Raw genomic sequence first — 273,127 nt, 5'->3', positions numbered from 1 at the left:
CGCCTCCTCCTCCTCCTCCTCCTCCTCCTCCTCCCGCCGCACCATGCCACGGCCGGCGGCGGCCTGTAGGCGCGGGCATGGAGGCGGCGGCGGAGCGGCGGCGGCGCGGCGGCCGCAGGTGACATTGGCGGCAGCGCGGCCGCAGGACCCCCGCGCCGCCCCCGCGGCATGATCCGCGGCGCCTGGATGTACCCCCGCGGGGGCGCCGGCGGCGGGGCGGTGTGCTGCGCGCCGCGCCGCAGCGACAAACCCGTGGCCGACCCCGAGCGGGCGCAGAAATGGCGCCTCTCGCTGGCCTCCCTCCTCTTCTTCACCGTGCTCCTCTCCGACCATCTGTGGCTCTGCGCCGGGGCCAAGCTGCGCGCGCGGGAGCGGAGCGGCGCGGGGAGGCCGCGGGGCCGAACGGCCCGAGCGCTGCAGGAGCCGCCCGCCGGCAGCTGCGAGGCTTTCCTGGGCAACCTGAGCCGCGCGCCGGGCCCCGCGCCGTGCCCCGCAGCCCGCGCGGACCTGGACTCGGCGTGCGCCCGGCTGCACTCCCTGCAGCGCCTGCTGGGCTCCTTCGCCGGCGTGCCGCTGCGCTCGCCGCCCGCCACCGCCCTCTTCTCCTCGCCCTCCTCCAAGAGGAACTTCTTACAGGCGTACTTTAGGAACTTCAACCTCTCCTTTTGTGATACTTACACGATCTGGGACCTGCTGCGGGAAATGGGAGGCCCGGACAGCTTGGATTGCAGCGTGGAGAACCTGATGGTGGATCTGGTGGCGGCGGCGGCGGGCGCGCTGGGCGGGGAGGCGTGCAGCAGCTGCGTGCAGGCCTACCAGCGCCTGGACCAACACGCTCAGGAAAAATACGAGGAGTTCGACCTCTTGCTGGAGAAGTACCTGCAGTCGGACGAGTACTCGGTCAGGTCCTGCATCAGAGACTGCAAGGTAGGAGCGGGGCCCCGCCGCGCTGCCAGGGCTCTCTGTGGTGCGGCTGTGTGAAACGGGCCGGAATCGTGGGGACGGGGAAGGGGAAGGGATGGGGCACCAGGCAGAGGTCCTAGCCGTGGCAGCATGGGGTGCTGGAGCTCCGGGCCCTCATGTCCCCATACTGGCCCCTAAATCCACGGTGTGGGACTGGAGCCTTGGGATGTGGTACAGTGCTGAGCATCCCCTCACACCCACCGCTCTCACACACACACTGCAGACCTCAGCAACGCATGCAGGTTGAGTAAATCAGGTGTGGGACTTCTCACCTCTGCCTCTGGCCTGCACAGAGCGCTGGGGCAGCGCAGGGCCTTCCCTGTGCACTGCTGTACAGGATGTACAGATGGCAGTGACCCGAGATGAACCACAGAGCGGAGCCCCCTCCCCATGGGCACAGTGGGTGCTCAGACATCTCCCAGCACCTCACCCCCTTGTCCTGGGGGTTGGACTGGTTGGTGTCACCCAGCATCACCCGCTGCCCCAGCTGAGGATGCATGGTACAGGGGGCCGGGAGGTTAGGGCAGGTATCACCAGCCCTGCCTTTGGGGCTGTACCCCAATGTGTGGCCCCACCTCCATGCCCTGCTGCACCCGTAGAAGGTGGCAGAGCCCGAGTCTCGCAGGCATCGCCTTGTTGTCAGCAGAGCAGAGGTCTGCAGGGCAGCCCATTTTCCTAAAGTCACAGCGCTGCTTTCCTAGCATCTCATGGGCTAGATGTTGCTCCTCTTGGGCATTCCTCTCCCTTCCCCTCCCTTCAGTGCTGTCTCCAGGAAGATCAGCAGTCCCAGTAATTAACCTGCAGCATCTGGGAGCAGCAGGAGTGCCATAGCAAGGCACTGTGTGTGTGCGTCACCCCAGAGGGCTGCAGGCACAGCATCCCTGGGAGTGGGATGGGGCTGCCCCTTGCCTGGAGCATGTCAAGGGACACATGGAGCTGCACAGCAGCTCCTGGAGCAGTGTTTTCTCCTGGGGAAGCACAGACTTGCTGGGGGTGGTGCCTTTCACCGAGGGCATGGCTGTGTGGTGCTGCTGGGCTTCTCAGCACCTCCTGCATGGAGCCATTGTTGGGAGGCAGCTGGTGTTGGCATGCTGGGCTGGTGCCAAGCCAGGTAATTGCAGTCTGCTTACTGAACTTCTCTCTGTGGTTTTGCAGCTCCTTAGTACTCCACTTGCACCAAAGGGTTTGGTGTTGCTGCTCCGCTCCTGGCAGCAAAGGAGGCAATGTACCTCATGCCACGTGTGTGCCAATGGTGCCCAGTGGGCTCAGCGGAGTGCAGGAGGAGATTGGAGGGATGGAGCGGGCTCTGCAAGGTGCCTGAGTATGCCCAGGGGCATGGGGACGTGGGCAAGCTTGTGTACAAACCGAGCTGGCACCAGTGGTTCCACTGGGCAGTTCCTTCATCCAGTGTTATCCCACTGGCATTAAAGGATGGTGAGAAGAGGTTGGCTTTTTAGGAGAGCAGAAGTAGCCTGAACACAATGTATGAGGTGGGGTTTCGGCAGAGCTCCCTACTCCTGCTCCCCAGGATGGACCTCCCTGGTACAGAGACCTCGAGAGCAGTGATCAGAAAGAGAAAATAGACCTGGTCTATGGTAAGGAGGGGTTCTCACTGACTCCAGAGCACTAGAAACAGAGCCTGGCTCGGATGAGTTTTCCTTCAGTGTCCGTGGGCTGAGCATCCTCAATGAGAAAGCAGGAAGCGAGCTTGGGAGATGCAGAGCTGAAGGCAGCTCCCGACTCACTCGCTGTCACACACACTCTCCTCCTTGCAGCATCTGTGAGCACAGCTCTGGGCAGCAACAGGAGGGTGTGAGCAGCACGTGCAACCTGTGAGCACTCAACCGTGCAAGATGCAGGGAATTTCCCATGCCTGAATTTTGCAATTGCCCACGCAATCTCTCGGCTCTCCCTCTCTTTTCAGCATCTGGTGAGCATCAGGCCGCTTGTTTGAGGTGCTTCTGTCTGCACTGAGTTGCCTGGGGGCTTTCAGCAGTGGAAAGCTCAGCCCTGCCCTCTCTGTATGCGTGGGTCCAGACTCAGTTTGGTGCGTTCTGGCCCTGTTTCCTCATGGCTCAGCAGGGCTGGGCTGGCAGCATTGCCTGGCGGGACTTTGAAACAGCCAGGCTTTGCAACCTCTGCCCAAGCACTGAATAATATCGCATTTTCTGATGCTGCTTTTGGCCGTGTGCTGCTGGAGTGAATGCCTGCGTGCAGCAACAGCAGAGAGCTGCTGCCCAGTGGTGGCAGAATGCACGGGTCAGTGACAGCAAAAAGTGAGAGGAGAAAAATACAACAGGGAGGTGGCCAACAATCTGACCCTGCCTCCATTCATACCTTCCTGGCCCACAGCAGGGGCTGGAAGATGGGATGCCAGCAGCTCCATCCTGCTCACCTGTGCACCCCTCAGCCGCTGTCCCGCTGCAGGGCCAAGTCCTCCCCAGCAGTGATGTCCCCAGGGAGCAGCACAGCTCAGAGAGCAGCACTGGGGAACTGGGAGACAGTGAACCAGCGTGGGGACGTGGGCTGTGCTGCTTTAACTGAAGTGTGGGTGCCGCTCAGACACCTGGAGGCTCCCCGTGTTTTGGGTGAGCGTGTCAGTTCTGCTGCCCTCCTCCTGCTTGTCTCGTACCCTTTGTGGCTGCGGGGCAGGAGGGGCTCTGCGCACACGGTGGCTGTGCTCAGAAGGGCTCTGGCAGCTGGAGACCCACAAGCACGGTGGGTGCTGTGGCAGCATCCCCCTGGGGACGCCCGGGGCACCAGGAGCCTTTGCGCACGCGAGCGATCCGCTCCATCTTTGCAGGATGCAGTGCAGGGGGAATCCCCTGCTGCTTTGAGCCGCCGTCCCATGGGATCCTTCAGGCTGATTTTTTTCCCCTTGTTTTCTTGTCTTTCTGGATAGACAGAATGCAGCGCTGCCTCTCGCTGAGCTGCCGTGAAATGAGATGTTTGTTGCTTTAAAGGCGGTGGCACTGCGCGTGTGCCGCCCGACGCAGCCAATCGCCGTCCGGAGAGCACTCCGAAAAGCACGCATCCCTACCCTCGTTAGGGCAAATAAAGATCTATGGGATGGAGGGACTCATTAAGCTGCGAGAAACAAAGCTGCAGAGAGAGAAGGCCTGACAGGCGGGAGCTGCTGGGCGATGCCGGTCAGCCGCCTGGGCAGGACCTGTAGCATCTCAAGGCAGATTAGATTAGCAGGGCTTCTCTGAGCGCGGGGCTGGCACTGCATCACCCTGCAGCCCTGGCTCCGTCCCCATAATTTCCTCATTATCTGCTAGGGAGCAGGACACAGCTTTAACAACCCCCCTCTCCCCTCCAAGGTTTTCAGGCACTGCAATGAGAGATGGAGTTTGGTCTCCTCAGCCGGGACACGGCGTGGGGATGGCCTGGCTCAGCTGCACTTCTGCCCCACTGTTTTCTTGCTCTGGCACAGGGGGTCAGAGTGGAGGGATGGGAGCAGAGGCTGCAGCAGCCACCTGCAGCAGGAGGGGTCTGAGGTGCCCTGAGAGGTGTGCTGGCAGCCATGACCCTGGGTAGCTGAAAACAAAAGGAAAAGTGGTGTGTCCTCCCCAGAACTGCTTTTTGCTGGTGACGGCATTACTCACATTTCATGAGGTGAACAAAAAAAAATCCCAAATAAGCAGTGGATCAGTGCAGTACTTAAATTGGCAATTTTAGCAGAGGCCATATGTGCGGGCTTAGCCGAGCATGCAGTGCAGCCCTGCACACCCATCCCCTATAAACAGAGGTAATCTCTTTCAGTCCTGCACCACGATGTGATTAAAAAGAAGGAATCTGAACCAAAGGAGCGTGCAGTTGGCGAGCAGTTGGTGTGCAGTTGCAGCAACTGAGGCACAGTTCATACACCTCATGCAAGACCTTTGAAAACTCACATCAGAGATGGGCAGGGACTTCTGCAAGTAAAACGGGAGAGGCAGAAAATGAATGGGCTGTCGTGTCGTGCAAAGGGGGCATTTTGCTGGTGAATCCCACAGGGCAGAAAGGAAAAAGGAAAGAAAACCGATCCAAGTTTCTGACCGCAGCCAGACTTTGTGCAGCACCAGCCGGGTTAGCAAATGGTGCATGGGAGGGTGAGAGCTCCGTCTCCATCGGCCGTCACCGGGCAGCTACAAGTGACGCAGGTGCCAGCGCTGCTCCAGTGCCTGCGTGCTGCAGGCGCGTGCCGTGGTGCCGAGCAGCCCTGCGCCTCCAAGCAGGACATGTGGGGCGAGGCTGGAGCAGCTCCCCGAGCCTCTGGCAGCTGGAGGCGATGGCTTTGGAGAGCATCCGGCGTGTGAGCTGCTGCTGGGCTGCGGGCAGCGGGCGGTGAGCTCAGCAGAACGTGCCCCGTGCCGGCAGGCTGCGTGCTGGCGAGCTGCTGGGCTGGAGCGGGGCTACCTCATGCTGGGGCTGTGTGACAGGCAGCAGGACGTGCTGTCGCTGCAGACGAGGGGACCTGGCAGTGTTACGCTGCCTCGTGCAGCCCCGATGCGCTGTGGCACCCCGAGGCACTGCGCCTGGTGCGGGAGCTCATGGCAGGGCGTGAAGCCCCAAAGGCAGCGGGGCTCCGTGGCGGCGATGCCCGCGGGGTTTTCCTGTGCTGGCAGCAGGCAGGATGCACCTGGGCTGTCACCGGGATGCCATTAGGATGCGGCTCATGCGTGGCTCTGCACGGAGGAAGCAGGGCTCCGCTGTCGTTTGAAGGGCAATGACTAAGGGACAGCGAATCTGTGAATGAGACACGGAGGCTGCTTGGGTGGGAAGGAGCCGACCCTGCCTGCCCGCGGGCCCTGCTCCCCTTCCCCTTCTCTCTTCCCTGGGCTTTTGCCGATGTGGCAGTGGCATCCCCTGGCAGGGTTCGTGCATTGCAGATCTCTGCCCGGTGAGCATCCGGTGCTGCTGGGGAAGGAAGCACCACCTGCCCCACGCATCCCCGAGGAGGAAGGCATGTGCTTGGCATCACAGCTGACATCTCTGCACGGCAGCCTCTCAGAGCAGCTGGTAAATGGGTACTGGGCAGGGGCAGCTAGGAATGGGAAAATGCTGCGAGAACTTGAGTGGGGGGATAAGCCACGGCCCCCAGCTTATATCCCAGCCCTGGGTGATTTGGGGGATGTCTCCTGCTGGGGAGGTCCTTGCTGTGTCGCTGACGCCACGTGCAGCAGTGCTTTTTTTGTGGATCCCCACCAGTTTGCAGCAACTCCTTGCTGGGCAGCATCAGTGCATGCAATTAACGGGCAGTTCTCCTGCACAGTGATGAAGGTGCTGGAGCTGGTTGTGGTCTTGGCCTTGGTGGCATCTTGCTGGACTTCTCTCCCCAGTGCTCCCTGGGGTGGCACCGCCATTAATCACAGGAGGTAATGAATCTTCACACGGCGCTGTGCAGTCTGGTTCTCTGCATGTGGGTGGTGTGTGCCTTAAAACCCGTCTTGCATCACAGCAAGGGGCACAGCAGTTGGGCCATGCAGGGTGATCAACACCATCAAGCTCCTGAGCAAGGCCAGGGTGAGCCTGGTGAGCCGAGGAGACCCCTCTGTGCCAGAGAGACTTCTCCTGGCTGCAGCCTGCCGTGGGTAATTTGTCGTGTGTGGCACTGAAGTGTCTAGCCCTTATTTTTTTATATCCTATCTAATGTAACAGGATGTTCTCATTATCTGTATAAATGTTTAATCTGCTTTTGAATCCTAGCTGCAGCAGTATCTAATGGGGGTGAATTCCTCAAGCGCTCCTAATAGACGGCGGGCACCCGATTTTTTCCATCTGTCCCGACTCTGCCATCATCATCATCTTCATCTCCATAACTGTCTTTAATCACTTTGTCACTAATCAGCCAGCCAGCAGCGAGGCTGCAGCTCCCCAGCGCTTCCCCAGCAGCTGCAGCAGGGAGAGCTGCTCAGGGAGGCAGCGGCTGTGCGCCGGGGTAACTTCATTGCACGTCTGGGCCTTGCTGTGACGTTGGTCTGTTCGTCCCTGGAGTCGGGCTTTGTGGATGGTTGTTGTCAATAGGGACGGTGCCTGCTGGATGCCAGGGTCTGTGCCTGGGTGCCCAAATGGTGGGGAATCCCAGTGAGGATCAGCGGGCTCCTGCGTGTGTCCCGGTGTGTCGGTGCTGATCAGCTGCGGGGCAGCCAAGGAGGGGGAATGCAGTGATGTCCCCCCCCCCCCCCGGTGACGGTGCAGATGTGCCCAGGGAGCAGTGGTTTGGCTGGGGAGCACTGCTGCATTCGGCACACCTGGTGCACGCAGTGCCATCCATCCCAGTGTTCCCATCCCTCCATCCCTACAGCCCTGAGGATGCCCCATCTTGGCTCCAGACAGCCCAGTCCCCACTCGCTGGCCACCAGCTGCACGTCCCCGCCTGCTGCCCACCTCCATCCCCTTCCCACACATACCTTCACGCTCCCCAGGCCGCGCTGCCTTGCTGCCCCTCTCCCCTCTCAAGCCTGGCCAAACTCCTTCTAAAAGGGGACAGAAAGCAGCTGCCAGGATTTACGGCCGCCCCTCTTGCTGCGTGGGAGCGCTGCTGCCTTCTGCCTTTGCTCTCGGGTTCATGTGCATCTGAAGTTTCTCAGGACAGCGCCTGTCTGCTCCCCACGTCCTGCAGCACAATGGGGCCTGCTTCTATAAGACTCAGTGTGCATTTTGTTTGCGTTCAATACATTTGTTTTACAGCACTGCCTGCAGGCAGCCCACCAAGACTGGGGCCACTTTGTCCCAGACGCTGCCCGAGCGTGGGCAGAGGGGACGGAGCTGGCTGCGGGCACCAAGCGCTCCGCCGGCATCACAGAGGCATGGCACAGACTGGGGTGTGCACTCTCAGGAGCTCTTCCACCCCATTGAGTCCCCACTGGGAGGAAGGATACGTCTACCCCAAGGTGGCATTGAGTAATTAAATGGCAGTGTTGTTTCGTGGCAGTCAGAGTGGTCTGAAGAAGCGGGGTGGTATCAAAAGCAGAGGCACATGGCCAGACCCTGGTGGCAGCGGGGCCACCGTGGCAAGGCTGCGCTGGGCAAACTGGGGGCTGTGGTGGAGGAGCAGTGGTCTGAGGTCCCACGCTGCCTGGTTCCTGCACCGGGCTGCCTGCTGTCAGTGCAGGGGCTGCTGGCTCTCCCATCATCCAGTGGTGATGTTAAGGAGCCGTACCGTAAGGTTGAGGTGGTTGAGGTACCCAGGGCTGTGTCCCCAAAGTGCACACCCAGCCTCATTCCCAGGGGATGCTTCCTGTTCTGATACAGACTGCAAATAAGAGCGATCCCTCGTTTGCTGGGATGACTGTGGGCTGAAGTGCTGCTCTGTGCTCGGTTCGTTGGTGCTGAGCTGGGGCTGAGCCGAGGGGATTTCAGCGCTGCCCTGCACGGGATGCATCCTGCAGCATCAGTGCTACGTATGGCCCCAGGTCTGTCCTTCTCATGTCTTTCTCTTTGGGTGAACCAGACAACCTAAGCCCCACGTTTTCCCCTTTCCCAGCATCCCCACAATGGTCAAATGCGTGCATGCATGTGCAGAGATGCAGGGGTTGCTATTCCCCTGTCCACGTGTCTGCATCTGATCTGTGGTGTGGAGGGAGGATTTCTCCGAGCAGTGGAGGTGCATGGAGGTCGTGCTGAAAAGCTGCTTTCTTTGAGCTTTGAAAGAGATGAGCTCAGGGGGCCACTTGTGTCTCTGGCTTGCTCTGAGGAGGGTTTCTTACTAGGGAGGCTGTATCATCTATAAAAGAAAGGGCTTTATGCTAGCTTCTTTATTCCAAGAACTGGGCATTCAAGTGAAGATGCTGAAAGCGTGTTTCTTCCTGCAGTCATGAAGGTCAGCAGTGCTGGGAGCAGACGGACAGTGCTGCGGGGTAATCCTGGGGTGGTGAGGCTGGGGTGAGGTCTGCTCCTGGGGTGCAGATGGCTCTCCTTCATGGTGCCGCCGCCCTGGATGAGACGGAGGATGCTTGGCTCCAGCACTGTCAGCACCAGGCACGGGAAAACACCATAAAAAACAGCATGAAGAAAAAAAAGAAACTGCACAGAGTTGTGTTTTTAGTTCCCCCCCTCCCACCCCAAAGCAGAGCTCGTGAATGTGGCAGAGCCAGGCTAACGCGGCCACGGCACAGCTCCGGGAATATCAAAGTTACCGAAAAAACAGCTGTTCCCGATATGATGTGAGCACAGCCTATAGCAGGGCTAATGAGAAAAAAATACAACGCTGCTTAAAAAGCTCGACATCGTTAATGTCAGAATTGCAGGCAGCGGTAATTGAATACAGCGCTAATTGGACGTTGCAGGCTGTGTTTGTGACTCCTGGCCGGCCGCTAGCGAGCATTCCCTTAATCCTCTGCCATCCAGGGGGCTCTTCTCTCCCCCTGCCGAGCCCTGCTTCCCCCGCTGCAGCCTGATGTGCCAGAGCTTGGAGAGGTGCCCAAGCGGCTCATTAGCAGTACTCATTTCCCTGTGTCCAAGATTAATGAGGCGCAGCCACTCCAGATGCTCATGGCAGGCCATGGTGGAGAGGCGAGTGCTGAGAGCGGCTCCTCCGGCGCGGGCAGCTCCATCTTCAGGATGGGGACGTGGGGCACCGCAGGCATGACCTGCTGGCTCTGGGTGCAGTGGCACTGCTGCTGTTTTTGTGGCCCCAGAGACAGACAGCTGCCATGAGCTCAGTGGCACCAGCAGTGAGGAGGAGGAGGAGGAGGAGGAAGGGCACGAGCGCAGAGCAGCTTGCAGAGCAGATCCACCCCAGCGCTCCTGGATTGTTCTGCAGAGCTGACCTCGGTGCCTTCTCCCAGCACTGCCCAATATTACTGTGATTAAGTACTGCTCTGAGCAGCTTTGCCAAGCTCTAAACTCAGGCGTGGTTTCTCCAAGCCCCCAATTTGCTTGCAGCTGGCAGAACAGCTGATTGCAGCCACTCTGTGCCCGCCTCCTGTGCAGCAGGAGGGCAGCACCTGCTCACCTGCACAGGGACACACTGCCTTGCTCAGGCACAGCGATGGCAGCAGGTCTGCCTTGTCTTTGCAGGGCAAGATAGATTTGCAGACAGATTTCCTGCTTTTTTCCCTGCCCTCGTTGTCTCCCTCCCCTTCGGTCTGCAAATCCCTGTGTGGAGAAGCAGATTTTGAGCCACAAGCAGAATTTCCCAGGGCGCATCTCCAGCTCCATGTCCTGCTCTGGTGGGAGAGCAGCTGCTTGTTGGGTTAATTACAGCCATTACCCGGGTGAGTGCCAGGGATGCTCCTCCATCCCTGCGTTGGTCCTCCCAAACGTAGCTGGGATAGTCCAACAGCCCTCACTGCTGTTGGCAAAACACTGACATCAAAACCTATCAGATGACTTCAAAACAAACAAATGAACCATTATCTGGTTTTGCGTGGAAATTCTCAGGGAAAGGCTGTCTTTTGGGGGGGTTGTTGTGCACCTCCAGGATTTGAGTGCAGGCAGGTAAGCTCACCTTCCTCACTGCCTATAAATGGGGCGTCGGGTGCTTGCCCCTTTCCTCAGCAGCAGAGCTCTATGTCCTTTCATGGTCATCCAGGCAGTGCTTTGAACTTCTGGGAGACCAGATCGCTTGTATTCACTTGGATGGGCTGGAGATCGGCCAAAAGCAAAAGCAGAATGGAAGAAACACCCACCACAGCCCAACTTGCTGCCTACAGAAACGAGAGGACAGGGAAAAATGGGCGAGCTCTCTGTGGTGAGTCAAGCAGAGAATAAATCTCCACCTGTCCTAAATTCTCACAAGTCTATTAGAAGAGCAAGAGGAAGCAGGCTGCGTGAGATAAGCCCAGAGGTATCGAAAGCTGCTGAAAACCTGAGCTGTAAGCTCAGTGCTTAGCGCAGGGAGCCGTGGCTGTGACGGAAAGATGCTGGAGCCTTCTTGTTGGCATGCACCAAATCCTGGAAATGCCCAATGCTCAGCCTGGCTGGAGGTGGAGATCAGCCTGGCTGATCCCACGTGCATCCCGCATGGACCTCACACATCCCTCAGCTGCTCCCCGGCCCACCGGTGTGCCCCTGGGTGACTCGTGGCCATGTGGAGGCTGGAGGATGATCTGGAGGAGACCATGGGTTTGAGTGGAGCTGCTTTTCCTTCTCTCCTAGCATGGTCAGGGCTGGGGCAGTGCTACTTAGGGGGCAGTGTGGTCGGTGGGTCGTGTCTGCTCACAGCTGGGGTGGTCACTGCTTCTGAGCAGCAGTACAGGAAGGAGACACGGATGATGAAAGGGAGGGAAGAAATGTGACAGTAAATCAGTCAGGCTCGCCTAAGTTATGACTAAACGGGGAGTGTGATACATCTGCAAATATTAGAAATGTGTAAACACAGAGCAGGGAGAGGGATGATTTATGGGATGATTGAAGGGAATGAACTTTTGGATGGGAAAATGTAGGTCAAGTAGTGAGGAGAACTTGCAGGCATCGAGATAACTGCCGGCAGCAGGAGCAGCTCCTCCTCAGCAGTGGGGCTAAATGCCATGGGGGCAGTGGGGACCCCCCCGGGGATGGCAGCAGGGTGATGTGGTCCTCCCAGAGCAGAGCAGGCCACGTGTGGGCCGTGCACTGCATGTGCAGTTTGGTCCCTTTCCTGTTCCTGCACCATATGGGGGTGGAGGCGATGGTTTGCTGCTGTGTGCACGGCTGGCAAACGCTTCAGCAGGATCTCAGCGTAACGCAGCGTGCTGGATATGAGCTGTGCTCGTCACCTATTTGCTATTTATTATTTGTAACCATGGAGCGTGGAAGGGAGTGTGCAAGAGAGGCTTCAGTGGCTTTCTGTGCTGTGTTGTTGGCAGGCTGGCTTCAGGGGAAAAGCCCAAAAGATCGCTCACAAAAAGCAAGTGGTGAGCTGTCTGGCAGCGGATCTGTGCTTTTAGTCCTGGCGTCTCAGGCTTTATCTGCTGTCTTCCAAGCTCACTTTTCATAGAATCATACAGTCATAGTATGGCCTGGGATGAAAAGGACCACAGTGACCATTCTGATTCCAACCCCCTGCTGTGTGCAGGGTCAATAACCAGCAGAGCAGGCTGCCACATCTAGCCTGGCCTCGAATGCCTGCAGGGATGGGGCATCCACAGCCTCCTTGGGCAACCTGTGAACAGTGCCTCAGCACCCTCTTTTGCCCTGAGACATCTCATGAGCTTTACCTAACAGTATGGGAACTGCTGAATCACGGCCTGAACCTCGGATTGAGCACCTGGGGTGAGCCATGAGTCAGCCCTGGGAGCACAGGTGAAGGCAATTCTGTGCTACTGGAAGGGGTGGAACCTGGCTGCACCTCTCCTAGACCCCATTTAAGAGCTGACTGCCAGTGGGGAAGGATCTCTGCTGGAGATTGCTCCTCTTGGAGTCTTCTCAGTGAGCTCAGGACATGGGTAAGCTTTCCCTCCATTCCTTTTTTAGTATGATAACCTGTTTAGCCTGACTTTCTTGTACATTTCTTAATTGTAACATCCATATATTCATAGATCATGCACTAACACACACTGCGTGCAGCTCGGCTGCTTATGGTGCAGTCGGCGCATCCTGTTTGTAACCCCAGAAAGGCTGTGGCTTTCAGGAGAACTCATCCCACCCAACCTGAGCCGTTTGGAGCATCTGATCTATGCTGGCTGTCAGGCACCAAGCCCTGCAGCTGCCCAGCACTCAGCCTGGCTGGACGTAGTGTGGGGCACTGAGCTCCTGGCCGGCCCCACGTGCGTCCCCACGGGCCTCACACATCCCTCAGCTGCTCCCCAGCCCACCGGTGTGCTTCTGGGCGACTCATCCTCAGCAGGGAAGGAGCAGCACCTCCTATACGTGCAGCCCAAGCCCCTATCTCAGATGACAGCCGCAATAGCGAGTTTATTATAGAAGGTCAGAAATCAAGTCCCGAGCGCCTAGCGGACTGAAACGCTTTGACTGGGGCACGTCTGTCGCAGGGGATGCATTTCATAAGGCTGCTGCTCTCGCTGCCTTTTCTTCCTGTTGCTCTGACAGCCGGGCCGATGCCCGCTGCCCCCGGTTCCCCGGACTCGCCCGCTCCGTGCCCGCGGAGCGCAGTGCGTGCCGCCCGTGCCCCCTAACGGGGAAAAGGGGAACGCGCCCGGCCGGGCTGCACGGCGCCGAGCCGTCGGCGGGACGGAGCGCCGGAATCGCGCATCTGATGCGGACTGCGTGCCCGCCTGCGCCCACACGTCAAGGCTGTGGGGCAGAAGTGGGGACTTGCCGAGCTGCAGGGTCATAGGGTGGCTTAGATCGGACCTTACGGATCATCTGTCTCGTCCTGTCCTGTCTGGCCAGTGGATGCTTTCTCCCGTTCTCCTTCCTGCCTCATTTAACATATCGTTGCCTTCCGAAATGCTTAACGGTCTGCTGTGTCTCGCCGAGGTCGCACTGCAGCAGTGCTAGGCGCTCCTTTCTCTGAGCAGAACCCACGTGCCTGCTGAGCACCGCGGGGCAGCTCAGTGCGATGTGCTTCCCTGGGCCTCGTCCTCCCGGCTCCCCGCTGCCCAGCGCCGGCCCTGAGGAATGCAGGCTGGTTATCCTTACCTGCAGTCCTATAATAGCTTATCTGCAGCCTTACAGAACCCGGTCTGCAGCCCTTTAAGTCCATGTCTGAGCCATGGAGAAGGAGGTTCAGGAGAAGGAGGAGGCGGTGGGGTTGGGGATGGGCTCACTGCCCATCTCCCCTCCTCCTCGGCCCCAGAGAATGAGCTCAGGCAGATGCAGATCCAGAAGCAGAGCTCTGAGCTCTCCCTCCTGGCCTTGTCCTCGTGGGCTGATTACAGCCAGTCCCTCCTCTGGAGCTGTTCCACTTTGTCTAAATAATTAACATCCAGAGGGCCAGAGAGAAAAAGCAGGGCTGCAGCTGGAGCTCCACTTCCCAGCTGAAGCCCTGGCCACAGGGCTATTGCCTGCTCCATGTATTGCGTCCTGGCCCCCAGTAAATTTGTTCTGATGAAAGTTTCAGCAAAGCACGTTTCCATGAAAATTCTAGTTTTCATGAATTGGCATTTTCCAGGAAAAAAAAAAAACAGGGGAGTGAAAAGCAATAGAAAGAAGTTGCCAAGCATTTCCCAACCAGCATTAATCCTGAGACACTACTATGGTCCAAACAGACAATGATAAGGATCTATGGAAAACATGGGGAAACAAAGAAGAGATGTTTTTAAAGCCTCCAGAAAATAAAAATCCAGCTGGAAGGAGGGGCATGGGGTTTATCCCAGCACGCTCAGGAGGGAGATTCATTCCCTTTGAGTCACGGGGAGCCCTTCTAGTTGGTTTCAAAGGAAGTTGGATGTGGTCATTAATGTGACCTTCATTTTGTTGCTAAATGATACGTTTGTGGATGAGCTGGAAATGCTGGGGAGGTGCAGCCTGAGGAAGCTCACTGCTCAGAGCTCTTCTCCAGTGCAGATGGGCTCTTCCCCCTGTGCCCAGTGCCTGGGAGATGTGGGGCTGAGCTCTGCACTGTGGCCATAGGGCTGTGCCCGGCCCCACGTCTCTGCAGCTACAGCAGGCACTGAGGTGGGCACGACTGTGTGCTTGTGAGTGGCTTTTCCAGCAGGCAGAGAACTTGGAGATGCCCAAAAGATGGGCGGCTCCACGGGGAGGGCGCCAGCAGCTCAGCACATCCCTGCCCATCCCGTGGTTGGTGCCGTGTGGTTGGTTCACTTGCGTGGTGATTTTTATTTCATTAGATGAGCTCTGCAGCCTCTCAAGTTCTCCTTTAGTCGGTGGTTAGCTCAGTAAGCAGCCCAGACGTGCCGACAAGAACTTCCAAGTGAGATAGGGGCCCTCTTCCTGCTAACCCAGCTCTCTGCATCTCTGGGGTGCTGGGGAGTGACGTGTCCTTCTTGGTGACTTTCTCTAGGCTGTCTACAAGGCCTGGCTGTGCTCCGAGTATTTCAACGTGACGCAACAACAGTGCCGACACCGGATCCCATGCAAGCAATACTGCCTGGAGGTGCAGACCAGGTGCCCGTTTGTGTTACCGGACAACGACGAGCTGATCTATGGAGGCTTGCCTGGCTTCATCTGCACAGGTAAGAACGGCAGGGCTGCGAGGGATGGAGGTGCACCTCACAGGGGTGCCCGTAGAGCTTTATGGTCTTGAAGTCTCTTTGGGAGGGAGGGAGGAGGAGATTCCTGGGCTGAGTCCCCTCCGTGCCACCACACTGACCCTGGTCTTCCCACAGGGCTGCTGGAGAGCCAGCTGCCCGAGGAGGAGGCCAAGTGCTGCGAGGTGCAATGGGACTCCTGCGACCACCCCCCGGACAGCAGCTCCGACACATCCCCCAAATCCACGGCGTCAGAGTCGCTCCATTACCACCGCCACGACCCCCACCTCCATCACCAGCGGCAGAACCACTACCATCTCTACCACCACCACCAGTACCACCACTCCCCGTCCTTGCTGCCGGTCTCCGCAGGGTCTCGCCTGGGCAGCAGCAGGATCCGGCTGTGCGTGCTGGTTCTGATGCTCCTCCACACCATGGTGTCTTTCTCGAGCGTGCATGGCGGCGGCGGGGGGCTCGGCCCAGAGACCCTGCCCTCCTTGGATGAGAGCGTGGCGCGGGACGAGTGATGCGGAAGGCAGAGCCGACCTCCGAGAGGAAACGCCAGATCTTTTTCCACGAAAGGGGGCACATGCTATTCCTCCAATGGGAGGCACGGGATCGGGGGTGACGCACACAGACACACCCCCACACATTACCCCCAAGAGCTGCTCGCCGCGGGGCATCCCCGTGATGAAGAGTCTCTAATGCGCACAGGGCTGCGGGACTCGGCGGTGAGAAGGGTTCAGTCAGCAGCAGCCAGGTGGCTCGGCGTGGGGCGGGATGGGGAGTGGAGGGGGTGGGACCCCTCGGGAGGTGGCCCCATGGGTACCACATGTGCCTTGGGTACCCACCAGCTATGTGCCAGGAGCGTGGAAATCAGCCTAACCCTCATTTCTCTTCTGTCCATAAAGCCCAGCACCCCGTGGTCCCAAATGGGTGGGGAAGGTATGGAGACAGCATCTCTCCGCAACCCTCCTCTTCCCGTCCCTGGGGAAAACCCAACAAGGCAAGGCAGTCCCTACACGGCCTGGCCGGGCTCCTTCTGCTGCTGGTGGTGCTGGTGGGGCTGGAGGATGCTGCCCTACGGTGCTGGTGGGGTCGGTGGGGCAGGAGGATGCTGCGCTGTGGTGCTGGTGGGATTGGTGTCACTCGGCCCGGCGCTCCCTGCTTTGCAACATGATGGTTCCATTTACCATCTCTTGCTTGCTTTCCCCATGGGAGAGGCTGCTCTCGGGGAGGCGTTAGGGAGACGTGGTGAAGCTGAGGGTGTCTTCAGCTTGCAGTGGGATCAAGGCTGGTAACAATTGGATGAAAGGCTTCAGAGGGCATCCTTCCATGCTTCGCGGCCACAAATCATCTACTGGATGGCAGAAGGACTGGGTGAAGGGCTGGAGAAATCTGGCTGGTAGGGATGGTCTCCCACACAGAGCAGAGGCGCTAATAAGGCCCAGCTGGAGAAGGGAGTTCTCCCAAATGCTTTTTATCAATAGTTGCCCCCAGATCAGAGAACATTGAGGAGCCCACCCGGGGCAGCGGCGCTCGCTCAGGCAAGGTGCAGCCTCAGTCAATGCAGACTTTTTATACCTGAGTTCAGCATTTCTGGGCCCCAAACAGACACCAGGTCCCTCCCTGCCACAAAGCTCCCAAATTCTCCATCCACCCACAGGGCTCTGCAGGCAGCACGGAGGAGGTGGGGAAGCAGGCTGCAGACTGCTGCAGGGCGCTGCGGTCACAGCACGGGTGCACACCTGCTGCTTCCATTCCTGCCCCTTCAGGTCAGCTCAGGGTAGGGTCAGGGTGGCCCTGTGGAAGGCATGAGGATTGTCCTGCTGTGCCCAGACCCGTGCCAGGGCCCTGTGGAGCAGTGGGGAGGTTCAGGGCAGTGAGCATTTCTGGTTCCTGGTCTGGTGAGGTGAAGCAAAGCCCACAGTGCTGCTTCTGACCTGGAGGAGGGCAGCACCAGGAACCTTGCAGGAAAGGCTGCTCCCGATGTTTCCAGCCCATTCACAGACCAAAGAGGCTCTGAAAAGCAGCTGAATGTGTGACTTGTGCTTCGACTCGAACCTCAGAGCTCTGGGGAGATGTTTACACACTACCAGTTACCTGTTACCAAAGTCCTGAGGATGCAGAGCCCATGGACTTGTTGTGCAGGGCTGTCGGGCAGGAGAGCTCACGCTTGTGGGAGGTGCAGAGCGTTTCCCAGGCAGATTCTATTATGGATGGCACCCAGGATGGATAGGTAGGGAGATTCTTGTTTGAATATTCACGGCAGCATCCCTGTATTTGCAGTCTGGTTTACACCAAGCTGGGAACTCAGACGTGCAGCAGCTCAGCAAACAGGAGTGGGGCCGCTCCGTTCGCTGCGGCACCGCGGCGTTGCGGCGAAAAGCGAAGGCACTCAGCAAGAGCAAAGGAGGGAGAGCAGCCGCGTCCCATTCCTTCTTAAGGAAATGAGATTCTTCATGTACTGCCAAGAGTGAAGCTGATTCCAGGCGCCTCTCCCCGAGATAGGCTGTGTCCAATCTGGGAGAAAGCGTGGCCCCGCGCGGTGCGTCAGCGTGCGGCCCTGACTCAGCTCTGCTCTTTCTCTGCCCGCAGCTTGCTGGGGGTGCTGGGCCTCTGCCCCACGGCTACACAGAGTGACAGCAGCGGGGACAGCTTGGGGACGCTGTGTTTGGGTGCGGGGATGGGGATCCCAGGCAGGGAGCAGCCAGCTCAGGGTGCTGCTGTGAGGGGCCGTGGCATTACCTAGTGTGACTGCGAGGAAAGTGCTGAGTCTTCACAGAGCGGGGCTGTTGGAAGGAGTTCTTTTATTTAGCAAGTCTGGGCTGCTGTCAATAAGTTCTGTGGTTTTCGGGCACCATATGCTGTATTCAACGCTTTGCCAATGGCGTTAAACAAATCCAGACGTGGCTGTTTGAGGAGCGGGACGGAGCAGCTGGGAGTGGTGCGTGGCGCAGTCTGACACTGTAGGGCCAGCAGATAAAAATCTTCCCTCTGCCCTGACACTGCAACCCCGATAACCCTCCGCATCAGCCTTGGCTAGAAGAGAGAAGCAGAAAGCAGACCTGGTGCAGGCTCAGCTGATAACCCCACGGTTCCCCTTTCAGAGCATCCCCAGGGGAGCGCAGCCCCACGCAGCCCATGCAGGAATTCAGCCCACGGAGCTCCTCCTTTTCTTCTACTCACCGATCTGATTTCTCCCCCCCGGTGCTGGGGGTCGGATGGTGCTGCAGGGATGCGGCCACGGCCCGTCTGCTGCGCCAGCCCTCTGCACCGCGCTTTAATGTCGCTGCCAGTTGTACAAATTAATTAAAAATAACTGAAGAAAAATCCCAAAGAAAGGCCCCGCTTCCTCTGGTGAAGATTAATCATTAGTTGAGCCTTTTTCTTATGAAAATACAGATCCATGGTAGCCCCAGGCAAAAGATTCCCAGGGAGAGCCCTCACCATTCGTGCTCTGAGTTAGGGAAATCGCTTTGAAAGCATCTGACAACTAAAGCAGAACATGTTGAGTAACTTGGCAACACTCTGAAAACATCTTGAAATGGTTTTTGTTCAACACATTTTGCTTCGCTTCAATAGGAGATGTCAGGGCAGTTCATTCACTGCCGCTCAGGGCTGCGGGCGATGCCGGGAGACGGCTCCTCTGCAAAGAACTGAGAGCCCCGATCTGTGCTGCTGTGAGCACAGGGGCAGGGTGGTGCTGCCACGTTGGAGCGGCCCGGAGCTCTGCACAGCTGCCTGTCTGCACCCTCATCCCGCATCCCCTCTCCTTCATCCCACGTTCTGCATCCCACGTCCCATATCTCTCATCCTCCATCCCACCCACAGCAGCCCTGTTCCCCGCTGCCCTCCCTGCATCCTCGGATGCCCGTCCTCAGCTCACGCTGCAGCACGATCCGATCCGTGGCCACCACCCCAGGAAGGAGCACCCCTAGAAATTAAGAGACAAATTTGAAACAGAAAAATTATCCAGAGAAAACGGCTGTGAAAATCTATGCAACGTGTCCAGCGATTTTGTTTATAGGTTTTTTTGTTTTTGTTTTTTGGAGCTGCCCTATGAATTTCCATCCGTGGGAGCATAAATCATTATTCCAAGTATATTTAGAATCACAGCACGGCCCGGGTTGCAAAGGCCCACGATGCTCATCCAGTTCCCTGCTGTGTGCAGGTCACCAACCAGCAGCCCAGGCTGCCTAGAGCCACATCCAGCCTGGCCTTGAATGCCTGCAGGGATGGGGCATCCACAGCCTCCTTGGGCAACCTGTGCCAGTGCCTCACCGCCCTCTGAGTGAAAAACTTCCTCCTCATATCCAACCCAAACCTCCCATCTCACTTTAAATCCTCCTGCCCTGTGCCCTGGATCCCGGCAGCTCAGGGCCTGCAGGCTCCATCTGGGTCATTCCTCAAGGATTCTGTCACAGTTCCTTGCACACACAGTGTTGGATGTCCGTAGGGTTGGGCTGCAGCTCAGCTCGGGGCGCTGGAAATGGTGCAGAGTGGTTCCCACCTCCCCAGCATTCAGAACATGGGCCCTTCGTGGCCGCCCCATTGCAGGGATGGCTCTAACATTGCTTGCTGTAAAGTGAAACTCACCCTCCGAAATTTTTCAATATATTTATTTATTTACTTTACAAATTGGCTTCAGCTTATGAAATTTGGGGTTGGTTTTGCCATTTTTAAATGCATTTATTTGGGAGCTGTCCATGCTTGAATTGCAAAACAAAAAGCCGTTTCGAGCCAGATGGCTTTTTGGGTTGTTTCCTTCTTCTTTTCATTTTGAAATGTATCAGGAGGCATATTGATAATTAGCACTAATTTTTTTTTTTTTTCACATTCAGAAATGTATCCAGAACTGCCCTTTCCCACAAAACGTTTCATTTTCCAAAAAAGAAAGAAAGAAAGAAGAACAAAAATCAATCACACTTTTTCTGCTCGCAGTTGGAACTGGTGGCGGTGGATTTGGAGAGAATAGCAATTTGTCAGGAATTCCAACCAGCTCGCCTCAAAATAGCAAAACAGCACCCAGCCGTTTCTCGGGGGCAGTGGGCTGAGCAGCGCCGTGGTGAAAGCAAACTGGAGAGCTTCCTTCCTTCCTGCCTTCCTTCTTTCCTTCCTCCCTTCCTTTTTCCCTCCTTTCCTTCCTTCCTCCCTCCCTTCCTTCCTTTCTTCCCGTCTTTCCTCCTTCTTTCTTTCTCCTCTCTTCCTTCCTTCCTCTCTTCCTCCCTTACTTCTTTCCTTCTTTCCTCTTTTCCTTCCTTTTTTCCTCCCACCCTTCCTCTCTTCCTTCTTCCCTCTTTCCTTCCTTCCTCCCTTCCTTTCTTTTCCTCCCTCCCTTCCTTCCTCCCCCTCACTTCTTCCCGTCCTCATTTCCTTTTTTTCCTCCCTCTCTTCCTTCCTCCCACCCTTCACCTTTTCCTTCTTCCTCTCTTTTCTCCTCCCTTCCTATCTTCCTTCCTCCCATCTTCCCTCCCTCCATCCCCAGAGCTGCAGACCTGACGTCCCACCTGTGGCTGCAGAGCTGCTCCATTGCAGACACCACTGCAGCCCCGGTGGCCGTCGGCCTCCCGCAGCCACCCCTCTGACCACGCTCCCTTCTTCCCCAGCCCGTTGCCTCCCAGCTCCTCCCGACCCGCACATCACTCCTCCGGCACCGATGGGAAGCCCTCAAACCGGAGCGTTGTCCAGGGAGTTTAAATAGGAAGGAATCAGACCCGCGGGTCCGGCAGGGAACCGCAGGGCTCACGGGGAAGAGCAAGCGCTGCAAAGAGCGACCCGAGGGAGCAGAGGGGAGAACAGGGGCCGGGGCGGCCCGTGGGGGCTGATGGTGACCGAACCCTTCTCACGCGCTCGGGGCCGTCGGTGGACGCGGGGCCTCGACCTGCGGGGCCTCCCGTGGTGAACCAACCATCCTGCTGAAGTCAAAGTACTTTCTAATTCCCCCCCCCCCCCCGCCCGGTTTTCTCTTTCTTTCCAGCTTTCGTCCTCTGCCTCTCCCCTGCCCTCCCTCTGTTCCCACCCCCCTTCTGTTTCTCTTTCTCCCCTCTGTCATAAGAAAGTGACTGTGTCCTCGAGGGGACGGTTTTCTTATGCCATTTTATACACTGTGCTTCATGTTTAGAACTTTTTTGCACTAGTTCCTATTACATTTATTTTCCAAACCGGTTTGACAAAAAACAAACAAACAAACAAACAAAAAACCAACAAAAAAAAAAGACAAAAAAAAAATAAATACAAAACCAACCAACAAAACCAACACAAAACCATGCTATAATTCCGTTGTATTAAAAATATTATCCTACTACTCTCTGTGTTCAATAGTCTCTGTACCTGTAATGCTTTCGGTTCTGTTGTATCCGGGGCAGAGGTTTGCTCCGCTCCTTGTTTAACCCAGTACGGAAATAAAATGTTAAGAGTTGACGATCCCCTGCCGCTCTCTGTGCCTCGCTCGGGGCTCGCAGGTCCGCGCTGCGCTCCGGCCGTGGCTGCCGGCGGAGCCGGGTCCGCTTTCGTAACCTTCCTTTGTATTTCTTTTGTTTCTCGCCTTCGCGTTTCTTGCCACGGGGCTCACCTCGGAACAATAGGGGCGAGGGCTGTCACCACGAGATCCATCACGGAGCAGTGACTAAGCCGGGGTATCCGAACGATGCCCGGCTGAAGCCCACACCCGCGTGTAATCTGGAATTAATTCATCTGCACGACAGATCGCGGCACGCAGCGGAGCCGGGGCTCTCTGCCCCAAACGGAGCGCTGCGTGCCCGCCTGCAAAGCTCTGAAGTTACGCTTCGGCCGCCGCCACCCTGAGCTGCGAGCTCTGAGATCGGGAAGATGGAGAGAGAGAAGGGGGGAATTAAGGATAAAAGGCGATCGGTGCAGAAAAGACAACCGCAGGGTGCTGGAGAAGCAGATGGGGAAAAGCGGGGGCGCGGGGGCACTAACGGGGCACGGGCAGCTGAGCGGGGCTGGCGCCGTACTGCTCAATGCCGCGGAAAGCCCCCGAGCTGCTGCACGGCGCCGGGGGCAGCAGCTGAGCACAGGTGTGCTAACAACCTTCCCTCCCACAGCCGTCTGCAATTGCCAGCAACGAGCCTTACCGCATAGATGTGCTGCTGGGGACACCAACCCAACTTCGGTTTGAAGAAGCAAACCATCCGCGTTCCTCTTGGAGGGCGCTTCAGAAGCAGCACGAGCTCCGTTTGGGGTTCCCAGGTAACCTCGTTGCTCTGGTGTGGTGTCATGGGGAGCACTGGAGCTGTGATGCAGCTTGGTGGGTCCTCAGTCCTAACACCCATTGCTCTGGTTTGTTCCATGCTCGTCACTTTGATCTTACCGGGAACCTGGAAAGCAGATGTGTGCAGGTAGAGCCCTTGCTGTGCACTTGGGTTCCTTCACACCACTCCATCCCTCCCCTCTTGTTGAGGAGGATTTGCAGAGCCCTACGTGAGCCCTAGGCTGTGCTGCTGGCACAGGCTGTGTGGAAGCCCACGTGGACCAGAATGAACCACCTCCTCCACCTCCCCGGCCAGGTAAGGATGTGGCCATTTGTCACCTGGTGCAGAACCTGCTGCTGTTTGGTGCCTGGAACAAATCAGGTGCTTAGGAAAGGGAGAAACTCTACAAACAGATTATGTAAGAGGGGCTATGCCACTTTCCTTAGAGCTCCCTCCTGCAGGAGGTCAGAAGTGTAACCTGGTGCCCCTGACGTATGAAAATAAGGCCAAATCAAAATGGTCTCCATGAGGAGAAGTGTGCAGGAGCTGCTGGTGGAGAAGCATAGCTGTCAGCAGTGGGGGGTTCTCCTATCACTTGTGTAGAGGGGACCATGCTTAGACTCAGCAAAGCATACATAGGGGTCTATGTCCAGAGCAGCTCTCAAGTACAGTCAATGGGCTGAGGACACAGTGCAATGCATTGTGCTTCTTGGGAGATGAGCTGAGGGTCAGCACTTCCTTCAGGCCATGAGCCACCACGTGAGTCACAGAAACATGGAGTGTCCCAAACTGGAAGGGATGTACAGGATCACAGAGTCCAACCCTTGGCTCCACACAACACCGCCCAATCTCTATGGTTGAGAGCGGTGTCCCAACACCCCCTGAGTTCTGGCAGCTTCAGGCTGTGCCCGCTGGGGAGTTGTGCCGTGCCCACCGCCCTCTGGGGCCTTCCTTTGACTTCCCAACTCAGCTCGCCGTTCCCTCGAGCCCCATCTCCGGCATTCACTCCGCAGCACCGCTCCTGAAGCGTCGACGTGCGGTTAATGGGATCTGCGTGGATGGCGGCAGCGTCCCTACGGAACAGCTCGGGATGCTGCGGGGCCGTGCGGGCGCTCCCATGATGTGCAGTACCACGCCTGGCCGCCAGGGGGCAGCACCGCGCCGCCCGTAGGTCCCACCTGCAGGGGCCGGGCTGCGCACCGCGATGTGCGGCACGGCTGGGCGCGGGGCTCGGCCTTCCCGCGTGTCACAAGGAGGCATCGGAAGGAAGCGGTGCGGTCTTCAAGCGCGGACATCATCACACCAACATCACAGTTCTACTCCAGAACCGTTTCTGAGCTCCTGAAGCTGCTTTGTCTTCTCCATGTGTGCGGCCGCTCAGAGTTGCGAGAATTGGGCTGTGTGTCACCGTGGGTTCCATCACTGACACCAATGCTTGGACACGAAATGGTGAATCCCAAAGTGATGCCTGTGAGCCGTTGTTCCCTGCACTCCTTGCTCTGTGCTGAGCAGGGAGCCCCTGGCTGTTTCAGGCCCTCTGAGCACCAGCAATGCTCAGAGCATCGTGCCCTGCTGCTGGGATGAGCCCTTCATCATCGGTTCCTTTTCATCTCTATTTGGGTTTTGTTGAGGATCAAACAGGTACCTTGTGTTGAGTGATGGGTTCTGTGGCTGGAAAGTTGGCGTGATGCCTCCTCAGAGGACCGATGAAACTCTTGTAGCTGGAGCTGAAGAAATTATTAATGATCGTAATTTCCCACAACTTTTGCCTGGAGGACTCCTTTGTTCTCTTCTTTGTCTAAAACTTGTGTGAAGTAAGAGCTCACAATTTATTCTGCATTAGCAGCCCCTTTGCCATAGCAGAGCAGGCACTGCCTGGATGGGCTGTAGGTGGATCCATGTGAGATCTCTGATCCAGATGGGGCTTTGCTCTGCTCTTCCTGCCTGGGCTCTGCTTTGCTTTACTCATCATCCAGGCACTGCACGTGGCACTCAGCATCCTGACTGGTTGTGGAAGGAAGGCTCCATCACATCAATGTTCTCAGTGAAGGCAACATCAGCGCCTTTAATTCAGCTTTATCTGAATTAACTCTAACCGCTTTCTTGGGCTGAAGTTGTCTTCCCTTCTGCAGCACAGCTCCAACCAGGGAAGGTCTGCCTCTAGTTGCCATCCTCAGCAAGCTGCTGTTCCTTGCTATGTAGGCCATGGCACTCTGAGAAGCTCACTCCCAGTGAGGGTGATGGAGAGCCTTCACCTGGTGAAGGTGAGAGCTCAGAATGAGATTCTGGAGGTGAATTTGGTGGTGCTGGAGAAGCAGTGGCTGTGCCGTGCCACCAGGTGCCCGATGCTTGGTGCTGGGACACCCAGCCCTCACACTGCCCTGGGGCAGCATCCTGCAGGGAGAAATGCAGGAGGTGCTCTTCCCTTTGAGGAGGGCAAGGTGATGTGCTACCAAGGACCACAGAGCCTCTCTGACCCGCTAAACCCAAAGGATGCTGGATTGCATCCAAACCGTCTTCACCGTGAACAACCAAGACGAGGCCTGAACAGGATGGCAGGAGCTGCTGTGTGCCAACGCTGCGTGTGGGAGAGGTGTCTTGGCGTCACGCTGGGCGCATTGCCCACTCACACCCTGCCCCCAGCAGTCTCCTTCGTGCATCGGTATGAAACGATGCTCCCACCCCAGGGGCATTTGCTCTCTGCAGAACCCACTGCTGCTCTGCCCCCTCTGGGAGCACTCCTGCTCTCCCCCGCAGGGAGGCTGCAGGTAGCCCAGCCACGAGCATCTGCTGCCAGCCACCCCCTCACGTGTTGGCATCCGTCAGCCTGTCAGCGTTCAGCTTTTCTTTCCTGCTGGAGGAATGGCTGCGGCTGTGCCAGATCCAGGAGCTGTGCTTGGGGTGAGCCCACGTGCAGAGCTGTGACTGCGTTGGCATCGGCTGTGGTGCAGCCGGGAAGCCAACGAGAACCTCTTTATATAAACTCTAAGGTTTTTTTTTCTTTTTTTCATAAAAGCCCTTCTAATTTGTACCAAAGAGGCTGGAGCACGCCCTTGGGACTGGTAAAAATAATAATAGCTTAAGTGGTAGAAGACTGTGAATTTGAAACAGAAGGTTATGAGACTTAAAAGTATTACAAAAACGTCAACATTGTATATCAATAAGCGTAATTTAGATATACAAAGAGATAGCGAAGGCTCAAACAAAGAACTGTCAAGTTTTACCTCTTCAGATCTCCTTGAAACGAAGCAGATGTCTTCATCCAATTGATCCGAGAAGCCGGCCTTCGCATCCAAAAGCATTTCATTTAACATCACAAATGAATTACTCATTACAAAAATTACATGGTTTGCTATTTTTTTTCAATCTTTTTTGTTTTGTTTTGTTTTAATTCCGAGATGAAACACACATGTTGGTGTTGGCTGCTCCAGCACAGCGCTCCCCAACGCTGGGAACAGGGAGCTGCGGCCGGGCGATGGGGGGTGGAGGCGAATGGCTCTCATTACAGCCCTATCTGTTGGCTGCCTGAAATATGCCTCCTAACAAGCGGTTTAATTGCGAGCACTGCGTGCCATGACGAATGGCTGCCGCCTCCTTCCAAATCCTCCACCGGCCGTCCAAGCGTCCCTCATCAAACCCTGATCCAACGCGGAGTCTGAAGAGGAAATTGCTGCTTTAAGGCCGTGTTACCACGGGATATTACGTCTGAGCCCTGTGATCTTCCTCCTCGCATAAATCTGTGGCTGTTGGGACACATCTAAGAACAAGCATTCGGGCTTTCCTTGCCCGGGTTATTGCTGGCACGCTGCGGGTCCTGAGGCTGCAAATCACTCAGCTGGGAGCCTCTGCCCTCAGCTGGCTGTGACCACAGGGTGAGCAGCAGGCGGCTCTGTGTGCACCTGAGGGCTGCTCCTGCTTGGGCTGCAATTCCTAGGATTTGCCTCTGCGAAGGCGAAGCTTTGGCTCCTCACTCTGAGGTGTCCTGGAGCAGGAGTTATCCCAGCTGCAGCTCTTTGGGCAGCTGCTTTGCTGAGGTTCACCTCACCTCATCTAGAAGCAAGGCTGCAGCCCTGTGCTTGGTGCACCTGGGCTGTGAACTCACTTCCAGCCTTCAGCTGTGGGGTGGTGCACCATGAAGTGCCCTGGAAACCCTTCGCCCTGTGTTGTGCGTGCATGTTTCAGCCCTTCTGTGCCTTTGGAGGCCACGGTGCGTGGGGAATAATTTAATTGAGACCGTACCTCCAAAGAGGTAACCTGTGCCATGCATTAACGGAGACAGACGTCAAACAGACAAAACCATTTGCAGAGGAAACCACGGCGTGAGCCCCAGCCTGAGCGCCGTGTGCAGGGAGATCCTGCTTGGAAGGAGCTGCTCTGCTCTGCAGGGGTGAAGGTGCACCTGGGGGCCTCCATCCCAGAGGCCGAGAGGTGGCTTTCCTGCAACCAGCCCAGAGCTGTGGCACTGGGCAGGGTGGGGAGCGCCCATGCATCCCTCAGCCCTTCATCCAGACACACAGCTGCGTGCTGAGCTGCTCTCACATGGGCTGCTGGGGGCTGAGCAAGGAGCAGAGCAGGCTGTAGGCTCCCCAGCGCGTGCCTTGCACGCAGCACGACCTACACCCCTCCAGACAAAGATCCTATCACCTCCATTCCCAAAAGTGGATCCCAATGCCGGCCCTCGAGGCCGATACTCACCAGCATCCCGCGGTCGGGAGCCCAGGGCTGGGGGTGAGCAGCAGGCGTTGTATAACGCAGAGTGGAATATCACTGCTGCAGCCAGGATGAGTAAGAGAACAGCTGACGTTGGTCACCGGCTGCAGTTCCGTGCGGCCGAGGGAGGGGGAGGCTGAGAGACGGCTGCACAGTTGAAAAAAATAAAGACAATGAGTCTATAAAAGTTGAAGAACTGAATAGATTCCGAACATTTGCTTTTCATTATCACCAAATAACATATAAATAAACATACGACAGAAACGAGAGCAACGGCCCAGCTGCCCTGTCCAGAAGGAGCCGTGTTTAGGCTGAACTGAGCCTTCTGTGGCCAGACCTCCTCCCCGGGTGCTCTGTGATGGGACTGCGATCCGGCTGAGCTCCCATCCCAATGCAAAGCCAGGTGTGTGGGAAGGAGAGCTGTGCTGGTTGTCCTTCGAAGGCAGGAGGGCAGGGGGAAGGGTGTGCAAATAAGCACTGCCAGTCCATGCACTGCTTTGCTTTCTGGCGCGAGCAGACCTGAGTCTCTTGCTGTTGTTGTTTTTGCATGTCGATAATTAATAGTGCAGCTCAGAAATGCCATCCATAAAGAATAGCTGGCTTTGCTTTTCCTTTCCCCACGTCTCACGGTGCAAAATGAGCCCTCGAGTGATGCTGAGCACGTGGCAGAGCAGATGGCTCAGGCTGGAATTGCAGCGGGTGCTGCACCATCAGCATCACCGCGCTCTCTGCTCCGGCTCTGCTGTGCACATCCCCCCATGGCAGTCCCAGGGCTCAGCTTTGCACTGCTTTGCAGTGACCACCAGCCTGGGGAGGACTGCAGGTTCAAGGAAAGGAGAGGGCAGCTCTGCAGCTGCAGATGTAAATGGCAGAATGTGGTGGAAAGAAGGAATCCCTGTGGCTGCTCTCCCCTTGCAGATCCGCTGCTCAGTCCCTGCAGATGGACACAGCCTCTGTCACAGCACAGTCAGAGCCTGCAGTGGCTGGGAGTACAGCCTTAAATAAAGCAGATAACATGAGAAATGTCAGCCCTGTAGCTGCAGCAACGGCTGGAGGCTTTCAGAAAGTCAGGATGCTTTGTCCTATGGGCTTACAGACACATCTGAGGACACAATCCCTGCCCACTGTGATCTCAGGATCCAGGAGGCTGCGTTCTATTAGGGTTGCTAACATCACTGTGTGAGCAGAGGAGATGGCTTTCCTGCAGTTTAGCGGAGTTTTCCTCAAAGGAAAGTCATGAATTCCAAAGCTTTTAGGTCACGCATGTTAAAATCCACTCTGCTGCTGCAGCAGATACAACAGCTGGTGCCAAAACGTAAATGGGAAATAGGCTCGGAACTTATTTGCAGCATGCCTCGAAGAGATTCGCTTAATCTCCTAAATATGCAAAGCGCTGGCGCTGCCCCTGTGGTGCCCCCGTGGTGCTGAGGGCTTTGCCAAAGGAAGGAGACCTGAAGCAACGATCTGCTGCAGGTTCCTCCTCCCGGCTGTTGTCTGGGACACAGCAGCTCTGGCATGGTGGTGCTGGGAGTAACGGCGCATTGGGAGCCAGGAGGGAAAGCCCACGGGCTGAGAGAGGTGGCTCCGTGCTCCTCCCCCATTAACCCCACAGCCATCCCATCCCCTGGGCTATGCGGGCTGCAAGGAACAGCGCCTTTATTTCTGGGATGTCTCCTTTTCCCCTGGATTTCTCCCTGTTGTTCAGGGGGAAACAAAGCCGGGGCAGCTGGGCCTGATGGATTCCTGCAGATAGAGGCAAAATCCAGGCAGGGGGAACCTCCTCCTTGCGCAGCAATGCTGCTTTCTGGTTCAGAACTGCTCCCTGCAAAGCCGTGCGGTCCATGCGTGAGGGCCGCTCTCAGGTCTGGGGTGGCACATTCACTACTTGCTCGGATGGGATTTCTCATTAACCGGTGGGATTTTGTAGGAAGAGCTCCTCAGTGCTTCATTCTGAGGGTGTGATGTGTGTCCCAGTCAGATCCCAGCAGAGGCAGCCAACTCAGCTCTTCTGGATGGTTCACGGATGGATGGAGACCCCCACGCAGGCCCTGAAAGCACAAAGTATTGAGGGAATCGCTTAACCTCTAAAATTCACCCCGAAAGGAAGGTGAATTACCCTTGTAAACAGAGCCAGGTTGCAGCCTGCCTGAGGAAGTCGCTGTTTGTAAATAATTTGGATCTCCATCTTGAAAAACAGGACCAACCCTGAGTGTGCAAATAATTACAGATGTCCCTAAAATAATGGCAGTGTTGTGTACTGAGAGTCCATTGGCTTTTATTTGCTTTTTGGTCTGGAGCTGTCAGGGTTGGTGCTGGTTAATGCTTCCAGTTTTTTCTATACAAATATTAGGGAAACATTTCTCTCTTAAATGAAAACAGAGACTCACATATAATTCCATGACCATGGCACAGAACTTAAAGGCAAAATAATAATAATAATCCCTATTGCAGAAAAATAAGTCTAGGAAGGAGTACAAAGAGGTCATCTGGTTCATCCTGCTCCCCAAAGGCAGCACAAACTGTGTTCTTTATGGCCCCAGCCCATGAAATACAGAGTGCTGGAGACCCCCCGTGCTCCCCATGCTCCATCCCAGTGCTTGCAAGGCATTCTCAGAGCCTCACGTCCCCCTGCCCTGCTCTGTGGGGGGCAGCCCCCTGCTGCTGCTGCGCTGGGGGTCCCTGCACCATCCCCTCCCCTCCTCCCCCCCATGCCTTGGGGACTCAGGGTTGTCCCATTCGGTGTCACAGCAGATTTCTGCTGGCACCCTGTTTTGCTTTGGGCACCTCTCTGATCTGCTAAGAGCACAGCTAATGCTTTATGCCATCAATTCCCAGAGACATCCCTGAAGGATGCCAACAAAACACTGCCACTGGTAAAAGGGCTCATGGTGCCATTTTTCCCCCTGCTTTCTTTTCAGGTTGGGCATTAGGAGAGATTGCTCCTCCAACACAGCAGTGCTGCCCATGGAGCGGTGGGGTCACCGGCCCAGAGGTGTCCCAGAACCGTGGGGAGGTGGCACTGAGGGATGTGCTTTAGTTCCTTTTTCTCATCTCACCCATTGCTGCTGTTAGCAGTTCCTGAAACACCAGTTTTGAGCGTTTCTCATTAGAATCACCCCAAAGCTTCTGTCTGCTTCAGCTCCTTGCCCAGAGGGCCCCTCCACCTGCTGTCCCTGCCATGTCACACACGGTGACACCTCCATGCCTCCCCTTGTCCCTTGCTGTTGCAGACACCTCTGTTCCCCATCCCTTCCCTGTCGCTCCCACCGCCTGCTCCCTGCAGCTCCATCCCCACACCCCTGTGCTGTTCTTCTCCATCAGGAAGGGCCCTGATTTATACTTTCTGTGCGTGTTCCTCATTGTCTCCGAGATGACCGAGCTGATCTCATGCTATTCTTTCTATCTTGCCTCTGCCCTGGGATGTTCTGCACATGTGCCCTTGTGTTAATCCCTGTGAGCAGCTGGCAGCTCCCCCAGCCCTGTGTTCCCAGCCACACCGACCCCCCCTGCACCTCCCACTCAGGTCTGCTTTCTCAAAGCCCCCCCTCCCAAACCCCACGCCTCTGCCTCGTGTACTTTTGCTGTCATTGCTCAAGAGGCATTTGGATAAAGCCCCCAGGGATGAAGCCCTGAATTGCTTTTTGGTAATCCTGGCTGGTCCCTTCCGAATGAACTCTGCTATTCCCTTCCATCCCACTCTATTCTGTTCCATTCCCACCCGTTATTTAACATTCCATTCCGTTCTACACTATACCATCCCATTCCACTACTTCCTTTCATTTCTTCCCTCTTCCCTTCTCTCTTCCCTTCCCATTTCCCTTCTCTTCCCTTTTCTCTCACTATTTTCCTTCCCTTTCCCTTTCCATTTTCCCTTCCACATCTCCTTCCTTTTTCCCATCTCTTTCTTCTTCCCATTTCTCTTCCCTTTCCCATTGCCCTCCATCTCCCTTTCATTTTCCCTTTCCTCTTTTCCTACCTTTTTTCTTCTTTTCCCTTTCCAACCCCTTTCTCTTCCCTATCCCAACCACTTCCCCCTTCCCCTACCTTTATCCCTTCCCCATTTCCCCTTCCCTTCCACTTCCGCTTCCCTTTCCCCATTTCCCTTTCCCTCCCCTACCTTTCTCCCTTCCCCATTTCCCCTTCCCTATCCCATTTCCATTTTCCCTTTCCCATTTCCCATCTCCTCTTCCCTCCCCGCTCCCCTCTCAACCCATACCTCCCATCCCCGCCCCCCGCCCATTCCCCGCCCGCATTCCCCGCCCCGCTCCGTTCCCCGCCCCCTGGCGTGGCGGTGGGGCGGCCCCGGCCGCTCTGCCCCCGGCGCCCCGTCGCTCCTCGGCCGAGCATGGAGCAGTAGCGGAGCCGCCGCCGCTCCGTCCCGCGGCCATGGGTGCGGAGCGCAGGGGGGAGGCGGCCCGCGGCGGCTGCTCCTGTGCCGGCGCCGGGAGCTGGCGCCTCTTCCTCGGCTTCTTCGCCCTCTCTCTGGCTCTGCACGTCCTCACCCTCGGCTGCTACCTGGAGCTGCGCTCCGAGCTCCGCCGCGACCGCGGCCCTCAACCCGCGGCCCCGCCGAGACGCGACGGAACGGCGGCGGCCGCCGCTCCCGGAGCTCCGCCCGCCGTCCGCCCGCAGCGCCCCGCGGAGAGCGGCGACCGGCGGCAGCAGGTGGGTGCGGGCCGGGCGGGAGGAGCCGGAGCGCCGCTTTGGAGCTCGCGCCGTCCCCGGGCTCCGTTGGCGGTCGTCCCCGCTCCGCTCAGCCGTCCGCGGGGCCCCCCGACGGCCGGGGACGCGCCGCGTTACGCTACACCTGCTGCGGGCGGCGCGGCCCGACGTGCGGCGCTGCGGACGGAGCTGCGCGATCCGTGCTGCGGGAGCACCGCTGCGACAGCGCCGCTGCGACGCACGCGAGGGGAGCCCTCAGCGCCCGTCCGCTGCGCCCGCGCTGCTTGCGGCGTTCGCTTTTCCCGCGGCGCAGTTGGCCGCAGGGAATCTCTCCGCCCCGTTTTGCCGCTGGCACCGAAGGGCCTCGAAGTCGGAGCGGCTGCGGGCGGAGCCCCGCGCGTGCCGAGGGCCGTCGGTGCGGGGGGACCGCGCGGGAACGGCTGGGAAAAACCCGTGGGTTTGGAGCCTCGGCCTCTGCGTGCCGCTCCCGGCGCCGTTTGGGTTCCGTGGCTTCTGATAACGAAGCGTAAGCGGAAACTGGACTGGGGGAGGCCGGATAATGTGGGCATCTCCCCGCAGTGCGTGTTTCAGCGGTGTCAGAGCGAAGGGAGAGAGCTGCTCGGTGTTGTGGTTGAGTTTGGGATTGCCCCGTGGCTGCACATGGCCGGAGCTCCGGCTGCGTGTTGTCACGTGAAATGTGCTCGGGCTGCAGAGCGCTGGGTCACGGCACAGCTGGGGCGTGAGTAAGTTACAGCCTGAGATAAGCTGAGTTTGTGCTGAGACCTGAGCGCCGCTCTGCATAGCCGTCGTGCTCCGGAGAAGGGTCTGCGAGTCGGTCCTTGGTTTGCTGTGTGTCCAGTGAGGGCTTTCTGGCCGTGCTGCAGCAGTTGGTTACGAGAGAAAGTTCCCTGTTCCCATGAGCAGCAGGCTTGGCACGATGGGCAGGGAGCTGCTGGCACCGCACGGCGCTCTGACAGCACGCAGCTCGTCTTATTTGGAGCATTTCTCTGCTCTTTCTCACTGCCTTCACTGGAGAAAAAAAAAAAAAAAAAAAACAAAACCCAACCACCCAACCCTCAATGCTGCAGCGTTTCATTAATCCATCCGTTTCCGGATGGCCGCAGTGAAACAAGGTGTTTGCAAACAGCCTGCCTTGAGGAGTTAATGACGGCGTAAAACTCCTCCATGTGCTCCCCGCGGCTCCTGCAGCCTCACTGCACACAGATGTGTCCCGAGGCATCAGCTCGCAGCACCCGGCGCGGCTCAGGGCTGCGATGGTGACACTGCAGGGCTGCAGCCTGGGACCCCCCCGGGTCGCTGTGCTGTATCGGAGCGGTGACGCAGGCTATGGGAAGCCCTTCCCCTCGCTGACCCCTTTGTTTTATTTTCTCCTCGCTGACCCATGGAGGAGGAGGGCGGCCGCGATGGTCAGCGCTGGGATTTTGGCAGGAGCCGCGCTGGGCTCTGTGCCAGCAATGACCTCATGACAGGAGCGAGATTTGGCAGCCCGATAGCGCTCTGCTTCCCTATCTTACAGGGTATTCAAATATGTAACTAATTTAGGATACAAGGGCAATTTTTCATGGCAGAGGTTGAGGCATTGTGCTTCACATCTTTGTCCCAGAAGCTGCGGGGTGTTGCGTCAGCAGTTTGGCCTCTGGGTTAAAAGTTTGTTAACGCCGCGTTAATTGGCTGGGTTGGGGCGGTTGGTGGTGCTGGGGAGCAGCGTGTGGGACGGATGCAGCCCTGGCAGTGCAGCCCTTAGCAGTGGGTGCTCCCCTGGGTGCTGGCACTGTGGCACAGAGCGGGCAGAGGGGATTGAAGCAGTTTGTGTCTAACCCACAGAAAGTCAGGCAGTTACTGCTGTGCTGCTTGAGTTTTGCAGTGGCCTCACGGCGCTGAGCATCCAAAATGATGCTCTGACTGCAGGATGGCTGCAGTGGGGGGGGGGGGGGTGCAGCCCTGCAGGGTGATGGGGCTGGAGCTCCTCTGATGGATGTGAGCATCCTCAGCTGGGCTCAGCAGGTGGGAGGGCTGCCTTAACAGTGGGAAACGCCTGCTGTGAGCATTGCTCCTAGCGTGCAGCAGGCCCCAGCCCACTCCTTGTTAGGAGCTCAAATGAGGTTTTAGGTTTGCTCCTGTGCTCGGTGCAGCCCTGAGTGGGTGCTGTGCCTCCCAGCACCTTGCAGTGGCTGAGGATGGGGGTCAGGGGATGCAGCACCATCTCTGCACGCTGCCTGCCCTGCAATCTGCTTCTCTCACTAACGCCATCGGTTTGGGGCGAGCAGTGCTGTGCTGCTGCTGGTGGCTGAAGATCAGCACACCAGGTGTGGGCAGTGTGAGGCCAGGATGGTGCCTGTGAGCAGTGTGTGCTGCTATAAGCACAGGGAGCACACAGGGTTGAGTTCAGCACACAGCTCAAGCGTATTCGGCCCCTCCTTGCAGAGCCACAGGGCCCCATGAGTGCCCTCAAAGTATGGAGCCTGTACACAGAAGGGTTTATTCCTCAAGCTGATGGTTGGCTGCAGCTGACGACCCAACAGCCATTAAACTGCCCCCGAAGCATCCCCCAAAAACAAAAAAGCTCCTCCTCTGATGCACCCCAGCCCCCAGCCCCACAGTGTGATGGGTGCACAGAGAGCTGAGCCATGGCCACAGGTCGTGTCCTGCATCTCCATGGTGTGCATCCTTCATGCTGTGCTTTGTCATCCAAATTGGGGCTCTGCTGTACGGTGTTCAGCATTGCTGAGGCTGTGTTGGTCTTTGGGTGCAGTATGCCTGGAGGGCTCAGAGAGAGATAGCAAATGGGAAACACATTTGTGCTCCTAAGCCTGGGGATATTCTGTGTGAAATCCGGCACCGATCCATGCGCTGCGTTTCTTTAAAGAGCAGATAGTGCACAGCATTGGAGGAGGGCTGCAGGGGGCAGGGATAACCCAGTTCATCTGTAGGGATCAGTGGTGCTGCTTTGGTTCCATCTCAGGTGGGAACTCAGGAACTCAGTTTCTTCTCAGAAAGAGCGGCGATGCGCGGCTGCACAGGGAGCAGTGGGGTCACTGTGACCAGGGTGCCCCGGAACTGTGGGGATGTGGCACTGAGGGATGTGGGGATGGGCATGGTGGGGTGGGCTGGGGATCTGAGAGGGCTTAGAGGGCTTTTCCTGTGCCCTAATCTCCCCCCATGCCCGTGGGTTGCACGGAGGGCTTTGCTTTGAGTGAGTTGCCCATTGGCCCTTGCACCAGGGGGGCATGGAAAGCAAGCGAGCACGGGGGTCACAGCACCAAGTGCTCCATCAGCCCAATGGGGTTTTAATCTCTTAATGTGATTTTTCTCACTGCACAGTACTATAAATCATCTCTGCTCCTCCATACGCATGCAGTATCTTGTAGTGCTAATTAAGCTGCACGCCATCCTAATTTTGCTCTCATACTAATCCCATATATTTTTCTTGACTCGAAGCCAAACCCTGAAAAGTTCAGAGCATGCGAAGCTCCCAATCCTGCCTTATTATATGTTAATGACTTGGTGTTTTAATGTCTTTCAACACTTTAAGAGGATGTCATTTCTGGAGGTTTCTGGCTGCAGAAGGTGACCTGTGTGTGAGTGCAAAGCACTAAATGGGCTCTGTGCAGCGCGTCAGTGCTAAGTGCATCTCAGCACTGGGATCTGTCAGAGCTCATTGTGCACAAATACAAATTGCAGCGAGATTTGGATGTAATTTTAAAATAGTTAACTGTCTTTATAGGTTAGGAAAATAAAGCTCCTGCCTAGACTTTACATGCTGCAGTTGTAAGTGCTTTCTTGTTAAACTCTTGGGGAAATGAACTGTTTTTGTGTGCTGATGGTGCTGATGCCAGTTGGGCCTGAATGCTACTATAACAAATAATTACTTGCAGATGTGTGCATATTAAAATGAGCTCTTTCCATAAGGCCAAATAAAATTCTGTTGTAAGTGCAAAGTACTAAATATGCAAGATTGTATTGATGAAATGCCAGTGCTCTAATGCGTTCCAAATGGCAAGTGCCAGCATCCCTGGCTCAGGCTGCACCTCGACTGCAGCTCCTCCTCCTGTGCTTGCTCTGCACTTCCTTAGCAGTGGCTCATGCTATGGGGAGGCACGAAGCAGCACCTGGAAGCGATGTGTGGGTCTGCAAGGGATGCGGCCCTGTGCAGCACCTCCTGTCTTTTGTAGCAGAGAGGTTTCCATGCAAAGCCATGCTCTGTGCCCCCCACGCCTTTTGCTTGGGCAGAAGAGCTCAGTGTGAGGAGCCCCGTGTGCAGAAGGCGCAGTGCTGCGTAGCTGTGCAGCGGTGGGCATTGCACAGAGCAGTGTCGTGTTGCATGGTGTGGCTTTGCAGCAGGGTGTGCTGAATGGCGTTGCATGGCATTGCATGCTGACATTGTGTGCATGGCTTTGCAGCAGGGTGCATTGCACGGTGTGTCGATGGCTTTGCAGTGGCACTGGCACCAACAGGCATTGCTTAGTGTGATGTCACCATGGGAGTTGCATTGTGTGGTACTGCAGGCACTGCCTGGTGCTGATGGCTTTGTGGGGTGCAGTGGTGCCTTGCAGGGCTTTAATGTCTGTCTTTAATTGCTGCGGTGGGCACTGCATGCTGTGATGTGTGTGGCTCTGCAGCAGTGCAGCTTTGCAGCACTTTGGTGCTTTGCAGTGGCCGGTACCAGGTGCTCTGTGGTGTGGAAAGGGTGCAGGAGACGTGGCCTTGATTTGGGTTAAGTTCAGGCAAAGATGATGATAGACCAAGCCACAGAAGTGATAGCAAATGTCAGCTTGCAACTTCTTTCTGCTGCTCTTACCAATTCCCAACAGATGTACTGTGCCAGTAGCTCCCAAAGCCTCAGCCCATCATCAAGCAGCATTAAATGCCAAACGTGCCCCAGGCAATGGGTGCTGGTCCCCATCCATCCCTGCTGCAGCCTTTGTTTGGTGCCCATTCATCCCAGCTTTGCCATTCATTCACCTCTGCGCCTTGAATCTCTCCGGAGGCACATAACAAGGGATGGAGACAGTAGGGTTGTTGCTTAAGCCGTGGCTCAGAGTCAAACACACCTCCAGAGATCAGGGAAAGGCCCAGGGGGGCATCCCTGCCTGCTCAGCCCTTGGTTTTGGGGTACGGTGCTGGGGATCGCACAAAGGAAGCCCTGAAAGTGCCAGGGCTGAGCTCAGGATTGTTAACCCAGCACAGGTGCTGCTGGTGGGTCCCTTCCAGCTCAGGTATTCTGTGCTTCTGACCCAGGGAGCCGTAGTGGAGCAGTTTACTTCCACCTCACACATCAGCCTTGGGGTTTCCTCAGTTTCCCGTGGGATGGGAGAACAGGGTAAACCCTTTACAGCCGATTCCTTGAGCTAATGCTGCTCTGGCTCGCTGTGACGCTGAGATGAATACGCAGTTCATGTTTATAAATATATGTTTTTGACTGCTGTTTTAGCATTCTGGCTGTCAGTGCGTTTGACCCGTTGCCTCCTTCCGCTTGGAGAGGAGGGTTTGGGAACTTGAGGTTACCAGAATTAGGAAGGGTTGTTTCTGTCTGGAAAGCCTTAACTCTCATTCCTTCCCACAAAGGCAGAAAAACGAGATTGGAATGTGAATTGCAGGTTTGCCATTGGTGTGCTGTGTGAAGGCAGCACGGTGGTAACACACAAGGAGAACAGTTTCTAAGTGCAGCTGTTAGTGCCTTTTTAGTGGTAATGAACTCAATTAATCCAGTGCTGCCACTGAGCAATGGCCATGGGGGGACATCAAGACTGCTCTGCTGCCATGGCAGTTGGGTTGGAGTGGAGGTGCAGAGGAGCCTTTCTTGTCTGCAGACAACAGATGGAGCATAAAGGTGTCCATCCTCATCTGTCAGTGAGTGCTGTGCCTCCTTATCAGTACCACGTGTAGCAGAAATGCCGAGTCACAGCCTGAAGCAGTGATGGAGCACCTGGGGGGAAGGCAGGGCCAGCCCAGGGGAGCTCAGGTGCATGCAATGCACTGAGTGATGGAAGGGATGGAGCCAGGATCCACCCCTGCCCAGCCCTCATTTAAGGGTTGGCAGTGGATGTAAGGGTATCTTGCTGGAGATCCCTGCCTACCTGAGGCCTTCCAAAGTTAAGCAGCTTTTCCTCCTTTGTTTCTGTGTCCATGGCTGCTGCATTTGTTTTGTTCTCATTAGCTGCAGCCTGGGATTGTGCCACCCTGCTATTATTGCTGTACTTTCTATCTCATTATAGCATTGCACTCCATCATGGCTGGTTGGTCATCTTTGGGTCACAAACCTACGTTGTTTTGTTCTGAGTTTGCACTGGTTGCAGTTCTGTTCTCCTGTGGCTCTGCTCTCTCTGCTCCTGCTGGAAGTTGTGCACAACTCCCTGCACTGGGACCAGTCCCAGCAGCAGCACATGTGGCTGGTGGTGACTTCCTTGTGACACAGCAGAGCACATAGGCAGCCACAGGGCCGTTTCTCTGCTCTTTCAGTAGCATTTGTTTCCTATGCTCTGGGTGCTGACTCAATTTTTACAAAGGAAAATCACTGTATTCACTAATAAAACGAAAGATGAGCTGGTTGGGTGCAAAGGAGCAATGCAGAGCTAAGCAGAATTACCTCTCAGGTGCTGTATTATCAAAGGCAGCATCTGAATGCAGGAACTGCAGGGAAGCAGCCACAGAAATGAGTTCTGCCTGGCGTGATGGAGTGCTGTCCTGTGCTGCAAGTGGGTGACAGCTGTACTCACCTGCAGCTGGAAGGAAGGGTGCAGTGGGGCAGGAGCTGGTTGGGGCACACGCTGCATTTCTGGGCCCCTGGGTGCTACCAGAGCTGCTAGGAGTCAGCATGGGTGTGCAGGGAAGCACTGCAGTGTTGCAGCAGTCTGTCATTGTGATGGGTGCTGCTGAAGTCTGAGCCCGTTCTTGCAGACAGATTGCATCATGTTGTAGTGACTGCTGTGATATCTCAATTGAAAAGAAGGAGGAGAAGCAAAGGCAGAATAAGCAGAAACAAAAAATTTAAAATAAAAAAATAATAATTCCCCAAACCAATATAAAAATCTGAACCAAACTATCCATGCTGATAGCCAAGAGGCTTTGCATGATGCTGCCAGAGTTACTGGCCTTCTGACAGTTTGATTACAGCTTGCTTAAGGTATATTGACAATGCAGCAAGTGCATTTAGGAGGTGTTGAAAGCAGAGATGATGCCCTGTGCAGCCTTTGGCAGTTGGGCAGTGAAGGCCTTGGGGACTCAGCACCAATCCTGCTCATCCACACTTGGCTTTAGGTCTGGCGGGGCAGCCAGGCAGTGGGAAACACCGACTACTGGGCAGTGCTGTGTGGGCTCCTGGTGAGCTCAGGGCACATCTGAGTGCCAGGTTTGTAAGGTGTGGAGCAGCTCTGCCCCATCCTTCACCCATCAGCATCTGCACCAACACTACACCTTACACCTGTGCAGGGTGCTCCAAAATCAGGTGCCTTGTGTGCTGAGGCTGGCTGCTGAGCACCCCAAAGCAGGCTGCCAGATGCCCCCACGTCAGGTGCCCGTAGCAGGGTGCCGTGCCGTGCTCCCTCAGCCTCACGCTATCTCCAAATGCTGCAGCCGCTGTCAGAGTCACGTAGCAGGGAGCAGCAGCCCATGAGCGGCTCTGAAGCCGAAAGCAGCACGCCTGTAATAAAAGCAGGCTCCGACTTCAAACAAATGTGTACTGCACAGTCCTTGTTAGCACTCTGATGTGCGGCTGCGGAGCTTGGACAATTTATAGGCACTGCATCAAGAGCCTTAGTCAGTTCCATATGTGCTGCCTTCGTGCGTTTGCCGGTATGGAGCGGTGGGATGGGATCTCGGAAGTTGAGGTCTTCAAGTGTTAAATACAAAGCGTTGCTCCTGCAGGCTCTGCTCTGCTGATCCAAGTGTCTGGCGCACATTTCTCACAACAGGCTGAATTTGCCAAGGAGAATTACGCTCGGTGCAGCAAAGAGCTGTCAACTCTTTCCTCCCTCGCCTGCCAGGCTGCCCTTCAGCAAGCAGAGGGTAGTGCTTGAGGTGCTGAGTTCGGTAGTTAGTGGTGGTTGCTGGGGCTGCTCAGGGAGGTGTGTGGTCGCTCAGCTCTCAGCCCAGTTGCTGCACCACCTCCCATTGACTCTCCCGAGCCGGGTGCTCAATGGTTAAACGCTCCTGCTCTTGGCCTACAAGAGCTACAAGAGCCGGGTATCTCCTGCTGGATCCCTCTGCTCCATCAAATCTGGCAAATAGCACAGATTTTTATGCTGTGAACAGAAATGACGCCCCAGGGCTACGACTGAAGGGAGAGGTTGACATACTTACCTAGCAATCTTGTTATCATTAGCTGTGCTTTCTCCAAAACCCCAAATCCCAAGAACAACAGCAGCAGAAAACATTGCAGATTTTGTGAGCAGATGCCTGGAGATAACAAATTACTTTGCTCTTTGTTTGACTCCTTGGCACTTAGTCGTTAATTAAAATGAGGCCAAGTGTGCTTAGATGGTTCATATGGAAGGAAAAAAAAGCAAAGCTTGCTTGCGGAATGAAGCAAAACTGCCTTTGTGAGAAATGGGGGCACCATCCCATGCAAAGTCAGCGTTAATCTTTCAGTCTGTGAAGCAGCAGCACTAATTCTGATCCAGCTCTTCCCCTTTTCAGTATTATCTTTTGTGATAGAGAGATCTGCTGGCATTGAAGTTGGTCCAAAGTACACCTGGGATGCTGGGTAGCACTGTCATGTGCAGCAGCACGTGTTTCTAAGGATGGACTTGGAGGATTTTTGTACAGAGAGGAGCCTAAGAAGCGTGGTTCTCCAGTTGTGATTATAGGCACAAGTGCTTTGCAGTGGGGGATGTTACCTTGCATACATGCCTTTCTTCTAGCTGGGGCACAAATGGTGCTGTTAGCATTCAGTGTTTGGATGTGACATCTTCACAAGAAGTATGCACTGCATTCCCCAGACCGAGTTATTGCTGTACTTTAGGGAAGGCCCAGTGAGAAGAATGCAGGGATGTAGCAGAAATGCTCAGTCATGGCTTGAAGCAGTGATGGAGCACCTGGGGGGAAGGCAGGGCCAGACCAGGGGAGCTCAGGTGCATGCAATGCACTGAGTGATGGAAGGGATGGAGCCAGGATCCACCCCTGCCCAGCCCTCATTTAAGGGTTGGCAGTGGAGGTGAGGGCATCTCTTGCTGGAGATCCCTGCCTACCTGAGGCCTTCCAGAGGTGAGCTGCAGGATGGATGGATGCTCTGTAGTGGCGCTCACTGGTAGTTCTACATACATCGTACTGCCTCAGAGATAACAGGCAGCTGGTTGGCTTGGGCAGAGAGCAGTTCAGCTGCACAAGGACTTGTGCTCTGCAGGGCTGTTGTCTGTGCAAAGGGAGAGATGGCTGTTCATGCAGTTAATGCAGACTGCTGCCTCTGCAGGAGGCCAGCACAGCTGGGTGAGGAGCTCAACATGGCACATCAGGCAGCAGTGCACCTTCCAGCATCCTCCTGAGGACAGCCAGAGCTGCGTGGCTGTCAGCCAGCACCGACAGCAGGACGAGCATCTCCTCCTTTCACCGTGGGATGAAAGCAAGTGCGCGTTGTGTGTCTGCAGCATCTCCTCTACGCTGTCCCTCTTGCACTGCCTGGATTCTCCCAGGCCCCGGTGCAACGATGCTCAGCATCCAGCTGCATTCACAGCCCCTGCATGGGCTTAGTGGGAGCAGTGGTTGGTGTTGGGGGAGCACAGTGCTCCTGGGTTTGTCTCTGGAGCATTGCTGCACTCATTCAGAGCCTCAGGTGTTACAGTAGGTAAAAGTCAGATGCCTAGAGCTGATTGCTTTCAGTCTTCCTGCTGGCTGCTTGGAGGCCCGTTGCTGTGTGTGCTGCGTGCTGTGAGGGTCCTTCAGTGATTATTTGCTGTTTCCCAGTTCCATGCTAAGAAGGAACAAGAGCAGAATACTTGCTGCCAAATGACTTCCGAAGTCTTATGAATGATTCTGTTAGTGCTTAAACTATGCAGGGATATTGATTTTTTTTTTTTTTTCTTCCTCCCTCCTCCTTCTATGATCTAAACTTGAATTTCTGTGGTCATTTTTACGTGGTCCTTTTTGAATTAGTGCTACGTGTGGATGGGCTATTCCATAACTGCTTGATGAACTGCTATGCTCTTATCAAATGACAGAACTCTGTTTTTAGTGCTCTAGTGACTGAATTGGCCCAAACCAGCAACTTAGAATCAAACCAGCCAACGCCGTTGTGGTGATTTGGGAGCAGAGATGCATCCTGTGGGCACCTGGGGAGGAATCTGAGGTGTAAACTCAGGGTGCATTGACTCACACCCAAGCCTGGTGTCTGCTGTGCCCTGCACAGATCCCATGCACTGCTGGGCTGGTCCACACCACCTCTGGCTTCTGCCTGGGCTGATGACTCCTGGAAGCACAGCCCTGTAGGTGGGATCTGCACTTGCGTGGTGCTCGTCCCTCCAAGCAGAGCTGCTGATGGCAATTAAAGCTGCTCCGATGATGCTGAGCATCTTCCCTCTGTGCTGGTTCTGGAGGTGTTCTGCAGGACGGAGCCACGCAGCTGGCACAGGAAATGTGCTGCTGCCCATCTGCTGCCAGAGCGGGTCCTGTGTTGAGCAATTGAGGGTTCAAATCCCCTTCTAATTTTGTGCCACTTGTGGTTGCTTTGTGCCTACCTGAAGCTCTTCCCTGCGGCAATATCTGAAAGCAGAGGATACTCCACGTTAGAATTCTTAATTAGCATTAATTATTTGGAGGGTGGGGGGGGTTGTTTATCAAACGTGACAGTTAATGAGCATCCAGTTGGGTCTGGTTATCACATGGAGGACTGAATGCATTGAAATCCGCTGCTGGCAGTGCTGGGGTTAGGCGGGGTGATGTGGAGCAGTGCAGCAGAGGTGGGCATTACAGTAGGAGAACGTCCTGAGCAGGGCACGTGTTGGTGCCTGCAGCCATTCAGCTTCATAATCTCGCTGTCTGTGTCGACTTACAAATGAAAGCTTGCAGTAATTTGGAGCAGCGTTTGAGTTGCGAGTGGTGGTGGTGATGCTGAGCTCGTCTTTTAATGCTGAGTTTGGAGGCTTTGAGGTTTGGATTAAAAAAAAACTTCAATGAAACCACAAAAAAGACATTGGAAGCATAACTGAACAGGTGGAACAAATTTGTTAAATCTGTTATTGGGAAAACAGCAACTTGCTTTTAAGAAATAAATCAATCTGCAGCTCAGCGTTTCATAATGAGGAGTGGGATAGGAAAATCTAAAAATATCTACAAATGGGAGCTAATGCTCTGAAGGAACAGATCCAAACTCGACTATAATATTGCCCATTGTGGTGACAATAAGCATTTTAAAGTTCATTGAGATCCGTGCTGGGATGCAGATGGGAGCCGGCGTGTTTCTCTTGCCTGGGTCCGGTTTTATTTGCATAACCACTTATAATTTGCATTGCCAGTAGCTCGCAGAGCTGGGGTTGGGAAACCACGATGAGTTCATCCCACTTGCTGTGCTCAGTGCATGAAATGGCAAATCTGGAGGGCAAATCTCTGCTCCCTGATGTGAGTGAGCGGGCTCTGTTCTCTGTCACCTGGCCGTGTTTGTCCCCTGGGAGCAGCCCTTGGTCAGCACAGGGACTCGTGCTGGTGGTGTGGGGTGCGTGCGCCTGCGTTTGCAAAAGGGCATCCCTGCATCCTGGGCTTGGCTTTTTCTTTAGATTCCGCTTTGATGTTTGGGCAGCACGGCCCAAACATCAGCTTCCCCATTTCTTGGAAAGCCATCCCACAGCCCCATGCTTCCCAGCAGGGTTTTCCTGGTGGTGTTGCATTTCCCCTGCTCAGCTGTGGCACGCAGCAGCGCTGCCCTTGGCTGCCATGCTCCAGCCCACCTTCCATCCCAGCCTGCTGGTTGCTGAAGGCTTCCCTCTGCTCCTCTGGAGCAGGTTCTGGAATGCATGTGGACAGCTGTTGCTCAGAGGCGCACAGGGAAGTGCATCTGTACGGCTCCTGCACGGTGCTCGCCTTTTGCGGAAGCGCTGTGCCCTTATGGCACTAAATCAGGAAAACCCCTCCTCACCATCCAGCTTTGGGTTGAACAGTGCTTAGTGTGGGTGCAACGGGGCGCTTGGGGCATCAGGGTGGGAAATACCCCCGTTGCTGCCCATGCAGTGGGTAGGGATGCCCTGTGCGGGGCTGCGTGCTGCCCCAGGTGGGTGCCTCGCTTTGCTCTGCGGGAGGCACCGCAGGATGCCAATGGGTCCGGAAGGGCACAGACAGTACTTCTGCACGGCTGGGCTTCCCTCGCTGCATCACAGCCCAGCTTTTTGCCCTCAAACCCATCACACCGTTTAAAATACTCTTTTTCCTTTTTTTTTTTTTTCCTTAATGGTTTACCAAAACCCAGCCATCAACCTGACCATCCACGCGCTGCTCCCCGCGCGCATCGCGGCCGCTGCAATCTGGCGGCTGCTGCTTTAATGAGGACTGGAGCTGTGCTTTCGGGGCCCGCGTGGCAATTGTGCTGACTCCTCATGATGCTTTTGGAAGCGCTGCTCGCCTTCTGTTGTTGCCGTGGTTTGGGAGTGCTTTCATTTGATGCTCTGTCCCTGGGAGAGCATCCCCGTGGTGCAGCTGCGCGGTGCCCGGGGCGGAGGTGGGGGTCCCACGGTGCCCATCTGTCCCCCAGCCCTCACCCATGGGTGCGGGGGCTCTCGGGATGCCCTGCAGAGCTGTTAAGTTGGCAGCTGCCGAGGCCAGGGGTTCAGGGAGGCTTTTGTGTCCCCGCTTTGAAGCCTGAGTCTGAAAGTGTTGTAATGAGGTTTTATGATGTATTCTGGCAAGGGCTTGTTATTTTGTGTGTGGATTTATTGTATAATGAACGGAGTGATTTTGAAATGTTTTGTGCAACCATTTTTTGGAAGGGACATTGTATTTTGTTTATGGGGATGTGTGAGTTTTTATGAAACTTTATTTAGCTTTTAGCAAGAATAATCTTTATTCAACAAATAGCGCAAATAAATCTTTAATTGAACAAATATGTGCCAACTTTCAAACACAGCAACAAACAATGACATGAAACGGGGCAACTTTGGAACAGCATACGACTTTAAGCATAGTAAAGAAATAAGTAATAAAAGCTAACAAAGAGCAGCTCGGGCCGTGCAGGGCAGGTGGGGGTGGGCCAGGCCCCCTCCCCACGCTGCGCTCAGCCCCATGCCTGCTTGCATTGGGCTCCAGCCTGACCCAGGCTGTGCTGATGTGTGTAGCTGTGGGTGATGTGGAAACATTCTCCAGCAAAGCTTTGTGTCCCCACGGTGGCTCCAGGAAATATTTCATATATGTCGCTGTCTTTGCTCAGCAGCACTCCTGGGGGGAGAGCTCTCCCCTTCTGCATCCTGTCCTGATGGCGAAGCGTCGTGGGATGGCTGTGGGGAGCAGCACCTCGTCCCTCTGCAGAGCCATCGGGGTCCTGCTGCGTTGCCATGACTGAGATGGGCACAGAGTGACCGGTGGCAGCTCTGTCTGTAGCATTTGCTGGTTTCTCCCATAAGAGCAGTGAACCTCATGGTGCCTGGAGGTGGCCGAGCTGGTGGCCGTGCCGTGCGTGGGGCTCTCTGCAGCATTACAGTGCCCTGTTCTTCAGTCCTGCACAGTCTTACCCTCTGAATGCTCTGCTTGCTGAAATGTCTTTATCAGGAGCAAATATTTGGAATTAATTCTGGATTTCCCAGAGTTTTTCCATCAAATCTGAAGATAGATTGCAGCGCAGAATGGCTCATCCTGATCAGTGACGTTTTCTCTTTCCTTTATCCTTTATCCTATCCCAGCTTTTCTGCTTTACTTCACTTTTTGGAGCGTTCCTTGTAGGGAATCACAGAATCTTCCTTCTGTTCATTTCCAAGGTGGTTTCGTTCTGCTTCATTCCTTGCTCCTGCACCACAGCGGGTGATGCTCATCGTTTTTCATTCTGGTTGCTGTCCCCAGTTACATAAGGAACCTTTTGGTGGGGACACATGTCCCTGCCTGGCTGCAGCTTTCCCCGAGGTGTCTGGAATTCCTGTGCTGAGCTTCTGTTTGTTTCTCAGACCCTCCTGCCCAACCCTCCAGAGTTGGCCTTCACCACTTTGGTCAGGATGTAGAGCTGGAGATGAAATGCATGGGGCCACGAAGCCAAAAGAACATGGCTATATTTGTGGAGGAAAGAGACCAAACTGCTTCCAAGTGTCTTTCCTACTTTCTAACCTTGGAAATACCAGGAACACGAAGCCTGATATTACTTATTTCTGTGGGAAATCTCATGTAGCGAATCCACTGTTACTGGGAGGAGTATTTTCAGCCCCTCATTGGCCTTTTCTGCCCCTACAAGTTTTAACAAAAGAGCTTTTCTTCTAATGGTGAGCAACGGAATTGGGTGTTAATGAAAACAAATTAATTTTGAATGGAAAATTCCTTCTCGACTGTGTTGTGCCATTCTCTTCTAATAGTGCAAACCTGCCAGATCTCTCTCCCATCACTTTTCCAGGAAGAATAAATGAGACTTATGTTTCCAGAACCACGAGATGGAGGCATCTCTTGGTTTGTGTCCAGCCTTCTTCAGCCCTTCACAGTGCCCCTGCAACTGCACAGAGCCAAACTCTGCTCTTTTCTGTGCCACTTCACTTTGGAACGTTGGTTTCCCTTCAGGTCTTTCCTCCAAGTTGGCTCGTTCCTCTTTCTTGCACTTTGTCATTCCTTTATATACCCGAAGAATCTGGTCAGGACTCTTTGTTGTTAGCTACAAATTCAGCTTCTCTTTTGGTTTTGGGTCCTGATGTGATGTGGATGGGCACCCTCAATGCAGGAGCTCCGTGGGATCGGAGGATTGCATTGGGTTTGGGGAAGCTCTACCCCCATTTGTCACTGGTGCCTTGCTGGAAGCCATGAGCCTTCAGTGTCAATGGGATGTCAGGCATGTAAGCGTGTTGGCAGCTGAGCTTCCTCTTGCCTTTGGATCACAGGGGAGGATGGAGCAGACGTCCTGCAAATCCCATGTAGAGGCCAGAGCCTGGTGAGCAGTCAGGGTGGGATGCAGCATGCAGCCACACGGCCACCGAGTGCTGAGCTTGTCCCATGGAGGGGGAGATGGGGGCTGTGCAGCTTGGAGGATGTCCATCACTGGGACACAGAGATTGCTTATTTGCACCGAGCTCAGCGTTTCGGTGCTCACAGGTAGCTGTCCTAACAGCTCGGCTGGAACCCAGCAGTGCTCAGACGTTTTGGTCCTCAGCTCTCAGTTCTGCCACTTCAACCTCGCTTTGCTGCAGGATCTTCCTTCGGAAAGAATGCGGCGCTGTGCGTCAGAGCGCTGCGATGGAATTGTGAGCTCTGCCTTGGGGGTGAGGATTCTGAGCTGAACCTGTGAGTCAGAGCTGCTGCAGCGCCCCGAAGAGTTTATGGCTCAGCCTCTCATTGCCCGTCACAACAGGTTTTTTATTACGCTGGAAAACTAATTTGCATCGCTTGTTGTAATTAACGCTGTAAAATGTTTAAACAAAAGCACAGATAGAAATTAAATTTACAGGCCATGCGAGCAATAGCGTTAGAATATAAGCCTTTGGTTCGCTTTTCTCCTTTGGCAAGAAAGTGATTAGCTCAAATTAAATTTACGGAGAGCTCTCCGCTCAGATTGAGGGATGTAATGAAAAAAACACGTGGCAGAGCTGGTTTTAGACCCAGAGTCTTCCACTTGTTAATCTGCAAATGGAGTCATCCAACCAACCCGTCTCTGCCCTGATTTACATGGTGGGCAAAAAATTACGATGTGGGAAAATGGACTCTTGGTCATGTTGGGATTCTCTTCTGTTGTTTTGAGTTGTCGTTCTGTTGTTTTATGGCTGTGATTAGTGTGGTTAGAGCTGACTTGTTTGTATGGGATGAGGCCATGAGCTGTCCCTGCACTGCTGTGGGACCACAGGATGGTGTGTGCTCCTTTGGGGCTGTCTGGCAGTCCTTTTGCTAGTCCAAATTCAGGTAAAAATTGAAGTGTGTGAGCATGGCTCTGTCCTGGAGTCCTCCGAGGGGTTTTGTTGCACAGAGGGTTTGCTTTTGGAGGAGAATTTGCAGCCGTGGGGAAACACAGCCACGTTGGGTGGTAGGAGCAATTCCTGCTGCAAACACTGATCAGCATCAGCACCAGCTGCCCAGGGAGCGGCGGGGCCACCCAGCAGTGCTGCAGAGCTGCAGGAATGTGGCACTGAGGGATGCAGTGATGGACACTGTGGGCTTGAGAGATGGCTTCTGCATCCTGAAGGACTCTGTGGTTCCGTGGCTGTGACCTGGCAGTGTGTGTTCAAAGCCTGCTGTGTTGCTGCAGGGGTGGGTTTGGCAGTGAGTTTATGCCTGATGCTCTACAAGGAGGGAAAGGTGACGTTTGTGGCAACGACTTGTGGGTGGTTAGGATGAGAGTTGTGGCACTGATAAAACTCAGTGGCTGCTCCACCTCCGTGGCAATTTGCTAGCTCTATAATAGTCATATTCCTGAGTATCTCTTTTTTTTTTCTTTCTTTCTGGGTGAAAACCAACAGCAAAGAGCTGTCTGTAGAGAGGAGCTTTTTAATTTTTGCATCAATCTCCCACGTCTGGGAAGGTGCAAGATGGCAGCAAGCCTAACGTGGGCTGCAGGGCGAGAGGGGAGCTCCCATGTTGTTCCTTTCATACAATCCTTGCGTGGCTGAGAGACAGACAGCATTAGGGACAGTGTTTGTATGGCAGCAGTGCATGGACTGAGCCCTGGATGCTGCTGGGAGTTCGCAGCATCCTTTGGACCCACGACCCCGGCTCCATGTCCTGCCAAGCACTGCAGCTGGGAGCACTGCCACTTCTCATGCAGCATTTTCATTTTCAGGGCCCTCTTGCACTGCTGCTCTGCTTCTTGCTGTTCCCCAAGCAGCAGCTCTTTAAAAGTCCAAGCGTTGATGTGTTATCTGTGTTCATCTGAGCAGACTGTCAGCTCATACAAAAGCTCTTTCAAATCCTGCCAGCCTGTCTGCAACCTGTCTTCTTTTTTCTTTCCGCAGCCCTTTGCTTGTGTAGGCACTGTGTTTATGTGCTGCTCTTTCTCCTGATTAAATTCTCTTGCACCCAGTGTGACTCCGTGCTGGCTGAGCACATCTCCAGCCCATATGTGCATTGCAGTAATGCTGCTCGGAGTGGTGGTTGCATCACTCAACAGTCTGTGCTTTATCCGAGAGACAGAGCCCTCCTGCTGTAGTGGCAATGTTCAGTCATGGCCTGAAGCAGTGATGGAGCACCTGGTGGGAAGGCAGGGCCAGCCCAGGGGAGCTCAGGTGCATGCAATGCACTGAGTGATGGAAGGGATGGAGCCAGGATCCACCCCTGCCCAGCCCTCATTTAAGGGTTGGTGGTGGAGGTGAGGGCATCTCTTGCTGGAGATCCCTGCATAGCTGAGGCCTTCCAAAGGTAAGCAGCTCTTTTCCTTCATTTCTGCATCTGTGGCTGCTGCATTTGGGCTTGTTCTCATTTGCTTTAGCCTAAGACTTTGCCACCCTGCTATTATCACCACATTATAGCATTACCTGCCTCACCTGGGAGATGAAGAGGGTTGGGTAACGGAGCTGCAGAAAGTAAGGATTGCTTTGGAACAAGTGATTTCAATGGGATAAGTAGGAAGGAGGGGTGGGCTGTGCCAGTCTCGGTGAAGATGGATCTGTCATGCCCTAGGTGCTGACTGTGAAGAGCAATTAGAGCTTTTTTTTTTGCTGGTTGGGTTTGATTTTGCTTTTCAAGGCCCTGTTCAGGATTTTGACATCTAAGCCTCTGAATCAGTTGCAAAAGAGAGCTGTGCAACTGGGGAAAATGCCGTTCGATTGTGAAGTTTCAGGGAGTCTCAAAAACACTGAACTGCAGGTTTTGGGTCGCATGACCAGCTGGTGGAGAACATCAGAGACGTGGGACTTCAGGTTTGTATCTGTGTGTGTGCTGGATGTTCTGTTTGAGAAAAGTTTCTCTGCGTGCACAGTGAGGTGCTCAGACCTCATTTAGCAGCGCTGCTGTTGGGAGGCGTGAGCTGTGAGAGGGGTTTGGTCAGGTCCTGCTGGGGGTTTGCTGGGACATGGGGGGAGTTTCTGTGTTGCTTTGTTTCGGCTCAGGTGTTGGGCTGCCGTCTGCGGACCTCAGGCAGCCTCACAGCTGCTGTGACACACAGGGATCCCATGGCATCACCATGCAGAGCGCGTGCACTGCTGCGTGTCTGGGCAGACGGGGAGCAGAGCAGCTCTTCAGGGCGTTCGCTCTTTACGAGCTGACCATGCATGTGGATGGTAGTCCTCAAACCTGGCTGCTTTTCGGGAAGCAGGATGGAGATCAGGGCACCCTCTCGCACCCAAACCCCCAGCAGTGCCTGCAGTGGGGCAGGCAGCCCTCCGTGCATGGCTGAGCTGCAGGTGGGGGCTTTTCCTTGCGTCTCTCCTCCTCCTCAGACCAGCAGGGCTGTCCCTGGTGCACAGAGCTTCCCCCACAGCCTTCGTGGGAAGTCTCCGCTATCAGGTAATGATGTTTGGAAATCTGCTTGCTAGCAAATAACCTCTCTTTAAAAAGAAAATCTGGTGTTAGAGGTATACAGGGGTGCTGGGAAGTGGAAGAGTGAGGCTGTGTCCCAGTGCAGCACTGTGGAGGCCTGGGGAGGTGCTCTGAACCGGGTTTGGCAGCGATGAATTAGAGCAGAGTGGAGGAGCAGCTCCCATCACTGCCTTCTGCTCCTTCTGCTGTTCTGTTATCCAGGAATGAAACAGGGTTGCTTGCTCTTTCACTCCAAGCTGAGCATTTCCAATTGGAGAAGCTCTGTGCGTCCCCTCAGTCACAGGGCGAGAGCAGCAACTGTTTGACGTGCTGCTTTCAACTGTTGCTGCCTCTCGTTTGGTATTCTGCTTAATGCACATGTAAGGGAATCGCAGTGCTGCTCCTGGCTAGGAGGAGAGCAGCTAATCCACAGAAACATGTGCAGCCCAACCTTTGTGGCTTTCCATTTTGCATAATTCTGCAGAACAGGATGTGTCAACACTCCGGTGTTTGACAGAGAGCCACTGCAGGGTGTGTGGATGAAGCGATAAGCTGGGACTGACGGGTAGGTGTTGGGACATGCTGCTGGGTGTCGAGTCTGCACAGAAACAGCTGTTTTATAAACCCCTGCTCTCCTTGTTAATGGAAAACTGACAGCATCCCAGACGTGAAGCGAGTTCGGGAGGTGCGGGCTGCTCTGTGCCTCTGGGTGTGTTGGGTGTCCCAGCAGTTAGCTGCCATTATTTTGGTTCTGTGTTTGTGCTGCTGGGACACAGCACGTGCTTCATCCCTTTCAGATGTTCTTTTGCTGCTTTTCTTTCTTTTTTTTTTTTTTTTTCTTCCCACCTCAACTAGAAAAGTTGAAAGAGGGATTTTGTTTCTCCTGCCTTGAAATGCTGACCTTACTGCATCATGTTGTCTGACTTCTGCTCTTCCATCCAAGCGATTAATGTCTGCACCTGGCAATGAGGTGGTGGGGACTGCTCGTTTTGCTGCATTTCCATACCTGTGGTGCCCATCCTTGAGGTTCTCCTGCCAGTCTGGGTACAGCACTGTTTGTGCTGCTGTTGGCACTGTGCCTCTGCACCATCCCAGCCCCAGTGGTCACTGCAGGGCCCTCCCAGCAGCTGCTGTGGGGCACAGCCATGGCACAGCTTGCTTTGCCTTCCCATGGAGACCTCATGGCTCTGCATCACAACGGGGCCAGAACTCACCCTGCTGTTCTGATGTAGCACTGATGATGCTGTACTTCCTGCAGCAGAAATGCTCTCTTGGTGTCCAGCAGTGGTGAGCTGTTTGTGTCCAGCACAGCAGGGCTCTTGTCTTGTGCCTCCTGACCTCTGGGTTAGGTTGTGTTCAGACTCCTGAGCATCCAGAATTGTCCCCGTGTATTAAAGCTGCCCTTGTAACTCCTCAGTGACCCCATTCTTGCACAGGGCACCTGCAGGTCGCTTACTTCTGAGGGATGTGATTCAAATTAAGTGTTGGCTGAGCTCTGCAGCGAGGTGTTGACGTGCTGAGTTCGTGGGAAGAGGCACGGTTACACTTGGCAGAGGTTAACCCCCGTCTGGGTAAATGTTTACTTTGCTGAGTGCTTCAGCACTTGTTCTGAGTGTCTTTCTTTGGAAGATGGATGTTGTGGGATTCCGGGGAGGAAGATGAGCACGAGGGGCTGAGAGCTGCCTTACAGCCTCGGTGCTTGCAGAGCTGTCAGCAGCCCGCTGCTGGGAGCTGCTACAGGAGCTCCCCAAAGCACGGGGCTCCTGGCTCCTGTGCCTTCCTCCTCCTCCTCCTCCTTACTGTCTTCAAAAGGAGCCACTGGAGCCAGGACAAAACCCATCCTGAGCAGCTGAAGTTATTGCCTTTCCTTCTCGTTATTTTCCTCCATTTTCAAATACCTTTGTTGTCTTTTCCAGTAGTTGTAACAGTATTTAATGTCAGTGTTGGCTTGTTCTGAGTAACGGGAAGTACTTACAAACCCATAGCATGGTCTGGCTGTCTCTTGGTGTGTGTTGTTTTGTACCCCAAGGTCTGTAGGGCTGTGCTAACAGCTACAGCTTATCACAGAACATAGAATGGCCTGGGTTGAAAAGGACCTCAATGCTCATCCAACCAGCAGCCCAGGCTGCCCACAGCCACATCCAGCTTGGCATTGAATGCCTGCAGGGATGGGGCATCCACAGCCTCCTTGAGCAACCTGTGCCAGTGCCTCACCACCCTCTGGGGGAAAAACATGTTTTCAACATGCTTGGGTTATAAAATTCCATGAAAAGTCAGTGGACTCTTAATTAATATGTAGGGAAATGAGTGTTGCCAGGCTGTGCTCCTTGTGGGGTGCAGACCCACAGGTGAACCTGTGGGAGAAGGTGGTTCAGGGAGAGCCTCCTGGAGGTGTAGGCCATTGCTGCCATAGCTGCCAACAATATAAATATTGGTGCCATTCCAAAACAATCTGTTCTATAAGGCTTTTTTTTCTGGGTAGTTTCTATTCTTTGCTGCTCTGTGGGTTTTTCTTTCTTTGAAGTGAGCACAATGAGGTCCAGCACAAGAGGCTCGTTTCTCACACGGCCTGAGTGTCTGTCTCCACACAGCAGTTCTTTGGTTTGCTAATGCAAAAAGAAACAACAGAAAAAAAAGCCTCAACCAAAGACAAATTGCTGTCTGTGTGCACGAGATGCTAAAGAGGGCCGGGAGGTTAACATGCAGGTCTCACCAGACCTGCAGCAGATGGAGCTGCACTGCAGCCCCACTCTAACAGCAGCTGCAGGACGAGGAGCAGACGAGACAACTGCTGGGACCCAAGTGTTTGAGCCATGCTCTGCCCCTTCTACCAGGGAGAAGCTCCTGAGAACCTCCTGCCAGCAGGGGATGTTGCTTATTAAGGACTTAGGTTGTTGCAGTGCGACTCTGTGGACCCAAAGTGAGTGAGAAGGGGGGATTTTGAGGGGAAACCTGTGCTAAGAACCAGACCTTCTGGTGTAATCCAGACTGACTGTGTCCTTTTGGATGTTCAGGGTCAGATCTTTGTGTTACTGATAACACCAGAAGCGTTTCTCACCTCCAGAATATGGAGATCTTAGCACGTGGGTTTGGGCATCATGTCCCAGTGATGTCCCAAATCGTTCTGGTTGCCCATTGCAATGCTGCAGGTTTCTGCTGTCCTGGATGTCCATCATGGGCTTCCCCAGGGTATGCATGTAGTCTCAAGAGTTGAACATCTCATGTCCTTTGGTTGGTCCCATTGAAGAACCTCTCCCCCCAAATTTCAGCACATGCAGCAAACCCCGTTGTTGGCTTGGGTGCAGTTTTTACTCTTCTGCTCCTTTGTCTCCAGTGTTGCTGGAGCTGAGATTTTGTTTTCTAGAGGCAGAGCCTTTCTGCTCTGCTCCCTTGAAAGTGGCAGATGCACACTTAGGGCTGCATCAGGTCTTTTCCAGCGAGTGTGGGGCCACATCCCCTATTTTGTTCTCTCATTTTCCAATGCAAACGACTGTCTGAGATGTCCTTCTGCTTCATCTATCTTTTCAGTTGCCTTTTGCAGTTCCCAGCAGCATCTCGCCTCCTCTGCTGCCTGTTTATGTACAGTTCTGGTAAAACATCCCTTTCATTTGGGAGCCTTTCCCAGTCTGGCTGCTCCCAGGGGTCAAGGGAATAAAACCTCATGGCGCAGAGATCTGACAGCGCGATGCCTGTAAGCAGGCTGTGCCCAGCTGATGCTGCAGGGATGGGGCCGTGGCCAAGGAGTGCCCACCTGATGTGTGCCAGGGGAAATAAAGGCTCTGGTGGGCTGAGCTTGGAGTGAAACGTGCCCAGCAGAACCTTTCTTTGTTTGGGTATCTGGTCATTGTGCCGTTGCTCTTTGTCTGTTTAGGATGATTTAGAAAGCCAGCTTCAGAAACAAACAAACCCAAGCAAAGCTGCCTGAAAAAAAAAGCCAAAAAAAAAGCAACCAACCCTGTGAGGATACATTTGATACTTTTTCCTGGCAAAAAGTAAACAGTTTCCATCCTCCTTCAGTTTCCAGCCTGCTAAGGTCTCCGGGAGCCCCTCGGTGTGTGCTGCCCACCCATGGCTGTGCTGGGGGCTGTGGGGCTGCGGGCTGCCCCCGCTGCAGGTGGGTCTGCACGTTGCCCCAGGCTCTGCTCCATTCCACGTCCCCACCACAGCCAGGAGGTGACCTGGGATGACACTGGGAGCAGTTGCAAAAGTCTGTCTTTAAACAGTAACTTTTCTTAGCCTCAGCCCCAAGCCATGGAGCTGTTGGTCTCACCCAGAAAAGCAGGAAAATGCTTCCTGGCTGCAGGAGTGAGGGCTTTTTTTCCTAATTTTCTTTGCTGCAGCAGTGTTTCTCATTAAGCAAAGGCATGCAGAGTGCCTGGATGAGACCTCTCTAAGCATGCGTGCCACACCGAGGTGCATGCCTACATATACATGTATGAGATGCATCCGTGTGTGTATACAGGTGGGCACGAGGGCACGCTCAGATGGCTAGGAAGCTTCGCAGCTGCCATAAAGCAATCCATAGCAGCACTTGCTTCTTCCACGTCTGCTTCCCAGCAGTTTGCTGGGTAAAAAGGAAGAAAGGATAGCGATAAAATGTACTGTTAAAGAGACAGAGCAGCTGAGGCTTCCTGGGCGGGAGCAGTGCGGGGGGTGATGGGCTGTGCTGGAGGAGCAGCTCAGGGGCACTGCGCTGTGCTGGGCTCGTGCTGGTGGAACTGCTATCACAGAAGGCTTCAGAGCCAGCTTGCAGTCGATGCGAGCCTGTTTAGTTGTCGTTTCAGGAATTTGGCACGGGCCGTGTTTATGAAATTTTTATTTCCTGGCTTGTTTTTTTTCTTTTATTTTTAACCTCCAGAAAGTCACTTAACCTTTCCGTGCCTCGCTTTGCTGCTCTGCAGAAAGCAGCTCCCAAAGCAGCAGAAGCCCCTTTGCAAGCTCGGCGTCACACCCCGATATCTAAATTCGCTTTGACAAACTCTCAGGACCCTACAAAGGCTCTGTGTGTCTGCATCCCAAAGTGCAAACCTGGGAGCAGCTCCCGGCAGCTGTGCTGCAGCTGGGCTGGCGCACGAGATGGGAACATCTGGCCGGCCTGACGTCCCGCAGCCCCGGTGTCGTGAAAGCTGCGCCGATGCGTTGTGCACAGCATCTTTCTCTGCTCTGCTCGCCTCTTTAGAAGGCGTGCTCTCTCTGTTTCAGCACATCAAAGCTGGAAGCAGAAAGGCTTGGCTTGCAGAAAGCAGAACGAACCAACGCCTCTCCTTTCTTGTACAGCTTTGCTGCGTCTCTCGCGCACAGCCGGAGATTGAGCCTCGTACGTGAGCTTTATTAGCCCAGAGGAGAAGGCAGTTCCTCTGTTAGCTCCAGATTGCACTTGCTAGTGCTCTGGTGGCTGCTGCCCAGGCTGCTGGGCCGTGGGAGGCTCTTGTCTCCTGATTGCAGCACTCCTTGGCCTCCATGCAGAGAGTGAATGGGGGATGTTTTTCTGCTTACAGATCCGTGTGGAGCTTACACAGCAGGCATGGGGCAGCCCTGGGGCTCAGCCTCTGCCCACTGTGGGTGCCTGGGACCGACTGTGCATCGTCACAGAATCATAATGGATTGCGTGCATTGTATGGAAAATGGAGGTGTGGATGAGTTGAAGTCCCCAAAGGATTCCCAGCTCTTTTCCCATGGATTCCGTAGTGTCATACGAGATCACATCTCCTTTCCCAGACCGTATCTGTTTGGGGCTGTGGAATCCAGGCAGGGCACAGAGACCACCTGGGTGCCCTCAGCCACCCCAACCCCTCCAGCATCCAGCAGGTCTCAACAGCACAGCCTCGGCTTGGCATAGGGCCATGCTAAGGGGATGCTGGATTCCCCCTGGTGCTGAGGTCCGGTGTGCTCCAGGACATCACTGCTTCCAGCAGGGCGCAGGCAGCCGGGGAAACCAAACAAACACAGTTTGGATTTTTGGCAAGAATCGCCTTGATCTGTGGATGAGGTAATTGGTTTCCCAGGTGCCGTGTGCTGAGGAGAACCTTGGAGCTCTGTGCTCTCAAGAGCAGGGCCTCGAGGGCCATTCCCGTTCCCCAGTCCCATACCCCAGCTGAGTGCATGCCGGCTGATCCTCCGTCCTCCAACTGATCATCCTCCCTGCATCTTCCCACTGGGAAGTGCTTTCCCCCTCCTCTCTGCGATGCACAAACCTCAGCCCTGTGGTGAGAGAGCTGCCAAAAGCACGAGACCTTTTGCTTCCAAAGCAGTGCAGTTGGTGCTGGGGGATTTGCTTTGCTGGCGCTGCTGTGCCCCACGGCAGAGTGAGCGCTGTCAGAGCTCTTGGTTGTGTTTGCATGCAGCCGTAGTCTCTTTTGACAGTAATTGCAATGGATCTGATTAATTAGGCAACAAAGCGTGATTTCTTTAGCAGGTTAATTTGATAGAATTAAACTGGCAGTCGCTGCCTCGTGCCACGATACCCTGTGGGAGTGGCTGTTCACCTTCCCTGCTGAAATAGGCGTCTCATAAAGGAATGAAAGGATTGAAATGAAATGCTGAGCTGCTGTGTGCCCCTCGGGGGTCAGAAGCAGCAGCCAACACCAGTGGCTCTGCAGCCATCCCAGTGCAGATTGCATTGGAGGTGTGTGGGCAGTGGTGCCACCGATGGCAGCCCCAGCTGCTGTGCTGCTGCTGGCCTGGCTCCTGGCTGGGTGTTTGGTGGTTGCCACACATACAGTGCACTTGGTTTTCTTTTATGGTGATACTGTTTGGCTTGGACTACTTGAAGTCCTCCTCCTGTTTCCTTCCCTTCTGCCTCTCCTTCCAGTGAAATGTCATAGAATTAATCACAGCCAAGGGCCTGGTTGAGCATCCAGATTTAGAAAATAGGGTTTGAAAGCCCTCGTGCTGAAAGTAAAGATGCGCTCCAACAGGAAGTCTTTGTTTTGTTACGGAGCAACAAAGGGAAAAAATAAAAGTTTTAAAAGTTGACAGCAAAAAAAAAAAAAACAAAAAAAAAAAGATGTTGAGACATTGAAGATATGCAGAGTTTGTGAGGAGCTGATGTGGCTCCGGGCTGTGCTGGGGCTGCAGTGGTGGGGAGGCAGAGTGCCAATGGAGGAAGGCAGAATGGGGAAGGGTGCGTGGCGTTGGGTTGGTGGCACTGCGCTCTGCAGCCTGCGAGGGCTTTGGTGGGAGGATGAGGAAAGCATTGCTATTGATGTGCGAGAGGAGAAACTGTGACCTCCATATGGAGGGGGACACAGCCCAGCTGGCTCAAAATGGGGCTGAAAAAGACTATGAAGGCTAATTAAAATGTGAAAAACTGAGAATTCGTACTAATAGACAGCAGATCTCTGTCTGGCGCTGGTTCACAGCTAAATCTGATTTCCTTGGGAGAGGAAAGGAACTGATTTGAGGCCCATACCTTGCACTGACACTGATTCTTCTCAGCCCTTTTACCAGCATGTTCCCAGAGCGGGGTTGGGTTTCTGCAGGTCTGCCTGCAGCAGGAACCTCTTAGAGCCGCTACCATTAAGAAATTCAGCACAGGTGTCTTCCTGCGTGGTGTTAAACTCAGCGTTGACCTCGTTCTCCCCCAACATCTGGGTTGTGTTTTTAGCTTTCCCTTCCCGTGCCAACAGGTGCAGTCAATTGAAGAACCCAACATTGCAGCGTGCCGTGGGGCTGGAGCATCAGTGCTTGTGCATGGCCAGCCTGCATTGAGCACGAGAGGCGGTGATGGAGGTGCCAGCCAGAGCAGCTCCTGTCCCCGTGGGGATGGAGGTCCTGTAGTCACAGCCTCCATCACCTCACCACCGCCTGTAGGGCAGGCCTTGGGGCTCGCAGCACTGTTGTTCTCTGCAGCTGGCATGGGTCTGTTTCCATCTCCACTTGGCAGCTCTCAAGGTCCGTTTCCTTCAGCGCTGTCTGTGGAGCTCGTGGTTGCAATGCTGAGGCTTCCGTATGGCTTTCACTCCCCCTCTGGGCTGAAGCTGTGTAAAAACAACTGCTGGTATGGATGAGCAGTCATAGCTGCATTCCTCCAGGCCACGAAGGAGCCATCATAGGAAGAGGGTTGGACTGCTTTCCTAAGCCAGCAGAGGCCAGCTCCCATTGCTGATCCCAGCGGCACCTCTGCACCCAGGGCTGCACAAATGTTGCCCTCCAGCAGGCTGCTCTTGCTGGCGTTCAGCCTGAAATGTCTAAGAAATACCCCTCAGTGGTCTGTGCTTAACTTGCAAACCCTGGGCTGAGGTGTCCAGTGAATGGTATGGAAGCTTCTTGCCCTGCTCCATCCCCACCGTGGCATCACTGAGGGGTTCTGCAGCATGGCAGGATGGTGAGCAGCTCTGAGTCATACAGAAGGCATTCATCTGTTCTCTCTTCTGTAACGTGAGCGTGCCATTAACTACAGTTAGCAGTTAGCTGTGTTTGAAAAGTAGAAATGAGTTAATGGTAGAAATATAAATACATGGGACATTGCACGTTAAACTCGGCTAAATTTATGGGATGTGCAGGAGGTGCTTTGATTAGCTGTGCAAAGCTGAAATAGCTGTGAAAGCACCATGAGCCAGCACCACACTGTGGAGGGAGAAGTGCTTTTGCTTTGAAGACAGGGATGCTTGTGGCTGTTTTTGCTTGGAGAGCCGTGGGTGCCCCATGCCTGCAGGATTCAGGGCCGGGTTGGATGTGGCCCTGGGCTGCCTGATCTGGTGGGTGGCAGCCAGCCCAGGGCAGCAGGTTGGAGTGAGATGACCTTTAAGGTTCCCTCCAACCGAAGCCATTCTTTGAAGTGGTGTCAGGATCCCTGTGGGGATGCCCCTCTGCTCCAAGTGGGTTCCTACCATCTCCTCCCTGTGCAGTAAGTGCTGCCCTGAGGAGGAGCAGAGTCAGGCTGCTCGGTCCTAGCTCAGCTCTGCAGGATAGTTTATGAGCTGCGTTGTAGCCTCTAATGACCATTAATGGTGTGTGAGTATTGGCTGGTAACGAGCCTTGAACTGATAACCGGCAACTTTGTTGAATGCTCTGTGCTGAAAAATGCAGTAGCTTTCCTGAGTAATGAAGTTAAAATACCAATAAAATCTTAGGAAAATATGCTCCCTCCCTCTTTTATTGTTGTCTAATCACTTTATATTACCGCAGTGCCTCGAAGACCCAAGAGCAGGACTTGGTGGGTTCGTGTTTAAAGCCATGATTGCGCAGTGCTGTGCTGAGAGGCTGCTCAGCTATGGGCAGGAATGCTCCATCCCTCCGTCGGCACAGTCTGCCCGGATCACTTGGCCTGAGCTCAGTGGCATCTCTGGAGCTTTCATCTCCTGAAGTGGTTCGTGGGGCGTCTCAAAATGGAAGGGACCCACATGATGGTGAAGTGCAGCTCCAAGGAGGCTGTGGATGCCCCATCGCTGCAGGCATTCAAGGCCAGGCTGGATGTGGCTCTGGGCAGCCTGGGCTGCTGGTTGGCGACCCTGCACGCAGCAGGGGGTTGGAACTGGATGAGCACTGTGGTTCTTTTCAACCCAGGCCATTCTGTGATTCCAGGCCCCACACAGAATGTCTCAGAACGGGTAGGAAACGTCCCTGCTTATTGCAGGGCAGTTGGGTTAGATGACCTTTAAAGCTCCCTTGCTAACTCAGCCAATTCTGTGATTCTAGAAAATGTTATTTACAGAATTCCTTTGCCTCGTGGCTTTGGGAGGTGAAGTGTTTAAAGACGGCTGTCCAGTCCAACAACCTCAGTGAGGATCCTCACGTGCAGATTAGAACGAGAGGGAATTGTGTTTTTCTTTGCCTTTTTTTCCCCTATCAATTCAAGAGCTGCTGTTCTGTGCCTGTGGAACCTCGGGCTGCAGCGTGAATAGCTGGCACAGCAACCCAGCTGCCATGCAGGGGGAAGGATGGCAGGGAGCACTGAGAGGTGGAGCAATAAGGCGAGAAGGGTTTTGGGCAAGGGAAGCAATGAAGCTTTGTGAAGGAGATGAGAGCCACAGAACGGCTGACGTGGGAAGGGCCCCCAAAACCCATCCGTTTCCATCCCTGCAGTGGGCCAGCAGCTCCCAGGCTGCCCAGGACACAGCTCCAGGGATGGGGCATCCTGCTGTGTGCAGCCCCCCAGGGGAGGATCTGAGCCCCCAGCACAGGCAGGGCGCAGCTGTGGGCTGGTGGCAGCTCAGCTCTGCCCAGGCGTTGGCTCACAGCATAGCTCACGTTTCAGGAACTTTGCATTCGGGGCCGGGCTGACAAACACGGCGTGTGTAAATTCTTGTCGTGTTTTGTCATGTTGAAATGAGGATTGTTTACTCTTTCTCTCCTTGCATTTTTATAAGAACGAGTCACGATGACAAAAAAACAAAGCCGAAAATATGTTGAATGGCTTCTTTGGTATAAAAAAAAAAAAACCAACAAAGCTACTCCCCAAACTTCTTTTTTTTTTTTTTTTTTTTTTTTTTCCAGCCTGTTTGAAAATAAATAATCTCCTTCGGGTTTGACACCACGTGTCACCACGGGCGAATTCCTGCTGTAGGACAATGGGCTGCGATGCAGGGAGCTGCTGCTGGAACCGCAGGCTGTGCCTGCTGACCTCCAGAGCCAAAAAGCAGCAGCGGCGCTCGCAGGGAACGGCTCCGAGGAGCTCCGTTGGCTCCCCGTCCTCACGCCGCTGATCTGCAAAGCTGCAAATGAGAGCGTGAACTGAATGAGAAGGGCAGCGTTTGGTGGTGAGGATGAGGAGGGCTCCGTGCCTCCCTGCTTCCCCCTTGGGAGCAGTTTGACCCTTTGGATCGTGGTGCCCGGTGGGTCTTTGTTCTGATGTGATGCGTGGTGTTGCACAGGGGTGCAATTAAACCCCCAAACCTTTGCTATTATTTATATACCCCAGCGCTGCCTTGCTTTTCCTTATTGCTTGTAGTTTATATATCCAGCCCTAACGATGTTCCATCTGGGTCTTATATCCTGAAGAAAGATTCCAATTTATGGTACCTTTAAAATGTATATATATATATATGTGTGTGTATATAAATATATCTATAATATACAATAAAATGCCTTTATTCTTCCTTTTGCAGAATCCTTTCTTACAAACCAGAGATTGGCTTCTGAGTAACTGCAGGCGACGTTATTTTGGTAATTCCTATTGTGTTCTCATGGCATTCCAGAGTGTTATTGTTTGGTGTTTCCAGAGAGGTTCTGCATGTTGCTGCAGAGCAAACCAGTGCTTTTGTGTGCACGCCTTTGTGTTTGCTTTATTCTGCTGACAGAAAGCAAGGTATCACTGATTCATTGCAGCAGGGCGTGCTTTGGGCTATTGTTCCGCAGGTTATTTTGAGGTATGTTTTCCCCTGGGGGTTTTTCCTCTCTTTGCTGTTTGACCTTTCAGCGTCCCAGAGAGATCTTGGTGATTAAACATGGGGAGTCATAATGGGTTTACACGGTGTTGGCCGTTTGAGGCCTTTGCATGGGAGTGCTGATGCCTCCAGCTTCGTGTGTAGCTGTAGCAAAAGTCCAGCAGGAGCTGCTGCTGCTTTGGCTGCAGGTGTATTTGCAGGGCTGTTTTTTGGGTGGTCCTGTATGGAGCCAAAGGTTGGACTCTGATCCTTGCGGTCCCTTCCAACACTGGATGTTCTATGGTTCAACCCTCGTTGCTCACGGTGGGAAGGGTCCTTTGCAGTACATCTGTGCTGTGACACCGTCCTGGTGAGTGTTCTGCCTGGAGATGATGTCTCTCCCTGCATCTGTCCCAGTGGCTGCGCTGTGTTTTGCAAGCTGGGTGGCAAACACCTGCAACTTTCTGCTGCTACAGCCTCTGCTGTTGGAGACAAGTGGAAAACAAGAGGGTAGGTGAGGTTAACTCGAGGCAGAGTGCAGCCCAACGGCCAGGCTGAGAGCTGCAGACCAGTGAGCCGTGCGCTGCTGTTAGTCACATCTCAGGGGTGGCGGATGGGAGGAGCATCTCTGGCTCTTCAGCCCCACACAGCTGTGCTGGACCCGAGCGCTGTTTCCACCCGTGTGGGTGTGAGTTCTGTGTCTGAGAGCTGTATGGTGGGTAGGGGCAGTGGGGAGCATGGCTCTGGGCAGCTTTTTTGCTGGAGCTTTTCTGGCTGTGCCCATGCTGTGTGTGCTGCTGGGAGCACAGCTCCGTGCAACCAGAGCATCGCTGGGGATGGAAAAGCCCTCTCAGATCCTCACCCCCCTACCATGTCCATGCCTGCATCCCTCACTGCCCATCCCCAGAGTTCTGAACTCCTCTGGGATGGTGACCCCACTGCTCCCGGGCAGCCGTGTCAATGCCTGACCGCTCTGTGGAGAAGAAATGGTTCCTAATGTCCAGTGTGACCTGAAAGCAGTGCTGATGTTCCTCCTCCAGCCCGAGGAAAACCTCTCTAAGCCCCTTTGTGTCACTTCCCGGAGCTCAGTGCTGCTGTTTGCACTAATGAATGTTGCAGAAGCAGTCTCAGGCCAGGCTGCTCTGTACATCTTTTTTCCCTGCACCAGTTGTGTCAGTTTGCAGTCCAGGCTGCATTCAGTTCTGCCAGACAGCTTTCTTTCATTGGAACTGTTCTCAGACTGCTCACAGCTGCTGTGGCTGCCATCGCTGCCATAAGCAATAAGTTCTGTTATTTTCCTAAGACTGACTTTGTACGGTGATGGAGAGAGGGCAAGGGATCCGCAGGGTTAGCTGTTCTGCCTCCTTGTCCTTCAGTCCCCTTTTGTGCGTTGTTCCCTGGAGATCACACGCTTACAAAAGAGGGGGAAGGAGTGGGGCAATGAAAACTTTGAATGGGTTTTATAATCACTGTTTTTTTTTTCCTTTTTTTGCTCTTGTAGCTGGGTGAGCACAGTGTGCTGCAGCAGGGGTCCCAAACTGACCCTAGCAGGGGCTTTTGTGGCCTGTAGCTTCATACACTGCCCTTGTAGCTGCTCATCCATGAAAGGGGTTGGTTCTTCCCTGCTATTTAAAGGCTGCTTTGATGCGCTGGGTTTTGTTCTCTGTGCTGATAAGCTTTGGTGCTGCTTTTGGAAGCCTCTTCGTTCCTTCCTTAGATGGGTGCATGTTGGTTTGGTGTGGGTGTGTGTTTGTGGATCAATAAATGCAACCGAGTTCCTTCAGCATGAGGAGGAAAACCCCATCCAGGTCACCAGCAGTGCAGTGCAGGCTGAAGGAGGTGGCTGCCACAGAAACATAGAATGCTTTGGGTTGGAAGGGACCTTTCAGATCACCCCAGTTCCAACCCCCTGCTATAGGTGGGGACACCTCCTTCTAGCCCAGGTTGCTCACAGCCCCATCCAGCCTGGCCTTGACATGCAGTCTCCTGTTCTGTGGAGCAGGAGCGCATGGAGGAATGCCCCCAGCAATGGGCTGCTGCCACAGCTGTGCTGCTGGGCTGTGCGCTGCTGACCATCACGGGGCTCTGATGGCAGTGAGTGCTCTCCACCAACAGGAGATTGCTGCAGAGAAATGTTTCCCTCTTGGCAAAAGCTGTGTTATAGCCATGTACTTGTCCTAGGTTTAAAGTGTTAATGATGTGGTATGCTGAATTGGATTTAAAGGTCCCTGAAGACCTCTGAATCTCAGTAGCTAATGAGGCTTACAGAAGGGAGCTCGGGAGAGGAAAACTTACTGGCAGTGAGCAGTACTGGTGAGAGCTCCAGGATTGAGCAAGTTTTGCAAAGGATAATTAAAAGCGATTGCATCAGCGTTTGGGGCTTTTGCTTATTTCCAGCTCGACCCTCCATGATCTGCGTGTTGGCTGCGGGCAGCAAGGTGGTTTTTACTGGGTTACCAAATAGGGAACAGAAATAACTCTTCTGGTGCAGCTCAGCCCTGTTGGGAAATGCCCAGCTTCATCTTCTGCCTTGTGCTGTGCATCGATGTGCCCGCCTGCTTGGATGCCTGGGCTCTCCAGCAGCCTTAACCTTGTCCTTGTCTTGCAGCTGGCCTTGCTGAACTTCTTTCACCCTGAAGAAAAGCTGCGTGTTGGAGAAGGCAGACGTGTGCGCCGGAACAAGAGGAGTAAGGGCAGCGAGGGCCCAGATGGTGAGTCCTGCTGTGTTCCTTGTCTTCTCACCAAGGGACCAAGCAGAAGGACCTTTTCCTTCTTATCATGGTTATACGCAGAATTCTGTCTGTAAAGGAGAAAACAAACAGCATTCGTGGTGTATAGCAGTTTCTGTATGATTTTAATTGCCTTCCAGGGTGCTAATTCCAGCAGTCCTATTCCTACGTCCATAGGCCTAGTGAACTTGTGCAAAGTAGTGCTACTGGGTGTCCTTGTCCTTAATTCTTCCACAATACTCGAGGCTCTGTGCTCATTCCAGGTAACTGTTTGTACTTGTATGCCCATATTTGTTGCTCTGTTGGTCTGTTAGCTGTAGATCATCAAGTAGCTCTTCACTGTCTATCAAATGACTGCGAACATCTGCATCGCAGAACGTTAGCTGTTCTCTAATAGGGTTTCAAGCACGCTGGAGGATCTCAGGTGGCTTCAAAGCGTGTGTTTATCTTTGAAAGCACACGTTTAATCTTTAACCTGGAAGCCACGGGCGGCGGAGCCCATTGCTGACATCTGTGATGGAGCTGGGCTGGTGCGTGGGACATGGGGTGATACGGGAGCAGCTTCCACTCCACGTGAGCTGCGTGCACGGTGCTGCCAGCAGATGTTTGGGGGATGAGTCTGGTCCACGAGGCTGTCAGAACGCCGGCTTCATGCTGACAGATGTGCAGAGAGCTGTGCGGTGAGCAGGAGCTGCTGAAAGCTGATGGAGGCTTTTCCCTCACTGTTGTGCCGAAGTGAGAGCGTGCCCCTCTCGTAGCACTGCTGCAGCCTTCCCACGTGTGCTGCAGGGCTCAGCCATCCCTGCAGTGCAGCGTGCTCCCACCGTGTCTGCTTGGAAGTTATATTTTGACTGTGTGAGGTGATGGGGATGGGCAGAGTTGCCATAGTGATGGGTTGTGTCCTGGTGAGCTTAGCAGAAGGGGTTACATTAGCAAGCAATTAGCTAGTGTTTGGCTATCGCAGTTTTATTGGGTAGAGAGGCATTTAACAAGTGTCAGCTGCCAGGGAAGGGACTGTTCTGCTAACAGCCATGAAGTCAATAAACAAACAAAACTGCATTCTACCCCGTGCGATTGCTGGGGTTTGTTTTAGGTTTGCGTGCAGGAATCTGTTTTTCACAGAAGGAAAATGACTCATTTGAAAATATATGTACAAGCCAATGATACTGGTATGGCATCACTGTTTTCTCCATGAGTTTTGCAAAGCTGCTCAAACCTTTGGTCTCCAAAGAGCCCCCAGAAGATAAAAGTGGATGCACTACAGATCCCAGGAGGAAGGGGGTGTGCCTTCCATTGAGGCCTTGAGAATACTTGTCCAAAATTGGTCTGGGGACCCTCTGAGCCCCTTGCCATGTGCAGCCCAAAGCGCTGGGCAGGGTGGCACACAGCTGCTGCCCTTCCCACTGCACCAGCACTGCGCTGGGCGGCGAGATGGGAACACGGGATGTGACACTGGGAAGAGAATGTGGCTGCTTTCCTAAAAGTTGTTCTTTTTCTTTTAGGAAAATGAGCCTCCACGGCTTTGGCAGTGAGCGGGGCATTTGGAGGAGGGGGCAGAGTTGGTCCCATCTGTCCTTGGGGCAGGAGGCTGGGATGCTGAGGGGGCTGGGATGCTCAGGAGGCTGGGATGCTCACGGCTGATGAGTGCATGGGCTTAATGCTGGTTGGTGCCCTGGAAGCACCTGAACAAAGCCAGGTTCATGTCCTGGGAGGAGGAGGATTAGGGAGGAGGCTGCCATGGGGCTGCCTTGCCTGGCCGTGGGCCTGATGCCCATCCTTGTGCTGCCAAAATCAAGCTTGCACCACTGAGAGCTGCAGCTGCTTCTCTCTGCTCTTCAGGGAGCCCAGCACTCTCCTCGCAGTGCCCTGTGCTACCAGCTCCACCTGCTTTACCCTGCTCCACCCCCTCCCTCTGCAGCATCTCCTCTCCTCTTTTCCCCTCCGTCCTTTCCATCTCGGTGTATTTATGCTGCTGTGGAACTGCTGCAGCTCCCAGATGGACAAATCATTCTGGAGCTGGTAATTAGCAACAGTTGTGCTAAAAGGAACCATCAAGAATGTTAAATTAGTCCACTTTTAAATAAACTGTGTATGAAATGTTAGATCTCTATTCCCAGAGCTGCAGTAAAAGCGCTGCTGGCTCTTTGCTAACAAAGCCAGAATATGGGAGTAGCATGGTTGTAAGTACAGAGACAATTCCGTGCTCTTGAGGTTATAAATAATGACAGAACATTTACAAAGCAGATGTCAATAGGACTCTTTAAAAAAACATGCTTAAAAAAAAAACAACCAACAAAAAACTAGTTTCTTTTTTTCCTACTTTCATCTCTGTTCCCAGTGAGATCCCTGCCGTGCTGCTTTCCTGGTCTGGTTGGTTTGTGCTGTTTGGTTTGGGGTTGGCCCTTCTTTGTTTTTTTAATCCCTTTCCTAGGTTTGTTCCTAGTGTGCTTGGTGAGAAACACGGCTGATTGTTCCCTGCCCTTTGATGGGGAGCGTGGCAGCTGGGGCACTGTCCTTAGCTGACAACACTTGGGTTCCTACTGCTTTGGCAGTCATTGCCGCCGAGGAAAGTCCTCAATAAGCAACGAGTTTCAGTGCTGCTGGTGGGTTTTGCTGGGGTGGAAATACCAAGGGCTCTTTGGCTGCTGCCCTCACACCCAGGGCTGCAGAGTGCAGGGTCAGCAGGGTGCCCAGCCGTCCCCGGGTTACGGCGCAGGTTGGTGCGCGGCGCGGTGCTCTGTTGTGCACTGAGGTCACAGAGGGACTTTTCCTGCTCGCTTCCTCTCCGTTGGAAAGGGAAGATGCAGCCCTCCGACTGCAGAGCCCAGAACAATCAGTTCCTTTGTGCCGGCCCCGTGCAATTCCCTGCAGCCCAGGGATTCTCAGAAACGCAGATGGATGAAGGGCGATAGAGCCTTATTGTGCTCGGAAACCATGGCGATGAGCTCTCCGTAAATAAAGAGCATTTCCTGGATACTGGAGCGGAGGAGACGGTCCCAGAAGAGCCACCTCACCAGAACACACTTGATCTTCTCTGGTTTCCCCCGAATTTCTCTGTGATTTCCCCCAAACCAGGAGGAGTTAAGATATGCCAGAGCAGACATTGAGTCCTCACGTGTGAGGGCCGTCACCTCCCCGTGCTGACACAGTCAGTACTTTCTGTTACCACGGTTAAAACTGAGCCCACAAATCCCTTACAGCCCCTTGCCTATGGTGCACCTGCACTTGTTGTAATGGGGCATGCTACCTGTGGCTCACACAGCTCAGGCACTGCTTTGCCAGGAAGATTGGTGGCTACAAATGCAGTAACCTGATTGTAGATCACAGCCTGGTGTCTGTGCTGTTCTAACTGCTGTTTCCACAGAGACACATCCAGAGAAGCTTAACAGCTGTTGGAACGTTCAGAGTGACATCCAGGTGGTGGTTCTCAGCTCTCTTGCAGCAGTGGCAGACAAACACCGACCCGTTGCTGCAAACAAACGGAGGTGGAAGTTGTGTTCAAGGAATCCTCTAGCACCAGGTGTGACATGTAAGGCAGTGCACAGACAGAAGGAATATTTTTAGCTCATCCTCGGCTCAGACTGCTTGGAGCTCAGTTCTTCTGAAATTACTCTTGAATTCTGAAATCACTTTGAGGCCAAATCCATCACAGTATCCATTAATGACCTTTGCTGAAGCCTCCCTCAGGCAGCCCTGGCCGTCCTGCAGCAGAGGCATCACCTCAGGGATGTTCCACGGGACTCTGGGAGAGCAGAGATGCCAGCTCAAAGGGTTTGGAGTCACTTTCTGCAGCAGGGAGGTGCATCCCAGCAGTGTGTGTTGGTGGTGTTTGGGTGAGGCTGTACTGCATCGGAGGTGAGGAGGTCTGCAAACCAATGGAGCCACAAAGTGCTCACTGAGCTCTGATGGTGCATGACTATCCCGGTAGCATCCCTTCCAGCTGTGACCTGCACTGTTCCAAAAGAAGCCTTGCTTCTTCAATATTCCCAAAGCTGTGATAGGATGCAGCTCTGTGTGTGTCCTCTTGCTCTGGTCCCTCCCCATTCATCTCCTGTCTGGTGCGGGTAAGGTGGGAGGACAGCATGCAAAGATTCTGAGATGCAGAGGAAACTTGCAAGGCTTGAGAGAGAATTCTGTGCTCAGAACTCCATCCAGGCCGTGCATTCAGGTCCTTGTGCTGATTCAGCTTTTGGATGGGTTTCAGTCCTGTCCTGCCCAGATCCTCAGCGCAAACCCAGCGCCGTGTGCTGCAGCAGGCTGTGCTGGAACTTGAACTACTCTTTGAAACTTCTCTTAAAGCTGCGTGTTGAGCAGGGACCAGTATCATTAGAAGTAATTGGTGACTCCATATGAACTCCACTTGTGAAAACTGGGGCTTTTCATAACGCCTCTGGTCAAATGCTGACGCTTGAGAATCTCAGTTTCTTCTGTTACAAAGCATGGCCCTGGCTAATGAGAAGAGAACAGATGTTACAGCAGGGCGGGAGTGTGATTGCATCTGAGCTATGTGTGCATCTGGACCGTGAATGCCACGTACCAGGCATTGTAAAGGCTGACTTGGACTGGTGGCTGGTGATTCCTTCCCCACAGTGTGCCGGAGGCTCTATTGTCTGTCCTTGGGAAGTGTTTGCAGCTGAGCTTTGATTTCTGTGCACGCTTTGCTCGCTGGCCATGGCCCTGCAGCACTCTGCACGCGCGTGGTGCTGTGGTCCATCTGGTCACTGAGTTGTGCTGCTGTGAGAGCTGGCTGTTGGGTGCATACCTCTCCAAATGGCTGGGGATGCTGCTCAGGGTCTGCTTGGCGACTGCACGCTCTGCCTTCTGCAGATTTGGGACAGAATAGCATTGATCTGGTTTGCTGGCAGCCCTGCTTGTGGCAGAGGTGTTGGCACTTGCTGATCCTTGAGGTCCCTTCCAGCCTGAGCCATTCTGCATTGTATGAATGCACTTATTTTCAGTCCGTGGCAGTCAGGGTGGGACTGAAAAGCCAAACACAGAGCTGCAGCTCTGGCGATGGAATTGTGGAGCTGCCTTCAGTTGTGGCCTGTCTGTGCGCTCGTTAAAAACCCGCTCGGTTATACGAGACCAGATACATTCACCATAAAATAGGAGAAGTTGCACAAAGCTGCAGAACAGCACCAGCGAGGAGCTCTTTGGGGAAAAAGCTGTGAATGAGGCACGACAATTCCATGTTTTCATTAGGGCTTTGTTGGCCATGATGTATAGCTATTGGTGCTGTGAATGTGAGCAGGGCTCAGCTCAGCGCTCATTCATCTGACTGCGGTGATGTGAATGGATGGAGTGGGGCAGAGCCAGGTAGTGCTGTGCTGGGTCAGAATGCTGTCAGTGAAGGTGCAGGCTTCCCAAAATGCGGTCTCTGTCTCTCCCTTGGGTTTCTTTCAGCTCCTTTTCAGGTTCCTCCAAACATGAGCACAAGTGCACGCATGTTTGCATCAGCAGCAGAGCCTGCGCAGCTCTGCGTCATTAAAACCATCAGAACAGCTCAGAACAATGCAGAGGTTTGCAGTGCAATGAGATTGCAGGCAGGAAGAAGGAGAACCATGTCGGCTTGCGCAGAGAGAGGAGGGCTGGGTGGGTTTCCTCCCGCCTGCGCTGGTTCCTCAGGCCTGGCTGTCTTGGAGTGCATTGGAAATGACCCATTGCAGAGCATCTTCCCTCCGCTCAGCTCCAACCTTGCAGCAGCACTGCTGGGGAATCGCTCCTGCAGGAATTCGGGACATATGTTACTTGTTTATCTTAGTGGGATGTGACTTAAAATGTCAGAATGTTTTGTGTTAAGCAACAACCGAATAAAACAAACAAAATAAAAACACAGCTGTAATACCACGCTTTAAATAGTTGCATTCAAATATGTGGTATTGATAAAGTAAGCAATAGGGTGCAGCGGTGTGTAGAAAACAAGCGTTGCGAGGCCGGCCAGCCAAAAAGCAGCCTTGAGATCCTCGAATTGGAAATAGTAATGCTGTTTGTCAGCTCCGCTCAAAGATCCAGCTCTTGGAATCCACCCGCAGCGCCCGAAGGGAAACAAAAGCACATCATATTCTTCCATAGCCAGCGAGAGTGCGGAGAGATGAAATGTGACAGCCGCAGGTTCTGCTGTGAGCCCCAGGAACTTGGCTGGGACCGATGGTGTGGGAGCGGAGCTGCGAGGGGCGGAGATTTATGTGCGATTGGTTCTGTGCTGTTCTGAGAAGCCGGCGCAGCGATGTTCTGCCAGCAGCGGTGGCTCTGCAGCTAATTGGGAGCAGGACGGGGTCTGTGCTGGGGAGCACCGTGCTGTGCTCCCACCTGATGGGGTCAGGATCCTGCACAGCCCCTCATGCTGGCAGTGCCGTGCTGGTGCTGTAGGTGCACGCAGAGGGTTGAGCCTGCTGCCACCTCAGCTCTTCCCTGCTGCCAGCCGCGGGGCCCCTCTTGCCTCCAGTCCTTCAACGCTTCAGTTTGCTGAAGTTTTTCTGTTCTTTCGAGGCAGCGGTGCAAATGAGAACCTCCGGTGTGATGAAAGCTTTGAGTTTCAGCTGTTCTCCCAGCATGGTTTTGAGGGATGTTGCAAAGTGCTTGGTGGGTTACCATGGCCAGCAGGGACAGCTGGGAGCTGCCTGCAGGCTTGCTGCTGGGCCTGTTGCTGCATTGGGGTGCTTACACCTGGCAATGTGACACACGCTGTGCTGCTGCTCTCCTACGTCTGTCTGTTGCACTCCTGCTCCGCTTCGGTTCAGTTGAGCAGCTCTAACTGATGATTTTTTCCCTTTAATCTGATTAAAGACCATTGTAAAGTGCATCACAGCTGCCTGTCGCTGTTAGCCAGCATCTCTGCATTCCTGCCTTTCACTCATGAGCTCGACCAAGTTATTCCCATTGTGGAGAGCCTTGCTTTCTTAATCATCAAACCGGGCAGAAATCTCTCTGAAGCGCTGGTAGGAGAGAGAAACAATGGTGACAGCAACAAACCTGCAAGGTGATGAGCTGTCATGGCAGCCTGAGGCTGTCTGAGGAGGAGCACAGTGCGGCTCCGGGGAGCACAAGGAGCTGGGGCTGCTCCCACAGCAGTGCATGGGCTCAGAGCAGCAGGGAGGGAGCAGGCTGCTACCCGTGGGGCTCCCGGAGCAGAACGATCATCTGGACGGCACATGGGTGTGGGTTTGTCCTCTGATAGATTGCTCAGAGGAGAGCAGTGAGGCAGCAGAAAGCTGCTCTCGTACCGAATTCACCAGCAGATAAATGATCTTCAGCCTTTGGCGCTGGTGCAGAAGCTCTCAAAGCCTCGTGGCCGAGCACGCAGCGACCCAGAAGTGCCAGAGGAGACCTCAGCGTGGGATACTTCCCCTGGAGGTGTGTGGGAAAAGTCCTCTGGGGAGATGAAGAATGGCCCTAAAAGTGGATGGAGCCGAGGGAGTGCCTCGAAAGAGCACGGAGAGCTGCAAAATGCTCATCATCTTGAGGAAACTGGTTTTTGAGTGTCAGTTCAGTTCAGCACAGGGGTGGGGGATCGGAGCCGTGGCAGATGTGAGTTGGGGCTGAGCCTTGGCAGGGCACTGAGCAACGTGTGGCTCAGGATAACGGTGGCACTGTCTTGTAAGCAAAGACCCCTGATGTGTAGGACGTGGGGCCTGTGGTGTGCGGGGGGCCATCGTGGAGCATCTCAAAGGAGTGAGAACAGGATAATGGAGGGTGACTGTGTCCATGTGTGAGCTTAAAAAAAATCATTGGAACAAAAGCAGAGAGAGGCAACAATGGTGGCTGAGAATAACCGATGGCCCGGGGCTCTGCCCTGTGTGCTTATGCGTCAAACAGCACGATTTCATCCTTTTCCCCTGCTTTGTACAATGAGCTCCCCTTTCCGTTCTGTAATACATTCAGTGTATTTGGATTTACTGAAGTTACTCCAGGCCTTGTACCTGGGACATCCCATCCCACGCTTGGGTTCACCCCTTCCTCCTGCCATTGCTGACAGCATCTTTCCTCTGCTCCCAGCAGGAGACCGCCCTTCCTCTTCCCACCCCCAAAACCCACTCTGCCAAAGCATACCAGACGTTTGGAGCAGTGCATGGTATGTTTTATGTCTTGGATGCTTTCCTACATCTATAATTCATCCTATTTTCTGGAGTGATAATAGCAAATAAGAGCTGCTCCTCGAGAGCTGCTGCCTGGCTCTTTGGAATTGGTGAAGAAGCACTTTCTGTTCAAGGGAAGGGGAAAATTCATCCTGCTTCAGTATTTGTATTGCTGATATTTCAGCGGAGTCCAAGAAGCTTTCATCTGGCTAGACCAAATTTCCTGAAAATGTTGAAAACATATTGGTTCAAAACCTCCCCAAACCCACGTGTTCTGGATTAAGCATGTGTTGGGAGCTAACATCCTTCTTTCCCCAGCTCCGCCATGGTCTGGCATTAATAACACAGCACTTGGAAATGTTTGAAAAGCCTCACATATCTCATAGCCCCGTGAGTGGAGTGAACATCGGTGCACCCATTCTGCAAATGAAATGATGGAGTTGTGGAGGTTGAAGTGAGCCTTCCCATCTCATCCATTGGGACAGCGTGTCAAAGCGTGTCATGGGTTCCTCATTGCTTGAAAGCTTTATCTCTGGAGTAGTGATTGAGCTTTTCTTGGTCTCTTCCCTGCTCCCCCCAGCATTAGTTAGAGAGGGATACGGGGCTCGATGGGAGGCTTACTGGGCAGGACTTCATTAATCCTTGGTCATCATCATGGTTCCTTGTGGTCTTACCTGCTGTGAAATGACAGCGTCCACCATGCAAGGTTATACCGACTGCCACAGCCTTCTCTTTGGGACACCAAAGTCAAGAAGGACTTTGACCAGCAGCCATATGGTTGGTCTCTTCTCTAGTGATGCTTTCCCTGCCGTGGCCAGGTGGGCGCGTTGGGTTCTGCAAACCATCTCTTCTCCAGGGGCCTCTGGTGGAGTCAGGCAGCATTCAGAGCTCCCTCTGGGATCCAGCAAGCGATCTCTTTGTTAAACCAGATGGCTACCAGGATTTGGAAGAGTGCTTTGCTCAAATTCCCATCGCTGTTGAGAGAGGCGGTTGTTAAACCTGGCATTCCTCTTGCAACCACAGCCAGAAGCTCCCGCTTCAAAGACAAGGCTGCAGGTTTTTGGGAGTGCACAACGTTGGGAAGATGGGCCTGCTGGATAAGTCACACCGAGCTCCTGCTTCTGTTCTCATCTTCAGGTTCCAACTGTGCTGGAAGTGAAGGGACGTGTCTGCAAGGTGGACAGGGAATCGCTGGGTCTGGGTTCTGCCTGTCCCTGGGGTGAGGGTGGCTCAGCAGTCTTCCTTGGGACAGCTTTCTGCAATGGCCTTTTGCAGGTTTTACATCAAACCAGCATAATTACAAAGATCTGTTCCTGTCAGTAAGACCAGTTTGAACCATTCTGAAAGAATTCGAGCTATTTCTCGTTAATCCACACACACAGCTAATAAGTGAACGCAGGTTGGTTTGTGTTTTTTGTTATTTTAAATATGCTATTTATATCAGCACATGACCTAAAGAGGTTTGGGGGTATTTTTGTATTTATAGCAAATCACAGCAGCGTGTAGCACACAGAAAAGTAAAATCAAGGGGGGGGGAGAAAAGCAAACTCTCTTAATCTTTATAAGCGAAAACATGTCATGTGTAATATCCTCGAGTTGCATCACCATCTGGTTTCTCTGCAGCCCGTGGTGGTTATGCAGCAGATGTTGGGGCCGACCCCATCCCTGCAGCACTGTGCAGTGCCCTCTGCGTGGCCACATGTGCTGCCCTGCACAGCGCTGGCCCACCTGCTGCAATCCCTCCCTTGGCGTTGGGAAGCGGCCGCAGGGATTCTGCTGGTGCTGCCCCAGACCTCCTCCCGTGTTTCCCCCCTGTGCCAACCCTCTGCAGGGGGAGGGCCGTGTTTGGGTTGGGGGTTATGGAGGGTATTACGAGTGGTAGAAGCAGCTCAGCTTGCTGGCTTTGGTGCTTTGAGCCAAGTTAGCAGCCTGCTTCGTGGTTCTGTGCTAACAGCCTGCAGTGCCCTTGGGAAGAATTCTCTCCAACAGGACTGATGAACTGTTGAGCCTTTCTGGCAGTGCCCTATGGGGCTGAAGGTTCACACTGAGCCAGCAGACCCCTCCAGACCTGTGCTGCTCTCCTGGAGGTTTGGAATAGCCCCCTCATTTCCAGCTTGGTTGCCTTTGGGCAGGAGCCTTTCTACAAAAACGTTCTCGTTTGAACTCAGCTCTGTATGGAGGAGCTCCACCAGGCAGCAGCAATCTTCACTCCATGTGTGTGGGTCATTTGTAGGACTGTGCATCCTGTATGAGTGAACCCCATCCCATGCTCACTGCTGTGACCTTCAAGGCCTTCCTTCTGCTGCCCCTCTTCTCTGTCTTGGTGCTTCTTGACAGCTTTGCTGAAGCAAAGGGTTCCACAGAACTGTGAGCTCTTCTGAGGAAGAGCAGCATAGGAGCATAAGAGCAAATTTCATTTCAGCTGAAGCAAAACAGAGGGGAGGATAAAATTCCCTCAGTTTGGCCTCAAGCACGAATAGAAAGCTTGCAGGGGAGAATATAAGTGGGGTTATGAGAACGAAGAGTGGAAGCTGAGCACAAATACAAATGCAGAAGAGCCCCGTGCTGTGGCAGGTATTGGGGTGGAACTGTGCTTCCCAAACTCAGTGAGAGGCTGTTACTGCATCGCAGTCAGTTCAGAGCTATCTGATGAGTTCTGAGCAAAACCAAGCAAAGCTTTGGCTGCTGGTGCATCCCGTGAGCCCCATGGCTCCCCGTGCAATTAAACTATCCATCCCTCCCTGTTGGGAGACGAACAGATGCAAACCCCAGAGGCTCAGAAGCTCCCAGGGCTAATAATATTGTGTTTTTTTTCATGTCAGAAGTATTTTTGTGTTTGTCAAAAGATTCACTTGCACAGCCATAACATCTCTCTCTGCCGTGCCTGGAACAGATGCGTGTGTTGTAATATAGACTGCGAACATCCCCATCGCATGTGGTTCTCATTCCTCCCATTCATCTTTGAAGCTAATTGGTTCCATCCATCCCCAATGTGTTTGGCTCGCCGCAGCTATTTGTACTTTCACTCTGGTTATGGCACTAATGGTGTGATATATATAACATGAAATAAACTCTCGTGACTCCGAGGTCTGGAGAGGCGCAGAGGCAGTGCTCGCCTCGTGCTGCCCGCCCTGGGTTGTTCTCTGGGTGATGTTCCCTGCCGTGTTTGCTTTCCCTGAGCGCGGTGTCGCGGTGCTTTGCAGGTGTGGGCAGCATGGCAGTGGCCGCCAGGTGTGTTGGCCTGGCAGCTCGCCTCTGCTGGGCTGATAGGAGGGTGTATGTTTGTACAGAATGCATAAGAAATAGCTTTTTAAAAGAGCGGATTGATAGAGGTAATAAGTCAGATGATACCCTACATTTCCTACATGCAATGCATGTGCCTGGGCTCCAGGGGTTCTGCAGGCAGGGTGGCACCTGGGGGTCTCGTTCTCATCCATCATGAATTGCTGGGGAAGCAGTGGGGTGTGCTTCACGCTCATGCTCAAGAGCTGTGCCCTGCCTCAGCTTCTCTAGGAATGTTTCAGCCACGAGCTGAGCTGGGTTCCCTCCCCAGCCTGCTCTCCCCAGGACATTCGCTGCGTCACCAAGGCAGCAGGGCTCTGCACAACCTCCCAGCAGTGGCTGCACAGCATTCTGCGTTACAGGGATTGAGGCTCAGGATTTCTGCTGTCCAAAAGCTCAATGTGCCCCATTGCAGTGGCGACCTCGATGTATACAGGCAGCACATCTGTGTGCAGAAGTCAGGCAGTGCTGCAGCAGAGCTGTGCGTGGAGCATCCTGCACAGAGCTGGGGGCTCCCAGCCTTGGGTGACCACTTCTGTTCCCAGTTTTGTTCCAGACAGAAGCCTCTTCCCAAGTGCTATAGGTGGCAGTGGGGATTTTTAGGATTAATTGATCACTGAATCTTACTGGCTTTCTTTTTTGTTTTTTTTTCTTTGTAGGTCCAAGCTCAGTTAAAAACAAGAAAAAGGGTAAGTTTTGATTTTTAATGTAATTTGACCTCAGTTAGCCCTTGGTGCACCTGTGTTAGTGTTCTGGCTACAGGTTCTCCAACTGACATGAATGGGAAAACCACTCATTCACATCCCAGCAATGGGCACAGCATCAATGCAGCACTCTGGGGCTGCTCCCCATGCCTCCAGCATTGCTGTGGCAGAACCGCATCCCCCAGCAGCACTGTGGAGCTGGAGGTACTTGCTGAAGTCTTCTTTAGAAGCAAAGGAAACTTAATTGCATTGTATAGAAGTGATTCCCATAACAAACAGCTGTGCTGCCATGTGCCAGCTGTGGCGAGCTGCCTGCTCTCTGCAGCTCCAGCTTCCCTCTGCTCTGCCATGGGTCCTGCTGCAGCTTGGTGCCTCCTTCAGACCTTCAGATTCTCTGAATGCACTCTGCAGCTTCTGTGTGCACCAAATGCAGAAGTTCTGCTTTGTGTTTCCGTGCTGTGTGGGTCGGCCCACAGGTGATGCCTGGCTTTCTCACCACGTTCCTCGAGCTGTTTGCAATGTGCACCTACTTCCCAAAATGCAGACTGGGGAGGTGTAGTGTTTTGTGTTTTGGGCACACGATTCAGTGCTTTGTGGGGCATCTGGTGCCATCTGTGTTTGTGCCTGGCTCCTTGGCACACACAGTGGTCGTGCATGGATCTGCTACCAGAACACAATCCAAAGATCTGGGTTGCTTTGTAGGCTTGTTCTCAAAACCAAGCAACAGCCATTTAGGGTTTTAGGTTTAGGGGAGTGCAGCCATTGGCCCCGTGCTGCTCCTCGCACCCATCAGAGCACCCATCAGAGCACCCACCCATCTCACACCCAGCCCACGCTCACAGTGCCCTGCAAGCAGCAGGAAGGTGCCAGCTGTGTGCAACTCAGGGGCTCCCCCAGACGTCTCTGCAGCACTCAGTGCTCATTGCTGACGCAGGGCTGCACCCAGCCAGGGCTGTGACAGCACCTGGGGATGGGGCACCCAGGATGCCACGTTGCACTGCTGGATGGCCCTGGCACTGAGCTGCAGCAGCCCCTGCACAGCACAGCACAGCGCTCTGCTCTTGCTCCTTGCATGCAGCCTCACGGCTGATGGCTGCTGTGCTCAGAAACTTGGGCTGTTTGTGCTCCAGAGCTGCGTCACGTTTCATGTTCACAAAGTTTGTCCTAACAGAGCTCTGAAACCCCAAACCCTGCTAAATCAGCTGAGCTAACAGCAAACGATGCTGTGGTGTTCGTGCAGTCCTGGAGCAGCTGAGGGATCTCGCAGTGCTGTATTACATACAGCTGTAGTGCTGCATGGAATATTTTTCTGTTATGGTGTTGTCACATTTTCTTTAATTTATTTTCGTTTTTTGGACTTAGAGCTTATTGTTTGGCAAATGGCAATTAGGGAAAGCACACGCTGACTGTGCTGCACTTGGGTCGTGCTGCCTGTGCAGTGCATGTGGCTCCTGGGAGCAGGGCCTCCACCAGCAGCTCTGCCACACTGAGGGGCTCTAAAAAATGTCCAGAGAGGAGAAAGGGGAAGCAGCAGCAGCAGCAGCATCTCATTCTTGTGTATCCATGCTGAGCGCTGCAGTGCACTCCTTGCTCCGTGCTGCAACCCACCTGGCAGTGGTCTCAGCTGGAAGGTGAATTGAGCTTTGTGTTTTAGTGAATAACCACTTTTTGCCTTGTGATATCAGTGAGCAGGATTCCATTACAAAGGAGGGGGAGTTGAAATTGCTCAAAGGAGCAAGAATGCCCAGAATGCACATCCCTGTGCAGCTTCAGAATGATGCGTGGTTGTTTTGCTGCTGAACGAGCAGCACGCTGAGCTGCAGACCCCACTTCTGAGATGGATTGGTTAAAACAGCTGGCATGTGATCCTCTTGGGAAAGAAAGAAGAGGAGCCAGCCATGGAACTGCTAGCCCCATGTGTGAGCCTTCCTCAGCATTGGCCTAGGTAGAAGGAAAGGCATTTGCAACGTGCTGCTGGGGAGATAGGTGAGAGCTGGGACTCGAGCTGCTCATTTCCAAGAGCTGTCACCATCCTGAGGTGGAGCATTGCTGGCGTGGCCTGGTGCACGGCCAGCTCAGGTGTGAAGGCACAGCTGCTGATCTGGGCAGAAATATTGCAGGTCATAATTTGTCCCCCTGTTTTTATGGGATACTGGCATTACTGCCATATTATTTTGGTTATGCATAGCTAGTTTAGTTTACTTCTCTGATTCAGAAGGTAACATTCTGCTTCCTTTAGCCCGAGAATTTACAAGGCTGGAGGTGAGTTGTATGCAGGGAGCAGCAATGTGGGGAATGGCTGTGAGGCACTGAGCAGCACAGCTGTCTCTCATCCCTGGTTCGTGGCCACAGTGCACCAGGTTGTATCCCACCAGTTCCACGCGAGCTGAAAATTCTTGCGGTGTGCGGTGATGTGATGCTGATGCTGAAGGTTTATGTATAATGCGTCAGCATACAGCAGCTGGGAAGGATTGCAACTGTTTTCCATCAAAAAGCCTCGGTCACATCCTCACCCTTGGGGCAGATGCTCTGTCCCTTGGGTGGCCCTGAGGTGCAGTCCTTGTTTAGGTGTAATTGCACTGCAGGTGATGACCTGTGCTCACGCACCCGCACGGCTGCCCGGGGAGCAGTGGGTTCCCCCAGAGGTGTTGCAGAGCCGTGGGGACGTGGCACTGAGGGATGTGGTGCTGGGTGGGCTGGGAGCAGATGGGGCTCTTCTGACACGAGTGATGCTGTGTGCTGACACTTGGCCTTGTGTTTTCCAGGTAAGAAGGCCGGTCCTCCAGGACCCAACGGTCCCCAAGGGCCACCAGGCCCCCCTGGGCCCCAGGGCCCCCCTGGCATCCCCGGCATCCCTGGGATTCCTGGGACCACTGTGATGGGACCACCCGGCCCCCCTGGCCCACCCGGCCCCCAGGGCCCCCCGGGGCTGCAGGGCCCCTCAGGTGAGCGCTGCTATTACAAAAGGCTTCTTCAGAGAAACCGGGGCTGTCCCCCCACAGCTCACACAGCTATCAAGGGGAAGCTTAGCTGATGTCAGTCTCCCCCAGGAGCACGGGCCAGCAGCAGTGCCAGGTCCTCAGTGCTGCCGCGTGGTGCCCACGAGCATCTCCTCTGTCACGGAGCTTTGGCTCTCGGAGAAGCTTCAGCAGAGCATGAGTGCAGCAGATGGCTGTGTTGCTGCCTTCACACCACTGTTGTTTGCATCCCAGAGCCTCTGTTGGCACTGCTGCCAGGAGCAGAGTGCTGCAGTTTGTCCTTCCAGTGGAAGCTGGTTTAGTGATCTGAGGATGCTTCAGTGACGCCGGGCAGAAATACAGGATTAAGACAGGAAAAAAGCAGGATGAGGCGTTTTCTTATTTCGGTGCTTTCTGACATGGAGCTGTACCCCACACAGCTGCTGGTGTCCTCCTGTTAAAAACGTGTTTTTTATGCTTACTGTGGGGTAAGAGGAGGTTTCTCTGAAAGAATAGTTACTGCAGCTCTTTCAGGCTTACCCTGCAACGATGTGCATTGCATTTTGCAGGTGCCACAGACAAAGCCAGCTCCCGAGACACTCAGGTTGGTTGGCCTCCTTCCCGGTTACCAGCTTTGTTGACTAACCTTATCTGCTGTGTTTACTAACACGTAAATCCCACCCTTCCTGTGTGTGCTGTGTTGTAGCTACCCCGAAAGGACCGGCTGAGCTGACTCTTCTCATTGCTCAGAAGCAGGCTGTGTTATTCTGCCCTAGGTTTCTCACTCCTTGTGCAGTGCTGATGCTGTTCTTGGCTGCTCCGCTCTTTTGTGTTTGTGGAGAGCACTAATGATCTCAGAGCTGTGGAGCTATGCCCAGTTACTGTAAGACGACACGGTGTTTCTGACCGACTTTAAATCCCTGTAATCTCGTTTGCAGCCAGCTGTGGTCCACCTTCAAGGCCAAGGCTCAGCCATCCAAGTGAAGAATGGTAAGGATCTCATGCTATTGGCACTTACTGGGCCCATCCTGCAGCCCCAGGCATATATGTGGAGCTAAGACCTCCCCTGTGATGTGGGTCGGTGCTGGCTGACCGTAACAGACTCATTCCCATTGCCCAAACCCCACAGAGGAGCCCACTGCTCAGCATCCTCCCATTTCTCCTGCAGTCAGACTCATCCCCCGGTTTGTCTCTGTGCATCTCCCACTAGTTCTGCCCTACTGGATCTCACTTTCCCTTCACCTCCTCCCACCTGTTGTAAAGTCATCAGTTTTTCCTGAGTCCCCTGCTGGCCGCCTCCTTTCCCAGTCTCTTTCTTCTCCTATTCTACGCCTGCAGTGTGTCCTTTTCCCACCTCAGCCCTGTTAGTCTGCTCTTTTCTCCATTTTCCCCATTAATTTATGTCAGGAGAAAATGCAGCTGTAATGGGAGCTGCGAGCGCACAGAGATGCACGGCCACCAGCTCCTGCTTTGCCGTGCTGCAGGCACACAGCATGCAGCCCCTGAGCATCCCTACCCATCCATACCCACCCCAAGTCTTGCCGAGCCATCTCACATCCACCAGCACTTCTTTGCTCTTTTCCTTCCTTCCCAAACCCATCTCCGATTTCTGCTCGCGTTCCCTTTGCCAACAGCTGGGTCTCATTCCTTAGCTGCTGCCTCTCGGCTGGCCATATCTCGCTGTACTGGAGAGGAGCTGCCTCATACCCTGCCCAGACCCAGGGAGCTCTGGTTCAGGGCTGCAAGAATGGGACAGGGCTGCAGGAATGGGTTCACCAACCTCTGCCCCATGTGTGGGATGGTGAGGGCTGGCCAGGGCTCCTGTAGGAAGGCTTGGTTTGTCTCTCACCAGGCGTGAGCTGCTGGAGCTGACATTTCTCACGATTCTGTCTTGGAGCTGAATGTGTTTGCTATAGCAGGATGGGGGGAAGCTCCCAGCAGCAAAAAGGAAATCTGCTGTTTCCAACAACAGCACAGGGGAAAAGATGCTGTCGTGCTTACATTTAAAAAGCAATTATTCCATTATCAACGGGACCCTTCTATGTTTACAGAGCGTACACTGCTCTCTAAGAGTGGGAATTACCCTGTAACTGTCCTTCCCTGCTGCTTGGGAACAATCTGCTATGCTGAGCCTGCCTTCCTCGGGCACTCTGACATTAATGCTGTCCAGCTGACAGAGAGCAGAAAGCACAGCCTGGCTGGCTCACAGCTGGGGGCAGGGAGCAGAACAGCAGATAAAGGCTGGGAGGGGAAAGATTGCTTTTGATACAACCTGCAGACTGCAAGCTGTCCTCAGCACGTAGCAGAGCATGTCCTCGGATGTGTCTGCTGATGCTTTCAGTTGGCCCAGTGACAGAGGAGTGGGTGGTGGGTCTTCATGCCCCTGATTGTGCTGAGGATGTATCTCAGCACAGGGCAATGTGGTGGGACGTGATGCCATTTCACGCAGGCAGGTTTGCCATGTTTTGTCCCATTCCCATAAGGACAGGGATCACAGTTCTCACCCTAGCCTAGTTTAGAAAACATAGCAAATAGTTTGGAAATACTGGCACTGGTCTCTGTGTGCCAGAGTGTCCTTGCTGTGCAGCAGGGATGATGGCAGTCACTTTTGATGTTACTGGGGCTGGGAATTGCTCAGCTACTTGGTTGTATCAGGAGAAGACAAGTCAGTCTGCACCCAGCCCAGGGGACGAGCAAAGGGCCGTGCACTGCATCCCAAGGGTGAGAATTGCTCTTAACCAAAAGCGAGCAGAGATCGGATCGCTCATCCTGTGCACAGAGCAGAGCGGGTGCCCCATTCAAACAGCAGCAAGAGGTGGTGCAGGTAGAGCTGCTGCCGTGGGAAGGAGCCAGAGCTAACACAGCACAGTGCTTAACTGTGGGGTTTTCTGACCGAGTTCCCCTGACTTTCCCACGTGGGGCTGCGTCAGCTGCTTGTGTTGCAATGTGACTGTATTTGTGTGCTCCCGCGCTTCTCATCCTGACGGGTACTGAGTGACTGCCGTTTTCTCATACTGAGATCTTTCAGGTGGAGTCCTCAATGACTGGTCTCGCATCACTATGAACCCCAAGGTGTTTAAGCTGCATGCCCGCAGTGGGGAGCTGGAGGTACTGGTGGACGGCACATACTTCATCTATAGTCAGGTAGAAGTGAGTACGGTCCTAGGCCTAACTCCTATTCTTGTGTTCCAATGGAAGCCTTGCATGAACCACGAGAGGGCTCCAGACATCTAGAGAATGCCAAGAACTTGTATGTGCTTTTAACCACTTCGTGCTCTAGGAGATGTGTGTCAGATGAAGAAGTTAATAGAGTTGGGAAGTGCGAGGTCACACGTTCTGCCACGACACCAGCTGCAAGAGCCTGGTTACTGCGACACATGCACAGAAGCCCAACCAAATCCCATGTGCCACCAGAGCCTTTTTTTTTCCCCTCCACATTGTCTGTGCAGTCACTCAGCCGCAAATCTAAACCTTATTGCAGCGCAAGAGCCCCAGCAGGAAGCTGGGCTCAGTGCTTTAAGAGGGATGTCGTGCCAAAACCCTCACGACTTGGGATGTTTGGGCAGCCGTGGCACTCTTTGTAAGCATAGGGCTCCCAGCCCAGGTAATTCCATTTTGCCTCCACGTTTCAGACTGATGCTGTGCTCCAGCAGCCTTGCTGGCTGTGGGATGGCTCAGCGCCTGCATTAGGCAGCACCAATGGCGGGTGTACAGACCTGCTTATGTAGAAAGGACTGAACAAAATAACAATTGCTTGTATTATGACTTAGGATGGAGCTAATTAAGACACAATTTCTGTAATTTTCCCATTCAAAAAAAAGAAAAAAAGCAGGAGGTGCTCTGTCAATTTAATGCCTTGCTGCTGGTTTCTTGCGAGTCTTTGACACGGAGCATGAATGCCACGTTCTGCCCTTCCACAGCAGCCGGGGTGTTCGGACCCCTGAGGACTGAAAAACTGTGCAGGCTGTGGGACAGATCTCAGCACTCCTGCTCACGGTTTGGCTGCATTCAGTGGGCAGCCCCACGGGGATGGCAGCAGCAGGATGGGCTGCGGCCGTCAGGTTAGACAGGGCTCTTCTGTGGGCACGGCTGTGCGTCCACTTTGGATGGTGGCAGGGAAAATAACTCTACCTGGGCCAAAGTGCAGTTGTTTCCCAAGTGCTTCGTGCTCATTGCTGGCCACCGAAGCCGTTGCTGTTTGTAGTCCATCAAGGAAAATGGGGACTCGGCCTTGCTTAGCTTCTGTGGTCACACAGCGTAGGCTAAGAAGAACTGGCAGATGCATCCAAACTGAGTAGTTTCCTTCTATCAGGAAGAAGCAGCTCCCTGGGATGGACTTCTCTCTGTGCAGGCCTTTCTCAGGCATCCTGGAGTTCTTCAGAATCAGTACGTGGGAGATGGTTAAGTTCCAGCAAGCTGCACAGTCCTGGGGGCTTTGTCACCAGATCTAAGAGTTAAATCAGTACAGATACTGTGAGGTCATTTGCTTCCAAGCTGTGGAGGTTGGGACAGTGTCTTCCCTGTAACAGCTTATGCCTTTGAGAGCACCTCAAGTCCAGTTACAAAGAAGGCAGCTCCCAGTACATCTTAGGGCATTGTTGATGTCAGCACTAAAGGAGGCTCATGGGACCCAGAAAGCAGGACTTGCCAGGTAAGTGCAAGAGGACTTCAGTTAACAACTTTGTTTGTTTGTTGGATGAAAAGCTGTTTGTGGCAGGTAGATTTGTTCTCAGACTGCTGTAAGTAGGCCTGCACAGGTTTGTACATTCCCTATAACAGCAGGGTCTGGCATGAGGCTTCCTGGCTCAGCCATAGAGATGCTTGGATTCACAGGCACTTGCATGCTTTTATTAGGATGAAGTGAAATACGGAGTTTCCTTATGTCTCATTGGCTTGGGGGTCATTCAGACAAGTCGGCCTCCCATGAATGTGTGTGGCTGGGGGCTGAGGAGAGGATGGTTAGCAGGGGGAGCCTACATACGCACCGAGAGGAGCGTGGGCTTGTTCCTGCTTCACAAACACGCTGCCTAATAATCTTTCTTCTTCCTGCTTCACATCAGGTATACTACATAAACTTCACAGATTTTGCCAGCTATGAGGTGGTGGTGGATGAGAAACCCTTCCTGCAGTGCACTCGGAGTATTGAGACCGGCAAGACCAACTTCAATACCTGCTATACAGCCGGGGTCTGCCTCCTCAAAGCCAGGCAGAAGATCGCTGTGAAAATGGTCCACGCTGACATCTCCATCAACATGAGCAAGCACACAACTTTCTTTGGGGCCATCCGCCTAGGAGATGCGCCAGCATCCTAGATGAACTTGGCACATCCAAGGAGACTCACAGAACTGCACCGTGCTGCTGTTCATAAGCGTATCAGTATTTCAGGGGGTTCTGTAATCCGGCCATAAGGAAAGCTGATCCAGAGCTATTTATTCCTATATGTGAATGCAGGAAGCACAATGTCTTCTGTGACTTGCACGGAGACTCGGATCAAAAAGCTAGCTGAAAAAGCGTGGTGAGGAAGGAAGGCTGTTGTGTCCGCCTTGTCTCAGTATTTCAAGTATTACTGCACTGATATTCTGCTCTGTGATCTTCACGTGGGGCTTGTTGGGAGTGACGTGGCTCTCTGCTTTTATGTTGCACTAAGCACGAGCATCATCCCAGGCAGGAGCAGGAGAGAGCCCAGCCAGGCGGCCCTACCTGGCGCTCCTGCTTCTGCCCGCTGATGAGAGCAAGGATTGGGGTTTCTGCTTTCCTGCCTTCTCAGTTCTAACTGGAGCGGCGTGCGGAGCGAGAGGAGGTGGGTGAGAGTCAGTGGTGTTTACATTCATCCTCAGGAGTGGAGAAAGGAGAGCAAAGTGCCTCAGGCAGAGCTGGGAAGCAGGCGGTGAGAGCGCTGCGGTGGAGGGGAAGGTGGATGCTGACTAGAGCAGGCTTAGCACACGGAGAACCGCCTCTGCATTCCAGAAATCACAAAGTCCCAAAGAAAAAGACAATCCTGGTTCCAGAGCCTCTGCTACTTCCAGCTCCTGCCGTTACCCCGGAGCTGTGCGCTGCCCACCGGGGGCTGCCGTCACCCACTGCTGCTGTCACAGCTGCCGGTGGTTTTTGTTTGGGGGTCGGGCTTTTTTAATGTGTGTCTTTTTAATTAATATTTTGCAAACCAGAACACTTTTCTACTGGCTTCCCAGAGGCACGCAGAGCAGACACAAGTACTTGTGAGAACACTCTGAAGAAGTTTGTCATGTTTAAGAATAAAATATTCCAACAGGAAATTATTTTTTCTGTTTTAATAGCAGCTGCCCTGCTCTCAGATGTGGTTTTCATCCTTCCTCCCCACACCCCGTCCCTGTTGGCACCCTCCTACCTAAATTGCTCCAATGAGCAGCGATGGAGTCTCTAGCAAAAATGTGTATTTAAAAAGCCTGGTCTAGCATGAAGTCACCGCTTTTCTTTGCTCTGAGCCCTGCTGGGTCTAGTCCTAACTCGATTTCTGGTGACTAATAGCGGAGCGAGGACGCTATTGTTTCTTTTGGCTTCTTGAGCAACTCTCTCCCGTCACCTCCCCACGACTGGTGCTGAGATCTGAAGCTGGAAGTTGTGCTGGAGCTGAGGAGGAGGCCGGAGCACGAATTGCCCCTGGTGCTCGGTGGTGCGCGCCTGCTCGTGTCCTTGGGTAAGCAGCCTTCGCTAAGGGAGGGCAGTGCGATTGCAGCCCCTGTGGCAAACACAAACGGCTGCGTGGGGAGCCGAGGTCCGGGTGACAGCCAGGGCTGCCCCAGCTGTGCTCACCTGCAGTGTAAGCCAGCACTGCTGTGCCCCTGCAGGCTCTGCCTGCCCGCAGTGCTCCCGGCTCCGCTGCTCTGTGCGGCCGTAGCGAGTGATCTCACTTGCCAAGTATTGCAGTTATTGGGAGATAAATATTTCTTGGGGGCACCCGGCTTTGGCTTCAGCCTTGCTATTCACAGGAGGCGTGCAGTTTATAAAATAACTGCATGAAAAATTGCCTGCTATTTCTTTTTCAATATGTTCTCCTCCTTTCTAGCCTTAATATGTTGGGCTAGCGAGAGCCTGAGGGGCACTGAAGCAGCCTTTGTTGTTTATTTCCTTTAAAATCAATTAAGAAGGAGATGTTCCTCTGACAAGAATGAATCGGGACAGCTTCTTATAGTGAGAACATGAAGCAAATCATTAACAGGATTGCTTTAGAATACAGTCTGAGCAGCGAGGCTTAGGGGCAAGCATAAATAACACGATGGCTTGGGAGAGCGCGATGGATGTCACTGGCATTCCTCATCCCCCGCTGGCAGGAGCTGTGGTTCACTTCTGAATGTGCCTGTGAGCAGCAGGAGGCAAAGGGAGAATCCCTTTTGCTGTGAGCACCCCGGCACTGCTGCCACAATCCCTTGGCATGCATGCAGGAGCAGGGCAGGAGGTGCTGCTGGCTGCAGGTGGCCGTCCTTCCTCGCTGCTCCACGCCTGGCAGCTGTGGAGTCCTTTGTATTTAAACCCTGTGGCTGCTGCAGCAGCACGTTCTCACGGACGCAGTACTGTGGCACAGTTACCCAGGCTGTGGTATAGCTGCTTCTGTTTGATACTGCTCTGTGCCACCGCCTCTGGGGCCTCTGCACGTTTCCGTCATTGGAGCCAAAGGGCCTGGAAGCAGCTCAGGACAGCTGGAGGGGGTTCATTGGTGTGGAAGATTGTAAGCTTCGCTGCATCCTTCCCTCTGGTGTCTCTCCTGAAGAACTCCCAGCAGTCCTTCAGTTCGCCCTCACCCACGTGCCTCAGCTCTGCTGCTCAGCCTTCGGCTGGACTCCAGTTGCAGAAATGCAGCAAGCAGCCGATTGGTATCTAACTCAGCATCTGAAATCCTTCTCCTGAAGATCCCCAGTACAGAGAGCCCGTATGGAAGCCAGCTCTGCTTCTGTGTTCGGGGTGCCTTTGTAGGAGGGATGCTCCCCAGCACACCCTTCAGCTCATGGCTCTGCACCCACACGTGCTGGCTGTGCTTCCTCCAGCACCTTCCTCACCCAGGGTGGGGGCTGAGGGGCTCCTGCCATCACCAGCAGCCCATCAGTGCTGCAGCACTGTCCTCTTAGCATTGAGCGTTTTGTATTTCCCAGGCTGAGAGGTACAGGGCAGGTGTTTCCCGGGGCTGCTCTCAGGTGAGCTCTTTCCATAGCCCAACGAAATCCAGACGTGCTGTCCCAGCTCAGAGCATGGGAGCAGGAAGGCACCGGTCCCAGCACTCAGCACTGCAGGCTGAGCCCCTCCAGATGGGGTTTGTCCCATTTCTTGGGCTCTCCCCTGCCCAGGCACAGCTGTGTGTGGGTGCTGCACCCTCTGGCCTGGCCCCACGCATTGCCCACCCTCATGGCTTCCAGGGGTGGAAGGAAGCCCCTCCTCACCCCCCAACCAAAAAGGAATGGGAGAGGAGCTGTGGGAAAAGATGCCCAACTCCACTCCCGTTTATCTGAGCTGCACAGAGATATTCCAATGCTGTTTTGTGCTTCAACATCTTTATTCAAGACACTATCTGTATATAAAATATACATAATGTATATAAATTAGGATGTAAGTTTATGTAAATTGTCAATATTTTCTTTGCAAATAAAGCTTTTTCCTGATCTCTGGGCGTCCCTGGATATCAGCTGGTTGCTGGGCACGGAGGGGCTGGGCCCTGTGGTGTGGCAGCCCCAGCTCAGACAGGAGCGGGGCAGGCTGTGCCCTAGAGCAGTGCCCCAAAAGAGAGGGGATGGGACATGGGGAGTTCACAGGCGTAGGATGCAAACAGCCGGGGGTTCTCCACACCAGTCCCTGCCTTTGATCTGGGACTTTTGGCTGATTTCTTCTTCCTGCGTGCTCTGCAGACCCATACCCAGGGCTTGGGTGATGGCTGGGGCTCCCTCGGATGCGCAGTGCAGAGGGATGAGGATGATTGGGTTCAGCCAGAGGCCGGTGGCTCCTGGGTGGAGCTGCCTGGTTCCACATCTGGACAGATGTGCGCTGAGAACAATCAGGGGTTGTTCTGCTGCAGCTGCCCTTGGCCCGAGTGCATCCACTGTGGGCGGTGGGGAGGGCTGAGCCCCCAGCACTGCATGGGTCCAGAGCCTCTGTCTGTCTGTCCAGGAGGAACCGCAGCCCAGAGGCAACAAAATGCTCTCCATGGTATGAGCTGGCAAAGGGCAACCCCAAGAAAAGTCAGGCTGCTGTGTCTTTAGATACAATCACATATATATGGAATGTGCAAGTAGGGGGAAATTGTTATCTATCATTCTGCCAGGCACATCTAGGAACAAAGCAACCATCTGCTGCTGCACCCATAACAGAGGCAGCCCAGCTTGGGCTGAGACACAGCAGCGTCTTCCAGGGGCCTCTTCCAGACCCACTGGGGATGTGTCACTGAGGAGCACAGCTCTCTCTCCCTGCTGGGGATAAGGGAAGGGCTGCGTCCACCCCGGCTCCCACCCAGAGCTTTGCTTTGTGCCCCCCCGCACAAGGGCAGAGCAGTGAGAGCACAGTGGTTGTGTCTCAGGGTGCACAGGAGGGGGATTTGTTCCTTACTTGTGGTCCTGGGATCCTCAGTGGGAGTTGGGGTGTCCAGGCTGTGGGCACATCCCCGGCACAGAGCAGGGGAAGAGCAGCTCTATGTGGGGAAGTCCTGCAGAGCCCTCTGCTCTCCCAAGCACGGCGTTCCTTCCTGATGCTTCATTTCCACGGTGGTTTCAGTGGATCACCTGAGCCCTCATGCAGCCCTGCCTCCCCCCACTCCAGCGGTTTCTCTTTCCCTTCCTTGTGGTTTTGTGCAGTTTTTCCCCTCCATGCTCCTATGTGTCTCCTTTCCCACTTCCGCAGCTGCTGACACCCGCTCTCGCTATCTCCTTCCCCCATCCGTGCCACAGCCTATTTATGGGGCTGTGTGCAGGGGCTGGAGCAGAGCGGTGGAGCTGCGAGCAGGGCTGGCGGTGCCACCATGCGGAGTGTCCGTGGGACAGGACGCCTGCTGCTTTGCCTGCTGCCGGCCATCCTCAGGACCCAGGCTGGTGGGGAGGCGAAGCCCAGGCCTCCACCGTGCCAGCAGGTAAGGCTGCTGCTTCCCGAGGCTGTCACAGCACTCTGCGCTGGTTCACAGCACCCATCCCTCTGTGCAGCAAAAGGGAGATCTCACATGCCTCTCCCCCACGGCACTTACCTCACCCAGCCTCCACTTCTACCCGTCCTGTCTCTCCACCTTCCTGCTCCCCTTTGCTCTCCTGGCTTCAAGCTGTTTGCCCACAGCCTTTCGCAGCTGCTCCCCGTCACTTTCAAACCAATGAGAACATTTCCAGGGGATAGGATGGGACAGGGGCTCTGCAGGGCAGCGCTGTCAGTGATGCCATTAACTTTTCATTCACTGCATGAGAGGACAGCCTACATGGCCAGAGTGTGGGGCTTCTCCCATCTCCAGGAGCACCATCAGGCAGGCTTTGCCTTCCGCTCCCTCACTTATCCTCCAGGGCTTAAGGCTAAGGAGTGCTGGCGATGACCTGCACCCAAACCAGCAGATTGCACCACGCACAAAAATGATCACAAAAAGTGATGTGAAAAGCAAGATCCTTCACCCAGAAAGCCCACCCCATGCTGGTCTCCCGAGCAGCTTCTAGTGGCCTCACCCCTTCCCATTGTAGGCACAGAGCAGATGACAAAGAGCAGCTCCTCTGCATGGAACTGTGCCGGCTGCTGCTGATGGGTTTCCCCGTTTCTCTGTAGAGCCCCACAAAGGTGTCCTGCAGGGCTGCCGGGCTGCACAGTTTTCCCAAGGACCTTCCCCAAGGAGTGAAGCACCTCGATCTGTCCCACAACATCCTTCAGAACCTGTCAGAGAGCCGCCTGCCTGCACTGGGGCAGCTCGAGCACCTGGACCTGCGCTCCAACCGCCTGGAGGCCATCTCAGGGTCGGTGCTGGCCCAGCTACCACGGCTGCACTCCCTGCTGCTGGGCTCCAACCGCCTGCACCAAAACCATCAGGACAATGCAGTGGCTTTCAGTGCACTGCAGGGTATAGAGGTGCTGGACCTGTCGGCCAACGGCTTGGAGACCCACATGGTGAGGGGGTTCCTGAGTGGCCTCACTGCACTGCGGGTGCTGCACCTGCACGGAAACAGATTGAGCCAGCTGCCAGCGGGCATCTTCCAGGGCTCCCCGCGGCTGAGCGAGCTGGATCTCAGCAACAACTACATCATGGACATAGAGGAGGGAGCGTTTGAGGCATTGCGGGAGCTGGTGGTGCTCAGCCTGGCCCTGAACTCCCTGCACTGCCTCTCCAGCTTCAGCTTGCGGCAGTTGCAAGTCCTGAACCTGAGCCACAACGCCCTGGAACTGTTTGGCTGGGAGGAGGGACGGGGTCCCTACCTGCTCCAGGTGCTCGACCTGAGCCACAACCGACTGCTTTCCTTCCCACAGCTCCCAGCCGCGCACCGCCTCGTGCACCTCAACCTCTCCCACAACTCCATCACTTCGCTGGACCCCAGCTCACACCACCCAGCCCAGTTTGCGCTGCGCTACGAGGAGATGGTGAGCTTCAGCACCTCGCTGGCCACCGCAGCCAGCCTGGCCCACCTGGCTGAGCTGGACCTCAGCTACAACCGCCTGCAGCTGCTTCCACTGCTGTTCTTCCGTGCCATGCGCTCCCTGTTCACTCTCAGCGTGGCCATGAACTGCCTCCAGAACATCACCATGGAGCTGCCGACCAGGGACGGGGATGGGGACAGGAATGGCACAGCTGTGTGGCAGGAGGACGCAGCGCTTTCCGTGCGCTCCATGGACCTCCATGGCAACGCCATCCGCGCTCTGCCTCGTTGGTTCTTTGATGCCCTGCCCCAGCTGGAAGCCATCGACCTTGGCTCCAACAGCCTTCAGCCCTGTGGGAGTGACATGGGGGAGATGTCAGGAGGGGGCTCTCCAAGGGCAGAACCCTGCACTGCCTTCCACAGCATCCCCCACCTGCAGCACCTCAGCCTTCGCAGGAACAGCCTCACCCAGCTGCTGCCCCACACCTTCAGCCGAACCCCATTGCTCTCCTTGGACCTTTCTGAGAACCAGGGCCTGGCTGTGCCACGGGTGGCACTGGAGGGGCTGGAGCACTCCCTGCAGCAGCTCTGGCTGCGGGGGAACCACATGGACAACAGCAGGGCTGAGATCCCTTGCTTGGATGAGCTCAGGGTGTTGGACCTCTCGGGCAACCGCCTAAGCCTTCTGCCCACGGGTTTGTTCTGCTCCCCACTGCAAAGCCTGGATGTCAGCGATAACCAGCTGCCAGCACTGCCCAAGCAGGCACTGCTGGGGTGGACCCGCAGCCTGCAGGCATTGTGCCTGGCAGGGAACCCCTTCCATTGCTGCGGGCTGGGCTGGCTGGATGCTCTGCAGGCAGCTGGCGTGCAACTGCCCGACCTGCACCGCGCACGCTGCATCCACCACAGCGTCACAAACAGGACAGCACCACTCGGCAGCCGCCCGCCGTGGCCGTGCCCACAGCCCTGGGATGGCAGCCCAGCGCTGGTGCTGGCAGCCCTGCTGGGTGTCCTGCTGTGTGCAGGCTGCAGGGTGTGCTGGCTGCGGGGCCACAGGATGGGCATCCTGCTGCCACGGCCCCAGGCAGACAGAGTGGCCGAGGAGGAGCCAGCACACAGCGACACCAAAGTATAGCCAGGAGAACCAACTGCAGCTGTGTGTTGTCAATAATACTACTAATATGGTTATATTCAGGCACCTCTCCCAACACGCTGCGTGTTCTGCAGATCTGATAGCACACATCCAGCGCTGGATAGGCACCACGCAAAGCTGGGTCCCTGCAGCCCATTCTTTGCAGGGAGGGAGATGCCCCATCTGCAGGGCCATGAGCAGTGTCAGGAGAGGTTCTGCCCTCTGCTCATGGGAAGGGAATTGTCCCTGCAGCCAAGAACGTGGTGCCACCACCATGAGTTTGACAGCCTGGCTCCCAGCTGGCACCCATAGGGTCAGCAAGGGATGGACGAGGCAGCAGATGGGTGCTGGCTTTGCCAAGGGGCTGAGAAATAAAGGACAGCAACCAAAGAAGGACAAAGAGGGACTGAGGTGTGGAAATCAATCCAGGGAAACGGTGCATGGTCCTCTGCATCTGTATCTGATTCAACAAGCAGCTCTCTGGGCTGCGTCCCACGGTTGCTCCCAGGAGAGCCCCGTGGTTTTGGTGTTAGCAGGTTTCTCTTGGTTGATACCAAACTGAAATGATTGTGTCAAAATGCTGTGTCAAAGTGATTTGTGCCCAGCTGTGGGACAGTGCGACTCCTGGTCTGAGAGGAGCGCTGGCACTGACAGACCCTGGTATTACAGATTTTCTAGAGAATCAGTTGAGAAATCCAGCAAAACTAATTCTTTCCAGTGGAAACCTTTCACATGTCACTGAATCACGCCATTTTCAAAGTAAAAGAGATTTTATCAGACGTTCCCAACTGGCTGCTCTGCTAACTTATGTGGAAATCACCTTGTCTGCAACTAACTGGAGTTAAGGCATAGTTGAGCTTTGCCCCCTTTTCTCCATGGGATCAGGAGACTGGCTGGGAGCTGTGGGATGCAGTGGGCAAAGTCCACCCTGTGCTGCCCCTCTGACAGGCACAGCTCAGCTCACACCTCCCCCAGCTCTGTTGTAGGATAACACGCACTTGGGGCTGCTGTGCTCCTACTCTGTGTTGCACCCAACTCGCACAGCCACGCACGGCCACGATGGCAGAGCTGCTGCTGCAGCTGTCCCTACTTTTGAGCTTTTGCTGCTGTTGATCTTAAAGCCATCACCCCCCTACTGCATGCAGGTGGGATTTATGTTTCCAGCAGCTGTGGTGTTCGCTCTGTGGCTTCGCGATGGGACCGGGGCTGATGGCAGTGCCTCTTCCCCGTCCCGTCCCCATCTGCACATCCTCCAGGACCTCTGCCCTGTGCCCTCCCTCCCGCAGGACGGTGCCACCGCTGCTTCCCATTATCACTCCCTACCACCGCTTCTGCTACGTGACTCAGTGCCACCCCCGCCAGCCACTCCTGCCTCATTGGTGAGGTCGAGCGTGTCATGCATGACACTCTTTTCGTCTTTGCTGGGGCTCTGGCCAGACAGGGACCTGCACCTCCCTCTGGCAGCCACAGAGCTGCTAGCGAGCAAAGAGGGAAGGCAGCTCCCAGGCATCCCTTGCCTCGTTCTCAGGGGCAGCCGTACAGATGCAGACAGCTGTTGTGCAGCTGGGTGCCCCCACCCCACCGCCTTCCATCCTGGTGCCCTGGGGACAGGGCGTGCAGCAGAGCTCAGTCTGTGCTGGGACACTTCTGTCACAGTCACCCCATGGCAATGTCCCCACGTGCTCTGTTCCCTTTGTTCCTGCACCCACAGCAGCCGCACGCCCGTGGTCTCTGTCCCCAGCTGTAAGGTGCCGCCGACCCAGGCAGAGCTGAGCGAGTGCCATGGGAAGCGGGGACAGATCATCACTGTGTGTCAGTGTCCCAGCAGCTCAGCTGATGGGCACCTCGGGAAGGTCGCTGCCTCCCGCAGACGTGTGAGCATCCGTCCTGTGCTGAGGTCACCAACACCTCAGAAAGAGGAAGGAGGTGGCTTGGCTGAAGTCAGTTGTCACAACCACCAGCACAGGGGCACCTCCGGTACCAGCCGCACCCCAAGACATGACAGAGGTGGGCACGGGGGCTGGGGTGGAGGCCACACTTCACAGGTGTCCCCCTTCTGCTCTCACACCAAACCTGTCCCCAGCTGTGCATCACTGCACTTTCTCCCAGGCAGAGAAGGGGACGCCTTTCCCAGGCTGGGAATCCCCTTCCTCACCTCCTCCTGCCTCAAGGCAGCTCCACATTTTAAACATGGAAGTGGAAGAGGTATTTTTAGCACTTGCCCTGCGTTCACTTCATGGATGAGGCATGAAAGAGGAAGTGACATCAAACGAAGGGCGGCTTTGGCTTTAAAAGGAATCCTTTCTTTCCTACTACTCAGTCATCGCAAAACTTCTGTGAAGAGGGGTTGGTAGAAATCACCTGGTGGGAGGCAGCGAGGGGGAGGCAGGAGGTTGATGTCAGATGTGGGTGCTCTGGGCCCAACCAGTGCCATCCCACCGCCACCTGTCACCCCTCCGGATCCCAGCCAACGACACCATCCGCACCCCGAGCAATTTTCCTGGCAGTGACACAGCCAACGGGGGCACAAAGTGCTGAGGGTGGGACCTGCTGGCCCCAAGGAGAGAGAAGGCAGAGACCCCGAGGGGAAGGGGCGGCCCTAACAGCAAAGCCGTTGGCCAGAAGGTGGCAATGTGCCCCTCCGGCTGGGGCTGGCACTGAGCGCCCCGTTAGGATGCGCTTTGCCCATCTCTGTGGGCGCTGCTGCCCTTCCTGCCCAAATCCCCTCACAGCACAGCTGTGCTGACAGATGTTTGTGAGGGGCGGCTGCTGGCCTTTCTGAGTGATTGCTGCCCCGTGTGCTTGGTGGGACGCTGCAGGCTGAGCACGTGGTGAGCAGAAAGCACCCGAGCACCTCCCAGCACTGACAAAAGCTGCTTTTCCTCCTCAAGAAACTCCTGATTCCTCCAGAAGCTGCTCAGATTTCCCCCCGATGTCCCCCTTCAGGCACAAGGCATTTCTCCATTCCTTAAGGTTGAAAAAAGGGGATTCACGGAGAGAAAAATGTCACGACGCCAGAATCTTTGGGATTGGAGCGAAAGGCCCGTTTGGGCTCACAGGAGGGAGAAGTGTGGATGCTGCATCTGGTTCTGGCCAAGGTAAGAGAAGGATCTGCAAAAGCCGTGGTGTGAAGGTGGGAAGACAAGAAATATCAGCGACTTCCAAAGACTTCATGTGCAGCGGTGTTGTCTACATGGCAAACCCATCACAGCAGGGGCTCCAGGGGCAATGCGTCCCCTCACAGCCATTGGCAGAGGTGGGTGGGATTCACAGATGGTTTCTCTCTGCCACTCAGCACCTGGGATTGGAGTCAATGGCCCAGAGTGGGTTTACTTTACAGAGGACGGCAGCGCTGAGCCTGAGGTGTGGAAGGAGCAAAGCAAGCAGCAGATGCCCCAGACAGCAGGGATGCTGCAGGAGGTGCTGGGCTGGTGAGGGAGCAGCCAGGCTGGAGCTGTGGAATGGCCTCTGGCCCTGCAGTGCTTCTCTGCTCTGATCATGGAGGCTGTGGCAGCAGTCTCTCTCTGCCTTTCTTTTTTTTTCTCTTTTTGTTCAGCCTTTTGTACTTACGCTTGGGATTTGTGATGCCAGCCTTTTCCTAGCAGGACCCCACAAAGCACTGTGGCCTTTCCATCCCAATAGAGCACACTGGGGAGGTCAGCCATCCACACTGTGCATCCCAGCTCTGGTTCACGTGACAGCGAGTCAGTGGGAGGTCAGGGGGTGCTCACCAGACGTCCTGCAAAGGGAAAGCACCTCCTGCTAGAAGGGAAGTGGCACAGCGAGGGAGAAAGCACAATTCCAAAGGAGAAGTGCCAGACATGAGCCCAGCTGCTGCCCTGCAGAGCATCCAGGCAGACCCAGCACCGGCTCCTGTGCAACTGAGAGCTGCATGCAGGCAACCCACAGTACCAGGCTGGGAGGTTTCCAGGGCCGTGCTGGTTGGGAAGCTGGCTGTGCTGTGTTTAGGAGGAGTTAACAGCAAGCAAAAAAAGAAAAAAAAAATAATCCAGAAATCAGTATCATTCCTTGCCATCTCTTTTGTCCCTTACTAATGTCATCGCTGCCTGATTCCCACTAGTCTACATCTCCTGCTTATGGGGACAAGTTTTTATCTGCTGAGAAAAGAAGTGTGTGCTTGCTTTGCAAACAAATGGCTCTCCTTGAGCAGCTGAAGGTGATATCCCTTTGCACCAAGCTGCTCTGTGCTCCCCGAGGAGCAACTATTTCAGGAGCAACTGACTGCAGCAATAGTGGGGTACCTGACCAGTGAGATCCCACTCCAGGAGAACCCAGACTGGGGACCAGAGCCAGGCAGTGGGGGTGGCCGCTCCATCCTCCCCCAACAGCTGTGAGCTGTGAATGGCACCAAAACTGCCTTTGTTCCCCTCCCCAGTGGGCAGGACGGAGGCCAGAGGGTATAAAGGGAGCAGAGGCCCTGCTCACAGCCCTGCTCCCAGTCCCATCCCCAGCCATGGGCCGACTCGCTGTGCTCACTGCTGCAGTGCTGCTCTGCCAGCTGGGGCTCGGCATGGCCATCCAGTGGCTGTGAGTAATGGAGAGCAACTGGGGGACAGGAGGAGGCTCCCTTGGGTGTCCCCTGCAGCAGTTCCCTGGGGTCTGCCCATCCCTCATTCCCTGGGTCCCCATCCCAATGCTTGCAGACCCCAACCTCTCACCCCCATCCCAGTGCCCATCATCCCCGTCTGCTCATCCCCATCCCTGTGCTTATGATCCCCTCACAACACAACCTCTCTCAACAGAGCATTGGCAGAGAACGGCAGCAGAGTGTCCTGGGACAGAATCCATCACTGCCGGCTGCTGGCTGGGCTCGTGCCCGACCAGCTCCAGATATGTCGCAGGAACCTGGAGGTCATGCACAGCATCGTTCAAGCTGCCAGCAAGACCAAGAGCATCTGCCAGAAGACCTTTTCCAGCATGAGGTGGAATTGCTCCTCCATCCAGCGTGCCCCCAGCTTCGGTCCTGACCTGCTGAAAGGTAAAGAAGAGAAAACTTGCTGCCATTACACCGGTGTTAATCGTGTGCCATTCGATCTGCAGGAGATGAGACATCTCCCTCTTTCTTTCCAGGGACCAGGGAATCTGCCTTTGTCCATGCACTCTCCGCCGCCGCCATCGCACACTCCATTGCCCAAGCCTGTGCCTCAGGGTCACTCCCGCTCTGCTCCTGCGGCTCCGTCCCCTCCGAGCTCCCTGGACCGGACTTCAGATGGGGTGGCTGCGGGGACAACCTGCACTACGGCCTCCAGCTCGGTGCTGCTTTTGCTGACAGCCCCCTAAAATCCAACAAGCTGGGACTGCAGGCTCTGAGGGCCGTGAATTGGCATAACAACGTGGCAGGCAGGCAGGTGGGTACGGCCCACGGCCCCTTCAGGTTGGATATTAGGAAAAATTTCTTCTTGGAAAGAGTGGTGATGCACAGCTGCATAGGAAGTGATGGGGCCACTGTCCCTGGAGGTGACCCGGAACCATGAGAATGTGGCACTGAGGGATGCAGGGATGGGCTGGGGCTGGGGATCTGAGAGAGCCCTTCTAACCTCAGTGATTTGATGATTCTGTGACGCAGGGTGCAGAGGTGCTTGAGGTAAGGAGGTAGGCTCCAGAGGAGGACACAGTTCCTGAGCCTTTGTGAGAGCTGGGGAAGCTGCCACCCCACTACAAGCTCCACCAGGGCACTTCCCAAGGGTCAGATTCTTATTACAAAGGGAACAAAGCAGGATGAGTCCTCGATTGCTCCACTGAAAGAAGGCACTCTCTGGATGTCCCAACAGCACCACTGTCTTTAGCCTCTAAATGAGAGAGGAGAAGTCTCTCTGATGGCAGTAAGCAGCTCAGCTCTCCCATCTCTTGAAAGTGACCGTGGATGTTCTTACAAACCTGTTAGTGGAGTAGGAACCAGGAGCAGCCACTAAATTCTTATTTCCACCCTCTGCAGGTGCTGAGTGAGTCCCTGGATACCAAGTGCAAATGCCACGGTGTTTCAGGCTCCTGTTCGGTGAAGACCTGTTGGAAGGCACTGCCGACTCTGGCTGAAATTGCCTCCGAGCTCAAATCCAAGTACCTGGCAGCCATCAGGGTGAGCCACCGCCTCGTGGGGCGCAGGAAGCAGCTGAAGCCCATGGAAACAGACATCAGGGTGGTGAGAGACACGGACCTGGTTTATCTGATTCACTCCCCCGACTACTGCACGCCCAATGTCCACCTGGGGTCTGTGGGGACACAGGACAGGTAAGGACCAGCTGCAAATATGCTCTAAGAGCCGCCCAGGTGGGCACCAGCACTGTGGGTGGGAGGCATACTGCCTCATTCTGACCCATGCATCCCCCCTTGGCAGGCAGTGCAACAAGACATCTGCAGGCAGTGATGGCTGCGACCTGCTGTGCTGTGGCCGCGGCTACAATGCTTACGTGGAGGAGGTGGTGGAGAGGTGTCACTGCAAGTACCGCTGGTGCTGCTACGTGCTGTGCAAGAGATGCCGGCGGCCGGTGGAGAGGTATGTCTGTAAATAGTGTGGGGCATCACAACAGGCAGCAGGACGTGTGTTGAGTCCTCCAGCGTGCAGCTGGGGAACGGGCACCATCTGCAAGCAGTGCTCTGAAGGGGATTGTGCTGCAAGCCTGGACTCTGGAACTACAACAGAAGACCTCAAACTGGGTGATGATGGGAAGCCTCAAACCAGAGGACGACCTCTGTCTCACCAGAGTGAGACAAAGGGCTGCCCTCCTGCAGTGGATCAGCATCTGGCCCTCTGTCTCCAGCTGGGGACAACCATTTATCACTCGGCCCTGTTCTCCAGGGGTGAATGGGGACTCTGCACTGCCATTGTCCTTTTGCAGGAGGCTTTTGACAGTGGCCTGAAAGCCAGGAGTGATGGATGAGAAGATGGGTAAAGAGTTGTCCATGGGGGGAAGGCTGCAGAAAGAAAACCGCTGAGGTTGAGGGGGTCCTGGTAGACCCTCTGGAGCCAGGTTTCTGCTGTGGATTCACCCAACACCACTGAATGTTCCTCCTCACGGGCAAACACTGTTCCAGAGCTCTTTGTAGCATCTGAAACAAAGAGCAGAGGCAGAGTCAGTGACGGCTCCAGGAAATGGAACTCATCGCTTTCCTCCACGACCCACATGGAGATGGCTGCAGGTCTCACAGTTACAAGACTTCAGCTGTGGCTGATGGAAGTTGCTCCTTCCACCCCCTGACCCCAGGTGTGCTGCACTGGCCTGGGGAGAGGAGGGGACTCCTGAAGAAATAAGCATAACTCTTTAGATTCACTGTCAGTGGGATTCCGGTGCGTGCTGCTTAAATAAATGTACCATACCATGCCTCTGTGACAGAACTACGTGTCACCTCCTCCCACCTTGGCATTCAGCTGACCCCAGAGAGAACAAGGCTGGAAGGAGAGCGCGAAGCACAGTGTATAAGGTTCTGGTAGCTGGAAACAGAGGCAGCTGGGGCTCATTTTCTGATCTGCATGTATGTGGGTTGGAGCACAGCGTGCATCGAGGACAGGGTCCTGATTCACCTCATCCTTCCCTCAGTTGCCATGACTGCTTTTAGCAGGAGAGTTGGAGAAGTGCTTGCATAGAATGAGATTCCAGTTCATGCAGCCTTTGGAGAGAAGGGGTGAATTTAAGCACGTGTGTGCTGAGGAGAACCCACAGCACAAGGAGTGCAGGTAGATGCGCCTGAGATCCCAGGATGGCTTCCTGCAGCTCCCACCACGACATAGAGGCTCTGGCAGCCTTGCGTGCGCCTTGTGTAATTTGTGGTTTGCATTGAATGGAGCTGGTTGTGCTCAGCCCTGAGTCCAGCTGTAAGATTACTCATTTCCATATTCATTCAATCATTTTTTAACAGCCTCAGCTGGGTCACAGAATCAATTCATAAGCTTTTGTTGTAAACTATCCCCTCCACTTAATGTGCTCCAGGTTTCTCTATGAACAGTGAGTAAGAGCTGAGAGTCCGAGGCGGCTCGAAACAAGGCTGGGAGCTGGAAGCCCAAATCCTCAGGGGTGAAGCATGCGCTCACATGGCTAACCAAGTGAGTTAACCATCATTATCAGTTGTTAGTGCAGCACTGACTCGGTCTGGCTGCTGACATACTGCCTTCCCAGAGCCACGGGAAGGCCACAGCTGGGAGGCTTCCGCTGCAGCTGCAAGGGCAGAGGAGCTATCTCCTGTTTGTCTTTTAAAATGCAATTAGGAGTCAGTCACCAGCATTCCTCGGAAAGGGAGGCTTCAGCTGCAACCCAGGACCTGAGTACAGAGGTGATGCAGGTACTTAATTAGGAGGACTGCTTAAATACCTTCCCCATAGCCACCCCCACACCGCAAGATCACAGGGAGGTGAAGCTGGGAGGGGCTGCGAACTCCTCAGAGCATTGCAAAACGAGCTGGGGAGAAGAAAAGAGGGGAAGGATACTGTGAAGGGAGAGATTCCACCAGGAGGGTGGGAAATGTGATTTGCATTTGGTAACTGCAAACACACATTGCCTGGGGTGGAGGAGAGGAGTCACAATAGCTAGGAGCGCCCTGGGGAGATGTCCTGATTCCCCTCCTGGAGAGGTCCCGTTTGAATTTCTGCAGGGTCAAGGGTGGAATATGCAGAGCCCCTCTCCTCCTCTTGCTGCTTGCATTCTGCTGCAGGCCCAGCAGGGAAGGGCTGGAGGGGCGGTCAGCAGTGGGATGCTGGGTTCCATCTGCGTCCTGCGGGAGATGGGGAAGTGCTGTAATTAGCTGAGGGGTGCAAAGAGGTCAGGCTGGCAGGAGGGGCTGCGGTGGGGTGGTGGCAATTCACTGACAATGTTTAGAATGGGATGTGCTGCAATCTGAGTTTGCAGCTGGAATTTACAGTCTTGTGAGATCAGCTAGGCTGGAGGAGTCTCCTCAGGATTGGGAGCCAGAGCAAAATCCAGCAAGGGATCCAGAGGGAATAAACCATCTGCTTGGCTCCAAGGTCTGCTGGGTGTATCTTCTCTCTCTAACCCTGCCAGGGCAGGAAAGCCAGCAGAAGGCTGCTAAGGGCACCCAGAGCCCTGTTTCCCCAGACCAATGCAGGCAACCTCCAAGGCAAAAGATGGGAAAACTTGGACCCTGACATCACCCTCAGGTGTCTTCCAGCACCCATCAGTGAGATGTTGCCAGAGAAAACGATGCAGGAGGGCTTTACCTTAGCTGCCTGCAAACCTCGCTGCCATCGCAAACGCCTCAAGGTGTGAAAGGTGCCTCTTCATGATCTGAATTAGCTGGACAACAGTGGCAGCAGTGTCCCTGATGCTCTGTAAGGATTACGGGTTTGCAGCCCTTCAGACACATCCTCCCTTATTTCTTTTGCCCCATGTTCACAATCAGTCCTCTCCGCACTGTGGCAGGCTGCTGTCATTACCCTCTGCTTCACAAACCCTCTTTGGGCTCATCGCTGATGTGACAGATCTACCTCTTTGACTCCTCTCTCATTACCCATTTTCCCCACATCTTGTGGCTTTTTGTTTATCTGTCTCTGGAAATGAGACTCCCGGAGTTGAATGGTCATGGCAGAAGCTCTTCACTTTGCAGTGCTGTGAACTGACCTGGGAGAGACAGCTCTAAAAGTGGCTCATGCACAGAAGAAAACCGTCCCTCTGCAAGCAATTTGGTGAGAATCAGGCAAAGGGTTTGCTCTGAAAAGCCTCCTCCCTGTTATTGCTTGGCTTTTGCGTTTGAGAAGAGTAAAACAGGTGTGAACATGGCTGCTCCCTGCTGGTTAAGGATGCTGCTTAACTAATTCTAGGCGGACAATCCAAGCAAGGGCAACGAGCTGTTGGTCAATAAGTAAAATCTATGGGGAAGAATGGCACTGCCTTCAAGGATGCTTTGGGATATTCCTTCCCTACAGCCCCAGAATGCAATTCTGAGAGGAGAGTGCTTGAAAACACAGCTCCTTCCTTCTGCTGACCCCATGGATGGCTGAGCCAGAACAAGGGGGAGGCACAACTGAGGTCACTGTTTGGGGCTCAGCTGTTGATCAGTGCCTATTCCGTCCTAAAGATCTGGGGAATGTTACCTTGACCTTTGGTGTTTACAGCATCACACCACCAGATACAAACATGAGCAGAGACTTGTATTTAAGGAAAAACCCTTGGCTCTTTGTTCTCCTTTATTTGTAGGGTGTTCAGCAATGTCACGAAGTCTTGAGGATGATAAGTAACAAACAGGGATTGCCCTTGTGGGGATCTTCAACTGAGAGATGTAGGTGAGTAACAGACATAAGACCAGAGGGGGAACTGGTCCCCAGTCTGAGGGCCCTTGAGCACAGCTTAAAGGGCAGCTGCAGCAATGGCTGTGCTGGATTCAGAGAGGAAGGAGACTTCCATGTTTTCCTTGAGGCTCAGCAGGCTGGAAACCCTCCCAGCTCTGCGCCCCTCAGTTCACCAAGTTGCAGGGCACAATTCCCAGATGGAAAAGGCTTCTACAGAGAACAGCACTCCTGTAGTGGAAATGCTAACTTATGGCCTGAAGCAGTGATGGAGCACTGGTGGGAAGGCAGGGCCAACCCAGGGGAGCTCAGGTGCATGCAATGCACTGAGTGATGGAAGGGATGGAGCCAGGGTCCACCCCTGCCCAGCCCTCATTTAAGGGTTGGTGGTGGAGGTGAGGGCATCTCTTGCTGGAGATCCCTGCATAGCTGAGGTCTTCCAAAGGTAAGCAGCTCTTTTCCTTCATTTCTGCATCTGTGGCTGCTGCATTTGGGCTTGTTCTCATTTGCTGTAGCCAAAGACTTTGCCACCCTGCCATTATCACCCCATTACAGCATTGCGACTCCAAAGTTAAAATCTCTCTTGGTGCTTGCTTATTGCTCTCCAGAGCAAAACTAACGTGTCAGAGAGCTCAGGAGCACGATGCTACCTGCTTCTGTTCCAGCACTCTGTGGCCTTTTCCAACTATCTTTCTGCCAGTACAGAAAAGGTGCCGTGGTCCTCCTTTGAATGATGAAATGATACCACCCTCCTTCTGTTTACTTATGGGGACACTGCCTCTGAAGGCAGTCAGAAAGTGAGGTAAGGTGGAATGAGGGCTGCAGAACAGCCTCCTCTACAAAGCAGAAGCAGGCACAAGCCCATGAGCAGCCCAGGGTCTCTGTGCCACGGGGCTTTTCCAGGCATGCCCTAGAAGTGCAGACAGATTTTGAGGACCTTCTCAGTTTGCATATGTGTCAGCCTTGACCACTGCACAGTGGAGCAAGGGATTTCCAGGCATGCTTCTGTCTGGCTGGAGCATTACTGGTGTGTGCTGTGCTACAGGGGATAGCAGGAGCTCTGAAGCCTTCCAGGTGGCTGGATGCATTTGTAATATGCTGGTGCTCCTGGGGAGCACAAAGCGGGCCCTCTGGTTGTGCAGTCAGATGCTCTGCACACATGCCTTAAATGCAATACACCACAGCAGTTCTAGGTTTGCTACATGTATAGTGGAAAGCACGAGGGCATGTTTCATGGCTGAGAAACATAAGAGCTGTCCAGAACCTGTGGCCGGGCCCTAGATATTGACTTTATGCTGAGAACCTACCATACTGAGACACACGAGAATGGGAGAGCAGGAGAAATCAATCCTGCTTGTAAAAGCTGGGACACTCCTCCTTTTCACATGTAGCAGGACTAATCACAGCCACCATCCCTACCGTCAGGGTCTTGCTGGGTAATTACACCTGCCAAAGAATCATTTATTTTTTCCCTTGTGTTAAGAATGCTGCCTCTGTAATTGGAAGAGGCAGCTCCAAAAAAAAAACCCACATCCTGCCAGTCTGTAAGAGGACGCTGTGTGTGGGTACATGCACCTCATTATATTGAGGCTGGAGAGCAGACAGACCACGGGCACTTTGGTCACCAGTCCTTATTGACTTCATTCTCTGCTGTGTAAGTGAAGCCTGTTGTTGACCATATGGGACAGCAGACAAAACCAGGGGTAGTTAACTGCTAGCAAGGAGCTTTAGGAGCCTCCAACTAGCAAACAAGTTTGCCCACTCGACTCCTCCTTCTCCATCTTGGAGGAAGCAGGGCTTAATGTAGATTTCCTGCTCTCTCAGTCCAGCTTGCATGGTGAGCTGTGATAATGTGCTGCTCGAGGCCAGTCGTGTGCTGCCACTGATAGCCTGGGTCTAAGCTGACCCCTCCTTCCCGATTTTAAAGAGAGGGAAAGCAGGCTGAGGTCCCGCGCTCCATCATCAGCCTCTGCACAGCTATTTGGAGAGCAAGCAGACAGCTCCTCTTGAACCTGTCCGGCTTGTTCTGAAGGCTTACAAGAAGAATGCCCAAAGGAGAAGTTTAATCTTTAACAAACAGAGATATTCTACAGGCAATGTGATCTCTGAACTGCTGAGGCTATCCTGGTAACACAAAGGTGACGGCGTTCACTCCAGCATTCTCTATCGCTCTGATCCTCAAAACGTTGTTGAAATTTAGAACCTTGGAGAGAGTGATACGATAGGTTTACTGTGGGGTTTCCAGTAATGCACACGAAGGTGAAAGATGCTGTATCAAGTGCATTGCTGCCTCTCTAATGAAAGTGAACTGACTGTAATTATTGGGGATTTCGCAGTATCTTCTGCCAGTGAGCAACGAACGGCTGTAGATTCCTGGCCCTGTTCTACTTCCAGTTAATACATTAATTAGTTTTCCCACCACTGGACATACTGCTTTTTACTTCCTGCCTTGTGTGCAGGATTACCACAGAACGATGTGCTAAGCTGTTGACAGAGCTCACACCACTGGTGTCTGTGTTTTCAGTCAAAACATGGTCATGCAGAGGGGGGATGAGAGAAAAGTACAGCCATCGAGATGTGCTCAGGACACAGCATGCAGGATCCTAAACCCACAACTCTTCAGCTTTTATGATTAACTTTTTATCAATGTATCTCATGCACGCACGAATAAAGCAAACAGAGCAAATCATAAACTGACTCATCTGTGGAAACTGAGTGCTTCCAGCCTGCCCTGAATTACTGTCACACCATATAAATTGTTCACATCTAGGTCAATGACTTGTATCGTGTTTCTGTGTTTGTAAAAGTGTAGCTTTAACCCTTACCCATCTTATGCCTGTTTTAATTTCAGGGGTACATAAGGGAAGAAAAGAAACACGTGGAGAAGAAATGGCAGTAGGCACTGCACCTGAACAGCAAAACACAGCACTGTGCTGCCAGGTGTCCAGGATGCTGTGTCACATTCCAGACCCGGGCAGTGCAGCGATGGCTGCGTGCAGAACGAGCGCACAGTGCAGCCCAGCCTTGACATCAAGGTGCCATCAAGGCTCTTCCAGGAGCAGGACGGGCCACGTGAAGCACCTGTCCGTGCCTGGGGCAGGGCGTGCTGGCTTTCTGACCACGCGTTTCCGCAGTAGCGGTGATTTGGGGGCCCCTGGAGGGACCCACGGCAGTGCCTGGTGTGTGGGTGTCACGGCGATGGCTTGGCTCCCTCTGGTGCAGCGGCACGAGCAAAACACAGCTGGCTGCACCCAGCCGAGGGAGCTGAGCCCTGCAGGGCTGCCGGCACGGGGTCCTCGGCACGGCGGCTCGTAATCCCGATCTCTGGTTGGTTTTACAGCGACTGTTCCCCATTCTGGAGCAAGCACTGCTCAGCTCCAGCTCGGCTCCTGCTGCACTGCGCTGTGTGGACGGACTCTGGCCTTCGGCTGTGCTTTTTATTTAATTAACAGAAATCAATGAAAATAACGGAAAGAGACTTGTGCCATTGAACAAAACCAGCAAACGACCATCTGCAGAGGAGGGGATATGGGAGCACTATTCAAATAAGAGGCAGCCGGAGGGGCTCGGTGCGATCCGGGATGCATCTGTGCGAGCCCGGATCTGCGTCACTGCACGGCGCTCCGGGGCCAAGAAACGGAGAGCTGCCGCCACGTGTGGGTGAAACTGAGGCTGAGAGGTGCGCAGATCCGGATAGGTGCATCCCTAACTGATTGGACCTCCGATTTGTTAACGCTCTGCTTTGCGTTCCCTACGGCCTCGGTTCGGACCATCCTGTGACCGCACTTCTGCGCGCTCACGGCGGCCCGGCCCCGCCCTCACCAAGATGGCGGCGCCATTCTCACCAAGATGGCGGCTCCGCCCTCACCAAGATGGCGGAAGGGGCGTCGCCGCCGTTACCGGAAGCGGGCGGCAGGCGGTTCCTTCCCGGCCCAGCATGGCGGAGGCGCCGGGCGAAGGCCCGCGGCTGCCGGAGCTGCTGGAGACGGGCTGGCGGCTGCTGGAGGAGGTGGAGGCCAGCACCGAGCCGTCCTCCGGAGCCCCGTCCGTGCAGGCCAAGGTGCGGCGGGGGCTGGGCGCGCTGCAGCAGGCGGCCGCCATGGTGGAGGAGCTGCAGCTGTTCAGGTGAGGCGGCAGGGCCGCGGGGCCGGGGCCGCAGCGCCGGGCGGGCTGTGAGCCGATCCGTTGCTTGCAGCGAGAACGAGGAGCTGGAGGAGATCGCCTCGGCCGACCTGAAGTACCTGCTGGTGCCCGCGCTGCTGGGTGCGCTGACGCTGCGGCAGGTGGAGCCGAGCCGGCGGCGGGAGCACCTGGAGAGCGCCCGGAGGCACCTGTGCCGCTTCCTGGAGCTGTGCCGCTCCTACGGGCTGAGCGGAGCCCCGCCGCCCCCAGCCGCCCCTCGGGAGGACGGCGAGCCCGGCAGCGCCGCGCAGAGCAGCCTGCTGGCCATGGCCTCCAGCCGGCAGGCCAAGATCGAGAGGTGAGAGCCGCGGGATGGGCCTTGAGGGCTCAGCCTTTCCTGCACGGGCACTGCCTGCCTGTCGGTGTGCCTGTCGGTGTGCCTGTCGGTGTGCCTGTCGGTGTGCCTGTCCGTGTGCAGCACTGCGGCTCCTGCTGAGCTCCACCCCAGCTGGCCCCACCTCAGCAGATGGGAGGCGGCTGCCCCAAGCCCTGCTGTGAGCAGGTTCGTGCTTGACCTGCTTGGAGGACGAGCCGTTGCAATTACAGCAACAGGGACAAAAACTTCCCAGAGCTCTGTGTCATCATGCAGAGCTGTCCCGTCCCAGTTGCCATTGTCAGTAGTTGACTAAAGGGAGCTCATCCTGCTGCAAACAAACCAGAGAGGGGCGGTTTGCTTTGCCTCCCTGCAGCACAGGGCTGGGCAGGCAGGTGCTCAACTTCTTAAGGTGTGTTTTTCAGGGTTTTCTGTGGAGCGTTTTATAGAACAGCTCATAGCTCCATGTCCTTTCAGCTCCCATAGGCTGCTAATCTTCGATTCTTACTGTTCATTCTGTGGTGACGCTGTAACTGAAGGATTTACCCTGGAAGTGTGTTAGATAGGTAGTCCTCCTCCCTGCCCCCTGCTTCTCTTAATTAGGCCAAGAAAATCCAGAAAGCCAAAAGCACAGTAAAAAACTCATCTGCAGGCATATAACCATCTGAGACAGAAATTGGAAATGTGCTCAGTTGTCCTTTTAACCTCTGGCAAAGTCTAGTAAAAATCCATTGCAGTGCCCAAGTTGGAGTTGAGAGTAGGACAGAATGGAGAAAGTGGGTGGAGAGGATCTGGATGCTGCAGGTATGTGTATGGTCATGCATTTTCAAAGCCTTTGTAAGCACAGTGGAACTCTTCTGTAGTTTTCATCTGTCAGAAACTCACACTGAGGTGGAGTTATATCCTCATGCTTGGTGTTCTGCCTCTTACTTGTGCTTTGTTAGAGGTCACCAGGAAATGACAGCTGGTATGATCTGCTGCTATGTTCCTGAAAGTCACTGCTTTAGCTCTGTGGGACTGTTGGTCCCTTGCTGTATGAGTGGGTCGTGCTCTCACTGGTACATTCCTCAGCAATATGAGGCTCTTTGTGAATAGCTGGGATTTATTTACCCTAGTGAGCAGTGATCAGAAACTGGCACTTCTGTGCAAAGCAATTAATGTGGGACGGGAAATAGCTCTCTAACTACATTTTATTCAAGTTCAAGAAATAGTTTATTTTGGAAGACAGAGTGGGCTGTGCTGGAAAGTTTATTGGAATTAATTAATTATTCTTTTCTCTTCGAGCCAGATATAAGCAGAAAAAGGAACTGGAGAACAAGTTGGCCTCTCTGAGAACCTTTGTGGAGAGTGGGCAGGCAGATGAGGAGCAAATACGGGAGCTGTATCTACTGCAGGCCCGGAAATGGGTCAACATCAGCTTTGAGGAAATTGAGAGCATCGACCAGGAAATGGTCATCTTGAAGAGCAGGGATACAATGAAGCAGGTATGAAGTCTCTCTTGATCTGCAGGTCCTGTGAACTCTGCATAGTTAGATCTCATGATAAAAGCTGTTGTGGGTAAATGAACCGTGGAGGAATTCATCAGAGTTTCCTAAATCTTGTTCTTTGGATTCTAGATCAGAGTCTTAGCTCGTGCACAGCATAAATGGATGGGGCTTGGTTGAATTCTGAATGGCCAGTGGTGCTGCCACATATCTTAGACAGTCATGGATTGTTAAATGCTGGAGCACTGAATATCAGAGCATAGCTGCTCTGCACACAGAGGCTTTTTTCCACTTGGCTGGGTTGTGCCAGACCTTTAACTCTAAAGAAGTAAATACGTTTTTTAATTAAAACAAGACCTTCGTGGCTCTTATTTTTTTTCAAGACTGCACTTTTGAGCCTACAGAAAATCCTGATGTTAGAGTAAAACATTCCATTCCGAGTGAGGAAAGCTGCTTAGGGACCTGCAAATCATGTGTAGGACAGTTTCTGCAGACTTCATGCTACTCACCTCAAATGTCTGTCTAGAATTAAAAAATCTGAGTGTACCATAGTCCAGCTTTGGCACAGCTGGTTTGTGCAATTCTTTATTGCAGAGCTCTGCTGTTCTGTAGTGCCCTGGGTGATATCTTCATGAATGATGAGCTTGATTGGCTTCATAATGTACTGCGTTTGATCCATGGAAAAAATAAGCTATATTTCATGCTTTGATCTGAGCTGATCTGGTTTAGCTCTGTTGACTTTCTGCTTTGATCAGAGTGAGTATAACAAAGGCACAAAGCGGAGTGATTTGTGGAAGCTCACAGATGGAGTTCATGATTTAAACTGGATTAAGAGCTGAATTGTCTGACTTGGGATGTTGCACTGACAGCAGAGGCATTTATTTTCTACAAGACCCTTAGTAGCTTGCTTGGGGTGGGAGGTGAAGAAGGGAACTCTTATCTACATGATTGTCTTATGACTCTTGTTGGCAATTTCAGTCCTCAGCACCGCCACATGGTCCTTCTCGGCAAGTCAGGACTCCACTGAAACCTTTCATTCTTACCCGGGATGCAGTTCAGGCTAAGTATGTTGGTTTTTGACTATTTAAACACAGTGTGATGCAGTGTTGTGTTTTCATGGTGAGTCTAAGATCCTTTTCCAAATGCAGGAGGGCAGTCGTTGTCTTCAGGTAGCATGTCACACCAAGATTGCATCTGTTGTATGGTGAGGGATGGGGGAACTTCTGATACATTTCTTCCAGTCTCTAACTTCTTTTGTTGTCAGCATATTTCAGTGTCTCAGCTGTCAGTACAAGTTGGGGTGCAGAGCAGTTCCATGCACTGATGTTGGTTCAGTCGTGCAGAACGTTCCTTGACCATCTGTCTCGTCCTGTAGAGTGTTTGGTGCTGGATATCCTGGCCTGCCAACTATGACTGTAAACGACTGGTATGATCAGAAGAGAAGGGAAGAAGCAGCACGTGGTCAGACTGCACCTCAGAGGCCACCAAGTAAGGCAGAATGGATCCAAAATGGGAATAGAGAACTTGGTAGCTCTCTTGAGGGGAAGGGTGAATGGGAATGTATTCAGGATGTGAAACACCCGCTAGCTTTCTCCATTGGGTTTGAGAATAAATGGTTGCTGGGCTGCTGTGTGGCAGTTCCTGCTTTCTGTCTGGACCTCACTCTTGTTCTTGGCCTTTAGCAGACACAAATGACGAAGAGTCGCAGAAGGAGCAGCAGGAGAAAACAAAGGAGGAGGATGATGAGGAAGCTCTTCAAAAAGCTCGGGACTGGGATGACTGGAAAGATACACACCCAAGAGGCTATGGCAACCGGCAGAACATGGGCTGATGCTCCAGCAGCAGAGAGAGCAGGGCCTGGAAATCCTGTAAGAGTTGCCTATGTCTCGCAGGCGTAGGAATAAATGCACTGTACATATGCAGAGGTATCCTTGGCTTCTCTGCGAGTCACTGGAATCAGAGGAGTGAGCGTGACAATTTGCTTTGGTTTACATGAAACGTCAGGCTGACAGCGTGCTTGTCCTGTGCAGTGACAGCGGGGGCTCCTGGCAGCGGGCGCTGTGATGGGTCAGGCTGCCTCTGCCCTCCCAGTCAGAGGAAGTCCTTGAAAGAAAAGTACCTGAGTTTGGAAACCGCTCTTTGTATTGTTGGTGGATGTATTTATTTTTTCCTCTATATTTTAAACAAAATAAAATCTCTTGTGTTGCCTAGTTCTCCTTGTGAAAATCCATTGCTTTTCATCCTGGTCTCTTCCAGGGCTTGTGTCAGCTGGACAGTTATTTTGGCCAGGGCTACTGTTGGCCCTTTCCACTGCCTCATCGCTCTGTCCCTCCCCAGGTAGAGGTTTTTTGTGGGTTTTTTTTGGTATGTTAAGTAGATCAGGTGTTCTGAGGGCAACGTGTTGAAGTGCTGATACTACACATAGTACAACAGCCTTAATATGAATGTTTGTCCTTTTGCTTTGTGTAACGTGGAGTCTGCGTATGTATGGACAGTGTATGTCCTCAGGACCCTCTAATGGGGCATTGCCAAGGCCAGTGCTGGGACACAGCAGTGCCACATGCAGAGGAGTAATGCGTTGGTGGTCAGCATGCTCTGAAATATCCTTACAGAATAGCCTTGAAGGATCTGGGTTCCTCTAAAGCAAGCTAGTGGGAGCTCTGGCCTTGCCAGCTGTGGGCCAGCAGCTGCCATTAGGTTGTTCTAAACCTGTTAAAAATGCAAAGTATGCTACAAATGTCAGGATTAAAAAAAAAAGAAGTACCTCTCCTGCTTGTGTGATAGCACATTTTCCAGAGCAGTTTCAATCTTTTATTTGGCCCCAGCTGAGGCTTCATCAGCAGCTGCTCCCTCACCTTTAGGAACAATGGGATTTTAGAAGAATTTAGCTCTTTTTTTTCTTCTTATGAGCATGATTCATGCAAGCTGGGCTGCACGATTGCTCAGATGCAATGTCAGCACCTCTTGGCAGCGTGTGCTGAGGAGCTGCCAGTAGTCTGCAATGGATGCAGCTCCCTCTTTTTCCAGGTATTTTTTTTTCCTATGATTTACCAGATCAGATTGTGGATTTCTGTGCCTTCCAAAACTTTTTTTTTTTTTTGCTTTAACAACGTGTGCAATCTTGAATATGAATTAACTCCTTTCCTGTGTTGCTGTCAGCCTGCTGCTCCTGGTGAGTCCTTCTGGAAAGACGTGGCTCCGCTGGATGGCATCCTGCAGGTTTTCTGTCCCCTCCACTGCCGGCCTACAGCCCGCTCTCTGGGCTGCTTCCATGCTGCTTTTGTTTCCTCCTTTCTTCATGCATTTGGAAGGGAACCTTTCCCATTTTTATTTTGTGAAGTTGCACCCAGTCTTTTTGGTCTCCTACACCTGTCCTTTAGCAAGCAGGACTACATGCCAGCATGAAGGCTTCTTCCAGTGGAGGAAATCTGGATGCCAGGCACCACCCTGGCCATCCTCTTGGTTTGCTGAGGAGGGAACCACATGGCTGTGGCTGACAACCAGCTCACCAAGCTGCATCCTACCCCACTGGGTATCAGGGTGACATTTTCAGGTGCCTCTTGCATCGCACCAGCAGGGCAGGATGGCGGGTTGTGAAACACCCACAGTGCCATTCCTGGGGGGCAACGGCTGCCGGCGGTGACAAGGAGGAGTTGTCACTGTGTGACTGCTCCCAAGGAGCTCCAGCACCCACCCTGGCCCTGCTCCTCTCCACACGTCCCCCTCGCATCGGTCGGGGCGGTCACCGAGGCCGGCTGAGCGATCAATCGCCGCCCAGGATTTCCAAACCTGCCTTTTAACCCACTGAGCCGGGCTCCAAAGCAGAGCTTCCTGCCACCATGAAAACAATCATTGCAGCCTGTTCCCAAAATCTGAGTGGTAAGGAATATCCAAATGTTTGAATGGTTCCGAACGCTCCGGCGCTGTATGGGCTCGGGCAATTAGCGTTTGCTGTCACTTATTGTCTGTTTGCTTTAAGACTGCTCAGGGGAAAGGGAGGTGTTGGGAACAATTTGGGGTTAGCGGCACCAGAGGAAAACATAAAGTTGCTCAACAGGAATGGGATTTCTTAAGTTAATGCTGACCAGGCGTTAGGAAACGCTCCTCCTGTGAGATGCTGCAAAGTGATGCCAGTTCTGCTCTCATCTCCGCGCTGCCCGGAGCTGTGGACGCTGAGCTCCTCAGGGGAGGCTCCCACCACGACTGGGGAGCGGTGTGGGCACAGCACCAGGCATCGCCCATTGCTCCGCTGATGGTTTTCATTGTGCAGTCTGGAAACCAGCGGAGTGCTCGAGGGGCTGTAAAAAGAGCTAAAAAAAGCAACGTTGGGGTAGGCACAGATGGGCTGTGTGTCTTCGCTGGAAAAGTCAGCAGGCATTGGGAAAGCTGAGAGCCACGGGGCTGGAGGATTTCTGGGAATGTGGCATAGCAGGGGGGTGTTTGGAACGGGGACAGCGCTGAGAGGGAGAGGGGGCAGAATCCTTCTGCCAGGGTGGTTCCAGCACTCTGTTTTTCCCTATTGCTCCGTTCTTCCCCATTGCGCTGTTCCTGATTTGGTTTGAGGTGGGAAGAGGTGAGCTCCCCCCGGGACTGCTGCTGGTCCTCAATGGGCACAGCTCTATCCCCTCTTCCCCTGCACATCTCTCTCACTGCAGGTTTCAAGTTGTTTTCACAGCCCTGCTGCATCTCAGACCTTTGGACGATGGCTCAGGCCCGTTTTGGGGGAGGAGGGATGGGGCTACTTGTGGAGTTTGGATCCTGGCACTGTCTGGGGTGGTTAATGGTTCACCAGATCCAGCAGCGGGGAGCAGGGCCAGGCTGTCTCTTCAGGGACAACGGGGGCATCCACCCCTACTGCTGTCCTTGGCACTGCCGGGAGGGCAGACATCAAGCATCCCCAGCCCATCCACCCTACATCCCAGCACCAGCCAAACAGGGCCACTCCTAGCATGGCGGTGACTCTGTGGATGGGAATGCTGAGCCCACCGTGTCTGTGTCCCCACAGGCAGCCGTGCCAGCCTCCATGCCGCCCTGCGCACACTGCTGGCCGTGCCATGGCCCTCACAGAGGGATGTCCGTGCCTGGCTGCAGCTCCTCGCCGTGCTCCAGTGGGTGCTCAGCTTCCTGCTGCTGGGTGAGTGGGGCCATGGGGGCTGTAGGGCCGGGCGTGCGCTCACTCACCCACCCCATCCCACAGGCCCCATCACCCTGGTGCTGCTGCTCTACCTGGTGTTCACCCGCTTCTGGCCCATCTCTGCTCTCTACCTGGCCTGGGTCATCTTTGACTGGGACACACCAGAGAAAGGTTCGATGGGATGGGATGGGATGGGATGGGATGGGATGGGATGGGATGGGATGGGATGGGATGGGGCACCCTATGGACACTCCATTTCTCTGGGTCTGCCCAAAGCAATGCCACATCTTCCTCCTTCTACCTACAAATGGCAGCAAGAGGGATGCAGCCCTCTGTCTGCTGGGATGGGCTCTCATGACTCCATTCCTGTCTCACTTGCAGGCGGCAGGAGGCTGCCATGCTTGAGGAGGTGGTCTGTGTGGAGGCATTTTCGGGATTATTTTCCTGTGAAGGTGAGGAGCGGGGTATGGTGTGGGGGTGATAACACAAACAGCTGTGGCACCATCCCAAAGGATCTGCCGTGCTCTCTAAGCAGTTCCCATGACTATGAACCAGACGGGAGCAGTGCTGTTATTCCAGGTGTCCCCAAGTCCTTGCCTGCAGCACACACTGCTACCACAGAGCCCTGTCAGTCCCCTCTGTGCCCACAGCCCTCTGTCCCTGCAGTTGGTGAAGACACACGACCTGTCCCCCGGCCACAACTACATCATTGGTTCCCACCCCCACGGCATCCTCTGCGTCGGCGCCTTCTGCAACTTCATCACAGGCTCCACCGGCTTCTCTGAGCTGTTCCCAGGCATCCGGCCCTTCCTCACCACACTGGCTGGCAACTTCCGCCTGCCCCTCTTCAGGGAGTACCTCATGAGTGGGGGTGAGTGGTGCGGGGTCGGGGTGGGGGTCCGGTGCCTGCATCCCTGCTTCCAGCCATGACCTCTGGTCCCCAGCTGTGCCCAGTGGCTGCGCTCCCAAGGAGCGGGCAGGGCATGGGCTGAGACTACCTGCACCTGTGCACGCTTTGCCTGCAACCTTTGTGCACCTTGTTTGCATCCTGCACGTATCTTTTTTGCAGTGTTTACATCCTCTGACATCTTGGTTGCATTCTGATTGCACCTGTGTGCATCCTATTCTTACCTCCTCTTGTGTTGTTTGCACCATCTGCAAACCTCACTTACATCCTGCTCGCATCCTGTGTGCTCCTGATCTGTGCTGTCTGCACCTTATGCACACCCTGTGCACACCTGTGAGCACCTTGTTTGCATGCTCTGCACACCCTGCTTGCACCCGTGCCCAGATTTTTGCACTCTTCTGAACCCCTCCACGTCTTGCTTGCACCCGTGCACACCCTGCCTGCACCCCATGTGCACCTTTTTTGCACTATTTCACTCTGCGCTCTGTGCTCACATCCCACCTGCAGCCCTGCTGTCCCCATTCTGTCCCTTCCAGACATGATCCCTAGCAGGGTCCTTGGCACAGTTTCCCCCCACCCTACAGACTGCATTTCTCCTGCCATAGGCCTGTGCCCAGTGACACGCCGTGCCATCGGCCACCTGCTCTCCAACAACGGCACCGGCAACGCCGTGGCCATCGTCATTGGAGGAGCAGCTGAGTCCCTCTCCTGCAGCCCCGGTGTCACCACGCTCATCCTGAAGAACCGTAAAGGCTTCGTCCGCATGGCCCTGCAGCACGGGTGAGTGTGGGAGCACTGGGAGGGCACCATGTGAGAGGCACGGGGTCCCAGCACACCCCCTCAATGCCACCATGTGCCCCCGCAGCGCCTTCCTCGTGCCCTCCTTCTCCTTCGGAGAGAACGAGCTGTTCCGCCAGGTGGTGTTTGAGGAGGGCAGCTGGATGCGGGCCGTGCAGCAGCGCTTCCAGAAGATGATGGGTTTTGCTCCCTGCGTTTTCTATGGCCGTGGCCTCACCTCGGTGCACTCGCGGGGCTTCCTGCCCTACGCCCGGCCCATCACCACCGTGGGTGAGCGGCTACAAGGGGAGGAGGAGGGTGTCTATTTGACACCGGGAGGTGGAACTCGGTTCACGTCCCACCAAGCTCAGTGCTGCCCTGTGATGGCTTCCCTTCCCGCAGTGGGGGAGCCAGTGACGGTGCCCAAGATCGAGGAGCCGAGCAGCGAGGTGGTGGATCTGTACCACGGCATGTACGTGCGCTCCCTGCTCAAGCTCTTCAATGACAACAAGACCAAGTACGGGCTGTCAGAAGGGGATGAGCTGCGCATCGTGTGAGTGCTGTGGGCATGGGGACGTGTGGCTGACAAGGCCCTGCTGCTCCCCCTCCTCCTCCTCTTCCTCTCCTGGCACCCAAAGGCTGGTGGAGACCCCAGAGGTGCTGCCTCCAGGATTGCAGTGATGGGCACGGCCCCATACAGTCACCATGAGCAGAAGGAGGGCGTAGGGTGTCGTGAGGAAGAGGAGGGAGGTCGTAGATTTGCATCCCCAAGGCCGGGCAGGGGAGGTGTTCCCCCCTTGGAGCAGGGGGAGGGACACTCAGACACAGGAACCGGTGACAGTGGCCTCGACGTGGTTGTTGGGTGATATCTGTCATACAAATTTCCATCCCCTCACCGTGTCCTGAGTGTGCTTTGGGGTGCTCGATCGATCGGGGCACAGCATGGGGGTGGGTGGATGGGGTTTGGTGGCACTGCAAGTAATGGCAACACAGTGCCAGTGCTCTGGATCTCCTTCCCCAGGCATGGGCTGGGTGTGCACTGAGGGGCAGGGACGGCCCCATGTAGGGGCTGACGCGAGATGCAGCTGATAAGCATCTCCAGGCTGCTTGTCTTTACGCAGATCCACAGTTAAACATAACTGGGTAAATATTTACAGAGGAAACACCCATAAAGGCAGATTCTCCTACAGGCCTTCACCACCCATCTCTTGTCATCCCGGTGCCACCCTCCCCATCCCATGGCCCCAAGCTTGCCCCAGATTATGTCGTAGTATGAAGGGGCTTCGCTACTGTACCCTCACCACGAATATGTCCTCCCTCTTCCTCCTGATACAGGGAGGACCAGTTTGGCATGTGGAAAAGGGAAAAGTGCTTTATTGGGGTCCATTAGCAGCACAGCCCTTCACCGCCTCCCCCAGGATGCTTTGGGGGACATCTCTGAAATGTGGCTCCATGCCCATCCCCCAAGTGTCCCCACCCTGAGGACAGTGCAGGGCATTGCAGCAGGAGACTGAGCCCTCAGTGCTGGCGGCACTGGACTGAGTGACAAAGTCTCAGTGGAGACCCTGGCCAGGACCACGACCATTCCTGCTGTCCCCACGTATCACCACCTGACACAGAGCTGCTCCTCCACTGTCCCTAATGTCAGTCCGTTCACTGTGCTCTATGGTCAAGCACTCTGTGCATGCCTGGGGAGGGACAAATGTTTTCTTAGTGACCTGGGATGCACCCCATGGCCACCCTCCCTCAGACCCATGGTCAGTGCTTCAGACAGGTTTGTGGGACCAGGGCTTCCGTGCTGTGTCTCACTTCACTTCTCACTGCCCACCTCTGCTCCACGCTGTCCCTCCCTCGACTCTCACTTTTGCAGCAACTGCCAACCACACTGCTGTCCACGGAGGGGGACACGAGGGCCAGCAGGGAAGTGGGCACAGGCTGGGGCCGCTGGGCTGCCCCCCGGCGCAGCCGTCCCCGGTACTTGTCCCCAGCCATGAAGTACAGAATGGGGTCCAGGCAGCTGTTGATGCTGGCCAGGGGTCGCGTGATCTTGTAGGTGAAGTTGATGATGTTGAGGGTCTGGCAGTCAGCTTGGAAGTAGCGAGAGGTGTAGTAGAGGGTCCGGGTGATGTGGAAGGGCACGAAGCAAATGGCGAAGACGGTGAGCACGATGATGATCATCTTGATGGAGCGCTTCTTGTAGGAGGGCATGCGGGGGCTGGGGCTGGGGAAGCTGCGCTTGCAGAGCCTCTTGGCCATCAGGCAGTAGCACACAACAATCACCAGGAAGGGAATACCGAAGAGGAGGGCCATGACGGAGGAGCTGTAGTGCACGTAATTGTCGAACTCCTCGGGTTTGGTGGTGTCATGGCAAAGGGTGGTGTTGTCCTTGGAGCTGGTGGTGACGAAGATGAGGTTGGGGATGAGGCAGATGGTGACAACCAGCCAGACACCCACGCAGATGAGCCGCGCGTGTTTGGTCTTCACCCACTTGAGGGAGCGGATGGGGTGGCAGATGCCCAAGTAGCGGTGGACGCTGATGCACGTCAGGAAGAGGATGCTGCTGTAGAGGTTGGCGTAGAAGAGGAAGCGCACGATCTTGCAGAGCACCATCCCGAAGGGCCAGTTGTTGCGGTCAGCGTAATAGTAGACCAGGGTTGGGAGGGAGAAGACATAGAGTGTGTCAGAGATAGCCAGGTTGAACATGTAAGTGGTGGTGGCATTCCAAGGCCTCATCCTGGAGACAAAAATCCACACGGCCCAAGAATTGAGGGGCAGACCCACCACGAAGACGATGCCGTAGGAGATGGGCAGCAGGATGAACTTGAACTCCTCGTTGAAGACGCACTTTGCCTCCGCAGCAGCGGTTGTATTCCCTTCCAGCCAGGGGGTCGGCGTCGGCGTCCACGGGGCAAGTGAGAACATCCTCACCGGAGCGTCCATGTTCTCCCAGCCAGAGCTGCGGGAGCAGTTAATAAAAACACATTAGCTGTTGATCCCGACCATTGTCAGGCACAAAGCGGGGCAGGCGGCCAAAGATGCCAGATTTTCCCCCCCTCCAGGAGCTCCGGCCACTTTGATGCTTCTCTGTTTTTTCTCAGCTCTTGGGTTTGGGCTTGACACGTCCTCCCCTCCGGAGCCCTCCCAGTGACACCCGCGGATCGTAGCTCGGAGCAGCGCGCCGTGACACCGCGTGGAGCCGGGCAGGGTGCCCAGGGCCAGCCAGCAGACCCGCGGCGCAGCAAACAATGAAACCTTGATCAGCAACAGCAGCTCCTGCACGGTGCCAGCGCAGCCTCTTGGAAGCCGGCTCAGCCTAATTGGCACCGCCGTGACAATGCCGCCAGTCCCAGAGGGGTCCTCCCCAGAAGAAAGGCGGGAGGAGAAGAAAGGATTGTCTGGAGGGGTACGATGGCCCTGAGAAATCCTCGGGGGGCTGTTAGGGGAGCCTTTGGGAGGGCATTCCTGGGAGTGAGGGGCTTCCAGCTGCCGGCTCTCCTCCCCAGGAGAGCAATGAGTTCAGCTGCACAGAGAGGAGCTGCTCCTGTGCCAAACCCCAGCCCGACACAGCGCGAGTTCGAAGCCATCGGGACATTTCCCCCTTTGCACATTGTTTGGATCAAAGGCCAGGATTCTCATCATCCCAGCAAATTGGTCCCCGGGGGTGAAAAGCGAGGGCAAGCTGTAAAACGGTTGCACTCGCCTTTGGAGATGTCTAAAGTTCAGCACCCGCTGCTCCAGCAGACACGGGGCAGCCGCCCTGGGCAGGGGTTGGCTGCACTAAAAGCCTCCCCTGTGCTTAAAGTCAGCGCGGGCTGCTGGTGGTGGGAAGGGCTCACAGAAGGCAGTGCTGATCTACAGGTGGGCACCGGGATGGAGCAGAGCTCGGCTCAGGGAGGTGATGCAGGATGCTGGTTTGGGAGGGGTGAGAAGAAAGCTGTGCCACCCCATGCTCCTGTCCCCCCATCCCCTTTACCGCTTTCCTTCGCAGTGAGCACAGCTGGCAGGGCTTCTCCCCAGGGCACATCCGTGGCTCCGTTAAGCCATCATCCCGCAGAGGCACCCCACTGTTTGCAGAGATGATCATAAAGTAACGAATGACACCAGGACCAGGCACCAGCTCCGCTCGTAGCCCAGCAATTTGTTTGAGTTCTGGGCTGAGCTCAGCTTTGGGCCCAAACCCAGCACCCCTTCCTGCTGTGAACGGCTTAATGACCGGATGAGTTCAGAGAGCAAGAGGCAGGCCCTGATCAAACATTAACAGCGGGACCTCGCTCTGCTCTCCTTGTAGGGACTGGGAATACCAATGGGGGCAGCAGGAACAGGAGGTCCGTTCTCCTCTCCCACCCTCTGAGGATGGCAGATCAGCACAGCACAAAGCCCTGTAAGAGCGGCGGTGCTTCAGGTTGCGGCCACCGCTGCCAATCTCTGCAAAGCTGCCGACAAACGAGGATGATCTGAATAATCCAATTAAAAAAAAAAAAAAGAAAAGACATCTGATGTAAGAAACTCACAAAGAAAATGCGGTGCCGGATAGCTCAGGGCAGAGGGCAGGTGATAAAACAGGTGAAACCTGAGGCCGGCTGCAAGCGGCAGCGTGATTTGGCTGCTCCTGAGCAAGCTGCCTTCAGGAAAACCACTGACAAACAGAAATGCAAAAGAAGATGACATCTGACAATCTTGATCGCAGCACTCGGAGTTTCCTACTTCCTCATCTTACTCACGATCAAAGGCAGTGGTTTAAAGGGCTCTGATTTACGCCCATCCACCCCGAGGACACGTCACTGCTGTTTGTGTTCCTCGAGCATGGCCCCAGTGAGGCTCTTGCAGCCACTGCTTTCTCTGTGCACTTTTCTGGATGGACCACCTGCAGCGGTGAGGCTCTGAGCCCAGCTGGGAGCTGGCAGGGGATGACGCAGGGCCGGGGAAGTGATGCTCAGTTCTGCCCTGCCCCTTTTGTGGATGCACAGGGCTGTGGTGTGGGGACTAATATTTCCCCTCGCTGTGAGTGCAGCTGGTGGCACACAGGGATGATGGCCAGAGAGAGAAGGGGGCTGGGGACAACCTCAGGGCACGAATCTGGACCATGTGCTGCCCTTTGAAGATGGGGCACGGAACAGACTGCAGAGGGGAACTTGGCTGGGTGAGCCAAAGGGGCTCGGGGAAAACACAGGGCTTTTCTTCTCTCTTAAACCCTTGGAAATTGCAAAACAAGGGGAAATTGTGCAAAACATCCTGCAGAAGACCCTTGTCCCTAATCGCCACGTGGTGAGCCCAGCCAAAGCCCTGGCACCAGGGGAGCGTGACCTGATTTCTCTGAGCTCCCTTTTGCTTGCCTGAGCTCCGTCCTTCCTGGGGCTGGCAGTGGTGCTGGTGCTGTGCAGTACCCCACTGCAGCCTGCCCAGGTGCCCCCAGGTGTCAGCAGGATGGAGGTGACAGCCTTTTCATCCTCAAGTGTTCTGTTCAGCCCTTCCACTGCGCCAGGTTTGCAACACCGAGCAGAGCTGCAGCAGCCACAGGGCCAGCTTTGTCTTCAAAGGAGATGGCATTTGGGGGCTGCAGAGGACGAAGGAGGGGAGGTGGCTGCCCCATGACATATAAAGGTTTTTGGTGGTAGAGGTTCGCAGTGGTGTGATTGTAAGGAGAAATTCAGGGATGGACTGACCCCACCCTCCCCCCATCCCAATCCTACACCCCCTGGAGGTCACTGCCAATCTTCTCAGGGCCAAAGCTTCGTCTCCAGAACCCCCATGCCTGGCTAGGTTTGTACAGTCGTCACATCACAGTGGGACCATCCCAGCTGCTGCCCTCCCCAAGACCCCCACCTCACCTCCGCTCCAGGGATGGGGTGACTCTCATCTGCGGGGCTCCCCCAGGGAACACCCGTCCCCCATAGGGCCCAGGGCCATGCCGCCGTGCCCGGCCGGCCCGCGTCGTGCCTGCTCGTGCTCTTCCACGCTGGGAGCAAAGTGCCTGGGAGAGGCAGGGCTGGAGGTGGGCGGAGGCGGGGGCAGGAACCCGCTGCTCGCTGCGCGCCGTGCCGGCGTCCCTGCCTGCCCCGCGGGCCGCTGCGGGGCTCAGCGCTGCTGCGCTGCCGTCCTGCCCTGCCCTGCGCCCGTGCAGCCTTCGGACTGGATGCAGCCCCCGAGATGCGAGATGTGAGATGTGTGCGTTTCCCTCTCGGTTACTGGGGACCTCAGCCCCACGGCTGCGGTCTGCCACTCACGGGCACCGCGTCCCATTTGTCCGTGGGCGCCATATGCTCTCACCCACGGGATCGCGGCGCCTTGCAGATGGGAACCGGCCGCGATCCCGTGAGTGAGAGCATTCTTCTCCCTTGGGGACCAAGCGCCCTCAACCCGGGGACTCCGGCCTTTCTCCTTCGGGGGCAGGATGGCACCGCAGCCCTGCGAGGCTCTCCTGGGGAGAAAGGCGGCCACTGCCACCTTGAGGCCGGCCCGGGCATCGTGTCCCCAAAGCGGGCAGCAGCAGCAGCCTGCGGTTCGGCAGCACGCAAATGCGTGCCGGGTCTCCCCGTGGCTTGGCAGAGCAGACGTCTGTCCTCAGTGTGTGTACGTGCACAGTTCAGCGTCTTCCAGACCCTGAGACTTTATTCTGGGTGATAACAGCGCAGTGCACCCCAAAGGACGCAACCTCAGGAGCAGCTGCTGCACAGCTCCTTGGGGAACTGCCCTGCCAGGGTGTGCAGGGCCTCAAGGACCAAAAGTCCAGCGGTCCCTTTGTCCTGAGGGGCCTCAATGTGTCCTGTGCCCCCTCCTGCTGGTAGGGATCAGCAAGGTCTTTGCATTGCTTTGAGGAGGGCCATGGAAACACACAGTGACGCCCTGAGAGCATCCATCTGACGTCCATAGGAACTTCATGAGACTTCCCAGCAGAGGCACAGCAGTCACTCACTCCACATCAGGGTGCTGGCCACGGTCAGGTGAGATGCCAACAGAGTCGGCAAGGGAACAACTATGGGACATCTCCAGTCTCATATGCGCAGGTTTAGGTGTTGGGTTTGGGGTGGGCTCAGTGCTGCTGGCTCCCTAAGGGGCTCCCATGCACTTTTACGTGGTGCAGGGACGTGTGCAGGGCTGAGCACCCCAGCTCCCAGCACGTCTTGCTCAGTGCCATCCCTGCACATACAGCAAAAGACCCTTTTGCCAATAAGTGGGGACCCCCTGGGTGTCCATGAAGATATGGGGACACACAGTGGGTCTGTCTCCCCAGCCTCCTGTACCCTGCATGGAGGGGTTCACCTCTCATCTTCCCCCAGGCGCAGGGCTCTACTGGGGACCCTGGGGACAGCAGTGCTGCCCTGCTCCATGCCTGCTGCTGCCAGCTCCAGGGCTGGGGGGTACCTGAAGACTTCAGTGCCGTCCCAGCCATGTGCACACAGCCCCTCCTCACGCTGCTGCAATCCAACGTGGCCTGGCCCAGCACCAGCACTGCAGGACCTGTCACAGCACCACTGGGGAAAGAAGAACAAGGGAAGGCTTCAGCCCCGTGACAGCAGAAATGCCCACCTTTGTGTCCCCACCCTGCATGAACCGTGCACCCCAGCACCGCCACCCCTCAGCCATCCACACCCCATTGGTGTCTCTACAAAGGGACACCTTTGTAGGTGCTTCTGGGGGTGGTCCTGCTTCTGGGGGTGGCCCCTGAGCCAAAAGCACATCCCACGGTTGTACCTCTCTGTGGTGGCCATGCTGGTAAGCGCTCACTCCATGCCCCGGCACCCGCCGGCAGCGTGGTGGGGGTGGCTGAGGGGCACTGTGGCTCTGGTGCAGCAGCATTTGGTGGCCATGCCCTTCATCCCTGGGGAGCATGCGGTCCAACTGGCTCAGGTCGGTGGCCATGTGCAGCACTGTCAGAGAGCAGTCGCCACCCTCCGGCACATCCCTCGCCAGGACAGCCGATTTGGGGCGCTTCTGCCTGCCCACACCAGGAGGGCTCAGCAGGGACCTGCAGGGTGAGGGCAAAGGGGTCCGTGCCTGGGGGGGACCCCACACGGGGCTGTCCTCCTGTGTGTCAGCACCCAAAGCCCACGTGGCAGGCAGTCCCTCAAAGATGAAGTAGGCCGGGTTGGTGTAGCTGCTGGTCACCTCTGGGAGGCTGCGGGGACGGCTCCTGCAGGGCACAGCATCACCAGGCTCAGCGTCACCTGGGGATGGGGCACGAGGATGGACCCCAGCCTGAGGGGGTACCTGAGGAGCGGCTTGGGGCACAGCGGGGAGTCCTCTGCTGGAGCATCCTCCTCCTCCTCAAAGCTGATCCACTCTGCAGAGCACAGAAGTGTCACTTCTCCCCACTTGGGCACATGGCAGCAGTGGGGTGGCACGGTGGCACCTTACCGTAGAGCCTCTCGCGGGTGCTGCGCCTGTCCTTGGGGACACGGACCTTCATCCGGCCCCGCATGGAGCCTGTCTCCTCGCCGTGGTGGAAGAGGAAGGTCTCAAACTGCTGGGCCATGCTGCCGATCATGGATCGCATCGCGATGCAGCACTCGCCTGCACACGAAGCACGGTGAGCCCCACACCCAGCAGCACCCTGCCCGCGTCCCCCTCCCATGCGCACCGTACGACTCGCAGCTCTCCACGCCCTTGATGCTGAGGAGCAGGTGCTGGTCACCCAGGTACTCCACGTCGGGCAGGATGGGGTTCAGCTGCACGAAGTGAGAGGGGCAGGGCGGTAAGGAGCGCCTCTGTCCTCGGGGGATGATCACAGCACGCAGGGTGGGAGGGACGGGAACGAGGAGGCGGGAGGATGCTGAGCCCTCCCCGCTGTGCTGTGCGTACCACGGGCAGCTGCTTTGCTGACCAGCACATCCTCAGGAAGCCGGGGACGTCGCAGTTCTGCGAGGTGTTCTCCCCACTGCGCTGTGCCTCTGCCAGGGGAGAGCCATGGGGACAGCTCCAGCCCCATGCCAGGCACCGAGCCCCCCTGCTCAGCACTGCAGCCGCAGGGCACCTCACCCTCCAGGCAGTAGGAGTGGAACTCGATGTAGCACTTGCTGCGGCTGGCAGTTTTGACGATCACCTCGATGCTGTCCCACTCGATGCAGGCCAGGGGCTCGGGGCCAGTGCCAGGAGCTGCAGGACATGGGGGTTCTCAATGGGGGCCGAACCCCAGTGGGGGTCAGACCCTATCCCCTTGTCCTTACCCTTCTTAGGCACAAACTGCGATGTCACACCCACCTCAAAGGTGGCAAAGACGGGCGAGTGGTCACTGGTGACGATGTCATCAGTGCAGCCTGGCATGGGGAGAGGCAGCTGATGGGCTGCCAGAGCCGTGAGACTGCATGGGGCTCAGCCCCATCCCCAGGTGCCACTCACCATAGGAGCTGCAGACCAGGTGGGTCTCTGGGAGAGACTTCCAGAGGATGCGGTCACACCATGAGGGGACATTGATCCTCATCTAGGAAGGAGAAAAGCGACCGCTATAGGTGTCCTCTTAGGGTCAGGATGTTTTCTCCTAGCCTGCTTCTTCCTCGCCACCAAGAAAATGTATAGAGTGGCCCTAAAGCTTCACCTCCCCCCAGGGGAAGGCTGAGCACCCTGTCTAGCACCATCTGTCCCACTGTCCCCATCCCCTATCTGTGTCCACATCCCGGTGATGTAGGAACTCACCCCTGTGGTCTTGAACTTCTGCCACATGTAGTTGTCCCGGGAGCCCCGCTCATACCGGTAGGTGGGTGGGAAGGAGATGTCACCCTCTCCTGGGAACCGAGACACACAGATGACATGAAGCCAGCATCTCCAACTGTCTTCAGAGGTGCAAACTGCTCCAATGGGGTCAGGTCCTGAGTTTCCCCATGCCCACATGCTCCCAGCTGTGGGGACACTGCCCAGGAGGGGCTCGTGATGCGCATGACTTTCCCCAGGTTTTTGGCAGCTCGCACAGAGCCGTGCAGGGACACAGTGCTGGAGGTGGCACTGGCAGAGAGCTGGAAGTCCCTGGCTTCCACTGGGAAGGCAGCAAGCAGCCCAGCAGCCCCACACTCACGGAACTGCAGGAACACCTTGTTCTTCTCCCGCTCCATGTTGAGTTGGTCCATGGCTAGGAGGATGTCAAACTCCTTCTTAGTGACATGGGTCAGGACGTCCTGAGCAGGCACAGGAGGAGCAGTGAGCACTGGCGCTGACACCCTGAGCCCAGCTCCCCACAGATGCACACCTGCACATCCATATCCAGGCGGTAGTTGAGGTCCCCGAACCAGAAGAGGTGGGTGAAGCGCAGCGTGAGGTCGAAGGCGCTGAGCCGTTTGTCGCCCAGTGCCAGCGAGCGCAGGATGTCACTGTAGTTCTGGTTCCGCCTGTGCCGTGTAGAGGGGATGGCAGCCACGTGTCAACCACTGCGGGGTATCGTGGGGCCACCCCTTGCCCCTGAGGCAGGAGGGGGATGGGGTAACCCCACACCAGCCCACGGCGTCCCCATCACCTGTGGGTCTTCTCGCTGCCCGAGGCCAAATGGCAGTTGACAAAACCGAAGGAAGTCCCGTTGAAAAGAAAGGAGACACCCACAGCCCCCTTGTTCCCTGTGGGGACACCGAGCTCAGGGGCGTGGAGGTGCCCTGGGGCAGCCCCCCCAGCTCAGTATCCCCATCTCTTCCTTACCCAGAGTGTTGGCAATCCCTGTTTTGACGCTGGAGGTGTGGACGTGGCTGATGCGCCGCTCGTGCTCTGGCTTCACCAGCACCACCATCTTGATGCTCCAGAGGCACTGCAGGGCCACCTGCGGGACGGGGCAGTCAGCCCACCTCCCACATTGCAGGAAGGCAAAGCATCCCCAGAAGTTGGTCATTACCACTCGGTAGTCGATGGCCATCAGCGTCTTCAGGGACGCGCGCAGGAACTCGACCCACTCGCGGTCACCCAGGGAGTTCTCCTGTGTGCCGATGACGTAGATGTCGTGTGGGATGCAGGCAGTGGTCTCGTCCTGTGTGTGTCCCAGGCCCCTCGAGGTCAGCCAGGACGCCAGGGAGCGGGGTGGTGGTGTGCTGCCTGGGGATGGGGACAGCAAGTGACTGCCTCGCACCCTCCTCCACCCCAGTACCTGCTGGGGATGGGAAGCATCACACCAGCACCGTGGTCCACCCATGCCCATCTCAGACCTGCATAGCCCTCCAGGTACTCATGTCTCCAACAGCAATGGGGCAAGCAAACTCCAAACCACGAATGGCCATGATGGGGACTTCTACAGCCTCTCCCTCCCACTGAGGACCAGCTCACACCTCGCCTGTCCTAAGGCAGCTCCCTGCAGACCCTTCCGAACCGTCCCAGGTTTGCAGTGGGCTGTGAAGATCCCCCAGGATGACATGACCTCATGGAGGTCACTTACCCATGTTCCACGTCCCGACATAAACCGAGATGAGGTCAGGTTCATCCAGGTTGGAGTGTTGGATCTTCATCAGCTGCAGCAGCTGGCAGAAGGCTTCTCGCTTCTGGGAGCAACGCAGGGGGCTCAGGGCATACAGGGCTCAGGGCTGGACCCAGGTATAGGAGAGCACAGAAGCCTCAAAAGCAGACAGGATCAGGGGGATAAGAGCACCCAGGTGCCAGAGCTGACAGAGGGCTGGCCTTGACCTCAAGAGCACCTATTCCCTGCATGGCTAAATAATGGCTGTGTGCTCCCAAAACAGCCTCTCTGAGGAGGTGGGGGGAGAGAGGCTGGGGACATCACCCCACAAAGCCACCCGCATTTCTCACCTTTGCACTGGGAAAGATGAAGTCCTTGCTCAGGCTCCTCTGCAGGTCACGATTGTATACCAGCCTCACCTTGCTCTGCACGCTCTGGTACTTGATTAGCTGCAGGACTGAATGTGGGGCATGAGGGGTACAGGGGGACATCCTGTGTGACAGCACATGGCATGGGACAGAGCTCGGTGTGCGGCCCATGCCATGGAGTCAGGCCCAGCCCAGCAAATGCCTCGTGCAGAGAACTGGGGGGCAGCATCCACTTACTTTTGTCCTGCGGGATGACCTCCTCTGGGGACCCACTGCCCCTCTTGGTGATGCTCACTGTGCCCTCCTCCACATCCACAGTCAGGGCTGCGCGCTGCGACTTGCCCACCTTCACCTGCAGCATGGACGGGGGGGTACCTGGGTCAGCCCCCACCCATGGGTGACAAAGATACCGGGGCCACACTGTGTCCCCTATCCTCACCTCGAAGCACTGCGTGGCCATGGGCTTGGTGTCTGGAGGCAGGGCTGCAGGGCTGGGCAGTGCCAGGTTGTGTCGTGACACCGTGTCCTGCAGTGACACGAGGACCTGCCAGCAGGAGGAGTGAGAGATGGGGACATGGTGGGTGACAGCCTGGGGGTGGCTGAGGTACCCAGATTGGAGAGATGCTGTCACTGGGAGTATGGGGTAAGGGGCCCTACGCATGGGGAAAGGCCAGGGGTGCGTGGCTGTGCAGCTGAGCAGCAATGTGCTGGAGGGATTAAATAGCTGACCAGTTGGCCAAGCACAGCAAGGAGCTGGCAGCATGTGGGCACCTTCTTCTCCAGTGATGAGAGCAGGTGGTTGACAGCTGAGATCTTGCTGAGGAGCAGCTCCAGGTCAGGATTGCTGGCCAGGAAACCCTGGAGAAGAGGACTGGTGCTGGTGTTGTGTTCAGGTGTGCCCAAGGCTGGCAGGGACCTGCTGCCCCCTCCTGCACCGGGAGCACATAACTCCTTGTCCCCAGTGGGGACCTCATCCCCTCCTTTGTGCTCAGAGAGCACCACAAGGCGTGCAGCACCCTCAGACACCAAAACCACCCATAGCCCCTGGAGTGGGATGAGCCTGCAGGGCTCACCTGCTCTCTGGCCAGACTGCGTGGGGACACAGGAGGCTCGAACACTCTGGCCAGAGTCTCCAGCCCCGCCAGCGTGAAGTCGATCTCACTGCAGAGAGACAGAGGAGCATGAGAGCTGGAGATGCACAGGGACAGGGACAAGCAGGCGGTCCCTCAGCCCTGCCCTCCTCCTGCCATCCTGCGCCACTCACCTGTGCAGCCCCCGGCAGGCGGTGACGAGAGCAGCACTGAGATGGCGCAGATGCGGGTGCCCACTGTGCAGTGCAGCCAGGTCCAGTGGTAGGTGCTGTGTCAGGTAGTCAGCCATGAAGCCCATGAAGTCACTGGATGGGCTGTAAGGGGGGGCAGTGGCTGGGAACGGAGGTACCCAGGCTCAGAGAGGTGCCAGCCTCAGCTCGGGATTTGCAAACCACAGGGAAAGGCATCTTGTGCCCTGCTCCAGCTCCAGCATGAGCAGGGCTGGATGTGGGCAGCCACCCTTAAGGGCATCCTCTTGGTCTTGCATTTTTGGGATGTGCCACTTCCATCCTGCTATGCTGTGCCCACCCCGGTGCATTACCTGCTGTGGATCTGCTCCTGAAGCCTCAGCTGCAGCTGCTGTGAGATGTGGGGACGGGTGGGGGGAGCACCAGGCCCTGTGCTCTCTGCATTAACCCTGGTGGGCACCATGCTGCCAACATGGCCACCTCTTCCATCTTCTCCATCTGCAGGCAAAGATCCCAGCTCAGTGCCATCACCTCTCTGCCGGCAGCCCCAACCCTTTGCCCCCATGCCCTCACCAGAGTCCTCATCAGCTGCTTCCCGGAGCTGGTGCACAGGGTAGAGCAGCGGTGTCACCAACCCATTGTTGGGCTGCTGGTAGGCGCTGATCAGCTCAGGGAGGCTGCGGAAGTACTTGGCCTGGATACCCTGTATGGTCTGGGGGGGGCAGAGGGGACGGTGGCCACCATGTACCCCATCCACAAGCCAGGTGCCTCCAGCCAGGTTCATTGTGGGCAATGGGGGATGCGCTGCAGGCTCTCACAGCAGGGATAGCAGCAGACAGGAGACAGCATTTTCACAAAGCCTCCCCCAGGAGCAGCAGCAGTGGGGCTGCCCAAGTGGCATCGCTCCCAGGCTGCTGCGCTGCAGAAAGGGTCGGTGCAGAGCTCACACATCCTGTGCTGTTGCATTTATGCAAAAAGCAAACCGCACCGCTCACCACGTGCGGGAAGCTGCAGGCTGCACCTCGCCGTGTGCTGTGCAGAAGTTGGAGGTGGGGGTGAATGCTCCCCTTCCCTGTGCACTGCTTCCTGCACTCACCTGGACGGAGAGCAGCCCCTCATCGTTGGGCAGGATGCGGTAGGTGTGGACGTGCCGCTGGAACCTACAGGAGAGCAGAGCATCTGCACCCTGTGCACTTTGCAGGTAGAGGAACTGAGCTCCTGCTTCAGGTAATGAAGCTGTCACCTTGTGCCTGCCCCATAGCCCATGCTCCCCAGCACCATGTGTTTGCCATTTGCACCATGCACCTGGCCAGGAAAGCCATAGGGAACTGGGGGGCATCTTTCTAAACCCGCAGAAGCACTGTCCGTGCACCTCCAACACATCTGTGCAGTATGTCCCTCAGTTGTAGTGGAGGTCCACCTCAGCCCCAAGCCTGTGCCTCCAGCAGCAGCAGTGATTTAGGTGCTGGGGCTGCTCAAACTGGCAGCTGAGAAGTTAATAGCAGGCACTGTGGTCCGGATGCTGGCGCGCCAGAGGCTGGACGCAGAGGGGATGTTTGTATTCACACAGAGTGAGCTGTGCTGGCCGCTTCCTCCACCCCACGCAGGGGCCAGGCAAGCACCCAGATGCACCTGAATGCGAGCAGTCCCACAGGGCACAGCATGCTGACCCATGGATGTGGGGTGGGAGCTTTGCAGGGCCCCCCACCTCACACTGAGCTGGGCATCACCAAAAAAGCCCCATCACTGATTGCCGAGCAAAGCAGAAGTGGTGGCTGCACCCTGCACACATCCTTTTTGCTGTCGAATGATTTGCAACCCCAGCCCTGCCTTGCTGTCGCTCCGCTCCATCCCCCCCACCCTGCTGCAGGGACTGGGGATAAGAAAGAAGCCAAGTGCAGAAACAAGGCAGAACTCACAGGAGGCACAGGGCGTACGCCCCTGCGATGGACTCACTGTCCCGCACCAGGAAGCAGCCATCCCGCCCAGCCTTGGCCAGCAGCTCCTCGGCCACCACCCTGCTGATGTCCCGGTGGTACCAGCTTGCTGCTGCCATCCTCATGGGTAGCACAATGTCAGCTGCGCTGCTTTGTATCCCCCAGCCCACATGGGCTGATTGCCGTGGAAAGGGAAGGTGGGGGCCCGGAGGCTGTGGGTCCCGATGGGTGATGTGCAGCTCCTGCTCACAGGGTGCCCCGCATTGATCCCCCCAGCTGGGTGGTGCAGCAGGAGTGGGTCTGGGGGGGCTGTGGGGTGAAGCTGGGGGTCCGGGTGCTCTTCATCATGGGTGGCTGCAGCCTGCAGAGTGAAGGGGAGCACAGAGGGGCAGATCAGGGACCCGCGGCAGCATCACCCCACCAGCGTCCTGCCCTGCTGCACCACGAGCATGAGGCCACACGGACATCCCGGCAGCACGTGGGACCCCGTATGTCACCAGAAGTACTCACCCTCTCTCGCAGACATGGCACTGCACACCCTGTGCCCCCACCGTCCGTCCCCTGCAGCCAAGCCCACTTCTCACAGCCCCGCTCTGCACTGCTGCGCCTGCCCACACTCTTCCTCCTTAACGCTCTGCTCGCTCCACATCTGGGACAGCCTCCTCGCTCCTCCTCCCACTCCAGCCCTGCTGGCAGGAGGAAGCCGGCAGCCATGCTGGGCCCCGAGCGCAATGGGGGCTGCCCAAGCACCACCACCCTGCTGCCGTGCAATCCCAGACCCCACCCCACAGTTGTACCCAGCGGAGGGGATGGAGGGCTGCACAGCATCACTGTGCTGTGCTGGGGCTGGCAGTGATGGGGATGCCTGCACACGGGGGTACGGCTGCAATGTGGGGCTGAGCTCCAGCCGTGCAGAGATGGTGATGCTGTGGGCATTGGGTGGATGAGAAAAGTAGGTACCCAGTGCTGCATTCACTCATCCTGTTCAGGGATGCCCTGGCTTCAGGAAGAGGGGAAGCAATGGGCTCAGGGAGGGCGTGGGGACCATCACACTGAGGTTTTGCTCCTCGTGGCATGCAGTAAGCAGACCCCACGTGCCAAGAGCTGCGCGGGGCAGCTGCCAACAAGGCTGCGTTAGGGTGATTAGCACCACGGCACTGTTAATTACAGACAAGCTGCAGCCACCATCTGCTGCAGGAGAGATGGGATGGGGGCTTCACCACCCACGCCAGCCTGGTTCCTCCCTGCTTTTCGCACGATTTGCCCTGGGCAGTTTACAAGACCAGCACGTGGGCACTCCCTGCAGCAAGCAGCAGCAGGCACAAGGACATCCCCACCACCCTCTGCACAAACCTCTCCAAGGCATCCCCTGAGCTCCTGGCACCGAGGAGGAACCTGGTCACCTCAAGGGGCCACCACCTGGTTTGGGGATATCAGCTATGGGCTGGTGGCATTCCCATCCCTCAGCTGTCCCAAGCACAGCTGCATGGCATGGGGCAGTGACTGGGGACTCCACCACCTGGAGACCCCCTCCCACCAGTGCTGCTTTCAGCTGTTACTTAACCATTCCTGTGGCTGCGGGTCCGGCGGCAGGCAGGATTAGTGCTGACCACAGCACCTAATCCAGCTCAGGGCAGGAAGGCACGGCGCTGCCAGGGGCTTTGGGAAATCATTGCTGTCTGTCTGCCAGCCTGCCCTGCAGCAGGGTGTGCGTGAGTGGAGCAGCACACAGTGTGGGGACCTGCAGGTAAGGCTTCGTGCCATTCATCAAACAGGAGAAGGGCATCGCCCAGCAATCCAAACACGGGGCTGCGGACCCCGGTGTCCCATTGCCTGTGCTGCAGTCACACCGACGCGTGCAGGCACCCAGGTAAGGCTGCACCCAGACCTCCACCACTGGGAAGATCACAGTTCACGTGGCCTCTGCCCTTGGCAGAAATAGTGCCTGCTAATCTGCAGCGTAAGCAGCTCTGTGTGTGCAATTAAAGAGATCACAAGTCCTGGACCCGGTCAGCACGTGCTGGCAGCCGCAGCCCCGCACTGCTGTGTGCTCAGTGGGGTGGTTGTGGGGTGGTCCATCCCCACCTCCTGTGTGTGTGTCCCCACACTGCGGGACGGCAGTCCCCAACATGGACCCACTTGGTACTTCCCCAGTTTTCTTATTTGCAGCTGTGCACCCTGAATTAACAACATGTTAACCGGGTAAAGTGAGGCCAGCCTGCAGCGTTATGAAATGACCACTGGTGAGGGAGCAGCCCTCGTGGGTGTGTTCACACCATCATCTCGTGAACCACTGTTCCTGGGCCTTCTCTCTTTGGTTCCTATTCTCCCACCACCATGTGTCTGTGTGCTGAGGGCAGGACCAGGTGGCAGGGATGCACCCACCGCTCACTGCCCAGGGATTGATTCTGGGTCCTGAGGGGCTCAAGGTCCTTCCCAAGCTGTCCCATACCCATAGCAGGATTTAGGAGGTGCCTGGCCCCATCATGGCAGCCCCACAGAGTGCACGAGGGAGGAATCCAACCGGGAAGCCCCTTCCTTCCCTTCTGCTGATCCCATCCACCACCATGTGAGGACCTGCGCCCTGCCTGCACCCTGCCTGCCAGGCGCTTCCACCCCAATTATCATCACTTCACTCCTAAGCTTTACCAATCTCCATAATCTGCTTTCCCAGGGCTCCAGCCACCACCCCATTTATAGCCCACTCTTACTCACAAAGCATCTCCCTGGTTAAGAAACTAATAGGATTGCAGCCCCAAAATACCTCTCCCATAGTGCACACATGGCACACCCCCAGCCAAAGCCTGGTGGGCGAGATTCGGGGTGGGAGCAGGTGGCTATAAGAGGCCACAGAGCTGGGAGCAGCCGTGGTGAGCAGGTGGCAGCAGGACAAGCAGGAGAGGAAGAGGAGAAGGTGCATCCAACCCCAGGTGAGTGCTGCTGTGCTGAACAGGCAGGGATGTCAATGGCAGAGTGGTGGCTGGAAGGAGGGCAGTCTGCAGCTGGGTGGTTTTCAGTATGGGTGTAGGCATCCTTAGTGCAGGAGGACTTAGCCAAGCCAGGAATCCCAGTGCCCATTCTCGGAGCTCTGGCACACAAAGGAAGGCTTCAGCTCTTCTCTCCTTTCTGTCCTTTCATCCTCCCTTTCCCCATCATGCAAATCGTGCTCCCTCAGCACCTCAACCTGCTGCTCCCAAGGAATCCTGTGGATTAGGATGTCTGAGACCCACAGCCCACCTGAGGCCATTCCAGAGCCCGTGCTTGGGACTGACGCTTTGTTTTCCCATGGGGAAGAACATCATCATCTTCCCTCCACTCCCTCTCTATCGCCTTTTCCCTTCTCTCCACCATCACTGGTTACATAAAGGGGTGATTCTGCCCACGCGCTCCTGGGGCTTAAAATCTTGCCTGGCCTTAAGCCCAGCTAATGTCAGAGCTGCCTAAGTTTAAGAAGCAGAGCTCATCCCTCCTGATCTCCCCACAAATCAGCCAACAATCAGCGAGACATTTGCCGTTTAATTCTGGACGCTGATGTTGATCAAGCAAAAAGCAGCAGCCCCCAAGGGGAGCTCAGTCCTGTCCCACTGCTGGCCCTGAGGCTGTTGGTGAGTGTGGGATGGGGCTCTGAATGGCACTGGGCTCCCCTGCCCATGGTTTTCCTCACTGTCTTGTGAGTGAGCACAGTGAGTATGTTCCTCCTTGCAGGTGATGGCAGCAAATTCCCAGCAGCTGCAGTCTCCAGCAGCTCCATCACTGGGGTGAACCCCCAACCCCATAAGGTCCTGAGGGAGCAAGGCAGCTCTGGATGCAAATAGAGCATCTGAGCCCTGCTAAGCCTCCAGCCGTGCTGCTCACAGTGCCAACCCCCAGGAGGGCCATTGCCAAGGGTTCTGCAGAGCATTGGCACACGAACCATTGAGTCCCCATTGCTGGTGATGGCCAATGGGGCTCCCTTTCCCACCTCCAGCATTTCCCCCGTCTCTCCCTGCAGGTTCCTGGCTGTGTGGCACCTGACTTACAATGGCAGAAGGATCAAAGTAAGCCCGAATCCCAAGGCTGGGACATATCTGCCTGCCTGGGCACAGCTCCTGAGGATGCTCCTCTAGGGGGAGAGAGCAGCGCTGCCCCCAGCCTCATCACTGTTCTGTGCTTTTCCTGCAGGGTATTCAAGAAGACCAGTCCCAATGGGAAGGTGAGTCCATCAGGCACATGTGGGTCTGTCTCCAGTGCACATGAGCTGGTGGTGCCCAATGGTGAGGCTGCGGGGGCCTCAGTGAGGGGGACAGGGGATGCAGCCCAGGTTGCCATTCCCTTTGCAACCTCCTGCTTCCCCTATGCCTGCTATGGTGCCATCACTGGGGTCACTTTTCAAAACAAGTGTTTTAAGAAACACACACAATTCCTGCGATGCGATGCCTGCTCCTTCACACCAAACACCTGCAGCATCACAAAGCTCAGCACCCACTGACCTGATGTGTTGTTTCCATTTGCCATGGGCTCCTCCAGCTGTCCATCTACCTGGGGAAAAGGGACTTTGTGGACCACGTGGAGTCGGTGGATGCCGTGGGTGAGTGTGGTTCCCAGGGTGCAGTTGGTAGTGAGTGGCCTCAAACATCGCTCTGTGTGGAGGGAGGAGTGAGGGCAACTCCAGAGGAGCAAACACCTCATTTTCTTACAAATATCTTTAAAGCAGTACTTACAAAGCAAAATTCCTTTGCAAGTAAGCCCTGGGGGTGGAGATGCTGAAGGAAGGGTCACCATCCCCATGCAGGCAGCTCTCCTGGCCTCCTCCTAGCTGAGCATCTCACAAGGACCTTCCCTCTCTCCAGCACACCCAGTTCACCACCTCTTCTCTCCCGTTATTTGCAGATGGCGTCTGCCTCATCGACCCGGAGTACCTAAAGGACAGAAAAGGTATTAAGGCACAAAAACCCATGTTACGCAGGGCAGGGACGCAACCCCTGTAGGTAGCCATGCCTTGAAGAGATCTGATGAATCTCATTGACTTTATGTTTGGCGTCTGAGATCTGCTTTCAATGCCAATAAGCTACAAACACACCTTGTCTTTCTTTCCTCCTTTCCCAACCCTTCCCCTGCGCCTCTCCCTCCTCGCTCCCCTCCATTCTCACCCATGCTGGCCTCAGTCTATGTGACACTCACGTGCGCCTTTCGCTACGGCCGAGACGACCTGGATGTCATTGGACTGACCTTCAGGAAGGACCTCTACGTCCTGACCACTCAGATCTTCCCACCGGTGCCTGAGCAGGTGCCCAAAACCCTCACCTCTCTGCAGGAGAAGCTGCTGAAGAAGCTTGGTGAGAACGCCTACCCCTTCACCTTTGAGGTAAGGGTTGCTTGGTGCTTCCCAACCACGCATCTCAATGGGGATCATCCTTGGGCACGCTCTCTGTCTGCGCTTTATCTCTGTTCTGCCCAGATTGCCACCAACTTGCCCTGCTCGGTCACCCTCCAGCCGGGACCGGATGACGTGGGAAAGGTCAGATGCTGTCCCAGCCTGTCCCCAGGTTGTTTCTCTCTCATGGGGACAGGTTGGAAGGGATGGACAGCTGGAAGCAGGGCTGGGATCCGCAGGGATGTGGTGGGGGAAGTAGGGGAACAAATCTGAACCTCGTGCAGCTCAGAGCCTCTTTGTAACCCAACGTGTTCTCCCAGGCCTGTGGCGTGGACTTCGAGGTCAAAGGGTTTTGTGCTGAAAACCTGGAGGAGAAGATTCACAAGCGGTATATATTCCCCTCAAATAGAGGGGAACCCTCATCCATTTCCACTGCCCTGAAACTGAACAACTGAGCCATTTGGGGGTGATCACCTCCGGAGCTGAGACAAGGCTGCAATGCCTGCTTGTGTCATGCTTGGGTTGGGGACTTTGCCTAAAGGAAGGGTGACGGTCCCTATGCCTGTGTCCACCCCATCCTCAGAGCAGCCTGTAGACTGCAATGTTTGAATGGAGGAATTGAGGTGCCCCCATAGACAAGCTATGCGTGCCTAGGGAGGCCAGGGGGTGACAGCTTCTCGCCCTGCAGGAACTCAGTGCGCCTCATCATCCGCAAGATCCAGTTTGCACCTTTGAAGACAGGCCCAGGGCCCAAGTCAGAGACCACCCGGCAGTTCATGATGTCTGACAAGCCCCTGCACCTCGAGGCCACCCTGGAAAAGGAGGTCAGTGGGGGGCTGTTCCCAGCTCCTGCTACCATGTGTGTTCCCAGGGATGGGGACCGGGACTTCTTCAGCCCCAACCCCATTTGCTGGCCACGTAATTGAGCTTTTTCTGACTGCAGATCTACTACCATGGAGAACCCATCAACGTGACTGTCAATATCAACAACACCACCACCAAGATCGTGAAAAAAATTAAGATTGCAGGTGAGAGGAGTTGTCCCAGAACCCCCGTGTTGGGTTGGAGAGGGGGAATGTGGGCCTGGGTCTCTGCCACCATGCCAACGCTGCTCCCTCCTGTGTGCCTCCAGTTGATCAGATCACAGATGTGGTTCTCTATTCACTGGACAAATACTCAAAGACTGTGTGCATGGAGGAGATCAAGTGAGTAAAAAGGAGCTGGCAAACAGAGCTGGGGAGAGGAGGGAGGGGGAGAAAGAGAAGCTGGTGGCGATGATGGTTTTACACTGAGCAAGAACAAGGTTAGAAGTGCAGATGTGAGGAAGCGGAGGAGAGGGAAGGCTGCAGACACTGAGAGTCCAGCTTGAGCCTGGGGACGTCCCTGGGGAAAGGTGCACAGCTGCCCCCAGGCTGCTTCCTCTCCCCGTTTTGCATCTTGAGCCCAGCCGCAGTCAGACGAGGTCTCTGTGCTCCTGAAAAAGAGGAGTGACAGAGCAAAGATGGGAAGGCAGAAAAAAAGAAGTGGTTGTGGGAAGGAACAAAAGGAGGAAATGAGCCCAGGCAGCTGCAAGGGAGGGGAGGATGGGGTGGGAAGGACGTCACACTGGCACGATGCTGAGCACTGATCAGGGGGTGCTGGGTGCTGGCTCTGAGCTCTCCTCTCCCAACCCTTCTAGTGAGAATGTGGCAGCCAACTCCACCTTCTCCAAAACATACTCTGTCACCCCCACGCTCTCGACCAACCGGGAGAAGCGAGGCCTGGCTCTTGACGGCAAGCTCAAGCACGAGGACACCAACCTGGCCTCCACCACCATGTAAGAGCCTCTGCATCAGAGCAAATCTCAGCTCAGGCACCTCAAGTGGCCTCCAGAAGCTGTGGCCTCAGCCACTGATCACCCTTCCCTTCTCTCTGTCCGCCACGTTGCTTTGCAGTACAATCTAGTGCACCCCACATCAGTGCAATTGCTCTGGGGCTCATGAGGTTGGCTGCATGTCACAGCTCTGCTCTGCCTCTCTCCTAGCCTGAGACCCGGCATGGACAAGGAGGTGCTGGGGATCCTGGTGTCCTATAAAGTGAAGGTCAACCTGGTGGTGTCCCGAGGAGGGTGAGCTCTGTGGGCATGGTGGCAAGGACACCTCTTGGGTCGTGCGCTGGGGTCTTGTACAACTGGGCTGGTGACAAGGGGATGAATGCAATGAGAAGGAGCTCATGCTGGGGGTTCCTTTCTCCCTGCCCATTTCCAAGGACAGTGGAGGCAGCTGAGGTCCACCTCATCCTCTTTGTCTCCACCACTACTGCCCTTCACTTATTATAAAGCATTTTATTTCAAAGCTAAAAAACCGACACCCTTCTCTTCTTCCTTTGATGCTTTCTTTCCTTTATCTCCATGGCCAAAGCATCCTGGGGGATCTCACATCCAGGTAAGGAGGGAGCTGCCCACAGCGCTCAGTGCCAGCACAGCGCAGAGCCGGGGCCAGCATCGTGCAGCACTGGGTGGGTTCACTGAAGGAAGTGCTTCTGCTTCCAGTGATGTTGGTGTTGAGCTGCCCGTCATCCTGATGCACCCGAAGCCTGCGGATGGTGAGTAGCACCTGACATGCTGCCGAAACACCAGGGAAGAAAATGTAGTTCCTGTTCAAGGGGGAACTGATAGGACTGATGGCTCTGGAAAGTCCCAACGGCTGGATGAAGTGCCCCAGAAAATGAGGCACATGTGACTCATCAGCCACGTGCTGCTCAGGACCAGACAGCGTGCTGGAGGAGCAGCTCTGCTCTCTGCTGCCACCCACACATGGCAGGCTGTCCAGAAGAGCACCTGAGCATTGAGATGCCTGTTGAATGTCATTTCTTTATTAACTATAAACATCTCTATTTCAATCCCTGCCTTCCCATACTGTGCTTACAAATGGACTGCACAGATAAACCAAGGTAAGTTTACTTACACCTCAGACTGCATTTCCTCCAACACACAAATTGCGTAAACCCATCGCAGATATTCCATTTTGGGTGATGGAGGTGCTCTTAAATTAGAACATCCATGCCAGCAAGCCTTGTGCATGTGTCACAGCAGGCAGCACGGCAATCCCTACAATGGCACAGGCAATAGGATGTAGGCCTATTCATGGCAGCCAGTGCTACCAGCCGGCCCCACAGCTCTCACAGCTCCCAGACCCTGCTTCTGTGTCTGGTTCGTGCCGTAGTGCAGGGTGTTACATGGGGGTGTGGAGCCGGGAAACTCAGTCTGCAGCACTGCCTCAGCTCAGCAAGGACACAGAGGCTTACAGAGAAGAAAAGCTGTTGGTTTGCCCCCACCATCACAGCCCATAGATTTCCCCAGGTCGTTTCATATTCACACACTCCTGGAATTGTTTTTGCTGACTCTTCATTTCCATCTTTTCCTTTTGTGGCTCTCCCTTGCTGTCATCCGCTTGCCTTTTGCAAGGAGGTAACGAATCCTTTTGTCACCACTGTAGCTCCCTTCCCCTCCTTTTTCCCCTTGACACTGTAAAACGCTGCCTTGAATTAAACCCCCCAAAGTTGCTGGCCCTCCCCCGGCTCCCCAGCTCCAGTTTGGGCTGCACGCCCGCAGGGTGTCTGCAGGGGGAGCCGGATTTGGGGTGGGGTTCAATCGTTCCAACCTCACCGCGCTCCTTGCAGCGAGGAGGACATCGTCATCGAGGAGTTCGCTCGCCAGAAGCTCAAGGGAGAAAAAGACGATGAAGACGAGAAGGAGGAAGGCGAGAAGGAGGAGAGCTGAGCTGTCTGCAGACGGAGGCACGGGGGGCCGTACCCCCACAGCACCCCGCAGCCCTGCCCGCCCTCAGCACCACGTGCCCCGTAGCTGCCCCGCTCTGCCCCGCTGTGCCCCCTAGCTGCCCCGCTGCCCCGGCGCTGCTATCGGGCTGTCCCACCGCCCACACTGAGCGCGGAGCTCCGGCGCTCGCACGGCCCAGCAGCGGCCCCGGGCGCCGTGTCGTCCATCACCGGCCTGAATGACGCGATGTTTTCGGCGTGTTTATAAATAAACCGACGCGAAACGAGAAACGGAGCCGTTTTGTAAGAACGCTACAACGGGGGTGGGCTCGAGGCCGCCGCCCACCGCCAGGTGGCGCTGTGCCGCGTCGGTGACGCCATCGCGGCGGCGGCGGAAGTGGCGCCATCGCGGCGGCGGAAGTGACGCGCGGCGCGGCGGGCGGGGCGGCGGTGCCGGTGTGTGCTCGGCGGCCTCTTCTTCTCCTCAGTCACGGCTCCGGCTCGGCCTCTCCGCGCCGCCATGTCCGCCCCAGGCAGCGGCGGCGAGTTCGGCAACCCGCTGCGGAAGTTCAAGCTCGTCTTCCTGGGCGAGCAGAGCGGTGAGCGGGGCGGGGGTTGGGCCTGGTGCTGAGGTGCCGTTAGGCGGGGCGGGGCCGGCGGGGCGGCGGCCGGAGCGGGAGGGGGGGGGGGGGAACCGGGGGCGGCGGGGCGGGTCGGGCCAGGCCGGGCCGGGGGGTCGGTGGGCTGGGAGGGCTCGGCGGGCTCGGCATCGCCTCACCGCCCGCGGCTGCGCTGCGCCCCCGGAGGCGGCGGCTGCCTCCCGCATCCCGCACTGCCGTCGGTCTCCTTTCAGCCGGACGCCGGCTCTGTTTCGTGCCCCTGCCCTCACGGTGCGTGGATGACTTGCGTTATTTTCTTGAAATCGGGGTGCTCCGTCTGTGTCGCTCTCCCGTATTTGTCGTCTCCTCGACCGCAGGACTGCGTCTTGCAGGAATTTCCAGAAGTTTTCAGGTTGAGCTGCCTCAACGAGGCGGGATCCATGTTGCTGCTGACAGGTGCTTGCCTTCCTGTTGCTGGCGCTCACCATTTCGCTGCTTTCTGCAGCTGCTTATTCCTTTTCTTTCCTCCCTTCTGTCTGTGTTTTTTGCAGCTTCCCAAGAGAATCAGGGATCTTTGGTTCCCGTTCTCATCAGTTCTTGCACTATTTCTCTTGGTGACATTTGGATATGTGCGTTTTTTAAGCATGCTATCAAAGTTCACAGGATCACAGAATGGCCTGGGTTGGAAGGGATGTCAAGGATCACGAAGCTCCAACCCCCTGCCACAAGCAGGGCCACCAACCTCCCCATTTCACAGCAGCCCAGGGCCCCATCCAACCTGGCCTTGAACACCTCCAGGGATGGACGGGGCATCACAGCCTCTCTGGGCAGCTGTTCCAGCACCTCACCCCTCTCCTAGTACAGAACTTCCCCTGACATCCAACCGAAGTCTTTCCTTCTTCAACTTAAAACCACTTCCCTTGCCCTGCTGTTATCTACCCTTTCCAAGAGTTTACCTTATATCTAAATATCATTTATGGACAAATGATCTCAGTATTAAACGCTGCTTTTCTGTGGAGCTAGTGGCAGCTAATTAACATCCAAGGCAACACTGTGTCAGCTTTTGATGCTTGCATCTGGGAGTCCCAGACTTGGTGATTACATAAGTGCCCAAATATGAATAACAAAGCAGATTTACTGCTTGCTCAAAGCAAACAGGCAGCTCTGTGCTGTTCTCATCATAACATACCTAAATTGAGGGTCAGGTTTCCATAGTGATTAGATTTTTTCTTAGATTCCTTTGACTTAGTGCTCACCTATTATCTCATGAATGAATTTCTCAGCTGGTTATTTCCCAGGTGGGAGTAGCTGGGAAGTAGCCTTATGTTGGCAACGTCATTGTGGCAGTCAGTGGTACCAGTGTGTGAATCCTGAACAGCAGGTTCTTCCACTGCTCTTTGAAAGTAATTTTGCCTCTTCTTTTATAGTTGGGAAGACCTCTCTGATCACCAGGTTTATGTATGACAGTTTCGACAATACTTACCAGGTATGTGGTAGACACTCCTCTGTGAACACATCTACTTCCCACTACTAAAATGCATTCCTGTTGTGCACGTCTCCATGAGGTGTCAATTGAGTATTGTACACGAGACTGTAGTGTGACTTGAAACGTAGATCAGACTGGAATTAAGTCCCAGTGTGCTATCAGGGTGTGCAGTGAGCAGGAGAGCTGTGAGGTTTAGATCCTGTTTGGGTGTTGGAGAACTGTGAGGAAAGCAAAGAGAAACGTTGGTTTATGGGATCAGTGAACAAAAAAGACAATGGTGAGGAGGAGTGAAGGTCAGTATGGAGCATCAGGAAATGGGGAGTAAGGTACACGTGTGCTTCTGATAGTTCTTGGTCTCTGCTGTCTTTATAGATGTCCTGTTAAAATAGTAGTTGAGTCCAGACTACGTGGACGGACCCCCAAGAAGTCTACGTGGTGTATTTTCTCTCTGAGTCTCTCTCTATTTAATTTTTAAATGTATGTCTTGTTTTTTAGCTGAAAGGGTATAGATAGAAAAAGTCAGGGGAATTTTGGCAAGGAGAGAGCAGGGTAGGGATGGAGAGACTTCAGACTGAGAAGCTCAGCATGTGTAGGAGGCGCAGAGATCTTGGGAAGAGTTAGCTGAAACAAAATGGCTTAGTGGTATTTCAAAGGAGTACTGAATGTCTTTGAGGAAGATGAGACTGTGGTGGCCTCTTTTAATGCAGGCCAGGAAGAGTTATTGGTTTCAGTTGGAGTAATTTCAAGCTGGAAGGTAACAGAGAAGGTGGTTTTCTGGAGGACGAGTCATTTATTGAAATCAGATCCACTTGTGCTTTGTGTGCTTTTATTCCTAACCCTTGTTAGGTGCTCTGGAGGGTTTATCTTGTTGTGAGCTGTCTTGGCTGCAGAAAACAGGGCTCATAGAGAAGAGCTACTGACTGCAGAAATTGGCAGCTGTGGTTTGATATCAGCTGGTTTGTGTTCTAATGGATGCTTCCAGAACACGTGGTGCTGCTCATGTTTGAGTCTGGAGATTGTACTAAAATCTGTTCGGTAATCAGTCACTTGTTTCCTGGGGTTGTGAGGGGCCGGGATGCCTGCTTGATTTAAATGCCTGCAAACGTTTAACACCTCTAACTTTGTAAGTTACTTTGGGTGTTTCTGGAGTGGAATGTCTGTGCAGCAATGGAAATGTGAATGGAGGGAGGTAGATGGAAAGAACTGCTTGGGAAGTGCAGCTTCTGGTTGCTCTTGAAAAGGAAGAGCATTCTCTGTTGTTGGATAGCCCTGAATCGACGTTACTTTTTAGGTTTCAGCGCAGCTGCTCACAATTTATTTGCTCTACCTTCTGGTTGTTTCTAATAAGAGAAATGTTAACAGAACGAATTGCTGTAAAGCAGAGGGAGATGACAGGACAGATATGATCTGTGCTGAGATGCACGAATGTCAAGGAGGTAAAATTAGAATTTGGAGGATCTTGGGAGTTGAGAAGTGTTGGAAGAATAGTGTGAAATAGAGATAGTGGAGATACCCAGATTGCTTTGTTTTTATCAACTCTTTTGAGGGCAAATGACTTCAACAGCTAAATTACAAGTTAGCGAACGTTCTTTAGACATTGTGTAGAAAGATCTGATCTGCAGATCCTGGGAGGCAGTTCCTAACGCTTTTCTTCTTTCCAGGCAACCATTGGAATTGATTTCCTGTCAAAAACAATGTATCTCGAAGATCGCACGGTAAGTGAGGCGTCCGTGTCGGTGTGGCAGCAGCAGCTGCTGTGGTGCTGTTTGCCGGCCAGGCCTCCAGCGGCTGCTGGAATCCCACAGCACCTTCAGAGGGACAGCCTTTGTTGAGTCAGATCACTGACCCATGGCCTTGCTGGTACCACTAGCATGTAAGGCCTCCAGCACTGAGCCTGATCCTTCCGTGCAAGACTGGGGTGAGCCCATGTCCAAGCCGTGGGGAGCGGCTGGCTGCTCTGCTTGAGAGGCACGCTTTGCTCCCAGGATTTGCAGCGCTGTCTGTAGGGGTTGTCAGTGTGACTGGATGTGGACAGACCCCAGGAAGCAATTCCAAGTTTTGAAGTCATTCAGGATTAACAATAGTGGCACGGTTCCTCTTTGCAGAAAGGTTCTATTTGTAGCACAATGCTGACTTTCTGTTAATAGAGCGTTTTTGAATTTAGCTTGCATGAGACTCCATTTTGCAGGAGTTCCTTTGTATCTCTCTCCTGTCTTTCAGCATCTGCCCATTTGTTCCTGTTTTGCTAGCAGTTGCCTTTTTGCTCATTTTATTACTGGCCAAGAAGCTGCTGGCAGGAGGGAGGGGTCAGCGCTGCAGTGGAAGCCTTTTGCACTGTTTTGGGTCTGTTGCTTTTGAAGAAATCTCATCCCTGTGTGTGGCGAGATTCTCCTGAGTGCTTCTCTGCCATCTTACCAGCGACTGATTGTTAGAAAAGACCTCACTGAATCTTTAGGAGAGCTGCTTGGAGAATGTTCTTGTGTTGTTAGCAGATCTTGAGAACGCAGCTTGACACGTGTGAAGTCAAGGTGGAATGCCTGTGTCTTGTTTGCAGCAGTCTGTAGGTCTCAAGCGTAGTCCTGGTTCCTTATGGCTGTGAAGGTCACGGTGCTGTGCACCTCCTGGCCTGCTAGCCAGAAAATGGCTGGTATACTGTTAGCTTTCTTAATTATTTATCCTGTTAAAATAAGGAGAGGTGCTGAGTGAAAGTCAGGAGGGAGAAATACTAGCACACCAAGCTAGACAATGGAATGGTTTCTCAGATACGGCTAGTCCTATATTTTGCTGTAGGCTTTGTCTGCTGTACTTGAAATGAAGAATGTGAAGCCTCCAACTGCAGCTTATGCTTTGACATCTATGTCTTTATGCCAAATAATGTCCTGTATGTAGTGGTTGTACCCCACTGCTGTTCCTAGGCACTTCACATCAGAATTTCCAGTGGATTAATCAAAACTGTGTCTGGATGATGCACTCCTTAGGATTTGGAGTGGCCGCATCTAGCTAGCTGTAGGCTGCAGTCTGTATGACTTGTGTACCTGGAGTCCCCCTGTGGCAGAATGCACTGAGGTATGTATGCACAGTTCCCTCCTTAGCAGACAGGTTTGGAAGGTACTGTAGGGATATTTAGGACATGGGAGAGTGTGCTTGTGTACGAGTTGCTGCTGGTCGTGTGGAGGGGGAGAGGTTATTCTGGTGTGTCAGGCTGCAGTTAGAGGTACCGCTGCCTCTTTTCACGCTTCTGTTCCATGTTAACTTTCCTTTTGTTGCTTTTTTTTTAACCATGCAGTTTTTTTTCTTTTTATTTCACTTGAGTTTCGGTTTTGTTTTCCATTTTCCTGCCCTTTCCTTTCCCTCTTCCCTGCACTTTTCCGTTTCCCAGATCAGGCTGCAGCTGTGGGATACAGCCGGCCAGGAGAGGTTCCGCAGCCTCATTCCCAGCTACATCCGTGACTCTGCTGTGGCTGTCATTGTCTTTGACATTACAAGTAGGTATTGAGCCTGAGTGTCTGCAGAGGCCTTGCTTGTAACGTGTGCCTTTTGTGCTTTGGAGGCAGTGCTGGTTTCTGAACGTAGTTCAGTGCAGCGTCTGATGCACGGGCTCAGATGCGAATGATGCAAATCGTTCTCTACAAGGTCTCACATCGCTTACATACCTTCACAGGTTTTCTTTTTCTAGCTTTCCCATCCACTCCCACAACTTTCCCATCCACCTTTACGTGTCAGCAGAGCATTCAGCACAGCGCCCTTCAGCCGCTCACGCAGGCGCTTGTCCAGTCCGAGCTGTGAGACGTTGGTTCTTCTAGAGCTGTCCTTGGTTGTCATGCTGTTTATCTTGCTCCACAGCTTCTGCTCTGAACAGTTTTTCTTGTATTCCCACAGTTAAGATAGAACATCAGCCCCAGAACTGCAGGTGTTTTGTGGGCTGAGGGGGAAAATAGGTGAGCATCAAGCCCCCAAATCAACATAAACCCCATCTCCTGACACCTAAACTGGGCGGTCATTTAAGTCTTGTCTGCTCAGAAATCAAACTGTGGAAATGATACAGAAAACTGCCCTGGCAGGTGGGTGAATAGGGGTTATGGCTGTGTGTGACTTTGTGGAATGAAAGGTGGCTGGTAGCCTTTAGAAAACTTCTTAGCTTTTCTGTTTGTTTTTTTGTGGGTTCATTGTTGTTTTTGCTGTTGTTTTTGTGCTTTTTTCCTTTTTTGGTGTTTTTTGTTTTGTTTTTCAAATCTTCATATGTTTTCTCCACTCTGGGTAACGAGAGAGGTAATAGAGGAGACAATTTCAGAGGCCAAACCAGTGAGTTACTGCCAGATTAGGTAAAACACTCATTTAAATAGAAGCAACGTGGTGACTTGTGAGTATTCAAGACTCCCATTTCACTGAAGAGCAGAACTGACAACTCATATGAGTCACCAGAGAGCTTTTGAGAAGGAATTCCTCTCACCACAATTTCTGAAGAATAAATGAGTTTATATGCAAACTGTCTGTAACTCTTGGCATAAGCATTTTAGTGTAGGAGAATAATTTCATGATAACTCTGTTATCGCTTCCACTTGATCTGGCTTTTTCAGCTAAGTGAGCTACAGCATCAGCTACACAGGATTCATACCCCCTGAATTAAGCTGAAGTAAAGAAAGCACCACAGATTTAAACAAACAAAACAGCACTCCTTTGGCTTGCCTTCCTTCTGTCACAGACTGTACCTTATTGGGAGCCTTCATGGATCAGGAGTTTGTTTCACTTTGGAAGATGGAAGTGCTGAGCAGCTGATCACAAACTGCACTCAGAAGGAGAGGTTGATCGTAGCAAAAATAATCACAGTGTTTCAATTCTGTAGCTTAAGTATTTAGGGAGGATTTCTGGTTTGGTGCAAAGTATTGTAAGGCTGATCTTTCGGGGTTTGAGGGGTGCTGAGATGTGCTGTGATGACGTGCTGGGAATGGGTTCGCATGAGCAGAGTTTCAGGCTGCAGAGGCTGGCATCTTTTCCTCCCAGCTGTTGTGACAGGTTTAGGAGGCTGTTTATCCAGGCAGGTGGAACAGTCTTGCCACAGTCTGGCTTGTTATTAACAACTTCCAGACGTGTCAGAAATAATTAAATGACAGCTGATCTCATCGTGCCTCAGTAGTGGTCTGAGCTTTTCAGATAACATCATTTTTTTCCCTTTACTGTTCTTTGTTCTGTGCTTAGCAACTAGGAAGCTTTTAGTTTTCTCACGATAGTGAAGGAATACACTTGTGTACTCTTGAGGGCATGATAATGGTGACTGAGGGGATTACAGCCAGTCTGAATGGAAGCTGAGCTGTGCATTTGCACTGTCTTTAGTAGCAGCTGTATTTGGGAACCTCAGTCTTCTCTAAGTTCATGTTGATCACAGTTGTGTAAAACAGGGACAGTCCTGTGAGTACCTGCCAGGATGCTCTGAACAAGGACAGCAAGCACTGCTGGCTCCACTACTTGTTCCTCTTCAACAAGATCAGCAGGGCCAGCCAGTCACCTTCATTCGCTTTTGTGATTGTGAATCTGCAGTCTAGAGCATTTAAATCACCCCCTTGGTGAATTCTGTGGGTGAAAAAAGCTGGTGCAGCAGTGATGTTTTGGACGCTGTAAGGAGCTCATTGGGAAGTTCAAATCCCAGAGCCTGAAGCAGTCGTTACTATCAGTCTGATCTGCCAGCAGTGGTGTGAGGTCGTCCAGGCCCTTGGAGTTCATCACCCTGAGTTTCCAGGGGTAGTGAGGAGCCCTGATCTCTGCTACTGTAACAACAGCTGCCTTTAGAAGAAATCTCCTGCCTGTGGTTATGACTGCATGCACCACATATTCATACATACTAAGACGGGAAAAGGATGGTAGCAAACCAGATGCTAGTGCTGTCATTCAGTAACTTGGTTTGTGTTTGGAGATCATGGTGGTTCTGGAGATAAACTGTATCTTACAGCATTTGGTACTTGGTTCTGACTCTTGTGCTTATTAAAAGGGGAGAGCCCAGTGCCCTTTTTGCACATGAAGCCTGTATTGTAGCATTTGCTTTTTTTCTGCTGGAATTTAAGTTATCAGTTGCCCTGATGTTGCATGAAAATCTCCATTGCCGTCTTCTGGCTGCATCATGCTGGGAGAATGGATGCTGTTGCACTACTTGGTGTCAGAATTGAGGTAGTTAGGTGTCTGCCATGTGCTAAATGCCCCAAGAGTTTTAACTGGGTCATGGTGGGCCAGGAGGTCTTGCATGTATAACCCTGGGTAGGCTAGGAAGGTGGCTCTGTTACGTACCTCTGCCTTTAGCAGCAGTGGCTGGAGGTGGCAGCTGTAACCTGGAGCTCTTTGGGATGTGGTGGCCATGGGAGTAGGAGAATCTCTAGGCAAGCAAAGGAGGTAATGAAAGCACATTGCGTGCAGTCGAAATCTGAAAAGCCAAATTCTGCCGTGTGCGGGTGTTTGCAGCTGGATTACAAGGTCAGTGCCAGCTTCTGAGACTGAGCTGCGTGTGGTCGGTTCTAGAAATGGCCTTTCTCTAAAGGACAGTTTCCTCCTTTCTTTTCTCTCCTGCATTCTCTCTGCTCTCCCTGGCCTGGTACCAGCAGGTTCGGCTGCAGCTCTGGGACACAGCAGGCCAGGAGCGGTTCCGCAGCCTCATTCCCAGCTACATCCGCGACTCCACTATTGCTGTGGTAGTCTATGACATTACAAGTGAGTGATCGTCGGTGTCTCGTTGTCTGAAATCCTGCATGTGAGCAGAACTGCTCCCTCGAGTTCTGCGTAAAGATGATTAACAGTAGAAATGTCCCCCTGCCCCTGCGGGTTTTTGTGTTCGGGCAGAAAACGATTTGTGGGTCATTTATGTGCGATGTGGGGAGACTTGGAGAGCATCTGGATGCAGGCAATACCCAGATTCGTGGGTTTTCTTTCTCGCTTCAAAGTAGTTTTATCCTTAACATTCCCATTTGCTTCTTCCTTACAGACTTGAATTCCTTCCAGCAGACCTCCAAGTGGATTGATGATGTTCGGACAGAGAGGGGAAGCGACGTCATCATCATGTTGGTGGGGAACAAAACTGATCTGGCAGACAAGAGGTAATAGAGGAGCTGGTGGCCTTGCTGCCCTGGCCAGGAAGAGCAGGGAACTGGCTGCCTTGACTCTTAAAGTCCCGCGGATTTCACATCTTAGGGCGTGCTGTAAAATGTTTGCCTTTAAAATTCCTAATTCTGTGATGCTGCTTCAACTAACAACCACCAGAATAGCTTTTCAGAGGACCACATTCTGCATTTCTATTTCAAATTCATCCCTTTATTGTTAAATTAAGAAAACATATTTAATGTTTTCAGAGATTTTCCTTTATGAATGCATTGGAAATAGCATAGATAAGGAAAAATTGTTTATTTCAGTGGTCGGCTTCACCGTTAGTTGACAAAAAGAAAATGGAGAATGCAGCTTCTGACAATCCCAGTACTTTAAACTAACACATGCATGCATATGGGTACTCTGAGATGTGTTCTTTGTGTTTCAAAGGGTATGTGAGACCTCAAGGTTATGAGGAATTTTTATTTGGTGTAAAAGAATCTCAGAAAAAAAAAAAACTGGGCAATGCCTGGACCTCACAGTAAAACAGAGTCTTATGAAATCAAAACCTGGCTGTTCCTGAGACGCTTCCAATCACAAGATACCATCTTCAGAAGCTGTTTTCTCAGAAAAGAAATCCTGCACTATTACCTGGGTTGCCTGCTTGTTTACTTTTCTCCTCAGTATGATGTGCCTAACAGCAGTCTGACCGTTCCATTATTGGATGTTGCCATGTTTTAAATCGTAAACTTTGCTTTACTCACCCCTGAGATGTAAATCCTGCCATGGGAAATATTGTGGTGCTTTTTTTTTTCCTTCCCCTTACATTTTGGTGTTGTACAAATGCTCACGTGAGACAAGAGCCAGCATCCCTGGCTGTACAAGGATGCTTTTTGCCCTTTGTCCCGGTGCAAGTCGTGCTATTAGTTTTTAGTTTGCTGTGCCTAGCAGGAGAAGCACAATACTAAAGCTCATGATAGTTGAGGTTTTCCTGAGTGCTGCGTGGGCTTCTGTACTGATGATACTTGTGGAGATGTTTCCTCTGCCCTTCACACCTTCCCATCAATTGTTTTACTTTTCCCAGCTCCATTGGAGGCCAGTGCAAGTAATCCATGCCTTACGCCCCAGAAACGTTGGGGGAACTCAGTGCCCCAGAGCTTCAGAAATGGGATTGATGTATAGAGCTGACTTAGGTTAAGAAATCCAGGTAGCAAGAAGTCAGAGTGGTCTGGCTTCTGATTTCAGCTCCTAAAAGCATCTGAACGAAATCTGATGGGTTGTAGTTCATTCAGCAGCTCTGTGTGCTGACCAGCTGCTATCACTTACGCCCTCCCAGGAGCTGGAAATACCTGCAGCTCTCTAACTGAAAAATCTGGAGTTCAGATTTGAGGCTAATTTGTACCAATTTGCATTTTTTTGTATAACTGTAAAACCCAGTGGGATAATTCCTGCCTTGCATTATTTTCTGGCAGTACAGAAGAGTATGTGCAGAACAGCTGTTTCATCTCTGCCATACAGATATAAAAACCAGAAACTTACTTGAACCATAGCTGTGGTTGGAGTTGATGTAGCACTGAAAATCAGAAGTTTAATTAAGTGCCAGCAGTCCTGGCCTAGGCTTGAATTTGCAATTTCATGTAAATCCTGGTATCAGTAAAAGAAGCCCCACTGTCTTGACCAGAACTGTAAAATAAAAGCAGCTCTGTGGCAAGCTGCAATGCTGGGCCTCTTAATTCTGGAAGAAAACACAGTATCAGTTTCAACCTTATCACATTATTCTTTTGTTTTAAGTAGTATACAGCATATTGGAACCCATTCCCCCTGAGTGGTGATTCAGGTTGAGTTCTGGTGCCAAGAAGCTGAACTCAGGATAGCAGTGGTTTTATTTGCTGCAGCCTGTTAGTTTTTCTTTCCTGTTCATGTTGCTTCAGTTGGTGGCTGGTTTTTCTGCAGTTTTCTTTTTATCAGTTTTTGGACTATTTTTCTTTGTTTTGGTTTTTCTTTTCTGTGATTTGTTCTCATTGCTGTAGACAGGTTTCTATAGAGGAGGGTGAGAGAAAAGCCCGAGAACTGAATATGATGTATATTGAAACCAGTGCTAAAGCAGGATATAATGTGAAACAGGTATGTACAGGGCATTGGTCAGAGATGCACTTGCAGGTGCTTGCACACAAGCTGTAGCTGCTGCTGGAGCCTTTCTGATTTCTTTCTGCAATCTTGTGGAGTTCCCTTCAGTTGGCTTTTGGGAAATGGCTTTTTGCAGCAGGTGCAGCTCATGGGGATTCTTCCTTCCCTTGGGAATGCTGTGAATGAGACTCAAATGTATTGCATAAAACTTCATCCTGTGCTGATCACCCTTTAGTAATGGTCTGAAGTCCAGCTGTTCTCTGAATCACTTGCCTGACGTCTCCTCAGCTGGAGAACTCAGGGGTCTCGAATGCCCAGAGCTCCTGAGGTCTCCACTTCTGGACTCTGCACCCTGGTGATGGGCAGTGAATGGGCCTTTCACTGACTAGTGTCTCACTCACAGATATCTCCAATTCCTCTTGACTGTTTTTCCTTTCTGTCTTTCTGCTTCTGTTTGCACCTTTGTCCAGGCAAATCACTACAGAAGAAGGGGAACAGAGAGCCAAAGAGCTGAATGTGATGTTTATTGAGACCAGTGCAAAGACTGGATACAATGTGAAACAGGTAGATGGATCTTCTGTTCTCGAGGCAGGAAGTTTGTACTTTCCTTTTGCTCTGTGGGAGGATTAAGCTTCTGCCTGGGGTTCGTGTTCTTCAGATCTTCTTCAGATACTTGCTTGTATTTGCTGTCAGCCTCTGAAATGCTCCTTGCCCAGTGGTCACTGCTGCTGCTTTACCTAGTGAAAGCTTCCTTCGTGTTAAATCAGTGAATCCCTGTTAAAGCTAAGGAAACTTAACTTACCTTGAAAGATAAGAAGATCTAAAAATGAAATATGCTGAGGAATAGAAATGGCAGTGCTCAGTGCAGCCTGTCCAACTTCATTCTGTCCATTCCCTTTGCTGCTGCTAACCATGAACGCAGTTTTCTAAACTCAGTTTTGACTCCAGTCGAGTCAGTAGCATGTGCTGATGCTTAAAGTGGAAGTTTCTGGTTCTGTTGACGAGCCACAAAATAAATAAATAAATAAAATAAAATCACAGAATGAAGTTGGAAGGGATCTCTGGAGATCTTGTCCAGCCCTCGTGCTCAAATCATAGTCAGCTAAAGCAGGCTGCCCAGATCTGACTCCAGTTGGATTTGGAATATGCCAAAGAGTAGAGACTCCATCTCTTCAGGCAAGCTGCCCCAGTGCTGAGCTACCTTACAGCTGAGGTAAAGGATCTGCAGAGAGCGTAAGCATGAGTAGTGTTGGGAAACTGCCAGCTGGGATACCTGCTGAACTTTGCTGCACACCAGCTGGCTGGAAGAGCCTGGTGATAGGATTAGGGGATGCATTTTGTTTCTGTGGCTGTTTTGGTGCTCAGTGCCTCGATATGTTTTCCAAGTGACATGTTTTGAAGGTGTGGATGAGAACATCTGCCAAGCTACTGTGAAGAAAAATCATTGTCAGCTGGTGATTCCTTTAGTCCTTTAAATGAGAAGCTTTTACACGGCATCTTTCACCTGGCTGTCCAGCAGTGTCTGTGTTGTTTGCTGCTTCATTAATGGCGGCAGGGGGAGCTCTGAGCATGGGTTTAAAATTATGCAAAACCATTTTCTGTCTTTATGAGCATATGCTTGTCCTTCCCAGCTCTTGTACATCCTTAATAGCTGTCAATGGTTTAAGGGCTGGTTCAGCCCAGTTCTGTGACGAGCGGGAAAAACACAAAACCATGACAATAGCTTAAAGCAGCTCACCCAGGCTGGCCATTCTGCCCAGAGGTGGCTGTTTCACAGCAGGACTGAACTGAAAGGGTCAGCTGTAGAGCCTTGGTTGTTTCATAGACTTCTGGAGCACACCTCTGAACAAACTAAAGGCTTGTTAGAGGTCCCGAGCCAAGCACTGTAATGTAGCTGTGCGTAAAAGCAGTTGAGGCTGGAAATAGTAAATGGTAGCCTCTAACATGCTTACCTGTATGCAGGGGGGATTTGTTTCTGTACATCCCTAGATGAACAATTTCTAATGAGAAAGAACTTCATGTTCAGCTCGAGGAGAAGCAGATAAAAGCAAGCCACCTGTTTGGTAGGCATTCAGTAGCTTCATTTCCTTAAGCAGGCTTGTTAAATTGTTTATGGAAAAAAGTCTTGTGGCATTTGATTGTTGCTTTGCTTGCTAAAATACCCGTGTAACAAGTCTGTAAGATGCTCAGGTCTGCCGTGGAGCAGTATTGGGGTGGGTTTTGTGGTGTTTTTAGTTTTTGACACGGATTTCTTTCTGAGGAGCTGTCAGTTCACCTGTTGCTACCTTTCAGCTATTCCGTCGTGTGGCTGCTGCCTTACCCGGGATGGACAGCACACCAGAGAAGAGCAAAGAAGACAGTATCCTTGTTTTCTGGATATCATAGGATTTTCACAATTAACGCTTTGTGAGTGTGGGCTCGCTGACTTGTTGGCACATTGGAGGAATGGGGTCAGGGGGGTCTTTCAGAGACACGGCTGAAAACAGAGCAGTGTGGTGCTTACCTGCAGCTGTGAAGTGTGGCCCCTGCTTGTAAGTGCGCTCTGCTCTGACCAAGAAGGGCTGCTGACAACTCTTTAAGATACTGATCATGTTCTCTGGGTCTTTTTCCTTCTCCTTGAGATGGGTGATTTCCTTAACTTACCTCCTGCAGTGATTGACATCAAACTAGAGAAGCCTCCTGAGCAGCCAGTAACGGAGAGCGGTTGCTCCTGCTAACAGGCCCGTTCTGTAGCAGCACATTCCCCAGCTGGCCAGTCTCACTGAAGAACATCACTGCTCATTGGCTAGGCAACCCTACTTTGGGCTGAAAAAACAATCTACTAAGCGAGCGAACTCCCTGTTTACGGTGGGGAGCAGCCCTGGCCGCCCCTCTTACTGCATGGTATGAGCCTTGAGTGCAGAATGAGTGTCCTGTCTTTTATTTTACTTTTTTATGTTGTTGCACTTTGGCACCGTGGTGCCCTTTACACTCTCTCTCTTTCTCTTCCTCCCCTTTCCCACCTTGAGCCTGTCTGCTCAGATGTATCATGTGAATGCAATGGAAAAGCCACCAAGTTAGGGAAAAGACAAAAAAAAAAAAATAAAGCTTGGAGGTGGGTTTTCCACTTTCCTTTACTGCCTTGCATATTAACTAGCTCCTGTCCACTCCAGTCTTGTCTGTTCTGCATCCCCACTTCCTCTGTTTAAAGGCTGCTCCTTTTACAACAGTCACTTGGACTTGGCCTTGCCTTGTTGGGCAGTACAGGTTATCTGTTTCTAGGCTTCCTGCGGGGCACACACACAGTATTAGCTCTTCGGTTTCTCCTTTCTGTGGATGATCTTGGCTAAGTTCTGCTCATGACTTCTGGGTTTTGCCCTGCACTCTGACCCTCATGTGACGCAAAACACTGGAAACTCCCAAACTCTTTGCTTCGACCTTGTTGCTCCCATCTGCGTAGCAGAGACATCCCACAGATTGCTCCCTGCAGTGTGAGTATCTTCCTGTCTGGAGGATGTTGGTGCTTGGTGTGTTGGCAGTAAGATGTGGGGAAGGAAATGGGTACAGAGACTTTGCAGCATGAAGGTGGGTGGGGAGAAATCCTCAGGGTGATTTGTAGGGACCTCAGTCTTTTCTGTCAGCAGCGAAAGCAAACAGCTCTGTGGAGCCCATCACTGCAGGAGCAATACCTGGGAATCGTGTGTGCTGTTCAGGTTCCTTTCCTGGTCTCCATCCTTCTGTTTGTGGTCACATAGCCTAGGAGAGCAGGTGGGCTACAGCAAATTGAAGGCCACTGATAGCTGTTCTGGCTTCATATCTAGGTTGCTGCTCAATGAAATCACACACAGCTGCTTCTGCTTTTGTTGTGGTCTCAGAGAGTGGGGGGTAATACCCTGCTGCTTTTGGAATAGTGGTAACAGAGATAAGTGCTAGCAGGGATTTATTATCGTGGGTGAGTAGGGGAATGTACACTGCTAGAGTGCATTGTATTGTCACTTCTGGATGCCTGAGGTTGGGAAATAGCTCGCTTTTCCCTCAGCTCTCTGCCCCTGATTTCTAACCATGTTAGTAGAGCTCTTTGTAAACTTTCATTGTGATATTTTTTTTTGTGTGTTTGTGTGTCCATCTGACCAATCCAGAAGTCAGGAGGTCTGTTGACAGAGAGGAGAAAAGAACAGCCAGGTGGTTTTAAGCCAGTCGCCAGTTCTTTCATCACCCAGCCTATGTATCGCCGCTGGGGGGGAGCAGCACAGCGTGCCACGGTGTTAAGGGTACAAACAGGGACAGTGATGTTTGGGTTAGTGAGGCCCTCCTAGCAGGATGCCTTGTCGGTCACTGACACAGCGTGTGCACTTTGAAACCTGTGGGCTGGGGAAGGAGGGGAGGGGGTGACCTCGGGCTGGGTGCTGGTGGCCTTGTTGGAGAGGCGCCTGGTCGGAGTGCCATGGCTGCTTCCTGGTCATGTTGGCTTACTGGCATCTGGTGACCGAGCTGCAGGTGGCTGCCCTTGTGCTCAGAGAGCTTTGTCCCTTCCCTCCACATGAGCTGGCCTGCAGGAGGAAGCTGGGATGTCATTTCCCCATTTCATTCTGGAGTGCCCCTTACCCGCAGTTCCAGCCGGCATGGCTGGGTCCTGTGCGCCCAGCCCCAGCAGGAACTCAGCCCCTCCTCTGTACATACTCCTGTCACGTGGGAATTGCTGATATTTGTTGGTGTGTGTGTGTCTGCTGTAGAACAGGTTTTGCTGTCCCTTTCTCATGGGCAGGCGTGCACTGTGCCTGCCCTTGTATTGTTCTGAGTCACGGGCCTGGGGGGGACAAGGGGGGCCCCCCCAGTCCCGGGGGGCGGGGTAACTAGTGAAATAAAATAGTTCACTTCCCACTGTCTTCTCTATGGATGTGTATAATATTGAGTGTGTGTCTGGCCCTGCTGTCTCCTAGCTGTTAGCCAAGTGTGACTATTACTATGAGTATGGACTGTCTGACCACAGCCGTGTATCACACTAAATAAAGTTATTTCACCAACACCTCCTCTGTCCTGCTGGCAGCTTTGACGTGGCTGTAGGGGGCGGGAGCTGCTCTGCCCGGCCCCGGGGTGGTGACGGAGCGGGGCTGGGAGGCACTGTCCCGGTGCAGGGCCGCATGGAGCGGGCGCAGGTGCCCGACGCCGCTGCTTTCCGTGCCTTCAGGCAGCGCTGTCAGGATGGCAGCTGGCAGCGGGACCGCGGTGGGCTCGCCGTCAGCCTCCAACTGCCACCGCCTGGCTGTGCCGTGCACCAGCTCAAGGTGAGGGCCGGGGGCAGCACCGGGCCGGTGGTCGGCTTCGGAGCCTCTTCTGAGCTCCCGGTGCTCCCTGCAGTGCCGCATCGATGTCCCGGACGTGCCAGCAGAGACGATGTACGACGTGCTGCACGACAGCGAGTATCGCCGGCAGTGGGACAGCAACGTCATCGACACGCACGACATTGCCCAGGTGGCTGCCAACGCTGATGTGGGCTACTATGCCTGTGAGTGCAGGGGGCCGAGGGGTGGTGCTGGCCTTCTTTTGTAAAGCCTTGGTCTGTGTTCAGCAAGGTACAGCCCTACCCAGCCTGCCTGGCAGGAGGGACGTAATTTGGGGTGCGGGATGCAGCTCAGCACTGCCGCTATGTGAGGTGGGCTGCTGAGGGATAGGAGTGGTGCTGCGTGGAGATACTGAGGTAGCAAAGCAAGGTTGGGAGGATGCTTGGGCAAGGCAGGAGCCTCTTGAGGGGTGCTGAGCTCCGTGGTTCCTTTGTGGTGCTTGGGCAGGGGAAGCAACTTTTTCCCTTCCTCATCCAGGGCGATGTCCAAAGCCCTTAAAGAACAGGGACGTGGTGATGCTGCGAGCCTGGCAGGTGGAGGATGGGTATCACACCATTATCAACTTCTCCATCAAACACCCGGTGAGTGAGGAGCAGGCTGGGCTAGAAGGCTGTCCTGTTACAGGATCCCAGGATCCTACCTATGTCTGGGGTAAACTGGAACTCCCAGAGCCCATCGCAATTAGCTTCCTAATTCCTGGACGAGATCCCAGCTGGAGGCAGCTGATCTAGCCTGGTCGTTGCTCTGTGTATTCAGTGCTTGAGACAGGGAGAGGGCAGGGAGCATGGGAGCCAGCATCTGACTGCCTGGTGTGTCTGCACAGAAATACCCTCCGCGCAAGGACCTGGTGAGGGCGGTCTGTCTCCTAACGGGATACCTGGTGCATTCAACTGGGCCCAACAGCTGCAGCCTCACCTACCTGGCTCAGGTGGATCCAAAAGGTAACTGGTGCTGCTGGACTTGTGGTGTGGTGATGCAAATTCTGGTCACAGTGGAAATCTGGCTGATAAGCCAAGAGTGCGTTTACGTTACATGGCCCTACCCTGTTCCAGACCCTCTGGTTAAATCTAATGCCACAGCTTGCTATCAGGGCCGTTGGATGCTTGGTAGAAATAAAGCCATTTTCTGGTGCAATAACTTCAGGTTTTCTCCCCCAAATTTATTAGGGTCGTTGCCAAAGTGGGTTGTGAATAAAGCCTCGCAGTACCTGGTGCCGCAGGTGAGTGGAGCGTTTCTATGGTGCCTATGCCAAGTGCCACCCCATGGCTGGAGCACAGGGCTGGAGAATGGGTGTCCCTGGGCAGTGGAGCTGCACTAGCAATGTGCATCGTGGCTCACCTCAGTGTGACATTGCATTCTGTCAGCCTTACCAGTCCCGACAGCTGACTGATTCATTTCCGAAGCCAGAGGGAGGTGAATAATGCCACTATTCCAGTTTCCACTTGTGGAATGTCCTCCCTCCCCTCTGCTGTTCGTGCAACATCTGAATAGGACCTCGAGGCTCAGGAGCTTTCGGAGGTCCTAAACCAAGCAGCAGAGCAGGACAGGCACAGAGGTTTTCTGTGCCTTGATGGTTTATAGGAAGTTTGATTTCACTTTTCCTAAAGCAGCTGATGTCATTGGGAGATCTGAGCAATTAGAAAATGGTCCTACAAGGAAGTTAAAAACTGGCCTTTCCTGAGCTCCTATGCAGCCAGAAAAGAAATGCAGTAGCTGTCAGCAGTGGGCAGATTGCCGAGAGTTGGTCTAAGCTGCCACTGTTGTTTCCCTCTGTGCTTCCCTGCTTTTGATCAGATGTTAAAGAAACTGCACAAGGCCTGCGTGCAGTACCCTGCCTGGAAGCAGCAGCACAACCTAAACATGAAGCCCTGGCTGTACCCTGAGCAGAACAAGCTTCCCGTGCTGGCGCTGTCGGAGCTGGCACTGCAGCGTGCTGCGTCGCTGGAGAACATCGACGAGAGCAGCCTGGCTGAAGAGAAGGATGAGAGCAGTGAGCACGGTGGCTTGGAGAACTGATGTTGCTCAGGCTTGTCTAGTGGTTTACAAGAAGGGAGGAAAGAGGTTTTTTACTGAAAAAAGAAATCTTCATGTTTGTAGCCTTTTCTCATGAACCAGCTGCGTGGCTCCTGGCATGCAGGCCCTGCTTCCTGCAGGGCACACGGGATGACAGTCCCCACCTGGTAATGTTACGCTCTGGGAGAATTCATACCACGTATTTCTCAGGTGAAACCTGCCCTTACAGAATACAGCTTGTTCTGAGCCTGTTGCTCCCAAGAGGTCAAGTTACCTGTGGTACCTCTGCCAGGCTGCTCTACCAGCTGGTGAGTTACTCATTGACAAACTGCTCTTTGCCTCTGTCCTGTGAGTGGCTGAAATATCTTGTGTTGCTGGAGCTGTTGTTTTCCCAAAGGGAATCAGTAACTACCTGGTGTTTCTCTCCAGCTCTGAACGATGAAACAGACTGGTGACAAGTACAAGTGACAAGTACTGCTCTGTCCATTAAAGATACTTAAGCCATGAATGGTCCTTGAGAAGAATCCACTCCTTCCTTTTTAGCCCACAGCCATTTGTGGGGGCTGCAGAAGCACCTGAGCAATTCTGAGTATTTGCAGAGGAAGCTGCCCTGGGCAGGGCTGATTTCTCTGGTGCTCCTGCGAGGCTCTGATATAGGATTAAGAGGTGGGAGTTGTATTTGCTGTCCTCTGCGCAGTGAGGTCAAAGCCCTCTTTGCTCCTGGGCAGCGTGGTTGTGCCAGAAGCCTGATGTGTGCAGTTGTTTGCTGTGGTTTCCATCAGGCAGAGCACAGGGGTGGCTTTGGAGCCAAGGATCGGCCCTTGAAACTTCACTCTGGCAAGCCTGAGCACAACCCCAGGGGAAGACAGAGCAAAATGAAACATCATCTTGTTGTAATTTGTAAAGCTGGTGTGAGACTGGAAGCATACGTGCTCTGCATTTCCATAGAAGACCTCTTACTTTACTTCTCATGGTATTACAGTGGGTGGGCCTGGATGCTTATTTCCCTGATAGAAAAACTGACTTGTGTAGCTGAAGGTCTTTTTCCTAGCATTTTTAATTCTACTTCAGCTAAGGCGAATCTAGCAGGCAGAGTTGAAGCTGTGTTAGGGCTGCTGCTCCTAGCTGTCTCAAGTGATGTAACACAGACAAATCCTGTTGCAGCCCTTCTTTCTGGCAGCACTGAAATGCCACTCCAAACTAATCACAGGCTGACTTCCATCACAGTCAGAGGAAAAACACCCTTATAATAAGGCTGCACCTGGTATGGGTTCCCTGCATTCTTCCTGCAGGCTGAAAAGGTAATTGGAGCCACGCATTTCCTCAAGGGAGCGCTGAGGGTGGCAACAAACCCTTCAGAGACCTCCTGAGTGAGAATAAGACAAAGTCTGATTGCTGTACTAGTTTTATTATTTCAGTTATTACAGTAAGTGGAAAACACCGTGTAGAAAGCCAGAGCAAGGGCTGTCCTAAAACCAGTTACAGTATGATGCTATCCTACGTTTGTGCCCAGCTTTGCTGATAAACTGTAGTGTTTTCATCTGTGCCCTCCCAGCACAAGGCACAGCAGGCTTTGTCCATTTTCTCAGTAGAACAGCTACCATATCACCATTTCAGCAGCAGGAGAGTGAATTGTCCCAGCAGGAGAGAACAAACCCAAGGCAGAGGAAAAGGGAGAAGTTTACCTCAAAGTGGCAGGGAGCTCTAAGGGGAGCACCTGCAAGGGATGGGGCTGTGCCAAGTGAAGGAAGCAAGTTCAGTAAGTGAAACTTTAACAGTGCAAGCGCTGCACGTGAGGGAACCTGACTATGTGCTACTGCAGCTTAGAAACATGCTCCGAGCATCTTGGTCCTGTATCTCAGGGGTGGATGAGCAGCAACAAGGTACGCACGTGCCTCAGCAGACTAGTGCAGCTAGAGTTGTGCATTGAGTTTGACTGGATTTTACTCCTGTTTGAGTGTCAAGCAAACCCAGTAGTGTAGAGCAGAGGTAGAATAGTGGAGAAGGAAAGGACTTCATGTCACCAGAGAAGTGAACAGGTTGATCTCTTAGAGAAGGCCACGCTCTGCTGAAGTGCATTTGGGCACTCCTGGAGTTACATCCTAGCAACAGGGGCTGGATCCTGAACCAGCAGTGCGTTCCTTTTAAGTTGTATCCTACTAGAAGAGAAGCACAGGTCTGGCAGGACAAGCTGCCCCCCGGTACCCACTTTCTTGCCAGCACTGCCAACTTGTTTCATCATCCAGTTCCAGAACAGACTGAAGCCCCATCCATCCTCCAGCTAAATAGGCTGTGGTGTTCCTTCAAGCAGGAAGCAGAGCTGACACCTGTGCAGTTGTGCCTCCAGTGACAACTGAAACTTAATACGTCATCTCAGATGTTGAGGAAAGGTAGTGGAGAGTTTCTTGCAGGACAGTTCCTCCAGAGAGGACGCCACAGACAGCTGCCTACTAGTGAACAGTTCTTTCTTTCTGTCTCTGGTAATCTGGACAGGAAAAAGAAGGCAAGGCTGAAGGGGCACGAGAGCAGTTGCTGATGGTGAGAAGAAACTAGCCAAGCTGTTACAAGAAAACAAATTCTGCTTATACTTCATTAATAGAAGCTGTTTACTGCCTTCATAGATAGCAGCTGGTTTTAAAATAGCACATTTGCATTTCAGCTAGTTGTTTCAAGTTATTTCAGTGCTTGTTTTAAAGCCCTCTCTTCCCTCACTGCTTAATTTTCTATACTTATATTTAAGGGTCAGTTTCCAATTTTATGAAGAATCCTTGTTTGGCTTCATTTGACCTTTCCCCATTCCTCCTTTCTTCCCGTGAGTATTTCTGGGCATTATGGGTTCAGAAATCAATAGCTAAAAAGTTTTTCCCTCTTGGCAATATTCAAACATCCTTACAGAGATGGAATGAAATCACAGGCAATGTTTATCTACATCAGCATAGGTCCGCTAGCAACAGAACTAGTTCCTGTGTTAACTGAAGGATAAGCAGGTTCTTGTACACTTCCATGAGAAACCATCTCAGCTTTTAGCACTGTTTTCTTAAGTCCTGCTCTACAAGATTCTATGCATGAGCAGTTGAAGCTACTCCCTGCTGTTTTCATTTGATAACTTTTCTGATCCCCAAATCAAAGACCAGTGTTTCCTAAAATGAAGACTGCTTGTGTGACAACACCTACAATTTCAGACTCATCACTGCTAAGCCCAGGTGAATCAGCAGGGATGCAGAGCAGTCTGTTGCCCAAGGAGAAATGATTTGGAGCTAGCAGGCACTTACTGTAAGGGAAGTAACGCACACGCATGGTGATTTCACGGGCTGTCTTCAGGATCTCCACAGCCTGAAAGCAGAAAGTTGATCAATGCCCAAACTGTTTTGGAGGATAGGAAACAGCAGTGCAGTTACACAGTGTCCCCAGCTGAGCTAGTGAAGGAGAAGGTGTATGCACCACTTCTCCTCCTCCTGTTTGGGAGAGCACATGCTGGGGAGCAGAAGTTCTCACCTTGCTGTGCTCGATGTCCTGGAAATCCACATCATTTACGGACAGCACCTGATCTCCTTCCTGCAGCCCAGCTCTGTGTGCATCTGAGTCAGGGATCACCTGCAAAGGGCAGAGCAGATGCAGCAGTGCTGACACTCTATGGTCAGTACTGCAGGTCCGAGAGCTTGCATAGCGTGTCCATGCAGCGTGTTCACACAGGATGGGGGGTCATGTGGAGAACAGGGACTGCAGTGCTCCCTGCAGGCTAGGGAGGGGTAAGAAAATGGTGCAGCACTGCCTGCGTGCTACCTGGAAAGTGGCAGATTACAGCTCTGAGTCTGCAGACTCATCCAAAGGCAGATGACAGCCTCCACGCACACCCAGCTGGCTCAGCAACACCCAAGAGAACAGACAGAACACAGAGAGAGCACAAACACACCTTAGAGATGAAGATCCCCAGCTGTGAGGCCTTTCCTCCCCGGATGTTGAAGCCCAGCTGTGAGACAAACCAGATCAGCAGTGAAACATCACTTCTATGGCAATCCCACCCCCACTGCCCACAGGGTTGTCCTCTTGTGCCTGTCCTTTACCAGCTCCTCTCACAAGACATTGTCATTCCCTATGGCTGTCTCCCTCCTCCACATGCAGCACTCCCATCAGGGCAGCAGTCCCCCTCCCCTGCCAGGCTCAGCACCACAGAATCATAGAATGGCTCGGGTTGGAAGAGACCTCAAGGATCACGAATCTCCGACATCCCTGCCACAAGCAGGGCCACCAACCTCCACATTTCATAGCAGCCCAGGCTGCTCAGGGCCCCATCCAACCTGGCCTTGAACACCTCCAGGGATGGACGGGGCATCCACAGCCTCTCTAGGCAGCTGTTCCAGCATCTCACCAGTTTCTACTGACCATCCAGGCTTCCCCTCTACGTGCTCTCTGGCACTCAGTCAAAGCTTATCAGTCCCTCACAGCTTTGCCAATTTAGGGAAAACAACGTGAATTCAACAGGAAAAAAGGCCACACCGAGGTCAAGAGTGACCCGGTCAGGGCCGCAGCGGGGTCCCACAGCCTCACCTGCGCCCCGGGCGGCTTCTTGAGCACGACGGTGCGGGGCAGGAACTGGGTGAGCTCGTTGTTATAGTCGGGGTGATAAACCCTCTGCAAAACAAAGCGGCGGGCCTAAGGCGCTGCCCCGAGCTGAGTCCTGCCGAGCCGGACCCCCCCTCGGAGCCTTCCCTCACCTCGTGCGGCGGCACCCATGCGGGCGGGCTCTCGTAGGGTGGCAGGAAGACCACCGGGAAATCATCGTAGGGCAGCCGGCCCTCCATTCCGCGCCGCGCCCTTTCGGTCTCTCTCGGCCCCGCCTCTCACGCGACGCGGCGCGCGATGATGACGTAGAGCCCCGTGACTGGCGGAGCGGCGCGCGGTGATAATGTGAGCCCCGTGATTGGCGGAGCGGCGCGCGGCACCGGTTTGAAAGCGGGCGGTTGGGGCGCCGCCATTTGCGATCCGGCGGGGCGGCACTGAGGGCCGCGGGCCGCTCTGCGCTGCCGCGGGGCCTGACTAGAGCTTCGCGGGCTCCTTCCGAGCTCTCAGCCCGCTCTGAGCCGGCCCGGAACGATGCGGGAGGAGGAGAAGGGGATCCCTGTGCGTGTGGCGCTGCGCTGCCGCCCGCTGGTGCCGAAGGAGACGAGCGAGGGCTGCCAGACGTGCCTGAGCTTTGTGCCTGGGGAGCCGCAGGTGATCGTGGGGAGCGACAAGGCCTTCACTTACGACTACATGTTCGACCCGTCGGTTGGGCAGGAGGAGGTCTTCAACACCGCCGTCGCTCCGCTCGTACGGGACATCTTCAAAGGTCGGTCTCCTCCCCTCAGCCGCAGTAACTGCAGTGTTAGTGTAGTCCAGTGTTGGTGTAGGAGGTTATTCCGGGATGCTGAGGAACTGCTCGGTCTGTCAAGGGAAGCGTGCTGTTAAAAGTTAAACTCATAAGGAAGGGATGAGTTGGTTGCTAACTTTCTTTATTGCAGCATACGCAGGCTGGTGTCTGTGGCAAGTTGATGCTGTGTGCTGTTACATTTTGTATTTTGGTTGCAGTAGTGCTATGTTTTGTGTTAGATTTACCTATTTGTTATTGTTAAATGTGTGATTGTTACTCTTCTCCCTTCTATTTGGATCAACCTTACATCTCTATGCTCAACAATGGCTGCTATTAAGGAAAGTAATAACATTCTCATTAGTGGGCATCAATATCATAATGGAAGTAATGTGATAAGCAGGTGTCAATTGGGTGAAGGTTTCTGGTGGCTGAGCAGAGGTGGGAGAGCTCAAACTGCCAGCAGGCATAGTGAGAACTATTTGGAGCCAGTATCAAAATCCAAGGAGGGTTAAAAAGGTAAATAACCTGGTGGTAAGGTATAATACAGCGTACCATAGCTTTGTGGGAGCCCTGCTCCCAGTATTAGGAGTAGCTCAGCAGGAAAAGGCTACAGTGAAGATCTCTGCAACTCTACAAATAGTAGAAAACACCACAACAGACTCAATCCAAGAGGAGGCATCCTCTTTGTCTGAAGCAGTACTCCAAAACAGGATGGCATTAGATCTATTAACAGCTAAAAGATGGGTGTGTGCAATAATAAATCAGCTCTGTGCTTACATAAATAAGGATAGATGAGAACAGATGTAAGGAAAATCTGGGAGCAAACAGAAGTCCTGCATAGGACAAGTATCAATAACACGACTGGGAAACAGATCTGTGGGCTCACTTACTAGCTGATTACTGAATCTAGGATGGTTAAGGTGGCTTTTCTTGGCATGCATCGTACTGGTACTGTTGGTGGGCCTTACCTGTGAACAGCTGAGGTGTTCTATGTGCATGCTGCAATACTAGAAGGGAGTACGAGGTATGGAAGAGACATGAGTTAAGGCAAAAGGTGGGAAGTGGGGCTTATTTCACGCACTAAGGAGGAGTAATGTAGCAGGTGGAAATCCTGCTAGATTAAAGAAAAGGGGGGAATTGAAAGGTGAGAAGGGCCCCACAGGTGAAAGTGAAAAGGCAAGAAGGCTTCACAGTGACTGAGAACAAGGAGGGTGAAGGGGAATAGTTAGAGATAGTTTATAGAAGCAGGAATGTAGAGCTTGTTAGAAAATGAGAGATGGCAGACACTGGGTCTGGGATAGTGAGGGGGATGAAGGCCATAAAGATAAGGGTTTGAGAACAGCCCGAGGATATTTGGCAGGGAGGTGATTAGATGGCCACAGGGCAAGAAGAAATGGCCTTGGGGGCTGCCCCCCCTGAAAGGTCAGGAGCATTCATGAGGAAAACAACAAATCTTCATCTCATGACCCACTATGAACGTGCAAGAGGGGAGGGTCTGCATGCTAACCAATGCTCATACTGGCTCTAGTGAAGCAACAGAGCAAATTTGTTTGTTAGTTTTTAAAGAACTGGTTATTTAAAATACTTTTCATTCAATCTACTTCTTAATGTTGTTAAAGCTGTTTGTTAAAGTTATTTCCTCTGAGAGTGGTGAGGTGCTGGAACAGCTGCCCAGAGAGGCTGTGATGCCCCGTCCATCCCTGGAGGTGTTCAAGGCCAGGTTGGATGGGGCCCTGGGCAGCCTGGGCTGCTATGAAATGTGGAGGTTGGTGGCCCTGCATGCAGCAGGGGGTTGGAGCTTCGTGATCTTTGAGGTCCCTTCCAACCCGGGCCGTTCTGTGATTCTGTAAGCATCATCTGTGTGTGGAAGTTGTATAAACCAACAGTGAGTTGCTTTTCCTGGAGTGCTGCTGTTCTTGTTGAGGTTTGTTCTGGTTTCTGCTCCATCTGATCTGGGCGTCCTTTGTTCCCTCAGGGTACAATGCCACAGTCCTGGCCTATGGACAGACGGGGTCTGGAAAAACATACTCTATGGGAGGTACTTACACTGCCAGTCAGGAGCATGATCCCAGCATGGGGGTCATCCCTCGTGTAATCAAGCTGCTGTTTGAGGAGAAAGAGCAGAGGCAGGATTGGGAATTTGTCCTCAAAGTCTCCTATTTGGAGGTAAATGTGGTTTTGATTATCAAACTGTTATAAATGCACAAACTGCAGATAAGGTGATTCTTTAACAAGGGAGGTCCACGTCAGACTGCATAAATCTTGTCTGAGTGCTGGATATCTTCCTCTGAAAGTAAGATGAGAGCACCATCACGGGAATTTAGCCCCGGTTTCAATGGAGTTGTGCATCATTCTTTGTGCAAATTGCTTCCTCCAAAAGCTGCTAATTCTCAACTGCTGTTCTGATGCTTTCAGATCTACAATGAGGATGTTCTAGACCTCCTGTGTTCCTCGAGAGAACGGTCTTCACAAATCAGCATACGGGAGGATCCTAAGGGAGGCATAAAGGTCTGTTGGGCTGTCAGAAGCAGTTTGAGGCAGTGTCACTGCAGACAAATGTTTCAGTGAAACCACACTCAGTCTGAGCACTACTTTATATGAGTGCATAGGAAATCGCTGCAGCTTCTTCCAGCTGAGCTCTTGATGCTCCTTATGCTTACTTAAAATGTAACACCAGTAGGGCTACACTTGCATGTAGAAACGTGATGGGTGAGAGATAAAGGACTTAAACCCCAGTACAAACTTTCTCTGGGGGGTCCATACCAAACCTCTGTCTTGAATTGAGACTGTGATGCTTGTGGATGCCTGGGTACAATGAAGATAATGTTTGTGATGCAGAAAGTTAGAGGTGAAGAGGAAGAAGAAGATAAATGATGCTTTCTTTCTGGATGCAGATTGTGGGGTTAACAGAAAGAAATGTCACCTGTGCACGAGACACTGTATCCTGTCTAGAGCAAGGGAACAATTCCAGAACTGTGGCCTCCACAGCAATGAACTCGCAGTCCTCACGGTCCCATGCAATCTTCACCATTTGCATTGATCAGAAGAAGAAAAATGACAGGTAAGTTACCACAGCTGCCAGGAGCCATACTTAGAAATCACGTTCTCCTGGTAGCTCAGCTGAGCTATTCTTGAGGCAGGCCTTCTATTTAAACTGCCTCTGATAACAGGTACATTTCTAAGCCCTGTAGCTCAAGTGTAGTAACCACTGGACTGCTTCTTTCCCAACTTTACGTTTACTTCAGCAAGTAAGATGGTCTGTTTCTGCCATAGGAACAGCAGTTTTCACTCCAAGCTACACCTGGTTGATCTTGCTGGGTCTGAGAGGCAAAAGAAGACCAAAGCTGAAGGAGACCGGCTGAAAGAAGGTCTGTAGGAAAATGAAATAGCTTGGCTGCTAAAATTCAACTTCATAAATTGAGTCCTTGTCAGGAAAAGAAAACAATTCAATATTTTTAATGCATGCACTTTCTGAGTAAACCTTCCTATGCTTTGTAAGCAAGGCAGGAACTGAGTGGCTTGTAGCTACTGAGGTGGCTCTACTCACCATCATTTGTTTGTGCACAGGTATCAACATTAACAGAGGTCTCCTCTGCCTGGGGAACGTAATTAGTGCTCTTGGTGAAGAAAATAAAAAGGGTGGTTTTGTCCCTTACAGAGACTCCAAGTTAACAAGATTACTGCAAGGTAAGAGACAGATAATGACAAAGCCTAAATCTACGGGTGCAATTTAAATAACAAAGTACCAAAAGAAACAATTCACTAAATGCTTCTGCTTTTTCCCAGAGAGTTGATGGTGTCCTGTTTTCCTTCTCAGATTCTCTGGGTGGTAACAGCCACACTCTGATGATTGCCTGTGTGAGCCCAGCAGATTCCAATCTAGAAGAAACTCTAAATACTCTGCGCTATGCTGACAGGGCAAGAAAAATAAAAAACAAACCAATTGTCAACGTTGATCCCCAGGCAGCTGAGCTGCATCATCTAAAGCAGCAGGTATGGGTTGCTTTCTTCATGTGGCAAGAATAGATCTGTCCTTTTGGTAATCAGCTCAGTAAATAGCAGCACAGAGGTAGGGCAGCTGCACAAAGTATGGAAAATACTCAGTATGTGTTCCTCCATCTCTTGAGATGGCTGTGTAAGTGCTGTAGGGAGGGCATGTGAAAGCTGCTCGTGATTCTGCAGCATCTGCTCCACATGACAGCAAAACAGTAACAGTGACTGACGTTTTGCTTGCCTGCCCATTAGCCTGGGATCTCTCATGTAATGGAGCAACAGCACTGGTTCAGCAAGGTGTGAGAGCTTCCCTTTGGGTCACTGGGGTCTGACGCCGTGCTCAGGACAGCCTGCAGGTGAGGTGGTGTGCTGCCACCTGAGCTCTCCTGGGAGGCAAGGGGAGAACATTGCGTCCTGCAGGAGAGATGTGATCCCTCAGGAAGCAGTGAAAGCACAGCTGTGGAGCTTTCACTCTGAAAAGTGACTTATTTTCGCTCAGAGGTTCTTAGTTATGTTCCTTCAGCTGTCCAGCTACTGTAAGAGAGGCTTGAAAGCACTGTTTGTTTGTGTTTCTAGGTACAACAGCTACAGGTATTATTGCTGCAGGCCCATGGAGGGACTCTCCCAGTGTCTATCAAGTAAGCTTTGTAGATGAATTCTCAGTGTAAATGATGGCCAAAATCAGTTATGGGAAATAAAGAGAAACTAGGCACTGTACTCCTGTATGCCTTTCTTAGGCCCATCCATTCTTCCTCCCACTCTCAGCACTAAAAATTAGGAATCTCCATCTCCACTGTTTGTAAAAGCACAAAGCAAAAGGAGGAGTTTGGACTGTGTGGCTGTTTTCTCCTGAATGTATTTTAAAATCCAAATGCAGTTTACAGACTTAGTGTTGGTTAAGCAATGTTACTATTTTAAAAGGATGTTTTCTTGCAAGTGTCTGCTTTCAGTACCCTGAATTCCTCAGAGACTTTGAATTCAGATTAGTCTTCCTCCAATTTTTCTATTCATCTGCTATAATCTGTACTTGCTGTAAGTTATTTAAGACACTTGGAGGCAGTTTCAGTGCTATTACAAAACCTCTGGTGAAGTCATGCTCACAAAATGGTTCCTTGGTATTTCAGTAGCATGGAGCCTTCAGAGAACCTGCAGTCTCTGATGGAGAAGAACCAGTCGCTAAAGGAGGAGAATGAGAAGCTGAGCAGAGGGCTGAGTGAAGCTGTTGGTCAGACAGCACAGATGTTGGAAAGGATCATTCTGGTGAGGCTCAGTTTCCTGGCAAGAGCCTTGATTTGTGTGATTTTCCCCTTAGCTGAAGATTGATCAATAGTAACTGCTGCACTAATGACATGTTAGCAGTCTCTTTAGAGTTCCACACACGTTTATCTCAGGTCTTTAGCTATTGGGTAGTCAGAACCAAAAGTCTTCTGGAATCTGTCGAGGCCTGAAGATCTGGAGACTGCAGGAGAAGAAGGAAACTGGACTCTTTCAGCTCCTGCTGCTTTAATGTTTTAAAGATGCTTTTGAACTCCCACTCTCTCCTGTTTTTCCTTCTTCTTTGTTAATTCATTGCTTTGTGTACACCTGCCAAAATAGATGTTGGATCTAAACAAGGTAATCAAAGTAATTGTGGAAAACATTTCAGTGTCTTGATTTGCCACAGACTGGCAGTGTGTCTTTTGCTGCCAGTCCATTGGCTTCTTACCTTTACATTGCACTTCCTGCAATTCACTGTAATTCTGTTTTCTCTTAGACAGAACAAGAGAATGAGAAGATGACTGCCAAACTAGAGCAACTTCAGCAGCATGCTGTGTAAGTCTGTTACCCCAGCCTACTCGTGCTGAGGGATGTCCTGCAGCATTAAATATCCTTGTTGGGATCGACAGAATGCCATGGATTTGTTGATCCAGAGCTCGTTTGTTTATTCCATGGGAAAATTTGTCACTTACTGGTAAAACTTGAGGACTTATTCCTGTGTCTGCTTTGCAGATGCAAGCTTGACCTCCAGAAGCTGGTGGAGTCTGTGGAAGATGAGGAACTGAAGGAAAGTGTGGAGGTGATTCATAATCTGCAGCAGGTGTTGGCTCAGCTCCAGGTGAGGCCAAATTCAAGGAGAGAAGGGTTTTGTTAGTGAAGCTGCCTGGCAAACACACAATTCCCACCTGGTCAACCTGCTGCAGCAGGAGCCTCCCTTAGGGAGCCCAGGTATTAAAGCTATTCAATGGCTCTAGATGCCCACTTCCAAATGAGCTCCGTTCGGTGCTTTTAATGCAACAGAAGGGCCACTTGTGCTCAAGTGTCTGCATGTCCTGGCAGAATGCAAGTCAAGGAGATGAGAGCCTCCATTAAAGAATCTAATGACTGGGAGAGTAGTGTGGATTTCCAATCCAAAAACTGAAAGCTGAATTAAAAATCTGGTAGCTTAATGGGCAGCCCCAGTTGCAGAAACCTGGAATGGCTTTATAGAAGTTGCCAGATCTTTGTCTCATTGAGAACTTCTGTATTACCTTACTAGATATTTTCCCTCCTGCCCCACGTTCTTGCTCTTGTGTCTGGGGAACACAGGCAGAATGCCTTGACAGGAGGGGGAGGCTGCTCACTGTAAAAAGAAGCAAGTCAAAGACATCCTCTTCCCAGAGATAGCTTGCTGGGCAGAGGAGGGTAACTGACTTTGCTGATATAGACCAAAAAGCTGCTATTAACTTCATCTTAATTTCCCACCTTTATACTTTTTTTTTCTTCTCTTTTTTCTTACATAGAGTGAGAGTGCTGCCTCAGTGGAAGCTGCTGCAGAGATGGCAAACTCTGAACAGGATGCTACAGGAGTAAGTGAGGGGAGTCCTTAGCCTGTAGCACAGTCTCACCAGTGGCATATCTTTGCTCTATTGCTCTTCTCTAATCTGTCGTTTTGCTACTCCTCTGATTCAAGTAACTGTGGATGATGTGTCACCTTTGTGTGTACTGCTTTTCTTCATCCTTATTCACTCAGTTCCAGTTCAGTAACCTGTTCTCATTAATGAATACCTGTTTTTCTTAATGTAAAAACTAATTTGTTCTGTGGAAAAGAATTGTTGTCAAAGAGCTTTAGGTTGACCATTCCAACTCATTGCTGTGTCTTCTCCAGGAAGGAGAAACAGGCCAGGTTACCAAGAGGTCCTCAGATGAGTTCACCACACAGCATGCCCTCCGTCAAGCACAGATGTCTAAGGAATTGGCTGAACTGAATAAAGCCCTGGCTCTGAAAGAGGCACTTGCAAAAAAAATGACACAGAATGACAGTCAGTTGGAGCCCATTCAGTCCCAGTACCAGGTAAATTCCTTCACAAGTAGCTCCTTTAAGGGTGTAGAAGTTTTGTTTTTGTTATTAATGTGTCCATTGCACACTGAAGATCTACCTTCCATGAGCATGTTTCTGAGTCTCTTTCCTTAAGTTTTGGCCATTGCCCTCTTGGGCATGGGAGGATGTTGACTGTAGGTCAGCAGAGAATGGGGAGAAACCATGTCTGATTATCTAGAAGCAGTCCAGCAGAAGATGATCTTTTCCCTGAAATAAAGATTAGCCACTGGATGTTTAATGTAAAGCAGGTTCTTTCTTTTCTTCAAGATTTACTTGACCATACGAAGCCCACATGCAATACTTATTGTTATTAAACATCATAGTGCAGCTAGCTGATCTGGCTTTCCCTGTCACAAGCTGTGGTGGGATCTCCCTTCTCTGGAACTGTTCCTTTTTAACTGTTAGTTGATGCTGCAATGGCTTTGTGCACTGACTGCAGTTTCAGATGTGCTGGTTTTAGAAAATGTCCCACAGTCTGTTGGAAGAAACATGGCTCCCCAAGGCGTCCTGTCTTAAAGCTTCCCCTCTAGGAGGGGGGATTTGGGTCATTACTGGGAGGCTTACTGCTTCTGTCTCTGTAGACTAACATCAAGGATCTGGAATTAGAAGTCGGCAATTTGCAAAAAGAAAAGGAGGAGCTGATCCTTGCCCTGAGCATGGCGAAGAAGGATGTCAACCAAGCCAAGTATGTGTGACTGCACAAGCTGGCGTGCCTTATAGCACTGAAATCTGTGTTAATGCATCTGAGAAAATTCATTGCTTTAGCCTCACTTGCTGCATGGCAAAGCTCTTATTCTGATAGAAGCACAGGGTTAAGTGCACCTCTCATCCATGGTAGTGTGACGTGCTAATGAGTGACTGCAAACACTGCAGGCATCTTTGGCAGGCTATGTTGTGAGGTTGGGGAGGAAAAAAAAATCTGTTTGCCAGAATACTTTTGAGAATACTTGTTTGAGAGGCACGGTAATCAGGGGTCTGTGACTGAAGTGTGGCTCCTTCACAGGCTGAGTGAACGGCGTCGGAAAAGACTTCAGGAGTTGGAAGGGCAAATTAATGAGCTGAAGAAAAAGCTGCATGAACAAGCAAGGCTCCTAAAGCTGAAGGAGTCAACAGAACGCACGGTCTCCAAACTGAACCAGGAGATCAGGGTAAGTAACCCCAGCAGTTGTCAGGCTTGCCCCAGTTTAGATAAAGTGGCTTCCAGGCAGAAGATGCTGATGTTCTCAGTCTAATAAAGCAGAAAATGCCAGTCTTCTGGCAAAGTTCTTTTGGCTACCTGATCTCTGTCCCTGGTGCAAAGCAATAGGGAGGCAACTGTGAGATGGAGGAACAGAAGAAGCCAGAAGTGTCTTCTACCTTTTCTGATAGTTTGCTGGCTTAGTCAAGTTTGATTTGTGTCACATCATGCATGCTTTTGTTTTTTTCCTTTCCCCTTTATGGCTTGAAAATGAATTCCTGGGGTTTAGCACTTTGAAAGCATCCTTAAAGAGCTGCATATTGTAATGCCTTCTGCCCACTCCTGGTAATCGTATCTGTCAACCCACAGCATGGGAATGTGGGCTGAAACTACCCAGAGTGGAAACATTGGATGATTCTTCCAGCCCTCTGTATTTCCTAGGAAATGAAAAACCAACGGGTGCAGCTGATGCGCCAGATGAAAGAGGATGCTGAGAAATTTAGACAGTGGAAACAGCAGAAGAACAAGGAAGTGATCCAGCTGAAAGAACGGGTGAGCAAACAACAAGCTTCCAAACTGTACCTCTTCAGAGCGAAACAAATCATTCATGCCTTTGCTGTGAGGCTTTACTGAATTTACAAGCATCTGGAAAAACACCTGGGGAATGCTTTGAAGGTTACAAAACAGTTTATATGGTTGCCACCTTTTACCAGCTGTAAAAGGACTCTCGTGCTTGTGTCTGGAGAACTTAAAGCTATCAACAGCTGTCATTCAGCTCCACAGCAAAAGACAAAAATATTTATATTTTTAAGTATTTAAAGTCATAAGGTTTGGCTGCAAAATAGGAGTATTCAACTATTCAACCTTTCAAAGGAATATTCAGTCTGCAGTGAATAGTGAGTCAGTTAAATCCATCTGGCTTGTACTGTCCAACTCTAATGAAGAGCATGCTTACATATACCACATCACACCGTTTGATTTCTGGTCTCACAGGAGATCTTAATACAAAAAGTTTACCCCCCAGTGCTTAGGGATGCTACATTTTAAGCTTGTGACTTGCAGTCTTACAACCTCCAGGCTCCTAAACCCTTTTGGTGGGAAGTGTGGAGCCCTTCTGCTCTCAGCCTCACAGCTGACTGTTAACAGCAGTGCGTGACTTTAAGCCTGCAAGGATCAATGGAATCCCTGTCATGAAGCACTTATATTTGTTGTTCTCTATCAAAGTGTGCAGTTGGCCACTGCTGTTCAGATGACACACAACTTCCTGCACCTTGGATGTGTTTCTTTGCAGGATCGCAAGAGGCAGTATGAGCTGCTGAAGCTTGAGCGAGACTTTCAGAAGCAGGCCAGTGTTCTGCGGCGCAAAACAGAAGAGGTGAGGAGCCATTGTCTGCTAGAAACTGCTGGCTGGCTCCAGATGTCTGCACAGGGTGTTTGGAGGCTGTGATGGGATGTGCAGAAACGTCCCAGCAGCATTTGGTGGTATGTAAGTAGGGAGAAGGAGGGGCAGCCCATAGGGAAAATGCTGTGCTTCTGTCCTGTAGCCTGAGGGATTCTGATTTAAGTCCAGTCCTTAAAGGATAAATTATCCCCTGCTGAGCAGCAAGTTCCTGAGGAGAACTTGTTGCAGACACCCAAGCTAGAAAGTGTACAGTGAGCTCTGTTGAGTGCACTGGATTGCAGTTCAGAATTCCTTCACAATGCCTGAATAGAAAAGTGAATCCTGGAACCATTTTTTTGGTTCTTTTCTTTTACCTTCTTGCATGGAAGCAAGTTGTCTTTAAAGCAAGGCTTGTAGCAAATGAAAATATGTCAGGGACTCTATAGTCTGTGCTGAGGTGTGAAGTTGTTTCAGTTTTATCATCCTACTTTCTCACTGTGTCACAGAGCCCGGCTTGCACTGTGAGTGCCTCATGTTTTCAGCCATTAGATGTTAAATAATAAACCAGTGTTTTGCTTCTGTGTAAATTCTTTTGCAGGCTGCAGCTGCTAACAAACGCCTGAAGGATGCTCTGCAGAAGCAGCGGGAGGCTGCAGACAAACGGAAGGAGAGTCAGAATAGAGGAATGGAAGGAGTTGCTGCACGTGTGAAGGTGGGTAACAACAGGTTGTGCATGCCAAGGAATAACAGCAAACCTACTTCTGCAAGTGATGAAGTGCTGCTGGGGTGGTTATGGACGTAGTTATTGCTTCCTGTTAATGGGAGGTAACTCGATCCAGAGCTGTGAAGGCATTTCAGATAAGGAACCAGTCCTGAAGCTGAGACTGCCACCAACCACTGCACTGTTTTTCCTCCAGAGCTGGCTGGCAAATGAAATAGAGGTACTGGTTAGTACTGAAGAGGCTCGCAGACACCTTGCAGACCTTCTGGAGGACAGAAAGATCTTGGCACAGGAGCTCCTTCAGCTTAAAGAGAAAAAAGAGTCTGGGGAAAACCCACCCTCAAAGCTCCGGGTAAGGGAAGCAAGTGCCACACACTGCCTGTCCCACACCAGTGGCTGATGAGCAAGTGCCATAGCTTACTCCTACTTGGATGTTACTACAGGAAAGGGTTAATGTTCTTATTTAGTGCCACAGACTCTCGAGTTGGATGGGACCCTTAATAGTTGTCTAGTCCAACTCCCCTGCCATGCACAGGCTTATCTACAGCTAGATAAGGTTGCTCAGAGCCTGCTTAAAGGTCCTCTCACGTGGTGGAAGCATGTACTTAACCTGCTACTTAATGCAGTGAGTCTGAAGGGCAGGAGCTGCTCACAGCCCTTCTCAAAGATTTTGCTGGTGCAAAAGAACAGTGGGATTTAAGCTTTGAAGAAATGCTTGGGGGCCTTTGCAATAATCTCTATTTTTGCTGAAATGCAAGAAGGACATAAATGAAAGCTCAGCCTTGCATGCATCACTAAAACTGCTGCTCTCCTCTGCCTTGCTGCAATTCTCCAGAGGCGAACCTACTCCATCACAGATCTGCAGGCATCAGAGATGGACCTTTCTTTGTCAAAGCAGATAGAAAGCCTGGAGACTGAGATGGAGCTCAGGTAAGCTAGTACTATAAAGCTGATTTCCCCAGCCTAAGGCTGCTTTTTTCTGCTTTGTCCACAACTGTTCTGTGAAACAGAAGAGCAATTAAATATTTTCCTTGAAATTATGAAACAAAAAGAACCTATGCTTTTTCCTGGCTTAATTTTTTCTAAAATGCAGCTATTTGAGGCTGCTGCTCAGTCACTGAGATTTTGTCCCTTGCTGTTTGCAAGCCTTTTTGACTGTTGCAAACTTATTTTAAGCAGAGGTGTGGATGGGAGGGGAGGAGAGAATCCCTGTTGTAGTGCACAGCAGCTGTAGTCTGCATTTCCACGCAGTACAAGTATAAACTTCATCTAATTTGTCTAAAATTCTGATAAGCTTTTTAACCTGTGTTCTCCCCTGTGTTGTGGCCTCCAATCTGTGCTCTTCCAAAGGAGTGCCCAAATAGCAGACCTGCAGCAGAAGCTCTTAGATGCAGACAATGGAGACAGTGTGAAACAACGCTGGGACAATATTGCAACCATCCTGGAGGCTAAATGTGCTTTGAAGTATCTCCTTGGGGAGGTAAACTGAATCTTCCTGTTGTAGAGCTTTTATTCTTAGTGGTGATGTCTGCTTACCCAGGAATGAAAGGAAGTGAGTAATAGACAGTAATCTGAACAGAGTGAAGGGCAGTGTTAGCTGAGACCAGGCTGGAAGCAGTGCAGTGAGTGCTGGGGTGGGAGACCTTAAACAAGACTGGAAGTAGAAGACAGCAAGAATTGGGCTGACCCTAAATCAGGGGAGAAATCAACTGAATGGCAGAAACAAAACGCAGTTCCTGAGATCTGAAGGCTAAAGGAAGAGAATGGAGGTAGTTATATTGGAGAGCATTTGTTGTTGGGGTTCCTTCTCCCCTTAAATACTGAGCAGAAGAGATTAGAACTGGCTGATATCTCCTGTTACCAGTTCCTCACTTCCATACTGGCCTTCAGATGCCAGCTCAGGATGTCTCATCTATTCCCCTTGTTGCTAAGGGGCTGTTCTGCTACTCGGAGTGGTCGGCTGTCAAGCAGAAATGCTTCCCCTTCAGACTGCATTATTTCTGTCCCAAGTGCAGTGTGAAATGTGGAACCACCTCATGTTTGTCTTTCAGCTGGTTTCCTCCAAAGTCCAGGAAAGCAAACTGGAGAGCAGCCTCCAGCAGAGCAAGGCCAGCCGTTCAGACATGCAGAAGATGCTGATGGAAGAGCAAAACCATGCAATAGAAATGGAGGCTGAATTCCAAAATCAGCTTCTGCGGCAGGAACAACAACACCAGGAAAAGGTAAAGCACAAATCAGGAGTCTTGAGAGCCCCTATGTTTAGGAACTCTGGTTCCCAGAGGTACTTATAGATAAAGGCAGTCAGGACACGCTGAAGCTGAACTATTGCTACATGATCAAAATTTGTCAGGCTCTTGCAGGTAAGGTAACAAAAGCCCAAGGAATCTTCTGTCTCTTGTTACTGAATAAAATAACTTTTCAGTGCTCCGAGTGAGGATGCTGCACTGGAGCATGTGATAACTCACAAAGCAGATCAGGACAGAACAATGCTGGAAGTAGCAGAGCTGCTTTCTTAAATTGCTCAGGCCTTTAAAGGCTGAGATGCCAGGAGTCACTTAAGGAATTCACACCTGTGTTGTCTCTGGTATTAATTTCCTTGTAGATTCTGTACCTGGTCAGCAAATTCCAGCAAAAAGAAGCAGCAGAGAAAAGACTGGAGGATTCCCTAAATGAGCAGGAGAAACAGATGCAGGAGAGACTCAAGTTTCAGGTAGTCCTTGTGCATGTTTGTTCTTTTCCCCAGGGGTCACCTGTTAATTGGAATCGTATCCTTGGGGTGAGGAACGTGCAGAGGGATCTGTTGAGGGTGTTTGCATTTATAGTTAAGATTAATGCTGTTACTATTTGGTGTAAGAAGAGACATAAGAGGAATGATGCAGGCTTACTGGAGCTTGAATAGCAACTGTTCTTCAAGATCAGCAGTGTCTGACCAGCTCATGCAAGCATCTGTGCTCAGAGCACCTTTTGTTAGGAGAGTCAAAATGCTGTCACAGATTCTTTGAGCACATCTCCACTGTGATACCTGAAGCAGAGCAGCTTTAACTTGATCACATGTGCGTGGTACAAGCTGTACCTTGGCTCCTTGCTTCCTGCAGAAGGGATGCTTGGTGATGCACTGCAGTAAAACCAGTCCCAGGTGCACCCCATGTACCAGTAAGTCTTGGAAACAGGAAACTTTAGGTCCTCAGTGGTCACTCTAAGAGAATTGACGTCTCCCTGCTGTGTTGGCCATGTTATGCATAAAATGAGATATCAGCACTAATCATTTCCCTGACCTGGAATGCAGAGCTGATGTCCTGTTGTAGAGTGGATGGGGAACCCCTCTGACACTGCAAGGAAGTTGGAAACAAAAACAAACTTCCCTATTTGTGTGTCACCCCTGTGTAAACCTGCTGGCTTCATCTCATCTTGCAAACAGGAGGAAGAGCTGAAGAAAATGAGGGAGGTTTGTGAGAAGAACCAAGAACTTCTCCAGGAAATTGATGTTCTTAAACAGGTAGAAATCTGTACGGACACAAGGGATGCAAGGGCATGTTGGCAGTTGGGTTAATATATTACAAAGCTAATTTTTGCCTTCCTTCACAGAAACTGCTGCTTATCCAAGTTGCCAGTGGGCAGAAGCTCCATCGCATTCAGCAAGTGTCACCCGAGTCCCCAGACTCTCCTTTCGATTACATTCCACCCAAAGTAAAGCTGCTGCATGACAATTTCCTTATCTTGCCCTAAACTGCTCAGTAATGTTGCTCAGTAATCCAGCTGTTTTCTCTGTAGCACTCTGAATCCTGGAGTGAGGCATCTGTTGTAGCAAATGTAATCATGGCCCTGCAAAAGGTCTGAATCTTAGTGCTGAGGAGATTCGATGATACAAAGCTGTTTTGCCAGGACTGTGACACAAAGCAGTTAATTTCTCTGATTTGTCAACTGCATTTTTCAGGCTCTCTAGCAGTTTAAGCTGGTTGAGTTTTTAACCCTCACCACTCTGATAGTTGGTCTCTAAGCCTGTGACTCTGTCAGCTGTCTGAGAGGAATGAGGGTGGTGGCAGTGGGACTTAATTGCGAAACTTAGAAGGTGTAAAACCACTCCTGTGTGTTCTGAGGCTTCAACCCCTGTGATTTCTGTGTGCAGCCAAAGACCCGCCGGCAAACAGTGGCAAAACCGTGTGCATCAACCCCAGAAATGAACGTGGAAGAGCTGTTTTCTGACTCAGAGTCTGGAGAGGAGGAGGATGCAGAGTGGGTTCCAGTAAAAGCAGTCAAAGGAACAAAGAGGAGCGTAACAGGGGTAAGGTCACCTTCCTCACTTGATGATCTGTGAGGGACTTGCATCCCTGAGCACCCAGTAGGTGTACAGCAAAGCAGTGAGGGTGCAGCGTCTGCTCTGCTGGCATCTGAGCTGTGCAGTCTGCTATTGCTTCATGTGCCCAAGCTAGCAAAGAAACGTTCCTCAAATATGCCATGAAATAGCTAAATTGTGTTGCTTCCATTTAGACAGAGGGCCCAGGTGTGGTGGCAGTGGTTTGCCTCTGAGTGTCTTTGTGTTAGCTTCTTCAGCTGGCACTGGATTCCCTTGCTCGAAGTGAAGTTCTTGAGGACCAAAGATTGTTATTTCCCATACTGAAGGTGAAGAGGATGTAGTCGTTTTTCCCCAGGAATCAGACCAGCAGTGAAATAACAAAAGGCTCGTGGTCGTTTGGGGTCACTGTCCTTCAAATGACTCCGGCTGTAGCAACCTAGGAACAGCCTATGGAACACTGAAGCCTTTTCTCCCCAAAACTCTTCTTTTACTCAGTGCTTCTGCAAGGGCCGCTGTGGGAACAGGCAGTGTGGCTGCAGGAAGCAGAAGGTGGGCTGCACTGCGGGCTGCAGCTGCGACTCAACCAAGTGCAGGAACAGAGAACCTGGCCTTCAGGTGAGAACTGCCTGTGCCAACACCATTTGGTGTATGAAAGCAAGGCTGGGTGGATAGATGAGCAGTTTCTGTACCAACCCACATGTGGGGCTCCTCAACCTTTCCGAGGCCTTTGTGAATGTTACTGAAATCCATGGTAGAGTTTGGAGTCTTCCACTGCAATATAGAAATTCTCACACCACATACAGGAATCTGGGCAGTGTCCAGAGCCACTTACATCCACTCAGTGCTGTCAGCCACAAATCTGAGAACAATTTGCCTTTTTCTGTATTCCCTCTGAGTAAATGAAACTTTTATCTTGCACTTGAAATTGTGCAGCAGCTTAACCCTCCTGAGTGCACATGTACCATTCAGTGCTTCGTTCAAGGAAGGAGTAGAAGGGGTAATTAATGCTTTTAGCAATAATTGTGGCATCAGGATGGTTTGTGAACAACTGCTAGAAATATCTGCCTGGATCTTAGGGATTTGAAGCAGGGACCTCCACAGTAACTCCTTAATTACTTTTGCATGAAACCAGTTGGCTGATGGAGGCATCTGCGTTCTGTAATATGGACAACTTGGGAACTGGAGAGGAGATGGCTTGGGGAGCTGTAGTATTTCTTCAGCTGTTGGGGGGGAAGGGAGGCTGACTGGGGAAGGGAGGCTGACCAGAGCGCTGCCCTGCAGGATGCCACGGCGAGTGAGGACCAAGCAAAGGAGTCAGAAGGTTCCTTCAAACTGGAAGACCTCCCTGATGTGACTGCAGGAGGGACCTTCTTTCAGCCCGTGTTCATCCCTCCATCTACACAGGTGCTGGCTGAGGCTTCTTGTGATCATTTCTTCTAAACAGCTGAAAGAGCGCCGCAGTGTGCGTGCAGTCAGGAATGTCTGCTAGGTTCAGTGATGAACCTGGGTGGGGAAGAAGGGGGGGAAGGGGTTGGACAAAGAAGTTGATGTGTGTTGGAATACTGAGCAGACTGCAGCTCTCAAGCCAGCTTGTATTTCATTTGTAAGTCTGCTGAATTCAGTTTCTGTCTGAGCTGCCACTCGAGCTTTCCACCAACGGAGCCAGAGCCACTGTGCTGAGCTCCCCATCCAGACTTGTTGTCAGGCTGTCCTTTCAGCAGCAGGAGGCTGGGAATCCAGGAATGAGGATGAGGTCCTGTTTGTGTCCAAATGTAACTGTCCTTAAGCTGCTCTGCCTCAGCAGCTGTAGTTTTGCTTCAGGTAAACTGCATCATTTACTTGTGTGTATTCTCTGTACTTTTATCCTTCAGAGGTTTGACCTGGGAAAGTAAATTAGGCAACTTCTGATGCAGATCAGGCAGCTTTATGTGCTGCTCTCAAACTCCAGTGCAAGCAGGTTGGCTTCCTCAGGGCTGTGACAAACTCCTAAATTGTCATCTTTGCTTTCCTGGTAGGTCTTGAAAGATATCACAGACCAAGATGTGCTCATGAAGAAGCCCAGCACTGCTCCTTCCCTGCTGGTGAGGGATGAGGAGTCCCAGGAGAACCAGCTTCCTTTTGTAAAGAAGAAGAAGAGAATGCTGAGTAGCAATACCAGCTTCTTCTCAGGTTGTACCCCAATCAAAGAGGAGAGGGACTGATGAGCCACAACCCTTCTTTTATGAAGGGAAAAATGAAAGTGTTGGGAACTCCTGCTGCAGAACAGGGCTGGGGGCTGAGCTGCCTGACAGCTGGCAGCAGCAAGGGAGTCAACACCAATTCCTCCTAGAATGAGATTGCGTCCAGTTGTGTGTAAATAATTGGGGGTGTGGGGCTGCAGCAGGTGTCTGCTACCATGAGCAGGGTGAGAAACTTTCCTCTTCACCAATTCCAGAGTGAGTGCAGGGGGTTTGTCCAGGTTGCTCATGATGGCTGCCTTCCTCATGCTGAGCTGTGAACAGGTTGGGCACAGATTAACCTGTGATCTTGAAAGAACTCTGCGTGTGCCCAGGAAATGGAGGCGCTGCCTTCCAGTATAATCCCAGCTGCCACCTGAGGTCTAATGGTGCTTGATGGGGAGGAGGCACTGGCAGTAGTCTTAAAGTAGCTAGCAGATGAGGAATGCCAGTGTTCTGTACTGCTGGGGCACTGGCACCTCCTTCTTCAATTTAACTCAAAGGTTGCTAGCTGTATGTGAACTTTTTAGTGGATTTTAACTTGTTGTAGCTTTAATAAAGGAAAAATAAAAATCTGAAACTGTCCTAATTTCACAATGCTTCCTGTGTGGTTCTTTGTTGCATCTCTTGCTAAAATGGGTCTCAGAATGGTGCTGGCAGTTTCTGTGCTCACAAGGTCACCTCAAGGTCTGTAATGCTGCTTTCCTTTCCTACAGCACCGAGGGAATTGAGAGCATCTGAGAGCACCGGTCATGGGAGAGAGGGTTCCTGGTTGTGACAACACAAGCTACAGTCTGTCTGATGAGCTGTGTTAGCAGTGGGCCCTCCCTCAGCTGTAGGAGCAGGTCAGGTTTATTTTCTCTGCCTGTGTGGTTCTTAGCACAGGAGCTGTGCAAACATCCAAGGGGAGAGGACAGTTTTTTCTGTGTGAAGTCGGTGCTGTGCCTCTTGCTTTGCTCTCCATCACCTCACAAACCTTCCCAGCTGCTGGGGAAGGAGGTGGAGGGGGAGGCAGGCCTGGTTCATGGCTGCCAAATGAAGATGGCACAAAGAAAAATCTCTGTGCAGGTGAAACGGCTGGGGCTTCATGGCTGGGGCTGCAGAGAGCCTGTCCTACTGCTGTGCTGTGTGCTGTGCCTCCCTGGGGGTGGGATGTATGCACACACAAAATAGTGGGGTGGCAGAGACCCACAGGCAGAATGGGGGCAGGGAGACTGATGTGTACAGAAAGTATGGTGTGGTAATAGGTAATTAGTGCCATATCATATGCTTTGTGTTCTCTGGATGTTATGGCTTCCAACAGAGCAAAGATGGAGCACCTGAGTGTATGCAGGCATATAAACCAGGCAGTGTGTGGGAGACTGCTTTTACCCATTACATAACAGCTGCATTTTGTTACATGCATATATACAAGTAGATGTATACACACGTGCATATAGCACACAAAAATGAAGTGCATGTGTGTAGAATGAGTCTAACATGTACATAAAAATGAGCTTTGGGGGATGGATGCTTCAGCTATACACATAAAACTGTCCTAAGTGTGTATTGCAGCACATGCAAGGCATTGTGAGCACAGCTTTGTGGCCAGAGCTGCTGTGCAGCTGCTGCATTATCTGTTATACTTTCTATTGTAGGCAGGAGAAATGGTATCTGAGGTGGCAGAGCACAGAGATGCACTCATGCATGGATAGGGAAAGTGAGAGGGCTTTTGCACACACAGAACCAGGAGGTGTGTGATGTATCACACAAGGGGATGACACGCACAACTCAGTGCAACACCAGCTGTAATTGTAGCCATTGCAGTTAAGCATGATGTGGCGCCACCTGCTCCTATTTTATATTTACATAAATAAGGAAGGTGTCTGAGCCTGGCTGCACGGCACCCCATGGCTGTGGGTCTGCAAAAGGTGCCTGCGGGGGGGGGGCAGGTAAAGCCATGCATGTGTACTTGCAAATAAACATTCTGCTTACATGGAGATGTAGGTGCAGGTGAGCACATGTACCCTTATTTACACAAACTTACACACAGTGACTGTAGGTGAGGATGTGGCCATGCAAGTACGTGGAGCAGATCTGCATCGTGTCCTGCTGGGTGCTGTGCAGCTCTACAGAGTACCTGAGACTGCAGAGCTGCAGCAGCTGGGCCTGGCACAGGTGCAACACAGCTGTGTGTGTGAGGGAGCCCTGTGCCCACATTCACAGCATGAAAGCTGCTTTAGAACGTGCTCACGTGGCTGCACAAAGCCTCGGAGGGGTGGCTGTGCAGGCTTGTATTGCTGAGACCATTTTCTTCCTTTGGTCTTTAAACACAGAGAAACAAGTCGAACTTGTTCTTCTCTTTGTTTATTACAGCATTCCTGGGACCTTAAAATGCAGCAGAAGCATCCTGCAGTACATGAAGCCCCATCTCAGACACCTGAAGGGCAGAACCAGCTGCCCCTCATCAGCTTCACCTGCTTTGCCACGAGGACAGAAATGGTTTCCTCACTGCACTTGATGAAATACATGATACTTGATGAAATACAACTTGAGGAAGTGCCCACAGCTGTAGAGATTTTGGAGATATACAGAACAAGGAAGCTGGGAGCTGTTACCTCTTCCCTCCCTGTTCCTGTCTGTATTTCTCCTGTTAGAGAGCACATGGAGAATAATGTACACAACCTATGCGGTCTAGAAGCTTTAAATGGGAGGAGAAAAAAGTAGTCAAGATACTTCCTTCATCCAAGACTTCATTTTTTATTGTTTGATATGAAATTAATTAGCTGTTGTATTCTATACCACCCCATTCTCTAAAAGCTGTGCATTTTTTGGCACAGAACAGCACTATGAGCATCCAGCTCACCAAGCTGCAGGGAGATGGACTCATTTCTGTGTGAAATAAGGCAACAGAAGAGATGTGAGTCACCACTGCTGTAAAGTCCAAAAGCCATCAAAGACCAGATGAAAATGCAACTTGCTTTGTAGTTTTTCCACAGTTCAACCACCTCTTTCTCACCCAACTGCATACTAACAGAGCCCTGGAGTAGCTTACAAAGAACAGCTGGGGGGAAAACACCCTGTCAGACTCAAAATGAATCACTGCAGAACAGGAGTGGTGGGGCATCCTCACAAATTGTCATAATCATCATCGTCCTCGTGCTTCCTTTTCAAGGGATTCGACTCACTCGCTGCGTTCTGTGATGATACCATATTTGTAGTGATAAGAATGTTCTTTGGTCCAATTAACGAAGGATTAATTAGCACATTCTGAACTGTTGGAGTAGTTGGCGTGGCTGTAAAGGTGGAAGAAAGAAGTCAGTAACTGAACATGTGGGAAAATGAGTTTCCTACACTGAAACCCAATTTCCAGTCTGAAGTCAGGGAAGAGAGCAGAACTGTGAGGGATGCAGAAGGGAGTGAAGGGGAAGGGAAACCTGTGCAACAGTGCATGTCTGACTGACATCCCTGTGCTGCAGATGGGAACTAGAAGTAGCAGTTACCAGAACGACTGAAGAGATGAATGTCTGTCTCACATGAGGAGACACAGGAGATTTATCATAGCTAACACTGGAACTGAAATAACTTCCCACACCATGACTGTACATGAATTTCTTTTCTGCTAAAAAGAACACAGGGAAGTTGTGCAGAACAGAGAAATCACTGCTTGGCAGTTTGTCTCTTACCTGTCTTGACTGCTGCCTGAGATGAGGGGATCTGCACAGTGAACCTCTGCCCCGTGAGCGACACCGGGGTGCCCACTTTTGTTGAAACAGACACCGTTTGTGCTGAAGGTGTTCCTAAATTCAGAACCATTCACTCAGAACACACAGCAACACACTGTGATGCACACTTTTACCAAAGGTTACAGCAGTCATTCTAAAATAAACTTAGTTGGTGTCAGGTCAGGTGCCAAATGCCTGCAGCACCCACCGTTACCAGCTCCCTGTGCACGCTTTTAAAACACTTCTCAAGAGTTTTTCCTTCACCAAATCACCTGGAAAACCCCCTGCTTACCCAAGGTGGGTGTGCTGGGCCTGCTGCTCACAGCTCCGACGCTCAGGCGAGGGACTGTGATCCTTCCTGCAGAGGAGGCCACCTGGTGACAGAGAGAGAGAGAGAGAGAGAGAGCTCAGCTCTTCACATGAAGCGGGAAGCAGCTCCTGCCACCAGGCAACACACAGCAACACTTTGTTAGGCTGCAATCTGCGTTCCAGCACTGAAGTTCTCAGACTGTTTGTGGTGTGAAGCCATCAGCTGGAGAGCTCGTGGACAAAGATGTGCACAGAGCTGATCTGCCAGCAGCACGCGGGTCGGTCAAGTTAGCTTCTACAGGGGAGAACAGCTACAACACTGATCAATGGTGGCCCTTCTACTCCTCATCGAGCACCAAGTCACATCCCTTGTTGATACCAGCAATCGAACCTTAAGCCCAGTGTTTACAGTTCTTTCTTTAAAACCCAGGAAAAAAAAACCACGAACAGAGGCATTCATTACTATTCAGTAAGCAAAAGTGAATCTTCTCCCTCTAAAACAGATTAAAAACTAAAACATAAGTCCAAAACACCTTTTAGCATCTGTACTACCAAACACCTTACTTTATTTTTGCCTTTTCCAAGCAGATTGATAAGGCCTATAAATTTTGCTGTAAGACTAAGAAGACTCACAGATGCTCTTTTTGTGCTATTTGTATTTGAAGTTAATCAGCAGTTAGCATACCTAGAACTCCTCAGAGACAACAAGCACTTACTTCCAGCGTGCACAGGTCAGTACTCTTAGTATTAGTGATATACTCCTATCACAGCCTGAGTTGGAAGGGATCTTAAAGGTCAGGTGCCCAGAGCCCCTCGGCACCTCCAGGGATGGGCAGATGGGCACCCCCAGCTCTGGGCAGCAGCACAGGTCACCGCCCCCTGGGTAAGTGCTTTTCCCCTCACATACGATATAAATCTCCCCCCTTTCGGTTTAAAGCCATTCCCCTCTTGTCCTATCACCATCAGACTGTGTGAAAGTCATCCTCTCTCTGTTTATCAGCTCCCTTGAGGCAGCAGAAGGGCACAGCATCCCCAGGGCTCTCACTCCCCCAGGCCAAACACACCCAGCTCTGTCTGTCTCCAGGGGAGGAGCCGCAGCCATCACACCCCCTTCAGCTGCACTCCCTGCAAACACAGCGTGCTCTCCGTGCAGCCAGCCCCGCCCAGCCCCTCACCTTCTTCTGCAGAGACTTCAGGCGGTAGTTGGGCGCTGTTAGGCAGTATCTGTCAGGAGGCAGCCTGGGCCCGGAGTAAGGTTTGATCAGCGGCAGCGGCGTCTGGTTCTTCTGCCTGGCGATGTCCAAGAGGAACTGAACGCAGAGCGTTACGCGCCCGCCCGCCCCGCCGCCCCCGGCCGTAACTCACATCGCGGGGCGGTGGGGACGTGAAGGACTGATCGGTGCGGCACTGGATCGCCAACCTCACGTCGTCCGCGTCCACGCTGGACTTCTTGGCGTGGCTGGAGTAAATCTTCGCGTCTTCCAGGATCGTGGTCACGTACCCTGGGGAAAGAAGAGGCTGGGCTCAAATCCCCCCCCCCTCCCGGCGAGGCCCCGCCGCCCCGCAGCGCCCCGCAGCGCTCACTGTAGGCGAACTCCAGCATCTGGTTGATGACGCGCGGCTCGTACTCCGTGATGCCCATATCCTTCAGGATCTGCGCCATCACCTGCGGGGAGACGCGCACCGTCACCTCGGCCCGGCCCGGCCCGATTCGGCCCCGCGGTCCCGCTCCGTACCTGCGCGTCTTTGGGAGCGCTCTTGGGGGACGCCATCTTCGCGGGCTCCATCGCTTCCGCCTCCCCGGGGCGCCCACTTCCGGTTACGTCATCAGGGGGCGGGAGCACCGCTGCGGCGGCCGGAAGTGCGGGAGGTGTTGCCATGGAGATGTGGCCACGTTGTTGGGGGGCGGGAGGGAGCGGGAAGCGCGGGCTGCCGCATCGCAGCGTCTGCTGCCTTTCTGTTCAGCACCCAGTGTAGTGGTGCAGGACCGGTGCTTTTAACATAAATACATCGGTGGAGAAAAGTGACGGCCACGGCAGCAGCCCCTCGGGCCCGTGCTGAGCACACACTCCTAGAATCACAAGGCTGGAAAGGGCCTGCAAGATCACCCAGTCACACCGCCCTGCCGCCCCCACCAGCACTGACCCGCATCTCGCAGCCAGGGACGGCGACTGCACCCCCGCCCTGGGCAGCCATTGCAGTGCCTGACCACTCTGAGAGAAAAAGTTCTTCCTCCTGTCCAACCTAAACCTCCTCTGCTCCAACCTGTGGCCGTTTCCTCGGGTCCTGTTTGTTGCCTGGGAGAAGAGGCCAAACCCCTCACCCCAACCTCCCTTCAGGAAGTTGTAGAGTGCAATGAGGTCTCCTCTGAGCCTCCTCCAGGCTAAACAATCCCAGCTCCCTCAGCCGCTCCTCTTAAGCGTTGTGCTCCAGACAGCGACTGATCCCCGCAGCCTGCAGGAGCCCAAGGATTCCCACTGAGCCCCACATCCCAATAGAGACAAACGGCCACTGTGGCCCTGCTGTGATCCCACAGCTCCGCGCTGCCACGCACTGCAAAGCCTTCCTCAGGTTCTCATCCCCACAGAGAACATTTCACAGAACCACAGAACCGTTAAGGCTGGGAAAAGACCTCTGAGGTCACCCCATCCAATGAAGTGCCAACCTGCCCCCTTCGTGCCCACCACACCTGGAAGCAGCAAATGCAACCTACGCAGCGATGCAGGCACAGCTCTCAGCACCGTGCTGCACACAGCAGTGAAACAACCCCAGCTGTGGGGCTGCAGCAGGAGGGGTTCCCCGTCCCGGGGTTGATGCCTGCACTGCAGAGCATTGCAGAGGGCAGAGGTGGCCCCGCGGGGCTCGAGGCGCTGGGAGCAGCACGTGGTGGTGCTGGACGTGCAGACAGCCGAGTGCTGCTGCTGAGCTCTTTGGCTGGAAGTGCTGCAGCGCTTTGGTCCAAGTCATTTGACTTTCATGAGTCATAGAATATTACACAAAAACATCCTGCAAGGAGGGAACGGAGGATGAATTCCAGACACTGACCTTAGACAACAAACAAAACCCACTTTTTCCTCTCGTCTCAGCACAGAGGAGGGGGGGAGCTTTTCCTCTGTGAACAGGACACAGGCTGAGGATTAGGGCGAGACTCGGCCTCAGCAGGCCATCTGCCAACAGCGCCTTTTATAAGAGGCAAGGCACTTCATACTGGTTTACCTCAGAGAGCAGCCGGAGGCCCTTTTGGACCCAGAGGCTCCATCCCTCCGCTTGGCCTCAGAAGCTTCCTCCCCAGCTCCTGGTGTTCAGCTCTGTGAGTGCTCCGCTTGCTGCCCGAATAACAGAGCAGTTGCTTCTCATCTCTGCCCAGGCACTGAGGTTTCTTTCAGAGTTAGAAAGCAGGAAATCAGGTCACAGTGTGGCCAGGCCGAGCGCCGCCTCCTCCGATTGCCTCCCCTGAACCAGTGACATCCATCAGAGGTGACTCCCCAGGCTGGGAGCTACCAGCTTAGACACTGTGCAGCCACAGCACACCCCAGCTCTGCTGTTCAAATCCTCACCAGCACAGCATCAGGTGTTGAGATTTCTAAAGGATTTTGAGAAGTGTTCAGCGCTGACCTTTCAAGCCCAAATCCCACACTATTTGGCTCTGCAAAATGCTGGGTTTTGGACATTCTTTCAGACAGAGGAGCTGTCAAGAGCACAGCTCCAAGGATGGACGAGGTTTCTTTCGTACCAGGCATCCTGATCACTTCACCCAGGGTTAGGGAGGAATTCCTGAAGAGCGTAGCAGGATTCACCCTGCTGCAAGCTGAGCAGTGAGAGCAGCGTCTCGGATGCTGAGCTGAGTGCCATTAACCCACCGCTCCCTGGAGGCTTCCCTTGTTTTCTCTGGCACTGACCCCATTTCCCTTCGCCTCCCCCACCCCGGTGCTTCCAGCTCTCAATCTCTGATCTTTTCTGAAGTGGAAAGTAAATCAGGGCTCAATGTCAGGCTGCCTCATTCTGAAGATTGATGTTCAAATAAAGGCTTTTCTATCCTAACTTTATACAGCCACTAGAAGTTTATCACCCTGTGGCATCTGCTGGGGAAGAGCTCAAGTGGGAAAGGCCCCAAATAAACACAGAAAACTGGTCCAAATGGGCTTGTTAATTTTCTACTATCAAAGGATAAAACAGTTCTATCTGTGACTGCAGGCACTCTTTGCAGGGTAAGGAGGAAAGCAAAGTGATTTAGTCCAGCACCCCCAGCAGCACACAGGGAGGAAAGGATGGATCACTGCACAACGGGCAGCATGGGAGACAGCCACAAAAACCCAGACAGCTCTAGCTGCTGTCCTCAGAAACTGCGCTCACAAATGTGGTCAGCCCTGCCTTCCCCTTATGGGACGGATGTGGGAACGGCCTTCAGGAAGAGTCATCTGCTTACAGAGCCACAGAGCTCCTGCTCTACCCTTCCCAAGGGCCGAGGTGCAGCCCGTCCTCAACCACCCGCTGCTCAGCACCAGCTCTGCTCCATGCCCTGCTCAGCCCTTGAGGGACTGCGAAGTTCTGAACTCATCTGCTGGATGGGACTTACTGCCACAGGGTCACCAGAGCGCTGCTGGCTGCGTCACCTCATGGAGCCCAGAGCCCAGGTTCTGCATCCAGCGCCTCCGCAGCCTGAAGGCGGTCACTGTGAGTCCTGAAGGCAGAACAAAAAGCCACACGTTACTGTGCACCGTGTGTGAGACAAAGCAGTGACAGAAGGGTGAGGGCACAACTCCTTCCCCAGTGGCCCCCTGCGACACCCACCTTCAGCTTTTCTTCCAGAGAGAGCTGCATAAACTCAGTTCAGTGATGCTGAGCACGATGCTACGTCCCTTCAGCTTCAATCACACGCTTCAGAAGCGACTGCTCCCAGATAAGGACAAAGCCCACAAGAAACACACAGCGACCCTGCGGTCAAATCTGAATACATTCGTATTATTTATTGGCTGTATTAAATATATTATCTATTTGATAGTTACAATTTAGTAATACAATGCATGGCGGCTTTAACATAGAGATACCTCAAAATTACAATACAGAGAAAGGAAGATAGCTGGCGCATTGATGCCACGAGGGTGTTTCGTTCTGGAATGGATAAGAGCTGATGCCCGTCTGCACAGAGGGAGGCTCCCCGGTGCATCTGCCAGCACTGAGCACTTCGTGGCAATGACAGAAGAGCTTTTCCTTTTTCGGGAGTCGTCCCTTGTTAGTATTTACTTTGCCATCCTAATTTACCTTTTAAAACCATCAGAAATAGTATTGTGAATGAACCTCTACAAACTTGGTTCTAAGAGTTAAAAGAAATAACCCTTTGGCAACAGAGATTTGCTGAAGGCGGTCGTATTTGCTAAAAGTAGGCTATAAAGAGGAACAGAGACAGACTGTAAACTCTTCTGCAAACTAAAGACACTAAGATCTGTATAAAACTCTTTCCAAAAGCGGAGGGAGAGATTTCTATGATATAATAAATGATTAACTTAAAGTTCTGCTACAAGTAGAACAATACATTCAAACATACATTTTTCCAGGACTTTTAATCAAAATAAATAGAGTACAAAATGAAGAGTACATTTTGAAAAAGATTAATTTCAGATTGCACCATAAATCTACTTTTACGAGTATTAAGCGATACTATGTCATAATTTAGGTTCTCCACATCTGAAATACAACACAATGCCTCGAACTACAACGCAACATTATTCACCAACTGCCATAGGAGAAAGACCCTTGAAGTGAGTAATTACTGGCAATCCTTAGCCTGCAGCACATCCAGCACTCCACGTACAAGTGCCTCGTTCTGGTGGGTACAGCGTGCTACCCCTCACTCGACCTTTCTATGCCACGCTGTCAGCAGACCCATGCTGAAACGCCTCCTGAACTCGCGAGCTCCAGCTCTCAAACCCTTTGGCACAGAGAAGACAGCTGTCAGATTCACCTGCAGGCATTCGCAAGCAGAAGCAACGAGAAGGGCAGATGTAGTGCACAGTGCCCACCCGAAATCCCCCTGACAAACGGGACACGTCTCAGAGAAGCTCATAGCAGGCTGAACATTCCCATCTTGGAAACAACGGAATGTGAAGCTGCTACCACCGGGATAGCAAGTCGGTTAAAACGTCGTACAAAGGTTAGCTAAAAAGAGTTCTTCCACGTACAATTTGATCATTCGGGTTACGTAAGAAGGGCATCCAAAAGCAGTCTGAAGTTTTATTTTTTAGGTTAATAATAGTACAAAAAACATTTGCTCAGTTTGAGCCAAATAGTGTAACATTTATCATAAATGCACTCTTTCTCCTTAAAGACAATACCTGTGCTCTTCTGGAAACGCTGCGAAGATTTCATCCAAAGCACAGGAAATTACTTTTCTCTCAGGCACTGAGAGTGAAATGTGGATTGGGCCAACAGCTGCTCGCCACCGGCAGGAAGCGCTGCGTTCACAAGCGTGCAGTGCAGGGGGGCCTTCCTGCACCACACACCCCAAGGCAGCTGCCCTGCTCACTGTCTGAGCATCTCGATTCAAACCCTACAAACGCTGGCACCCGCGACTTTGAACGCTCGAAATGATTATTACTGAATCCAACGTATTAAAGTAACTGTAAAGTAGTAATATCACTAAGTCAATATTCTGCTTTCCTTCTACAGTATATTAAATGTGGTACGCTCTAGTAATGTTCTGCAATGCAGTACTGCTCTAAGCTTAAGCATCTGTGCTGCTGTATGTCACGTCTACCAAACTGCGACGCCTGGTTACACACTGCTGACGGGCTGCCCTGCTCTAGCTGGACTTGGAAAGGACTTGTTCTACTAACGCCGCCCCTCTCTGACTGCCCAAGGGGCCTCGTGTGAATTCAGAGAGAGCAGAGCGTGCACACACACACCGGTGTGCACGGTAAGGCAGTTTGTGCTGTTTTCTAACAGCTAACCCTGATTACAGAGGACAAAGGATCACCCTTTCTACAAGAAATTCGGTATTTGGAAGGGAGCTGCCGACCCAGCCTCGCTGTCAGCCAGCAGCAGGGCGGACACGCGCATATCCACACATCACCAGCTAGGATTTCAATTAGAACTAACCATAAATACCCGAAAGAGCTTCTGTACAAAGAGCTGAGCACTGAGTAGGTTCCCGTCTACTTGATCACAAAGTACTGAATGACGACAGCAAATAAAATGGCGACCACTGCGAAGCCGCAGAGAAGAACGATGGCGATGAAGCGCTCCTCGTGCAACGTCTTCCTGCTGTCTGCCAGCTCCGTGGGCACGGCGGCACACTGCGGCTCCAGCTCCTGCTTCTGAGATGAGAACACTGCAGTGGGGCTGTAAGGTCCATACAGTTCTTGGGATCCAGCAGCGTCCTGCGACTGACGGCCAGCGCAGACTCGGATCCGGTACTCACAGTTTGTCTGCAGGCCTGTGAGACGGAAGGAAGTCTCTGGTCCCTTGTATACCTGGGCAGCACAAGAAGAAAGAGAACCAATCTAAACACGACTCGTCTTACAAACTGCCTTAGCAGCCATTTGCTCTGACACCACCAGCAAAGTGTCAGCACAGATCTGAAATACTGTGTTTGCTTAACAGATCATTTCCGCATAAGTGCTTCTACTTGAAAGGAAGAGCAGAAGCAGCAGGAATGTGCCTGCTGATGAAAACAACAAGCTGAAGAAAACACAGAGTTGTGCAACCTGTGTTAGGCTTGAGAACAGCACTCCAAAAAGCCTGCCCACCCTTCCCTGCCGGGACACACATCTGTAGGGATGCTCCTTCCATGCAGTGTGACTCACAGCAAACAACCGCTATGAAACATTCCAACTCCTGCTGCTACTTGGAGACCTACTGCTCTCAATGAGCTGAGCAAAGGAGGATGTACTTTGGAATAACTTAAGAATTTAGAATGTTATCAGATTCGTAAAAAAAGCCCAAACAGTTCAAGAGGAGAACGTTGGCAATCCTTTTTATAGGTAAAAAGTTCATTTTGTGAAACAGAAGGTACCTGATCAAACTCTCTCCCAGCAGCAAGCTGGAGGATGTAAACAATGGAATCTCCTTTCATCGGCTGTAAAGGTTCCCACGTGATTTCATAAGTGTTTTCTTCCAGCTGATTTGCTTTGGGTGCTAGAATAGAAGCAATTTGTTGGTAGATTAGAAAACGGTCTGTATGAGCATTCTTGCCTCTTCCACTGGAAGGAAGAAGGCAAAATCACCAGTGACAGACATTCATATTCATAGATTCCTTGCTTAAAATAATCCTTTAGTTTGCACATGTTCCATTTTACTGGGAAAGCGGGCTTTTAGCATCCACCCTACCACATACATGGCTCACTGAGGTCTCTAACCTTTAAGAGAAGCAGGGGGAGACTTGGTTGTAGTGAAAGCGTAAACGTCAGAAAACTCTCCCTCTCCAGCATCGTTGTAGGCCTGGATCTTGAAATAGTACGTGGTGGATTCACTGAGCCGCTGTACTTTGTACGTGTGACACGGACCACTGTAAACTGTAACAAACCTGGAAGAAAAAGCACAACACAAGTCAGAAGCACTCAGGGATCACTAATTGGAACGTGTGCCGTCAGCACAAAAACGCTGACAGTGCGTTCCTTGTGCCCCAGCATCACACACACGTGCTGTGCACAGCAGGCAGCTGAGCCCTGCTGTGTGACCAGCGGTTCCCCATGTGCCCTCCTCAGCAGCACGCAGCATCCATGCTGCTTCCAGACTTCATTTCTATTCCCCAGGCATTCATTAACCTGGCAGGGCACTGAGCTGCAGCACCCCGCAGAAAATACATGGCCAGACTCTGGGTTTCAACAGAGAGAACCACACCTGTGTATGCTGGGTTTGTTTGTAGCTGCAAGTCAAGAACAGCTGTGTGCAAACTGGACTTCATTTCAGGATCTTCATGAAATACAAAAACTGACAAGGTGTCAGACAGTGATGTGCTGTTATCTGAGCAGCAAGTAGGATTCACTTTTTACAAGCACCTCCAGCACAGCAGCTGTTTGCAGCACTTCTACAGTTGAAAGATGGGATGCCAAAATTCAAATCAAGCAGGAACATTTGGGAGGTCCAACCAACTCACTGGTGCAAACATAGGTGAGAACAGTTAAAAGGCCTTAACAAACCTGACACAAAGTTTTAACGCGACAAGAATATCCTCAGTGTTCCACTTATCTTACCTGCCAAACCTGTCCTCCATCTGCAAGTTGAACTGTGTAGGGTTGGTAATTAAAGCTCTGCTAGGACCTTCACCCCATTTAAGTTTAAGGCTCTGGTAGCTGAAGACCACACATTCAAGGTGAGGAGGGTCAGGAGGTAGTGGTTTCGTTTTGGCTTTAATGGAATGACTGAAAGGACCAACTCCAAAGCTGTTTATGGCCTGTATTCTCACCCTAGAAACACAAGAGCAGCCATATGGTTATCATTGGGCCCTGACAAATGCTAGGTAATCAGAATTAACATCTGCAAAGAACACAACTACGAACAATACAGGGATTAAAATGTAGTTAAAAGCTAAAAATAATCTAGTTCAAAACAAGTGAAAATTGTTGCAATTTCAGCCTAATAAAACTTCAGCATTTCTCAGCACTGTTCAGGTTTGCACTGTGAACAAGCACCCAGCTTCTCCAAGGTGATGTTCAGCCAAGAGAGGGGCTCTACCTCTCTGCACACACTACACTGTCTTTTGGTGAGGTGCCAATCATACTAAATAAGCAATGAGGAATTAAAAGAAGCCTAGAGCAAAGCCTTGGCTTTGAGACCGAGCAACAGTCTTAGTGCTGCAACCTTCCTGCTAAACGCCAAGGCTTAAAGTCTTGGTACGATGATTTGATTTGTTGCAGAGTGAACCAAGCAGATACTCTGTAAGCTGAGTGACACTGCTACAGAGTTTAAAAAAACTGCCCTCAAAGCCAGTGAATGAAAGCTGCTACAGATGCAGCTTCGAAAGCAAGCTGGTGATTATTACCTGTAGAGAGTATCAGGCAGCAGATTCTCAAGAATGTGGCTTGTATTCCTTCCAACAGTTACAAGCTGCTTTTCCCCATATTCTATATTATATCCAGTGATCTCTGCCCCATGACAACACGGCTCTTCCCATTGAATTGCAAGGCACGTTGATAAAGGAAGAGAAACTTCCATTTGGTCTTCCTCCAGCAGCTGCAGCACGGCCACGGCCGCAGGCACCGACGCAGGGGTCGTCACCACTCCAGCCTCTCCAAACAGCCCAACCCCAGCCACGTTCACAGCCTGGAAGGGACACCATGCATTGTTAACTGAATCCACACCTTTCCACTCAGTACATTTACTGTGCTTCCGTCTGCACGCCATCACAAACATGGAAGAGCAAGGGAAACTGCCCAAAGTGCAAACATGACAAAACACCTGGTATCTAATGCAACATCTTATTTTTAGACACATGTAGTTAGGAGGGGCTGGGGGGGAGGAGAGCTTTAATAATTGCACTGATCCAGAACTGAGGTTTTTCTTCCACCTGTATCTCCTTGCTCATTTGGTTACTAACACAGAAAAGGCTTTTCGTACCTGTACACGACAATAATACGTGGTTGCAGGCGTGAGACCCTTCACTTCATAGCTCTGGCAAGGGCCTGTGTAAATGACATGCATCGATCCTTCCACCTGTCCCCACTCCAATCTGTATTCACTGATTTCTGCACCATTGCACGCAGGACTCTGCAGGTTTCAAGCAACAAATTACATGTTCATCATACAAGTATGGTCTCTCACTACACTGAACAAAGACATCAAAACAAGCACTGGGGTTGAAAAGCTGAGCTTGAGAGAACTGTCTTCTCAGATACGACACTCTGGCACTCTGCTACTGCTAGTACAGTGCACCAAATCTACAACAATAACATATACCTCTACACAGAGATGTCCAAAATACTGCACCCATACACTTGTCACTTCTTCCATTTCCGTGCCACCTGTATGCCAGCATGATTCTAAGAGCCACACAACAATTTCTGTCTTACTGAACACCCATTAGCACCTACCTCCCAGGAAACTGCAACACAGGTTGCATTTTTACAGGTGATCGCAGGTTTGCAGCACTGATCAGGGGGGCCTGGAGCAGTAGAGATTTCTGCTTTGTCTGAGTGAGGACCAAACTGCAAAAAAAAGTACAGCTTCATGAGAATAGCAAGAGAGTCGAGCAAAAACTGACAGGCAAGTGTGTGAGCTGAAGAAAACAAATCATTTCTAACAGTAAGGAAGCAAATAGAACATTTCCATGCTCATTTTCAGAGCAGTGTTTTCTATTCCTTTCAGGTGGTTTAGAAGCTGGCTCTGTGCCTGCAGGCACCTATTAACCCTCCCACTCCTGCACTTGTGTCACTCCTCCTTTCCCCACGGTCAGAATCTCTCTTCCAGAAGCAGCTGGGTAGTGTTTCAGAAAGGCTTTAACACAACTGACATTTACCCTAACCTCATTCAAACCTTGCATTGTTTGAACACACCCTCTCTGCACAATGCTGTTCCCACTGCACCAATCTGTAAAGTCCACACAACTGTAAAACACGGTGCAGTTTCCTCAGGCACAAACACCAGGCGATTATCAACTGCCAGAAACGTAGAGTTTACTCTTTTTTTTTTCCCCTAATATATATATATATACACACATGAGAAATTCTGCTCTTCTCATGAAAATAGGACAGAACACAAGCTACAGGTTACCACCAGGCTCTGAATCGGAGAGCACCACCACCATCCTTCCTGTAAGACCCAGCCCTGCTCACAGGGCACTTACCCCAACCCTGTTTGCTGCCCGCAGCCAGAAGCAGTACGCCCTGCCAGGGAGCAGGTTGCTCACAGTGCACTCGGGTGCAGCACCCTGGTACACCTGTCTGCGCTCCTCCTGCTCTGAGTTTGCCATCTCCAGAACGTATTCTGTTATGTCAGATCCTCCATCTACAGGTGGTGGGCCTGCAAAATAAAAAGGCATTTTTTTTTCTATTGATTTCACTAAGCACTCTTCTAACTAGTTTCTACCTCTCAAGCCTTCTCAAGCTACAAGTCAAGCTAGATGCATGCTAAAAATCAGGGTGCAGGTGTTCACTGCAGCTGAGCAGAGCAACATCAGGTTTTTCTTCCCCCACAGGAACTGGTATATTAGTTTAAGATAGCCTTTATCAGGCTCTTTCATAAACGTCCTTCAAAAAACAGTCTATCTTCATTGCTGCTCGCTTATCTCCTTTACTGAGATAAAAGTAATAAATAAAAATAAATAAAAGGAGGGTTGGTTCTTAACTTGCCAATAATAGTAATGAATGCATCAGTAACAAGGCAGCCAGAGAGCTCTCCTCAATGGAAGACACTCATTTAAACCACTCCATATCACTGCAGACATGAAGGTCACAGCTGGTTTGCAAGCTTTTTTTTTTTTTTTAATTAAAGTATCACCATGGGCAACATTACTGATATTCCTTTGATATTAAAACCCTTATTTTATTTACATAGATATCTAAGTATTTTAGAAGTGTTAACACATTTTTCAGGAGCTTACCCCACTGCAATGCGATCTCCTTGGGCTTCGCTTTGCCTGCCAGGCACGGAGCAGGACAGGGCCCCGGAGGAACAGCTGATGTTGTAACAGTCAGAACATCAGAAGCCTGGCAGTAACACACAGCATTTCAGAGTGGAAGCAAACATTGCAGTGAAACAGACCAACACGGCTTTCTGAAGCAAATTCGTTCTCCTTGCTCTCACCTGGCTCTCCCCACCTCTGCTGACACAATGAACTCTCATTCTGTACGAAGTACCAGGCTTGAGATGATCACACACATGCTCTCTCTGCGAACCGCTGTAGATGACGTCCCATTTACTCCCTGCAGCAAAAAAAAAAAACCCCAAACATATCCTATACACTGCAAAGCTTTTGCAAAAACCAACCCTGGCAATTCCTGTACAGTTAGTGATGAAGATAAAGCACAACACTCAGTTTGAGGGACGAATCAGACAAAGAACAAAAACCCGTGTGAGAAAAGAACAGCAATCACTCCAGCGACAGTGGTGAACCACAAGTTAGTACCCAAGCTCAAACAGTACTTAATGACACCTGCTTACCAATGACTGCTTCTGAGATCTCCAGAAAGTACTTAACAATGTCTGATCCTCCATTATCTTTGGGCGGTTCTGAAAGAAAACATCACCTTAAAATGACTTCCTAAGATGTAAAGACAATGCTTTGCTTTGTTATCAACTGTCTTCAGATAACATTTTAATCTGTAGAATTAATTCAAGTGAAAAAAAAACAACTCAAAAAGAAAACTGTGCACACACATATAGTCACAGCACATTATACAGAACGATGTTTTTTTGTTATTAATCACGAGGAAGAGGAGCACTGTGCATTTCTCCTGCCACGCCATTCCCTGCAGAGACAAGTGTTCAGCCTACAGGTTTGTCTCTGCGTTTTAACCTGCATCACCAGGTGGCTGCACACACAGTGCAGAGAACAACTCCAACACAGAGCTGACAAACCTACCCCATGCTACTTTCACGCTGTGGGAATGGATCTTCCCCTTTGCAGCTGGTTTACTTGGAGGCCCAGGTTTGTCAGGGTTGGTGCTGTGTTCCACTACCTCACTTGGGCTGCTTTTTCCTTCGCTGTTGTAGGCAAAGAGCTGTTTCGAACAAACAGAACATGGAAGTGACTGGAAGGATGGGTTTAATGATGGGTAATACACTGATGATTTACAAAACTCTTCCGTGCAAAACTGACAACAATTGCAGCTAAATTTCTCTAATCTCCATTGAAAGGATCTCAGCTATAGGAAAATGCTAAAATCCCAGAAATGCACACGGTCTTAATTAAATTAGTAACAAAACATAGTACAAACCCTAAACTTATAGGATGTACTCCTTCTAAGATTTCTTAAAGTGCATGAGAGCTCGTCTCCGTTGTACTGTGGCTGGAAACCATAACCCTACAAAGAAGGAAAAACAAGAACAAAAGAAGTCACTAAAAAGTCACTGATTTTCCATGATAAAATGAAAAAGTGATCGGACAGTGGAGGAAAGACAAGGATAACGTCCTTGCAAAATAAAATCTGGGAAGAACAAAGGAAGGATAGGGCGTCCCTACAAAACAAGATAAAAGAAAAAGCTGAGAAGAGTAGCTTCAGTCCCAAGGATGCGGTTAAACAAACTCATCTTGCAAGTACACGGCAGGAGATGCTGGCTTAGCACCTTGTGTGCACCTTGTTTGTCGGGCAGAATGAAGAGTGCCAGTCAGTTCCAGATGGACAGAAGGACAAACTCTGAATCCGGAGTACAAAGTATGTGCCAACAAAGGAAACGAAGGGGCGAACCACAGGGGGATGGGGAAATGTGAACCTCAATACCTCGGCCAGTGGGGAAAGGGCTCAGTAGTGTCGGGGTACAGGGGCAATATAGGGGCTGTGTCCCCCAGAGATGTGAGAGATCCATAGGGCTGCACCCCAGTGGATTCCCCCTTTATTCAAATTAAGAAGGATGAAGACTGTCCTGCCTCTTTTTTGGGTAAAGATGGTTGAGCAAGCTTACTGGAGCAGACATTTTTCTAACAGACAGTTTGTTTTTCGTTGTTGACGTTGTTGTAGCTGGAACTCCATCTTTGTTTCATAAACGCGTGCAGTGCTTGCCAATTTGGAAGTCAAATACTGGTTGAAATGTTTATTCATGCCCAACCGCGCATCGAGCTTTTGTAGATGTGAAAGAAAGGCGCACTTACGGAACCTTCCTCCTCCACGTCCAACGTGTAAGTGAGGGCGTCCTCTGAGGACACTCCGCTGGGGGGGCTCCACCGCAGGGCCAGCCAGGTCACCCCAGCTTCAACGAGCAGCGGGGGCGGCGGGGCTGGGGGCACCATCCCTGCTGTGCAGTACGTCACCGTCTCGCTGAACCCACTGCAGAAATGGGTTTTTGGGATGTTAACGACGGCGCCGGGGAGCCGGGGAGGAAATGAACGATGGCACGAGCTGCTGCCCTTACCTCATTCCAATATCGTTCTTAGCAGCCAGTCTAAGCGAGTATCTTGTGGAAGGAGAGAGTTTGGTGAGCTTATACTGCTTCAGGTGCCCGTAGTAGCATTCTTTGAAGGGCCCGTTCTTCCCCTTTAAAAAAGCAAGAAGGACATGAGCAACTTCTTGCACTGAGACTGTGCACTCCCTGCTAAGGTCATTTCCTTATCCTCTAACTTTTCCTAATTTAATAAAAACTATAAATATAACAACTGCACTGATTTAATAAAAACTAGATTAAAAAACCAAAAACCACTAAGTCCAAAGAATTAGAAAGCTGCAGTCACCCACTCCACGCTGAGCAATCCTGAGCACTCCAGGTGCCAGAATCACATCTGACCGAGATGAGATGATTTTTTGGTGCTGCATTTGTGACAAAATGGTAATACATCACTGCAACGGAAAATAAACCACAAATGTGAAGTTTTTACCGCTTTGGGATATACTTCTGTTAGAAGTTGAGACCGGAGCAGTATTTGTGACAGGTACTGAAGGGAGAAGCCAAACACTTGGTCAACAAAGGCCAGGAGTTAACGCTGCTCTGACTGACAAGGACCACACGACACTGAGCATGGCTCTCAGAGGACCTGAACAGACAGTCTGCTCCAATGCCTCACTGCTAACAATGGCATTCAAGATCTTTAACTGAGTTTAAGACTGCCCAGGCAGCTGCACTGAAAATAGTGGATGAACCAAAGCTGAAAAGTATTTTTCAAGTACAATCGGTCATTGCATTGTTGGGTATTTTTTCCACTAGAAGAGGGCTTACCTCATCCCATTCTAAAAGAAAATTAGTTATTTTGGAACCGTTGTCATTTGAAGACTGAAAATAAAGAAACAGTGAAAAAAGTTAAAACCAAGCGGTTGAACATTTGCATCTTTTGCATATTAAGACAGCAATTGAGCAATCAAGTATATTTATAAATTCCAACTGCCTTTTAAAATGAAAAGAGCTGAAAAAGTCTGCAGTAAGCACACAAAACAGCTCTCTTCCTTCACAAACACTTGGGATCACCTGCAGCTCTGGGCACGTGCTCTGTGTAAAAGCCAGCAGCTCATTCCATCCCTCACTCATGGTGGCTCTTTGAACTGCTGCATTAATATATTGAACTAATTGTGCTTTCTAGGAAATACAAATTAGGAACTTCCTAAGTGCAGATTATACAGATAATTTAACGGATATTATTCATCTATTAATCATTTTTTCCAGGTGTAAACATAGCTGTTAGAAAAACATGGAACGACAATAAAACACAGCGACTGGATCTTCAGATTGTACTGCATGTATTCAAAAGTCAGATTCAAAGGGTAACGTACAAACTGGAGACAGAAACTCACTATGAGCTGGTACAAGTAATCCAGAATTATGGAATTACAATGTTATCATCCAGAAACCCCACTTAACAACATAAGTGCTCTGTCTCCTTTCTTACAGTGCCATTTCAGAAGAGAACTTTCCCACCAAACAGTCCATACTTCAGAGAGTGCTGCTTCCAACTGCACGTGGCTTTAGCACGAGGGAAGAACTAAGCAGGCAACAAAAGAAGCAGGAAGAAGCGACCGTGATTTCAGCCACCAGCCTTAACTGAGCAACTTAGAAGCTAACACCTAAAACAAAACACTACATTACAGGCAAAGCTAACATAAGCACGCTGTGTATGAATCCATCAGACTGCTTTCTGCTTACCTTCCACTGCAAACTCAGGCTGTTTTTGGTTCTATTAATTAGCTTCGGTGCAGCTGGACAATCTGGCTCGCAACTTTCCGTAGTGAAACTCACTAATTCTGAAACAGATTCCTTTATGGAACTGCTGGTTGCTGAAACTCTAAACAAAAGGACAACAAATTATGTTATCACACTGGCACCTCAGAATTTAAGGAAGGATTTATCAGCTTGAGAAATTGTAAGCTGTCGTAACAGCAGCAGGACCAGAGCCTTTTGATACTACTACAGATCACTGATTGCAAAGCATTGCTCAGGAATGAAGAAACAAAACCTCATTTCGTGATCTCACTCCAGGTTTCAGTAACTGATGTTCACATCACAGACACCAGTATCCAAAAGAATTCTAAAATCATAGAACGGCCTGGGTTGAAAAGGCCCACAGTGCTCATCCAGTTCCAATCCCCTGCTGTGTGCAGGGTCACCAACCAGCAGCCCAGGCTGCCCAGAGCCACATCCAGCCTGGCCTGGAATGCCTCTGGCCAGAAAATAACCCGATGTTTATGTTCTGGAGAAACAAGAGGGGAGAGGAGACAGCAGAATGCTGGAGAAAGAGAGGCGACATTTTTAGGGAGTTAGAAAATAAGTGGAAAGCAGCCACCGTAACGTCCACAGCTGTGATGCTTCACACACAGTATTCCTCAAGTTTTCTGCAACCACACCCTGTGATGAAGCCATGACGACTTTACAATTAGCACATAAACAACAGCATTAACAGCAACATACCTGGCATGGTAATCGGTTGCTGGTCTGAGATCAGGAAGGGTAATTGTTAATTCCTCCCCACTATAAAAAGGGAAAAGAAGAGAAGTTACAGCTCCTCCTTACACTGGCAGGGATAAAAGCTTATTGAAAAGCAAAACCAAGTAGTGCACATTTAACTTTCAAGTTTTCCATTGTCCATGTAAGTCATACTGAAATTACTTAAACTTTATTGCATGTGAAGTAGGTAGGTCTGCAAGTCAACAAACAGCTCCTGATAAAGAGATTGCTGCTCGGTTAATGGTTTTAAACATCAGTATTGTGCTTAAAGGAAGAAACTAAACTTACACATAGACAGATTTAAATTTTCCATTTTTACCACTGTTGGATATTGCTACTTCAAATGTAAATGCTGCTGGACTATGACTATGGCTCTCTCCATTCTGTGAACTAACTGGGAGATTCCAGGACAGAACGGCTGATCTTGCTTGTATATCAGAAACCTATTAAAAGCATAAATAATGCAAGTAAGTTTGCTTTCTGTAATAAAAGGTATGTTAGTCAATAACACGGTGTTGCTAGTTTGCCCTTGAAGTTCCTCACGGGAGGAATTCTTTACCTTTGTAATGGAAATATCAAGTCATTGTTTGAATTTAACATTACTTTGTTTTCACTTCTGAAACCACGTTAAAGGATTTCCCTTACTTATAGGCACACTACACCATCTCAGTGTATGAAGAGGAGGTGTATTTCACCTGCACTGTTTGCATCACTCATTTAGAGCAAATTTTCAGATCTGGAATCTTCAGCACTGGCACCAGGTCTGTGTCTAAGCACAGTCAGACAGCCTCACTTTCTAAAGGCATTGCAACTTCACCACTTAATCTTAACATTCAACCAATAACCAGGGCGACAGCGAGAGGCTCTGATTTTAAGTGCTCAAGACTAAACATCCTCTGTCTATGCAAAATGTCTCTGACAAAATTCAATACAGCCTTCTGAGGACATTAAGTACAGATGTCAGAGGCATCAGTGAAAAAACAACTGTAGGAAAGAACAGCTGCACAGCTAGAGCAGAAAAAGCACAACCCATGCTTAACGTATCGATAGCACAAGGTTCTATGTCCTAGTTCTATGTTCTAGTTCACTGAATGTGCCTGGGACCACAAATCAGTGCAGTTTTAGCCTCTAGCTATTCAAATTCACGTTAGCAGATTCCAGTACCTTGAGCAGGCTGTAAACACTCAAATATCTGCTCCAATCCCTCAACATAAAAAGATGAGCTGTTTCTGTAGCTTCCATTCCCAGTACCTGACATCCTCCTCGCTAAATGAAGGCCACTTCAAAGAGCTAACAGGTGATCACTGCGTTAGCAGGTCTCTGCTCTCCAGGCACTCAGGTCCTCACACACACACAAGACTCCAGCAGTGGGTACAGCCCTGCCTTACAGGCTGGGAAGTGGAGTCACTCAGACTGCTTCAGTAAAAGCAGGTTTCTGTGTCACCATTGCCCTTTCCCAGACATAAACCCTGGCAAGTAAAATCCATTTTCTCTACTCCAGAAATTAACAATGATAGAAAAGGGGATCGATGAGAAAGCTGTGTTATTTAACACCAAGCACGTGCCCAGAAAATGGTATTTTAAAGTATTTTAAAGGTAATACTTACTACTGGCTTGCCAATGCTCAAGTGAGTATCGTACTTCTTGCATTCCGTGTCAGATTCTGAAATTCCAAATACAAAACAGATTACAGAAAACCCCCAGAGTAAAAACCAGTCTGTTACAGAAATGCCACCACAAGATGGAGTGCTTTTCATTAAGAGCTTAACAATAGCACTTATTGTGCAAAGTTAGCTTCTCCTGTTTGTTTTGGCTGCGTGACGGTTAGAAACATGAACTATCCAAAACTAACAGCGTTACAAAAACCCTTTTAGTCCATCCTGCACAAAGGCTATATTTTCCCAATCTGAGCAGAAGCGGGTTTTCTTTGATAACACAAAAACATTCCTCCAAAAACAAAAGGTGTTCAAAAATGACAGCAAGATCTTATCTTGCTATCATATGTGCTGGTCCCTGAATTTCCACTGTAAGCCACTTGCTCTGGGTATAATTTGAAAGAAGCCTGATGATCAAAATTGCATACTGGCACTACCTATGGGTATCGAAAGGTTTACAGCTGCAGAATGAATCCTGACTTGAAAATTGTCCACATTAAACAACTCTGGATATTTTTCTCAAACATTTCTTGGGTGGTTTCTTTTTTTCTTTTCTGAAAGTAAGTTTGCAGTAAGACCAACTCTAATCAGCTATCTCTTCAGTCCCTGAAACAAGCTGGATAAGAACTTCCACCTCTGTTTACTTCCCCAGTCAGTCAGGTATTTGTTTAATTTCCCTATGCAAAGAGCTCAGTCCAGCAGTGACGCAGATGAGGACTGTCCCTTGCTGCCTAAAAAGATCATTTCCTTTAAGATACACACACAGCACTGAAGAGATGCAATTAATTTACAGAACCTTGATAAGAATCCAGGTGCACAGCGGTGACAGTGTTCCAAACCAGCATAAAGGACACTGCCACAAGGCATTTAGTACATGCAAGTAAATAGCCATGAGCTATTAAACAGCTCAAACATTCATTTCAGCAAAATAATGTACTGCTCCGGAACTACAGCTGATCAAACAGCAACCTGTGAAGCCAGTTGCTCAAATCATCCTATTTCTTTGAGTCTCACATAACTCCTGTTTATCCAAAAAGTTAGGAAAGAATGACACCAGAAGTCATTTATGTGAGTACAACAATTCATCCTCACTTGGAACACTGAGCAGGGTCCCAGGTCAGGAAAGGAAGAAGAGCCACGAGGGGCTCAGACTTAAATCTTCCTCAACATCTCATTTGGTAAAACCTCAAACGATCCAAGTCGATACAACTAGTATTTCTACAGGACCACAAATAAATAAATGAACGACTGAAAATCCAATCACAGAAAAGCTACATCAGGCTTCCTTCAACCCCACACAACTGGAGAAAATTTACAAACCCAATTTTTTGCAGAAAGCACTTTGCAGCGCAGGCACAGCAGCTTCTAGTGACCAAAGATGCACAGCGTTGGTTCTCTGTCAACCTTTCGGACTCAACCTACCTCCCAGCTCTGCATCTGGGCTGCCCTTTGTTTTTCCTATCTGCTTCTGCTTTAGCGGCCCTCCTGTCCCTTGCTGTCCCTTTCCATTTCCGTTCTGAACTGCTGCACTGGAAGAATTATTAACTTTATGTGGTGAAGATGGAGGACTGTTAAGCTTATTGTTGGTGTGACCGCTCGCTTGTCTGTCTTTTAGTCTTTTCTTCAGGTGTTCTTGCATTTTGAGACTCCTTTCATCTCGCTGAATAAAGTTTGTCCTTCCATGGGAACGAGGTTCTAGAAAGCAAATGAAACACTGCTTTTGATCCCAAATTCACTTCACATTTGTTGTTGCTTTTTTCTGATTTAATTCAGAAAACCACCTTCTGTTAGTTGCTTGGGATTAGGCCCTAAACTCGCTCTCTTTCCCCTGATACATATTCATATTTCCAAAGAAGTGTAAACAAGCACAGGACCCAAGCTAACTTTTTAAAATGCAGCTGAAGTAAATAGCTGAAAATAGCTTCTATTTTATGCTAGACATTAGCTGAAATAGCTTAATTAATGATTTAAACTTGACAGAAAGAGAATGATCTTCCGCAGTCTGATTTCTTCCTGCATTAAATGCCAGTTCTCAGAAGCAGCTTATAGGCTCTCAGGTCAGCAGGGTTCCTCCCATGAAATACTGCTTCAGTCAGCTATTAAATATAGAGCAGACTTGCATTTCAATCTCCAACATGGGTGACTGCGATTTTTGATGCATGTGTCATTACTTTTTATTTTCTTTGCAGTCCCATCTGGATTCTGTCTAGCAAAAAATACATTCACATATTAACATTAAACGCGTTTTCAAAAGCTGTGTGCCAAGGCTGCAACCAAACACAGCAGCTTTTGAGAGCACAAGTTTAGAGGAAGGCAGAAGCAATCACTGGGGCACAAACAGCAGCAAAAATAAAGATCCATTTAAAAACACATGCAGCAGCATAACATTTCAAAGCTATTGCTTTCACAGTAAAGCCTTACAAACAGAAGTTTCAGCTTTATATGCTGATACTTTGCACACGCAGAGTGCCACAGGCTGGGCTATGGGTTTCAGGGAGGCTGGAAACACGAGCAGGAGCTGCCAGCAGAACTCAGGTGCTCCAGCCCACACACTGAGCAGAAAGACTCCTCGTGTATTTCAGCACTGCCTGCACGCTCACCTTGCTCCTGGAAAACGTGTGGCGGTGGATGCTGGTGGATGAACTGCGGCGGCAGCTCTCCTGTCCCGGGAACAGGGGGGTACACAGGGTGTGGGGGGTGGGGGAGCAGAGCGTGGTGATGATGCATGTAATGGGGCACGTGGGGGGGAGGATGAGGCGGAGGATGCATGGAAGGATGGAATTCAGCCGAGTGTGGCAACACCACCACTTTGCGAACCCCATTTTCTTCCACCACCTGTCAAGCAACGTAAGAAATGGAAAGTCAGTACAGATACAAGCTTTAATAAGGCATCGCCCTGCCTAAGTCTGCACCCAGCAATCTCACATTCAGGGGTATACAAGCAGAAGTGAATCCCAGTGGAAATCCAGCACGTGTTATTATAAGGAACCGGAGTTTCAGGCTGCCAGATTTAAGAAGCTGAGCCTCACACACTGAGGCGTTAAGCAACCTAAAAATCTATGAATTATTTACACTTTTTTGAAGAAAACCAAGCAGTGTGGACTGACCAGGGCGCAGTGCCCCCTGCAGCAGCGACTACAGCCTGCTTTAGACCAGATCCAATCTGACAGCACGAGCCACGTGCAAGTCACTGCACGCCGTGCCATCCCCAGAGCATGGCTGCACACACATCCACAGCCCGCAGCAAGCACACAGCACTGCACGCCAGCTCTGCTGCCTCGTGCTGCGATCCAACCCAGCTCAGACGTCAGGACAGCTCATGTCAGCCATGGGCTCAGGGAGTTCAGACAGGGAAGCTGCCTGCACGGCTCAGCTCTGGGATCAAAAGGTGCCGGTGCTCCAACGCACAGAGAAGAGACTGCATGCGTAGGACAGGTGTGCACACGCTGTGAGCGTGTCCTGAAATGGCAATGTGCCGGATCAGCTGGACTGCATTCAATCCTGTTTAAAGGTAGACAGTAAATGGATTGTCTTCTGTTCTCCCTCGCTCAAAGAATAATCAGGGATGAACGATGCAATTGGAAAAAAAAAAAAAATCACTACTAGAAAAACACTTGATTTTTAGGGCAAATGGACGCTTTCAAATTAATCATCTTGGCAGGAAAACGGGGCATTTTTCTTAAATTGGTTTAAAATTGGTCTGCAGCTTTATGCTTCCTTCTCCTGCGAGCTGCATCACAAGCATGGCTCACATCTGTGGGTGGGAAGGGCCTTCAGTGCTGCAGCACGGATGCAGTGGTGGGACCCAGGGCAGCTCTGGGCTGAGGCTGTGGGGAGACACTCCAGCTGCAGGCTGGCAAACAAACCAGAGATGCAAACCCTTTTCTATGCAATCTGTAAAGTAAATTGTATAAACCTGCTCTTAGATAAGTTCAAATCTTCTGGATTGCACTCTGTTACTAAAACATACAAAACTTATATTTTCGGGCATTTATAAAAAGCACTTTCCTCAAAGCAGACCGTATTCTTTATGCTGTTAGTTCCTTCGAGATCCTCTCTTAAAGCATGTTTGGTTTGGCTGTAAGAAATCACTCCAGCATTTCCTAGTTGGCAAAGAAGGCATTACGGATGTTGAAATACTGCTCATGCCAAAAGTACATTTTGAAAAGCTCTTCAGCAAAAGATAGAGCAAACGAAGCACAAGTATTCTGCAGAAGGGAAATAGGATGTGTCCAGTCCCAAACTGCTATGAGAGTTCAGCTGCACAATGACCTCGGAGCCAGCTATGCTACCAGGAATTCTTCACAGACCTCACAAAGAAGAAAAAAATGGTACGAGGTCACTTAAGACCAGGTCTGTGTGACATTGAATGTGGTTTGTTCTGGAAGCAACATGGGGGGCTTTCTGATTTATCAATGGAACTGAACACCCCACTTCACCTACATGACTCTATGCAGCACTGTAACACATGCATTCACACATGCAAACCAATGCTCATAGCAGAGGCTGTGGGTTACTCTACGCATACAGTAACCAAGCAAGCACAAGAAGTCTATGTTCTGGCAGAAGGGATACACTGCTGTAATAAGATTTTCATACGATTTTACAGTTTGAAGCTGCTACATCTCCACTAAGCATTACTGAATCTCTTCATTGCACTTTGGAAGAAAGCAGCATAAATACTTCTGGGTTCCTTCAGACAGCTCTGAGAACAGCAAGTTCAAGTCTCATACACTGATGAGTTTTTACACATGTGGCTACGTGGCTCTCAGTCCTACTTGGAAAACTCCAGGTTCTGAGCATTACCAGAAACCAAAAAACCCAGCTTAGCCCATTGGGGAAAAAAAAGTTTCTCATTACTTTCCTTTAAAAATGCATTAATTCAAAAGTAAATCAAACTGAACTTTGAGTATGTCTGATAGGAGTTCAAGTACCACACACTGCTCTGATCTGCCACGACTTAACAGCGCAGCAGAGTGGAAAATCAGTGGGAATGGAAAAATTAAGGCAGGAGAGAAGCCCAGAGCCCTGCTGTTTTCCTAGGCACGTGTCACCAGCATTAACACTCCTGCTCACACTTCTGCTACAACAGTAGAGTCTTTTGCTGAATGCTAAGCAGATCAGAGCTGGGAGATGAACAGAGTTATGCTATGATAGAAAAATCTGAATTATGAGAAAATGTTAAAAAGAAATAACTAATGCAGTCTTGGAAAAAAAAAGACCTGAGAGATGAAAGAGCTTGATAAAGATCTGTGGTCAATATAACCTCAAGGTAAGAAACTCGAGTCTCATACCCAGAGTGGAGACGAGTTCACCTGCTGCCAGCAGCCGTGCTCCCAGAGGCTGTTCTAACACAGCTCCATTACACCTATCAGCCCTCTGGTACTCTGTGGTCTGCAGTCCATGTAGGTATGCCCTAAGCACTTACTTTCACCCTGAAAACAGGGCTGAAGGAAAATCAGAATGCGCATCGTGTTAGTGGAACTCAATGGCCAATTCAGTCATTCATTGTCTCGCAAAAAGGAACCTTTTTTGGTCACCTAACTATTGAAGAAATAAATAAGAGCCCTGAGAACTGGCTCCAGTTTTACCAAGCAAACAGACAGTGTGAGAGAGCCTGCAGCAAAGTCAGTTAAATATTTGGTAAGTTCAGTGGGAAAAATGAGAAATGCTGTTACCAGTTGTTGCAGATAAACCAATCTTGCTATCTTCCCTGTTCAACAGCCACAAACACACTTCAACACAAGCATAAATTAACGTTTACCTGAGATACGTAACCGGGAGGCACAAAAATCGGTGGCATAGAACCGTTTGGTGACATCATAGGAACATGGGCTGGACCTGGGAAGGAAAGAGGAGCCACTTCACAACAGGGATGGCTCTGGGACACCAGTTTTCAAGAGTGATGAGCACCAACATCATCACAGTGATGCCGATAAACAGTCTACCAACATTTATAAAAAATAAACGTGTATTATTTTTCACGTCAAGCTGTAAGATTGTACTCCCCTCTGGGATGTGATGGAAGCAGAACAGACATTTTTGTGTATCATCTGAGATATTTTTACAATGGAAGCACTGATGAATTCAACTTGACTTACAGGAGATATTTTGAACCAGCAGCAGATTTGCAGCTTGGTCACCTTCCCACAAGCCAAACAGTGGTTTGTAACCACACAGAGGGCAGTGACTCTTCCCTCAGTACTAACACACTGCTAATGCCTCTGCCTTGCATTGCAGCAAGGTCACACAGCACCCATTAAAGTTGTTTAGATGGGACTAAATCTCACAAGTTCATGTGCTGTGAAGCTGAGAAGATGGATGCTTGAGGACCACTGGAAGAGCAGCTCAGATGCTGACCTCCTAGAAGCTATCAGCAAAGCGTGCAGCGCTGCAGGGACGCCTGCCAGTTTCCCAGCGCCGTCCTGTTTGTGCTTTAAGTACAAACTGAAGAAGTCTGGTTTATTGCACTGCAGAGCACATAAAAACACGTCTGATGTAACAGAAACAAACTGCAGTAATTTTATGATATTTATGATATTTTGTTATTTGATTTAGCACTCCAGTCTTTCCCTTACCTTGAATACACTGAATGTGTCCATCTTCAGTTGTAATTGTAAATGTTTCTCCCGGGTTCACCTGCACAAGAATAACCTGTTAAAAAAACAACAACAACAATATAGTTAGTTAGCTTTTTACTTATTTACTTATTTATTTTAAAGATTACTTAATCTTTACACACATATCTTACTTCATGTAATGTTACGCATTCCTGAGAAGTATTCTCCATTGCTCAGAACAGGAAGTTTGCACAGACCTGTTATATTTAAGCAGTGTGTGTAAAACAAGACCCAAAGGAACAGCCTGTTAAATGCTGGCTAATGCCAACTCCGCAGCTTCTGCATTCTGCCATATGCATCTTTTTTAACTTATAACATGGGATGTGGAAGCATAACTGAACACAGACCCCATCCCAGGGAGTTCACAGGACAGGGAACAATTCTGCTCTGGGTAGGTAAGCTGCTTCTGGACATGAGCACAGCATCTGGAGAAGTCAGGCAGCCACTCAGCAATACTTACTGCATTCCAACAAGAGGTCAGACAGCACTGCTCAAAAAGGTGTAACTGGGACACTGAACTGTAACTAAGTCTGTCACTTCAGTACATCAGCAAACGTGTAGCTTTAACTCTGCTACGTTTCTAGTAGTAGAGAAAGTGATGCAATGTTTCTTACTGGTTTGTTAAACAACATACCAAACAGACAATAATAGGCTGGGGATTTGCCAGAGCACAAAGGAAACACAAAGTCTGCAGTGAAGAACAGCTGCTGGGACGGACCCCACGGGCGGGTATTGAAGCTCACAGCTCACTTCCAAGGACAAGAGAAATCAGAGGCAGGAAAGGGATGCTTTAAAAATTCAGAGCCTTTGAACAGGATTGATTTTCAGAAGTTCCAATTAACTGAAGTTCAGGAAACTATTAACTGAACTGAGTGAAAAGGATCCCAAGTGGTGTAAGCACAGGACTGCAGAGCAGCACTGAGACTGGAATGTCAGGAATGCATGGGGCAATGTCTCAGAGGAATGACTCACTATAATTAATGAAGCAAATGCAATTCCATCTACCTTCCATCAAGAAAAACTTCCAGGAAGCCTGAGTGCTCCTCAGGAGTCAGCCTAAGCCTGGTAAGGGGCGGCACGGAGCGCTCACACTAAGGCTCACACCTCCAGGTGCCCCACACAACCATTTTGGAACTAATGGGATCAGCACAGTTTGAGAGCTATTTCAAAGCACTGCTCAGCATTTTGCTGCTATGCACTTTCTATTGCTGAAGTTTTGTTGTTGTTGTTTTTCTGAAACAAGAAACCCTTCCAGAAAACTTCCCAGTTCCTTTCTGTGAAATGGAACTGATGAGCTGGAAGCTGCATCTGACTGACAGGACTTGCCAAACAGCACGCATTTTACTTCTACAAACCACTGTGTAATATCTTATAATTAGCCCATCCTCTCTGGCACTGGCAGCAAAATGATTAAAACTCATCTGCCTTAATAAAGCTTTCAAGTTAATACTCTGCTTAACAGCAAGCTTGCAAATGTGGCTCAGAAGCTTCTACTCCCTGCAAGTGAGAGCAGCAGAGGAGAGCAGAACTTTGTGAGTAATGTGACTGCAGGATGGCAGCACGGCTGTTTATAAACAGTGAGAAATGCTGGCACAGTGACATCAAGTGACATTCTCACCCCATGAAGACAGCCACACCTATTTTCACTAGACAGACTTACTCGTTATTTCCAAAACAACTCAGTTAGCTTAGAGACTCATCCGCTTTCAAGTCTGCTCTTAAAAGGCCATTTTCCTGTGCATCTCCAGTCTCGACTCTTTTAAGCCCTACCCGACTGCAAACAGGCTCCACTTGGCTCCCCAGACTCCAGTGCCAGTCACCTTTTGGTCACTCACCGCACGCTGATATTCTGCACACTGCTCTGCACAAGGACATGTTACACAAACACAGCGACAGAGCCGGCCTCCAGTGAGACCCACTCATCTCTTTTCCTCGTGTAACAAGAAACACCAGCTACTGAATCATCTCACAGCTGGTCAGTGTCTAAAATTACATGTTGCTAATGCTAGAACTGCAGAACAGGCTGAGATATTCTATAGCTTTGTTTATTTCAAGTCACCTTATCTCCAGAGTAAGAGAGAAAAATGCAGAGTGCAATTACTCATCACTTTTTTTATAGTAAGGGCTATCATTGCTACAAGGAAGGGCCCTACGACTGAAATACTGCAGGTCTCTCCTCTTTCCCACCTGTAACGTTTACTAAATAAAAGAGATTCAATTTTAAATCTTCCAGCATACGCTGCTTCCTCAGCAGCTCACAATGCTGCTGTACCCTATTTATTCACCGTGCATTCAAACACACCAAGCTCTTCACAGTCACCCTTCCCCACCGTTGCACAGGAGTTATCCTACAGAAACTCCTATGCAATATTCCCTTCTGAATCAACCCCCGAATTCCTATTTTAATTACTGCCAGATACTCAAAGCTACATGCTGACCAGAATGAAGGAACAGACAACTTTGCTCCTCACTTCAACAAGACAATTATTCGACTCCAGGCACATAATGCCTTCAGATTTATCTTTTGTTATTCCTGCAGTTCAGTTATGTCAACAAACAAAGCACCCTTTTCTTTCCTACAAGGACCAGTTATGTTCGTAGCTTCTTAAATTAAGATCCCAAGTTAAAACAACAGGACATCTGTGAGATTTCAGCGGTTGTTCAGCAATGCATCTCCCAACGATGGCAATTTACAGTGGAAGGCCCTACACTTTTATTGCCAAGTACTAAATTTACTTCAAATTTAGCCACAATCTGTTCAAGCCTGTACTGTTGCCTGTATTTCTACTCATAGTAAGTGCTTCCGAAGGGCTGTGTCCCCCAAAATTCTACAGTTTCAGCTCTACTCAGGTTTCATTAGCATGCTGTAATTATTAATGAAGATTCCTAGCATCAGGGATCCAGAGGTCTTTCCTCTCCTCTACATTTTCCTGCAGTAGGTTTCTCAATTTAAAGCGCTGCAGCTTCTTGCTAATCTGTATCCATTTGTTTTATTATGTAACACGTTTTCTCCTTTACTATTTGATCATTTTTTAAGTTTAATATTAAAGACTCACATGTGCATAAAACACTGCAAATTAAAAGCAATCTTTTCATGTTTCCACTGCAGTAATATTGAATGATTTTATTCCTCTTTATAACTGCACTGACAGTATCAGTGCTGAGAACCACACACTCGCAGAGTCACAGAACAGGATGGAAGGGACCTCACATTCACCCACTTCCAGCCCCCCGCAGCATCACATTGCTCGAGGTCCTATCCAGCCCAGCCCTCAACACTTCCTTGGAGGAAATAACTGCAAACCAGTATCACAGCTGCTTTCTTTGGAGCCTTCTCTCAGCCATCACAAAAGCTGGCCAGCAAATAGTTTGTCTGAATCTGTTCTGTCTTCTACAGTGCACCTGAACGCCAGCCTCCCCGCGAGCCCTGCAGGCACAGTGTGACAGGGACCCGGATGGAAGCACGAGGGACCGACTTGCCTGTTGGATGCTGTCTCCATTAACCATGTGAGGTAGAAGTGGCACTTCGTTCAATAGAGGCGTAGCTTCTAACGGAGGTGGCTGGTCGGCCATCATGTCTGAAAACCATTCATTGACAGCTGCTCTCAGTAATCGCCTGCTGAAACAAAACCACAGCACCGGGATTAGGTTTCAGCCACTCCCCTTTCCAAAATTCTCCACTTTGTTTGCCAAACATGGTACCGGTAATTCAGAAGAAAAACACAGCATTCAGTGCCTTCAGCATTCCACAACTCTGCCCCAAAGATATGCAAATAAATTGACCTTAATTGGAGCCTAAAGCTGGTACGAAGCATTCCCTTCTGCCCTCATTGCACATCGAAGAACTTGTGCAAACGGACAGCACGGAGGGCATCACCTCAGATGTCCGTGCTCTTTCCAGTGGTGCTCTCAAGGAGTACAAGTTATTCTCCTGTTCTCAAGTACTGTGTATCAGCAATACATATCCTCTTCCCAAAAATACATCCTTTAAAATAGCACATGTACCCCACTCAACATACCACAAGGGCTGACATCGCGATGTAAGCGATGCGATCACACAGCAGCATCATGTATGCTCACAAAGCATTTTATTCTTGACATTTGGAGTTTCCTGAGTTTCTGAACTCGCTGTAAATAAAGTCTTACACCAAATAATTCATAGAACATACACACGTTTCAATCTCTGCGGTGACCAAAACCCCTTCATTCTCCCCAGTGTTGCAATGTGCCATTAGTACAGAATTCTGGCACGTTGAAGACAATGTGAGACAGACCAGAGTGCTTTGTATAGGAGTCTTTAAATGAGTACCATGGAGAACTGCAAGTGGAAAAGCACTGCATGGTTGTGAGCTTCCCGTGAACGATCCATAATTACAACGAAGCAAAATGCAGTGCAACTCTTCATGAATTTTTGATGAACAGTTAATTCAGCATCCATAGAACGCACAAGGTAACAGGATACAGGAAATGCTGCTATTTCCTTCTCCTTTCCCATTACCTCCCATAACCCAGACAGAAGAACAAAATGCGTTTAAGACAGACCAATTTATTATATTAAAAAAGCAAAACAGAAACAGAGTGCAAAAACACCAACTCACCTATGCATGAACCAAGCCAGTCTACGTACAACTGCTAAACCAATATGGACACAGCAGCGTTCAGAGAAACATCACAGCTGGACTCTCATAATTCTGACGTTAAGCTCAGGTTGCCCAGAAAGGGCCTGCAATGAAGGCCAACATTACAAGGTCCTCCTGCACTGCTGCTGCCAGACGAGGAGGCTGGGAGAGCACAGAGGCACAAACAGCCTCATTCTTGTTTGCAAGAGCATCTCAAGAGAACCAATACAATCACGCAGCCACAAAACACAGCACAAAGGAACGGCCCACAGTGCCACAGGCAGCCCTGGCTCTGCACACCAGCCACCCCCTGGCCCTGCTCCTGCCACGGGATCTTAGGAGACCAAAGCAGACTGCAGGGGTGCGAGGGCCACGCGGGACTTCAAAGTGCCAATCTGTATCAGGACTGCCCTAAATACACCCAGCTACCTTAGAGTGTTATTTATTTCCTGCATAAAATCACCTTCCCTTCTGTCTGCCAGATTTTGAGTGACTACTGCCAAGGAAACAAGCTCATCTGATTGTGCACAACCATTTCACTTAAAAATAACTGCCAACGCTGCCGGTCCATGGGCTAAAATTACGGCTGCAGTTTCTTCTACTACAACCCTCCTATTTTTAGAGGTTTCTAGCTAAGACTTCAGAGAAACTGCTTCCATAATAGGAATTCAATACACATGAGCAGATTAAAAATACATTGTTTTATACATATAAATAAATACATTAAACACACGTGTCTGCGTGCACAGCCTCATTCATCTAAAGAACCTCAACAACAACAGAAATTAGCAATTAACACAAAGGGGAAAACCACTCACCAAAAAGCACTCAGCAGATCTGTGTTCAGCAGTGCAGCTGAGCACATAGAAACGCTGTGACATTTTGTCATTCTGATTAAAACAGGAGGCTAAAACCTGATGTACAGCAGAGTGCACATCCAGCAAAGCGTTCACATGGCTATCTCAGCATGGGACACGATGAGTGAAAAAAAATAATGACCGTGTGCCTCAGGAATTGAATCTGCCTCAGTACTCTGCAGTGATCTTTGACACACAGTCAGATAAACCTTCTCCATTTATTACACTGATGTTGGTTTCCACATTAGGCTTCCCTGTTCTAACACCCAGAACTAACATTTTTCAGACTTTCATTGATATGACAGTTTACCAACAGTTGTGAAATACGGATTTCAAATTACTCCATCAATGTTAACAGACCCTAAGAGTTAGGTTTTGCTGTATCGGGCTGTGCCAAAATAGGCTATAAAGGATTTTTAGAGCAAAGAAATCAGCTCAGATTCTAGAAGTGCTCTCTGAGAAGCACTGAGGGACCCAAAAGCACACCAACGTGACGCGGTTCATCACGCTAACCATATTAAAAGAGGCAACATTTTCCACTGACAGACTCACACTACAAAGGCTTCTAAGAAAAACAGAAAACCTTAATGACCAGCCTTCCAGAAAACAATGACAGCACACAGCGCCGGGTCTGACCTCACTTCCTGACACAGAAAAACGCACAGCCTGCACCGCCGCAATGTGGGCCTTTCCCTTCCCAGCCGCGATGCTCCTCCAGCAGCACTGCAGTCATCCTGGAGCTGCTCCAGCTCTGAGCTCCCACCGAGCACAGTGCTCATGGATTCCACCCTGCAGCCTGCAGTTGAACTCAGCACCTCTGGGATGGAGCAGGCCTGCTTCGTGCCTCCAGCTCTGCTGTCCGCCAGGGAAACCCCACTGACTTCCATGAGACGTTCTGAAAATGAAATCTCAAATGGTTTCAGCCCAAAAGAGAAAGAAATACGCTATTCCTATGTATGGCTGTACAACAAAAGTTGACTGAAATGAATAGAAGCTGGGTTTGCATGCTGAGCTACATGTCAGTGTGCAGAAGGGAATGAGGTGCCATCTCAACCTCAGCTCACACCAGCACTGCTGTGTGCACAACAGGAAACTTCCAGCCTGTGCCAGCAGTCCCCCTAAGGACAAACCACAGCTGTAAGCACCCTTCTGCACACAGGCACTGCTTCTGCCTCACTCAGAGCTCTGTGTCAGCAGCCAGCAAACAGCAGCATGTCACCACATCTGCAGGCATGCTTTGCTTCAGGCAGTGACCACAATCTGATCGGGTTGGACTGCAATCTCCTGAGGTCCCTTCCACCCTCTGCATTTCCGTGGTTCACAGAATATCCCAAGTTGGAAGGGACCCCTGGCTCCACAGAGGACCACCATGCAGTTATCTATATTCAAGGTGCAAAACAACAGTAAGTTGTGCATTCTTTGTGTTCTACCATACTACACAAAATTAGGAACATTTCACAGACTGAAAGATAGTGTTTTCATTGGAATGATATCCTCATATTAATGGCATGAGATTATTTATTGTGCAAATGTGCAGCAATGTCATACACAAGTTGCAGGCATCCTGCTATTTCATATTGAAGTACTCTCCCAACGTATTGAAAATGTCTCTTCAAAAGGCTTCATATTTATCCTAAGAAGGGGAGAGGCTGTAGGCAGAAATGGATCAGCCTCATTCCACTGCCCAGAACAAAACTGAACCTATCCCCAAACAGTCAATATGCATTTCTAGTCCCACACAGAAGGGGATGTAAACACTTCTCATTACAGTAAGTGCTGGATTTAATCTGAGAAAGCTGCTGTTTTAAGGAGCTTATTATTTAAATGGAGATGCTTTTATTTAAGCAGAGTGAGGCTGAGACAGGGAGAACAACGTGCCCAGAGCCACAGAGGGATTCTGATGGGAAGGTGGGTGCTCAGCTCACGGAGGTGCTTCCATGCCTTCAACTCTTGCAAACCTTGAAATATTTTGATATAAAATCTGCACCAAAGGCTGTTAAACAAGAGCAACGGATGAACAAAATGCCTCCCCGGCATCAGGGTAAGGAACTGCCTCGTCAAAAGATCAGACCTTACTAGGAATTTCAGAAAGCCTTACCCCCCCATCCAAAATGCACACCCCATGTGATTTTGAGGTAGGAAACATTTAGGTTAAAAGACACAAGTTGCCTTCTCCCAGTGTTTTTCAAATAAACAGCCCTAACAAAGTGTTTAAGATATCATCCTGGTCCCAAAATAGTTCCCCTCGGCCACAGGACCACACGTGAGCCATGGAGAGCACTGGTTTACTTTCAGTGAGATTAAGGGAGCGAGAGCCCCAACAGAACCACACTTAACAGAGGCTCAGTTACAATTTTAGCTCTGAAGAGACCACCATCGCTCCATAACAGTCATCTGTTCAAAACTAAATATATGTTTTGATTAAAATGTTGGAAATAATTCATAATGACACCCGAGTGGATTTGGCTGCAGCACCTTGCCCGGAGCCTGGCTCCCAGCCAGGGGGCACCGCAGCCCTGATCCTGAGAACGCTCTTCATGACTTCTCTGACAGCCGTGCTCAGTCACACACTGAACACCTACGGCTGTGAAAAACCCCATACAATGGATCTAGGTGTACCCTGTGTCATTCTGACCTAGGTACTGCTAGATCTTAGAGGTCCCTTCCAACCCAGGCCGTTCCAATCGCTAGCGGTTTGGCTCCAGCTACACTCTGCGATGTTAAACCTGCCAACTTGCATTGCAGAACAGTAAGAAGCCCCAACAAAATGCCTGCTGCACAGACATGCAGCACGTGGTTTTAGCATGCTGCACCAGGTGCTTTCTTTGAGGTACCACAAAGTGAGAACACCTCAACCCCAGCAGTAGTGCAGATGCACCGGTGCAGAACAACTCGTGTCCCTGCTTTGCACCACGATGAAAATAACAGCCACAAAAACAGCAGAGCTGGAAGCCTCCAAAGGGAGGACAGGACAACCTGAAGAGGCTACAGACGTGGCAGCACTACAGAGATGCAAACATTTTCCTGTATTTTCCAGAAAGCCTCACTGTCACTGCAATGTTGATTCCGTCACAGAACACGGAAGCCAGCACCATGCTTTTATCAGCCTGGCTCGTCCTAAGACCCGAAGAAATTCTCCCCAGAGGAAAATTCAGACTGAGATGGGAAGCCCTCATGTCACAGCCCCCAAATTAAAAAATCCCTAAAACCACAGAAGCAGCAGATCAACAAGGTAGGACACACAGGAACTCTGCCACAAGTGATAGCATCACCTTCCAGCCTCCACTACCAATCCGGATCAGGTTCCTGATGTCACCGTGCCAGGAAAGCAATAAAAAGAAATCCTCCACCCGCTAATAAAAACTATACAAGCAATTGCCCTCAGCACTTACAAACTGCTTTGTGTTCTGATATGATGGCCCTTGAGGTCTCAGAGCAACGGGGGGAAAGCAGATGCACCACCTGAAGGGAAGGGATGTAAAATATAAAACAGGCAATTGAAAAACAAACTCGTGATCCAAGAGCCACAAAAACAGAGCATCTTTGAAATGAATAAATTGATTTAAAAAAAGAGAAAGAAAGGAAAATCCTGCAAAGGGAACAAATGCAATGACAGCATCCTTACAGGGACTGCGGTGCAGTCATGTAGCAGTGGTGAAGAACAGCTGGAAAACTAAAGGGGTACTTCCCTGCAAACAAAATACACAGCTGTAGAAAGACAACACTCTGCTCCAAAGACCACAGGCTGTGATGTGCCAGAAAACAGGCATCTGTTCCACACCGTGGTGACAAGCAGCAAGAGCCCCGGAGAAACCATTCCCAGTCATCCCAAAGCAAGCCAGGCTTCACAACTAAGTAACTACTGAGCTCCACAGATGAAGCAAAATGTTTAAATCAGTGCCAAGAATGACAAGATGGGAAGTGCAAGTTTCTACAGGAGCTGCATGTGCTCTGAGGTTCTGAATTTCAGGTTAAGTATCTGGAAAACTAAGTATGATTCTTCCCCATGGGACAAATTTGGTCTTGAGGTGCAGCATAAAGTTGAATCTCTCTTACAGTAACATTTTATTTACCCATCATCTTCACGGGGAAAAAAAGCATTGTTTCACAGAACAGAAAAAAAACCCAAAGCTTTTGTGTGTGCAGACAGCCCCACCACAACAGGAACAGGCATATTCCACAGCATCATCCAAGTCCCCTCTGTGAAGAGAGGCACACCTAGATCACAGAGGGCACGAGCACGCTGCCACTTCCAAGCGCTGTGTTTCTGTCTCCCATGGAGGGCAGGTGGAGGCTGCCCTGTCCTACACACTGCATTTCCAGACACTGAGATGCCCCTGGGTGCCATGCAGCCATGGGTGCCAGCGTGCTGTGCCCACAGCACGACAGCATCAAAGCACAGACCTCTGCAGCACCAGAAGGTAACCGAGCGAGCACTGCGGGATGGCAGACACACACACAGTCAGACAGATGGTGTGATACAAACACCAGCTGATCCAAAAGTTATTTCCCAAACGTTCTGCATTCCTAATCCTGACTTTTTTTTTTTTTTTTTGTTCCCCAGACTGGACTGAGAGGAAGCAATCATTCAGATTACTAAAAACAACAGCCCTACTTCCAGGAAAGGCTCTCTATCACAACGCAGGTCAGAGCAGTCAGTTCTCATCTAATCCAACAAGAAAGAAGCAAAAGCAGGACTTACGTCTTCAAGAACAAGGAGGATGAGAAACACTTTGCCTTTGCTGTACTACAGTTTAAAAGTTTGACACACGAACCAAAAACTTTCTTGCACAACAAGAGAAGTAATTCAGGCTGTAGTGCTTTAGCTGCAGAGCAGATCAGACCAGCCTCGTTTAAACAGGTTATACTTAAACCTAGTGCTAAAACACACCAAGAAATTACTTAAATTACCACATCTGAGCAGTCTCGTGGCAACTGACCACGTGCATTTCTTCAGTCAGTGAAAAATGTGAGGCAAAACGCAAATATGACATCATGCACGTGAGGTTAAAGCGAATGCCCTTCACCCAGCATTTGTGACGGGTCAGCAGCACACAGAAAGCCTCCAGCACAGCTCACCTGATGCATGCTGGCACTGAAATCAGCTGCTCCTGTACCTGAACTTATTGGTAGATCAGTTGAATTGCAACACCTCTACGTAAGAGAATGAGTGGAGCCGAGCACAGTTTTGAAGACTCCAGGAATGACCGTTTACATCTATGCTTATTAAGTTTTTTTTCCAAGAAATCTAGGCACTAAAAATCAAAGTGACAGATTAAAATACACCAAAAGGTTGTCTATGTAATATCTTCCTGAAAACCTGCTTTGTATTTAATTACATCATTTCCCATCACACTCTATTTTCTATAAGTCAGCTGCCATTCAGGTCTTTCCTTGATCTCTTCTGCTGCTTTAGACAACCACGAACCAAACCAGAAAATGGTTAAACTGCTCTTCACAAAACTGAAAATACCCTTCTACAAGCAAATGTAATCCACAGGAATCTTCATTAAAAAAAGAAAGCACAAGTGGTAGAATTCTGGCCTTCAAGACAAAACAAACATCACACTACTGCTAATTTATCGTGCCAAGTCTCTCTCCCCCCCCAAAAAAAGGTCAATCCCATGGCCTGCCAGTTCCATGAGCTCCAACTCAAACCAACACACCTAAGCAGTGCCATCCAGTCGGTCACTCAGTGGTATGCTGCCACTCTCTTGAACTGTTTTCTCTACAGGAAATGCCTTTGCTAAAAACAGCATTTACTTTCTTTATACGAAGGCTGATTATGCAAGTCTCATTAAGACGAAAATTCCAGCTGGGGGAAGGAGAGTGAGATTAATGCCAAAATAAAGATAAGGTTGCTACAGTATAAAACCAATAACGTTTATCTGGAAATACTGAGCTTCCTCCTACTTCAAGAACCCCATCAGTTCTTGCTTCTCTAACCCGTTTCTCATTTGATAGTAAGTTTCAAACAAAACAAAAGCAGAGAAGAGAATCCTAAGCTCAGAAGTATCTCAAATATTTACATATTATTTCACCTTAACACACGAGAGACTTACAAAAGAAACGTCTCAAAAGATCTGGGAGAACAGCAAATTATGGCTAATTACCGTTGACACTCTCCTGACTTGAAGCTGCTCCTGTTGATAGATGCGCACGGTCACTGCCTGCTGCAGTAGGAGCAAAGTGCTGTGCTGTCCCTCAGCCTTCCTTCTGCGGACAAGGAAAAAGAAAGAGTGGTTTTCTTCTTGGAAACTGGCATGCACAGTCTTAAGGGAAAAAAAAAAGTCATGCAGAAAATAGCTTGTATTGAATAAGCTGCTGGAAAACAGCCAGAGAGATAAACTCCACCAGGATCTGCAAATAAGACTCAAGGAAGACTCCAGTGTCAAAATACCTTACACAGCCTTCTTGCATCCATTCAGCACATACAGAATGCAAAGGCTGACAACTGTGTAAACATACTGCACATACATTTATTGCAGTATCAGCCATAGCTATGATCTCATTAGTGAAAAGGAACTTGAATGCAGTAAAGACAGCTCTCGTACACGGTATGTTCTCTGCAGTAAGTACAAAGTTGTCTGCCCACTGCTCTATTCTTCCATATGACAGTAATGAGGGGAAAAGCAATTTCCTAACAGTACATAAATATATCCAGGTTGAAATTACCAGGAACGTACTTGTCCTCTGGTAAGGAACACTGAAAGCAGAGCAGTTACGCAGCCTGGGGAAGGTGGTCATAGCTCTGTGTGATGGGACAGCACGGCTTCGTTCCAGGAACTGTCCCACCAAAGCTGCTCCACCCGAAGATGCTGAGAACACCTTCAGCATGCACCAAAGCCATTCAAGAAATCACATTTAACAATGTGAAAGCCATCACCTTTCTCAAGGCGCTGGATTGAGTACCAAATTCCAGTCCTGTCTGCACACTGATGAATAAGAATTGCCCTGTTTTGGCTCTCCAAAATTACAACAACCCCAAAACATTGACCAGTTCCCAATATGCTTTTCCCAAAGCCAGGGCATAGGCCCCCGCTTTCTGGCTAGCTTTGCAGGAGGCAGACAGAAGCCCCTCCTGCAGACACAGCAGCTCCTTTGTTGCTCCCACCAGAAAGGTGATCTTGGCTCGAAGCCGCAGACGTCGCTGAGGTCGCAGCCTCATCATGTCCTCCTGAACTACTTTTCGTGAGATATGAGCATAAAAGCACAAAGCGCCAGGCCTCAGTGCTGGAAAAGCCTATCTTGAGCAAACTGAGGCATTTTTCCACATCAATCAGATATTGGGAACAATAGCAGATTTACATTAAGATTGAAACGGACGAAGGGCGCTGCGCCAGCGGTCTGTCCCTGCCGGTCGATACACAGAAAGGATTGTGTTAGCACCACTGAAAGAATAAATTATCGCTGCTTTTACAATAAGCTCTTCAAGAATGCAATAAAGAGTTCAGTGTGTGCTCCTCACTCAGGAATCCAAAACTTTTCAGTGAAGGTCTGGCGTGCAGCAAAGATAACAGCTGAAAACCAACCATCTTGACCTTGGTAAGCTTCATGACAACTTGCTAAAAACAGGTGAAAAAAATTAAAAGGTTACTTCTGTGATATTCATCAGCCTTGAAACGGGAGCAGCGAGCAGCCACGGTTCTGAATGCCAGCAGCTCAGAGTGGATCGTTCTGAGATGCAGCACAGTTAGAAGTGAGAGACGCCGCTTTCACTTCAGCTCTCCTGACTGTTGCAGTATTACTAATATTGAGGCTTTCTCATCTGCTTTCAGAGGTAAACTTAAAATTTTTCTGTGTTTTAATGAAATTGCGATAGGAAAATAAGAGAATGTACAACTAAGGCATTCTTACAATGCTCGGCATCAAAGTCACGAGCCAGTATGATGCCCTGTAGAGTCACAGCATCACTCAGTTTGGAGAAGTCCTCTCAGATCCCAATTCCAGCCCACCCCACCATGCCCATCCCCACAGTTCTGGGACACCTCAGGGAGCGACCCACTGCTCCCTGTGCAGCTGTGCTGTGCACCACTGCTGTAGGAATGCCTTCCCTGCTGTCTGTTTTCTTAAAAGCAACAAGTGTACGTCTGGAGTTTGATGAGAGGCCTTTGAAGTTGGGCAAATCACAGGTCATCAAACACGAGCACCGGCTCCAGCCTCCCAACTTTGAACACGTATTTCAATTTGCACCCAACTCACCCGGAGGGATTTCCAAAAGGCTTTCCACCACAGGTGTACAAACATACACACAAACGCAGTGCTGGTGCAGCAGTCCTGGGGCTCACCAACATCAGGTACACATTGTGAGCAGAGAGCTACAACTTCTACTGGCCACGCAATACAAGTGAAGTCTTATTTTAAGGACCAAACCTTTTCTAAAATTAAATATAAAAGAGCCTTGGCAAGGGTGTGACAACCCACACAAGTCAACAAGATGCAAACACTGGCCTCCAAAAACACCCAAACGAAGAACCATCTAAATGTTACATGGAACATTTGTGTTCAACTTGGTTGCAAACTTGGTTTCTGCACAGCATCAAAGCAGGATGCACTTTGTGACAGAGGGCTGTGGCAGGAAGCAGATTTGTGCAGATCCATTATCGTTATTCTCTGAAGGTGAACACACCAGGAATGATGGTTTTACACCATTCTAACAATTGAGTCTTCAAAGCTGCCAGCAGCTGTAACGCTCTAGTAATGTTGACTACTGTGTTTTATGAACAAAAGTGACCTACCCCAGAACAGCAGCGTGCATCTGTGTGGGCACCTGAGAAGCTGAAATGATTCCATTCCGCTGCCTGTGTGATGTTTAATTAGAGGTAAGGCCAAGTTTATCCAAAATCTGCAGCAGCTCTCCTGAGCCTATCAGTGATCAATATGCACCTTGCTCCAGGAGATTCCCGAGACAGACAGCACAAGTCCTGTTTGCTCACAGACTGCTGTGTTAAAAATCACAAACTGAGACCCAACAAACAGCAGGTTGCTTTCAACTCAGCTGCATGGAACACGAGATTTATTTGATCCTGGCTAACAATAAATTATTCCCAGACAACAGCAGCATTCTGAAACTTTCAGGAGTTCGGAGCACAGTGAAGTAACCAGACCTAAAAGAGAGGACAGCGTAACAGCTGGCTGCTTTTCAGCACGCATCATTACACACTGAGCCTTGAGAAAGTCAACGTCTTTCCCACTTTACCACCTTATCCTTTTTCACATATCAGCTACATAAGAGAGGAAAAAAGAACACAAGCGTGAGGTTTTCCTTTCTCCTCACAAGGATCCTGACCAAAATGCAGAGTGCTCTCTTCTATGCTGGATGCTAACTCCAAGGACAGCTTATTGGCTTAAAACACAGAGAGGATGCTTCCCTGGTTAAAATGCTAATCTGAGTCTCAGGAAATCTAGATTCAATTCCCTGCCTGACCACACACTTCCTGCGTGACCTTGGGCCATAAATACTTCTGTGCCTCAGTCCTTCCATCTGGAACTGGGGTAGGATTTCCCTATCCAACTAAATTTTGTAATGATAAATATATTAAAAGGGCACAAGGAACTGGACGATACAGAGACACGTACCGGGCTGTTATCTGCAGAAGCACTGTGGTGATGCTCACAAGGAGATATTTGGTGAAGCACAGAAGGACCGACAGCATTATAAACCAGCACAGGACAGCAGAGATACAAAACATTCAAGGAATGGACAGAAACTGAAGCAGTAGGCTTAGAGCACTCCAGGTAGGAAAATAACTTTGTGGAAAGTTTCCACCATTCTAACACAAGGTCTGAGCAGCAAGCTTTAAACACGAGACTCGAAAAGCAGCACGGACGGAGCAGATCCACCTGCCAGCTTCTGTGAAGAGGTTACAGCAGAGCAGGGCTGCGGGGCCACGCGGACCATCCCGTGTGCTTCCAAACAGCTCGCACAGCCCTCGGGAGGCACTCAGCGGGACGGCGTCGATCACAGAAGGGTCCGCACTTCACCGCCGCCCCCAGAGCCGAGAGGGGCAAAACGGGACGGGGGGAGGGAGAGGGACGGGCACCGGCACGGAGCGGTGACAGCGCTGACCTCCCACTGCCCCGACCCCGCCGCGCTGGGGGAGGTGTCTGAGCCGGAGCGGCGAAGGGGAACAGGCAGAAGGCGACGTGGCATTCGCAGGCAGCGGCTCCGCTGCGGGGAGGGAGCACGGGCCCCCCCCCCCGGGGGGGGCGCACCGAGTGAGGAGGGGAGAACGGCTTCAGCGCTGCCCCGAGGAAATAATAGGGAAGAAATAAATAAAAAATAGAGAGAGGGAAAAGGAAGGGGGGGGAAAGGGAGGATTTGAGGCGGGAGGGGGGAAGAGAAAGTGCGGGGAGCGCGTTGGCAACGGCACCATCCGGGGGGCACCGCGGGGCGAGCCGACAGACACAAAGCCGGCACTGCGGGGCACAGCCGGGCTCTGCCGGGCACTGCGGGGCGTTGCGGGGCACTGCGGGCACTGCTGGGCTCCACCGCCCCTGCCCCTCCAGGCGCCCCCCGCTACCCTCCGCCCGCCCCACACCTGCCCAAACCCCCCCCCCCCCCGGTCTCCAACCCCACACCGTGCTCCCCACCCCCCAGTATCACCACAGACAGACAGACAGACAGACGGGCACCGACCCCCCTCCTACGCTCCCCCTGCCTGTCCCGCACGGCCGCCGCCGGCCCTGGCACTGCCCACCGCGCCCTGGCTGGGAAGCGCCGCTCGACCCGTCCCGGCCCCGCCGGCCTCGCCCAACCTCCAGCCCCGCGGAGCGCGAAGGGAGCCCTCGGGAGCGGAGCCCGACCCGCGCCGCCGTGGCACTGACCGTCAGCGGCGCCGCTGCCCCCACCTCAGACTCGGCGCTGCCGACCGCCAACGGACCGCTCCGCCATGATGGAATGCGGGCACTGCGCCTGCGCCGCAGCCGGCCGGCCAGGGGCGGGCGGGCGCGCGAAACGAAGGCCGGGCCGAGCGCGGGGCAGATCTTGGGCCGCGGCCGCCCGCGAAAAGCGGCGCGGGGGGGCGGCGGGGAGCCGGCGGGTGGCGGCCGGGCCCGGCTCGGCGCGGGGCCGGGAGGTGACGGAGCCCTGCGCGAAGCGACGGCGGGAAAAGCTGGCCGGGCAGTCGCCGTCCCGCCGTAAGCAGGCCCGGGCCGCGGCGCGAGCCCCGTGGGCTGAGGGGAGGCGCCACGCCATCTTGGCCCCCGGCCGCTGACCTCGGGGTTCCTCGCTCGCACCTCCCGGCCCCGCGCTGCTGGCACGACGTGCGACGGCAAAAGCCCCGCAGTTTTAATGCAGTTTGGCGTTTTTCAGCCGCGGTTCAAGGGAGGCGCGGAGCCCATCTCTATGTAGGGGCAAAGAGAGGTGTGGGTTGCGCTGTGGGCCAGCCCTGTGTGTGAGCGCAGGTCTGAGGGAAAGGGGAAATGCTGCGCGCACTGCTTTGCAGGGATACAAAGAAAAGCCTTCCAAGCAAACCACAAAGCGCACAACACAAAGTAACCCTGAAAAACCAGCTGACAGTGGCTGCCCCCCCACCCCCAGATGTCAGAAGTGGTGAACTGGGCTGAAATAAAGTCCCTTCCTAATTTTAAATAAACTGTATTAAGGAAGGCCTGGGAGAGGAGCTGCTGGGCTTCTGGATCCTCATAAGCTGTCCCGTTAATTAATGCCACCCAACTATCAACAGGGGCTTCACTCCATCATTGGAGGCATTCAAGGCCAGGCTGGATGTGGCTCTGGGCAGCCTGGTCTGCTGGTTGGCGACCCTGCACACAGCAAGGGGTTGGAACTGGATGAGCACTGTGGTCCTTTTCAACCCAAGCCGTTCTTTGATTCTATGATTCGCAATATTTTTTCTTAGACTGGCCAGTTCAAATATACTCTCAGCGTACCACCAAAGAACAGATCACTTCATCCTCGGGGTGTGTCTCTATGCGGTGGGCACTCAATAAAGAGTTATCCCTTCTTTTTTATTGCGTTTGATCTTCGACAGGACTGATGGTGTATAACAAAGCCTTTTTAAATTTGTTTTGGGGAGAAAACAGGCAAGCGCTACTGTTCTGCTTAAGCATAATTCCACTGAAAACATCCATATGGTGAGAGCAGCACCATGGGTGCAGTAAAAGATCACAGAATCACAGAATTGTAGATGTAAAAGATGGCTCTTGCAAGGAGCCCACTACCTTCTCATTGTGCTCTTTGCTGTCACCTCCATTTATCCAAGCTCCAAAGGAGGCATGAGAGCTTCTTCATCTAAGCAGCTCATTGTACTGTTGCACTATCCTTTGTGATCTGGCAGCTGGCTCAGTGGCCGGTTCCAGGTGGAGAAGACACAGGCGTCCTTTTCCTCCTGGAGAGCAAAAGCTCTGTCGTGGTCCCTGCCCTGAATTCTCCTGTTCTTTCTACCTCTTCCAAAAATGTTACTGCACACATGACTCTTGCCCTGATTCTGGTACAGAAAAGGAATAGTGCTTTTGCTCTGTGGAATAGCGTGGATCAGCATATCAGAAAAAGAAATTAATAATTCTTTATGCCTATGAAGTAGATTGAAATCTCCAGAAGGGGACTGAGAGAGAAAAAATAAGCTGCTGCTCAAAGTCATATCTTGCTGTTGTCACTAATATTTAGTTCTTTACTTCTCTGATAATTCTGAAATGAGATTCTTTAATTCCAGCTCAGACTTAGGGCTTGTGAACATTTCAGATGTGGTACGAAAGAAGGCCAGCACAGGAGGCAGTGAATGCAGACCTGCTCCCTGCATTGTTGTGCTCCAGGAACAAAAGGTTGGTTAATCATTTCACCTTTGAGAGAATTCCTGGAATCTTCAGCACTCCATCTCAGGAATCTTATAACTCCACAGGCTCTGGCTAATCTGCAGTGAAGCGTATCCAGTGCCCTGGGGATTTCATTTCTGAAGTGAAATATTTGTACTTACTTTTGGGGAGATCTCTGAAAGAGACACATCAGGATGTAATTTGGAAATCTGAATTCAAGGCAGTATTTCAAGGACTGTTTTGAACTTGCAGGCTCAATATTTATTCATTGTCAGCTAAACCCTTAAAGTTATGGCTAGTGGTACTGCGTGATATACAGAGGTCTGATGCCCTCCCATCATGAGCATACTGTGTCTGATATCCCAAGTAAAGAAGGTCTTTAGGGGTGAATGCTGAGCATTCTTTGCACTGACAGCTATTGGACCTCCCAGCTTTGATTATTACAAGAATTCCTTTGTAGGTAATAAAGCAGTATTTTAGCATTCAGGGAAAAAAAAAATGCTTTCCCTTTCCCTCCTGCCTTTCATTAAATCATTTTTCTCCCTTAATTTACCCTTCTAAATATATTTTGTGTCAGAGCAAGGTATTCACTGGCAATTCCTGCAAATAGGATGTCTGGTGGAAAAGCCTTCAGAAACCGTAGCCAGTCGGTAGTGAGTCTGAGGATGAAAGATCTAAGAACTGCCCGCATTCCACGAGCTCCAGGGCTCCTTTAAAACTGAAATTGCTTTGAGTACGAGAACTATTCCCACACCGCAGAAAATAAATGACTGAATGTTTGCTGCCTACATCCGACATTCAGATTGCTATGGGATGACAGCAAAGGAAAATTCTTTTCAGCTGAAACTGGAAACTATATGGCCAGTCGGTGAGGCTGAAGGCATACAGGCTGTTCCAGATGGCAAAACTGCACAGAAGAAATATTTGGCATGAGTAGTACAGTGACCAAACTGCCTGGAAAGAAGGCCATGGTTAGATGGGTCAGAAATTACAGAACAGAATGGAACAAGACAAGGGGAGGGAGCTTTAACTAGATTTTGAAATTCCTGGAGAGCCTAAGGACTGTGCAAGGATATTGGTGATGGCAGAGGTCGCACACAAAGGCAAACAGTGCTCCTCTCAAGTCTCAGGGTTAGAAGAGGCCGGGTTTTGAGGAGACTGCTGCCCAGGCAGTGCTTTCAGTCCAGAGCAGAGAGGCACACAGGCTAAGGATAGAGAAAGAATCTAAAATAGCAGAATAAGGTTCAGAGGATGTTAGGAAGAAGGAAAAGGAAAGAGAAAAGAAATAGCCAAAATGAGAAGTGGAAATGAGTCAGGAGGGAGGGAAGAGAGAGCACAAGTGGGAAGAAATCTGGATTTAGAAAGGAAGGGCAGTCACCAGGATGGAAAAGGAGAGTTAAGGAGAGTCTGTCTTAGCGAAACAATGGGGAGAAGAAGTGCCAAAAACATGCCCATTCCTCCATTAGAAAACATAGAGTTACAGATCGTTTTCTTCTTTGCTAATTTGACAGCTCTAGGTGAGCTAAGAAAAAAAAATAGGGAGGGGAATAGTAAAATGGAAAAGAAATAGAAAAGGAAAGCCTTCAATGGGAAAGGGGTGAAAAAATAGGTAGGAGACACAGCGTGTTCTGTACTGCACATCAGGAACGACTGGGGGCTGCTGGGAGCTTACTGAGCTCTTGGCTAACCAACACCTCTGCCTGCAGTTGGGTGCAGTAAATACCTGAACACACAAAGCCCCTGCAAACCAACAGCTCGCTTATCATGATGATTAGCAGCTGCCCTGACCTTCTGCTGCCAGCCCATAATAAAAACCTTTTCTCTTCTGTACTTACATGATAATAATAAATATGATTATGGTTATTTTAACAAGTGTCTAGCAAACCTGCCCATCTCTGGAGTTTGTTAGGACCTGCAAGTGAGGTCTTAGAACACATTTGCTTCATTTTCTCTTGTTATGTACAAATACTGCTGTGTACACTTTCAGGAGGGACCGAGGCAATGCAACCTGGCAAACAAACTTTTATCAAGCAGAACTTCGTTTGAAGCGAGCGTGCTTAGGTCCTCAAGAGCAAACACTGGACACTGGAGCAGGTTTCCAACCAGTGTGCACTGGCACAGCTCCATCCACCCCGATGGGATCAGGAGTGTTTTCTCCAGGTGAAGATCTGGTCCATCAAGAGCAAACCAGCACTCTGTGCTGTGTATTTGGAAAAGAGCACAAGGGGAGAAGCCTGTGGGGCAGGAGTTTCCCTTAAAGGTGGGTGAAGCCTTTCTGCTGTTCTCCATGCGTGGGTGCAGCCATATCTCTTCCAGAGAATTTCATTTCTTTGCCATTCAACCCCAGAAGTAAGTCATTAGTAGCAGAGTTAATTAACACTGTCTAAACAAATGGGAGTTACCATTGGAGGTACCGGAGTGTTTTGGCACCCCGTTCCACAGTATCCTTACAAAACAATGCTGCGTTCAGTGAAGAAATTAAGTTAAGCGTGGAGACTTTGAGTCCATCCTCCGTTTCAGCGGGCACAGTGCTGTGTGCTCCTGGTACAACTGGAACTGATGGTCTTAGGAAAAGGAGAGATCAGAAGAAGCAAGAGGACAGCCAGGCAAGTGGTGCAGATGCATGCTGCATTTGGCTGTCTGTGCTGATTTCTCCAAGCAGGGCACAGAAACCTGTGGCACCACTGCTTCAGACCAGCGACGTGTTGCAGAGAAGTTATCCAGCAAACTCACACGCAGAATCCTGGAACATCGTTATTCTATCAACACTGCTATTGTTATAAAGCCACGATAAAGGTGCACAACAAAACCCGAACCCCTTTGTAACCCACAATAAACGTACCATGCACTTACAGCTGTTAAAAGTGGAAAGGAATGAGGTTCAGTGCCTGGCTAATTTGCACTTTGCACAGAACATCTGTTTTATGATTCCTTCTCTCACTTATTATATGGAGCAGGCTGTGTGTAAACACTGTGTGTCCTGGCCCCAGGCTACAGCCTGTATCTCCAATTGTCCCAGCCTTCAGATTTGAGCGAGTTCCTTGGAAATCCAGCAGCACCTGCAGGGAAAAGTGATTGATTCTGTGGTTCAACACAGGCTCTGTGCTGCACCCCTATGCTGACATCTCTGCCTGCAAGCTGCTGAGACATGGGGGCAGTGGCTCCTCTACAGCAAAATGGACTTCCAACCATGGGCAGCTCGGTGCATCCCAGCAGCTTATGAAAGAAAAGGGGAAGGCAGCTGGCAGCACCTCTCTGAAGGCTGAAGATGCAGAGAGGTGTTTGTTTTTGGAAGCCTGGGGACTGGCTGTGTGCATTTAGCAGCAGCTCAACTCAGCCCTGTAATTAACACCTTCGCTCCTGCTCTTTGCTGAAGGGAGAAGCCAAGGGAAAAGTGCAGCCCCTTGGCCCAGGGTTTGCTGCAGCTGTGATGATCATATCAGGGTTAATCATATCCTGTGGTAGAAGAAACAAGCGTGGGGTGCCCGTCTATCTCCCCCTCCTGCAAGGTCTCCCTGCTCAGTTTCTCCTCAAATTATCCAACCAGGGCCCAGGTAGCTATGAAACATCCCAATTTAGTCTAATTCCAGACACTGTCTGAGTTTACCCTTCATTTTACAATTCTCCCCCAAGCCAAGAGCCAAAACAAAAAAGCCCCAAGGAGTCTGCAGTGCTCCGCAGAGCGCAGGCAGTAGGCAAGCCCAAGTAAACACTGGGTAAGGGCATGTTAACGTGGCACTGTTACCTTTTGCTTTGCAGGAAAAGCACCCAGCTGAGCAAATAAAGCTGGCTGTGCCTGCAGGAGGGAGCTCCATGGCACAGGGCATGTGGGGATGCTGCAGGCATTGCAGGGGGGAGGTCCAGACCCCAAGGGGATGGACTGCAGTCACCCCCCTGGGTGAACACACGGACACGGAGCTAAATAAGGTCTGCTTGCCTGGCTCGGCACAAATGTGGTCATAGTTCTAAGAAATCTGAGTAGCTGGATCCTCAGAAAGGCTCCAAACACCCATAATTTAAACATGTTTGAGCTGGAGGATGCTTGTCCATGTGCTAGCGAGGGAAGGAGCAAGCCAAAATGAGTTCACCACTGGTTTTTATAAACTAGGCTGGAAAATGTTTTAAAAAAACACCTCTGGAACATGCTTTGCTGCTGCTGTGGTGCAGTCTGAAAGCACTGGGCGTCCTGCATTTTCACCCCACTTTATGGGCTTAGGGAGGGCAGGTTTGCTCTGCAAACAGAGCCCCAGTTCTGCTGCATGGAGCTGAAGAGGGGCTTCAGAGCCAGAGCATCAGAGCCAACTGCTGGAGAGCACAGAGGGGAAAGGACAAAAAGGGAAGAAATCGAGCAGAATAAATCTGAGTGCAAGAAAATTACAGTCTGCATTGAAATTTCAACATTTGGAATTGATTTCTTCCATCAGACAAAAGGCTGTGAGTTCAGCTGTTGAAATGCTGCTCTCCTTTTTAACCCGTGCTCAGTGCCGTGCTGGGAGGAGCTGCAGGTGAGACGTGGGGAAGAAAGGACTGATGCAATCTGCGAATATTTTACTGGCAGGAGTAATGCGATGTCCTTGCTTTGTCTGCTTTGTTTTCTCCTCTCGTGCCCTGCAGTTAGTTTGGGTTTCCCACCACCCCTCGGCTGCCTCAGGCTTGCAGTTTTCCTGGCTGATCCTGTTTCCTACCTCTCTCTTCACTTCTAGGGATTTACAACTGTATGCCCTCATGACATTGGGTCAGCATCACATTTTCAGCTCAGTGACATACATGGGGGTAAAGAATTTTATTTGCAGCCCATAAATATATATGGAACTGGAGATGAGTGAAGCAGCTGGTGAGGAGCAGCTCACCGTGCTCAGAGCTATGACGTGGGGCTTCCGCTGCCCTGCTCTTATTCTCCTTGCTCCATTGTCTTTCCTCAGAGCACTATTGCTTTCCTATCTGGCATTCCCCTCGCTGTCCCCACACAACCTCTTTTACTTGCTCTCTCCTACAGTAACCCCATTTCTCGTTATTGTTTCCATTCCCCTTTTTGTTCTCTCACTCTGCGGAGGCCTGGGGGCCCCTCAGTGCTGGGAGTCCCTGCCAGCCCCACACCCAGGGCCGTGCAAGGTGTGCACTGCAGGGCTGGCACTGTGTGTCTGCTTTGCAGGAGCATCCACAAGCTATCAAGTTGCAGAGCAGCACCGAATCTGGCCCTACATGCAAATAAGAAGCAGCCACGTGGCACAAAGCATTTGGGAGCACTTCAGGCTAAAAAGGGAAAAAAAGGAAGAAGATAAATCAGGAAAAGAAGAAAACGCAGCTGTGAAGAATACAAGTATTGGCTCCTCAAGGAAACCTCCGTATTGGATCCATTATTACAATCTACTTATTTGTTCGGGGCTAATGCTCCATTTTGAAGCTGTCCCATATCTGGTTTCCTGTGTGCAGAGAAGGGCCGTGCACAGCGCCTGCAGCAGGAGCCCTTCTGCAGCGCCCACCTGGCACAGCTGAGTGCCGTGTGAGAGAACCTGCTATTAAAATGAATAAGGACCCTTTTGTGTATGAGAAAGAAGAAAAAAAGTACTTGGCATGTTCCCACCTTCCCCATCTTCTCTTGCTACGAAACAAACATGAGCCGCCTGCTCGGTGCGGCTGTGTCAGTGCCCCGTGATGGAGCCTGCGGAGTCGCAGGTGCTTTTACCAACTGTGGGAAGGCTTCGTAGGATCATAGAATCATTACGGTTGGAAAAGACCTCTGTGGTCACCCAGTCCAACCAACCTCCTCTGCCGGAACGCTGCATGCTCACCCTGCTCCACTCCCTGCGTGTGGTGCTCTGCCTGTTGGCCACGTCCCATGCAGATGCCTTTTTGGTGCCTTCCCTGGATAAGTAGGAATGTATTTATATAGAGAGTTCTGCAGCAAAAACGGCCATAAAAACCATCATTACTTAAATATAGATCCCTTCATCCAGAAAGAACCTAAGCTGTGTTTATGCAAGCTGGGGTTGTGCAGGCGGCTCAGTTCTGCGCTAAAGAAGAGCTCCCAAAGTTTAACATAAACTAAAAAGAAAAAAGCAAATCCTTCAATTTACTGTTCTCTCAAACAGCCCCAAATCCCAGCAACCCTGGAGGCTGCAGGCTGGATGGTTGATATTGACGAGAGCAGTGCACTTTGTGCTGGGGATCTGGTAACCTGCACAGCATTCAGTCTTCTTGGGAAACCAGGAGCTGAAGTGTTTGAGGGCATTTTGTATAGCTGAATTAAATTCAGGGTTGAACCTTCAGCTGCTGAGCACATGGTTAATTCTCAGCTTTAGCTTTTCATTATCACCATTCCCATTTTTGGGGGGGTACACTGCTCCAGTTGTTTTCTAGGAGCAAGCTGTAGAAATACAAGCAGAAAACCAAGACATACAACATGCTGCAGGTACAGCCTGCATGGGAGAGGCTGCAAAGCCTGGATCCCATTGCTGGAAACTGGAGAAGATGAGATCATTGACTTTATATTTGTGTAAATTCTTTGAGACATTGAGTGTGTGCAAGGAGCTGGGGTTATTCCATTGGGAGAACTTCCCACTGTTGGGAAGAGTTACTGCACTTAGGAATTGAATCTGGGAGGATGCCACCTCTGAGCAGTCAGGGCCACGCTCTGTCCCTGCTGCTTCTGCTCCACACTGACTCCTGCAGTCTCCTCTGCTATGGACAGAGATACCCCAGCAGGTCTGAACCTCAGAGCTCAAGACTGCAATGATTTGGTTCAGTTTTAATTGCAATGACATCAACCCCTGTGGCCAGCGTGGTGTCAGCAGTGCCATTCTGATCTGCACAGGTTCCTGGGAAGCCAGGAGAATAAAGCCCCCAGGATGTCAGGGCATGCAGAAATGTCCCTCAGGGCTTTGGCAACTGTTCTGCAGTACTTCTGCTTTATTAGTTCACGTCCTCGAGGCTTGTTTCTCCTACACAGGATATGATTAACCCTGAGTGCATCGTCATGCCACATCCTGAAGCTGTGCCACATCTCAAGGCTGTGCTGCATCCCAAAGCTGTGCCGCATCCAAAGGCTGTCCCATGCAGGGTGAGGATGCTGCTGGTGCAGATCAGCACCCCACTAACAACCAGAAAATGGTCTGGAGAAATGGGAGCCGTCTGGGAAGGCCTGGGAACCTCTGGCACAGTGAGTCAAGCATTGAAGGACACAGGGGCATGTGGGAGGATGTGTTGCTGACAGTAAGCAGAGGCTCAAGGCCAGCCATGGGGAGCTTCTCATTCCATTTTCCTTGAAAAAGGGTGGTGAAAGGGCACTGCAGCTTTTCTCAGCCCTCACTCACGTAAGCAGCGTGCGCTCACCATTCCGACAGCTTCCTGTTGTGAGTAACATGGAAAAGGTCAGAAAGCAGGGACTGTCTCACTGCAGATCATTACTCATAAAGGAAATAAAAGCCAGGTTGGCTCATGGGATACATGTGGGTCTTGCATAGCCGTGGGGCTGGATGGTGTGAAAGGAGCACAGATTCCTTGCAGGCGTGGTGTGATGCCCCCTTGGGCCCCAGAGAGAAACCCCAACTGAGGAGCTGCATTTTGGCATCTCCAAGATGCTGCTGGCACACCTGGCACACCTGCTGGAACCAAGCACTTCTGCATGCTGTGCCTCCTGCCCTCTCCACACTGCACCCGATCACAAGAGCATGGGATGGCAATGGGCAGTGCATGGCAGCCCTGCCCAGGGGATGCCGTACAGATTTGCGGGGTCAGATTCCAGGCTCACAATTTGCAAGAACTGCTGCTGAATGAAGTAAGCAGCTGCAGAATGAGCAGCGTGCAGCATGCACAGCACTGCTAGACAAAACACGTGTGTGCACTGCTTTGCACTGCAAGCCTGTCCCAAAACATTCAACAGTATGACACGGAGCCTCCTGCCCTTGATCCCACAGGGCTCTACCTGGATGCCTGCGTTGAGGTTAAAGGTGCATAGGCCAAAACCCATGCAGAGCATCATGGAGACATACTCATCCCGAATGAAAGAGATTTCAATGGGCTGAACCAAAAACAAGCTCTGTTTAGTCTTCAGCATCGCCATTGGGGACGCACAACAGTGTTCCTGGAAGCAGAGTTTACATTAATGACCAAAAGAGGGCATTTTTGCTACCTCCTTCCCTCCTCCCCCCAACAAACCTGGTGCACATCCATCTGGAATATATTTCTTAAACTAACATAGGGTCCTCCTCGTTTTGCTCTGCTAGCAGCCTCGCTTCCTCTGAAGCATAAGAAGCAGCATTGACAGGAAAGAAATGGGCACGTTTCCCCCCGCAGTAAGATTTGCAAATGCTCGCAATATTTGTTTGTGCATGTGGCCACTTGCAGAGCCAGAATTCATCATCTTGGAGAAGTGGGGCTCGGTTCCCAAACTCGCTGACCTGTAAATCAGGGGATGGATTTGCACTGCTCAGCCCACAGTTTGCTGCCTGTAGCTCTGAAAAAATGTGTAAGTAAGTGCTGTGATCACTTTATTCAAAGTGCACTCCTGGCAAAATTGCTTACACGAATGGTGTGTTAATATCTGACACACTGTCCTGCATTTTTCCTATCATTTTTTCCCCAGTGATCAGCTCATCCCCTCTGCTGCCATGAGCAGGGGATAAAATCCACAGTGTTCTCCCTCCTGCTGCATGGGAGAAGTCCCTCTGCTGCTGTTGAGCTGCAGCGGAGCTGGGGAAAATGCCACATGAGGGTTCACCAGGGGCTCCTGGCACCAACTGGAGCCACAGCCTGCACCGTGCAGCACAGGGACTGTCCCTGTTTGCAAGGGCTTGGAGCTTTTTGCTTGTTGAGCTCAGGGCTTGCTCACTTCTCGCATCCATCAAGTGCTGTGTAAAGTCAGAGTGAGGATGGTAGCCTTCTGGATTTCCCAGCCTTTGGCACTGGAATGTGACCCTATTTCAGGCAAGAAGGATTTGGTGTTAAAGCACATGACTGACAGCTCACTGGGGTATTGCAGCATCAGAAAAGGAAATGTTACCAGACACAGCCGGAGGAATGGAAGACCTCTGAAGTCTTGCAAGAAAGATAGAAGTGCCACTGAGGATCAGCAAAACGAATTCATCTTCTGTGGCTGATGCATACTGGAGCTCCCTGGCACATGTCCAGGGGTCAGCAGCAGCCCTGCGGTCACCACACGGGTTGGGTGCATGCTGATGTCACTCCATGCCTACTGCTCACCGCTCCCAGCACTTTGACACAAAGAAAAACTGAGACACAACAATTCCCCCCCTCACAAACCCTCTGCGCAAACCCTGCCCTGACCAACGTGTTCTGAGGGAACCGAAGGGCTGGGATGTGCCTGCCCTGCAGCTCCGTGCAGCTCAGAGCTGCTCCAACGGGAGCACACTGCAACATGCTGCAAGGCCAGGATTTACCAGGAACTGAGATTTGTGCTGTTTTCTTGGAAACAGAAAGACGGCTTTATTTTTGCAAACAGAAATCTCGCTTGTGGTCAGCTGCTGGCAGCAGGTGGCTGTTTGGATCCTCTCTGAAAAGGAACACAAGTGAAACTCATTTCAGGTCGCTCCGAAAACAGAGCGGCGTCCGTATGATCTCCAGCAGCAGTTCATCCCCAAATGTTCCTCCAGGAAAAGGGGAGAGGCTTTGCTCTGGGAGGCACCACGTCCTGTGCATCTGCTAGAGCCACATTTCTCATCCCCCAGTAAGGAGTTTGCCTGCTGTCTGCTGTGTTGGCCACAGAAGCTCTCCACCTCCATCGGTGCACAGTGCAGATCTTTCTCTTGTATCTGATGGCTTTGTTCCATTTTAAGAAGCTGTGGGTGGTAGGGGAAGCATTTCCACCCCCAGGGGGAAGCAGTGATTTTGGAGGGCCTGGTGCCCATCGCAGGCTCTTCTCACACTGCAAGAGGGATGTGCCTGTTCACCCCACCAGGAGCAGGGCTGCACCCCCTGCTTTTTCAGAAGCAACAACAACGTCAGCTTTGCATTCTTGTCTGTGTGCTGAAACTGAAAGGGGAATGAGATGTCAGTGCCTCCTTCCTTCCAGCTCAGCCCTGGTGTGTGCTCACACCTGCAGGCTGTGCTTGCTGCTCTTGCTCTTGCTCAGCTTCAGCTGAGAGCTGCCTTTTTGTTTTGTTTTTAATATATTTTTTCTTTATTCCCCTCTTTTTCTCTGCTGCGGGCTCAGCTCTGTCTCACCTGGAGAGCACTGTGTGCTCTGCACAGTGCAGCATTGCTCTGCGTGCTGAGATCTGGGTTTGTAGAAACCCGAAGAGTGGGAGGAACACCTGAGCACCCAATGATTTGTCTCACAGTGATCATACTGTGAATCTGATCACACTCCAGTGAGTGAAGCACCTTCACCACGCTGCCTAAATGCACACGCATGGCTCTGAGCACTCTGAGCTGGCTGACTTGAGAGCTCTACAGCAGACATCCCCACCAATGCAGATGTTGGCAGCAGGTTTTACCATTGCTCACTCAGCCTAAATCTCTGCTTTGGCCTTTTTACAGAAGGTCTCTATGTTTACTTTCCCATTGTGCATCTCAGCCAGAGAAACGTGCTACTTTCTCACACCAGCCAGGCTCCAGGTCTCTGCACAGCGGTGCTGATGCGACCAATTCATGGGAATCCAAACCCAGTGCCTTCCCTTTGAGCTTCCTCCACCTCTAAGTTCCTACAGGAGTTGTTTAGAGCGACAGTCTTATGTCACCTAAGGAAAACGAAACAAAACCGAACACAGGACAAAGCCCATTCCCAGCTGCGATGGTTGGAGCCTGAGGACGCCGCCAGCTCACACCCTGCAGCTCGGAGCAGCACAGGCTGCGCCACCGGCAGCTGGAAGCACGGGGCGAGCCGCCGGGCGCTCAGCGCGCAGCCTGAAGTGCCGGCACGGCGCCGTGCGATGCCGCCCTTCTGTTTCTGCCCTTACAAACAGCAGCGGCACAACGCCGCGCGGTCCCGCTGAGCAGCCTGCGCTCAGGGAATATCGCAGCGTGCCAAAGCAGCGCCTCGCGTGAGCGCCTTGAGGCTGCGGTGCTCAGCCGCCACCTCCCTGCCCGCGGTGAGCGCGCTGCGTGCGGCACGGCCGCCTCCGTGCGAGGGCAGCGAGCAGCGAGCAGCGAGAAGGAATCTCGCGGCCGGGACGGCACCGTCAGCACCGAGCCGGGGCTGCCCCCAGCGGTGTGAGCGGGGCTCGGCTGCCAGGCATGGCCCGAACGAGCGGCGGCTCAAGCGCTCGCTAGGGGACGGCATCGCACCGCGAACGGAACGAGCGCAGCTCCGCGCTGCGTCCTGCCTCATCCTACAGCGCTTACTGGGGGAACGAAGCCGAAAAGAACCCGAAAAACCCCAAGAACGCATTTGCAGAGGCTTTGAAATAAGGCACGGCGAGCACAAGTTGAGCTTGCAACATTTCCATTTAATTTTGCCTTCTTTTTTTTTTAAACAGCCTTTCCCCTTACGCAAAACAAAACCCACTGCTCTTTCTCTTGCTGTACACATTGCCTCATAAAAAAGTGAAACGATGGGAAAAAAATAATTCTAGAACAAAAATGCTTTGCAACATATACATATATATCTACTTCTACCATACAGTGCACAGTATTTTAAAATTTGGGAAAGTAGATGTTATTTTCTACATATTCCAAAGCTTGCTTCCAAATCACATTTTCACAGCGATTTCTGCCTAGGTATAACATCATTCCTTTCCTTAAGATGACACCAAATAACCTCTTAAATACTGCCCCATCGCAGTTCATTAGCAACTGCTCTTTCTCAACTACAGAATTCCTGTAGGATTAAGGCCATTTCTGTCTGATGCTGTGTTCTAATTTTGGACATCACTCCACCAAAACAACGCAGCACTGATTAATTTACAGTGGGTTTAACTGGGGAACCACAGGAATGGCTCCTTAGGCCCAGGATCTGGAGGTTTCTCTTTCCAGTCTGTGTTTCCATCATCCTGAGCTCAGAATGACATCAGTCACATCTCCCTGTCAGCTCTCTGGCTCTCAATGGCCAGGTCAATCCAGGTCCCTGCAGAGCCTTGGGTTGCAGCTTTTCTGCAAGGTGTTAACAAGAGCACTTCTGAACAGGACCAGGCGTGCATCACAGTTGGCTATTTTTTAAAACTATGTCTAGCACTGTATTTATGCTTCAAACTTAATCAGTGCTTCAGAAAGACCTGATCATGCCCTGGGCTCTGGGCACCCAGAGCTCTACTTGTAGGCAAAACTCATGAAGAACTGGAATGATAACCCAAATTCCACAGCCATCATTACAAGACCAGTAATACATTTCAAATGCGTGCTGGGCTACCATAACTTCAAAGGTGCTTCCACAAAGAACATTTCTTTAGGAATTCATAGAATCAGAGGATCACAGAGTGGCCTGGGTTGCAAAGGAGCACAGTGCTCATCCTGTTCCAACCCCCTGCTGTGTGCAGGTCACCAACCAGCAGACCAGGCTGCCCAGAGCCACATCCAGCCTGGCCTTGAATGCCTGCAGGGATGGGGCATCCACAACCTCCTTGGATAAAGAAGGAACCGCATCCAATCCTTACCCCTCTCAGCAGCAGCAAGGCACCACTGTGCCTCTGGAGATGCATCCAGGCTGCAATCATGGACAGTTCCCCTGAAGCTGCTGCTGCTCGGCCGCTGCAGACACGCTGCCCCAGCACTCAGGGCTGTTTCTTGCAGGGTGGATGAGGGGGATGAGGCCTGACCCGGGATTTCCAGATACAGGCACTGATCCTGCGAGCCCCACATGCACACTGCATTTTGAAACTGAAGTCCAAAGCAAAAGCATCTGGGAGCGGGGCAGGAATCGTCTTGACCTCTGCCGCGTAAATAAAACTTTGTGTCTCTTTTGGAATTCAGTGAAGGCTCCCATCTATTAGAAGAGATTAGAGATCTCCATTCTCATCTGAGATCCCACAGGAAGGTCGCACCATGTTACTATGCGACTGCAGGGACGTTCCCATTCTCCTTATTGCTTTCCCCAAAAGGTTCATCGTCTCTCTCTTTCAGGGAGAACTTTTTCCTGAAGGCTTGCGTGACGCTGGAGGACGAAGCCTTCCTGAAGGTGGTCAACCTCTTCCGAAAGTTGCCCCCCGAGAAGAAGTAGAGCAATGGGTCGAAGCAGCAGTTGGCGGCGGCCAAAGGCAGCGTCACCACCACCGACTTCTGCAGGTAGGCCGTGTCCTCGCAGCTGGAGCGCCGCAGCCGCAGCACGTGCAGGTGAACGGTGCGCAGCACGTGGTAAGGGGTGAAGCTCACCAGGAAGGTGGCCGTCACGATGACGATCATCCAGATGGCCTTCTTGCGGTTGGCCTGGTTCTTCTTCAGAGAGTTCTTCAGGAGGGTCCTTATGATCATGGTGTAGCAGATGGTTATGATGATAAAGGGGATAATGAAACCCAAAACGAGAGCGATAAAATCCAGGATCACGATCATGTTGGTCTTCTGGGTGTCTTCTGGGGGTTCGAAGCACTTGGTCTTGTTGCCGTGTTGGTAAGTCCCATTCATCAGAAAAGGAGCACTCGTCAGGGTAACAAAAACCCAGATCCCAACGCACACAAATTTAGCCTTCCTCTCCGTGACCAAATTGATGTTCTGAACCGGAAAAACGATGGCTATGCAGCGGAAGAAGCTCATGGCAGTCATGAAGAAAATGCTGCAGTAGAGGTTGACGTACAAAGCGTAGGAGCTGAGCCTGCACAGGATGTCACTGAAGATCCAATGCCCTTGGTGGACGTAGTAGACCACGCGCAGGGGGAGGGTGCACACGCAGAGGAAGTCAGACATGGCCAGGTTGAGCATGTACACCTGGAAGGCCGTCCGCTGCCGGAACGTCCTGATGAGCACAAAGAGCACAACGCCGTTGCCAGCAAAGCCCATGATGCTGATCATGGAGTACAGCGTGGAGTAGACGTGGTTTCGGAAGTCATCGATGGCGTGTTGGCACAGTGAGCTGTTGAGGAGCGTGGTCATCTCTTGTTGGAGGCACCAGGTGGCTGGAGAGGGATCCCGGGTCTAAGGGTGGAAAACTCGGTTATACGGCTGTTACAGTAGGGCTGTCGTCTTTCAGCTGTTGTGTTACAGTTGGGGAAAGCAGCACAAGAACATAAAATACAATTATTAAATAGGAGAAAAACCCATTGACTCTCTCTTAGAAGAGAGAACGGCCAGGAAGGGATGTGGTCCTGCAAAGAGTGATGCATTAGCGACATGTCATTAGAACCATCTAGCTCAGCCACCACTCCTACCCTGGCACCTGGTGCAGCAGGGTCACATCTTCATACATCTTCATACATCCCCAGTACTGCATCCCTCTTCCACTGCTAAACCAGAGAGCTCCAACTCCCTGCAAACTGAAGTAGCTTGTCCTTCAAAGGGGCAACGAAAGCAGCCACAGCACGATGGGATTTAAAGTGCTGAGACCTAATCGAGTCCCTAAGAGCCGTTCAGCTCTGCATTCCTCCTGGTCACTGCAGGAGGAAGGCTGCAGCACAGCTTCCAGTGAGGGATAAGAAGTGCTCCAACAAGCACTTCTTCACTTAGAGACATAAACAAGTGCTGTGCACAGGAGGTGGAAGGTTGGGCCGTGTGCTGCAAGAACACTTTGAGATTGCTACCTCCATCAGCTCATGAAAACTCACACAGATAGCATCTGTGTACTTGCTGAGGTGTCACGTATCAGTTCGTTCTCAGACATGAAGAGCAATACGAGATGCTTGAGATTAAGAGGCTGGAATGATCTCTCTGCACATCGCAGGCAGTGAAGGTAGTTACAGAGTCTGAGCAGAAATCGGGGCAAACCAGGCTGTGTGTGGGGAAGCTGAGCTGTTCTGCAGTGTCACGCAGCGCTCAGGAAAGGAAGGAGCCCCACTGGGAAATGCAAAGGAACCCCAGGGGATCCCAGCAGCACATTTGGGGTCAGACTTCCTTCTGCCTTTGGGGAACCCACAGAAGTTCCTGCTCACAGCAGCCGCCTTTCTGTGGCCGGGGCTGGGCCGGCTATGAGAAAACCTGGGTATCTCAGCCATCGTCTGCCTGGGAGATAAACCGTCTTATGTAATCTCCGTGCCACATTTGTGTGCACTTCTTCAGCGGCACGGAGATAGATTACAAACTTTTACCCCTGCTGGGGACTGAATTTCAGTCTTTCTGATGCTGTTCTGCAAGTCACCCGCAGACAGCGAGCAACCACACAAGGCGTTTGCCTGTAAGACTTCTGGGACCCGCTGCTGCCCTTATTTCTAAGTGCAGTCTGAAGTGCCTTTGTAAGCAGGACAGCTGATGGTTACAGCACCGACGCGACCGCGAAAGCAGGGGACTGCTCTGCGCCTGGAAATGGAAAAGCAGAACCTCGCTTCCCAGCTGAGCTTTTAATTCAGGTTTGCATCACGGCATGAAGACGAGAATCCCTTCAGCCGCTCGATGTTTACCCAGCAGCAGCTCGCAGAGCCGTTTATTTACACGCCGCTTAGGAACGAGCAGAAGCGCGGAGCTGCGGGGCGGACGGAGCGCAGCGCCCCAAACGGAGAGTCCGGCGGCCGCGGCGGCACACAGCGACCGCTTCGTTACTGCGAGGAATTACGCGGCCGGCAAAGAAGATCGCACCGTCTGCTCCAAGCTGAGACGCGAAGCAGCGTCGATCCTCGGCAAGAAACGGAGGAACCGCCTCAAAAAGACAGAGCGACCCAACCCAAACAAACCCTTCTGTAAGCGCAGCGCAACGAAAAAACAGCCGCTGGGACCCCCCCGTGCTTACCGAGCCGTGCCGATCCGAGCCGCTTCGAGCCACCCGGCCCCGCTCCGCCGCCCTTATAGCGGGCGGACCCCCCGCCCCCCGCACGGGGAGGGACAGCCGGGAGCAGCCCTCGTTCCGCAGCTCCGCCACCCCGTAGTGCTGAGCTCCGCTATGGTGGGCAGAACTCCCCGCCCCGGGGCAGGGGGAGATGCCCAGAACGCCGTCTGGGATCGACATCACCACCGGAAAGGTGATTTTTCTTCCCTCCCATCCCAAAGGACCTCTGGTATTAATGTCAAGGTCTAATATTAAGCTTGAGCTCCTCATGGGGAATGAAGTATTCAGCAGACGTTTTTCTCCAGAATTTGGGGTTCACTTCTATAGCCGCGGGCAGGAAAAAGCAGCTGAGCCCATGGGGTTCCATGTGCTGCTCCCTGCTTGCAGGACGTGCTACTCTCCACATCCTCCCGCTCCCGTGGGACCTCTGTGCCTGGCACGGGTGGCAGCTGACCCCAGTGTGATGGGGGGTGGGAAGCAACGCCTGGGATCGGGACTCGTTGGGTTGCAGGCTGTCAGGCAGTGATGCCTGGCTCCAGGGCTTCCCAACCCTTTCCTTGGCTCATTAACAGCAAGGAAGGTCCCAGACCTGTCCCAGCAGGGTGCACACCTCTTAAATAAATGGTTCAGCGTCAAAAAACCGCCACCATGCTGGATGCTGCTACTGTCTGGGAATGAAGCACAAAAAATGATCAGCAATAACCTGGACACACAGCCCCACTGCCCTGCACACACCGGGCAGAGCCCAGCCCTGCAGCTGAGCCGTGCCAGCCCTTCCTTCCATCTTCCTGCTTACACCTCTTTCTCCCTGCACAGTTTGCAGCAGGTCTTTGGCTGCACAACCCCAGGCTGGTCTGCCCAGGGCTGCATCCCTCTGGGTGCTGAAGCCTCCCACCACAGAGGTCCCAATCCACTGCCTGCTACCTCCCACAGCACAGAGCTGGTGCTGCAGCTCCTTTTTGCTGTGTGTTTTGGTGTTACTCCATTCTGCCATTTCTTCTGCTTCCCCCCCCCCCCCGTTCTGCCATTTCTTTTTACTATTCCTTCTGCTTTTTTAACTACGGTTTTGTTATTCCTTCTCCTTTCTATTTTTATTCTTTCCCCATTCTTTCTCCATTTCTTCTCTTTTACCCCACACTTCCAATAATGAGATTTCCAGTCCAAGGTCAGAGCAAGGTTGGGGGGGCAGGACTTACCTCCTCTCCTCCGAGCAGTGGGGCTTCAAAGCTGTCGTGGGCAGGTCTACAGGGCAGGTGTTAGGAGGATGAGGAGAAAAGGAGATAAACTGCAAGTTTGGTGGAACAGAAAGCGGAGGAGGATGAGGGAGTGGTAGGCAACGGGTTTTTGTTTCTAAAGATGACAAGAGGTGAGAAACCTCGGTGTCAAAAAGCACACATGAGAGGAGAGATGGGGGAAAAAAAGATGTGAAATCTTGCACAGTGGGGGTGAGGAAGGAAAGAGCTGTGGGGTGCTTTGGGAGAGGGACGGAGGCCAGGAGGCTGGCTGTGGGCTTTGGGGTGAGCCAGGGCGGCTCTCACCCAGCAGCTCATCGCCAACATGACATTAAGCAGTTCCTCTGCTCTCCTCCAAAGTCTGCAGACTTTCTGGTCTGCTTTTGGAGGACAACCAGCTTCGCAAGGAGCCCAGTGGCCCCACTCAGCCCTGACTGCCCCTGCCCCCAAGCTCTCCTTCCCAGCACTGTGACAAAGATGCTCAGCTCTCACTTACTTGACATAAGCATCGCATCAATCCGGTGCACTGCTCTGCTTCTCTCTTTACAGATAGAATTTCAGGCAATTTTCCTAAAAGCCTAAAGGGTTTGCAGCCTGTGTGAAAAAGCTCTTCGGCTTCGGAAGCAGCTTTCCCTCTGCCTATTTAAGGAGAAAGCAAGAAGGCAGCATTTAATGATAAAGCAAAAACCATTTCTGCATGCTGCAACTTCTTTCCTCTTCCAGAATCAGTAAATTTGGCTGCTTCTCATTGAAACCCCCTGCAAGGAGGGCAGCAAGCTCTGCTCTGCCTGAAGTTGATGGGGCAGGCTGGGCCGTGCTGTGATGGAGGAGGATGGGCTGCTGCAGCATCACTCACTGCTGGATGCAGCTTCCAGAGAAAAGCATGACCTGAAAACTGGGTTCATCTCAGGCACATCTTCCCCTTTGGTGAGGGTGAAATAATGCTCCTGATGAGAGGAGCTGGAGGAGAGTAGGGAAAAGCAACCAAATGTTTTGGTGAGGAGTAATGAGCAGAGTGCTGGGACACTGACAGCAGAGCATGGAAAGAGACAAAGAAAAATCTCATCTAGGAATCAATTTCTGTGCCCTGGCAGCTGAAACCGCAGAGTCATTCCAAAACACACAACTTCTGCTTTGCACCCACGCAGGAGCTGCAAAATTTTAATTAATTGTTCAGAGAATGAGGGTGGAGTGGTGACATAAAGCCAGCTGGGATGGCAGGATGGCATCAGCACTGCCTGCTTAGCAGCTGTGTGCAATAATGCATCTGCTCAGAGGTCCTCAGGGCCTTAAATGCATTACCCCCAGCAACAACCACAGGGCAGAACTCAGAGAATCCGTCATCCTTACCCTAAGTATTCAGAGCATCCTACAGCTGCTTCACACTCAGTGATCTCCTTTCCTGAGAGGTACAATGGAAGGAAATGGGTTGGGGTGGCATCTCTAGAGCTGTGCCCCCTGCCTGCCTTCTGCACATCGGGGGCTTGGGGCAGGGAGCGGAGATTGCAGGGGATCCCACCTGGGAGAGGCTGCAGGGACCCTCTAACCATCTCCATCCCATCTCATGCAGAAGGAAAGGATGGGGAGCTGTGGCCAGGACTCCAGACAAGCACCCAGAGATGCTTGGTTTGAAGCACACCCAGGGTGCTCCAAACAAGAGCGCTGCAGGAGCGTTTGTCAAAAGGAGGAAGCTTGAGACTCCTGCTGACATTATGGGATTGGTTTTACCAGGCAGCAAACGGCTTTGGAGTCCTGCACAAAAAAGTCCCCATATCAGGAGGTGCTGCCCCCAAAGAGCCACCTGCTGCCTCCCCTCCCTGCTGTGCACACAGCAAGGGCACATCTTTGAGCTGCACCTCCATCAGCCCACAGGAATCACTCACAATATGAGAAATACGAGCAGCATTCAGTGCCTGGGTTAGATGCCCACTTACCTGGGCAGGCTCCCACCGACCCAGACTGCAAAGCCTACCTGGTTACTTTGCTCTTAGACAAAGCCATGCTTTGATTTTCCAGCTTTGTTCCCCGCTGAGACATTGCATTTCTTGTTTCTTATATGCAAACTCAGAAGGACAGCAGTCACCCATTGCTTGTTATCGTTCCTCTCACCTGCAGTACCGCAGCAGCACACAGATCCTCTGATGTTTACTTCCCAGTGCAATCACCCCCATTCTGCGAGCTGCGTGCCTCTGAAAGATGGGAAAACCCACCCCCAGAAAACACAGCCATACACAGGAAAGCATCTCTCAGCTCTGGAGCTTCTGCTTTACCTTTTCTCTGGAAAATAGCCCCAGAAGCCTGGAGCAGTAAGCTGGGAGTGCAGGCTGCCCTTCTCTTCTTGGAAAAGGGCATTGGATAAACATGGTTAAAAATCCATGGATTTTTGGCATTAAGATTTGGGGATGGCTGCACATTTCTTCAGGTCCGAAAGGTGGATTTATGAGCATTGCCACATCTCAGTGTTGGTAACAAAGACACTCTGTGTGAAGCAAGAGCTGCGTTTATCAGGTGCTACTGCTGAGATACGTCCCATACTTGAAGATGGGCAGATAACCATCTGTGACACAATGCATGTCAGGCCTGTGGCCACAGCATAGCAAAAGTTGTGCTCCTCCTCACATCTCAGGACAGCCCTGCAACAGCCCACCAGCTGGCTCTGGCTGCCTCTCATCAGAGGCTTTTCTTAGGAAATACCCATCAGAAACCCAAAATTCTGCCTTTCAGAAGAGCAGCCCTTAAAATACAGCTCTCCTTTCAGCAGCACCGGCTGCAATGGGTCTGCTTCAGGTGACTTATTGCCACACAGCCTTCAAAAGGCCATTATTTTCTCCCCCAGCTCTCCCCCCTAGAGGAGTGGGTCCCACAGAAGAGCCACATGCAAAGCCAACCAGGGGGAGCACCCCCAGCCCAGGGCCCATTGCTGTGCACCAGTGCTACTCTGCCCTGCTGCAGGTGCCAGCAAGGAGAGCAGTGCTCATCTGGATACGGATTCCATCAACACCAAATCGAGTTACGCATTGCTCTTCAATGGAAGCACAGCAACAGATGAACACAGAGCTCCTTCCCACAAGCAGTGTGTGTGTGTGTGTGTGTGTGTGTGTGTGTGTGGCGGGGGGGGGGGTAGGGGGTTCACGATGAGATTTAAGTGAACAAACTTGAGTCATGAGAAAGATGAGAACAGATAAACAGATATGCAAAGTAATCCGGTTGAAGTCAGCGGGGGAAATGCTATTAGAAACGTCCCATCCTTTGAGCATTCAGCTGCTCAGAATTTTCTCTTGTTTAAAAGGAAAAACTTAAAGAGGAAAGCCCCAGATAGACAGTGACACAGTTCTGGAGGCTGTTGGTTTGGATCTGAGGTTCAGATAAGGGACCAGCATCGCAGAAATCAATTGGAAATGCTCTTGCAGCAGCTGTTACCCACCTACAGCAATCCCACATTCGGCTGCTAGAGCACACATTTAATCATCGATCATGGAGGATACGGCAAGGAACTTTTCTGACAGAGAAGCTTGGCCCTTAGTAGTCGCATCCTTATTTCATGGGCCCCACCAGTGGGCAACAACTCACTGCATCACACCCTGCTGTCAGTTGCTGCCCCAGTGCTTGCCACACACCGCCCCATGCTCTCCCCACAGCCATAGCCCAGCAATGCTGCATTGCAGCTCATCCCTGCTTGAGCACCACCCGTCCCGCCCTGCCTTGGAAGCCAGGAGATCACAGAATCACAGAATTGGAGGGGTTGGAAGGGACCTCCAGAGCTCATCGAATCCAACCCCCTGCCAAAGCAGTTCCCTACAGCAGGTCACACAGGTCGGCATCCAGGCAGGTCTTGAACATCTCCAGAGCAGGAGACTCCACCACCTCCCTGGGCAGCCTGTTCCAGTGCTCCGTCACCTCAGTGTAAAGAAGTTCTGCTACCACAGGGCCAAATATCACCCCTGGGTGCACCATGAGTTCCCAGCGGGGCACCAACCCTACTTTAACACAGCAAATCACAGAGCGGTGCTGTTTCATGATGAACAACTTCTTGTCAGACCGCTGTTGCAATATCTTTCCAAGAACCAACTGTGGGTTTTTTTTCTTATTCTCCATTAAGGACCTTCTGCAATACTCAGGGTTTTGCAATGCCCTTTCGGTTCTTCGTATTTTCACTTCACTCAGTGCAACAAAGCACAGCCAGCAAGCAGCTCCCTCAGTTGGCGCACCTGCCCAAGTCAAGCTGTGCAAGAAGCAGTGCTCTGACCCAACGGTGCTGCCCTGGGAGCAGGGCTGGAGCTGAGCCCTGAGCCCTCTGCCCCATGTGTGCCATGGAAGGTGCAGGTTTGCTGGGGGGCGTTTGTTTCCCAGCAGCACAGCAGCTCTGGTTGTGCTTCTGTTCACAAGGCAAAATTTTTTTGGCAAGTGCAGACTGTGAATCTGACTGCAAAGCAATCAAAACTGATCTCAGAGACGTTGCTCTGCTTCTTGAGAATCGAGTTGACATTCGGAGCTCAACAGTGGGAACTGCTTTCCTCCATAGATAACTCCCTTATGTACAAAGAAAGCAGCAGTCCTGGGAAAAGAGATTTCCCCCTTACAACAGGGTATTTCAGATTTCACCACCAGCTCCAGCTAAGCACATACACAGGTTATTTATAAATATATACACACATGGACACACACTCATGATGCCGATCGAATTCCTGGAAAACCACATCCCACCTGGGACTCTTGCTTTCATCAGGAAGCTATTCCAGTGTTTACTCTCAAGTGAGCTCTTTATTCTATATTTCCTATTCATTTATTTCTATTATTTCCAGTTCCAACCTGAAGCATCACTTCCAGTAACCGTCCCCTCTTTATGCTGTTAATTACTGCAGACTGTTGCCTCATTCTCTCCCTTGCTTGGCAGTCTCTAAGTCACACTGCAAACCTCTGGCTGCTGGCTTCAGCGAGTTGTGCCCATACCGAGTGCACAGTGTGCTTTCAAATGCCTTCAGCTATTTAATTGCTTGTAAGATCACAGCTCGCTGCCTTCATCCTTTGAGTCAACCCGGTGGCTGGTCTCACCTCTTACAGCACAGGCTGCACTATGAAGCAAAGCCACGGCACAAACGATGGACCTTTTGCAGAGTGATGGCTCTTGACCCTCTTTTGCACCAAAGCTTCTAAGCCCCATCTTGATAAAGCTGGGTGCTTCCTGCCCATCCATTTAATGACCTTGGGTGGTGCCAAGCTAGGAAAGGTGTTCTGCAATGAACAAAAATTGCATGTCTGACATTTAAAGTCACTCATGCGATGTTACTGATGAGATGTGACAGCATCCCCAGGTGTGTGTGCCCCATCTCTGGCAGCAGCACCAGAAACACAAAGATGCATTTGTTTCTGTGGGTCTGAACATCGCTGAAGATGCAAAGACTTTGCTGAAAGAGGAAAACTTTCCTGAGGAAGGGATGAAAAATAGCATACCCTGCTTTGATCTGAAGTGCTTTTTGTCCAGCAGATACCAATGGAGGTTTTACTCCTGCAAAACCAAAGCGCCCTGATGTTTTGGTTAAAGACTGCAGGGAGCTTCCAGTTTTTGTTTTGAATTTGCAATATGTGGCACATGTAGACAGATAGAAGTGTGCTGCTGTAGTCTGTACTCACTTCTGTGGCTGTTGGTGCAGCAGAACAGGAGCAGCTCTATGGGACCGGGCCACAGAGGGATGCTGTGGTCTGGGATGAACACAGGGCTGCAGCCACTGCCAGCCTCTCAAGAGGTTCAGCTTCCCCAGCCAACTGTCCACACAGCCAAGATTTATGGCTGACTTTCCCCTAAAGATCATCCAACATCACAAAAACTGCCCTTTTTTGGGCAATCTGAGCACTGCAAGATGAATCAGCCACGGTTCTGTTTAACTTACATGCCGAGACTGAGGAGGATTGATATTAATGGCTATTTATTCAGACACTTGCACTTAATTGGGGTTACGAAGGAAGGTCTGACACCTTCTCAGCTCTTGCTGGGCTCCCAGCACCTGTCCTCAACCACACAGATGACTCCTGTCCCATCAGCTGTGTCCCAGGTGCCAAATTCAGCTCTATAAGAAGTTTTCATCCCTTTTTTTCCCCTGGGGTTCCTTGTTTCACCTTGGTTCAAGCAAATACCAAGAGGACTCCAATAGTGAGATGCAGAGCCTGCCTTCCCTTACCAAGCATTTCACACATTCCTGTCCCCTCTTCCAGACAGGAGGAAAGCGAGTGGTAATTAAAGGCTGAGAGCTCTCTGCTTCCCCCCACAGCCCTCAGTGCCACCCCCAGCACCAGCGATGCCCACACTGGGTTACGTTGATGGGCAGGCAGCACCTCTCCATAACATCTGGGCTGGCAGAAAAAGCCATTTTCCTCTGCAAACCACTGATGTGGCCTTAAAAACCAGAAGCCTGGTAATTCCCTGACTTAACAGATAAGTTACTCCATCCCCCGGACTCTCTCCAGTTCTTTTATCAACTTTGATAGGCAGATGATCTGCTCAGTGACAACCCCAGAAACCCAACACGAACTTTCTCTGATCTCACGGCCTGAATTACCCTGAGCAGACAAAACCTACAGTCACAAAAGCTGCACAGCAGCCCCATCCCAAATGAAACCCTTCCCCACCTGCTGGCACTCCCTGTTCTCCCCTCTGCTCCAGGCTGCTGCACAGGGGTGGCACAGGGAAGGTCACAGAGAAACCCCCGACACCAAAATGACTTCTGTGGGTTTGGATTGTAAACTCAGATGAGATCTGCAAGTAACCCAAGGGATCCATGCACAGATCAGAAACAAGCCGAGGTAAGGATGAGCAAAGGAGAAGCTGCAGAGCAAGACCTGCAGACCAAGTCTACCTTCTTCATCCCAACCACAGCTTCCCTAGCCGTTTACCCCCTGAGCTCTGCCTTTGCCATACAGGACACTATTTATTACTGTGAACTGGGGATGTTGATGGGAATCAAAGCATTGAGTCCTCCCAGGGATGGGCTTGCCTACAGAAATGAGGGCTGCAGGCACTTTGTGGGGGAACCCTGATTCTGGGGAGGAGGTTGCAATGTTGCAGGTGGCCGAGAGCGCAGCAGGGAATTTCCTGGCTGCACAGCTCTACATCAGCAAAACATTATCTTAGTTGATACAAGTTTCTCAGCCTTCCCAACACATTACATAGCAAGTGCAGAGTAGTTCACATCTCAGTCAGCCCCAGCCATGCAATGGACGCCCCCCAGCACAGCTCTGACATCCATGGAAAAATCCCTTACCTGTCTCCTTCCTTCCACGTACCTGAGTACCTCCAGATTCAGCTCTGGTGGAGGAAGGTCTCTGCAGCCTTTTAGCCACTCCAGAAAGGCTCCAGATGAGGGGTTCCCCTCCTCCAACCCGCAGCTGAGGCAATCAGACACAGCTTCTCTCCCCATTGCAAATCACCTCACTCCACAAGAGCAAACCATACCCACCGTTTCCTGATGAGGGGAAGTGCAGAACCTCATGATTGCTCAGAAGGAGCAGCTGTGCTCCATGTGGGAGCTGTGTCCAATGGCTGACGTGAAAAACAACGCATTGGGGCTGCTTTTGAGAGGAAAGCCCAGTGACACCTGACGTGGGGCAGATCCAGCCACAGATCCATCCATGACTGCACTGTTTGTGCGGCCATTTGTCCACAGTTGGCTTTGGGATTTCTCCCCTCTCCATGCCCACAGGTGGCTGTGTGCTGCCAGGTTAAACCTGCCTGCTCATAATTACATCACCAACATCAAAATATTAAGTAAGATCACAAAGAAATCATGACAATGAGGGACAACGGCCAATTTTTCAATGTTTCAACAAGCTGAGCCTTAAATAGGCCTAAATATCTCCCTTAGGACAGCGAGGCTTCCCATGTATATTTCTGGGCTTTGCAGTGAGTTTGACACTAGTGCAATTACGCTGTTCTCTTGGTTAACTAAGTTCCTTTTGCCCATCTGTGCGGTCTCTGTAGGAAACAATTCACTAATGCCTGTCATCTGTCCAAATAAAACACATCCACTAAGATGGGAATTGCACGGAGGAGCACACAATCATTTCCTCCTCTCATTCTTCCAGGCAAGAACAACACTGTAAATAGCCCTTCAGATCTTTTGTTAGAAGCATAATAAATGTTTATTTCTGTCAACCAACTTTCCCCCGCCACGGCTGAGGACGAGCAAAGCGGATTTCTGGTGAGCAATGAGAGCAGGGCCAGGAATTCCTTTTGCTCCTTTCTCAGCTTCCCGCAGGAAAGCAGCTCTGCCTGATGGCCGTAGGCACAGGGATCGGGATGGGGACAAATCCTGGCAGTGCTGCTGGTGGCTCTGGACTCCAGGTCAATCAATGTGCGTTTGGTGGGACGTTTCCCTTAGAGAAATACGTGAGATGCCTCTGTTGAATGGGACAGATGTGGCAGGAGGGACGGGGTCACCAGATGTGTCCACGTGTTTATGGCGAAGAGGATTTCTTCCTTCTGATCCCACGGGATTGTCCTGTGCCTTGCAGGCTGTCTGCCTTCTTTAGAGCGTTTTTTAGAAGGGAAATATTAATGCTTGCATAGGAAATCTCAGGGCACATTTTTAGATCTAATTCAATTAAAACTCGACAAGACCTGAGCAAATTTTCCATTTCCTGGAGCTGGAAACAGGAATGTCATTCTGCTGAGCTCACCTACCTGCATCATGCTTCCAGTGAAGAACTGAATTGCCAGTTCCAAGGAATCGTCACTCCTACTCAATGATCATTTCCCATTCCAGTTGATGAGACTCAACAAAACTCAATTTTCTCAAAAAAAGAAAGGAAGAAAGAAAGGAAAACAAGCCCCAAATGTCAGAAAGCAAAGCCAACCAGCCAAAGAGAAAACAAAGAGAAAAAATCTCAATCTCAGACCATCACGGCCCTGGAAAATGCCCAACGCCAAGTCGACAAACACAGTTGAAAATATTTTTTCTCCTACAGTAGCTTTGATGTGACCTCTCCATTGCCTCGAGGGAAAAATAGCAATTGCAGTCATACTCAGGAAAAGCATCACAAGCGTTTGTGGAAGAACTGTTTCCCAAAGGAAGTCTGGAGGAGCAGCAGGGTGTCCTGCAGGCACGGAGGGGGAGCAGAGACACTTTTTGGGAAATCAGTGCTGATCCTTTGCCAGAACTGCAGTCACTTCATAGGGCGGGAGGGAGAAGTGTGTGTGCTGCACACTGAGCAGCAGACGCAGTGCTGCACCGGATCTCTCTCTATAAGCACAGCAATGCTATTTTTTTCACGCTCGGAAGAAAAGAGTTAATGCAAAACACCACCAAACATGGCTGGAAATAGAGCTGCTTTGCCTCGCAGGGGAAAGGACCCGGAGGCTGTGGGCACGCAAAGCCGTTCCTTTTAGTGCACTATGATGGGGTGCCAGGATGCCTCAGACGAAGCAGGGATTGCACAGACCCACTGCTCCCAGTGGTATGGCTAAATCCCAGCTCGTATCTCCCTGAAGCGTTGGGTGAATGGAAGTTCTGTGGCCGTTACCACTTCCAAGAGGCGCTCACACTGCCCTGGTCTGCTGCTAGAAGTAATGACAACGTGGAAGGGACAGAGGGTGCTGCTCCAGAGCTCAGCACCATTCCTCCTGAGACTGCAGAAGTGAGCTCAGCCTCTGTGTTGCCGCACATCTGGGGGATGTGGATGTGGTTTGTCTGCCTTTGTCACATGCTTCACACTGGGTGAGGAACTCAGGTGTAAGGAACGAAGGGTTTCAACGCCAGCTGGACAGCCCTTGGTGTTCTGCAGAAAGCAAACCCAACAGCCTGCAAAACAACGAGCTCTCAGTGCCTCACCTGATTTGATCTCTATGGGAAATGGAATGTCAGAACCATCTGAGATGAAACTGAAAGTCTCAAAAGACTTTTCATTGAGCTGTTTATGAAATGCAGAAGAGAGGAGGAAAGTAACTTTTGGCGTATCTCGGCCTGACTTTGAGACTCCTTTAATCAGGGAGATCATACGGGATAACATCTTGCAGATGGTGATGGCTTTGGCTCTCATTTTCCTGGAAAATCTGGTAAAAAATCACCATGGATTCCTCCTGGTTGTCCCACGCATCCCATCCCAGAGAACAAAGCCAAAACCCTTCACCCATTTTATGACACAAGTTGGACTGGGTGACTCAATCTGCAAATCCTTCAGTATGTGAGTACGAAATGCCACCAAGAAAGTTAGAAGTAAGGAGAAAACACAGAATAAACGATAACTGAAGTAAGTGAAGGAGGGTAACAAGGGGATGCTTATCAGAAAGCCATCTGCAGGATGAATTGTAGAATGGCCTGGGTTGCAAAGGAGCACAGTGCTCATCAGTTCCAACCCCCTGCTGTGTGCAGGTCACCAAACAGCAGCCCAGGCTGCCCAGAGCCACATCCAGCCTGGCCTCGAATGCCTGCAGGGATGAGGCATCAACAGCCTCCTTGGGCAATGTGTTCCAGTGTGTCAGCACTCTCAAGATCTCCCAGATTGGGCCTTGGATGAGGGAGAAAACTCATTACAAGGAGACACTGAAATGGAATTGAGACAAAGCACTGGACAAATAACTGCAGCAAATAACTCTGCTCTGTTTCTCTGGGCCCCACAGAGCAGTGAGAGTGTGCAGAAAACCACATGATGAACGGGAAGAAATGGGTGTGAGTGCTGAGGAGGGGTTTGCACAGAGCATAGAGCAGAGCCCAGGGCTGTGATCCCAGCATTGCAGGGCTGCTGCATCTTCACTTGGAAAAGGTATCAGCTGAAAACATGCAGCTTCAAGCAGGAGATTCCCAAAGCTGCAGGGATGAAGGGGAATCTCCTCTCCTGCTGCCTGTGCCCTGGGGGAGGCATTTCCCAACGCTCTGCTCTTGTTTCAGAATTAGAAATGCTGGTTAGGCAGAAAGGAAGGAAGCAAGTAAGCCAAAACCAAGTGAGATTTGCATTAACCTTCATGCATCTCAGTTCTTCCTCCACTTCCGTGCTTTACCACCATTTTTGTCCCTTTGACCTCCTATCTTGATCCATTCAATTCCTTAGGCAGAAGAGACGAGGCCATAAATCTTTTCACTGTTCCCCCATAGAGAAACCTGTCCTATCAGCTGTGCAAAAAGGAGCCAATAATTCATTTGAGATACGTGCAACCCTAGAACTTACTGCAAAAATGGAGAACAGAGGCAAGAAAGCAGAGAAAACAACCATTCCTTATCCTCCATGTTTTCCTTTACCCAGGCACAGACATAATGCTGCTCCTCAGGGTGTGTGGGGGGAGGAGGTGTGCACATCCCATGGGGGCAAGGAAGATGTATGGAGAGTGGTGGTGTTGGCATGACCTGAGGAAGGGTTAACCACCAAAGAACAGAAATTTGGACTCATTTCACAGAACGGAGCTGCAGCGTTATTGGAAACAAAAACTGCTTTCTGACAGCTTCCTCAAAACCTTCAAGAATGTTGGGAAAAAACCTCAGCAACACCCAAGCAATGCAGGTGCTGTTATTCCACCGGATTGCTTCAAAAATGAACTCTGCATGGAAGGAAGGGGAAGAAACCAGGAATGGAATTGTTTGGGATGGACAGAACCCCTGGGGGGGGGGGATCACGAAGAAGGGGAGAGGGTCAGCAGTGAGAGAGGAGAAGGAGCAGGCAGCAGAACAGAGCTGGAAATGCTTTGGTTCAAAAAGCAAAGAGGAGAACTTTGGGCAGAGAAATTTATGCTTTCTTACCTCCTGTTGAATTCTAATGAAATCTAATTGTATTCCAGACTCCAAGGGAAAAAAAAAAGAAAGAAAGGAGAAGAACAGTGTTAACCAGTGTACAGAGCTGGCCAAGCACTCAAACAAGGGTTCAGCACAAAGCAAACAGGGTATGGAAAAGCACGGGAAATCATGTCGTGCTGGCACGCAGGTCGGTGCAAGGCAGCCTATTGGGGCTTCTTTGGGGTGCAGGAGGGGACACTGAGTGGATCCAGGGGGTGGGAGGTGAGTGGGGCTGCAGGTTGGGGGAGGCACTGCGGTGCTGGGAGGAGCAGAGCGGTTTGCTTTTCTTTCCAGCAACGGGCAGAGGTTGTGAACAGGGAGGGTGCTGGGGAAGAGTGTGACTCACTGCAGGATTCGTGGTCTCACAGCTGAAAATTCTGTTCTGTCATCCTGACAAGCAAAATGCTCACATGTAATGGGGATGGTTGCTGCGAAGAGTAACAACCCCTGCAGCACAATGAACTCGTTCTTATCGAAACCAAACACAAAACCAAACAGCATTCAAAGCACAATACTGGGTTTGCGTGGCACAAGGCAGCACAGCCTTCATCAGCACCTTTAATTCCCCACTTTGATGCAGGAGCTCTGAGCGTGAGCCTGGTGTTTGGGAGCAATGCTGTGTGCTCGTAGGATCATTCCAGTTGGAAAAGCCCTCTCAGACCCCCAGCCCACATCTCTCAGTGCCACATCCCCTCTGTTCCGGAGCACCTCCAGGTTCTCCCCCCTCCCTGGGCAGGCTGTGTTGGTGCATCACCAGCTCTTTCAGAGAAGGAATTGTAGTGAGATTTGCTATTACCTGTGGTGTCTGAGGGACACCTCTCTCCTCCCCCTCCACACCGAGCCCTGTGACAGGACTCACCCACATCAATACCCTCTGCTCAACCCGTGTCACCCCCAGAGAACAACAGGTGGAGGCTGATGTCAGCGTCACCGCATCACACCCAGGTAACCCCAGCAACACCAACACAAACACACACCGGGATGCCGGTCAGGCTGGCTGCTGTGCTGCACCAGCTACACTGCAGTGCTCAAAAGAAACTCATATTCACAGCCAGCGTGTGGAAGCTCACACACCGTGAGCCCACGCTCCCCCGTAATCCGCTCCAGCTGTGGCCGTGTGTTTGAGGAAGCGTCTGGGACTCCTCTGCCACACGGGGCATCAGTTTTTCCAGACGGCTGAAAGTGCTGAGGCTCCTCATAGTGCCGTGATTCAGGCGACGTCTCTTGTGAAATCACCCTGGGATGGTGCCTGGCAAGGCAAACCCCGCTCTGACGTGGTGCGAGCACGGCGATATCTATAAAAGCCAGGGAGTGAGCCAAGGGAACGGCACACTGCTGCGGAGCACACACAGCACACGGTGATGGGGAAAGCCAGCACGGGCTGCTTTGTTCAGCAAATGTAAGTATTTTGGCTTTTAAATGGAGTGGAAGTGGAGCGGAGCCCATGGCAGTCAGGGCGGTCGGTGGTGCTTTGGGTGTTCTGTGTGTTCTCAGGCATGATTCCAAGAGGAGTTTTGGAACAAGTCTTTGCCTGAGAGCAGTGGCTATTTTTTACGTGCCTCGCAGGTTACAGCAACATAGAAAGGACAGAACAAGGACTGTGGAAGTCACTGTTCACTGGAATTTGTGAAGCACCCCAGGAGGACAATTTCAGTATGGATAAAAGACCAGTGCGGATGGAGATGTGCCATGGGCCAAGGCTTTGTCTGAAACAGTGCAAACAGAACCTACCCAAACAGCACTGCCCCCAAACAGCACTGGGTGATGTGGGACAGAACCATGAGGAGCTGTTGGAGAGCCCTGAGCTCACAGCTGGCAGGGTTTGGGCCGCACTGTGCCAGCGATGTCACCTGGCTCTGCTCCATTTACTGGAGCAGTGCATCCTGGCAGCACTTGGAGCAAGCACTGGGAGCTCTCCCAGCCCCAGGACTGCCTGATTTCTGCCAGGTTCTTCGGTTAGAAGGAGAAGCATTCCCACCCACAGCCAGCTGCTGAGAGATAAACACCCCAATGCCCAAGGCAAGGGAGGAAACGGAACCTTGTTCTGCTGCATTCTGGGTGGGAGCTGAAAGCACCAAATCACAGCACGTAAGGAGTAGACAGAGACAACCACAACAGCCCCATCTCCCAGGGCAGGAGGGATACCTTGGGCACATCTCAGATGGACAGTGGGAAGGCATCACCCTTTGGGAAACCGCAACTCTTTTCCAAAGCCCATTGCGACCCTATGTGGAATGCAGCATTAAGTAAAGCTTTCAGGAAGAGAAGATGTGAAAAACACTCCGAGTTCCTGAGCATCTGGTCTGGCTGCTTCTGAGCACAGCCCCCGGCTGCACCGGCTGCTCAGCATCCCTGGGCAGCACCCATCATTGGGAGGGGCCGTGGCTCATCACCGGACCCCAGGGTGAAGGACAGAACCCAGTGCTCAGGAGCTCAGTGTTGAAATGCTTCACCTGGCCGTGATGAAGATCTGCTGTAAATCCAGTCTGGAGGTCACTTTCCTTCAAACTTACATGGAGAAAAAAAAAAAAAAAGAAAAAAGATGGAGGAAATTCCTGAATGGACAGACAGATCAAAGCAGCCTGGTTTTATGACAAGCCTTCCTTCTGGTTCAGTTTATTTTCCTGTTAATGTTTATCTCCACATTCTCCAGAGGAGATGTAAAACCCCAGGTCAAGGAGCTGCACACTTCCCTCGCTCATTGAACCGCCCAAACCAGTTCTGATTTGTTTGCTGCCTTCCTTCTGGGAACCACGGCCTTGAATTCAGCCAAAGACCTCTGGCCAAACACATTGATCTCCTGCACGCAGCAGCCAGGTCACAGGGACTTTGCATCACGCAAGAATTTATGGTCAGAAAAGCATCCTTAACGTACCTGATGATCTTAGAGGTCTTTCCCAACCTTAATGATTCCAGCAGCCAGCCCAACAAGGAGGAACTTCCTTGAGTAACAGAACAAAGCAGAGCTCAGCTACATGTAACACAGTTTGGTTTTCCTCCACCACCAGCCAGAAGGACAAGCTTCCACACTGCAGGTTGGGAGGGCTTGTTCCAACAGCAGATCCTCATTCCAGCAATGCTTTTTATCCAAGTGGTCAAACCAACGCTCAGTGACCAACCCTCCTCTTCACCTTCCATCAGCAGTGAGGCAATGCCACATCTTGGCAGGTTAGTGGACTGTAAAGGACTGAGCTGGCAGAGACCCTTGTGTTAATGGAAAGAGCCCTGAACTACAGAGAAATGTTGCTTTTGACAGAAAACACAGATTTTTTTTCTAGTTAAATGTGGAAAATGAGGGTAAGATGAACCCATCCCAATTCAGCCACAGTACAGCTGAGTTTTTCCTACCTCTTCACAAAGGATTCCCCCAGGTTGGCTCAGGTACATAAAAGAGGAGAAAAGGTGCTCATGGATCTTGGATGAGTCAACCTGGATGAGCAACTGAGCCTCAAGAAGCAACAGGAATCCCATCCTTACAGATGCTGGCTCATGTAGTGCCTTTCTCAGGAATTGCACAGAATTATCACTTTGGCATTGTCTCATGCAAACTAAAATCAGGCAGGAACCACAGCAGCCACCCAGTCCTGCTGGGTAACTGCAGGAAAAGCCTTGCATGCAGTCCAAGCCCCAGGGCGCTCCTGCCAGGGGGAGCAGCAATGCCATTTCCTTCGTCTGTGATCTTAATTGACATCAGGGCAGTTTGACAAATGAGCATCTCTTCTAATCCAGGCTGTGCAATGCTGACTCCTTCCACTCTGAACCACATTTTAGCTTTCTTTCATCGCCTTCAATCCACATCAAACACTGCCAGCAGTCGATACCTTTCTCAAACTGCTGGCCTCACAAATGGTTACAGCATTCTTGCTCATGTGTTACAGCAGACTTCATAAGCTAACTCAATAAGCGTGAGCTCTGTTCCTTATTCTGCAGATCCTCCTCTGATACATCATTCCTACAATTTCTGATAATTAGCCTCTCATTTTTCCACCCCTCTAGGCATGACTTAATTGTAGCTCTTCCTAGCCTGCACTGCCTAGCTTACTCCTTTGTATGATGCCTCATAAACAATGTTGGAAGTCTTAACAAAATCCAAGATGAATATATCTTGAATTTTATATAGGTACTTAAATAGAAGACTCTTGCTGACTGCTTTCTCCCCCCAGGCTCTATCACCCTGCTAGAGGAGGGAGCTCAGCCAACTCAGTATGCTTCACCTGTGAGGAATCCCCCTTGTGTTTCCTTGTCTCCACTCCATCACTCAGATGACGTTTGGTTACTTCAGCAGTTTGCTGGGAAGGAGCCCCTCTTGCTCCTCTCTCAGGGCAGGGCCTGCTTCTCTTCTCCAAGTTTTCTGGAGCTTTTCCCGTTTGTCTTTAAGGACTTCTCAGTGATAACCATGAATATCTCTGAAATTGCTTCATCCAGTTTCAAAGGCAATGGATTCTTCACTGCCAGACTGTTGGCTCACTATGGCAAGCTAGAAAAAAAAAAAAAACTTGCATAATGGAAGTAGCACCATTCTGACCTTGGTTTCCCAGTATTTGCCTGGAGTCATTACAGTTCCTTGCATTAATTACGAGAAGATGCTAGGATCCCCTGGGTTTGCAGGCCATTTCTTTCATAATTGATGCACTTTGAGGATTTCATGTACTGAATGACTGCAATTCTGGGTAACAACCAATGCCACAGCAGTGCTGCAGTGAGCACGGAGTCTGTACAAGCACGTAACATTTGTCTGGAACGTATCCCACCAGTCTTACACGTAACCACCTTCTTTATATGCATTCCAGGTGTTCTTCCCTAGCTGGCATTTCCAGGGAGAGAGACCACATGAAGGATTTCAGAAGATACCTGGTGCTTAAGTACATCCAGTACCTCGTCCTGTCATCTTCCAACGCCATCAGCACCCTGCTGGGTGTGCTGGGCAGTGGGTACGTGATGCTCATCCTGCAGTCCTCCAGAGTTTCCTCCAAATCCACTGCAGTTTTCATCTCCAGCCTAGCAAAAGCAGACCTCCTCATTTCTGTGAGTGCTGTTGCTGAGCTGTTCCTGTGGACCTCCAGCATTGCTGTCCCACGCACAGCATTCACACCAGCACTGCTGCAGAACCTCCTGGTGGCCAACACACACATCAGCGCCCTGCTGCTCAGCTGCGTGGCCGTGGAGGCATACCTCATCACCTTCTTCCCCATGGAGTCCCGCAGCCTGCGGACAGTGAGAAATGCCAGGCTGACCTCCAGGGCCATCTGGCTGCTGGTTGCTGCCGAGTGCATCCTGCTGCAGGTTGATGATGTCCTGAAGGCCAGCAGCACTTCTCCATCCTACAGCCCCACTCTCTGGTTGCTCCCCCTCTCCAGCGGGGCTGCAGCCCTCCTCAGAGCCCTCAGCTACCTCCTAGGCATCCTTCTCAGGATTGTCAATGTCTACATCTACTACAAAATTTTCTTCAGCGTGTCCAACAGATCTGCAACGAGAACAAAGTAGTGGGCACGTCAATACCAGGCAGAAGACCCTCCAACACAAATGGTTTGAAAGCCTTCCAACAACCAGGAAGCCAGGGCTCATGTTTGGAAGCACAAATCTGTCCTGTTTCGTGATGCTGTTGGCTTGGTGATGATCGTGGGGGCCTGAGGAGACCTGGAACCCATAGGTTGTCCTATGGAGTAACACCATCCCACAGCGGGTGTTCTCAGTCTGGAGTCTGTTTGCTCTGCAGGTAAAACAAATGACATTTCATGAAGGACAGTGAGAAGTGAAGCAATCAAAATATATTTATATAAAAAAAAAATGATGCTTAGAGGCTTACTCAGGGATGCATTGAGCCAAGAGCTGTATAATTGGATACTAAATCCATTATTTATGTCCTGCAATCTCTAACTCAGGTTAAGCATGAGGCTCAGCAGTAGGATCAGGAGACAAGGGGAGTTTGAGAGAGGAAACTACCTTGGTGTGTTCTGCAATCTGTGTTCATTCACAGCCCTTGCTACCTCCCCAGATCTCTGCTTCCACATCAGAAACCAAGCAGAGGTGATGCCAATGGCGTGGCTGGGTCTAAGCAATGAAAGCACCAAGCTCTTACCTCAGCTGCTACAATCCTTTACAACAATCCAATCCTTTGGCTGCAGTGATAGACTTAAAACAAACAAACAAACAATGGATATGGTTATGATAAAAAGAAAATCACAGAGGCTTCAGCCTAAGTGCCATTACAACCAATACCAGTGGTGTCAGAGGCACTGCATGCAGGGATGGGGACAAGAGAGGGCCAGAAGCACACAGAGGGTTCATGGCAAAACAGGGCAGCCCCAAACCACATTGCTTACTGAGCTTTGCTGCGATGCCATCGGTTCGGATGTTGCCTAACAAAGCTGATCCCTTCCGCAGGGAGGAGGAAATAACCTGCTGTACTGTGGTGTGCCCTAGTTTTGGGAGCTTAAACAGAAACGAAACCTAAAGTGCTGTAATCAATAAACCTTTGTTAAAGCACACACGCTGTTAGAAATGTGCATTCTTTCTGAGGATCCTCCACCGCTGTGCTTTCAGCAGCTCCTCCCTCAGCCCATGCCCCACTGCAAGCAGATCAGAGCTTTGCTACAAAAGGCCCACAGAACTTTAAGTCCCAAACCCTCCACCTGGCAGCAGCATTATGAGCCTGATTTCTGTGACAGGTGCTCTGCCCTCAGACCAACCATCTTTTCCTTAAGAAAGTGGTGAAAACAACTACTGAGCACAATGGGGCTTAGACAGCACCCAAAAGCAGGCAGCCTGTAGCAAAACACAGCAGGAATTCACTTACAGCTGGAAGCTGGGCTCTTAAGACCAAACTACGTGTGCAACTTCTTGTGCTCTTGCCCAGGAAACACAGAGCTGTAGCAGCACTATTCCTGCAGCAGCTGTAGAGCAGCATGGCTTTCTTCCCAGGAAACCACACTGCCTGCTTTGCTTTCCCACCAGCTCAGTTCTGTGGCTCTTGGAGTCTGCGTGCTTCATTTCTTGCTTTATCTTAAAGGCTTTAAGCCTGGATGTAATTATTAATAAAATGATTACCATGGGTTCATCCTCTGGGTGTCTACCCAGTGTCTGACAAACTGAGTGCCAGTCGTGGCAGCATTTCAATGAAACCCAAAAGGCTGCGGCAACAAAAAACAAGGAAGCAGCACAAGAGGATGTTGTTGCATTTTGGAGATGGAGACTTCATAATTGTGCTGAGACGCCAGCAAGTCCACGCTGCTCAAAGGCTGCCCTGGGCATCCGCTGCTCTCTGCTGTGGCAGGGACAGGTTGGCACCTGGTAGCCTTAGAAAACAGAACTAAATGGAAATACAGTGGGGTCTTCGGCTCAGTACAGGGCACTTAATGCTCCTGAACACAGTGAGATTCAGGGCTGCCCACCACTGGCATCCCTTGCTGCATTTCAGACCCTCTGCTGGACTGCACACTGCTCAGTATTCCAATGTTCTCATAGATTTTGTTACACCATCATTTTGTAATGGGAAATTTGGACAGCAACCTCCCTTCGGGGGCAGGATGCTTCCCATGCCTCTTCTCATGCTTCTTCCTTTTGCATGCGAGGCACCCGGCTGTGAGCTTAGCCCTACGCCTCACACAGTGCACCTCCACCAGCACAGCACAGCCTGCTTGTCCCAAGAATTGACATTCTGACATTCAGAAACACCAAGGATACACATGCTTTGGAAAAGCAAAGCGTCAAACAAGACCTCCCTCCAAAGAGCACGCAGAGAGCTGAGGATCTCAGCACAGTTCTCCTCCCTCCCGAGTTACTCATTCCCATGTTGTGAATGATCCAGAGACTGTCAGCATGGATGTTAGGCGATGCTAACGCTGCTGCTCTTCCCTGCAGGATCAAAGGGCTCAGTGGTGGTTTCTGTCACAGCTCCAGCATGACTGAGCATGGTGTGTACCCCAGAATATCACCTTGGGTGCTCCTTCAGGGAGGCTTTCGGTCACTGAGCAGTTACTCCTGGACACTTGTCTGAAAATAAGCATAACACCAGGTTATCTCTGCCAGAGCCAAAGCGATGCCGCCCTGCTGCCTGCTCTTGTGCACTTTAGCAAGCAATGAACTCTTCTGTGATGTTTCCTGTCTGAGACCTGAGCATATACACACAGAAACAAGTCATCCCATGGCTCCGAAATCTCCTTGCGCTGTCTGCTAATGACACATTTCCCTGAAAGGCAAATTAATCTCTCAAAGAGGCTCCAACAGATGAAATACAAACCAAAGTAAAATGCAAAAGCTGAGGGACCATCATCCCTCTGCAGAAGTAACCACAGCCCCATAAGAGCGGCTGCTGCCGGCGCTCTGATTGCGATGGCTCTGCCCTGATGGGTTTGCAGGAAGAGCCACCATCACAGCCCGTGGGCTTTTCTGAAGTCAGAGAATTGATCAGCTCTCATTTCAGCGCCTGCAGGACACACTGGGAGCAGAGCATGCCACAGATGTGCATCTCCTGCCCTACATTCGCACAGCAGAGGGTAAATCCACGCCGCCGCAGCCCCCATCTCCTCCACCACTGATCACCTCCTCGAGCACAGAGGAAACAAACCTTACACAGGATGATAGAACTGATAATATAAAGTGTTTCCTTTCCCCTGTCAGCAGAGAGCCCCCAGGGGGCTCAGCAATCCCAGGGCCTTACACAGGGTCAGCACAATTTGGCAGCTTGGGGAGAGGAGCCCCTTTTCCTACTATGGAAGGCTGTTTTCCTGCACTCCCACAGATACTGGGCTGAAGCAGAGGGGGATGCTCCACAGGAAAGCTCTGTCCCTGGGGCAGCACCTTAAGCCCCAGAGCAAATCAGCAGGAACTGCATTTGGGAATCATCAGGCAGCTCTCTGGTTGATGACAGCTGCAGCACTGCCTGTGTTTGCATCCTGACATGAGATTTCAAAACCATTGCAGGAAAGGGGATTTCTCCACGGCCTTGCCAATATATGTGGTTTTTTTTGGTTTGTTTTTCTTTTGTGCTTGAAGAGTGACTCCCTTCATGGTGTGGGCTGACGAGCTGCTCATTCACAGGGCTGTGGCCACGAGGTCAGGCTGATCTTTGCACCAGCTCTGTGTTTGTCAAGAGCTCAGGGCTATTTCTGCAGTGAAATCAGCACACAGCCTTGCGTTCATTGGCACTGCAGTCGCCATAGAATCACAGAATGGTTTGACTTAGAAAGGACATTTAAGGGCCACCTGGTCCCATTCCTTACAACCAACAGGGACCCCCCCCCCCCCCCAGCTCCATCAGGTGCTCAGAGCTCCTCCAGCCTGAGCTCAGGTGTCCCCACCTGTGTGGGACAATGTGTGCCCCTGCCTCACCGCCCTATGGAAGGGTGGTAGGGACAAAGGGCAGAACACAGCCCAGCACCTTGCTGGCAGCTGCAGGCAGGCACTGAGACAGCCACCAGAACTTCCATTTGCATTTGGTGTGCTTTGGCACCAAATACTCGAAGCCAGCACCTTGGCACCCAACCTAGAATCCTCCCACAGCTCTAAAAAGAATTAGCATTGCAGTGCTTTTAAGGGTTTTCCAAGCTCTCATTTTTGAGCACCTGCCAAGCAGCAAAGCACACATCAGCCCCACTACAGGGTAGGGTTGTGAAATCCCTGGGGAGCCCATAGCTGTCTGCTGCTGAAGTTGGGAGGCCTGGAGCCAGCAGTAGATAAGCAACTCCAGCATACAGCTCCAAGAGAGCAAGGGAGGATCCAGCAGGGCAGGGAGCACAGCTGCACTGAGGAGCACAGGGACAGCAGCTGACAGATGTGGGCAATTTGGGGCTCTAAGCGCAGGCTGAGTGGGAACTGCATTGCTGTGATCACACTGTGCCAAGCAGCAAGTCAGAATGAAAGGAAATTTGGAATAGACACAGAATGGTGCACAGAGGGAGATTTCCAGGTCGTGGGAAGGGCTGAAACAGCGCTGCTAAAATACACTGCCACAGATAAGGAGAGTGTATTCCTCACTTAGTAATTATAGCAGCAACTCAGCCTCTCTCATGCCTTCACCCTTGCAAAGGAAGTTTTGCTGGCAGCCTGAGGAGCCATTTCTGAGAAGGAGTCAGACAGGGAAGTGCTGCACCACACAGAGGTCATCCATCAGAGATCTGATTTCTCAAGCACTGATGACACAAGCGAAGGACTTGAATTCAGGCCTCGCATGACCCACAGCATCGAATCAAACCCAAAGGCTTTTGCTCCCTGTAGTAAATTATGTTGCCAGGAAACATGGAGTTATCTTGGCACATTTTGACACCAGTGCTTAAAAACCTCTAGAAAATGATCGCTTATCTTCCTTGTAATGGATGCTGGCTCAATCTCCTTTAATTCACAGAATTCCTCCCAAATCACATTAAAAATAGCCTGATGGTGCTAGCAGTGAGAGCCCACCGTGCCTACCTCTGCCTGTCCTGCACTGTGCATCTCTTCAAGTGCTGTTCCTCTCAGTATCTGGTGCTCTCTGCTGGAAAAGCAAAGCTTGGGGCAGAGGGGAGAAAACAGCCCTGCTTTGCTGCTGTGCAGCCACAGCCTGGAACTCAGCAAGGAGAGCAGAGTAACAAAAGTCCAAGGTTATGGTGAGCGAGGGTGTGCTCAATGTGGGCACAAAAACAAAGGAAAAAAATAAAGCTACTTACCCTTAGAAGGCCTCAGGTATGCAGGGATCTCCAGCAAAATATCCTCATTGCCACTGCCAACCCTTAAATGAGGGCTGGGAAGGGGTGGATGCACCTGAGCTCACCCTGCCTTCCCACCAGGTGTTCCATCACTGCTTCAGGCCCTGACTTAGCATTTCTGCTTCTTGGATTTGCATTCTGATTTTTACTTCCAATTCCCCGATAAGAAAAGCAGAAGTAGGGAAGCACTGCATCCATCTGGGTTGCACACTGACCAGTCCTGGCTGTGCCCAAAGCACTCTGCTGCTGCTCCAGGGCTTTGCGCAGCTCTGAGAAACCACAGCTGTCACATCCCACACACTGAGGGCTTCTCTGCAATGCCAGGATGAACTGCCTGCCCTGTGCTCAGCTGGGGGGTGCCTGGCCTGACTGGTGGTAAGAAATCACTGGGACAAGTGAGCATGGCACAGCGGTGGCTGTGGTGGAAGCAGTGCGGATGTGTGTACCCAAAAACCCCACCTAAATGCAGGGCAGAGAAAGCCCTCCCAGGTAGCACTGGGATGGAAAGAACCGAATGCTTCTCCCCAAACCCTGCAAGCAGTAAAGCACTGCTACTCATTGCATTTAAACCCAAGAATCACACAGGGAACAGAGGAGGGGCACAGCAGCACAGAAAACATCTGGAGAAGCAAGTTTTTTTTTTAGTAAAGCCATGAAAAACATGCTTTTTGGAAGAGCTGCGTCACATACATCTCCATAATGCAGCAGTGTTTGGTGAGAGCATTGCAAAAGCAGAAGAGGGTCAGTTTGTACCCTGCAAAGGGCTCCTAAATGCAACAGGTTGTTCCTTCTGGTTGCTCCTGAGGGGCAGCAGGAAGGCTCTGCTTGGCAATAGCTGTGCCTGACAGCAGCAGCCAGGCACTGAGGGCATCACTTTGGGGGATGGTGGGGTGACACAGCCCCCAGGTGTCACTGCTTGTTGGCTGGGGGCTGCCTGCACGCCTCCCGAGGGAGGGGAGGTTGGGATGAGCCACCTACGGAGCGGCTTAGAGCTTGGAAAGTGTGAATACGTCTGGAAATGAGAAGCAGAAGTTGCATCCTTAAAAAAAAAAAATAAAAATCACACACACACACAAAAACAACCCCAGACTGCAGCTGCCGACAGCTCTGAGTGAACACAGCCGGGGACAGAGTGCCCTCTGCTGCTGCGCTTCGTGGCGCTCAGCTCGGTGCCATAGGAAACACAGAGCTTCAGTGGGGAGAAAGGAAGGAAAGCCTCCCTTTGCCTTGCCCCAGACTAATACCTCCTGTTTCACGTGGGTCGCTCCCAAAGTAATGCCTCCTGCTTACTGCCATGGAAGCTGGTCATACAGAGAGCTTTATGACACTTTTTTTATAGACGGAGGATATCCTTGGCTATGAAACACTGACTTCCAACGCGGTCACTGCCATCAGCTCTGCATTTTCACCAGCCATGAGCAAAGGCTTGCATGGCATGCACGTACAGATCTGCACCGGCAGAGGTGACCACTGTTCCATGGCTGCTGTGGTGGTGTCATTGCCAGGGAGACGATGCCCACATCACCCACCTTTCATTGGCCCCAGCAGATGGAAGTCTGAATGCACCAAACCCGGGCTGTGCAGTGGGAGTGCTTGGACAGTCCAACCAGGACAGGCAAGACTCTTCACGTGAGTTGTTACGTGACCTTAATCACTTTGGTGCAGGATTAGCAGCTGCAGCAGAGGCTGCATGGTATTTAGGGGAGGAAGGACAGCCAGCCATCACACCTCCCTCCACCCTACTTTTCAGACCCTCTTTCTCCAGGCATTTCTCAGTCAGACAGCCAGAATCTCTGCTTAATGCCTCGCTCCACTTTTACCTTCCCTGACCATAAAGCCAACGCCAGGGGCCCTCTGCTGGGCAACGCTATTTCCTCAGCCCACGGTGCTCCCTGACGGCTGGCATCTGCCACAGCCACACACCCAGGATTTACAACACCCAACACCAGAGATGTGACGGACTGCACAGCTCAATTCTTACTTTATTTCCTCCCCTAAAATCAGGCCGGACAGACAGCCAGACCAGAAGCATCTGTTTCTCTTTTCGATGTCAGCAGCGCCAATAAGAAGCATCTGCAATGTTTTGATTTCACACACACATTGTTTTTGGCTTTCCCTCGAGGATGGAGCTCAGTGTGGCTGTGACCCAACGCCGGGCACAAAGCACTCTGTTTGCAGGGCCGTAGGGAAGTGCTTGCTTTGCAGGAGGCACAATTCACCCCATGCAGCTCCTGCAGGGTGAGGGCTGGGTGCTGCACCCCACTGCCATCCATCGCACCCCAGCTGGGATGCGCCACACACAGCAGTAAGCTCACACTCGTTGCCACAGTGGGGAGCCAGCATCCTTCACAAGAGCTGCCTGCCTGCCTGTTCTGCAGCTCCTTTTTCTTTTCTTTCTTTCTTGAAGGAGAAGAAGAGGAATATCTGACAGCTTTGGCAGGGCAGCGGGGCTGGCTCGCCTTCTTTTCCCAAAGAACATTGTTAATGAGACAAGCTGTGGCCCTGAGAATGCAGAAAACATGCATTTTTCTTGTAAACACAGCAGCACAGTGGTTAGCTGGAATTCACCCCAGAGCAGAGAGCAAGCCTCGGGTTCAGAGGTCATGCTATAAGCAAATACTTCAGTGCAGTTTACATTTTCAGACCTGCAAACATGCAGCAACAAATTAGATTTTCCTGTGTCTACTGAAGCAAAGCACAGATGCGGCCCTGGCAGACCCCAGCCCTGGGATTGGGACGTCTGGTGCTGCCCCACAGACCCCACCCAGCCCACACTCTGCATTTTCCTCCTTGTAAAGCCATTTTGAATCATACAATCCTAGAACCCTTCATGGAGGTTGGAAAAGACCACTGAAGATCATCTGTGGGGCATCTGGGATCTCTGGTGGGGCTGGAAGGGTGGGGGATGCTTTGGGATACCCCCAGCTGTGGGGCTCAGTGTTGTTATTTTATATGAGAAAGCACAGATGTGCTGTTAGGTGGCTGAAACAAGATGCAAGAGAGGTTCAGACACAGCAATATGGAAACACTGCACCAGGGAGAGATGTTATCCTAAGGGCAAGCTCTGTCCAAGATATAAATAACATGGAATAGGAAAAATGTCACATGGATTGAGACATTTGGAGAAGAAAAAGGGCTTTTCTCTGAGGAGGCTGCAGGGATATCAGAGGCAGGAGGCAGTGCCGTGCAGATCGTGGAGCTGCTGACCTCCAGCTCAGGCAAAACGCTGCTCCTTGCTGAGGTCAGAAGTTGTTTTTGCTTTTTCAGCAATGCCTCAGAGCTGCAGCCTCTGTTATCCAAAAGCAGCAAGCCTGTGCTTATGGGGGAGGAGAGAAGCGAGGGCGGCTGCAGGCAGAGCTGGAGCACAAAACGGAGAGTTTTTGTGCCAACAGATGACACAAGTCAAAGAATCAGACACAGCTGACATTGGGACAGCTGTGACATTCAGAACAGCCTCTTACCAGGAGCTGCTGTCACCTGGATGCCCGCTGGGCACAGATCCTGGGCTGTGATGCTGAGCCCCAGGTCGGGTCCTGAGCATCCTGCACAGAACCTGAGACTGGGAAAGTTGCTAAAGCTGCTTGGTAGAAAGGAGAGAGAAGCTCTCAGTTCAACTTGCAGGACAAGCTCAGCTTAGCTCTGGACTCCTGAGCAGTTTCAGGCTTGCCTGGCTGTTTTTCCCCATGTTTCATGACAAGGAAGCTGAATTGAATTACTTGTGGGTAAAATATGCAATAGCCACTTTGACAATTATTTTTTAATTCAGTTAGCTGCGAGTTTTGTTGACAAGACAAGAGACACATCAAGCAGCTGAAAGAAGAAAGGCATTTCTGAATGCATCCACAGCCAGAGAGCAGAGACGAGAAGCAGATGTTGGAGGCAACTGTGTCAAGAAAATAGTGAGTGGGCCAGAAAAGAGATGGTAACAAAATAACAGCACCTCTGCTGATGGCAGCTGGGTTTCAGGGCTGGGGATGCCACCATCCTGGGGCTGTGTGTAGCCATGCACAGGGTGACGAGCAGGTGATGCTCTAAGGATGGCCCCGAGTGAGTTTTACTGTGACTGCAAACCTCACCATCCACTCCGCATTACTTGCACACAAAGGTTCAAGCAACCCCACTCTGCCAGAGCTCTTCCCCCCTCCATGGGCTGGGCTTGTTCCCATTGCAGCTTGCTTGGATTTTCATTAGGAATAGAGAAGGGAATGCACAAACAAACCACAGTGCTGGCAGTGGGAGATCGTGGAGGGTCCCAAGGTGGAAGGGAGCCGTGGGGATGGGAGAGAGGAGAGGAGATGCACAGCTCCACCCCACAGTGCCCTGCAGGCACCGCGTGTCAGCATCGCCCCAGGGCAGGACTGAAAGTTGTGGTCTGGAAGGAAATGAAAATGAACACACTTTGAGCACAGGTTTGTTCACACAGAAGGAAGTAATGTCTTCCTTGGGGCAAATAAAGCTCAGGGTGAGGCAAACAACACAGCGGTCATTGGGTGTCTTTGGAGAGCATCACAGACAGAGCTTCACTGGTTTGTTCTGCTGTGAAATTCCAAAAACATACCACCAAATGGCAAAGTCAACTCTTTGGAAGGGTAGATACCTGCAGGACAAGGAGAAATGGTTTGGAGTTGGGGGAGGGAAGATTGAGGTTGGATGTCAGGGGGAAGTTCTGTACTATGAGAGCAGTGAGGTGCTGGAACAGCTGCCCAGAGAGGCTGTGATGCCCCGTCCATCCCTGGAGGTGTTCAAGGCCAGGTTGGATGGGGCCCTGGGCAGCCTGGGCTGCTATGAAATGTGGAGGTTGGTGGCCCTGCGTGTGGCAGGGGGCTGAGATTCAGATCCTTGAGGTCCCTTCCAGCCCAGGCCGTTCTGTGATTCTATGACTCTGTGATACAGGAAGGTGGGGGCCCATTCAGATGCTCGATCCAAACCACCAAGCAGCCAACCAATTCCTGCAGTGGGCTCCACTGTGCCATGTGTGACAATTCCTTACAGAGCCCCGAAATGGGACCTCTGCGACACTGCAGCCAGAGTTTTGGCAATCAAACACACCATGAAACTCTTTGTCCCACTCAAGGCAGTACAAAACTCAAGCCAAGGTCCAGGTTACACAACTGCTTGCCTTGGGGGGGGTCCTCCCCGACACAAATGTAGAAGAAGCCACATTTCATTGTCTGCAATAATTCTCCAAGGAGAGAAACGCCAGCAATGAAAATACTTTGGCATCCGACCAACTATTCCAAATATTCAACAGTGACCTTGAGATTTAGAGGAGGATCCATTTAAAGTTTAAGGAAAAAAAAAAGAGAGAAGCAACGGAACACAAAGGACAAAAAGACGTTTCCTGGCTGAATGTGGTGCTGTGCGTGTTGACAGTGAAACGCTTTATCCCAGATAAGCTCTGCACACAATGAGAACGGGTTTAAATGTAAAAGAAAGGGAAACCAGCTTGACCCTTTGCCTTCAAATCATTTTGTGGTACCTCGTATGTGTGACAATTAATTAAATTGACCAGTTACTTCACTCCATAGCACTGAGTGCTGCTTGGAGCAAGGAGGGTGCCCAG

The 273,127-nt window shown here is 51.8% G+C and overlaps 17 protein-coding genes and 1 long non-coding RNA gene across 40 annotated transcripts; 11 read left to right on the top strand and 7 right to left on the bottom strand.

Moving 5' to 3' along the window:
• Nucleotides 1–168: 168 nt before the first annotated feature.
• Nucleotides 169–19,189, top strand: NALF2 (NALCN channel auxiliary factor 2). Its single transcript, XM_042886485.1, has 3 exons — nt 169–927; nt 14,798–14,969; nt 15,123–19,189. The coding sequence occupies exons 1-3, from the start codon at nt 169–171 to the stop codon at nt 15,509–15,511; spliced, it is 1,320 nt and encodes a 439-aa protein (XP_042742419.1). The 3' UTR covers nt 15,512–19,189.
• Nucleotides 19,190–31,294: 12,105 nt separating this feature from the next.
• EDA (ectodysplasin A) lies at nt 31,295–87,815 on the top strand. Its single transcript, XM_042886430.1, has 8 exons — nt 31,295–31,573; nt 64,046–64,148; nt 76,183–76,212; nt 78,993–79,172; nt 79,754–79,788; nt 80,123–80,174; nt 82,204–82,328; nt 84,245–87,815. Exons 1-8 carry the CDS (start codon nt 31,295–31,297, stop codon nt 84,494–84,496), a joined length of 1,056 nt encoding a protein of 351 aa, XP_042742364.1. The 3' UTR covers nt 84,497–87,815.
• Nucleotides 87,816–89,160: 1,345 nt separating this feature from the next.
• LOC122188269 (transforming growth factor beta activator LRRC32-like) lies at nt 89,161–92,687 on the top strand. Its single transcript, XM_042886432.1, has 2 exons — nt 89,161–89,268; nt 89,937–92,687. Exons 1-2 carry the CDS (start codon nt 89,161–89,163, stop codon nt 91,869–91,871), a joined length of 2,043 nt encoding a protein of 680 aa, XP_042742366.1. The 3' UTR covers nt 91,872–92,687.
• Nucleotides 92,688–93,786: 1,099 nt separating this feature from the next.
• Nucleotides 93,787–99,179, top strand: LOC122188270 (protein Wnt-11b-like). Of its 3 annotated transcripts, XM_042886433.1 has the most exons (7): nt 93,787–93,875; nt 94,760–94,966; nt 96,632–96,867; nt 96,960–97,237; nt 97,825–98,117; nt 98,224–98,382; nt 98,726–99,179. In XM_042886433.1, exons 2-7 carry the CDS (start codon nt 94,872–94,874, stop codon nt 98,745–98,747), a joined length of 1,083 nt encoding a protein of 360 aa, XP_042742367.1. In that variant the 5' UTR covers nt 93,787–93,875; nt 94,760–94,871; the 3' UTR covers nt 98,748–99,179. The 3 variants fall into 3 exon arrangements, with proteins under 3 accessions (XP_042742367.1, XP_042742370.1, XP_042742369.1); XM_042886436.1 differs by having other exon boundaries at nt 98,224–98,788; XM_042886435.1 differs by lacking the exon at nt 93,787–93,875 and having other exon boundaries at nt 94,751–94,966.
• Nucleotides 99,180–105,992: 6,813 nt separating this feature from the next.
• IGBP1 (immunoglobulin binding protein 1) lies at nt 105,993–110,309 on the top strand. Its single transcript, XM_042886410.1, is given in 7 exon segments — nt 105,993–106,035; nt 106,038–106,245; nt 106,316–106,600; nt 107,904–108,099; nt 109,078–109,163; nt 109,475–109,587; nt 109,782–110,309. Coding segments are annotated over 7 exon segments (1,080 nt in total). The 3' UTR covers nt 109,931–110,309.
• Nucleotides 110,310–111,874: 1,565 nt separating this feature from the next.
• Nucleotides 111,875–115,812, top strand: LOC122188251 (diacylglycerol O-acyltransferase 2-like). 3 transcript variants are annotated; one of them, XM_042886409.1, is made up of 8 exons: nt 111,875–111,978; nt 113,105–113,233; nt 113,297–113,404; nt 113,615–113,685; nt 113,900–114,104; nt 114,746–114,920; nt 115,006–115,208; nt 115,320–115,812. In XM_042886409.1, exons 1-8 carry the CDS (start codon nt 111,939–111,941, stop codon nt 115,472–115,474), a joined length of 1,086 nt encoding a protein of 361 aa, XP_042742343.1. In that variant the 5' UTR covers nt 111,875–111,938; the 3' UTR covers nt 115,475–115,812. The 3 variants fall into 3 exon arrangements, with proteins under 3 accessions (XP_042742343.1, XP_042742341.1, XP_042742342.1); XM_042886408.1 differs by having other exon boundaries at nt 111,876–111,978; nt 113,105–113,207; XM_042886407.1 differs by having other exon boundaries at nt 113,105–113,207; nt 115,006–115,812.
• A 457-nt stretch (nt 115,813–116,269) lies between these two features.
• On the bottom strand, nt 116,270–120,870 carry P2RY4 (pyrimidinergic receptor P2Y4). 2 transcript variants are annotated; one of them, XM_042886406.1, is made up of 3 exons: nt 120,746–120,863; nt 118,891–118,981; nt 116,270–117,873 (listed from the first exon to the last, which is right to left on the bottom strand). In XM_042886406.1, the coding sequence occupies exon 3, from the start codon at nt 117,855–117,857 to the stop codon at nt 116,676–116,678; it is 1,182 nt and encodes a 393-aa protein (XP_042742340.1). In that variant the 5' UTR covers nt 117,858–117,873; nt 118,891–118,981; nt 120,746–120,863; the 3' UTR covers nt 116,270–116,675. The 2 variants fall into 2 exon arrangements, with proteins under 2 accessions (XP_042742340.1, XP_042742339.1); XM_042886405.1 differs by lacking the exon at nt 118,891–118,981 and having other exon boundaries at nt 120,746–120,870.
• Nucleotides 120,871–121,508: 638 nt separating this feature from the next.
• On the bottom strand, nt 121,509–130,464 carry LOC122188303 (phosphatidylinositol 3,4,5-trisphosphate 5-phosphatase 2-like). 2 transcript variants are annotated; one of them, XM_042886478.1, is made up of 27 exons: nt 130,371–130,464; nt 129,843–130,221; nt 129,020–129,083; nt 128,497–128,635; nt 128,277–128,421; nt 127,909–128,049; nt 127,718–127,805; nt 127,416–127,502; nt 127,084–127,188; nt 126,882–126,996; nt 126,627–126,733; nt 126,259–126,361; nt 125,725–125,921; nt 125,535–125,652; nt 125,359–125,455; nt 125,095–125,233; nt 124,924–125,023; nt 124,548–124,636; nt 124,254–124,335; nt 124,082–124,171; nt 123,894–124,010; nt 123,717–123,805; nt 123,496–123,583; nt 123,273–123,428; nt 123,126–123,198; nt 122,610–123,048; nt 121,509–122,389 (listed from the first exon to the last, which is right to left on the bottom strand). In XM_042886478.1, exons 2-27 carry the CDS (start codon nt 129,983–129,985, stop codon nt 122,174–122,176), a joined length of 3,327 nt encoding a protein of 1,108 aa, XP_042742412.1. In that variant the 5' UTR covers nt 129,986–130,221; nt 130,371–130,464; the 3' UTR covers nt 121,509–122,173. The 2 variants fall into 2 exon arrangements, with proteins under 2 accessions (XP_042742412.1, XP_042742413.1); XM_042886479.1 differs by lacking the exons at nt 128,497–128,635; nt 129,020–129,083; nt 129,843–130,221; nt 130,371–130,464 and having other exon boundaries at nt 127,909–128,068; nt 128,277–128,367.
• A 3,416-nt stretch (nt 130,465–133,880) lies between these two features.
• Nucleotides 133,881–138,973, top strand: ARR3 (arrestin 3). Its single transcript, XM_042886480.1, has 16 exons — nt 133,881–133,897; nt 134,022–134,052; nt 134,367–134,427; nt 134,730–134,774; nt 135,005–135,204; nt 135,298–135,357; nt 135,534–135,601; nt 135,902–136,037; nt 136,157–136,241; nt 136,346–136,418; nt 136,892–137,029; nt 137,237–137,320; nt 137,613–137,636; nt 137,744–137,796; nt 138,544–138,556; nt 138,874–138,973. Exons 1-16 carry the CDS (start codon nt 133,881–133,883, stop codon nt 138,971–138,973), a joined length of 1,188 nt encoding a protein of 395 aa, XP_042742414.1.
• Nucleotides 138,974–139,412: 439 nt separating this feature from the next.
• Nucleotides 139,413–153,375, top strand: RAB41 (RAB41, member RAS oncogene family). Of its 8 annotated transcripts, none has more exons than XM_042886503.1 (9): nt 139,483–139,568; nt 140,996–141,054; nt 142,716–142,769; nt 144,434–144,539; nt 147,642–147,747; nt 148,019–148,130; nt 150,147–150,240; nt 152,536–152,602; nt 152,896–153,375. In XM_042886503.1, the coding sequence occupies exons 2-9, from the start codon at nt 141,029–141,031 to the stop codon at nt 152,958–152,960; spliced, it is 630 nt and encodes a 209-aa protein (XP_042742437.1). In that variant the 5' UTR covers nt 139,483–139,568; nt 140,996–141,028; the 3' UTR covers nt 152,961–153,375. The 8 variants fall into 8 exon arrangements, with proteins under 8 accessions (XP_042742435.1, XP_042742432.1, XP_042742430.1 ...); XM_042886502.1 differs by having other exon boundaries at nt 147,639–147,747; XM_042886501.1 differs by lacking the exons at nt 144,434–144,539; nt 150,147–150,240 and adding an exon at nt 150,714–150,807 and having other exon boundaries at nt 139,413–139,568.
• Nucleotides 152,972–158,085, top strand: LOC122188314 (START domain-containing protein 10-like). 3 transcript variants are annotated; one of them, XM_042886493.1, is made up of 7 exons: nt 152,972–153,126; nt 153,505–153,713; nt 155,270–155,507; nt 155,581–155,728; nt 156,042–156,145; nt 156,388–156,783; nt 157,359–158,085. In XM_042886493.1, exons 3-7 carry the CDS (start codon nt 155,364–155,366, stop codon nt 157,578–157,580), a joined length of 1,014 nt encoding a protein of 337 aa, XP_042742427.1. In that variant the 5' UTR covers nt 152,972–153,126; nt 153,505–153,713; nt 155,270–155,363; the 3' UTR covers nt 157,581–158,085. The 3 variants fall into 3 exon arrangements, with proteins under 3 accessions (XP_042742427.1, XP_042742426.1, XP_042742428.1); XM_042886494.1 differs by having other exon boundaries at nt 152,980–153,713; nt 156,388–156,505; nt 156,731–156,783; XM_042886492.1 differs by having other exon boundaries at nt 152,972–153,713.
• Nucleotides 158,086–158,964: 879 nt separating this feature from the next.
• PDZD11 (PDZ domain containing 11) lies at nt 158,965–162,422 on the bottom strand. Its single transcript, XM_042886505.1, has 6 exons — nt 162,293–162,422; nt 162,126–162,209; nt 161,491–161,547; nt 161,073–161,171; nt 160,850–160,910; nt 158,965–160,062 (listed from the first exon to the last, which is right to left on the bottom strand). The coding sequence occupies exons 1-6, from the start codon at nt 162,377–162,379 to the stop codon at nt 160,028–160,030; spliced, it is 423 nt and encodes a 140-aa protein (XP_042742439.1). The 5' UTR covers nt 162,380–162,422; the 3' UTR covers nt 158,965–160,027.
• Nucleotides 162,423–162,578: 156 nt separating this feature from the next.
• On the top strand, nt 162,579–180,199 carry KIF4A (kinesin family member 4A). Of its 2 annotated transcripts, XM_042886487.1 has the most exons (29): nt 162,579–162,906; nt 164,903–165,093; nt 165,343–165,435; nt 165,822–165,988; nt 166,201–166,295; nt 166,495–166,614; nt 166,745–166,920; nt 167,497–167,558; nt 168,045–168,180; nt 168,674–168,732; nt 168,910–169,015; nt 169,680–169,745; nt 170,045–170,230; nt 170,839–170,942; nt 171,261–171,405; nt 171,876–171,986; nt 172,726–172,809; nt 173,414–173,527; nt 173,733–173,888; nt 174,372–174,466; nt 174,887–175,016; nt 175,588–175,758; nt 176,139–176,246; nt 176,955–177,032; nt 177,122–177,223; nt 177,663–177,818; nt 178,326–178,445; nt 179,112–179,234; nt 179,846–180,199. In XM_042886487.1, exons 1-29 carry the CDS (start codon nt 162,672–162,674, stop codon nt 180,029–180,031), a joined length of 3,675 nt encoding a protein of 1,224 aa, XP_042742421.1. In that variant the 5' UTR covers nt 162,579–162,671; the 3' UTR covers nt 180,032–180,199. The 2 variants fall into 2 exon arrangements, with proteins under 2 accessions (XP_042742421.1, XP_042742422.1); XM_042886488.1 differs by lacking the exons at nt 179,112–179,234; nt 179,846–180,199 and adding an exon at nt 178,963–179,033.
• A 2,566-nt stretch (nt 180,200–182,765) lies between these two features.
• TAF9B (TATA-box binding protein associated factor 9b) lies at nt 182,766–185,890 on the bottom strand. 2 transcript variants are annotated; one of them, XM_042886419.1, is made up of 7 exons: nt 185,796–185,890; nt 185,644–185,725; nt 185,425–185,561; nt 185,235–185,369; nt 184,043–184,124; nt 183,712–183,825; nt 182,766–183,321 (listed from the first exon to the last, which is right to left on the bottom strand). In XM_042886419.1, the coding sequence occupies exons 1-7, from the start codon at nt 185,844–185,846 to the stop codon at nt 183,155–183,157; spliced, it is 768 nt and encodes a 255-aa protein (XP_042742353.1). In that variant the 5' UTR covers nt 185,847–185,890; the 3' UTR covers nt 182,766–183,154. The 2 variants fall into 2 exon arrangements, 1 of the variants encoding a protein (XP_042742353.1); XR_006181534.1 differs by having other exon boundaries at nt 183,235–183,321; nt 183,529–183,825.
• A 3,110-nt stretch (nt 185,891–189,000) lies between these two features.
• On the bottom strand, nt 189,001–226,243 carry LOC122188237 (fibronectin type-III domain-containing protein 3a-like). 5 transcript variants are annotated; one of them, XM_042886370.1, is made up of 28 exons: nt 226,155–226,243; nt 221,441–221,543; nt 220,407–220,582; nt 213,332–213,467; nt 209,810–209,885; nt 208,996–209,072; nt 205,832–206,066; nt 204,654–204,926; nt 203,184–203,239; nt 201,865–202,019; nt 201,541–201,600; nt 200,779–200,917; nt 199,861–199,914; nt 199,063–199,184; nt 198,803–198,977; nt 197,931–198,017; nt 197,576–197,714; nt 197,155–197,223; nt 196,798–196,916; nt 196,595–196,700; nt 195,839–196,014; nt 195,087–195,200; nt 194,614–194,763; nt 194,039–194,319; nt 193,251–193,463; nt 192,414–192,580; nt 192,071–192,192; nt 189,001–191,528 (listed from the first exon to the last, which is right to left on the bottom strand). In XM_042886370.1, exons 4-28 carry the CDS (start codon nt 213,425–213,427, stop codon nt 191,211–191,213), a joined length of 3,579 nt encoding a protein of 1,192 aa, XP_042742304.1. In that variant the 5' UTR covers nt 213,428–213,467; nt 220,407–220,582; nt 221,441–221,543; nt 226,155–226,243; the 3' UTR covers nt 189,001–191,210. The 5 variants fall into 5 exon arrangements, with proteins under 5 accessions (XP_042742304.1, XP_042742302.1, XP_042742301.1 ...); XM_042886368.1 differs by lacking the exon at nt 220,407–220,582 and having other exon boundaries at nt 213,332–213,470; XM_042886367.1 differs by lacking the exon at nt 220,407–220,582.
• Nucleotides 226,244–240,547: 14,304 nt separating this feature from the next.
• CYSLTR1 (cysteinyl leukotriene receptor 1) lies at nt 240,548–243,898 on the bottom strand. The gene is made up of 2 exons (XM_042886445.1): nt 243,862–243,898; nt 240,548–242,120 (listed from the first exon to the last, which is right to left on the bottom strand). Exon 2 carries the CDS (start codon nt 242,076–242,078, stop codon nt 241,044–241,046), a length of 1,035 nt encoding a protein of 344 aa, XP_042742379.1. The 5' UTR covers nt 242,079–242,120; nt 243,862–243,898; the 3' UTR covers nt 240,548–241,043.
• Nucleotides 243,899–258,114: 14,216 nt separating this feature from the next.
• On the bottom strand, nt 258,115–267,550 carry LOC122188308. 2 transcript variants are annotated; one of them, XR_006181547.1, is made up of 4 exons: nt 267,526–267,550; nt 267,290–267,350; nt 264,817–264,874; nt 258,115–262,592 (listed from the first exon to the last, which is right to left on the bottom strand). It is a non-coding gene; the product is annotated as an uncharacterized LOC122188308 (long non-coding RNA). The 2 variants fall into 2 exon arrangements; XR_006181546.1 differs by lacking the exon at nt 267,526–267,550 and having other exon boundaries at nt 267,290–267,415.
• LOC122188307 (lysophosphatidic acid receptor 4-like) lies at nt 258,194–263,349 on the top strand. The gene is made up of 2 exons (XM_042886484.1): nt 258,194–258,281; nt 261,673–263,349. Exons 1-2 carry the CDS (start codon nt 258,244–258,246, stop codon nt 262,364–262,366), a joined length of 732 nt encoding a protein of 243 aa, XP_042742418.1. The 5' UTR covers nt 258,194–258,243; the 3' UTR covers nt 262,367–263,349.
• Nucleotides 267,551–273,127: the final 5,577 nt, after the last annotated feature.

The sequence above is a fragment of the Lagopus leucura genome, unplaced genomic scaffold (genome assembly GCF_019238085.1).
Source record: "Lagopus leucura isolate 7727_CA_CO unplaced genomic scaffold, USGS_WTPT01 Super-Scaffold_100057, whole genome shotgun sequence".
Taxonomy (NCBI): Eukaryota; Metazoa; Chordata; class Aves; order Galliformes; family Phasianidae; genus Lagopus; species Lagopus leucura.
The sequence above is the reverse complement of the archived record's forward strand: the minus strand, read 5'-3'. Positions and strand labels throughout refer to the sequence as shown.

What these genes read in the sequence shown, in the direction of transcription:
- NALF2 (XM_042886485.1), top strand. Translation starts at nt 169, where the DNA reads ATGATCCGCGGCGCCTGGATGTACCCCCGCGGGGGCGCCGGCGGCGGG. An exon ending in CCTGCATCAGAGACTGCAAG is followed by an intron (nt 928 to 14,797) that starts GTAGGAGCGGGG and finishes GACTTTCTCTAG; the next exon opens with GCTGTCTACAAGGCCTGGCT. An exon ending in GCCTGGCTTCATCTGCACAG is followed by an intron (nt 14,970 to 15,122) that starts GTAAGAACGGCA and finishes GTCTTCCCACAG; the next exon opens with GGCTGCTGGAGAGCCAGCTG.
- RAB41 (XM_042886496.1), top strand. Translation starts at nt 139,490, where the DNA reads ATGTCCGCCCCAGGCAGCGGCGGCGAGTTCGGCAACCCGCTGCGGAAG. An exon ending in TGTATCTCGAAGATCGCACG is followed by an intron (nt 142,770 to 147,638) that starts GTAAGTGAGGCG and finishes GCCTGGTACCAG; the next exon opens with CAGGTTCGGCTGCAGCTCTG. An exon ending in AGAGAAGAGCAAAGAAGACA is followed by an intron (nt 152,603 to 152,895) that starts GTATCCTTGTTT and finishes TACCTCCTGCAG; the next exon opens with TGATTGACATCAAACTAGAG.
- PDZD11 (XM_042886505.1), bottom strand. Translation starts at nt 162,379, where the DNA reads ATGGAGGGCCGGCTGCCCTACGATGATTTCCCGGTGGTCTTCCTGCCA. An exon ending in TGGGGATCTTCATCTCTAAG is followed by an intron (nt 161,172 to 161,490) that starts GTGTGTTTGTGC and finishes TGCCCTTTGCAG; the next exon opens with GTGATCCCTGACTCAGATGC. An exon ending in TGTGCGTTACTTCCCTTACA is followed by an intron (nt 160,063 to 160,849) that starts GTAAGTGCCTGC and finishes TTTCCTGTCCAG; the next exon opens with ATTACCAGAGACAGAAAGAA.
- LOC122188269 (XM_042886432.1), top strand. Translation starts at nt 89,161, where the DNA reads ATGCGGAGTGTCCGTGGGACAGGACGCCTGCTGCTTTGCCTGCTGCCG. An exon ending in GGCCTCCACCGTGCCAGCAG is followed by an intron (nt 89,269 to 89,936) that starts GTAAGGCTGCTG and finishes GTTTCTCTGTAG; the next exon opens with AGCCCCACAAAGGTGTCCTG.
- P2RY4 (XM_042886405.1), bottom strand. Translation starts at nt 120,774, where the DNA reads ATGAGAGTCACCCCATCCCTGGAGCGGAG. An exon ending in ACCCCATCCCTGGAGCGGAG is followed by an intron (nt 117,874 to 120,745) that starts GTGAGGTGGGGG and finishes CTGCTCCCGCAG; the next exon opens with CTCTGGCTGGGAGAACATGG.
- KIF4A (XM_042886487.1), top strand. Translation starts at nt 162,672, where the DNA reads ATGCGGGAGGAGGAGAAGGGGATCCCTGTGCGTGTGGCGCTGCGCTGC. An exon ending in TGTTGGAAAGGATCATTCTG is followed by an intron (nt 168,181 to 168,673) that starts GTGAGGCTCAGT and finishes GTTTTCTCTTAG; the next exon opens with ACAGAACAAGAGAATGAGAA. An exon ending in AACAACAACACCAGGAAAAG is followed by an intron (nt 175,759 to 176,138) that starts GTAAAGCACAAA and finishes ATTTCCTTGTAG; the next exon opens with ATTCTGTACCTGGTCAGCAA.
- LOC122188237 (XM_042886370.1), bottom strand. Translation starts at nt 213,427, where the DNA reads ATGATGGCCGACCAGCCACCTCCGTTAGAAGCTACGCCTCTATTGAAC. An exon ending in TTCTTTTAGAATGGGATGAG is followed by an intron (nt 199,185 to 199,860) that starts GTAAGCCCTCTT and finishes GCTTTTTTAAAG; the next exon opens with GGGAAGAACGGGCCCTTCAA. An exon ending in GTGTTGCAGTTTCCTGGGAG is followed by an intron (nt 194,764 to 195,086) that starts GTAGGTGCTAAT and finishes TGAAACCTGCAG; the next exon opens with AGTCCTGCGTGCAATGGTGC.
- LOC122188303 (XM_042886478.1), bottom strand. Translation starts at nt 129,985, where the DNA reads ATGAGGATGGCAGCAGCAAGCTGGTACCACCGGGACATCAGCAGGGTG. An exon ending in GCAGTCTGGCCAGAGAGCAG is followed by an intron (nt 127,503 to 127,717) that starts GTGAGCCCTGCA and finishes CCTCTTCTCCAG; the next exon opens with GGTTTCCTGGCCAGCAATCC. An exon ending in GGCAGCGAGAAGACCCACAG is followed by an intron (nt 125,234 to 125,358) that starts GTGATGGGGACG and finishes TACACGGCACAG; the next exon opens with GCGGAACCAGAACTACAGTG.
- LOC122188314 (XM_042886493.1), top strand. Translation starts at nt 155,364, where the DNA reads ATGGAGCGGGCGCAGGTGCCCGACGCCGCTGCTTTCCGTGCCTTCAGG. An exon ending in TGATGTGGGCTACTATGCCT is followed by an intron (nt 155,729 to 156,041) that starts GTGAGTGCAGGG and finishes TTCCTCATCCAG; the next exon opens with GGCGATGTCCAAAGCCCTTA. An exon ending in CGCAGTACCTGGTGCCGCAG is followed by an intron (nt 156,784 to 157,358) that starts GTGAGTGGAGCG and finishes GCTTTTGATCAG; the next exon opens with ATGTTAAAGAAACTGCACAA.
- EDA (XM_042886430.1), top strand. Translation starts at nt 31,295, where the DNA reads ATGGGTGCGGAGCGCAGGGGGGAGGCGGCCCGCGGCGGCTGCTCCTGT. An exon ending in GGGGCTGCAGGGCCCCTCAG is followed by an intron (nt 79,173 to 79,753) that starts GTGAGCGCTGCT and finishes TGCATTTTGCAG; the next exon opens with GTGCCACAGACAAAGCCAGC. An exon ending in CCAGCTCCCGAGACACTCAG is followed by an intron (nt 79,789 to 80,122) that starts GTTGGTTGGCCT and finishes TCTCGTTTGCAG; the next exon opens with CCAGCTGTGGTCCACCTTCA.
- TAF9B (XM_042886419.1), bottom strand. Translation starts at nt 185,846, where the DNA reads ATGGAGCCCGCGAAGATGGCGTCCCCCAAGAGCGCTCCCAAAGACGCG. An exon ending in GATGCTGGAGTTCGCCTACA is followed by an intron (nt 185,562 to 185,643) that starts GTGAGCGCTGCG and finishes TTCTTTCCCCAG; the next exon opens with GGTACGTGACCACGATCCTG. An exon ending in CGTCCCCACCGCCCCGCGAT is followed by an intron (nt 185,370 to 185,424) that starts GTGAGTTACGGC and finishes CTCTGCGTTCAG; the next exon opens with TTCCTCTTGGACATCGCCAG.
- ARR3 (XM_042886480.1), top strand. An exon ending in GTACCTAAAGGACAGAAAAG is followed by an intron (nt 134,775 to 135,004) that starts GTATTAAGGCAC and finishes TGCTGGCCTCAG; the next exon opens with TCTATGTGACACTCACGTGC. An exon ending in GAGGAGAAGATTCACAAGCG is followed by an intron (nt 135,602 to 135,901) that starts GTATATATTCCC and finishes CTCGCCCTGCAG; the next exon opens with GAACTCAGTGCGCCTCATCA.
- CYSLTR1 (XM_042886445.1), bottom strand. Translation starts at nt 242,078, where the DNA reads ATGACCACGCTCCTCAACAGCTCACTGTGCCAACACGCCATCGATGAC.
- LOC122188270 (XM_042886433.1), top strand. Translation starts at nt 94,872, where the DNA reads ATGTCACGACGCCAGAATCTTTGGGATTGGAGCGAAAGGCCCGTTTGG. An exon ending in TGCATCTGGTTCTGGCCAAG is followed by an intron (nt 94,967 to 96,631) that starts GTAAGAGAAGGA and finishes CTCTCTCAACAG; the next exon opens with AGCATTGGCAGAGAACGGCA. An exon ending in TCTGTGGGGACACAGGACAG is followed by an intron (nt 98,118 to 98,223) that starts GTAAGGACCAGC and finishes CCCCCTTGGCAG; the next exon opens with GCAGTGCAACAAGACATCTG.
- LOC122188307 (XM_042886484.1), top strand. Translation starts at nt 258,244, where the DNA reads ATGGGGAAAGCCAGCACGGGCTGCTTTGTTCAGCAAAT. An exon ending in GGCTGCTTTGTTCAGCAAAT is followed by an intron (nt 258,282 to 261,672) that starts GTAAGTATTTTG and finishes TATGCATTCCAG; the next exon opens with GTGTTCTTCCCTAGCTGGCA.
- LOC122188251 (XM_042886407.1), top strand. Translation starts at nt 113,123, where the DNA reads ATGCCGCCCTGCGCACACTGCTGGCCGTGCCATGGCCCTCACAGAGGG. An exon ending in CAGCTCCTCGCCGTGCTCCA is followed by an intron (nt 113,208 to 113,296) that starts GTGGGTGCTCAG and finishes CCCATCCCACAG; the next exon opens with GCCCCATCACCCTGGTGCTG. An exon ending in CTGGGACACACCAGAGAAAG is followed by an intron (nt 113,405 to 113,614) that starts GTTCGATGGGAT and finishes TCTCACTTGCAG; the next exon opens with GCGGCAGGAGGCTGCCATGC.